At 44.0% G+C, this 288,358-nt stretch overlaps 1 protein-coding gene and 2 long non-coding RNA genes across 6 annotated transcripts; 2 read left to right on the top strand and 1 right to left on the bottom strand.

Annotated features, from left to right (window-relative positions):
* The first annotated feature begins 120,509 nt into the window (after nt 1-120,509).
* LOC144365339 (uncharacterized) lies at nt 120,510-122,514 on the top strand. Its single transcript, XR_013423653.1, has 2 exons — nt 120,510-120,583; nt 121,951-122,514. It is a non-coding gene; the product is annotated as an uncharacterized LOC144365339 (long non-coding RNA).
* Nucleotides 122,515-128,007: 5,493 nt separating this feature from the next.
* On the bottom strand, nt 128,008-243,453 carry Nrp2 (neuropilin 2). 4 transcript variants are annotated; one of them, XM_040294779.2, is made up of 17 exons: nt 242,463-243,453; nt 227,341-227,518; nt 208,402-208,583; nt 202,447-202,677; nt 201,286-201,441; nt 199,201-199,370; nt 197,029-197,184; nt 184,765-184,909; nt 181,941-182,290; nt 180,109-180,253; nt 176,166-176,282; nt 173,091-173,231; nt 162,313-162,575; nt 160,694-160,790; nt 159,496-159,531; nt 133,816-133,866; nt 128,008-131,356 (listed from the first exon to the last, which is right to left on the bottom strand). In XM_040294779.2, the coding sequence occupies exons 1-17, from the start codon at nt 242,533-242,535 to the stop codon at nt 131,052-131,054; spliced, it is 2,796 nt and encodes a 931-aa protein (XP_040150713.1). In that variant the 5' UTR covers nt 242,536-243,453; the 3' UTR covers nt 128,008-131,051. The 4 variants fall into 4 exon arrangements, with proteins under 4 accessions (XP_040150713.1, XP_005335152.1, XP_077874011.1 ...); XM_005335095.5 differs by having other exon boundaries at nt 159,511-159,531; nt 242,463-243,452; XM_078017885.1 differs by lacking the exons at nt 128,008-131,356; nt 133,816-133,866 and adding an exon at nt 146,762-150,433 and having other exon boundaries at nt 242,463-243,452.
* On the top strand, nt 167,102-192,798 carry LOC144365606 (uncharacterized). Its single transcript, XR_013424263.1, has 4 exons — nt 167,102-168,291; nt 184,721-184,929; nt 188,600-188,671; nt 192,534-192,798. It is a non-coding gene; the product is annotated as an uncharacterized LOC144365606 (long non-coding RNA).
* Nucleotides 243,454-288,358: the final 44,905 nt, after the last annotated feature.

Raw genomic sequence — 288,358 nt, 5'->3', positions numbered from 1 at the left:
TGTATTGCTTAGGGAATAATTATAAGAAAAAAGTCTGTACATATTCAGTATAGACAGTTTTTTGTTTTTTTGCCCTGACCCATAGTTGGATCTATGGTTGGATCAAAAATATTTTTGGTCCATTTTTGGCTAAATCCATGGATTTGAAATGCTCAGATATGGAGGGCTGACTATACACCATTTCTTTTTTTTTTTTTTTTGTACCAGGGATTGAACTCAGGGGCACTCAACCATGAGCCACATCCCCAGCCCTATTTTGTATTATTATTTAAAGACAGGATCTCACTGAGTTGCTTAATGCCTTGAGTTTGCTGAGGCAGGCTTTGAACTTGCAATCCTTCTGCCTCAGCGTCCTGAGCCACTGGGATTACAGGTGTGCACCACTGTACCTGGCCCTGACTGTACTTCTTGCTAGAGAAGCAAGGAGGAGGCATAGAGCTGAACTGATCTGGAGATAGTGATTATCATCATGATTTTAGAACAACTCCTGAGCTGGAGACCATTTGTGGATAGTGAGCTCATGGTCACTGAGGATTGTGAGTGGTTTCTATAAGTGTGTCCTTTTTAGCCACTCTCAAAATACAGCAACTGACTTTCATGCACTCCAAGTCTGAGTCTATAAGCTGCTATTAAGATGTTTCTGCCGCGCCTCTTAGCCACCACGATGCCAAGTAGCCAGGGGTCTTTTGGATAATCCCCCAATGATAACACTGAAAGAGCCAATCTCTCTCCAGTCCTCTCCCTGAGCGACTATGCTGGACGTTCATTTAAGCCTCACAACATACACGATGAAGGGTGCACTTCTGATCTCCATTTTTCAGTTCAGGAAATAGGCACTGAGAGGTTGGCTTGTCAGCTCAGTGCTCAAGCTGGGGAGTAGACCAGTCTGACTGCAGAAGGATGCTCTAACCACTGTGCTGGGTTTCCACACGTGAGGTGCCTTTTGTGTTGGAGAAAACCAACCCATGACACTCGCCCTCTCTGGCAAGGTCATTCTGGCTGCTTCCCTGGCCATTCTGCCAGGGACGAGTTTTTCTCATTTGGATGGGTCAAGTGTCGATCTGGATGGTGATATCACAGTGCTCCTGACCTCTCCTGTTTCCTTTCTTGAGCAGAGATCCCATTTACCCTATTGGTTGGCCTTTCCAAATCTGAGTCTGTAAGCCGTCCACTGCCGTCCATTATACCAGGTGAACTGTTTCCTCAGCACTTTTCCACTCCCAGATCCTTTACCTCCTTCATGGAATTCATGGGCACGAAGCTAAACTGTGTATGCAGAAAGGACTTCCCAGAAAGACGTCCCCTCTGCCCCCAGGCTGTGTTCCTCAGCCGAATGGACCAGCGCACACTGTCGGGAAGGACAGCTGGGACTTCAGACTCTGTCACAACTTCCGTCTGATCTGCAGAGTGAGGCCTGGCATCCTCGGCACTAATCCATTTCTTTTTCTAATTTGGATCTCTCTTTGATTGACTTTCTCTGAAAAACCTGTCCTGTCTTTATGAAATACCAATATTTATCATTTCCCAGCATTTTTGCTGAAGCCTTGAGAAGATGCATTGTATATCTATAAGGCTATTTTGGAACAGCTGGTGTGACTTTGGGGTTCTTTTAAGGGGTTGACATAATACCTCTGTCACTAGACAATACCTAAAATCTTCTGGTGAGGGAGTCAGAGACTTCATTCAGATGTTAAATTGAAAGTTTCTGCAGAATGGTTTATGCATTAAATGATGTTGGCTGTTTGTATCTTTGTGTTGTAGCCTTTCCTCAGTCAGGTTTTGAGAGGTTGCCAGGACAGAGAACGTGAACATGGAGTGAGGACCTGCCCTTCACTTCTCCCTGGCTAAGTGTCTTTCCTCCCCAAGAGAGCCTACTAAAGCCACACCACATAGCCAGGAGTCTGTCCTCTATGTCCCCCCCTCAGAAGGTCCACCTGTCTTGTGTCCTTGCCAAGAGCCTCTTGTGTCTAATCCCAATTCTTCTTCCACTTTGACTTCTTATTGTAGTGACACGGTTTAGATAAACATGACATATGAGGGCGTGCAGAAAAGCAATGCTTTTATTATCGTGAAAATTAAATTTAATGTTTTAGAAAAAAATTTCTATTGATTTAAATGTGGGTGGTACACTTGTAAGAGATTATATTGGAAAAAAAAATAACCAAACTATAGCAGAGCTCTGTGCTCAGAAGGCTTTCTGAGTGTCTTTAAGTTTCTGTGCTACTTTAGAAAAACAGAAGCAAGAAATCATGGAAGACATATTATGGGCAGGGCTTGTGAAGAAAGATTTCCAAGACCCACCCCAGTGGATCCATAAAAGAGCCTACAAAAAAGGGGTCAATGAAAGTAAATGAGGCTTTATATCAAACATAGTAGAAGTCCTGGCTCTCCAAAATGTGGTACCTGGCCCAGTGGCATTGGCCTCTCTTGGATGCTGGTCTCTGACCTTAGCCTAGATGGACTGAATCCGTGTCTGCATTCTGACAGTTTCCGCACGTGATCTGAAAGCACATGAAAGTTTGAGAAGATCTGGTCTAAACCATATAGACATCATTATTTTTTTTTCTTTTAAAGACCAGTTTTAAGTTCCCAGTGAAATGGAGCAGAAAGGACAGAACGGTTCCCACATATCCCCTACCTCCCCCAGTCCTGACCTCGCCACCAGCAAGGTCTTGCACCAGAGTAGCACATTTGTTACTACTTGAGCCTCCATCACTCAAAGTCCACAATTTGCATTCTTAGTGTTCTACATTCTATGGATTTGGGCAAATATGAAAGGACATGCCATTATAGGGTCATGTAAAATAGTTTCACTTGCCTAAATATTCTCTGTGCTCTGCCTATTACATCCCTCCTTATTCCCTAACTGCTCACTTATATTGTTGTTTTGTACTGGGGCTGGGATCCAGGGGTGCTTTACCACTGAACCACATCCCCAGCCCTTTTTCTTTTCAGATAGAGTCTTGCTAAGTTGTTGAGGGTCTTTCTAAACTGCTGAGGTTGGCCTCGAACTTGCAATCCTCCTACCCCAGGTGGGGATTGCATATGTGCACCACTGTGCCTGGAGTTCCTAGACATCATTTTTTTAATGTTACAACTTTAATTTGCTTTTACAACTAGTCAGTTATCCCCTATTGGGTCAGAAAAAGGGCTTCTGCTGCCTTATAGCCTGAGTGCAGAATTACTGAGGAGAGAATAAAGTGGAGGAAGGGGCCTGTGGTTGGCAGAATAACCACCATCCACCCCCTGACAAGGGGTTACTGTCCTAATCCTGCGGTTTCATAACACATGGAGGTAAGGTTGCAGATGGAATTAAGGTTGCTAACCAACCGACCTGAATGTAGGGAGAGTATCCTGGATCATCTAGATGGACTCAGGGTGACCACCAAAGTCCTTGAAATGTGGACGAGGGAGGCTGAAGTTGAGGGTCAGAAAGAGATTTCAAGATGCTACACTGGTGGGTCCAGAGATGGAGGAAGGGGCGGAAAAGTGGGCTGCCTCTGTGAGCAGGAGAAGGCAAGGAAATAGATTCTCCTCTAGGGCCTCAGAAAGTAATGTGGCCCTAATGACAGACACCTGACGGTAGCCCAGCGAGACCCATCTCAAACATCTGACCTCTGGAGCTGTAGGAGACATTGGTTGTTGGAACACACTACCCATGTTCCAGTGGCCAAAGGAAATGAATCTATACACTTTGGTGCACTTACCAGTTAGCTCAGGGCCATCTCTGAGAAGGTCCATCTCAGATTTTCACACACACAGTCATGTCTAACTGCCTTCACAGGGTGGGTTCTTGCTATTTCAAACTTGAAGGGAACACACAACACTAAAACAAAGCCATAGGTAATATTTCTTTGTGAATTTGGAAGGTATTGACTAATCCTAGATGTCCCTGGATCCCCATTAAGAATGTTGACAGCCATTAGGCAAGCCTGCCACAAGTTTCTGTTGGAAAGGATACCAGATGGACAGACACGCGTGCCGCAGACTTGGCCTTCCATGTGATCACTAGAAACACAGAGAGAAGGCAGATGTGGGTCTCTGTCTTTAGACTACAAGTCCTGGGAAGGCAAGTCTGTCGTCTTGTATCTGTTGGGCCATGCTAAGTGGCAGCTATGCTTATTAAAGTGTCCATCAAGCTATCCAGGAGATTGCCGCGTCCACATACAGGCCTCTGAAGCTCTTCAGTTCCAAATGTAACCGGTGATTCATGGAGGAGAAAGAGAGACATTAATTGGGGCTGGAGCTGAGGTCACCTCCTACTCAGCCCGGTGCTAATGTTCTTCCATGGGGCCCAAAGAGCAGCTGCAAGGCCATCATCTGCCTGTGGCACACACTCAGCCCTGTGTTTTAAACACACATTTCCTCCTGTGTTAGTGCATTATCTGGCTGACCTGTTAATTAGTCCTCTGGTCCTGGTAAGTCTGTTTTACTTACAGGCTAGAATGTCTATTAACACTCCCATAATGGTAGTCCCCCCTTTTCCTTTTACATTTTTTTTTTTTTTTGCTGTGAAAGAAAAAGCATAGGTTTTGGCCATTTCTTTTTCAAAGGGAAAAACCCCACAAATACAAAGAGTGTAGCTCTGGGTGTCAGCTGTGGGCCACGTCTTGGGAAACTTGATTAGGTCCAGTGGATGAGTGACTTTGTCTCAGGAAGTGACTGTAAAACCTTCTTTCTTCTGCTGGAGCTTCCCTCCGGGGACTTGTTGGCAGAGAGAATGGAGTCTCTCGGCAATAATACATTTCCAAGTTATTATGCCAGTGGAGTTCTGAGAAATACTGGGTTTTGAGAGAATGTTTTTATGACAGGCCAAAGTGCTAAAAAATAACTAAAGTAGTGCAATCTCCAGACACAATCAACATTTCAGTCTGCTAAAATTTGGTTGACTGCAAAACGACTTGCTTACTTAGGTTGTATCTCAAGATAAAGGTAATAAATGATGCACTTTCACATCCAAAGACAGGTGGAATGGATAGAACCTTCTCTCTCAGGGAAATGTGGTTTCCTATGATTTATAGAAAGTTTTGTCATATTTATTGCTCATTGGCATCTGGTTAGTGTTTTTTTTCTTTTTTTTTTTTCCCAAGGACATGATTAATTGTCAAATCAGTGAGTCCATGTGTGGGCTTATTAAGTGTTTCTTTAAGTGGAGGAAAGGAAGCCAAGGAAGGACACGCACAAAGTCTCAGCTGGCCAAACTTACTAGAGACGGCATGAGCATTTGGTTTGGAAAATGGATGTGTATGCCAGTCCACGGGGCATGAAATCAATAAAAAACAAGTGATGGCTAAGTGGAAGTGCAGAGAGTGCCGGGTGGCAGAGTCTTCCCAAGGGTGTCCCAAGGGAAGCTCTTGTGGGAATTTGCTACCTGGTTGTGGAGTTGGGTCATTGAATCATTTGACCTTTTTCTGAGGTCAGGATGTAAGTTTGCTTAAGTTTCATTGAATAGTTCATCAGTTATCATTGAGAGCTTAATTAGTGTCGACCAAGTTATGGCTACGCTTAACTTAAAACAGCTGAGGAGCATTCTCATTCTGACTTTTTTGGGGGAACCAGAAAATCAGTCCCTTTTGGCTCTCTGTTCTCTGTTTGTGCACTCATGTATTCACCCATGCATGCCTGTGTGTGTTCACTCAACAGACATTTAATTTTCCACTATAAATCTTGGGTCACTGGGGCACTCAATGGCTGAGCCATGCAACCCTTCAGAAAAATTGACTTGCTGGTGAATTAGGTACAAGAGCTCGAGAGAGGAGCAGGAAGAAGCCATTATGAAAGGCAGGGAATGATTTGGCTGGTCTCCATTATGTAGGTGCAAAGCTTCAGATGGGATTTCAATTAGCAGGGTTGTCAGTGACACTATGCACTGAACCTTGTCCTAAGCACTTTGGGCGAACAAAAAAGTTATTGTGACCCCACGAATGGGAACAAGATGTTTCCCTCAGCACTGGGGAATGCGATTAAACCATCATCATCATTAATAAGGGATGCAAGAAGCAGGGAGTCGGCCCTTTCCTGCTGGGGGCTGAAGTAAATTTCTCTTCTCTAGTATATTTTAATGTTTCATTGCACCTGTTACTTGCTCAAGTACAGACTTTTAAACTTTTTTTTGGTGGGGGGGATGGGATGAGGGCATAGATATGTTATAGTAATGAACTTCTCAGGGATTGGATAAAATATTGAAATTTAACATTTGTTGAAGTTGTATTAAGTGCTTGGGATTGTACGAAGTGATGAGCTGTCTTCCACCTGGGATGCGTATGCCCCCGGGAGTACGTGAAACTCCAGGGGTGTGAGAAGCGCTAAGGGAACAGATTTTTGCCTCAACTTCCATTTCTACCCTGTGTTAAACTGTCTGATCAGGTGTGTCCCTGGTCTGCCAGGTTATCCTGGACTTTTCTTTCCTAATCACTGCTTTCCCTCACATCAAAAGAAAACAATTCCTCTAATCAGCTTTAGTACTTTTCCTTGAGAGAATACTGTCAAGACATCCCCAAAAGGGAGAATGTTCTAATGCATTTCTGTTGAGGGTTGGATCCCACGAGACCAATGCAAAAAACAACTTCCAGAAATATTGAGAGAGATGACATCTTATTTCATTCAAGTGACAAACTCACAGCAAGGATCTGAGCCATTCATCTATCCATCTACCCATTTCAGAATTAGAATTCAGAATAAAGGAAATTGTTACGGGCACTTGTATTATACATGTGTGAATTAACAAGGAAAATTATAGAGTTTTTTTTTCTGACTTAAGTAGGTTTGATTTGGTAACTGGGTTTGACAATCAGGTTTGATTTTTTTCAAGCTTTGTTTTCTAAATAGGCTATGCGAGAGACGTTTTTCACAAATTGAAGCTGAAATCTTCAGTTCCAGGATTAGGATAAAAATATACTTACACTATATATCTAATCTGCTGGAAAATTATTTACAACTATTTAAATTATGATAGAATTGTGGGCATTAACTTGATGATGATATACAACAGGAAAATAAAATGTGGGACTGTGACTGAGAGGGGAAATACATAGGTCATTCTAGTGCTGTTCCTCTTCGTTTAGTAATTTAACTGAGAGTTGGGAGAAACTTCTTTAAGCCCATAAGACTTTCCCACCAATTTCTTACCCAGGAACAATCTTTCTAAGAACAATAACAATGACTTGAGGTTTAATTTATTTATGCTTTGATCAACAAAAAATACTTGATAGTCCCCACTATTTTTAATGGAAAACGTATAAGACACTTCTTGTTCCTCCTCCCAGTCTCTGGTTATGAAGTTCGGTAAGGATAACCCAGGAAGCTGCTTATGTTTGTCTGGCTTAGCCTGAGAGCTCATCTTTTGTCCATGGAGTGTGAAGCCAGGTCTGAGGGAGTGTCTGGGCCCTCCCTCGGGTGCATCTAGCTAAGCCTATGTGTCCAGTTGCTTTTGGTCCTGGGAGGGGTGTACCTCTGTCTTACCTGACCATGCATGGTGACTCACTGGCATGGTCTCCACTTGGAAGATTGCTTACAGAGCAATGAAATAACCTTCTCAGAGTCAAAAAATCAGAGGCTAAATCTGCAAAACAGAATCTAAACCTGGAAGAGGATTCCCTGACTTCCTAGCTCCATGACTTTCTCACTCACCTCAAGGTGGTGCTGGCATGGTGGTCATGGACAGTGGGGCTCTTGAGTCAAGATCTTGGTGTGACTACTTCTTACCTGAGTACCTTGCTGGCCATATTTATTTTGGTCTCAAAATGGAAATTGCATGGAAATTGGTTTGGAGATTTATGTGTGAGACTTAAAACTCTGCAGAGTTTTAAAGATGCAGGCAAAGGGTCTTTTCCAGGTTTAAAATGATCAGGGCTCTTAAACTATTTCTTTAACTCTGGTCTAGTAGTGCAAATGCCACAAAGCCATCTACCATCTCATTTCTCATTTATGTCAGAGGAACAGAGAAATGCGGGCAGATAGGCACCTGGGAGATCCCAGGTATGGAGAAAATTCTGAGATAGTTACTGTGAGAGTGAACCTCAGCCTTTTGTCCACTAGAGGACAGGAGCAGACACCTAGGATACTTAGAGCCCAAAGTAAAGGAAACTTCCTAAGAGTATGAATTCAGCTAATAATAAAAATAGGAATGGGCCCAAAGGTCTTTTTCTCTTTGGTCTCTTGATGGAAGTTGCTTTGTTAGGGACAATCCCTAAGAGAAGCCATGAGGTGGAGGTTTGGTCTTCCTTGCTAGAGCCATGGCACATGTTGTGTGTTTGTGTTTTCTACAAAGGGGCCTGGCTGAGGAGAAAAGTGGAGCCGGTAGCCATGTTGGATGCTGCTGTGGGGCCCAGCGTGCCAGGAGGAAGGGCGACATCCCCTAGTGCCGCAGTCCGGCTGCAGCAAAATAATCGGGGGGTGGGGGTGGGGGTGACCAGCAACTTGCGTAGATTGATACTGCAGGAGTAGGAGCCGTTTATTGTAGGACAGGAGAGGTATATATATACATTACACACAGCTTATCTAATTAACATAAACTAGATACAGCAGTCAACCAATAAGGAATCTCCACACTTAATGGTTTGCTGGCATTACTTCACAAACCACTCCCTCTGGCAAAATGCCAGGTGCCATCCTGACTTGTTTACAGACTCTAACACCCTAGTCCACCCAAGTGCCTCCTCCTCTCCCAGCCTAGCTCACTGGGCTGAATCCTGAGCACTTGGCCCAGTAGGGCTGGAGCCTCTACACAGGCCAGGGGGGATCCTGCTCCTGACCGCCATTTTGTTGCTCCTGGTTCACTTTGTGGTCTCAATTCTTTTTTGATTTTTCCTTTGAAGAAAATTGCTGAAGAATTTGATAGTATCATGAATGCTAACAAGGTAGGGATTAGACATGTGACTTCTCTTAGGAGGGACACATATTTAAAAGAATGCCTGGGAGAAGGCCATTATCAACATGGAGAAATAAATTGGTGCTGCTGGATCATCAGGCATTATTAGAAGGTGGGTAGATCTGCCTTTTCTTCATCTTCTTTTTAACAGTTGATGGTTTACAGAAGACTAGTGTTGTTTCTTGGTCTTAAAAATGGTGTGTCTCTGGATACCTAGCCAAGGAACTAGGATGAGAAGAATTATCTAACAAAGGCCAATGAATTTGGTTAGTAGCTCTAAGATCTTTCCTTCTTCCATCTGTCACTCTTCCATATCTTTTTCTTTTTCTTCTTCCTGCAGGTTCCTGCATGAATTTTATAAGCAGGATAAGCAATAACATCTCTCACTTTTGGCAAAATGAATGGCTTTTTTAAATTAAAAAAAAAAATTTTTAGCTATAGATGGACACAATACCTTTATTTCACTTATTTATTTTTATGTAGTGCTGAGAATTGAACCCAGGGCCCCACACGTGCTAGGCAAGCACTCTGCCACTGAGCCACAACCCAGTCCTTAATTTTAATTTTTTTTTAATCATGATAAATAGATGTGACCAAGAAGGAACCAAATAATTTCTTATTCTCTAAGATGTGATTGAAGCCCCCTCTCGTCTCCAGTTTCAGTGAGAAGAAATAATGTCAGCAAAATAAAATTCTAAATTTTACATCATATTTTTAAACTGCTGGAAAAATCACCTTTGTGTGTATGATCTGGTTCCCTAATAGAGATTTTTGTTCAAGGAATCAAAAGGAAAGAAAATGGCATCACGGAACTTGTGAGTTTTGATAGAGTGAACTGTCTAATTCACCGTTTCTCTGCTTTCTCTTGTTTGTGCACAGATTGGATCGTGTTACTGTCTGAACACCAACCAGGTCCTGGAGTACTGTGACTCTGCATTGCACATAGGAGAAGGAAAGAAGTGCCAACATGCCCATGGTATAAACTATAGCTCTATGCTAACCGGAACCTTCTTGAGATGCATAGATAAAGGATTTGGGAAGAAATGCCCTGTGCTGTTTCAGGCAAATCTGTGTCTGGGTAACAGTCGGATGACAGCATCCCAGGAGAGGTTTCAAGGCTGCTGAGACTGCCCCAAGAGTGACATTGGAAGAGAACCCGAGCCTGGCTCATGACCAAAATGGCCATCCAGCCAGCAACCACTGAAATGTGCTTCTGGAGGAGACTTCCTGCCTGACCCGAGGGTCCTGAGAGAGCAGCTGCTGTGGGCTCAGGGCGCCTTCTCTGGGCTGCGTCGACGCAGACTTCCTGGACTGTGAGTAATAAACTTGGTTAACAACCCGGCTGGCAAATTATTGCCAACCCAGCAGAAATATAACAGAGGAGGTTGAACTATCACCAGGAAAAGAAAGCTTTCTAATTCTATCAATTTTATTGAGCTGTTTGAAACAGAGAATGGATCCAAAAAGGATCCCCTTCCCCCACCTTTGGCCACATGTCAGTGCAGAGCCAGCTCATGTGGCTCATATAAGCGATGGAGCCTGTCACTGGAGGCCAGTTCCTGGTTGGGATTGGATTCTTAATGTTCAACAGAGGTGGAAAAATCATGATGTTTCTTCTCCATAATGGAGCCGTCAAACTGCAGAGAGCGTGTTTATGTGTCTGAGAGTTTTAGAGGGAGGGAGAGAATGCACGCATGACTTATATGGAGGCAGCAATGCAGGCCAGAGAGAGAAGCTTAATAGCTATTTAACCATTTTTAAACAAACCGTAAAATCATATTGACCGAAGGCCTACTGGGATTCTCCACGTCTGAACATCTTCTAGGAAGTTGTTTCCCAAATGGAGGATTTATTAGCCAAGACCCAGGCACTGGGGTCGTCAAAGAGTCCGGTGGGCTCCGTGTTGGCATGCAATTTCAGGTTGGCTCTTGTTAAGATGCTTGTGTAACTCCCTCTGACAACAGCTGTCTGGGGCTCCTACCCCAGCACCTTGAAGTGTTTTGTGCTCTGTGCTCTGAGATTCCCAGGGCCGCTGCCAGAGGGGTGGCTGGCTGCTCACTGGAGACTGATACACTACCCTGGTTGTTAGCACAGGCCACCTCGAGATACGTGGGAAAGAATTTCCAGAGACTCGAGGGTAAGAGGATGAACTGTACCACTTCTCATCTTGGCAGTGGGAGTGTTTTGAAGTAGTGTGGGCTGCACCAAATCGTGGTTTATGGAGAGCATTTTGTTGGTTTAGCTGTAAACACGTGACCTACACTGTGTTGTTGAGGAGAATGTGCTCTGTTTCGTTTAAATTTTTTTTTTTCACAATTGTACCCAGCTTCTCCTTAAGAAAAAAACTCTATGAAATGCTGGTAGTTTTCATTTTTTTTTTTTTCCATTTTGGGGACTGAGGCAGTGGTTCCTACAAAGTCAAATTTTTCTGTTTGGAACATATGTGGAACCTGTAAATGGTACCTTATTTGAAAAAAGGGTGTTGATTAAGTGAAGACTCGTGATGTTATTCTGGATTATATGGTGGGTCCTAATTACAGTCACAATTGTCCCTACATGAGGGAGGTAAACAGGAAAGACAATGTGACCATAGGGGCAGAGATGGAGTGAAGTAATCACAAATTAAGGAATACTATCATGAAGCAGAAAGTGGAAGAGGCCAAGGTTCTGCATCAGCCTTTGGAGTGTGGCCCATTGACATCTTGATTTCAGACTCCTGGTCTCAGGAACTGGGAAAGGATGAGTTTCTACTGTTTTAAGCTACCAAATTTGTGGCAATTTGTTACAGCATCCTTAGGAAGCTAACATGGGTGTTTCACTCCTTTATTTTATTGATGTGAGATATATCTACATCTATATGTGTGGGTATGTGCACATGCACTTGTGTATTTGAATATACATATACAAGTTGAGTATGCTTTATCTGAAATATTTGGAACTAGAGGTGTTTCAGATTTCAATAGCTTTTGATTTTGAATATTTGAAAATACACACACACACACACATACACACACACACACACACACACACACACACACACATGGAAATCTTGGGAATGGGACCAAAGTCTAAACATGAAATTCATTCCTGTTTCATATACACCTTATACACCTAGTCTGAAGGTAAGATCTATCTATCATCCATCTATCTATCTAATCTGGTACTAAAGGGAAATATATATATTTCCCTTTAGTACTAGAGGTTAAAAATAGGGGTGCTCTACTAAGTAAACTACATCCCCAGTCCTTTTTACTTTTTTATCTTGAGAAAGGATCTCATTAAGTTGCCTGAAGCTAGCCTTGAACCTGCAATCCTCCTGCCTCAGTCTCCTGAGTAGCTGGGATTACAGGCATGCACCACTGTGCCTGGCTTGTATAATGATTTTATGCATGAAATAACATATTATGGTATGAAATTTTCCACTGTGGTGTAATATTGGCCCCGAAATTTTGGATTTAGGAGCATTTGGTATTTTGGATTTTCAGATGCTCACCCATGTATGCACACATTGTATATACACAAGGCTTACTATGTATATTATATATACATAAGTGCTACTTATAGAGAAGACACACACTAAACTGCAGAGTTCTTCTTAAGAGTTATAGTCTAGTACCTTGGTTAAGTGAAAAGATCAGACTACCTTAGGTTCAAATCTGATTTATTACCTCTGTGATCTTAGACGAGTCAAATAACTTCTTTAGGACTCAGACAGTTCTTGGAGGATTAAGATCTGAGTAAAAGCAGGGGGCCTGCCCAGGAGAAGTCCTCTAAAATGTTGGCCCTATAGGGATAGCTCTCTGGGCTGTTGCAGCTACCAGTGAGACAGAATCTGATAATTTCCTTGTCTGTGGAATGTACTAAGTGCTTTAAGAAGAGAAAGGGAAAGAAAATGCTTTCAACTGGGGATTTATGGACTCAGAAAGGATAAAATAATACTCAGGTCCAGACTTTGAGAATGGATAGGTTTCAGACAGGTGGATATGGTGAGGTGGGGACCAAGGGAGGGAAATCCAGGTAAACAAGTGTTGAAAAGGGGCAGAGGGAAGAGAAACCCATGCTGTTTCCATGGTCTGGAAGAAGGGTTTGAGGGTCACAGAAGATAGGGCAGGAGAGACAGGCTGGGACCTGACAGAGAAGGTGCTGGGAAGCTTGGAAGGAAGGTTGCAGATCTACACAGCTGTAGCATGACCAACTGAGTTACAGGTAATTATGCCTCCTGTTAGGAACATGAACAAATTCTTGGCACAGGCTGCTTAGTGGAGTGGGAGGGAAAAGAGTCCTCCACTTGTCAAGTGTCGGGTAAAGGAGTGGCCAGACGCTCACCACCAGTCTGGATGAAGCATTACTCGGGGCCTGGCAATTTGTGGCCAGGTTTTACAGTAATTGGAGTGGCGCCTTCCTTATCTGCAAGGGAATCGTTTCACCCTGCCTTCAGCCATAGCTTTGGAATCTGTGCTATTTAATGCATTAAAGCATGCCCATTAAATAGGTAAGTTACGCCAGCAGCCCTGGAACACACACAGAGGATAAGTGGGTTTTTACAAAGCAAGGAGCAAACCCAAAAGTCTCTCACACAGCTTGTTGAAGTTGAAATTTTCGATGCAGTCAATCTTCGGGGATTTAGGTGCCTGCACTTGCAGAAGCCAGGGAGAAGAAGCTGCACCATTTAAAGATTTCCAAAGGCCAATGGGGGCATGAGAGCAAGGTACTCTAGGCTGAAAGGATTGAGGCTGGGGAAAGTAGCAGTAGCAGTAGCAGTAGCAGCAGCTGCAAGTTGACATGGTTCTTTGTGCCCAGAGTTTGGTTGTTTTAATGAAGTACACCTGGAAAGACTCAAAAGCGTGACTCTTGAGTTTAACTTTTTTTCTGTCACCAAGATTGAACCCAGGGGTGCTTAACCACTAAGCCACACCCACAGTCCTTTTTATTTTTTATTGTGAGGCAGGGTCTTCCTAAGTTGCTGAAGCTGGACTTGAACTTGTGATCCTCCTGCTTCAGCCTCCTGAGCTGATGAAATTATAGGCATGTACCACGGCACCTGCCTTAAAAGAGTAGATCTTGAGGAAGGACTTTGGAAAACGAAAGTTTCAGACAGAAGAAAATCTGGAAGCTCCTTCTCTTTCTTCTTTAGCCATCCTTGTCACTTGCCCCTTTCCTGTTCTGGGTCTTTATTGGTGGGTTTTCTACTAATAACAGGATTGCTAATTCTAAAACAAATATACATGGCCTATGTTACAATATAGCTCAAGACTGAATCTTTTCCAATTTTTAATATGTTGAAAAAATTTCAGGCTAGATTTATTAAAACCTTAGCTTTAAATAAACTATTAATGCCTACAACAACATGAATGAAGATCAAAATAGTTAGGCAAGTGAAAGAAGTCAATCAAAATGAGTGCTTTAGCATTCTGTTTATATAAAACTCTAGAAAACGGAAACTAGTCTGTAGAAACAGAAGGCACTCAGCGGTTAGCTGAGAAGTAGGGAAGCTCCCTGGGAGGAGAAGGGTCAAGGCAAGAGAAAGAGGCATGAGGGGAGGAGCATGTTTGCCATCTTGGCTGTGGGGCAAAGGGAAGAAAAGCCCATGCTGTTTCCATGGTTTGTAAGGAGGGTTTTATGCTCTTACGGGTATATTGTCAAAATCTATCAATTTATACACTTCAGATATGTATGATACTGTATGTCATTCATGCTTCAAAAAGGCCATTAAAAATCAACCTTAGCTTTTTTTTTTTTTGGAGACAGGGTCTTGCTGTGTTGCCCAGGCTGATCTTGAACTCCTGGGGAATCAAATGGTCTTCCTACCTCAGCTTCCCAAGCACTGGAACTACAAGCAACTGCCCCCTCCCCCAGCTTAACCTTAGCTTTGAAGTATCAGCTGGATACATGGGGGTCAAGGCAAGGGAACATATATAAGGGGTCAAAATGCAGTGTGACAGAGCAACCTTGCAGAGAAATGAGTTTCATTCCATTATGGGAGTGGAGGGTGTATCATTCCTAAAGGAAAGGGGGACACTAAAATGCCATGATCCTGAATTCCACCTTTCTGTTTTCAAACCTAACCAAATCAAGAAACAGTAAAAGCAAGGCTGAGCTAAAAGTCCAGATATATATTACCATGGAGGATCCTGGCTTTCTCTTAGGCACCCTGGGAACTAGGGCAAGTTGGTGTTTTCTATAGAAAGCTGCTTTCTTGCTTGTATGCCAGGACAGCTGCTCTGTGGGATGTGTTCAAGCAAACTAAGCAAGTTAATGGTGATGTCACCACTTATGCAGCTTGAGATGTAAACCCCTCTCTGAGTGGGGCCAAGCATGGAACTGAGGGTATCCTGGAAGGACATGTGTCACGCATCCAGCTGGCCACCACTGGACAGAACACCAGGAGGGAGAGGAGGCACTGTTTGGCAAGACACCATGAAAAGACAGCGGTGCTATCTCATCAGCCCGTTTCCCCTCGACTCTTCTTGGAGAAGTGGTTCATCTCTTAGAAGCTTCACCCAATAAATCATATCTTGCATGCTGCATCTGGCCACTTTTTCTCCAGCCTTTCTGCAACCTAACCCACTGCCCTGGCACAACTGGGCTCTGGACATGTCAGAAGGTTGAGACCACTCTGCCTGTGAGGTAGAATGATCTCTCACCCGCTTGCTGACCTCATTGTTCTCTTTGGCCAGGTCCGTATTCTCCATGGAAACAAGGGGAAAATTCATGGGCAAGAAGGCAGTATCCACTGGTTTAGAACTAGTCAGACTTATGAACTGTCTTCTTCCATGTGGCTTGTCCAGGCTCATATCTCATATATTCCAGAGATAGGGAACAGGCCTGAGACTCTGTGTCCCATATGTAGTCCTTACTTTTTGCCGAGTCTCTGCTGTTCATACTTTGAGAAATGAGGAAAACAGCTAGTCTCTGAAGTTTTTAATCCAAATGTAAGAAACCAGAGTAGAAAAATATGGGCATAGATGTTTTATATTCTGTTATTTCCTTATTCCCCAAATACTTGGTGAGCAGTACAAGCAGGACCCAGGTTTATAATTAGTAATAAGATAGTGAACAAGATGGACATCTGTCTATTAGCCCTCACTTTTTAGGGCTAGAGGGATGACAGAGAACCAGACAATTTCACTGTGAGCTCTCTGGGCTTATAGGGGGCTATGCAAAAACAAAGGAGACACCCAGGATTTGGGGGATTAAAGGAAGTTTCCTGGTGTGACTCTCTGAGAAAAGATTTGAATTTCTTTTTATGAAGCTATGGGGGACAACCTTTTACAGGGAAGGAAACAGAGTGCTCTAAAAGCACTCAAGATTCTGGAATAAAGACAGGAACTATGTTGGAGCTCAAAGACTCTGCAATGAGGACGTCTGCAGTGAGGTCTTGGGAGGTTGGTGCCCCAAATTAAAGCCTATTGAAGGCACCGAATGGAGCAGTGTAAAGATGGCGGGGCATTCAGGTTGTGCTGTGGGAACACCCACGGGGTCAGGTGACAGGCAGGACATTCCATGCAATGGGTCTGGGACCCAGGGGACATGAATACACTCTCCTTTCTTCAGGTGTAATTGGGAAGCACTCTGAGGAAGAACAAGAGGTTTTGCCAAGAGAGCAAATCAACTGACAGCACAGACCACAGGCTCAGAAGGGGGCACCATTGCAACTTAGCTGATTTTTAGATTTGTGATTGACAGGAAGTTGGGCAGGGGAAAGGTATTCTCTAGGGTCCATCCTTGAAATCTAACTGCAGTTCACAGAAATAATCACCCAGAGGAAGGGCCGTCACTGGGAGAGGATGGGCAAAGAGACCACTCTAATGCGGTGTCTCTAGAGCTACTGTGGCTTTCTGTGGACACTCGGGCCATTCAGCCTATCCCTGCAGCCCAGGGAGGCTGCTCTGGCTGCCCCTGTGGGGGCAGGTGTTTCTTCCAGTCTTCCATCCACTGCTGTTTCTGTTATCAGGATGGTCACTCTCTGGCTAATGAAAAACACTTCTCTGGTCCAAACATGACCTTGAGGTTTATCTAAATCGTTTGTTGCTCAGCAGAACGACAGAGATCAGAAGTGAAATATATGCCAAAAGACACTTCTAATGCGTTTCTTTTTTCTGTAATTGATTCTCATGCAGGACAAATGCCCTGTGGGGATTCTCAGAGGACTTAACACACTCTGCCACATGATGACATCATCTTACATAAAGCAGCCCTTCTGGATGCCTGACAGATGACTGGGTCTCTTTTCTAAGTGCTGCACACAGTACCACAGAGACCATGGGATTACAAGCAGCAACTGCTCCTATGGTGCCTTCTACTCTTTATTTTCTGTCTGCACTGTCAAGCTAGTCCCATGCTCCAATCAAAATGATATTATTTCAAAATCTATCCTCAATTGATTACTCTTGCCAGAAGAAAGTATGTAACAATACATATCCATCGACTTTCAGTTTTGGTCAGTGCTGAGATTTATTGTCTTTGAGCAAATATTGAGCTGGGTGAAGATTCGGTCAGTTGTGTCCCTCTCAGTCAATAAATCTAACTTTGGGAGGAGTTGATGGCCATTGCTTTGTGGCTCATGATCAAGCATTTGTATAAAGAGGTGCTTTTAAAGATTGCAAGGGGAGAGCTGGACTTGGGGCTCAGTGGTAGAGCACTTGCCTAGCATGTGTGAGGCAATGGGTTCAATTCTCAGCACTGCATATAAATAAATAAAATAAAGTCCATAAATAAATAAAAAAGTCCAACTAAGAAAATATTAAAAAAAAAAGATTGCAAGGGGGATGTGCAGCCGCTAAGCCTAGTTCAGAAACTTCTGGTATCCATGTGTTTCAAAGAAAGGATTTTAAAAGATAGACTAAAACTTACCCTGTTGCTAACGGATGCTCCGGAGTATCAGGCAGGTGGAACAGGCAGCCACCTTACTTTGAAGAATAGCCTAGGAAGAAAAGGTCCCCACTGATAAAACCATTACATACAGTTATACATCACTATGGTATTAATTACATAATCATTGCAAATGGCCCTCCAGGATGTCGTCCTCTGACCCGAGGGCTGCTCCATGCGAGGCAGTTTAGCCGTAATTGGTAGTTTCTCTAGATCTGTGAAACGAAAGGGGTGGATAGCTGAAATCCTACTGCCAAGACTAATGTCTTAAAGTGGGCAGGGGGCCTGGAGAGAAGCTATCAGGACTATTATACCGGCTGGGCATTGTGGGTTCATTGCAAACTGCAAGAACATGGCTCAGATAAGCGTATTTGTTCCTTGAAACTTAAGCACGCTCTTTCAGCCCTAAAGTTGCATTAAACTGTTCTTTTAGTTATAAAAAAGGAGAGGGGGAAAAGAAACACATTGCCAAAACAAGCACAGATTCTCAGCAGAGCCAATATCAGGTTTGTATTAGCCAGAATAGGATAAACTCTACTGCTGTAACAAAGCTCCACACCTAAGGGACTTCATGTAATTGTTTCATTCTCATTCATGTCGCAGTCTGGTGTGATTTGAGTGACTTTCCTTGGTGGGCTTCTCCATGCAGCAACTCAGGGATAAAAGGCCTACCTTATATTGCTGTCATCTTAAACACAAGATGTGGCATGGTGAACACATCGCTGCATCCTTAAAAAGGAAAACGAGTTCTGGTGGGGCAGGTGGGATAGAGGGTGCTATAGTGTCCTCACCTGGACCCCTTGGTCCACCTCTGAGCTCATCTGCAGCTGCAGTGATAGTTCTTGTGCACCCTGACAGCTTCCTACTGCAAATGGCCTGCTCTTCTCCCTCTCTGACTGAGGGCTGTGTCAGCCAGAGCACGGAGCAGACCCGAGATGCCTGGAATTTAATGCTCCTGGGGAAATCCTTAGCCTGTGAGGGCTAGGAATTGGGTAGTTGATCCCCATTGCGGAGACTGATGTCTTAAACTGACATGCCCCAGCTTCTTTGGCCTTCCTGGGAACAGTTTTGAGGCGCACTGTATATATTTGTTAGCTGTTTATTTATTATTATTATTTTTGCAGTACTGGAGATTGAATCCAGAGCCTTGCCTTTTCTAGGCAAGTACTTGAATACTGAGCTATATTCTCAGTTTTTTTTTTTTTAATTTTATTTTGAGGCAGGTTTTTGCTAAGTTGCCCAGGCTGGTCTTGAACTTGTGGTCTTCCTACCTTCATTTCCCCAGGAGCTGGGATTACATGCATGTGCCACTGTGCCCGAAAGTTACATAATGATTTAGTGGGGCCAAGCCTTAACACCTCACTGAGTAGCCCACTCACTCACTCTTTATGGCTTTTCTCTCTTCTGTTCCTCACTTTCCTCATTCACTCACTTCCTCTTCCTGGGATTATTCCCAATAATCAATTTTCTCTAGAGTCTTTATCTCAGGATCTGCTTCCAGGAGAATCAAACTAGGAACTGAAGGAGAGCATGTATGAGCCAGCTCAGCTAGTAATCCCACACAGGAGGAAAGGCCACCAAGTGGATTCATATGCACCCCTTTTCATTTTCTCTCTGCCATGAGAGGAATGTAATTTAGGGAAGAGGGGAGGGGTGGGGTTGGAAAGGGTAGGGAAGTTTCTCAGCAAGATAATGTGCAGACTGGATGGGAACAGAAACAGAGCCCTAGGACAAGATTATGGTTTCTCATGCCTGGGGAGTTGGGGACTCATGAGCTTTGGTGAGTATGACTATATGAAGTAGAATTCAGTGATTTTTCTAAAATGCAAACTGTTTCAGTCCGCTTGCGCTGCTATAACAAAATACCTTAGACTAGGTAATTTATACAGTTCTGGGGTCTGGGAAGTCCAAGATCAAAGCACCAGTGGACTTCTGGCGAGGTGCCTGATCCTCATAGATGGTGCCTGCTTGCTGCATTCTAAGTGGAAGGCATCTGGGTGCCTGAGTCCCATTCAAGAGAGTGTGCTCTTGCCAACTCACCTCTCAAGGTCCCCACCTTCTGATATCATGGCCTTGATGATAAGGTTGAAATGTGAATTTTGATGTCACAAACATTTGTACTACAACAAATATTTTGCATAAAATTTTTTAGTTACAAGATCAAAATTCAAACAGATTTAATTTTTAATTTGATTTAATTTAAATTCCTCAGTAGGAAAATGAAGTCCTGCATGATCCCTCCTCTACAGCATGTCTTCCTCTCCCTGCATCCAATTGTGCCTCCTGCTCTGTACCCAAGAATTCAGAGAAGACCCTCTTCTCCCACAAAAAGGATATTTATACACATTTTCAGGAAATAGCATCTTTAAGAACAGACTCAATATAATGTCTTCTTTGAAGTTTGCCCCTATTTCCCCAGCAAGATTTTCATTATTTACTCATTTGTAAAACATTTTTATTATAGTATTGTTATTAACTATTGAATTTCAGTGCTGGGGATTGAACCCAGAGCTTCACACATGCTGAGCTACACGCCCCCTACACCATCTATCAAATTCATTATAAATGCGTACACTGTGCCAGGCACTGTGCCACATATTGGGGGAAGTAGTAAGGGAAAAACCCTGGCAAAACACCCCTGCCCTTAGGAGGTTTGCCCAAGGTTAGTCCACTTGGGCTGCTATAACAAAATACCTTAGAACAGGTAATTTATGCAGTTCTGGGGTCTGGGAAGTCCAAGATCAAGACACCAGTGGATGTCTGGTGAGCGGCCTGATCAGATCCTTGGGTGAGAAATAGAAATAAGCACCTGTCCCCTCTCTGGTCCTTCAACAACTCAAGGGCAATGCCTTATCTTTTCATCTATTTCTTTCCAGCTCTAACAGATCACATTTGCTTAGTGAAGATGTATTTAGCACAGGGAGATGGTCACGGAAGAGCTAAGAGGTGATAATAGTGTATTTAGTGGAAAATAATATTTATACCTTGTTGTCTAGTTTTTCTTTAAATCGGGCTCCATATTTTATCTTTTGTTTAATCATTTATTAAGGAGGTTTATTTAAAAAACATTATAGGTATGACTTCACATAACACTATGGATGTACTTAATACTACTGAACTGTACACTTGAAAGTCATTAAGATGATCAGTTTTATGTTATAAAAAGAAAAAAGTGAAAGTCTACACTTCATTTGCTAAGGAGTCATTTACTATACCAGGAAGTGCTCTGGATATGGGGATTTAAGGACAAATACGACATGGTCCTGTCCTTAGGGGCTTAAGATTTGCCAGCAGGGGAAACATGGGACACAGGGGCTATTAGGAGCTGTCACCCTGGTGCAGGGAGGACTCTGCTCAGCCCACACCATCTTGGTCACAGGGACAGCCATCATATCTGAAGGCATTTGGAGTACTTGGAGCGTCCCAGGGGCATGGCTCAGCCTTTATAGGACTCCTTTCATGTGGTCAAAAATGCCAAGTAATGGAAACATGACATCCACCAGAGCAGGCTGCAGGGTGTCGGTTCACTGGTAAACTGAGGCCTCCAGCCAAGCTTAGTCCCAAGTGGTAAAGGCCCGTGATGTCGCGCACACCTTGATGCATTCCCGCTGCAGGTGCCAGCACGTCGCACTTGTGGGAATAATTTAGAGACGGGGCAGCTACGTTCAGAATTATCAGATTGCTCACAGTCAAGAAATCATTAAGTAATCACACTGACCCTCAACATGGACATCGGACATGAGGCACCGGGAAGGCCCTAAGCCCTGCATCCCAGAGACTGGCGGGTGCTCCACGAGCTGCTCAGCAACTCTGGTGGTGACGGGAAGTCCTGCAGTGGATGAGGAGTTGCCCTCCTCCAGGAAAGAAGTGGTGACATTGGTGTGGAAGGGATGATACTTTGCCAGGGCAAGAAGAGAAAACCAGATACAGATCTAGGCCCTGTGGGGAACTGGCCTGCCTGGGGGTGAGCGAGCGGAGAGGGGACCTTTCTGAAAGTACAGAGGATGCCTCAACAGAAGACCTGGGTGGAGGCATCTGAGTTGAGTACTGTTTTTTTTGTTCCCCTAAATCCAAGAGATTCTGATAGCGTGTATCTGGTTGACCTCCTGATGCTCCTTTTTTCTTTTTACAGCAAAGCAAGGACATGGCAAAGGACTGTGGAGCAGTGTGGAGCAGTTGGATACCTGGGGGTTTAGTTGGATGTTTACTTCTGTACCTGTGTTCTTTTGGATGACACTGTGTGACAGGTCTGCTCTGAGGATGATTTCACCTTGGGTACTGGCTCTTATAGTTTGAAGGAGTACATACCCTTGACCTATTGAGGATAGTTTAATTTTTTTTTTTATTCTTTGAAGAACTTACATTAAAAAAGGCAGAGTCCTTTTAAAAAATTCTTTTGCTCTCTCCCCATATTAGGTTAGCATTAACTCCCTAGGACTAAGGGCAGGTCCTTAACCTGCCAAAGTCTTAGTTTCCACATCTGTAAAATGGAACAGTTGATTCCTTGGGTGATTCTGGCTCTAATTTGCCTTTCAGTATTTGTTCTATATAGATAGTCTGATCCACCCAATTACATACCTACTGGTAACTTGTGTCTATAATTACATTAATAAAGCCCCAGAGGCTGAGACAAACACTGAGAACACCAACTGTGGGATCATTGGAACCAGGAAGATAATGATATGTTATACAGTTATGTTCTGTACACACCTACTGATGCTGGAGATTTGTTCAAGTCCATGGCTGGTTTATGAAGCTCTGATTTGCTGCCAATGTTGATATTTGTTTATGATGCAATAATATTAAATATTTTGAAATAAATACTTTTGTTTTGAAATAAATACTTTTGTTTTTATCATCATCAGCACTCTTTTGATTTATACTTATTTCTTCAACAAATGTTTATTGAGCACTTCCTGTGTATTAGCCACTAATCCAGGCCCTGGAAATAGTGGAGTGAGTCCAGAAAGACAAAAACTTTTGACTTCACAGCAATTGCATCATGGCGGAGAGATAGTCGTTGAACTAGTTTGCTTCAAATATCTATGACTTCTGTAATACAAATAAATCAGGAGTGAAATGGAATAAAATGAAAAGGAATAGCTGAAATGAGAGACATAAGCAATCAACAGGTAGGTCAGAAAAAGACTTTCCAAGGAGGTGACCCATGAGCTGAAGCCCAAGTGGGGAAACGTCTCTAGGAAAAGGTCCCAGCTTGCTTGGAGCCTCCAGGGGGCTGGACAAAGATGGCGCCCTCACTTGACAGAATAGGCTCAGGCTTCAAAGGATTTTCTGATTCCTTGCCTGTTCTTGACCCTGAGCTGATCAATGCAGATGTCCAGATGTCAATACAAATGTATGGGGGTTTCATGATAAGAGAGGCTCTCATTTTTGGGACGCAGCTGGAATAAAAAGATGAAACCCAATTCACATGGAGTTTACATTGCTCAAATTCAAGGGCAGTGTGTCCATAGAAATGTTTCCCGCAGGATCTTCCAGTTAGCATGGGCGGAGAGGGTAAGCTATTCGGGTGGGCCACTTGGGAACTGGGATCCCTTCTGTTGCTGGCCTGCTGTAAGGCTTGAAGTTAATGAAAATCTCTCTGGGACTTTCTTTCCTCACTGAAAGCAGGGTGCTGAACCTATCCAAAGGGCCCACTTGCTTTTTTTTTTTTAATACCTTGTTTAAAAAAAATTTTTTTTAGTTATAGACGGACACAATATCTTTACTTATTTTTATGTGGTGCTGAGGATTGAACCCAGTGCCTCACATGTGCACGGTGGGCGCTCTACCAATGAGCTACAGCCCCAGCCTGCCCACTTGCTTTTAACACTTGGATTGAGATGTAGTTTGGGGTGGGGAGGAAGTTTTTAGGTGACTTTGTGTTGACTGTCAGAACCCATCAGAATCATCAGAACTTTGCTGCCTCTGATCTGTGCTGTGCCACTTCGCTTAGATAGGGCCTGTGCCCTTTACAGTTGAACGAAGGCAGTGCTTCCCTTGACCTGTCTGTCAGGATGCCTGGTTACTGCAGAAAAGGGCCAGCCACAAGCATTCAGACGGTTGAGATGTGTGCAGACAAGTTCCCCTCCACAGAAGCTGCAAGTTTAATGAGTGGAATTAAAAATGCAAATGATGGGCACGATGGTGGGATAATGACATGACTCCCTTGGTCTGTGGCTCCCAGGGCCTGTCTGTGGCTCTGTGTCCTATTTATGTCTAGGCAAGGAGCTCAAGGCCTCCTCTTGCCTTGAGCTTGCCATGCAGAGGGACCCACTCACCACCTACCTCCTTCCCAGGGGGCTGTGGGGACTAATGAGGGAGCCTTTGAGATTCCCTGATGAAAGGTGCTGTAAAAGTACAAAGTCCTGTTACGCTATTATGAAACCACATTGCGGCATCTGTTACCCACCAACCCCCGAGTGAAACTCGACAGCCTCTCAGCCCATTTGTCAAGTGCCGGCAGCTCCCCTCTCGGCACAGGTGAAACAATAATAAATAGAAATTGAATGTGTATCCCAGGTATTTTAATAAAGTCGATAAAACACAGTGGCGCTGCCCCTTTGGCTCTTGCCAACTCTTGTTCATAAACAGAAACCCCCGTGGGGATATTCACTGACTGGGGTGGGTGTGTGCAAGGTGCAAGCTCAGACCCGGGCGTTCGCTATTTCATTTGGAGTAAAGTGTTTGGTGGATGCGCTTGAGTTACCATGGCAACTGGGGGACAATGCTCTTGGGCGTGCAGACCCCATGTTTGCAGCATTATGCTTCAGAAGGGGGATTTAGAGATGCAGAACAAAACATAATAAAGAAGCATCAAGCCTAATAAGACTAGGGACTGAAAGAAAGCCAGGGACTTCTGTTTAGACACCACAGCGTTCTCGCGTTGTGGGTCTGGGAACCGATCCAAGACTGAGGCTTGTTCATTATACCTCCCAGGCCGCAGGCATTCAGAAGGGCTCTCTGCATTGAAATTGCAACTTTTTCTCACCTGGCTGCAAAGAGAACCCACTGAGTTTAGAACAGTACACGAAGGAAGAGATTTTCTCATTTAAACAACATCCTTTTGTACCTGGTCGATAAGACACAAGGAAAAAAAAAAAAAAAGCCCAGCTTGAATATTGCTCAAGTTGCCAAAATTGAGCCGGAACAACCCCATGGTGTCTTTATTGGGTAACACGAATATCATTCTTGGATATAGCCTCATTAATCAAAGCCTCAAATGTTCCAAGAGTTCAGATGGAAAGGATGTAGCAAAAGGCGGTTTTCATCATTTACATAATTAAAAAAAATGCTGGAGTCTCTTCCCTTGTTTGGTGCCTCTGGTTATGGACAGCTGACACCTGCTTTCTGGGGGCCTGTTGTTCTTTCCTACCAGTTCCCTTTCGTCAGCAAGGAGTGGGCCCCACATTGCTTTGTTGTTGAGAAGGAAAAGGTAATGCATCGGGAGACGGAGAAAGAAACTTGAATGGAAGGTTACATTAATTAAAGAAGCTTATGGCACAGAGGAAAGAGATTTGGAGCCAAGATACCAGATTTCCAGTCCCTTTGTGGTCAGTGACTTGGTGTGTGCAACTTTAACCAAATCATGGAAACTTGGAGCCTCCCTTTTGCTCATCAAATGAGACTGGGAGGCTGATTCTACTCAGCTGCAACTTCTTGAGCTTGAGGTCTGATTTTTACTCATATTTAGGTCTCATGCTGCACACAATAGTTGTAGTATTTCTTGAAGAGTTGAATTCCCAAGCTTCTGTGCAGTTTTATTGGACTCTTATCTCTGAGTTCACCAATAGAAGCCTTTTCACACCACCTTTTTGCAGAGACTGGCAAACGGTATCTTTTGTGGACCTTCATCATCTGAAGCTGCATCAGGGTCCCTGAGGCAGATGTAAATGGGGACATCTTAAGTTTGACTCTAAAACTAATATTCATCCCTGGTTCAGGTAACAAATTACCAGTGGAGCTCAGGTGGAGCAATCAGTATGTCTTCCAACTAGATTTTCAATTTATCTCCTCTAGCAGGAGTTTCCCAATTTTTGGAGTATAAAAACATTTTTGTCAGAGTTCCACCTTTAGTAGTTGATGATAGAAAAAAATTTCTAAAATTTCTAAATTTCAAAGTGGTAGGTTGTATTGTAGTTCTTGATTATTTGTTCTCTCCCAGGAAGAGGCTTGTGCATCCCTGTTTTTCAGGTGCCTGTAGTAGATGAAGTGGATGTCCACTCTCCATTGTCTGGATGTGACAGGGAAGTGCCTTTCAAAGTGATTGTGTGGCTCAGTTATGTTGTGGCATGCCATATTCAGGGGATGCCCCTTCAGCCTGAGTCCTAGAATGAAGAGATGCAGAGAGAAGAGCAGAACCCAGTCTCTGCCAGCCTGTAACCTACATGGACTCCAAGTGAGAAATAAATGTTGGCTAATAAAAGCCATTGGATTTGGGAGTTGCTGTTTCTATAGTAACCAAGCAACAATTGCATGCAACAAGTACAATGAAAGGTCTCTGAATCATCCTAACAATCTCTACAGGTGTTTGAGAACTAGTGCTCCATAGCCGTTGGCCGGTGAATAAATGAATGATTGGGTAAGACGTACGTTTTTCTTTTTCTCTGTCTCCTCCTCCTTCTCTTTCCTTTTTGAAGTTCGTAGACTGTGCTTTGTGTCCCATCTGAATCAGCAGCTTCTTTGCCAAAGCTTGGCATATCCAAGAGTTTCTGCCCTGACCCCCAGCTGACAAATCTCCATTTTAGAATGATTCATCTCAGATCTGTGGCAATTTGGAAAGAAAATGGAATATTGAAAAATTGGATATGAGTCTGACTCTCTCATATATTTCCCATGTGAACCTGGACATGACCTGTAGGTTTTCTGAACCATGGACTCACTTATATAAATGGTTATAACTTTTACACATTGGGTTGATTGGAGCATTAAAGGAAATGAGCCACGTAGATGTTTCAAACATGAGTTGTAGTTGTTCTTGAAGTAACTAACTCCAGATGAAAGTAATTTTGACACCCTCACTCCTCCTGTCCCCAATCTCCTTTCTTAATGAGCCCCAGCCCACCAGCCGAGTGTTCACACAGGCCCGAGTTCAAAGATGCACTGAGAAAACCCAAAGTCCTTCTCAAAGGAAGGACCTTTGAGCTTACATTCCAGATGCAGCTTGGCTCCTGATGCAACAGAACGTACAGTGACTGGCTTAGTGAGGAGCAGGGGGAGCTTCACAACCAGTCTGCTTACATCACAGCCTCTCACCTTTCTCAGGGCCGGGGAGGCACGGACGGCCACCTTGCCACCTGCTAGCAACTCGTGCCCAGGGTCAGAGGGTGGGGGGAGGGTTCAGTATCTCTGTTATGGTGTCATCTCTCTTCGATCAAGAGATGGGTCCCACAGAGGTCCAACTAGGGGAGCAGTCTACCATGGTCAGGAGGATGAAGGGTATTTGTGTGTGTATGTGTAGGAAGGTGGGTATGAAGTGGCTTTAAAGTGACAAGAGGAGCTTCAATGATGCTGCATTCTAAGAACCTCCAGCTATCATTTTGAGACCTCTTTTTCCTTCCCCCAGTATCCATCATGGCCCCTGTTCTTTCTGCTATGCTACTCCTCTTCACTTTTCACCCTTACACCTGATCCATGAAATGGGGACAAAATAAGTTTGAGGATGAGTGACTATGTGCTGACTGATACTTTACATGCATTGATGGAACCATCAGAAATTTCTAGCATTTCCTATTTTTGATCCTCAAAAATGTCAATTTCTTGCTATCACATTTCTCAGCCATCTTTTTTTCTCTTGCATATTTTTTGATTGGTGCATTATAGTTGTAAATAATGGTGGGATTTGTTGTTACATATTCGTGAACACACACATACAATCTAACAATGTAATATGGTGAGCTATCACTCCTCAGTATTTCCTCCTTTCCCTTTATGCCTCCCTCTGGGTCCCTTTCCTCTATCCCACTGATCTCCCTTCTATTTTCTTTCTTTTAAAAAAACTTGTTTTAATTAGTTACACATGACAGTATAATGATCTTGATGTATCATACATTTGAATCAGATGGGATATAATTTCTCATTTTTCTGAGTGTACAGGTTGCAGAATCACATTGGTCATGCAGTCACATATATACACCAGTAATAATAATGTCTGTTTCATTCTACTATCATGAGATCCTCATCTCATCTTTCTTTTCAGCCATTTTTTTTTTTTTTTGGTACCAGGGATTGAACCCAGGGATGCTTACCTACTGAGCCACATCTCCAGGTATGTTTTTTTTTTTTTTTTTTTTTTATCTTTTAATTTGAGACAGGGTCTTGCTAAGTTGCTGAGGCTGGCTTAGAACTTGTGATCTTCCTGCCTCAGCCTCCCAAGTCATTAGGATTACAGGCATGCGCCACTGTGCCCAGCTTTTCAGCCATTTAGAGAGGAGTGATTATTACACCTCCACTTTTCAGACAAGGAAACTGAGAAGTTAAGTCATTTGCTTCACATTGCCACATGAGGAAATAATAGAACGAGTTTAAGTTCAGGGTCCTGACTCCAAGCCCAGTTCAGAACCATTATACTGCTTTAACGAAGCCATCTATACGGATGTATAAATAATCAATAATGGCTTCAAATGTTTCCTCCTCAGTGTGAGGAGGTGGATCAATTAGAGTTTCACTTAGGTGCTGGCATTGGACACTACTGGATGTGAGGAGTACTTTTTCAATCACCCAAACTTCTCAGGATGTCTCTGGTCCATGTTAAGAGGGTCTGTGGCTCACCTTGCCTGTGAGACAGGTTAAGAATGGAAAGGAGGGTGGGCTAGTGCCTAAAATCATTTCCTTGTCTTTGTGGGGGAAGCTCCTGGCTTTTTTCTGATTTAAGAAGTAATGCCTATTCAGTGTAGAAAATTAAGACAAAAATAGATTTAAAAAGTGACTAGCAATATTTAGCTAGAGAGTGTTTATGATAGGTATCCTAAGTGTTTATGATAGGTGTATATCTTTCTCTTCTTTCTCTGGCTATTTTCCACATACATACATAAATTTTGGAGACAGGATCTATTGTATGCATTATTTTCTGTAGCTGTTAATTCTCCATTTTATTTCAGAAGCGATTTAACATGTTTTACAAGGCATATCAAATATGACATAAGAACACAAAAGTTGGGTTAAAACAGAAAGATCCAGGGCTGGGATTGTGGCTCAGCGGTGGAGTGCTTGCCTAGCACAGTGTGAAGCACTGGGTTCGATCCCTGGCACCACATACAAATAGACAAATAGATAAAGGTAAGGTGTCCATCTACAGCTAAAAAAAAAAAAAATCTATATTGTAATAACATATTCAGATTTGTGTTTTTATTTGTGGGGATTACACTGTGGATATTTGCTGTGCTATGAGAGAGACCGCATCAATTAAGCACATGGTCATTTTTTTTTTAATTTTAAGAAAATAAAACCACAGAGATTAGAAATGAATCGCTAGACCCAGCATCATTTTTAGTGGCTCTATACCATTCCACTGGTTGGTGGCGTCGTTATTATTCCATCGACCAAAATTTCAGGACGGTCAACAGGAGCCTTTGTGCCACATCTTCCACTGTGTGAGTCCACCTGTCTCTACCCCTCTCTGCGCAAGGAAGAACTCTGAACCTGAGCCTATCAGGTCGCCTCCCAGCTGTCCCCAGGCTCTCTGCCCGCCCTGGCCCTGCTCTCTTGTTCTCTGCGGGGTGGGTGTGCGGTGGGGGTTGCTACAGGGGACCCTCCGTGTTGGGGTGATTGCCCCCGAAACTGGGCGTTTGGAAGGCAAATGGAGTCAGACACTCGCAGGAGGTGAATGATATCGGTGAGGGAAATCGCCGGCCTCGTTCTATTTTTCTTTGATCCTTTGCAAATTTTGTAAGATGACTATGCTTCCGACGATGCTTCTTTTCGGTGGCTAAGAAGAAAGGTGTGTCTCAGGTAGTGAAAAAGCAACGGCACTCAAAAGATCTCCTGCGCCAGGAACGAAATCAGCCACGAGATGGCGCTGTCCCCCTACCGAAAAGTGCCCGCGGCAGGTCCCAGGGCAGCGCGCCGGGAGCCCCAGGCAGAGTAGGGAAGGGGTGTGAGGTGCTTGGAGGAGAGGTCTGTCTTCTCTGTTCTCTGGGGCCACGTCTTTAAGTAACCCCCTATATCCCTCTCCCTTCCTTGGTGTCTTTTGGATGCTCCCACAGTCAGCCCTGGGCCACTCTCATGGCTCCGTCTCTGTCCTGGGAGGGGCGGGGTCTCTCCCTCCTTTCTAATGGATTTCCCCCTCATCCTTAACTGGCTACAATTTTAAAAAGCAAACTATAGTTATTCTTATTGTGTATTTAATAAAATTTTAAGATATATTTTAATAATTTTAAAGGTAGAAGGATTGATCTTTTTTGTATTTCTTTATTAGTTTTTCCCTTAAAAAAAAAAGCCACAAAATTAAGTTATTTTCCCCCCCTTGCATTGAGATCCCTGGTTGCATGTTACTTTTGTATTTATTTTTTATAGATCAGTGGACCTGAGGAGAAAAATGATCACAGCTATAAGGAACAGTTATTAGATTTTTTTTCGTGTTTGATTCTTTTGTATTCAGGATTATAAACAAATCTGCATCTGGGGGTGGAAATAAGGCAGTGGGTAATGCACAGATAATAGCTACTGTGTATTGAGCTTGGTGTGTGACTGGCTGCTTCTGTGGTCCTTACTACCAGTGTGGAAGCTGAGGTTGGTGAAGGTGAAGAACTTGGCAAAGGTGATCTGTGCAAGAAAGGGGTACAGCTGGGATTTTAAGCCCCACCTTGGTGATTTCAAAATCAGCCCTGGTCCATTAACAACCCAGGAGGCCATTCAAGAAGGCCTGGGCAGTGTGTCTGCTTTGGGTGCCTTCTGTAGGATGTTAAGGCCTAGTTGAACCTGGGCCTTCAGTGGAGAATTCAGACTCAGACGGCCAGGTGGGCTGACCCACGATAGCTTATGGACAGAGCAGTCTCACATTATGGCGTCCTTTGTGTTAAGTGGAAGGCGTCACCCTTATCCACCCTGAGACAGTAGCTGGGCGCTTACTTTTCATTTAGTGACTTAGAAATGGGGGAGAACAGAGTCACTTCACAGGGCCTAGAGGGTTGTCTGTGGGTCAAGAGTTAGGAGAAGAGGTGGAACCTTAAATAAAAAATTCATTCCCAAGGGTCAGCCCCATAAAGAATTATCAGACCTTTACACTACAGTGTGAATGACTTTGAATTTTAAGCTTTATTATTGAAATGAAAGTCCCGGGTCTTAGGAAACGGATTCTAGGCAACCGTGGGAGACATAAAAGATCTCTCCAGGGCACTGGAACCAGTTCATGGAGGTAGCTGGAGTGGTCACCTCACACTACTCTTAGAAAAAGTAGCCTGGTCACACAAGTAATCCATAGGCATTGTAGAAAAATTGGAAAATGTAGAAAAGCACCAAGAAGAAAATAAATTGTAACTCTTCTCAGCTTAACACCTTTAATTTATTTCTCCAAAATAGAGTGTACAGAAAAAAAGGCGTTAAGCTAAAGGCTATTAACATAACAAAAAGGCCTTCAGTCTCTTCCCTGGGACTCACACTTTGGGCTTTGGGCTTGGAGCTGAGTCTCACTCTCCTCACGCCTGCCCCTTGAAACGTCACTTCCACCCACTGGTGATATTTTCTGTGGTTAAAAAAAAAAAATTATTACCTTATTGGCGCCTGCTGTAGGTAGGAAGAGAGAAACACAAAGGCACAAAAATAGAAACATCTTTGTTTCTACCACTACGCTCAACATTTTAAAAAATGATATTCCATTTGTTTCCAAAAATAATGTTTTCCTGCTTTGCTGTACTTGGTAAAGTACAAATCACATGTGGAAAAAAAAAATCTGTTTTTATAGGCATTTTCATGGGTGGTTACATAAACTTTCCCTGGAATCTATCTTTCCAAGCCCTTGCTCCAAGGACAGCAGGGAATCCATAAGCAGAGAGGCTAAGCTGGGGCATGATGCTGAGCCCAGCGCTGGGCTGGCCCTGGAGGAGCAGGTGACCACGCTGAGCTAAGTAAGGGCTTCCTGTTCTTTTCATTATTCCTAAAAGTTGCTCAGCAGTTGGGGAAAATAGCAAAAGTTCTCTCAAGGCACCATTGCAAAATATATGAATCCAATTTATTAATCAACAAACGAGTGTAGTTATTCTCACTGCCCAAGGATGGTTGCTCATAATATTTTAGTATACCTACCCCATCGTTTTCACAGAGTATTAACATTTCCCCCTCTGCTCTGAAACCCAGCTTCTTAAACTTTAAAATGCGTTGTAAAAAGTTTCTTATTTCACTAAATAAGTCCTTACAGTTCACTGGCAATGCTTTCTAAGTATTATTCTGTCATCATTTCTTTAATCCCCTTTGTTGGGTCTCCTTCCCACCGTCCCCTCAACTTCTGCTAATCGTTCACGAGGCTGCAGCAAACATGCTTGGTTGTATGTCTTGGCACACATCCATGATTATTGCCTTAGATAAACTCTGGTAAGTAAAATTTCTGGATCAAAAGGTATGTATACTATTAAGGCGATCAACATGAATTGCCATAATTTACTTCATAAAGTTTGTTTTAATTTGTATTCCTACTATCCCTATTGCACGAGAGGACTTCTTTCTCCTTATTGTCACCAAAAAGCACGAGGCGGTTTTATTTATTTACTTATTTATGCTACTGGGAATTGTACCCCGTAGGGCACTTTAACACTGAGCCAAGTCTCCAGTCTTTATTTATTTATTTATTTATTTATTTTTTGAGACAGGGTCTCCCCAAGATGCTTAGGGCCTTGCTAAGATGTTGAGATTGGCCTTGAGCATGCAAACCTCTTGCCTCAGCCTCCCGAGTTGCTGGGATTACAGGTGTGTGCCACCATGTCCAGCCGTATTAGCTGTTAGTCATGTTTGTTAGTGGCAGGCAAAAATGATCCCATTGTTCAGTTGTGATTTTTGGATTGGAAGATTGCTTCTATTTCTAAGGTAATCTCTGCACCACCTTCAACCCCTGGGGGGCACTATCCTCATTGCTAATGTTTACTGAACATTTACCTTGTGCCAAGCACTTGGTATTTATTGCCTTAATTATTTCTCATACTAATCCTCATGTAAATTGCCCCAGGTTACACAGAGCACAGGACATAAAACTGGGATTTGAACCCATACTTTGTCTGATTCCAAAGTCTTGACTCAAATTCTTCTAAATTTACCTTTACCCAGTATCCTTGGGGTTGTATTCTTGATTTAACTACCTAGCGGTACTGTCTCCCGTAGCTTTTGGGCCTGTGGGAGGCTGAACAGCAGGACTGGGAATGGGAAGTTGAGGAAGCCCTCACCTCATGGTGGGAAGCAAAAAGAGAGAGGAAGAGGCCATTGTCCCACAATCCCCTTGGAGGGCACGCCTCCCAGTGACCTAATATCTCCCGCTAGGCCCCACCTGTTAAAGGTTCCCCCACCTTCCAATAGCAGTAACCTGAAGTCCAAGACTCTTCAAAGCATGGTCCTTTGGGGCACATTCCAGATCCAAGCTATAGCAAATGCTACTTAAAATTTAAATAATTTCTGTTTGTTCCTGGTATTTAAAAATGCGACTTTTGTACTTTGATTTGTGTCACCTTCCTAAATATTCTCACTTTAATATTTTTAATAATCAAAATTATTGTAATGAAGAAATTTTTATGATTTTTGTGTAACATCCCTTGGGTTTTTATGTCAGCAGTTATATTGACTGTGAGTAGTGACAGTTTAATTTCTTCTTTTTTGTGTGTGTTATAATAACAAACGCCCACTGAATAAATTATTTTCCTTGCCTTACTGCCTCTCCCCCACCTGTTTTTTTTCCCCTCTGTATGGTGGACTGAACCCAGGAGTTCTACCACTAAGCTATATCCCCAGCTCTTTTTATTTTTATTTTTTTTAAATTTTGAGACAGGGTCTTGTTAAGTTGCTCAGGCTGACCTTGAATTTGCAATCCTTCTGCTGTAGCCTCTGAATTGCTGGGATTGCAGGTGTGGAGTGCTTTTGTTGGGAATTTCAATACAATTTTAATAAACATTAGAATAATGGACATGTCACAATTCTACTCTTTAATTTTTTTTAGTTGTAGATAGACACAATACTTTTATTTTATTTATTTATTTATATATTTTTGTGGTGCTGAGGATGTCAAACCCAGTGTCTCACATATCTAGGCAAGCACTATACCATTGCGCTATAACCCCAGCCCCACCATTTCACTCTTAAGCATGAGGTTTACTACAATTTATAATGGTGACTTTTTGTCCAAATGAGTTTATTTCCATTTCTAGTTTTCCTTATATTTTTGTGAGGAATGATGTAAAATTTTATTAAAACATAATCTTATTAGATGATCACATGTTTTTTCTTTGTTAATGTGGTGACTTGTAATGTTTTCTATATGTTTATATTCTTCTTTAAGTTGTCCATCTTTTTGGAGATGGAAATCAACATTGTTTTGCAGGGATTCAGAGGTTGACTCATTTCCCCAAAGGCACAAAGCTGTAAGTGTTAGGTTTAGATTTTGGGTCCAGCCCCCATTCACTCCCAAGGGCTGACCCTTTACGGTACATCACACAAAATATGTGCCCTTCCAGCAGAGGGCCAGCAGCACCGTCCCAGGATCAGGGCAGATGCCAGTGCTGGGTGGATGGTGGGGTAAGGAAGCCTCGGAGGTTTCAAAGCTATTCGACTGGCAGTGGCTGCCAGATGGGTGGGAGGAGAAAACAGGATTTAAAAATGTTAAAAAGAGAAAAGTAGAAATGGCAATAAGCAAAGGAAGAAAACAAAGCCGGGGCTGCGCGGCTCATCAGGGCGACTTTCCAGGAGGCAGAAGTGTCAGAGTGTTGAGCGGCTCCAGGTGTCAGATGGCTCTGGGGCGGAGGTGACTAGCTCTGCGTTTGCCACTGTGCGTTCTCCACGCGTGAAGCCAGTCAACCGAATGTCTAACTCTATCCTTCACAAGCACCGGGAGGTTTTGGGGGGTACCATATTCTGAAACCGCAGTAATGACATTTATCTGAGGTAGGCTGGGGACAGGGCTACATTAGGGTTTTCCAGAGAAATAGAACCAATAGAATGAATGAGTCCACACATCCATACTCCCAGGGAGATTTATTATATAGAACCGGCTCATGCAATTATGGAGGATGTCTGCTATGTGTAAGCTGGAGACCCAAGAAAGCCAGAGGTGAAATGCAGCCAGAGTCTGAAGGCCTGGAAACCAGGGCTGCCCAGGTTAAATCCAGTCTGAGGGGGGCAGATGAGACAGTTCAAGAAGTGTGTGTGTGTGTGTGTGTGTGTGTGTGTGTGTGTGTGAGTTTCTCCTTCCTCCGCCATTTGTATTTAGACCCTCAATGTACATGGTACCCACCTGCGTGGGGAGATGGCAGTTTACTTTTGAGTCCACCCTTTCAAATGCTAATGACATTTGCAAACACACTATCAGACCCACCAGGAAACACTGTTTAATCTCACTTAAGGTGGTCATCAAAAGGGCCCTGAATAATTAAGCAAGTACCTGGCCACAAATTCTCCATCCCAGGAGACAAGCAGAGACAGGAAGATGCTCCACTGGAGGAAGGGTGATGTGATTGGCATTGAATAAAAGTTGGACTGGCTCATTTCTGAGCACCTGCTCCAGTTTGGAGATGAGGTGTCCCCCAAGGAGCTCTCGTGTTAGGCCATGCAGCAGTGTTGAGAAGTGAAAAGACTGGATTATGAGGACTGTGACCTCACCAGTGAATTATTCCATTTGGTGAATTAATAATTTGAAGGGACTACCGAGAGCTAACTGTAGGCAGGTGGGGAGTGGCTGGAGGAGGTAGGTCACTGGGAGCATGGCCTTTTCCCTGGTTCCTCTTTCCCTCTTCTCCCTGGCTGCCAGGAGCTGAGCAGCTGTCCTTCTCCATGCTCTTCTGCCATGATATTGGTACCTCCGATTACTGGAGATTAGTTCTGCTCCCTCAGTGTTGAAGTTTGAACATCAGAGAAGCACGCGGAGGCAAGCATATAAAGCAGGGTTTATTTAAAAGGGGTAACATAGACTTCTCCTGGGAAGGAGAAGGGGGCCATAGCTGGTATCCTGGTATCCCCAGAAGCCAGGAGTTCTGACCTTTTTATATGTCCTAGGCTTCCTTTGTTCTCCTGCCCTCTTCCCCTTGTCTTTCTCCTTCCTGCCTAGTGACTAGGCCCTGGAATGCTTGGTAGGGTGGCCACAAGGTGGGAAACAGGTGGGCTGAAGGGGGAAGGGCAGGAAGGTGCAGCCCAGGACACAGTAACTAACTTTATAGCTCCCTGTAGGGAGGGGCACTTCCTGGGACAGGTTACCTTGGCAACAGGTTGGCGCAGGAGCAATTTCTTGATAAGCGTGAAAGAAGGGCTCTGAAGGCATTGACATTTCAATCCCTCTGGGATGGGGCTCCAATTTCTCTAGACTCACTCAAAATCAGCCTGACCGGATCCGAACTGACTGGATCGGAACTGACTTGATTTACCTGTCTATGCTGACTGCCTGTCTCATTCTGGCTTCAATATTCTGCCTCAGTTCAGGCCCCGAGCAATGCAGTCAGCCCACAATGGACTGAACCGATGAAACCATGAGCCAGTCATCCTTCTCTAGTTGTTCTTGACAGGTATTTGGATCATAACCACAAAAAGCTGACCAACACAGGACCTTCCAAGGCTAAGATTTTCAGATTTCAGTGAGAATTGATAGCATTTTCTTTCTGCTTTCAGTAAAATGATACAGACATTATTTAAATATTTCCCCAAAGTGTGCATGTGCATGTGTGTGTGCGTGCACGTGTGCACACATACACATTAGCCATAAACTAAAAATGTGAGGCTGGCCCCTGTCCTTGAAGGCCATGTTCTTCTTGAGGCTTCCATATGGGGAGGCTTGCTGGTGCAGGCCTGTAATCCCAGCGGCTCTGGAGGCTGAGGCAGGAGGATCTAGAGTTCAAGCCAATCTCAGCAACCTGATGAGGTGCTAAGCAACTCAGTGAGACCCTGACTCTAAATAAAATCAAAATAGGGCTGGGGATGTGGCTCAAGGGTTGAGTGCCCCTGAGTTCAATCCCCTGTACCTATCCCCCTGCCAAAAAAAAAAAAGAAGAGAATGCTTAGTCATGAGAGGTTGAACACACAGTCCACCTGGAGAGCAACTGACCACACCCTTTCAGGTGCCAAGCAGCTGAGAACTCAGCTGAACAATTAACATGAAAGGGAAAGTTGAAGTGGTGCTCTAGGGCAGAGGGGTCCTTGCCAACAGGTCAGTGTCAAATGCCCTTTGTCTCAGTCCTAATGGCCTTATTCCCCCAGGAGATAGGGAAGCTGCTGGTGGCAGTGGGATGGGGGGTGGGGTGGGAGAGTGATCAGACAGAATGTCACAACCAGAATCTATTTTCTTCCCTCTCCATGGGTGCCTGTGCTCCATAGCCTGATGATTTGACAGCAGCTGCCTGTGAACCCTACCAATCTCAAATTTGCTAGTAAGCAAAATAAATATATAAATAAATATAAAATCCATCATCAGCTCCTGGCCTCCTGACCCAATCATGAAATGTGTTGCAAATATGCTGACACCGAGGTTGCTATTTAATAGCAAACACGTCACACTCCAGCTCACACCTGGGTTGGGCCGGCCTCCACATTGTGCTTCCACACTGTCCTTAGACCCCAGACCTCATGACACCGTCAGAATGATAAATCCAGGACCTGGAGTCTGAGCGTGGGGCACAAAGGTCTGTCTCCGTCTTCTAATTCCTACTTTAAACCTGAAGTAATGATAATGGCAAGGCCTAATTGTATCTTGAGCTTCCCTTCCCCTATCAGGATCTCAGAGAATGTACCAGATGCCATTATCTCATTAATCTTGATCTGTGGCTGATGGACATTCAGTTTTAATTTAGAAAGGCAGCCAGGAGGGGAGATCAGTTAATCAAGATTTAAAACAAGATGACCAGGTAGGAAAACTCACTTTCAATGCTGGCTGCATATGAGAATCACCTGGGGGAATTTTCAAAAAATGCCTGAGTATTACCCCAGACCAAGTGTTCTGAATGTATTCAAAAGTTTGAACTGGGTAGAAACTGAAAATTTTAAAGTCAGAATCTCTAGAAATGGGATTTACTCAGTCATATGTTTAAAAAGCTTTCCAAGGTAATTGTAGTATGTGAATCTTGCTCGTAGCCTCTGTTGCATGATAGATAGACACCCTCGCAGATAGGCTAAGTGCCAGACTTTCCTCTACTCACCAGTTCATATCACAGCAGAATGGAGGAAATATTGTATTCACCCTAATGTACTTATTTTTTATTTTCTAATGTACTTATTTTATGACAGGTACTGAAATGTTGCAGCCCTGTGAGATGGATATAATTAATCTAATTTTACACATGGGAAAAAACAAAGATGAGGGGACTAATTTATCAAAGGCACGGGGAGAAGAGTTGGAATTTGAATCATTTCAGACAATCCATTGAAGCAAAGTTGTAAATGCGTACCTACTGTTGTCCATTTCATGTAAATGTGGGTTGTCTCTGATCCTCTTTTCTAATACGAATGAGGACCAATGGTACAGAATAGGAGACACAGAGACCAATCCACAAAATTCCAATTATCTTATATTTGACAAAGGGGCTAAAAGCATGTGATGGAGGAAGGATAGCATCTTCAACAAATGGTGCTGGGAAGGGCTGGGGATGTGGCTCAAGCGGTAACGCGCTCGCCTGGCATGCGTGTGACCCGGGTTCGATCCTCAGCACCACATACCAACAAAGATGTTGTGTCCACAGAGAACTAAAATAAATAAATAAATAAATATCTAAAATTCTCTCTCTCTCTCTCTCTCTCTCTCTCTCTCTCCTCTCTCACTCCTCTCTCACTCCTCTCTCACTCTCTCTAAAAAAAAAAAATTAAAAAAAGTGGTGCTGGGAAAACTGGAAATTCATATGCAACAAAATGAATCTGAATCCCTTTCTCTCGTCATGCACAAAAGTTAACTCAAAATGGATCAAGGACTCTTCGTCTTATAGAAGAAAAAGTTGGCTCCGATCTACATACTGTGGGGTCAGGCTCCAAATTCCTCAATAGGACACCCGTAGCACAAGAGTTAATAACTAGAATCAACAAATGGGACTTACTCAAACTAAAATTTTTTTATCTCAGCAAGAGAAACAATAGGAGAGGTAAATAGGGAGCCTACATCCTGGGAACAAATCTTTACTCCTCACACTTCAGATAGAGCCCTAATATCCAGAGTATATAAAGAACTCAAAAAATTAGACAATAAGATAACAAATAACCCAATCAACAAATGGGCCAAGGACCTGAACAGACACTTCACAGAGGAGGACATACAATCAATCAACAAGTACATGAAAAAATGCTCACCATCTCTAGCAGTCAGAGAAATGCAAATCAAAACCACCCTAAGATACCATCTCACTCCAGTAAGATTGGCAGCCATTATGAGGTCAAACAACAAGTGCTGGCGAGGATGTGGGGAAAAGGGTACTCTTGTACATTGCTGGTGGGACTGCAAATTGGTACAGCCAATTTGGAAAGCAGTATGGAGATTCCTGGGAAAGTTGGGAATGGAACCACCATTTGACCCAGATATTTCCCTTCTCGGACCATTCCCTGAAGACCTTAAAAGAGCATACTATAGGGATACTGCTACATCGATGTTCATAGCAGCACAATTCGCAATAGCTAGACCGTGGAACCAACCTAGATGCCCTTCAATAGATGAATGGATAAAAAAAATTTGGCATTTATACACAATGGAGTATTACTCAGCACTAAAAAAATGACAAAATCATGGCATTTGCAAGGAAATGGATGGCATTAGAGCAGATTATGCTAAGTGAAGCTAGCCAATCCCTAAAAAACAGATGCCAAATGTCTTCTTTGATATAAGGAGAGCAACTAAGAACAGAGCAGGGGGGAAGAGCATGAGAAAAAGATTAAACAGGGATGAGAGGTGGGAGGGAAAGGGAGAGAGAAGGGAAATTGCATGGAAATGGAAGGAGACCCTCATTGTTATACAAAATTACATATAAGAGGAAGTGAGGGGAAAGGGAAAAAAACAAGGGAGAGATATGAATTACAGTAGTTGGGGTAGAGAGAGAGGATGGGAGGGGAGGGGAGGGGAGGGGGGATAGTAGAGGATAGGAAAGGCAGCAGAATACAACAGTCACTAGTATGGCACTATGTAAAAACGTGGATGTGTAACCGATGTGATTCTGCAATCTGTATATGGGGCAAAAATGGGAGTTCATAACCCACTTGAAACAAATGTATGAAATATGATATGTCAAGAGCTTTGTAATGTTTTGAACAACCAATTAAAAAAAAAGAGAAAGAACTCTTGTGTTAAATCAAGGGCCACATAACATGGACTTAAGACACTCTTAATATGCTCTAGGAAAGAAATCATATCTGTCATGGTGGCTGCAATGGGAGTTTCTACCTGTTGAGTTTGTGGTAATCTGCAGCTATTCTGTAGGATCTGCCTGGTTTTGGCAGGGACCAGATCGGTGAATTAAAAGGAGATAGGTTGGAACCACAATCTCTGATTCTGTAGACCAGTGCTTTCCACTTGATATAAATGGAAGTCCCATATGTAATTTAGAAATGCTTAATAGCCATGTTAAAAAGGTAAAAACATACAGAAGATTAATTTTAAATGTTATGGTTTGGATATGAGGTTGTCCCCAAAAAGCTCACATGTGAGACAATGCAAGAAGGTTCCAAGGAGAAATGATTCAGTTGGGAGAGTCTTAACCTAATCAGTTAATTAATTCCTGTTGGGATTAACTGAGTGGTAACTGGAGGCAGACTGGATGTGGCTAGAGGAAGTGCTTCATTGGGGGACATGGCTATGGGTATGTATTTTGTATCTGGTGAGTGGAGTCTCTCTCTCTCTCTCTCTCTCTCTCTTTCTCTCTCTTCTTCCTGATCATGATGTGAGCTGCTTCCCTCTACCATACTCTCCTGCCATGATGTCCTGCCTCACCTCAAGCCCCAAAGAATGGAACCGGCCTTCTACGGAATAAGATCTCTGAAACTGTGAGCCCTTAAACAAACTTGTCCTCCCATAAAATTGTTCTGGTCAAATCCTTTAGTTGCAGCAGTTAAAATACTGACTAAAACAAGTAATATATTTTATTTAACTCAATTAATCAATTTTTTTTTTTCGAGATTAGGTCTCCCTATGTTGCCCAGGTTGGTCTTGAATGCCTGGGCTCAACAATCCTCCTGCCTTATCCTCTCAAGTACCTGACTATAGGCGTGGGGCACACATGCTCTATTATAATATTTTATTTATGTAATAAATATAAAATTTTATTGACATATTTTATAGTACTCTTTTGGATCATAGGTATATTAATACTATGGCATATTCCATAGTATTAATATACAATGCAGATGTTAAAATTTTATCTGAAATAGTTGATCTATATTTAAGTTTTATAAAATTTACAATTGAAAAAGTAGACACCCATTCAAATTGTTTCAAACATAATAAAAGTTTTTCAATACATGAATCACTTGTGTATTTTAAAATTTTATTAGTTAATATAAAAAAACCCCTCAATCCCTCATTGCACTAATAACATTTCAAGTCCTCAATAATCACATGTGTTTAGTGCTACAATTGGACCGTGCAGCTCTGGATCTTAGAAAGAGGCTATATATATATATATATATATATATATATATATAATTATATCTGGGAGGTGGCAGATAGAAGTTTCCCCTTCAGACTAAAGGTGCAGGGTAGGAGTTGAGCTGACCATCAAGCAGGCCAGCTCTGCTGATACACCTGAGGGCTGGGGAAACCAGATGCGTGGGTCCACAGTCTCTGTTAGACTTTGGCCGGGTGCCATTTGGAATCTAGCTCCCAAGGGACCTCCATACAGAATCTCTGGATATCATTGTTGTCATGGTTTGGATGTGAGGTGTCCCCCAAAGGCTCACATGTGAGACGTGCACGAAGGTTCAGAGGAGAAATGATTGGGTTATAAGAGCCTTAACCCAATCAGTGAATTAATCCCAAGATAGGGATTAACTAAGTGCTAACTGAAGTGGTAGGATGTGGCTGGAGCAAGTGGTTAATTGGGGACGTGGCTATTCGGTATATATTTTGTATCTGGAGAGTGGAGTTTCTCTCTCTGCTTCCTGGCCCACATGTGGGCTGATTCCCTCTGCCACACGCTTCCACCATGATCTTCTGCCTCACCTCGAGCCCTGAAGAATGGAGCTGGCCTTCTATGGACTAAGTCCTCTGAAACTGTGAGCCCCTGAATAAACCTTTTCTCCTCTATGATTGTTCTGGTCAGATCTTTGAGTCACAGCAGTGCAAATGCTGACAAAAACAAGTGTCAGAGTGCATCCTGTCTCCACCAGTCCTGGGTATCCTCTTTCCCCAGTTCAGTTGCCTGAGTAGGTGGTCAAAGATCCCTTTGGGAATGAAGTGGGGGCATCAGAAGTGTGGATACCTGCAGTGGCACTGTGCAATCCTTTCTCCTCGGGACCTGACTGCTTCTCCAGTTAGTGGGTTCTGTGCTGTGAAAATGGACAAGGGATCATGTTGAAACAGCTGCCCTTGGTCTCTGGATTATTCATTTCTTATTTCTTTAGTAGGTACAAATTGAACAGCACCTTTGTGGGCTGTCAATCTGTATTGTCCCTAGATAATTCATGTTCTAAAAATCCACGGTATCATCTCTTTGCAAGTCAATGCGCCCCCATCCTGCCACTCATTATGATAATGGAATCCACCTGTCTCCTGGTGGGTCTGCCCTGCTAGCTTGCCTCTGCAGTTTTGGAGTCCTTTCATCCCATGACCATCAGGGGAGCCTAGTTCTGAAATAGTCTGTCCTACTGTCAGCCTTGGGGTCTGAAAAACAGACCCACTCTGGATCTCAGTGGCACTGGAGCTTCTCTCTCCTCAATTCTTTAAGGTCTTCCCTTGGGACAATTTCCCAGATTTTTCTGGCTTTTCTTTTTTTTTTTTCTAGCATCTCCAATTGACTGAAAATTTTAATCCTTTCTTCCACCATCAGCCATGGCAACTTCAGCATTTCCATCTCACTTAACAGGAGCGTTGCTTTTTCCATTCTTCTAGAAGCCATCTGGTTGTGAGCTTGCACCCTCTTCTAGGATTCTTGCCAAGGTTTTACATCTTTTATCCTGGATGAGGGCTCTCAAATGGACAAACTCTCCTTTATCCAGCCTTATACTTCAACCTCCTAAATTAAGCATCTTCAAAATATAATTCCACGTGTATTCTGTTAGTTCTGCTGGTATGTACCAGGTGGGTTTTGGAGACCCTTAGGAATACAATTTCCTTTTTCTCTTATCAGGCATAGCATGTTCTGGGCTGGATTGTGTTGTGACTTAAATAATAAGTTATGCATTAGTGGAGAAGAAAGACAAGAGATCTTGCATGAGGCATTTGCAAGGAGGACCTCCCATTGCAGGGAGGACCCTCAAATTTTCCAGTCAATGACAGCATGCTACTTTTTAATAGGGAGGGTGGATAGGATGAACCACTTCTAGAGACTTAGAAAAATTTTTTTTTGGGGGGAGCTTAATCCAGCTGTTCCTATCCCTTTTTTCAGGATCCCATTTTATTGAAATGACTGCCCTGACCTTGGCAGAGCAGATCTTCTTTGATTAGGAATTTAAACTTCAGGCTCAACTACTCTAAAAGTTATATTCCTGCCCTGATCCTCAGCTTTTCTGCTCTCCCACTGCAGAAGATAAGAGCTCTTTTCTACATTACTGAGAAGGCCTTCTGGTTTTCACAGCAATTTTTGGTTGAGATGAAGCCTCTCAGCTTTTTTTTTTTTTTTTTACCTTTGCCCCAGAGTATTAGTGAAGCCTAGTAATAGCTGTCCCATTCCTTGTAATTTCTATTGCTGCCTTGTTTCTCAAATACCTGGTACACTGCAACAGCCAATGCACCCCCTTCCACTAATATATATAAGAGGACTCCACCAGTGGCTGCTTTTACAACTGGACTGGTCTCCCCCATTGTGCCAGGACCCAGCAGAGTCCAGCTTCCACCAGTCTTATTATCAGCCAGATGGAACTGATTAGCTCAGAAACCTCATCTATTCCCCTACTTTTTCTTTCTTGTAGTATCAATTGCTGCAGATTGGGCTACCTAAGAAACAGACTTTGAAATGAAATTTAGTATGTAGGATGTTTATAAAGGAGGGCCCTGGGGATGGGCGGAGGAAGGAAGCAGAAATGTACAGAGGAAGAAACCTTGAACCTGCTAAGAGGCAGATTCAAGGACAGTCTTAGCTAAACTTTTGAAGCTAAGATGACTCTTCACAGTTATCAAGACCTGCAATGAGATGGCCAGGATTTCTAGTCCTGCATTGCCAAGTAATTGAATGAAGACTAGTCAACAGTACAAGTAGCAAATCCTTCACCAAAGGAGGTTCTGGGTGGTGCAACCCAATGTCTATCACCATATCCAATCTAGAGACTGTTCTAAATTAAGAGCTATTATATGCCACCTTCTATTGGAGTAGGTGGCTTCTAGAATTAGAAGTGGTTGTATGTCTGTTTCCTGTAAACTGTGGAATATTTGAGGGGAGGGACTTTGTCTTTATGTATTATGTTTATTGGATCTTGAATAAATACTAAATAATTTAGGTTAGATACCTGGAAGGTATTTAAGACTTATCCATTGTAGATTGACCATCTTGGAAGGCTAGATAGGCTTTTAAAGGGGCAAAGTTGTTGATTGTGAGAGTCCATGCCTATAGCTAGAATTCTCTTCCCCAATAGAAATCCTGGTAAATTAATGCAGCAAATATTAATAAAGCACTTGCTAAATGCTGGGCATGATTCTAAATGTTAGGAGCAATGTATGATGACCAAGATACCTTTATTGCCATCAATGGGGTGACAACTTTGAAGATTTAAAGAGAATTGGAGGAGTATGAGTTCAAACTTTGAGATTCTTTAGTAGATAGTGATCTCTTAGTTGGGCATCTCTATGCTGATCCTCATAATTCTGTGTGAATTTGGGCCAGGTAGACTAATTTTGTGCCAAAGCCAATGGAGGAGCTCTAAGTAGCTGAGCAATGAGAGAGTGTAGAACAGGACTCAATTCACCTGTAGGTATTTTATCACCTGGACACCGAGGGTCTATGCAGCCCGTGTCTAAGGCCTGTGGTGGTGGTGACTAGAAAGATGGTTTACACTTGTGCTATCTGATACAGTAGCCACCAGCCACACATGGCTACTTAAACATAAAAATAAAATTAACTAATATGATGTATTCAGCTCCTCAGCTGCACTAGTCACGTTTCCAGTACACAATAGAGACATATGACTAATGGCTACCCTACTGGACAGGACACATTTTAGAACATTTCCATTCCTGCAGGAAGTTCTGTTGAATGTTGGTGGCTTAGACTATCACTGACTCAGACCATTAGAGCAGAAAATGCCTTTTTATTTATTAAATAGGGACACTGGGACCTATAAAGCTACTAGAACTGGGATCACTTGAGTCTCAGTCCAATGATTCTTTGTTTACAGGTTTCTTTTAGTTCATAGGTTTGCGAGGTATTCTTTAATGGCCCCGATACCCAATACAATACGAAGTGTCCATTAGTCCATTCTCCTTCCACCCATCTGTCTATCTGTTCCTCCTCCCATCCTCCAACACACTCTACTTTTCTTCTGCTTGTACTGGTTGCTGGGATGATAGCAGTCAATAGAACAATTACTGCTGAGACGATCACTCTCAATCTAACTGAGGACATCGAAATATGACGATGACACAATGTTATCAGTGCTGTAGTTGAGGTAGGAGCAAAGTGCACAGAGAGCTCAGAGGAGGCAAGATGAATTCTGCCCGAGGCAATACATAGGAGATGACATTTAAATTGGTCCTGAAGGATGAACAAGCACTTAGGCAAAAGAAAAAGAAAGCATCCTAGGGAGAGGGAGCCCCACAAGCCAGGGTGGGGAGGCATGCAGTGTGCTGGCCATGGGAACAGTGAGTAGCCTACCCGGCTCCAGTATCTATCGTGATGGGAGGTGAAGGAGGAGGCTTTGTGGTGGAAGAGGAGGCTGGAGTCTGTGAAGACTGCCAGGCTGAGAGGTATGGGCTTCATCTTGAGGGTAATGCTAGGGTGCGTAAGGAGAAGAAGGATAGGAGCTGACTCTGTGTTTTAAAGAGATCAATTTATGGGGGAGAAGGGAATGGATTGGGGTACAGTTGGTTCAATTCCCTACTTTTGTCCAGGAGGGAGTAAAACTTCTTTTTGGATTTAAGGAATAGTCAATAGCTCTGCAGTTAAAAATGTAAACCCTTCCACCCTACGTTTGCTCCTTCTTTCTCATATTAACTCATTCCCCACCAGCCTCTCTCTAACCCACATTTTCTCCAGCATCAGGTCACATAGGGATACAGGAGAGCATGGGGGTGAGGGGTGCCCAGGAGCAGCCTGCATTGCCATCTGAGCTATGTGGGGCCTCAGGAGCTCTAATGCCTCTCTGTCCCTGGTGTCCTCTATAAACCCTGTTGAGAATCGCTGCTCGGCTTTCACAGTCATTGTGGGATGCTGGGATGGGGGCGTGTCCTCATCAATCCTGCCTGGAAAAGAGCTGATGTCACGCACAGAGACAGGGCTACTTCCCTCAACTTGATTTTCTCCAAGAAAACTTAAGGAACAGAGAGGGACTTAGAGAAAGCATTGACCCAATGGAAAAAAAATCAGAGTGAGTTCCTGTTCTCTTCTCCCAGGGAGAGAAGGCTTTGTTGGGCTAACAGTTATGTTGGACTAAGAGCTATGACAATATGCAATTAATAGCGAGTTTCTTTGTAACAGATAATAGTCAAAACATCTTGAAGCCCATTCACAGAGACAACTTTGAAGGCAGCCTCTGCTGTCCACACACACATCGAACACTGTCATTAAGCCCTCCTGGGATGACAGCATCTACAGTTCATTATCCTGGGTGGTGGCAGTTGTGGGGGTACTCTATTCTTTGAATCTTCTTTGGAAAAAAAATGCCTTTTAAAACTTAATTTGCAACACAACACAGACAAATAAATGGAAAGGGATGCTGTCTGGCCATTCATGAAGGAACCCAAAGGATGAGGGGCTGTGCTCAATTTCTGACAGCAGAGTGATTTTTTTTTTTTTAAAAAAGGAACCACTCCCCTGCCCACAATTGGATCCTTCCACTGGCCAGAGGAGCATGTGGATTTCTTAGTAGAATCTTCCATAAATAAGATTAAGTCTTCTCTTTACCTGTGGATAGACATGCCAGAACACATATTTTTAAAACCTAATTTATTTTTGAGGAATAAAAACAAACTCAGTCTTTTCAGTTCATTCCACATCAGACACGGCAGCTACTGACTGGCCTCTTCCTCCATCTGTCCTTCCTTATTAAGGCATCCTATTTTGTTTAGGGCAACTATGAGCCTAGTTTAAAATTTCCCATTTCCTTCATGGATTTATTTACTTAGTAGGTGGCAAAGTGACTCAGTCCTGGCCCATGAGCAGTAAGGGTAACCTGTTTAGTGAATTCTAGTCCTGGTGGATACTGTTTTTTCCCTGATGAACAGGGGGAAGCTTACCTGGTGTGTACCTTTTGTTCTTCATCTTTTCTCCTTTCTTTTCCTTCAGTTTGAAACACAGATGAGCAGGAGAGATGCCCGGGTTAAGGCAGCCAAGCAGCAGCTCTCCTTGGTGCTGGGGATGTAGAAGTGAACATGGGTCCAGTGGAAGGTACCGATGTGTAAATGTAAAGCTGCAATCTGCTATCCAGAGCCCTATCATGGAAGTGGTGGTATAAATATCAGGTTTTCTTGAACCAGGAACAAAACCCCCAAAATGTCAAGTCAATGATTACCATAAGGGTACTCCTTTCTCTTCTAAATCCTGGGGATTGCGAATGGAGGAAAAAAAATGGCCTGCTGGTCACCTGTAACCTGGAATGAGACATTAGGAGTGGAAATGGTTCAATTGTGGATTTACTCCTCTGGATTCCTAATTGTGCTCCAGATTGTATCAGGCCAGGCTGAGCCCAGCTCAGATGTGTTTCTAGGGAGCACCGGAGTCTTGGCCTTCTGGAAGTATCTTTCTTGAAAATGACTGAGCTGCTGTTGCCAACTTAGTGAGTTTGACTGCTCCAACTTGGGGAAGAAACACTTGGACCAGGCTTAGACATTGTTGGGCATTTGGCCAACTGAAATGGGCATGACTAACCATGGAGCTCATTTGGTGGCATACAAGGGACAGTTTGATTGAGGTCAAGTGAGCCGTCTGAGGAATCTTCCTAGACTCAGGCTTCCCAGAATCAAAAGAAAAATCATTGCTTACCCAGGGTAGGATGGTCTGCATGAGCATTTCTACCAACATTGGTTTCTTTTTTCCCTCCCGATCTTTATAAGACCAGGGCTGTTGGTAAGAACAATAGATCATCAGTGTACTGACCAATCAGAAGAGAAGCTAGGCATAAGGGAGGATCTGGCTTTGCCTGTGTGCACCCACTGAACTTCAAGTCCACATTGTCCTCAGGCTTCTTTCCAAAAGGCTAATGTTAGGTTTGCAGCCCAGAGTTCACGGCTGTGTGCTGTGCTTCCAGAACAAAGTACACACATCTGCCTGCTCAACAGTTGTAAACCAAGACAGACATTCTGATGCCAGCCAGTGGCTTGGATGCTCTGTCCAAGGGGTGTCATTCTGTGAAACACTAATCCTGCAAGATGGCATGCTGGACATAGAAGCCTGTTTCACGGTCAGAGAGATTTGGGGAAATGCTTCGTCTTCTATTTTGTTCTTGGCGACTCGGGGTGAACATTTGTATACTAATAGCTTTGGGAAGTCTTGCAAGAATAAAGCCTATTTAATTTTGATACCCCAGCTTTTCCCACCTCCCCCTCCCCTGCCCCAACCCCAGGACTTCCTGTCTTCCTTCCACACCCATGGACCCCCAATTCATGGAACAAACTTGGCATTTGTATTTGGATATAGAAATAACAAAATAAAACAGTAAGAAAAGATATGAACGCACAGCAAAAATATGTAGTGCAGATGTGTGTATGCTGTTCACAGCAGTGAGCTCTGGAGTTGCACACGTGATGTGAGCCTTTTGGAAAGAAGCCAGAGACAACGTGGACTGGAAGTTCATTGAGTGCACAAAGGCAAGGCCACGTCTTGCCTAAGCCCATCGTCTGTTCTGAGTGGTCACTGTAATTCCCAGCAAGCTGAGAATAAGTCTGTTTTGTGTTAGACCTGGGATGTATATTTAACATACATGTGAGTTCCTGCTTATCCAGCCAGCAGTAAAATCTTAAGGCAATGTTTGACTGGGGACAGAGTTTGGACATCAGTTCCAGAGGAACAAACCACCCTAAAACTTGGTGGTATTAAATAATAGTTATCAGCCCAGCATAGTGGTGCATGCCTGTAATCCCAGTGGCTTGGGAGGCTGAGGCAGGAGGACTGTGAATTCAAAGCTAGCCTCAGCAATTTAGCAAGGCCCTCAGCAACTCAGCAAGACCCTATCTCTAAATACAAAATAAAAAGGGCTGGGGATGTGGCTCAGTGGTTAAGTGCCTCTGGGTTGAATCCCTGGTTCTAAAAAAAAAAAAAAAAAGTTATCATGCTCAGGATTTTTTGTGGGTCAGGAATTTGGACAGGGCTCCTCTCGGCTCCATGAAGACTGGGATGACTCATGTGGCTGGAGATGGTTGGGACCATATATTTGAGGCTATGCTTTTGACAGTTGGTTGGGTTTCTCAGTTTTTTTCCACAGCATCTTCTGGGGCTGAAGGGTTCAAGATGGTTTCTGCACTTCCCTGGTGATCCCTGGGTTGCAGTGGCTGGAGCCCTGGGCTGGCTGCTATTCTCCCTGTGCATGGCGTCTTTCTCCTCTGGCTTGTGCTCCCTCACAGCATGGAAGTCCCATAGCTGTCAGCCACCCATGGCATCGGCTTCTCCCAGAGAAGAGCCATGGTGGAAGCTGCCAGGCCTCTATGACCTTGCCTTGGAAGCTCTAGAACATTCCTGCTTCTGAATTCTATTGTTCAAGCAAGTCCTGGCCAGTTCAACTTCAGGGATGGGACATACACCCCACTTTTTTTTTTTTGATGGGAGGAAAGGCAAAGAATTTGTGGTCATCTTTAATCTACCACAGGCGTCTTACTGGTCGACTCTCTTAGGCGTCGACTCTTAGCTGAAATCTTATTTGGGTCCCACCTGGACTCAGACTTGTCTGACGCAATGCTTGGAAAAGTTCCTTTAGCTGAATGCCGTTCAGAGAACATAAAAGATTCATTGAGACGACTGAACCCATCTAGATATGGAATTCAGAACAACAATTTAAATGTCCATAAACACAACAAACTACAGTTATTATTGCATGTGGTTCTAGTACCATGCCCCATTATCCTCTATGAAGGATATGCTACTGTTGGGACCTTTCTCTGAACTCTGGAAGAGGTCACAGGAAATGGCTTCAGTCTGGTTCTCTGGGCACTTGTTGTTCTGATGTCATCTACTTTTCTATGATTCTTGTAATTTTAGACTGAATGAGTCACTTTTTTTTTTAAAGAGAGAGTGAGAGAGGAGAGAGAGTGAGAGAGAAAGAGAGATTTTTTTAATATTTATTTTTTAGTTCTCGGCGGACACAACATCTTTGTTGGTATGTGGTGCTGAGGATCGAACCCGGGCCGCATGCATGCCAGGTGAGCGCGCTACTGCTTGAGCCACATCCCCAGCCCCCACTTTTTTTTTTTTAACCAACTACCAAGAATGCTCAATTTCTGTCTAGGATTGCTTTAAGGTCACACACACACACACACACACACACACACACACACACAAACACACACACACATGCACACACATGCACCTATTTAAGAAAATAATATAGATGTTTACAGAGATTTACAGGGACTATAGAACCAATACCTATATGCCTACTTCCCTAGAATTTACAAATATCACCATGCTAATCTATTTTATGTGATTTTTTTTAAAAGCATGACAGAGAAAATTGAATTATTTGGGGGAGCTGAATTTTCCTTCCCTACATCCCAGAGGCAGCTATTATCATGAATTTCATGGGTAGGATGATATTTTAAGTAGAGTGCTTTCTTCAACTCCTTTACAGTTCTCTATTTCCCTGTTTCTAACTTCATGCTGCACAGATCTGCAACTAAAATTTAAGGAGGTAGACACTCCCCAGATTCTCTGCTGCTTTATTATTTGCAACTAGTTTCTCCTGATATATAGCGCACTAGTGAGGAGATCATGATCCAGGCTTTGATGGAAGAGAACTACTTCTCTGATGAGGTGCCCTGAGGACATTGCCCCATCTGGACAGAAACAATATTTTGTCCTCTTCTATATTACCCAGCATCTCCACCATGAATGTTATCACCTGGGATTTTGTAGTGAACTGCTTTGAGCTGTAGATACATAACTACCAAGGCTAGGTCAGAAAAATATGTAAATACTCTGGTCTGCCCAGCACTTTGTGGTCAATGTCATCTTGCTTCCACAGATGCATAGCAGCTCAACACTCTTTGGTAGTGACTCTCAATTCCATCAGACTTAACTTCTTCCTTTAAAGATATTTATAATGCTCCTTATCCTCAAATGCACAGACAATATAACCTACTTTCATAAATAAGTAAAAAATTAATGTAATGACAAGGCTAAAATGTAAAAGGGAAAGAATCTTATAGTCTTTTGAAATACGTAAATACTGAGATGGAATACTCATAGTCAGGTGATGGCACTGTGTGTCAATCATCTGGAGAGCCGCAAACACAAATGGAGACTGTTGTTAGCATAGTCATCAACAAAGTGTTTTCTGCAATAATGAGCAATTTTTGGTAGAATTTCATACAAAAAAAGAACAGATTCCTCAAAAAGTTATATATAGATTTTCAATATGACTCAGCAATTCCATTCCTAAGGTATAATCCCACCGCAATTGACAAGTATTTAGTCAAATAACTCCTACACAGATGTTCACAGAAGTGCTATTTGTAATAGCCCAAAGGTGAACACACCCCAACTGTCCATTAATGAATGAATGGATAAAAAAATGTGGAATATACATACAATGGGATATTATTCAGCCATAAAAAGAAATGGAGCCATAAAAAGAAATGAATATGAGCTGTTTTGCACATAAAAGTGGATGAACCTTGAAGACATTAGGTTAAGTGAAAGAAGCCAGGCACAAAATGTCACATATTATTTGTTTCCACTTATATTAAACAAACAGCCTGAATAGGTAACCACAGAGAAAGAAAGTAGATTGGAAGTTGCCTGGGCTGGAGGAATGAGAAATAACTGCATAATGGGTACAGGGTTCTCTTGTTGGGGTGATGGAAATGTTTTGAAACTAGATGGGGTTGTGGTAGCACAACAGCATGAATGTATATTTATGCCATTTAATTGTGTGTTTCAAGATGGTTCATTTATACCAAGTGAATTTCACTTTAATAAAAACAAACGAGGGGCTAGTGTTGGTAGAGTGCTTGCCTCGTATGCACAAGGCCGTGGGTTCAATCCCCAGCACCACAAAAAAAATAAAACAAAAACTAAACAAAACAACAAAAGCCAACCAACCAAACAAACGAAAAAGTACAATCTTCCCTTGGTTTACAGGTCAAGCACATTTTCAGAATTTGATGGATATTAACAAGGCCAAAAATGCTGGGTGTTTATATATAACTCCAAGTCAGATAAATTATCAACAAGTTTTCCTGCTACAAGATTGTCTGGCTTGGGACATTGAAAAGTCAGGCAGCGCTTTGTCATTTGGGACAGCCCCTTTCATCACATCAGGCATGAAAGTCCCTGTGATTCCAGCTTGCGTCCTAGAGGGGTGGGGGGTGAAGTTGGCCCAGTAGTGACTCTTTGTTCTCCAGCTGCTACACTCGCTGTGTCCCTGTATCCAGTGCCTGGGGCCCTGCTCACTGTCCCACTCTAGGGATGGAGAAAAGGTACCGACCCTGAGACCTGTGGGATACTGTTAAAAACATTAAACTCTCTCCTGGTTCCAAAAGAGAGAGCCTGGTACATTATTCCCAGGTTGACAATCTCGGAGCTGTTAGCAGACACAGGCTGCGGCGTGGTTACATTTTGTTTTTGTTTTCTAAGGCACCAGCAGCCAAAGCCACAGTGCTTCAATCCGCTGTTTGCTTGGCTCTGTCTTTCCTTGGCGCTTGGGAGATGCTACTGCTAATGCTGTTTGGCGTGAACTGGCTGCATCGCCTCTTAGAAACCACTTTCCCTTTGCTGTTTCAGCTTCGCTTCCCTGGATGCACCTTTTTTTGGACAGCCTTCCTCTGGTGTCAGCTGCAAGACATCCTTAGCCTCTGGTGAGGTTACCCCTTTTAACCCATAGGCCTGGGGAAGAAGGGCGTAGAGAGCTGAGCTTTAGATCTTCCAAGACAGAGGCAGTGGGTGAGAGGGCATGCATGACAGGGTAGGCCAGGGCGCACCCTTAGGAACACACTCCTCTTTGGTTCCTTTAAGACCTACACAGTGTCTGAGCTGCATTCCCTGGTAAGGGACACCCTGGTAAGGGTTGGGCAAAGGAGCTGCCTCCTGAGGACAGAGGCCTTGTGTTGCTCTCTTGGGACCAGGCCAAGGGGACCCTGGGAGGCAGGGAGGACCCAGGTCAGGGGTGATGGTGGGAAGAGAGGACCCTAAGGCAGCCCCAGAGCCTTCCAGGGGAGTGTGAGGGACGGACCTGGAGAAGAACATGCCCAGGCATCTGTGATCCATTTCCTCTGTCTGTCAAAACCAATGCATGTCTCAGATTTTTATGCTCTGAGCCCGACTTTCTGCCTCTTCCCATCATTTTCTTCAGATGTTTACCAGGAGCTTGAGGCCAGCCACGTGGCAGAAGCTTCATTGGTTTTTATTTAGTTTGTATGAATGTGAGCTGTTTTGCACATAAAAAGGACCAAAGGAACATTAACCACTAACCACGCATACCTTTCCAGTTAAGCTTGACCCAGGCACGGGGGATGCCCTGTGGCAGCCCACAGTGTTGGGTCCTGCTTCCCTCATTTTATGACGTTTCATGTTCGCCTGGCTCACACACTTGCATTTTGGTGCCCAGGTAGGGTTCTTTCATGAGAACACATCATGGGCCGCCTAGTCATCTTTTTATCCTGTGAGGTCTGTGGGATTCCAATTTTCTTTTATGCAAATAATTTTAATTTAAAAAATAATAATTTTTCTAACAATACAATGCAATTTTTAAAGCTTTCCTATCATATTTATTAATGTATATTCTTTCCAAAGGAATTGCTAAGTTAAAGGGTGTGAACTCTTGTTCTACTTATTTGTTTCTAGATTAACTGGAAAGATACTGCCCTTGGTGACCCAGAATACCTCTCTTGCTATTATCATTCAGCCACTCATCCAGTCCAGGTATTCACTGGGTATCTATGTGTGCAAGCACCATGTCAGGAGCTGGCAAGATGGTGACAAATCAGACAGCTTGGCCCTGTGACATTCCATGCTTGTGAGGCAGTTTCTCCAAATAAGGTTTTGGGGCACCATATCAGAACCACCTGGGGAGAGTCATTATTAAAAATTCAGTTTCCTCATATTCACTTCAGTTTACTGGATCAGACTCACTAGATTCAGAGCCCAGGAATCTGTATTTCCAATAAAATTCTCTGATGCACAAGACGATTTGAGCATCATCAGGAAATGGAAAGTCTTAAAGTCCTCTTTTGCCCTGAAACCTGAAGGATTCAGGATGGGGTGTAGGATGCAGGCTTGATGGATCACCTGGAGCAGGGAGATGACCGAGCTGGGAAGGTCTTCCTGCTAGAATGTCACTTCCTAGAGGACCCAGACAAAGCCACCAAACCCAGGATAGGCTGTGACTAACAAGCAAATGGGGTGGATCATTTTTTGCTTCAGTTGAGCTGATCCTCCCGTAGGCGGAGAAGCCTGGGCCACAGAGCAGGATAAGAGCATTTCTGGTGTCAAGATCTCTGTTCCAAATTAGTTGAGTGAAGCTGAGCAGTGCTGGGGAGGGGAACATGTGGCCCTGCTCAGGGAGGGAGCAGCGTGTGAGGCACAAGTGCCCACCCATTCTCCATGTATAATCCAACCAGATGACATGAGCTGGGATGGAGAGAGAGGCGGCACTAACTGAGGAAGATGGCGCTGCTCTGCCAAGTTAGGGAAATGTCTAGATCAATGGAGGGGGGGCGGTTCGGGGAAGAAGACTGGACCAGCTGCGTGGGAGTGGCTTGGACCTGCCACCGAGCCAACAGGCAGGGCTGATTGCAAGTTGTAGCCTGGGGATGGAGGAGATATAAACCATGAAACAGCAGGTGTCAGGTGTGTAGCCCATGAAGTCTCCCAGGCTTGTGTCAGTCAGTGGGCCAACCTGAAGGGTGCTTGCTTAGCAGGATACCAGAAGGACGGATCCCCCAAATACTATGCCACTTGGAGGTTTGCTGGCTTCAATTGTTGTTTTAGTCAGGTCTCCACTTGCCAGATACAAATATATACCCCAAAGCCACGCCCTTAATGAACCATTTCCTCTAGCCACATCCAACCTGCCTTGAGTCACCACCCAGCTAATCCCATTAGGAAGTAACCCACTGATTAGGTTAAGGCTATACCAAATCATTTCTCCTCCAAGCCTTCTTGCATTGTCTCACACATGAGCTTTTGGGGGACATCACATCTAAAACATAAATTCTGTCTTTGGCCCCCTCCAAAGCTCATAACCATCTTATGATGCAAAATACCTTCTGTCTATTTCCAAGAGTCTCCATAGTCTCAACAGTTCTGAGATTGCTCAAAGTTCAAGTCCAAAGTCTCTGAGGCTCAAGGCAATCTTGCATTGTGAGCTCCTGTTAAAGTAAAATCAATTTACAAGTAAGTATCCAATATATAAAGGTACAGAGTAAACATTTTCATTCACAAAAAGAGGGGCATAGAGAAAAGGAATGAGACCAAAGCCAGATCTAAATCCAGTGAGGCAAACAAGTCCTCTAGTTCTGTGTTCAGGATCTGGAGCACATGGCATGATGTCCTGTCTAACGGGCTTGTGTAGCTCTGCCCCTGTGGCCTTGTTGGTTGCAGCCCAAGTGGCCTCTCTGTTGGCTTGTCTCTGTTCAATTGCTGCAGCTTTTGTAGGATGATGTCCAAGATTACTTGTATTTATTAATCTCGGGAGTCTACCCTGCAGCTTCGGCTTCATCCTCAAATTTCCATAACTTGCCTTCTCAGGGGTTGCCTGCAGGGGCTCTGACCCTGCTGTACTTTGCCTGGCTTCCAAGGCCTTCTTTGAAATCTTTTTAGAAACCTCCATGACCCCTCAACTCCAGCATCCTGCATTCCTGCAGAACCAGCACCATGTGGTTGATGCCAAAGTCTGCCAGTAGCCAAGCCTCCAATGACCCTGGCTGTATCAGCCTCCAAGTGCCTGAATGACTGAGCAGGTTGAAAAAACTTCCTAGGCCTCTTGTGCAAGAAGGGTGCCACTGGTCTCTTCTTAAGAGAATTTTTACTTTTACTTCCTTGAGTCAGAGATGGGTGTGGTCTTGGCAATTCCTGAGATGCCCTCAGGCCATCTTTTTTAGTCTCTGGGCAAAGTCTTTAGCATCATTTCTTTAGTGGTATTAAAGTCTTTAACAACTGCAACTTCCTTTGCCCCAGTTTTACTCCCACCTTTCAAGTCCAATTTTAAAAAATATTTTTGTTCTGCTTTCTGCTCCTGATTATCACAATAAATTTAGCTAAAAACTGCCAGCCTGAATACCATGCGACAGCCTGAATGCTATGCTGCCTAGACATTTCTTCCACCAAATTAATTAGTACATTGCTTTTAAAATCAGCCTCACAGAAAGTCTCAGGGCATGGTCAAAATGCAGAAAACTTCTTAGCCAGAAAATAAAAGGAATAGGCTCCAGTCTAATTACCAACAATGGTCTCCTTTTTCTTTAAACCCTCTTAAGCCTTGTCTTCACTGTCCATAGTCCTACTGGCATTTTGATCTGAGCTCCTACCACAATCAGCTATTAAACTCCACATACATTAACCTAAAGCATTTCCAGCTTGCACTGCTAAACATCTCAAAATTCCTCCCACCAATTCCAAAAGGCTCAAAATCTTCTGAACCATATAGTCAGGTTAGTCACAGCAACAACTCCATTCCTGATACCAATTTCTGTTTTAGTCAGCTTTTTTGCCACTGTGACAAAAGGACCCAATCAGAACAACAAAAAGGGAGTAAAAGTTTATTTGAGGGCTCATGGTTTCAGAGGTTTTAGTCCATAGAAGGCTGGCTCCATTCCTTGGAGCTTGAGATAAGGCAGAACATCATGGAAGAAGAGGGTGGTAGAGGGAAGCAGCTCACATGGTGGTCATGAAGCAGAGAGAGAGAGAGAGAGGTCTCCACCTGCCAGATACAAAAATATACCCCATAGCTATGTCCCTAATTAACCACTTCCTCTAGTCACCCCCCATCTGCCTCCAGTTAGCACTCAGTTAATCCTATCAGGGATCAATCCTCTGATTAGGTTGAGACTATAATCCAATTATTTCTCCTCCAAACCTTCTTGCATTGTCTCACATGTGAGCTTTTGTGGGACACTACATCTAAACCATAACAATTGTGCACATCCTAGTTTTCTTTTTCTTGGCTCTGCCACTGACTAGATGTACATACTGAGATTCTTGAGGCTTTATTTTGGGTGCTGCCATTGTGTGATGGTCCTAGGATCACTGGTGGACTCAGCTCTTGCTGATTTCCCTACTTTGAGGTCTTCTTTTAGTGGTACAGGCAGCCTTTCACATTGAAAATCAAAGCAGGCAGGTGCTTGGTCGCATCACTCTTGATAGATACCAAAGTCCCCTTCGTATGGCTCTCCACAAGCCAAATTTTTGATTTTTCTCAGAGAGCCAGTCAGGCCAGCATCCATTTTCATTAAGGCCTGCATCACCACACACACTATAGTTTAAGTCCAGTTTGGAAATTCTCCACGTGTGGCTGTATTTCTCAATTTAGAAAAGTGAGCATCAATCATTTTTTTTTTTCTGGCTTGACTCCATGATGCCTGATCATTTAAGAGAAAAATAGCCAACCTAGAATAGGCTTGTAGTTTGGGATAGCAAAGTGGTTTTGAGGTGCACACATAGGTGAGAATGTCAGACCACTATTCCAGGAGTGCAATTCCCAGGACTTTCTTTCTGCCTGCTGTGATCTGTTGTTCAATCAAGGACTTATTATGTTTTCCAACTACCAGGGATGGTTGTGAGGATTAGTGTTGTTATAGAAAGACCATGCTAGCAGAGGAAAAAGTATCTGTGACCTCATTTATATGAACTCAAACAGCTTGCCATCTGTGCTAGAAAACTTAGGGTGTGTTTGTGTGTGTGTGTATGTGTGTGTGTGCATGCACATGTATTTCCTCAAAGAGCACAATTGTAATATTTGTTTAAAAAGTAAAGAACTAAAACAGAAACAACTGTGGAAGAACATCTATTGATCAGCAGCAAAGCTGTATTTGGTATCTGCTTGAAAGGAATCATCAATCATAAGTAATCAAAAGGAGAACAGAGGAGAGGGCCAACACTTCCCGCCCTTAAATCTCTCACTGTTGCCTTTCATAGCAACACAGTTTCTCACGCAGAAAAATCTGTTTTCAGTTTGACTGAAAGACTGCCCCTTGAGTCATAAACATCTCTATATTTGTAAGGCTCTTCACAGTTGACAGAGCATTTTTGCAATGTTTTTTTTCATTTGATCCTATCCACAGGGTGGAGTGACTCACCAAGACCCCACAACTAGAGCAGCAAGTTGGGCTGGATTCTGGCTCTAGGGATTCCACTTGCAGTTCAGGGGAAGCTGCTTCTCTAAAGACCAGGGTGTCACCATGTTGGAGTGCCTGTGGAACTCAGAGTGGGAAAGGTCGGTTTTTTATGTCTCGCCTGTTGTTGACGCTAAGGAAAATCTCAGCCACACTTTCTCTGCTGGACTGAGGTTGGTTGGTGACAAGGACCTCAATCAGCAAACAAAAATGATCAAGTGGGTTTTTAAAATTCAATGGACAGAGGGGTTGTGCAAGTATTAAAACAACAACAACAAAAAAATGGAGTCCTGGAATAGCATTTAATTTTTTTTAAAAAAAATATATTTTTTTAGTTGTAATTGGACACAATACTTTTTATTTTATTTATTTATTTTTATGTGGTGCTAAGGATTGAATCCAGGGCCTTGCATGTGCTAGGCGAGTGCTCTACCGCTGAGCCACAACCCCAGCCGGGCGTTTATTTATTTATTTATTTATTTCAGTGCTGGGGATGAAATTCAGGGCCTTTTGCATGCTGGGTAAGTGCTCTATCACTGAGCTACACCCCCCAGTCCTGGAATGGAGTTCAGTTACAACTATTCATCAGAATCACTACTTCCAGCAGCACTTGGCTTCACCTCCCTCCAAAGATGAATCACACCCACAGTACCTGTTAGCTGCACCTATGGAAGAAGAAGCCTCATTGAGCATCCAAAACTAAGATTCAGCAGAATAGCTTCAGTATGGAGGTTTTATGGCTTATAAAGGAGTTATTGGCATCTCTGGGACACAGGGTCATCTTGAGAATCGTAGAAGTTAATAATATTAATATTAATATGAAGCAAGAGCCTTTATAAAGTAGACTTGATGTTTCATTGTTTCAATGCATTTTGATATTAAATGAATAAGTAATGTGAATTACATCTACATGACTGAAATATGCAAGTCAGCATCTGTTCTTTTAAGTCAACAACTTGAGCTTTTTTAAAAAATACACATTATTATTAAAGGCTGTGGACATATTCTTTTCTTAGGCTTCCATCAGGAATGCGATCTTAATCTGCCATTATCCGCCTACCCTCGAGCTACATTATCGGTGTCCCTTTTATGTGTTTGTTCAGTCCCTATCATCTCTGGACACAGGTGAACTATGTCCATAGCTAACAGTGCAAAGAATATTACTTTGAGCAAACCAGCCATTGCTTTGTTTCCTTTGTAAATACTAAGGCTAAATTTATATCAGACATCTTCCCCTGAATTTCTATGTGCAGAACTGAACTGATTGAATAAAATAGACCAAAGAGGCGGGTACCTTTTTTTCTTCTCCCCTGTCTAAATTTGCCACGGTGCACCTCAGGGGCAGCTAACCCCGCAGCACGTGGAGCACTTGACCTTATGATGTGGGAGCTGAACTCTGGAGTATTGACTTCCCCACTGTTACCACTGACAGTGAGAGGAGCAGCCCCCTTCACACACAATCAGCACCAGCTGTAGTCCAATTAAACTCAACAGTGAACAGGTGTTCACAGTAATGACTTCCACACAAAAGCACGCTTCCATTTAATACTCTTTACATCGATACACTAACAGCCCCAATGAAAGGGAGTAGTAGAAAAGGAGCTGGAATTCAGTGGAGGAAAAACAGCAACCCCTAAAACTCCTCCACAATCAGCATCAGAAGCCCCAATTAACCTCAACATTTCACAGGTGTCCGAAGGAGAGAATTTTTTTTTAAATTTTTTATGCAGAACCTACTCAAATCAATTGTCCCCTTAAAAAACTTCTTTGAAAACCTTTTGTGAAGTTTTCCATCTCCAGGCAGCTCACTCACATTACCACCCCAGGGCTTTTATTACCACTACTGAGTGGCTTTCAGGAGCCCATCCTGCCAGACACACTTGGGCAGAAATCTCAATAAAACTCATGGAAATCCCACACGCCTCTTGGCCCACTGCATCCCCATTTCCCCCCACATTCTTTTACATCTGGGGCCATGTGCTCTTTTTGAGATAGAGTACTTAGTGGAGAGCAAATGCCTGGAGTATCACCTCTCCTATCATATCCTAATTAAACAGTTGATGAGTGGCCACCATGTACATTTTTGTGAATGAGGATTGTCAATGGGGACCTTTCATGTTACTGCATAGCAACACCCCTTTAGGTTGACAGTTCAGGACCCAATCAGACTCACTCCCAGTGACTCTCACTATCCAGTGGCTGGGTAAATGGTGGTTGATTTGCAGGGGACTTTGATAAGTGTGTAGGTGGTTAGCTGCCCCTGAGGTGCACCGTGGCACATTTAGACAGGGGAGAAAAAAAAAGGTGCCCACCTCTTTGGTCTATTTTATTCAATCAGTTCAGTTCTGCACATAGAAATTCAGGGGAAGATGTCTGATATAAATTTAGCCTTATTATTTACAAAGGAAACAAAGCAATGGCTAGTTTGCTCAGAATAATATTGTTTGCACTATTAGCTGTTCACCTATATCCATTCTTTCAGCCCATGGCTTGATGGCCACTAGAACCAATGTTGCTACTGGAACAGCATTTTTTGACTTTGAATTCTGTACCCTCCTAAACTTTACAGCTCAGGGTGCAGAAAGCCATTTTTCTTTTCTTTCTTCTTCTTCTTCTTCTTTTTTTTTTTTTGCAGGAGAAACTAGAGGGCTTATACCAGAAGGAAACCCAATTCCAGGTATGGAATGCTGGTGAGGGTGTCAATTGACACAACCACATAGGAAAACTAATGAGTTTCCAAACCCAAAGTGGAGTCTGCAACCAGGCAATTTCATTCTCAGTGACAGTCCCAACAGAACTTGAGGCAACCAGACTCTGAGGTGATACCAAGGATCTCTACCTCCTCAGATTCATGCTCTTGTGTAATTCCCTCCCCTCGAGGGTGGATGGGACCCATGACCTGCTTATCCCCAGTGAAATAAAGCAATTGTGATGGGATATGGCTTCCATGATTATGCTACAGAAAATTGTCGCTTCTTTTTATTTTTTATGTTTTTAGTTGTATATGGACATAATACCTTTATTTTATTTATTTATATCTGATGGAAGCCAATGCCCCACGCATGCCAGGCAAGCACACTACCTACCACTGAGCACAAACTCAGCCCCGTCTCTTCTTTTAGTTATCACCCTCTATTGCTTCTATGTGTTGGACTCTATTTGGTGGGGAAATGAGGGTCACCTTTGACCAATAGCCAATGTGGAACTGAAGTCTCAGTTTAACAGTCTTGAATTCTGCCAACAACTGTGTGAAGCAAATCCTTCCCCAGTTGAGCTTTCAGAAGAAATTCCAACCCTAGCCAACACCTAATGGCAGTCTTCTGGAAGACCCTGCAGCCGATGACTCAGCTAATCAGTGTTTGGACTTCTGACCTACAGGAGCTGTGAGATAATAAATATGGATTGATTTAAGTTTGTGGCAGTGGGTACAAATGGATAATACAAAAAGGCTTGCCAGCGTGTCCCCAAAGACAGGTGTGAGCATTTCCATAGCAACATTCTTTATGATACCAAAATAAGAACTTAAAAGTCCACATCCAATAAGATGGATAAATACATTTGCAGTATATTCATACAATGGAACGCTATAAAGCAACAAGAAAATAACCAACCCGAGCTGCGTGCAACAGCATGGGGGAGTCTCCTAGACAAATAATTGAGTAAACAAAGCCAGACACAAAAGAGTACATATTGTATGATTCAATTCATATACAGTTCTAAAACAGACAAAACGAATCCTGCATCCTCCTTTGAAGTTAGGAGGTAGTCACTTCAGGGTGGGGGGTTAGTGACAGGGAAGGGACATAGGGAAGCTATTGAGATGCTGGTAAGAGTCCTGTTTTTTATTCTGGGAGATAGTTGCAGGGCTGCTTTGCTCAGTTTTATGTATGTATGTTCAATGTTAAAAAATAAAAACCAAATAACCCAAAAAACCACTAAACATTTTTCTAGTAGGCTGATCTTTTCAGCACAGAACATGAATGGATGTGTATGTGGAGGGCTGCTTAATCCTTGTAGGCACAGTATCATTGTACAACAGGAGAGGACCCCAGAAAGCCCTGATTCCAAATTCCAAAAGAGCCTCATTTAAGGCTCAGAGAGGTAAAATGAGCTGCAGAAGTCAAGCTTCCAATTATTGTCAGAGCTGAAACCACAAAGCAGGTTTTATATATCCTGGCTGCATGTGAGAACAATCTGGCTGTGGCTTATCCCTCCTTGTTCTCCGTGCTGAATCCCTTTCTTCACCATCCAATGTAATTGCCTGTTGCTGTTATAAACTCGGTTAAAGAAAGTTGCTTCCCCAGATATCTCCTTAGTCTTGAGCTTTCTTTTCTTTTTTTTCCTGGTATTGGTAACTGAACCCAGGAATGCTCTACCACTGAGTCGTATCCCCAGTCCTTTTTATTTTAAAATTTAAGACAGTTCTTGCTAGTTACCGAGGCTGGCCTTAAACTCACAATCCTCCTCCCTCACCCTCCTGAGTTGTTGGGGTTACAGGTGTGTCTCTCCTTGCCTGGTATAGACTTTTGATTTCAATGAACCAATACCCGATAAGAAAGAGTCCCCCAGTGCCTTTGGTTTTGTTCAAGGCTCCACCCTGTTTCATTTTACTTGAACCCTCATTGCCATTGGCTTCCAGTCTGTTTCTTGCACTGTGGCTGGTAAACCTTTTTCTGATCCATCCACAGTCTAGTTCTCACTCAGTGCCACTGAAGCTCAGTAGCTTTCTCTGGCACTGAGATTGGCAACCCCTCTTGGCTCTGATTAGGATTCAGCCTTCAGTGTGCATTTGCTGCCAGCAGCTCTGGGTTACAACCTTGAATGGGAGCATTGCAGGCATCTTGCTGACACTGCCTTGGCCCTAGCAAAAGAGGAAAGCAATTTTTTTTTTCAGTTAAGAACCTACAAATATTCAATCTATCCCTGCTGAGAACTCCAAATAAACTTTCATGAAAATAAAAATAAATAAAAGTTTCATTCTAGGACATCATCAGTTGATAACAGGTGGAGACGAGGGTGGTATTTCTGTCCTTGCCCTCTCCTCCTTTCCCAAGCTCTGTGAGCTAGATTATGAAATCAACACAAGGGACAAGGCCACCTGTGCAAATGTACCTTTGAGACCAAATGTCTGCCCTGTTGGAAGAAGGCAGAGCACAGGTCTGTCAGGTATTCTACCAATGGCATAGGTGGTTTCAAAGAAAGAATATGGCGGCCGGAAAGGGGGTTAGTGAACAGGGAATTAAGACAGAGAACATTCTAGAGGGACCCCTGAAAAACTGGATGAATGTTCCAGTGGTGAAGGTTCATCAGGCTGGTCACCCAGTGCCATTAAGCTTTCAAATCATCTAATGAAACAACCCAAGCTCTGGTTCCAGACTCACCAAGGAACTTACCATTGTTATTTGACCCCGCAATAAATTTTTTTCCCCCAGGGAGCGTAGAATCCTTTGAATGTTTGTTATTCCTGACATTTGCATGTCCCCTTGTCAGTAGGGAATTGGCTTTTTTTGGTGAGTTTTGGTATTTTGTGAGTTTCGTTTATATAAAACAACCCTCCTAAGTCAGGCAAATCCTGGAACATCCACAAGATTGAATTTTTGGACCTCTAAGTCTTCTGGCCAGACCATGGACTGTGAAAAATTCATTAAGATAATGCCACTTTGGAAGGTCTCTTGGTGGACAGCCAGCCAGCCATTTCCTGACACTATGCAACATGGCTTTGGGCCCATTTTCAAAATCCTGATGGTACCCAACTGGATTGAGAGGGAGAGAAGAGAGAGCAGTGAAAGGAGGAGGTGAAATTGAATAGCCATTAAAATTGTTTTTCACGAGGCTACAAATGTGAATTGTGTCTTATTGAAAATGGACAGCCCATGTGTTTCTTAAATGGGGATAGATTGCCTCTGGGAGTATATGGCACTGCACTTGGGATGAGTAAAGATGTGGGATAACTCAGCATCTCATTCTGGAAGATTAATTTATCCCACAGATTTGGGGGATTAATGGATGGGTGTAAAGACTTATGAGTTACCCAGATGTTTCAGTAGAGCTATGTGACAAGTTCTTGCTCATGGGAGTATGGGAGAAGAGCTGTCAATTCTGAGTCTAGGCTATTAAGAAGTGATCTCTTATCTGCTGGATGAATTGAAAGGACTTAGAATTCTTTAATGAGGGTGGAATCATAAGGCCAAGGGGCAGGCTGTCCACTGACCAGTGCATCCACATGGACTTTGTTAGCAAAAAAAAAAAAAAAAGATTTCTAAAGTACTAATCACTGAGGTTTTGAACTTGATCTGTTGTAGTAGATAACGTGACTCAACTAGGACTGATAAGTAATTTAAATATTTCTACATGAAAGCAAATAGTCATCTGAGAGAATGTAAACTTTAAGTGCATTCTCAAGTGAAAATTGAGGTTTTTAAAGACATTTTGTTCATGGCAGCTGCTGGTACTATTCCTGGGTGTCCATGGGGTGATCCATTCACTTTCCTCCGTTGTGGGGGTAACTTGACAGGAAAGTTTGACAAGAGCCAGAAAAATTTTTGTAATGAGGGAGCAAGAGCTCTGGGTACCCTCTAGATGGTGGAGTCAGTAGTAAGGGCTCACAAAAGAAAAGGCTGAAGTAGGAAGTTAGGTTTCTAACCTTTCTCCAGCCCCTGACCACCACACTTGCAGGACGACCTGGTTTCCTCATACTGCACATCAGCCCTGTTATTTCCTGGCATTGTTTTCAATCAAAACTCTCATGTTCCAGACCCTTCCAGAATGTCCACCCCATTGACATTCCTTTAGGGGCCCTGATCTTTGTGGGGGTTCATGTATATGAATAATTAAGGCTAGGAGGCAGGGATGGCAAATACATGGAACTCCTCACACTGACCTCCTCTCCACATCCTCCACGGTCAGGACTGGTTCCCCACAGTCCTGCTTCCTGCCAGGCCAGTTGCAGTCTCTCAGGACAGAACCTCAGTGGCCCTGTGAGTCTGACAGTGCTGGCTGTTGAGTTGGATTCCATCTGTGATGGCCGGTGACATAGTAGCTTTATCAGTTATCCCTCCTAGACAACATTTGCTTTTCAACAAGGTTTTCATGACCCCATTAACCCAGGAAAGGAATCTGGAAATCTCCAGCATTCCGGCAGTCCCACTCAGAGAGCAATCTGGGGCAAGGGACCATTTTTCCCCATTGCCTCTCAAATTACACCAGGAACCCACTGCCTGTTTCAATTCAGTTCAGCTCAACAGGTATTTATTGCACTTAGGTAAAGCAGGCTTTACTAAGAAGTTACATTTAATTCTACCACCAGCAGGTTTTTATTGAGTACCTGCTGTGTACATGGCAACACCACAGGTGCTCAGTTGTTTCAGCTGTGATTATGTTGACTGATAATTACTATATAGAGAAGCTCTGTTCTGGCTCTCTCTTCTCTTCTCTCTTCTTTCTTATATTAGTTTGCTTTCTGTTGCTATAACAGAATATTTAATGTTGGGTACTTTATAAAGAAAAATAAGTTTATTTAGCTCATAGTTTTGGGAGTTGAATGTCCAAAATTGGGCAACCCCATGTGTTTGGTCTCTGGTGTGTGCCCCTGGATGTGTCACAACATGATGAAGAAATAGAATGGGAATCAGCTGCATGTGAGCTGGGTTGTGGGTAGCAGCATGATTTAAGACAACCCAATTGCATGAAAATTAACTGGGGTCCTACAAGAACTACATTATTATCTTCTGAAATGCAAAGCAAAACTACAATGATGTATCATTTCACCACAGTCAGAATGGCTATTACAGGAAAAAAAAAAAAGCAAAAAATACAAATGCTGGCGAGTATGTAGAAACAAGGGAGCTCTTACACACTGCTAGCGGGAATGTACTGCCATCATAAAGACCATTATGGAGGTTCCTCAAAAAACTGAAAGTAGATCTACTATATGATGTGACTATCCTACTTCTGGGTATAAGCCCACAGGAAATGAAATGTGCACACCCATGTTTATGGCAGCACTATTTACAATAGCCAAGTATGAAATCAACCCACCTGTCATCCGTGGAAGAATGAATAAAGAAAATGTGGTACACACCCATATACACACACAGCATGGAATATTATTCAGCCATAAAAAAGAAATCCTGCCATGGTGGCAAAATGGATGGAACTGGAAGACATTATGTTAAGTGAAAAAAGCTGGTTCTAGAAAGGCAAATACCGAATGTTCTATCTCATAGGTGGAAGCTAAGTATGTTGATTTCAAGGCAAAGGAAAGTAGAATAATAACTGCTGGAGGATCAGAAGGGTGGGAGGAGGGAGAAAGAGGGAAATAACAGGTACTGAAACACGGAGAGAAGGAATAAGTTCCAGAGTTCTAGAGCCTGGTAGGGTGACTTAATTCACAGCACGGTATTTATGAAGAACTGGAAGAACTCAAAGTCTCCAAAGAGAAAGCCGTGATGTGGAGATGAAAGTTCTGATTACCCTTTGATCAGTGTGCACTGTGTATGTGTCATGAGATCCGTCACCCGGGACCCCACACCTATGTACAATTATTGTGCTTCTGAGAGCAACACCCTTGATGACCTCCTAACCTCCCTCTAGCCCCCACCTCTTAATGTGCTACCACCTCTCCAAATCACCACGTGGGGGACCACATTTCCAACCCAGGAACGTTTGGGGAACTCACTCAGACAATATTCAACCAGCACTTCCCAGGGTTCCGGTTTGGGGAGCCGACTCTGCTCACGGGGTCCCTGCAGACAGACCCCTCTCACTGCCCTTCTCTGTGACATACTGAGCCCAGGGAGCACCTGGCCACTGTGCTGGCTTTGAGGAGCAGGATTTGCTCTACCTCAGCTGTGGCATCCCAACAGGGTCCCTCTGTAGTGGCCCACCACACTTTCCTGTCACTGCCTTCTTCAGAGCTGCTCAGTGAAGTGCTGCTCTGGCAAAGCAGCAAGTTTGAAAAAGCCTCCATCTGATTTCCTTTGAGGGGCAGGGATTAAACAGATAAGGACAAATACATCCCTGACCCCTGGCAACATGTGACTCATTGGATGACCATGGCTGTCAGAGCAGGGCGGCAGGAGAGTTGGGGGAATGGAAGCTGCCAGGACTCAGGGCTGGAGATGTGCCTCCAGGTGGCTGCCACATGTATGCACCCTGCTGCTAGCGCTTCCCACTTAAGCCTTGAGGATGGGCAAGAGGCACCTGGCTAGGTGGGCAGTGGGCAAACCCCAGCTCCTCCAGTCTGGGCTACCTATTGTGTTCTGGGTCTCTGCCAGGTTGGGCTGTGGGGGGAATGGGAACTTTGGTGCCCACCATGCTGGCTGTGGGCACAGAGGGAAGGGTTGCAAATGTGTGATGAGTTAATGAAAACTTGGATTTTGCAGAAAGCAGCCAAATGTGTGGGGAAATGGCAGCTGCGGTATTGAGCAGATGCCCTAGCAAAGCCCCCAAAGTTGCAGAATCTGCATATTTTCCTCACCCCTGCCTGGGAGGCCCGCGCAGAGCAGTCATCATAGGACTTTCCTGGAGGCATCAGGAAGCCAGGGATGGTGATTTGTTTAGCTTTGTCGGAATATAGTTGTGGGCTGCCCCATCACACCGACAGCTGCAGTCCGTTGCTTTCTTCATGCTGTTCCATCCACGCCACATCCTTTATCAGTCGCATCTCTGCTCCACCCCTGAGTGTCTTGGGAAATCATCGTGACTTCATGGAGAGTCAGAGCCCCTAGCCTGTTCCTTTTCCGAAACATTGCTGCCTTTGTTCAGCTGTATCGTTAGCTGGGAGGTGATAACCCACCGCAGCTTCATCCTCTGCCTGACTTTGGCAATCGTCTTTTGAATTCATGATGAACAACGGGGCTGCGCGTGCTGCCCTCTCCTTGGGAGTGGCAAAGAGAAATCCAGTCACGTATGGACTGGAAATTCTTTGTGATGGAATTCTGGAATTCCACAGGTAACTGGCTTTACCTGTCAAAAATTCCTTTGGATAAAAGCAAAGAAATTTTTTCTTCAGTTGATTTTTTTTGTTGTTGTTTTTGGTGTTTTGAGTTTCCAGGTAAGGTAGTGGTAAAGTTCAGAAACTCTCCTTTGTTGCCATCCAATCCACAATGATCCTATTACTATTTATAGGAGTCTTCAAAATTGGGCCAGAGCAGAGTTTGAAAGTTAGGTTACAGGAATGAGCTTCAGGGATTTTCCTCATTTGACTACCAACTTGGCTTAATCTTACCATAAGTGCCATAAATGAAAACTTGAAAATAATCTCTCAATCTTTTCCTTTTATGGACAAGGAAACTAAGGTACAGAGAGGTGATGTACAATCTTTTTTAAAAATCTTTAATTAATTAATTAATTTTTATTATTTTTTTAATGTGGTGCTGAGGATCAAACCCAGTGCCCCACTCTTGCTAGGCAAGCACTCTACCACTGAGCTACAACTCCAGCCTTATGATGTACAATCTTAAAGACTCAGTTCAGTAGCAGCCGTCTATGAGTGCACTAATTACCAACTATGTTAAGTGTCCAGGTATGTCAGTTACGTGCACAGGCACCAAGCATACAGGCACCTAGGTACACTAGCTATCTATCCTGATATACCATTAACGTTGTCTGGTTGCAAGCAACAGAAACCAACTCTGAAAATCTTTCCTGGGAGTTTATTGCAAATACTGGAAAGCTATTGGAAGTTTTCAGTCTGTTGGAGAAACTGAGGAACTAGATCTGAAAGTGGACCAGAAACAAGACCTGTCTAGAAGGCTAGGGATGACCTGTATAATCAGGATCTGCCACTTGGAGCAGTCTGGTCAGGGCAGAAATGCGCCTCAACTTTTTTCAGTCACCATGTGCCTCTGCTGACACTTCAGTGTCCTGGGAGTGAGCGTCTATATGGCTTAGCTTTGCTGTCTATGTGCCAACCATGTCCCCTCAGAGGTCACCTGCAGACAATTCCCTGACTTGCTGATGGCTTCCTGTGCCTCCCTGCCTGAGGATACTCTTTGTCCACAAGGCAAAGTCAGTCTATGGTAGGGCAGGTCTGAAGAACTGAGGACTCAGCTCCCCAAGTGCAACCTTCAATGAGAGCCAGGCATCAATGTATAAATACCTGAGCTTCTGCTCCCTGAGGATGTTCCCACACATTCCCTCAAAGGCTCCCAAATGGGGGTGAGCTTCAATTACTCATAGCAGTAATATATTCTTTAGCTTGTGCATTCTTTCCTTGCAATTAAATGTGGCCCAGGTACAAGGTTTGAATCCACAGGATGCAAATAAAGTGATAATGCACCTTATAAGGCAAGTTTTTCCCCAAACAGTTGTTTGTTTTCTTTTTCTCCCTCCATTTCTCCTTCTCTCCTCCATCTACCTTAGGTTCACATAGAATATTCATAATCCTTCATTGACCCAAATGGTCATCTATCCAACTACATTTACTTTTCATGTAATTAGTAACATTGCTTAATACAAAAACCAGATTTATGACAATAAGATACCTCTACTATGTGGTCCTTCCCCAGTCTAACCTGTTTCTTCCTACACCAAACAGTGAGCATACTGAATCCTATATCCATCATTCCCTTACTTTCCTTTTTAAATCTTAAAATTTAAATTTATCATTGGGTTTGATCGTAGAACCAGACCACAGGAATGATATAGAGTATGGAATTTATTTTAGAAATTTGAGTTATCTGCAATTGCCAGAGTCAATTAAACCATTGTTTAGTGGTTGCTATTTTTGTATATGGTACTGAGCCCAGCCCAGGAGTTGGAGAAGCTGAAGGAGGAGTTACCCAGCAGGAGCTGAGGAGATGCAGGCTCAGCTGCTACTCCCTGAGCTGCAGTCACCGGGTCAGCATTCAGAGGAGCAGAAGGAGAAGGTGGAACTATTGTGGACCCACCTGCTGACTGAGCCAGTGGGTTGGCCAACAGGGTGGTGACAACGTGCATGAGCTGCGCTGGTGATCAGTACTCTGGAGCCCACCTTCAGAACCCTTCCTGGGCTACCTTCCAGATATCATGTAAAATGTCTTGTGGCCCTGGCTCACCCAAAACTGGGCGGGGAAAGGGAATTCTGGGAAATGCAGTTCCAGTTTAACTCCGTTGACACAGCATAGACCCATCCACACTCATCCAAATATATTCCTACAAAGTAGGCCTTTTTTTTTTAAAGAAGTTTAATTTTATAAAAAGCATATCATGTTACATGTCTCAACTCAGGACTTATTTTTAAACTCAATTTTATATCATTAGGACTTATTATACTGCTTTGTATAGCTGTGAGCTCATTCCTGTTGATTGCTTTATTATGTTCCATTGTGTGAATATACCATAGTTTATTCAGCCACTCTTTTTTGATGTGCCTTTGGGTTGATTCCAGACTTTGCTATTGTAAACATGGTTCCTATGGACATTCTTGTAGATATTTCCAGGTGTTCCTTGGCAAAAATCTCTCATAACTTTATGCCAGGAATAGAATTGCTGGCCCAAAGGCAGGTGACTTTTCATCTTGGGACAGTCTCAGTTATGTCTATTGTCCAAGAATGAAAAAAAATATATATATATACACACACATACATATATGTATATACATATGTTTATATTTATATATATTTATATTTATTTATATTTTTCCCCTGATCTTCTCCCCATTTGCAGTTTTTCACTTTCTTTTGGTCAAGAGAAGTTCTTAATCTTAATAAAGGGAAATTCATTAATTTTAAAAACAGTACTTTTTGAGAATTGTTTAAGAAATCCTATTTCAAAGTCAAAAGGTATTTACCTATGTGTTTTTGCTAAGAGTTTTAAAATTTTATTTTTTGTTGTTAAACTCTCATCCATCTGGAATTAATTTGGTCTATGGTGTGATGTAGGGATCCAATTTCATATTTTCCTGTATGGATAACCTTTTTTATCCAGCTGTATTTATTTTCCCACTGATCTGGCAGGCCACCTCTGTTACATACCACATTTCCATACATGTGTGTGTGTCTGTTTTTGAGCTCTTTATTCCATGGTCTTTTTGTCCCACTGCCAATACCATCCTGTCTTAATTACTGCAGTTTCACAAAAAAAAAACATGTTATCTGGTGGAACATGTCTTCCCTCAGTGCTCATCTTCTTGAAAAAAGTCCTGGCTGTTTTCTCTCTTTTACTCTTTCATATAAATTTTAGAATCAGCTTATCAAGTTCCATGAAAACACATGTTAGCGGTTTTGTTGAAACTTTATTGAAACGGGGAGATGGGAAGTACTCTGCTATTGTCTTATTCACAATGTAATATACCCTTCAAGTAATCTGGGCCACTTTACTGCCTATTAATAAAAATGTTGTAATCCTCTCTGTTGAGGACTGGAATATATTTTTGTGGTTCTTTCTGGGTTCTTGTTTTTTGAAACTTTTGTAAATGTTGTCTTTTTATTTTTTTTTCTGGTTGTTTTATTCAAGAGCACAAAAATGCAATTGACTTTGTGCTAAATTTTTTATTCATCCTAATAATTTACTCAGAGATCCTTTTTGCTCTTTTGTGCAAATAATTAAAACATCTGACAGTTCTATTTCTTCCTTTCCAGTCCTTCTTTGTGTGTGTGTGCTAGCGGGACCATCAAGACCAGGTCGAATAGGAGCAAGACTGGCTATTTTGTCTCATTTTTATTTGAAAAGGAGTTATTCTAATGTTTTCCCATTTAGGATGATGTTTTAAAGTTGTTGTTTTATAGATACTCTTTATCAACTCAAGAAGTTTCCTCGATTCTTAATTTGCTCCTTTTTCCTTTTGAAAAATGTTTTGTAATTACATATATAAAATAGATTTGTCACAGTTAATCACCTTCACCATGCTATGCTAACTCACCACTATCTACTTCCAAAACTTTTTCATTATCCATAAGAGAAACTTCATGGCTCAAAACCAGTAATACCCCATTTCCTTTTCCCTCCAACCATGGTAACCTCTTATCACTTTCTCTCTTTATTAAGTTACTTACTCAAGGCACGTAAGTGGATTTTATATAAGTGGAACCACATGATGTGCAACCTTTTGTGACTGGCTTCTGTCACAGAACATCATGTTTTCAAGGTTCATCCATGTAGTAGGATGCATCAGGATTTCATTTCATTTACTTAATTTTATATATTTTTTGCTGGTATCTATTTCTTATATATATGCTTATATATGTGAACTATGTATATCCCACATTTCATTTATCCGTTCATCTGTTGATGTGGGGGTTGGGTTGTTTCTACCTCTTGGCTCCTATGAAAAACTCTGCCATGAGGGTTTCTTTTTAAATCACGAATTTTATAAATGCTTTGTTTTAATCTGTGGAAATGATCATGTGTCTATATCTTCATTTAATCTGGTAAAATGGGAATGACATTTTAAATCATGCTGGCTATCAATCATTTTATTTTCCAGGCACTTTTTCTCAGGAAGTTGCTGAAGGTTGTACTTCATTAAATCTGGGTATAATCTAAGAAAGAGAAAGACACAGGAGGCAAGGAACAGGAGAGCCAAGGAAGGAGAGGGTAGAAGGGAATGGCAGGATCTTGGTGAGAGCCAGGCTCCTATAATTGAGGCATTAAAGCCAACCTGGAGCAGGTCTGGAAGATCAGGAGATATTTACTTAATAAATTAAAATCAAGAATCTTTCTGTTGGATCCAAACATATTGAGAGGAGTGGTTGGAATAGTGGCAACAATATTGACAATAGAAAGCAGAATGAGAGGACTATCAAATTCAGAAACCAAAAATGTGCGCAGGCAAGGAAAAGTATACACAGGAGAATCTACTCATCTGTAAATAGACTCTACTTAGTAATAGATACAAACAGACTATTAATCTACCCAAAATACGATTAATGTCCTAGAGAATTGGTGGGCAGGAGCAGTGCTTGTGTGTGGTAGAGGTGGAGGTGTTTGGCAGAAAAGAGCTTCATTCTCATCTTCCCTAGTGGGAAGTCCATGGGTAATACCCCAAACAGACCCATCAGGAATTAGAAATGCACACATGTTCCTTATTGATATGGACATAAATACCAGAATACCTAATGGAAAGAATGGGAGCTAGTTGCCTTGGGGGAAGGAAAGTATGGGCAGTTACTGCTATTTGTGGCAACAGCAAGTGTAACAAAACTATTTGATTCTTCAAATTATTTTCTTATGTAACTTTGCCAAAAACTAAATTAAAAGATAAGGGACTTTCCTCTCTAGTATGCCCACATCTCATCTAATGTGCTTCTAGAATCCATCAAATCCATCCACTTCTTCCACCTCCTTTGCTTATGTGGCTCTCTTTAATTTTTGTCTATATCAAAGTAAGGTTGGAAGAGACTCTTTGAAAAAGCTACTTACGATACGAGAAACCAAAGTTTAGCACTATCTCACAGGAAAAAAAAATGTGCCCACAGACAGGTACCTCCTCAACCTCCTGCCACTAACCCTATAGACCTGTATCCACACCCTTTCCCCCTCCTTTCCTACTTCAGTGAAAAAGGTGGTGTGCCTCTTGCCTGAGGACCATCTCCACCTCTGTTCATCCTCTCCAGGCTCCTCAGGCAGTTCTCGCTCTTGGCCACGTCATTTCCCTCTTTACTGACCCCCCCTTTCACATGAACATTTCAATATGCACCTGTCTCTATTTTTTTAAAGCCCTCCATTGATATTTCTGTTCCTTTAAACTATTATCTTGCCCTTTTCTTTGATCACTCGTTTATCCATTCAATATTTGTTGAGTACTTCTCATGTGTCAGTCACCCTGTAGCTCTGGGGGTCCGGTCCCTGCCCTCGTGGTACTCAGAGCTGGTGAGCTCGTGGTCTAGTTAAGCAAGTAGCCACCCAAATAACTCATTGCATTTGTGTTAGGTGATACTGAGTGGATGCAGGGTGCAGCGGAGAGTGAAGATGTCCTGTAACCTCGCGGGGAATTGGGGTAGAGGCTGAGGGGGTTGGGCAACCTCCCTGAAGATGTGCCAGTTAAGCTGAGCCTTGAAGGACGAGTAGGAATCGACTGGGCTGGGGATTGAGATGGGAAGGGAAGAGAGAACTCTAGGCAGAAGGAACTGTAGGTGACATCCTTGAGTTTGGAAGGGGGCCTGAAAGAAGGAGCCAGAGGTTGATGGCACCAGGTCAGCTTGTGAAGAGAGAGGGTGGAGAAGGGGCCACTTCAGGCTTCAGTGGGAGTTGGGATTTTAGCCCAAGCTCTTGGACAGTTGTCAACATCCATTTTCTTACCCTATATCCATTCCCAGCCCACCAATCTGGCTCTCACCCCAGGGAAAGTTCTTTTTCTAGGCTACTAATGAGCTCTGTTGCTAAGTTCAGTGAACAAATTTAAAAAAGAAGTAAGTCACTTCTTTCAATTCAGCAACTGTTGAGTTCTAGGCACTGGGAATACTACTTCCTGCCACCCGTTGACCCTACTGACATTTCTCTTGAATTATTTGCTGCTTCTGACTTTTGCATCTTTCTCCTGTTTTTCTGGTTAGACTTTGGTCTCTTTTTCAAACTTTTCTTCTGCACACACTTTGAATGTTGGTGTTCCTATGAGACCACTCCCATGCTGTCTTCTCACTGTACTAAACTTATTTTAGTTCCTCGAATTCTCAGTTTTGTTCCTTTGCATATGCTATACTTTTTGTCCTAAGTGTTTTTTTCTTCCCATCCTTGCAACGTCACTTGTGATTTCTACACATACTTTAGGTTCTGCTTATCAGGAAATGGTTCCCCAAAGTGGATTTATTAGCAAGGGGGTGACTTGCTTATTGCCTGCTATGGCTTCAAAAACCTCATACATGTCTTGAACCCCAAATGTGGTTGCAGAGTCCAGATTTCTCTCCTGATGCACACATCAAACCACCTACATGACAACCACACAGGAGTGTTCTTCTGATACTTAACAAAACAACATGTGCCAGACTGAACTTATCTTTTATTTATTTATTTTATTTGTTCTTTTTAGAAGCACATGACATATAATACATACATGGAATATAACTTCCAGTGGTTGTACAGATGTGGAGTTACATTGGTGGTTTATTCATATATAAACATAGGAAAGTTATGTCTGATTCATTCTACTGTCTTTCCCATTCCCATCCCCCACCACCCTCTGTCTGATCCATTGAAACCCCCCACCCCTCCAGCCTATTGTGAGTCAACATCTGTATATTGGAGAGAACATTTGGCTTTTTTTGGGGGGGGGGGATTGGCTTATTTAACTTAGCTTGATAGTCTCCAGTTCCATCCATTTACCAGCAAATGCTATAATTTCATTCTTCTTTATGGCTGAGTAATATTCCATCATGTATATATACCACATTTTCTTTATCCATTCATCTGTTGAAGGACTCATAGGTTAGTTCCATAGCTTAGTTATTGTAAATTGAGTCATTATAAACATTGATGTGGCTATGTCACTATAATATGCTGATTTTAAGTCCTCTGGGTATATAATGAGGAGTGGGATAACTGGGTCAAAAGGTGGTTTCATTCCAAGTTTTCTGAGGAATCTCTATACTGCTTTCCAGAGTGGTTGCACCAATTTGCAGTCCCATCAGCAATGTGAGTGAACCTTTTCCCCCACATCCTCCTCAATATTTATTGTTACCTGTATTCTACAGTGAGATGAAATCTCAATATAGTTTTAATTTACATTTTTCTAATTGCTAGTGACATTGAACATTTTTTCATATATTTATTGACGGATTATATTTCTTCTTTTGTGAAGTGTCTGTTCAGTTACTTTCCCCATTTATTGATTGAGTTATTTGTTGTTAAGTTTTTTGAGTTCTTTGTGTACCCTGGAGATGAATGCTCTGTCTGAAGAGCAGTTAGCAAAGATCTCTCCCATTCTGCAGGCCCTCTCTTCATGTTCTTGATTGTTTCCTCTGTGTGAAGAAGCTTTTTAGTTTTATACAATCCCATTCATTGATTCTTGATTTCATTTCTTGTACTTTAGGAGTGCTGTTGAGGAAGCCAGGTCCTAACCCGACATGATAGAGATTCAGCCTACTTTTTTTCTAGTAGGCTCAGGGTCTCTGGTCTAATGCCTAGGTCCTTGATCCTCTTGGAGTTGAGTTTTGTGCAGGATGAGAGTTAGGGGTCTAATTTCATTTTGTTGCATATGGATTTCCAGTTTCCCCAGCACCATTTATTGAAGAGGCTATCTTTTCTCTCATGTTTAGGGCGCCTTTGCCTGTGTATTCATCTTTCTTCCAAACCGCCCCTCTTCTGGGGTTCGCTGTTATCTCTGAGTCACATGAACCACCCACTTCTCTACTTATGCTAGATGTCATCAGGATTCCTCTCCCTCAAACTCCCTTCCATCCCACCACTAAGTATTCTTGCTTCTAAATCACTGCCTTCTTTTCTCTATACCTTCTGGACTTTTTGGAACAGTCTCTAGCTGGTCTCTATGCCCATTATTACCCCCTCTAATACACTCTCCACCTGCAGTCAAAGATATCTTTGGCAAAGGCGCACATTTTCCTTCTTCTCTTTCAGATTCTGGTTTGGCTCCCCAGTGCTCTCAGCATAAATGTCAAACTCTTTGAAGTCATTTACAAGGCTCAGTATTATCTGTCTCCTCTCTCCAGCATCATCTCTCCTACTCTTTGAACCCAGTCTAAGGAGTAATCCTTAGACCATTGGCTCCTCACTTCCTCTTGCCACCCTTTAACATTGTTTCCTCTATCATGGTCTTTTTTTTTTTTTTTACGGTGTCTTATCTCATTCATTTGTTAAATCATATTTAGCTACATCCCTACTATTATGGTCTGGATGTGAGGTGACCCTCAAAAGCTCCAGGTAGGTTCATTAGATCATGAGAGCTGTAACCTAATCTGTCCCTCCTGGTTTGAATGACTGGGCAGTAGTCGTAGGCAGGTGGGGCATCACCAGGGGCAGGCTCTAGGAGGGTGCTTTCCCTCTGTGTCCCCTTCTCTTCCTTGCTGCCATGGGGGGTAGCTTCCCTCTGCCATGGCCTCCCCCTATGATGTTCTGCTTCACCTTGGGCTCAGAGCAATGGCGTTGGCTGTCTATGGACTGAGGTCTCTGAAACCATGAGCCCCAAGTAAAAGTTTCCTTCTCTAAGTGGTGCTTGGTCATAGGGGACAAAAAGCTAAGTAAAACACCTGCTTAGGTGGCACTTCTACCAGGCTGCCTTGTCCAACTCCCTTCTCCAAGACTTGAAGGGCAGTTCCTCCTAGGACCTCCCAATGGATCCTTTACTTCTTTCATTGTAGCAATTACTAAATCAGATACTCAGGGACTTGCTTATTCCAACTAGGCTATAAACTCCACCAGAATCTGCCTGGCTCACCTCGCATCCTCAGCCCCCATTTCAGGGCCTGGCCCTTGGCAGTGTTCAGCAACTATTTGTTTATGGGCGAGCCGAATGTATAACTCAGAGTTCCGTGGGACTTGGAGCTCATTTTCAGGGGTGAGCCATGGTGGTGATGAATGTTAAAAGGCCCATTTGTGGTCTCTCATTGTTCGTAAAACCCACTGGTGGCCTTTGATTGTTTCTAAGCCCCGGAGCACCAGAACTGATGAACCTCGTTGGTTAGCTCCAGATGGGCTCAGACCAAGTCATGTGTAAATGCGGAACCACATCAAAAGTGGAGGAAGATGGGGCCGGTTGACAGAGGCACCAAAGGCAGGGGTGGTGGGGTGGCAATACAAAGTGGTGAGCTGCCCACAGAGGGCTGGCTCTGCTAATTTAACTGCGTTTGGCCTCATCCGTGACCACAACAATATCGTCAGGGAGGTTAGCAGGAAATTCCCAGATCTTCTTCAAGGGTTGTTCTCAGGGTGTGGTCTAGGTTTCCTGGTGGTCTGCAAAGCTGGTCTCCTGCAGGGTGAGTGTTAATGTTAAGCTTCTGTTGCTGGTGTGAATTAGGCATTCCTTAGGATAGTCCTCATTTGATGTCTCAGTCAGAGCGAGGCCATTCTTCTGAATTCTCCATTTCTTTGGGGATGGTGAGCAAGAGTCACAGGGAGGTGTTTTTTTGTCTTACTAAAGACCATAGTGTGTGGGGAAGTTTGAGAACCCACGCTCCAGGGGTGACTTGGCCAACAACAGAAGGACAGAAGCTGGGAACTCGTTCCACGGTCTCTCGGTGGCCCTGCCATCCTTCTTCATGGGGGCTGGCTGCTAGCCTTTGGCTTCCAGCTGCCTGGGGTGAAAATTGTAGGAGGAGAACTTGGAATTACTCAGAAAGAGTGTTTTTTTCCTGAGGCGGCCGCAGGGTAGCTGCCATTAGGTCAGCAGGAAGCCTCTGTCGATGGCCGTGGTGGTGATGAGGGTAAATGAGTGCTTACCCCTACCTCGACGACTTTGGATTAGACTCTCAGGAGCAGGTGTCTGAGTGACTGTTGCCCCCTCTTTCTGCTCTGGAAAATTCCTTCATTTACTTGGTCATCGGTACTTTTTGAGAAACTCTTCTGTGCTAGGCAAAATGCGGGTCTCTGAGACAATACTGGTAAAGAAAATAGGCTGGGACCCCAACTTCACTGGGCTGACGGTCTAGTGGGGAAGGTGAACGTGAAGCATGAAGATTCAGACAGACGCTGAGTGACCCCTTGGGACATGTTGCTCTGAAGCTGAATAACAGGGTGTGCCGTGCCAAAGTGGAACAGAGTAATGTTGACTGAGGGGTCAGGGAGGTTCCTCTGAAGAAGGCTGAGAGGAGAAGGAAGAGCACTGGAAACGTGTGCACTGGCTCAGTGGCTGGAAGAGGCTACAGTACCGCTGAGAAAGATCAATGCAGCTGGGACCAAGTAGCCAGGGGAGATGCCCAGGAAGGTGGTGGTGGTGGGGGGAGGCAGAGGTCAGGCAGTGCAGGCTCTCGAAGGCCCTGTGAAGAATTTTATGCTCAATCCCGAGAACAATGGGCAGCTGACAAAACGTTTTAAGCAGACAATAATACATTTTAAAAATAGGTTGCTTTACCTGTACCCTCAGAAAAATGAGAAATTATACCCCATTTGATTCAAATGTAAAAAAAAAATAGGTTGATTTGGCATCTTTGTGAGAATAAATAGGAGGCAAAACAAAAGGGAGGGAGGAAAAAAGGAGCCTGTAACAGGAGGGGCCTTGAAAATATTAGGGGAAAAAAAAAAAAGGCCAGACACGACAGGTCACGATGTTGTATGATCCCATTTATATGAAATGTCCAGAACAGCTGAATTTATAGAGACAGAAAGCAGATTAGTGGTGGCCTGGGGAGGGGAGACAGGAGAAGGGAGAGCAATTGCTTCAGGGGTATGAGGTATCCTTTTTGGGCCAATAAAAAATGTTCTAGAACTAGATAATAACGATAGTTGCATAACATTGTGAGTGTACTAAATGCCGAGGACTGTACCCTTTACAATGGTTAAAATGCTGAATCTTATGCTCTTTCTTTAAACACAAACAAAGTACATGATAAAAGAGTGACGGCAAGGAGTCCAGTCTGGAAGCTATTGCAAAGATTCTGTTCTCTGCGAGAGCTAAGGTTGGTATAGACTGGGTGGCGGGTGTATGCATGGAGAGAAGTGAATGATTAGGGACACATTTGGGGGCTTGTTTTCGTCAGATTTTTCACTGCTGTGACTAGAAGACCTGACAAGAACAATTTTAAGGAGGAAAGTTTATTTAGGGGCTCATTGTTTTAGAGGTCTCAGTCCATAGACAGCTGGTCCCATTCCTCAGGGCTCGAGGTGAGGCAGAACATCATGGCAGAAGAGTGTGGCAGAGGAAGGTGGCTCACATGATGGTCAGACAGCAGACAGAGAGAGAGAGAGTTCACCAAATATATACCCCAAAGGCACACCCCCAATGAACTACCTACTCCAGCCACACCCTACCTGCTTCAGTTACCTCTCCGTTAATCCCTACCAGGGGATTAATTCACCGATTTGGTTAAGACTCTCACAACCCAATCATTTCTCTTCTAACCATCTTGAATTGTCTCACACATCAGCTTTTGGGGGGCAGAGGTGGAATGATGTGAGGTGCCCCTCAAAAGCTCTTGTGTGAAATAATGTAAGAACATTCAGAGGTGAAATAATTGGGTTATGAGAGCCTTAACCCAATAAATGAATCAATCCCCATCGGGATTAGCAGTGGTAACTGAAGGTGGGTAGGGTGTGCTGGAGGAGGTGGCTCATTGGGGCCTTTGGGATATATATATTTGGTGAGCTGAGCTTAGTCTCTCTCTCCTTTCTGATCATCATATGAGCCACTTCCCTCTGCCACACTCTTCTGCCATGATGTTCAGCCTTACCTTGAGCCCTGAGGAATGGAGCCGGCTGTCTATGAGCTGAGACCTCTGAAGCTGTAGACTTTTCCTCCTCTACAACTGTTCTGATCAGATCTTTTAGTCACAGCTGTGAAAAAGCTGATAAATCAGGGCTAGAGATGAAAGTTCTTGGTGATGGATTGGTGATGGTGGAGTGATGGAAAGAGACATTTAAAGAAATAATTCCTAGTTTGGGCGTGGGCAACTAACTGGGCTGGGGGGCAGGTAGATAGGAACGTGAGGAAGAGCAGGTATGGGCAGTGAAGGAGGAGGATAGATTCACAGCCTGGATTTGGATATGTTAATTTCAGAGACCCATGAGCCATCCAAAAGAGATGTCAATTTGGCAGCCGGTCTATAAACCTGGTGCTCAGGAAAGCGATCCGGGCTTCAGCCACGTATCCGAGAGCTGTTGTGTTTAAAGTATTGAGAATAAGTCCAATCACTCTGGGAGGCTGTGGAGGTGACAGAGAGGGAAGGGCCATGTTAGAGTCCCTGGGACTTGTAACAGATTTAATGACTTAGAGATACCTTCAAAAGAACAGAAAGAGGCCGGAAAATCGGGAAGAAGTAACAGGGAGATAAAGGGGAGGCCAGAGAGATTGATAGAAAGGAAGCCAGCAGAGAGAGAGAGAGGTGTACTGATGGGTAGGAAAATGGTAGCATCATGAACATGCTATGCATTTCTGAGTAGAGATTATCAATGAGAATACTAGTCAACGTTTAAGGTTTTAGTATCTAAATACTTTACATAGCTTCTCTTAGTTGTCACAAGAATTCTGTAATCTCCCACATTTTATAATTGAGGACAAAGAGGCGTAGAGGAGCTGAACTTCCCCAAGGTCACACAGCTGGTGAGTGGTGAAGACAGGTCCCCCCCCACCCCTGGTTTTCTATAGTTCTGGAGGCTCTACCCCTCACGGCTGCACTCCCAACCTTGACTCTCAGCCCAGTGGGCAAAGATGGATTCGGCTTAATCTTACTGTTGGTATACTGGAGCTTAGATGGGGAGGTCTCACCTTCTTGGCAAATAAATATGAAACAGCTTTGTTTTTCCAATGACTTCTACCAGCTGTGCCCCGTTGGCCATGGGCCCCCTCCCCTCCTGCTGGGGCAGCAAGCTCCCCGAGCAACTTCTCAGTTGGATTTCATACATTTTCACTCATTTCTGCTTGTTAGAACAGTTTCATTCTGGTTATTGGAATTCAAGCTCATTTATTTTGCAATTTCAATTTCAACCTTGGATTCTGTTAGGAGCTCCTTGCTCTCTCCTAGCGCTGGCAGAGTTCAGGACCCCATGACTTGGACAGGAGGTTGGGATGTCTCTGCTTTCTCATGTACCTTCCCTTCCCTGCGCTTTGCCCTTTTTGGTGAGAGCAGGGAGCAAAGCAGGGGAGAGGCTCTTCCTGTGCGATTGCCATTGGACAGCTTCTTGTCTCTTTGCAGAAGGTCGTGTCGCTGGACTCTAGCTTGCTGACCTCGGAATTGGTATGGAATGGAAACTCCACAAAGCTCCCAAGGGCCTGATGGTGGAAACCTGGCATCTTCCAAGCTTTGCAGGTTCAGATCACATGTTCCAGACATCCTCCAGTTGAAGGCTCAGTGCCACATTCCCCTGATGTCATTCCATGCCTCAGTAAGCCTTCAGCCCCAACCTCTGTGCCCTGTGACCTCATGTCAGACCTCTAGGCTGAAGTAGCTCCATCTCTAGACTCTGACAGTCTCAATCTGGTCATCTTCCTCAGCCCTGGCTTACCTGGGCAGGTTGGGAACTCCAAGAGCTAAGAGGCCAGTCAAATAAATCTCAGTCTCTTTTTCTTGTTGACATCCTCAGATGTGAAGAGTGAGCCTCTGAGGACCCAGTGCCCTGGGCCTGGGAACCCTCTCTTCTGACAGCCAGCCTCTCTGCCTTCCATGGCTTCTCTTTCTTCTCCTTGTGATGAGGCCTGCAGCTGGTGCTATGGTTCTGCTCCTGAGCATCAGAGTTTTCTTTGAATCTGGCCCTGGGAAATACAGAACCTTCTCTTTCAATACAGATTATTCTGGGTCTGGTATCATTCCTGTAACCTGCAAAAATTGGGAGGTCCCCGTCGGTGCCTCACACAAGCAGGTTACAGGGGACTTGTAGAAAGCTGGCTGGCTGCCCAGGTGTCTCTGGGTTCATTTTAAGTTTTGGGTCCCAAACACTCATCAAGCATGGAAAGGGGGAATGGAGTGGTGCCAGGGGCCTGATTCTGGGCTTCTCTACCTTTTTGCCTTCTGTCCATTAGAGACAAAGAGCGTGGATGATGTGGCCGGCACTGGCTACCGAGGGCTGCTGAGAGCAGTGGGCAGGGACCAGGGGCCACCTTTCTTCAGCCAAAGGCAAAGAGTTGTATCATCTTCCTTGATACAAATCCAACAGCTCTACATGCAAAGTGCCTGCCCTGACAGAAGCCTATCTGATCCTGGCAAGGACGCAGTGAGGGACACAGAAGATTTTACAGATATGGAACTTCAGAGTGTTTAAACCACTTACCCACAGCCCCAGGAAGCAAGTGGCTCTGACGGCTGACTCCAACTCTGCCACTGCCGTCTGCCTTCTGAGGAGGGGGTGAGTGTGAGAGGGAGACTGGAGAAAGTGTACTATGCGTGGTTGTGAGGACAAATGTTGGGTGTGTTAGTATATGTGCTGTTTCCTGTGTGTGCCTTTCTAGTCACTGCAGTAACGAGGCCTCATGTTGGAGTCCCTGGGACTTGTAACAGATTTAATGACTTAGAGGCCCCTTCAAAATACCCGAAAGGCGGTTAAAAGCACAAAACAGGCATTTGAGTTTAAATTCCCTCCCTGACTAGCTGTGTGATGTGGGGCAAGTTAATTAACCCTTCTGAGTGTCTTCGTTGTTGAAATGGTACCACCCTTTTAAAGTTTTGTGAGGATCAAAATAGCTAGTACATAAAGTTCTCAATAAATGTTAGCTATTGTTATTAGTAGTAGGAGCGTATTATTCCCACGCAAAGTAACACTCTGAATCAACTGGTATTAATTTTAAAAAGATTTCTTTTACATCTCCTCTGCAGAATTGATATCAAAATTAATACAACTGTATCTGGTATCTATTTGCAAAAGGAAATGAATACATTTAAAATGCTAAGATTTGGAAAAAAAAAATCCCAAAGAGTTGATCTGTAGACAGCTATTTAAGGACCTATGTGTATGTTTTTAATACACTATTAACTTAAAAACCTTTCCTGGAAATCTTCTATTAAGATGACAAAGATTATAGATGCTATGACCAGAGAAGCCAGTCTGAAAGTCAGCCACCCGGAAAGTGGCTCTGGAACTAATCCCGAGCTGCAAGTTCTCCATGTTGAAGCAGGTCAAGAGGCGAGCCTGTGTTGCTCTGCAGATCACACACCCAGAAACAAGGTGAAATAATATCCCTAAAAACTCTTGTATTTGCAGTCCGGCCCCCAGACCGTTTAATTGGGGCCTCTAATATTTTCTCCTGCCATGAGAAGTCAGGTTTATGCACACACCATGATGGAGTGGAAAACTTGCAATGGAAACTAGATGTCGAATTGTGCTGGGTCTAGTTACGTGGTCATAAGGACTGGATTTGTGAAAACCAGAGAGAACTTCAACTGGTATCACTTTAGAAGATTTTCAAGAGGCACCATCTGTGTGGCTGGATATACAATCATTTCCAGGGATCATAATAGATCTTTGCTAAGCTCAGAGGTTTACCACAAATTGTAAACAGTCTAAGTTACGCTCGCTGCCATTATAGTAGAGCCACACCAACTGCCATACCTACATTTGCTGTCAGCACTCTGAAATTCCTTGGGGGGCCACAACATACTAGTCGATGGGTCCAGGTAAGGCTCACCATCGTCCACCCAGACATGAGCTGGCACCCAGGTCAGATCAGTGACAGCTGGTTCTCCAGGCCACAGCGCTGACTCCATGGTGGGCCAGTGTCCCTGCCAGGCCAATGAGCACCAACCTGGGGGTTCTGTCAGTATGTAGTGGGGAGACACTCTTTCCACTGGTGGACTGTGAGACTGTAAACGGGGAGTTGTTGGTGGTCATGGCAATGGGGCAGCCTGAGAACAGGGTGAACAAGAGGAAAGCAGACCCGGTGCATATATGAGCATCGACAGTGATTGCTGATGATCTGATAGAAGTATTTGGATCCAGCCATCCTATAGAGACTGTATACCAATAAGCTTCCACAGCCAATCATCCTGCAGGTGAGGATCTTCTGAGCTACCAGACTTGTCATTTTTTTAAAATATGTTTTTAAAAAATTTAAATGACATAAAATTATTGTACGTATTTATGGGATTCAATGTGATATTTCCATGTAGAGAGTGTGTGATTATCAAAGCAGGGTAATGACATATTCATTACCTGAAGCATTTCTTTGTGTTGGGAAAATCCCACGCTCTTTCTACTAGCTATTTTGAAATATTTAATTATTTTTTGTCAACGATAGTTACACTATCATGCTGCAGAAGATGAGAAGTTATTCCTCCTATCCAAGGCCTCCCACACCTGTAAACGTTCTTTCTCCATCTCCCCACCACCCACCCTTTCCAGCTGCTGGGAACCATCAAGCTCTCTACTTCTATGAGACCAACTTTTTCAGCTTCACGTATGAATGAGAACATGTGCTATTTGTCTTTGTCTTTCTGTGCCTGACTTATTTCATTTAAAATAATGTCCTCCAGGCTCATCCACCACATTAAATCTTTAAGCGGCTTTAGTGAAATATAATTGACATCCATATAGTCATCTGTTTAAAGTGTACAATTCAATGGTTTTAGTATATTCACAGAGTTTTGCAACCAACACTACAACCTAATTTTAGAACATTTCCATCACCTCAAAAGCCTAGCATGCACAAAGCCCTGGGTTCGATCTTCAGCAACACACACACACACACACACACTCACACTCACACACACACACACACACTCACACTCACACACACACAGAATCCCTGTGCCCATTGAAACTCACTCTTTATACTACTAATCTACTTTCTGTTCCTATAAATTTGCCTGTCCTGTTCATTTGCTATAAATAAGAACATATAATATATGATCTTTTGTGACTAGGTTCTTTGACTTGGTATGTTTTCTAGGTTCACCCTCATTGCAGCATGAATCACCATCTCATTTCTTTTTATTATCTTAATATAACATTCCGTTCTATGGACATATCACACTTTATTCATCCATGTGTAAGATGGCAGAATTTTGGATAGTGTGATTCATGCTGCTATGAACATTTGTGTACAAATGTTTGTATTACAGAGAAAAACCCATAGACCTTTAGTCATCTGATATTGGCCAAAGGTGCCAAAAGATATCTTGGAGAAAAGACAGCCTTTTTAACATATGGTGCTAGGACAACTGGACAGCTCTATGTAGAAAAATGAAATTAGACCCCCCCCTCACTCTACATAAACTCAAATTGAAATGGATCAGATACTTAGGAATTAGGCCAGAAACTTTACAAGTGCTAGAAGAAATCAGGGTCAACACTCCCTCATATAGGTGCAGGCAAAGACTTCCTTAACAAGACCCCCAAAGCATAAGAAATAAAACCAAGGATCAATAAGTGGGATGCCATCAAACACTTCTCCACAGCAGAATAAATGATTAAGAGTGTGAAGAGACAGCCTACAGAATGGGAGAAAATCTTGGCCAGATACCCCTTTGATAGGAAATTAATATCCAGAATACGAAAAGAACTCAAAATTAGCACCCAAAACAATAAACAAACAAACAAACAACCCAAACAAATAACCCAATCAACAAATGGGCAAAAGAACTAAACAGAACTTTTCAAAATAAGAAACACAAATGGCCAATAAATATATTAAAAAATGTTCAACATTTCTAGCAGTCAGAGAAATGCAAATCAAAACTATACTAAGATTTCATCTCACTCCAGTCAGAATGGCAACGATCAACATAAGGCCGGGTGCCGTGGTACACCTCGGTAATCCCAGAGGGTCAGGAGGCTGAAGCAGGAGGATCATGAGTTCAAAGCCAGCCTTAGCAAAAGTGAGGTGCTAAGCAACTCAGTGAGACCCTGTCTCTAAATAAAAAAACAGAATAGGCTGGGCTATAGCTCAGTGATAGAGTGCCTGCTTCGCATGTGTGAGGAATTGGGTTCAATTTCTCAGCACCATAAATAAATAAATAAAGATATTATGTTCATCTACAACTAAAATATATTTTTAAAAATACAGAATAGGGCTGGGGATGTGGCTCAGTTGTGAGTACCCCTGCACTCATACATTGTTGGTGGGACCGAAGACTAGTACAACCACTCTGGAAAGCAGTGTGGAGATTCCTCAAAACAACAAACAAACAAACAAACAAAAACAAACAAAAAGAACAGGGATGGAACCATCATATGACCCAGCTATCTTGGTATTTCCCCAAAGATATAAAGTTGGCATACTACAAAGATACTGCTGCATCAGTGTTTATAGCAGTATAATTCACAATAGCTAAATTATGGAATCAACCCAGAAGCCCATCAATAGATGAATGGATTAAGAAGTTGTGATACACACACACACACACACACACACACACACACACACACACACACACCATGGGGTTCTACCCAGCCATAAAAAAGAATGAAATTATGGAATTTGCTAGTAAATGGATGAAAATGGAGAACATCATGCTAAGTGAAATAAGCCAAACTCAGAAACTCAAAGGTTGAATGTTTTCTCTCATATGTGGAAGCTAGAATAAAATAAAGGAAAGGAGGGAGGAAAGGATAGCATAATATAAAAACTAATCAAATATACATTAATAGATGATCTATAGGATGGCTAGCAATGTAGAAGAAGGAGAATGGGGAGGGGAAGGAGAATAGGAAGGAAAAGGGGGATCATGAACTGAAATTGATTTCCATGCATGTGTAAGTTTGTTGGGATGAACCCAACCACTGCGTATAACTATGAAGCCCTAATAAAACTTTTTGTGTGTGTATTACATAGGTTTTTATTTCTCTTAGGTATACACCTAGGTCTAGGATTCTTTGGCCATATGATAAATCTAATGTTAGGCTTCTTAAAGAACTACCAAATGGTTTTCCACAGTGGCTATATTATTTCACATTCCTTTAAACAATGCACTGAGAGTTCCGATTTCTGTACATTCTTGTTAACACTTGTTATGTTCTTTTTGTTTTAGCCATCCTGGTGAGTGTGAAGTGGCTTTTCATTGTGGTGCTGATTTGCATTTTTCTATTGACTAATTATTTTAAGCATCTCTTCATGTTTCTGTTAGCCATTTGTAAATCTTCTTTGGAGAACTTTCTACTCAGATCCTTTTCCTGTTTTATAGTGGGGTTTTAATTGAGTTGTAAGTGATGTTTCCTTTGATTTTTTTTGTACAAGTCTTTTATCTGATGTATGACTGGAAAGTATTTCTCCCATTCTGTGGATTGATGATATTATTTGCAACACAAAAGTTCTTCATTTTGATGAAGTCCAATTTACCTAATTTTTTATTTCATTGTTATGTTTTTGTTGTCATATCTAAGAAACTATTACCCAATCCAAAGTCATGAAGATTTACTTCTGTGTGTTCTTCCAAGAGTTTATAGTTTTAGCTCTTATATGTAGACCTATGATCCATTTTTACGTATGGTATAAGGAAGGGGCCAAGCTTATTTTTTTTGCATGTACCTATCCAGTTCTCCCTAGACCATTTGTTGATCAAAAGATTCCATCTACTTTTTCTCTTGGAACTCTTGTTTAAAATCAATTGACCGTAAGTGTAAGGTGTTGAGAGCCACAGCCGAAGGGGCCCCAGCAAACTTCCAGCTGCCAGCAAACTTCTAGCTGCCAGCTGATGATTGGCTCACAGCGGCCCCAGCAAACTTCTAGCTGCCAACTGATTGGCTCCTATGCGGTGATGCTCATTGGGCTGTTTCGCCGCCCTTTCAGACCACGGAGCTCATTGGGAGACTTTTTTGGCTCCGCCCACGTGACCCAGCAAATCGGCCTCAAGAGCAGGAGGAGTGGGGGAGGTGGAGAGGCTTGTGGGAAGCCGGTGGTAGAGGTTGGGCTCTGAGGGTTTTTCCTGAGGAGCTGTGTGGTGTGGTGTGTGTGTTCTAAAAATAAAGTTCGTTTCTTTTGACAAGTGGCTCCTGAATTGTGCCCAGCCAGACTGCGGCAGTAAGGTTGAGGTCTCAACTCTCAGTTCTATCTCATTGATCTTCACATCTCTCCTTGTGCCAATATCATAGTCCTGATTACTATGGTAGTAGAAGGTTTGAGATTGGAAACTGTGAGCCTTTCAAATGAGCTCTTCTTTTCCAAGGTAGTTTTGGCTATTCTAGGTCTTGGGCACTTCCATATGAATTTTTAGAATCAGCTTGTCAACCATTCCCATGACAAAAAAAAAAAAAAAAGCCAACTGGGATTTTGGGGTTTTGCTAGGGATTATGGCTATAGATTACTTTGGGAGTATTGTCATCAATAATTCTTAATCGTTCAATCCACAAACAGAATGTTATCCTATTAATTTTTTTTAAAAAAATTGTTTTTGGTAGTTGCAGATGGACAGCATGCCTTTATTTTATTTATTTTTATGTGGTGCTGAGGATCGAACCTAATGTTCTATACATGGTAGGCAAGCACTCTGCCACCGAGCCATGACCTCAGTCCCTTTATTTAAATATTTTTTCCATTTCTTTCAACAATATTTTATAGTTTTTGGTGCTTCTTACTCCTAAGTATTTTAGGTTTTTTAAAAAAATTCCATTGTGAATGAAATTGTTTTCCTAATTCTATTTTTTGATTTTTCATTGAGCGCATATATCGATATTTGCATATTGATCTTGTATCCTGAAACCTTGCTGAACTCATTTCTTATTAGTCCTAATGGTTTTTGATGAATGCTTTAGATTTCCTATATATGAGATCATGTCCACCTGTGAAAAGAACTTTGCTCCTTTCTTTCCAATTTGGATGCCATTTGTTTCTTATTCTGGTGAGTTTCTCTAGCTACTCCAGTGTGATGTTGAGTAGAAATGGCAAGAGAAGACATCCTTGTCTTATTCCTAATGTTTTGGGGAAAGTAATCAATCTTTTATCATTAAATATGATGTTTCTTGTGGTTTTCATAGATGCTCTTTATTCTATTCCTAGTGTGCTGAGTGTTTTTATCATTAAGTGGTCTAGGGTTTTGTCAAATGCTTTTTTCTGCATCTACTGAGATACTCATGTGGATTTTGTCTTTTATTCTATTAATATGGTGTATTACGTTGATTGATTTTCAGATGTTAAACAAACTTTGTATTCCTGGGATAAATCCCAGTTGGTCATGGTGTATCATTCTTTTTATGTGAAGCTAGATTTGACTTGCTGGTATTTTGCTAAGGAGTCTCTATATTTATAAGAGATATTACTCTGTGGTTTTATTTTCTTGTAATATATTTGGTTTTGAATATAATACAAATGAATTGGAAAGGGTAATACAAATGAATTGGAAAGGTTCCCTTCTCTTCTATTTTTTGGAAGAGTTTTTGAAGAACTGGCATTAAATCTTTGGTGGAAATCAACAGTGAAGCCGTATCAATTAGGCTTTTCTTTGTAGGAAGTTGGAAAATTACTGATTCAATTTATCTACTTATCATTATATTCAGAGTATCTGTTTCTTTGAGTCAGTTTGGTAGTTTGTGTCTTTCTAGGAATTGGTCCATTTGGCTAGGTTGTTTAATTTGTTGGTGTATATATATAATATCCCCTTATATCTTTCATATATATATATATATATATATATATATATATATTTTATTTTTTATTTTTTGGTACAGGGGATTGAACTCAGGGCCACTCGACCACTGAGCCACCTCCCCAGCCCCATTTTGTATTTTATTTAGAGACAGGTCTCACTGAGTTGCTTAGCACCTCCCTTTTGCTGAGGCTGGCTTTGAACTCGCGATCCTCCTGCTTCCGCCTCCCAAGCTGCTGGGATCACAGGTATGTGCCACTGCGCCAGGCCTATCTTTCAGATTTTGATCTGACATGCAAAGAATTTAGAAGGTGTCACTGCCAACCTCCAACACTAAAAGAGCGGAGTAAACTGAAAGTAGACAACGCTTTTTACATCTTTCAGAGAACTGAGAAATGGGACCAATCTAGAAAACTAGAAAGAGAGGTAAGTATCACAGCCTACAGGAGAAGTCCAGGAGCAGAGCCAGCACTGGTAGAAAAGCTTAAAACTGTAATCAAGGAATTGCTCTAGGCTCAGTGTAGACAGTTTGAGAGTTAAAAGCTCTAGAGCCCCTTCTGGGGGAGGATCCTTACACTTTTTATGAGTTTTATCTCCAAGAACCCACCAGTTTCTCTGGATGGAGAATAGAAGGTCTCTTTGTGCTTCCAATAGGAGGAGGAGGAAAATAATCATTCCTAAAAACACCAGGGAATTCTGTTCTTATAGTCCCTCCCCAGTGCCTAATGAACCAGGGGAAAGAGAAAAAACCCACTCTAGCACCCTGTAGCTATACTGTGTCACCTAAGGAGGTAAAATGGACTGAGAAGCACTGTGATGATCACAGCCCAGGGCACAGGCTCACTTAAGACTGAGACCTAATCGCAGGATTATAGGATACATCCCCCTCACCACATCTCAACACCACGTCAGCCAGGTTCCCGTAAAGTCACAGTGGATTACAGCTAAAAGAACTGCAAGTCTCAGTCACTTTTATCTGGGGAAACCCTAAGACTACAGAGGAACAAATACAAGGATACTGAAGGAAATTTGACCTCTGATGCCTACAGTTGCAGCAAACAGTAAATGCTGTTTAACTCCTAGCCAGATAAGCATAAAACCTCACACCAAAGGCCTACTTACCTCCATTGCTTTTACCCAGCAGGTTGTGTCTGGCTCTTTTTTCAATAAAAATTACAAGGCATTCTAAAAGAGGAAAACACAGTTCAAAGAGACAATGCAAGCATCAGAATCAGACTCAGATATGGAAGAGATTTTGGAATCACCAGACTAGGAATAAACTGATTCATATGCCAAGGGCTCTAATGGAAAAAGTGGACAACATGAAAGAGCAGATGGGTAATATAAGCAGGGGAGATGGAAATTCTAAGAAAGAATCAAAAGAAAATGCTAGAAATTTTAAAAAAACCAAACAAACACCGAACCCTGTGATGGCAATAAAGAATGCCTTTGATGGGTTCATAATAGACTGGACACAGCTGAGGAAAGAATCAGAGAGTTAAAAAAAAAATCAGTGAGCTAGAAGGTAAGTCAGTAGAAATTTCTCAAGCAAAAACAAAAGATAAAAATGAATGGAAAAAAAAATGGAAACAGAATATCCGAGAACGGTGGTGGCACAATTACAAAAGGTATGACATCATATTCGTTGTAATCACTTTTATTTTTTTGTAAGGTAAGTAGTAATGTCCCTCTTTAGATCCTGATTTTAATAATTTGAATCTTCTTCCTTTTTCTTGGTATATCTGGCTAAAGGTTTGTCAATTTGGTTGTTCTTTTCAAAGAGCCAACTTTTGGTTCTGTTGATATTTTTCTATTCTCTATTTTATTCATTTCTGCTTTGTTCTTTGTTATTTCCCCACATTTGAGTGCTTTGGGTTTACTTTTCTCTTTCTTTCTAGTTTCTTATTGTGGAAGGCTATGCTACTGAGATTGGTTTTCTTTTCAACATAGGCATTCAAAGATATAACTTTACATCAAGACCTGCTTTAGGTACACCCCATAAGCTTTGGAATGTGTTTTAATTTTCATTCTTCTCAAAGATTTTCCTTATTCCTGTTATGGTTTATTTAGAATTATGTATGCATTTAATTTCAACATATTTATACATTTTCAACTTTTAATTCCGCTGTGGTTGGAAAGCAATTTTTTGGGGGATTCACAATGGGGCTTGAACCCAGGGCCCTATGCCTGTTAGGCAACTGCTCTAGCACTGAGCCACATCCTCAACCCTGGAAAACAGTTTTTATTATTTCAACCCCCTACAATTTATTGGGATTTTATTTATGGCCTACCATATGTTTTATACTGGAGAATGTTCTACGTGTACTAGAGAAGAATATTTTTTCTGTGTTTGGGTGACATATATTTTTAGATGTCTTCTATATGCTTGTCAATCTTTTCTCTAGTTGTTCTATCCATTATTGAAGTTGGGGTATTGAAATCCTAAACTGTTATTGTTGAATTGCCTTTCTCCCTTCAATTCTGTTAATTTTATTTCATGTATTTTGGATGTTGTTTTTAGTTGCATGTAGATTTTATATTCCTAACATATTGGAAATTTTATCATTAAAACATTCTTTTTTTTTTACCTATAGTGACATTATTTATTTGTTTCATTGCATATTTTGTCTGCTGTTACTATAGCTGCTGTAGCTCTTTTATGGATGCTATTTGCACAGTATATCTAGATAGTATATCTAGTTCAATTCTTTCACTTTTCAATTTTTTTTTGGTAGGGAGGATTAAACCCAGGGGTGCTTAACCATTGAGCCACTTCTCCAATCCTTTTTCTATTTTTTATTTTGATACAAGGTCTCACTAAATTGCTTAGGGCCTTGCTAAGTTACTGAGGCTGGCTTTGAATTTGAGATCCTCCTGCCTCAGCCTCCCAAGTTGCTGGGATTACAGGTGTGTGCCACAGTGCTTGGCTCAATTTATTTGTATATTTGAACCTAATATGTGTTTCCTATGAACAGCGTTTAATTGGGTCCAGTTTTCCAAGCCAGCCTGATAACCTCTGCCTTTTGATTGACTTGCAAAATTCACTCAGGATTCATGTTTCTTTTGGAAGGATTGGATTTATGTCTGCCAGTTTGCTTGTTTTTTCCTCTACGTTTCATGTCTTTTTGTTCTTTTGTCTCTCCTTTGTTGCTTTCTCTTGCATTAAGTGATCATATACATAATCATTTTTAACTACGTATTTTTGAATAGATTTCTTTAGTGGTTGCTCTAGGGTTTACAATGCACATCTTTTTCTACTTATTTTTCTTCTATACATTTCAGTAGTTAGATGGCATTTACTTGGGGAGAGGGTCTGTCGCACTTCCCACATTACCGTTCCATAGTCAGTCCCTGCCATATCACTTTTTAATCTGTTTCGTGCAGCAACATCCAATCTCCAAACACCTTGGGAACAGTTTGAACTAATCCCTGTCTAGAAAAAATACCAGGAAAGGTAAGTAATTTAATGTTCCACTCAGCAGTCTCTCTTTATCTTGCGCCAGCCACTTCAAACAAAAATTTGGAACCACAGCCAAAACGACATGACGATGTGTTGATCTGAAGGCTACTTTATGGTCAGAGCTCTCCAACGTTACCTGTTCTTCCGTTTAGAGGCCCACTCACTTAGTTCTGCTTTGATCTTCAAAATTCATTTTAAAGAGCTTTCTGTGCCTATTCCTAGCTCTGCGTGTGTTGAGAGGGCTTCTGTCCAGTTGCATTCGGGCTCAGATCTATGACAAAATTCACATGCAAGGAACAATTAAATCAAGAGCAAAAGCAGGCCACACTGTGCTGAAGTGCAGTGCAAGTTCAGATAAAGGGGACCTTTGTGTTTGTTGGAGATGCTGGTTGAGACGCCAGAGGGACTGGAGCCAGGCCTTGAAGGATGGATTGAGGTAGATCAGCAGTGAGGAGAGAAAGGATTGCACCTGAGGACCAGGGTGCTTTTCTTCTGGCCTGGAGAAAATTCATTTCCAGTGCACACCCATCACTGACTCAACTGAAGAGAAAGGCACAACCTCTCACCCTTCCAGTTAGCTCCTCCTTTTCAGGCAGTGTCCCACCCAGTGTCATCCACAGACCCATGCCACAACATCAGAGTTCCACTGTTACTAGATGTGCAACTTGTTACTCTAGATTTGCCAAACTGGAATCTTCTGGGCTGGGCCTGGGAATGTGCAGGTTACCACGTTCATCAGGTGGTTCTCATGCATGCTACAGATGGAGAACCCTGTTCTCAGGTGTTTCATCCTGCCACCCTCGGTCCCCAGGGCATATTTGCAATAAAGTAGCCAAGGCCTGGGTCCAGGCCTCTATGAATGGACCAAGGCTGGGCAGGTCCTGATGTCCAAATGGCAGATCATGTAAATGGAAAACCACACAACTGCACCCAGGCCAGGAGAGCAGTTAAATAAATAAATAGAAAAGATGCCTGGCTCTCATCTCCCACAGCTGCCTCTCATTTTTCAAGCCCTAGCACTGGGCAGCAGCAGCAGTGGGGGTGGGGCTGGTTCCCTGGCATGAGGCAGCTGGGCTATCTGGGGAGCAGGAGCCCCCGGTTAAAGTGCCCTCATGAAAATAACTGTCTATCAGCATGGTTATTACTCAGCGTTCATTCCCCCGACAGGAGAGGAGAGCCATAACCAAGCCCCCCAGTCACCCTGTCAACCTCATTTCATACTCTCCCCTTTTCTTTTCGTTAACATTAGTTCGGGAACATTTTCCTGATTCATTGAACCCCAAGCCCACAAATCATTGAGTGTTTGCTGTCGCTCTGGAGAGTGCCTGCAGAGCGTAATGAGGTCCACGCACGGATTCTCAAGTTAATATTAATTTCTCGACAGTCTCTTTTAGTACAATAATGCTAGGAGGGGCTTAGGAGGGAGGGTCTCCAGGGGAGGCCAGGGTCCCTTTGAGTAAGGCCTGTCCAGAGGGATGGGCTGGGCTTTCCAAAGCGCAGCAGTTTGGTTTCCAGTGGTGGTTGGATTCAGCTGCCAAGAACCCAAATTAGGGAAAGGTTTGTTGACAGCTCATAAGAGGACACTCCGAAAGACTGATTGAAGGTTATTGCCAACCCTGGACAATAAATAGACATATATGCAGCCCAGAGGAAAAAAAAACATGTGCAAATATATATGTATAAATGTATATATATATATGTATTTCTACGTGTTACCAAAATAAATGTGTTTCTCACAGTCTTCGCCTTGGATAGCATGATCAAAACCAGCTGCTCCCCGTAGCTCTCCACTGAAAGGAATAAGAGGGGTGGGGCTGGCAGTTTTGGGGGATCTGCAGACAACTTCAGCAACAGGCTGACTTATCACTCTGGAAATGGTTAACATGCCTGGCTCAAGCCACCCGTCATATGAGTGTGATGTGCCTCTGAGCAGTCCCAGAGATGACAGGTATTTACTTCACCCCCAAATCTGAGGGGTGAGAGGTCACGTCACAGGGGGAGTCAGTTTACTCGTGAGCCAGTTCATTTGCATTTCTCATTAATCCAGGCTAGACCGGGGTTTTCAAGTTGCTACCACAATCTATTCAAAACAGTTTAAACATTTGACTTTGTTTTGGTTGAGTTTACTCTAATGTGGTTTCTGCATAGCTCTCTCTTTTATGGTAATCGAATGTTCTGCCAACATTTCTCCTGCTATGTGCACCAGCTAAGGAAACCAGATGCTTTGGGTTGGTCTTTTCAATGGGTCTGAGTGTTGTTTTTGTTTAGTATTTCAGAGGTTTGGCTAAAGTGCACCGTTTTATAAATCTGACCCCTATTGCACCCCATTTCCCAGCCTACTAATAGTTTTGGCTACTGTTCACGTCTTGATTTGAAATTGCTCCCCATCACAAGGCAGATTAGCATGTGGAAAGACAAACTCATTTAGTTTATCTTGTGAAATTTGCTTAGTTTTCCTGTTGATTATTAATTCAAATCTGTAGGTTAATGAGGGAGGATGGAAGGACCCCAGGCTGACCAAGACCACGCCCTATATTGTCTCTGGACCAATCATAGACGTGAGTAGAATTGTTCTTTGATGTGGAGGGTGTTTTTGTTTTTTTTTTTTTTCCCCTTCACACCATCAGTGTGGGAAGGAAACAGGCCAGCTCTCGTGGGAGTCTTGGCTTATAATGCAGGCTGAAAGCGTTTCAGAAGAGTAACTTGGCTTTGAATCAAACTAATAAGTGGAACTGCTTGTCTGTATGGATTGAAAGAAGACTTTTTAGGGCCTCAAGGGTTTGTGGGAAAGAGAAGAGGAGAGAAAGCCACGGTGAACTCTGTCAGAGGGAGCTTTGTAAAGTATGCAACTTGAAGTCAACGTGCTAGAAGAATCCAGTACCAATGGGAACATGTAAAAGGAAAACAACCTGGGACTTTAACTCTCTAGGATCCGGATCCTACCACCCTCCTAGTTGGTCATTTTGATTTGCCTGTCTACTTGGCTTCATACTGAAAATAGGAAAGGAAACTAAGAAGTCCATGCCCTGATTCAGTAGCCAAAGAAAACCATGGAAGATCAAGTGGTCCCCCAAGAATGAGCATGGGAACCCTGAAAGCGCATAGATGGAGCCAGCATCTGAGATTGCATATGGCATTTAATAATGACAGATTCATGGAAAACAGAAAGGAGAAAGGGCTAGATTCTTACTAAACGGCATCAGTGGGATGAGAGGTTCCCCCTCCAAGGACCTTTAATGTTGAATCTGAGACCTGGAATTTAAAGCTCTAAAAGATAACAGGGTGAAGAAAGTGTAAAAGAGAACCAAAGTTAAAAAAAAAAAAAAAAGAACAGAGGGTAACCATTAATGGGTTAAAGTCAGTTTAAGGCTGAAAATCTAAGGTCCAAAGAAGAATGACCAGACGTTGGTTTTTCAAGAACAATAGCTACAACCACACACAAACTCCAAAGAAAGGCAGGCTTGAAATCTCCAGGGAAGAATGTTCAGACTAGAGTCTTGGCATTTATTCCAGATGTTCAAAAGACTGCACTTTTCCACTACCCGTTTGTGCCTTTGTGAAGTCTACTAACAAAGGGGAGGTCCATTTTAAAGTGGGACCTGTACTACTATTGTAAGATGTAAACAGTTATTACATTCCAATGATGAGCCAAAGCAATGTGGGGAAGCTCAGAGAAGAAGACTAGAAACTGGGTAAAGAGACAAGGCAGAGACATGGGCATTATTGACAGAACGGCAAGCAAAGATTAAGAGCTGCTGTGGTTGAAATGTGGTTTGTTCTTACCAAAAACTCATGTTGAAATTTGATTCCCTAAGTCTCTACTTAGGTTGTGGGGAATTCCACCTTTATGAATGAATTAATATCTTTCTCAAGAGACTTGATTAGATCTCTTGAGACTGGATTGGGTCTTGAGGGAAATTATACATACCAAATTGCAGTCTTTAGTTCTAGAAATTATTGACTGAGTTTGAATCTTATCATAATTTTCAAACATATTTTTGAAAATCTAGGCACATTTTATTCTACTCATGGACTCTGATGAATGTAACAAAGGGAAAACTATCTTGCTCGAGAAGAGATGATTAATTTTGACAGTAGCTATCAACCAGACCTGGATTAATTAGCTTTCCAGCAATTCTGTATGTTTATTATAAATAGTCAGAGATGGATGGATATACAATGTAAGTGAATGGATTGTAAAGAGATTAATGTCATTTTAAGAGTTTTTCAGGATTTGGCTTACTTAGAGGATGTAGATAAACTGGATTTCAACTATGGTAGCACTTAATTTTATTGTTCCTTTCATTCTTTCCTGTTACAAAAAAAAAAAAATTCTTCTATGGATTCTCCCCTACTGTTTACTTTTAAGATATAATGCATCAACCTGTGCATCTCTGTTTGTGAAGAGACACAATCAGGAGCAGAGATTTTTCCAAGATAGGGAGAAGGTCAAGGCCACACTCACAGAGAATGCTGACTCGTAGGGAGTGACAGATCCCTGGAAACGCAGATGTTTGAAAGAAAAGGATTTTAAAAACTGAGGCAGAATGTGGTATAGTCAGACAATACTGATATTTTGAAGTAGGTTGAATGATAGTTTTAAATTAGGGACTTTAGGAGTCTTAAAATGCTGATAGGTCTGCCAATAAGGCTGGGAAAGGAGATTAGCTTTTTTTTTCTTCCTTTTCTATGTATGACAGTGGGATATTTATGCAGGGTCTTTTTGGATTGGAAATGATTGGAAAAATTATCACAATGATTTCCCTACCTGAACTCATATTTTATTTCTTTTCTTCTTTCTCTCTCTCTCTCTCTCTCTCTCTCTCTCTCTCTCTCTCTCTCCCTCCCTCCCTCCCTCCCTCCCTCCCTCTGGGGATTGAATCCAGAAGTGCTTTACCACTGAGCTATATCCCCAGCCCTTTTTATTTTTATTTTTTTAAATTTTGAGACAGGGTCTCGCTAAGCTGCTGAGGCTGGCCTTGAACTTATGATCCTCCTGCCTCAGCCTCCTGAGTTGCTGGAAACCATGAGCTTATACCTGGCTTCATATTTCTTAAAATAGGATTTTTCATCTCCTTCCATCTGGAAGAGAGACTTTTCTCCCAACCCTTGAATCTGAACTGGGCATGTGTCTTCCTTTGGTCAAGAAAATTGTGTGGTTGGAATAACAGGGCTGCATTCTGAGCCTGAACACAGGTCTTGGCTCCTGTAATCCTGCCATTACAATATGAGCAAGCCCAGGCTGGTCTGTTAGAAGAGAAGTCACACAAACAAAACCAAGTCATCCCAGTTGTCCCTGCTAAGAGCAGTGAGATCACTGAGTCCTTAGCAGACAAATGTATAGACACATAAACACACCCAGCTGAGGGGAGTCAAGTCATGCTCTGATCACAAATCTACCCAGAATACTCACCACACAAGTGGTGACTGTTTTAAACCACAAACTTTGAAGGTGGTTTGTTATACATTATTATTTTAATGGATAATTGATTTAAAAAAGTATCTTGGAAAGAATTCACATTGCACACCCCAAAAAGATAAGGAATAGAAGCTGGAGAGTGTACATATAATTGATAGGAATACCACATGATAGAACAAACCACTTATTGGAAATACCATATGGAGAAGAGTCAGAAGGAGTAACATTGGACAGGAAGAGAAATAAGAGTCTTCTAAGGAGTTATCAGAAAGTCGCTGGTGATGCCCTGCATGTGGGCATCTCTGAAGTCTGCATATCAACCATCACAGCACTAGAACAGGTGGCATAAAGAACATTCCTTTGTAGAAGGATTTGTACATAAGGGAACCACCGAGTTTGACAAAAACAGAATCATAAAGGGTGATAGACAGAAACCGGGTTATAGGGTTAGGATGGGAAGAAGAAGAGAGAAGACAAAGTTAAGAAAACTTCTTATGCATTCCAGAGGCGATCTGTGGGAGGGGCTAAAGGAGGAGGAGTGGAGTGAAAGCTTTCCCAGCAGAGGGACAGAGAGGTCACACCAGAGAGGAGAGAGCTATGGTACCTTGGTCTATTAGCAGCTTCTCCGTAATAATAAGACTATGAAGTCAATGTCCTACAGGGTCCTCCAGCCTCCGCAGATATTCATTAATTCTGTGAAATTCCTCTGTGAGATTCAGTTACATATTCTAGGTTGGGAGCAGCCTGAGTGCCAGACATAACAGGCTATCACATTGTTTTACTCATGTTACAGATGAGTAACTTTAGATATCGAGTAGTTAACTAATGTGCCCAAGTCAAACAGGAAGCCTGATATTGAGTTGCTGAAAGACCCTTGTTCTGCAAATAAACTCCTAGTCCACTATCTTTTCACCAAATGACTTAGAAGTTGAAGTCCATTTATCTATGGATCCATTGACTTAAACCAAAAAGAAAAGGTTCTTATTATGAGAGGTTCAAAATATTAGAATGTCCTTATATCTGGGGTGGGTTTTCTTGCTCCTCTTTTAATATAATTTATTTTAAAAATTCTTTATACAGCCTTTATCTTTTGCACGTGTGTGTGTGTGTGTGTGTGTGTGTGTGTGTGTGTATTTATTTATTTTTTTGGTAACAGGGATTGAAATCAGGGGCAGTTGACTACTGAGCCACATCGCAGGCCTATTTTGTATTTTATTTAGAGACAGGGTCTCACCGTTGCTGAGGCAGGCTTTGAACTCGCAACCTCCTGCCTCAGCCTCCCAAGCCACTGGGATTACAGGCATGTGCCACCTCATCTGGCTTGTGTGTGTGTATATATATATATATATTTTCTGTGTTTTAAGATAGTGCATGCTGAGTTTGAGACACAATGGCCTAGTATTCTTGATCCACGTTTACTTTTTTGTGGGGAAGGGTGCGGGGGGATTGAACTCAGGGGTACTTGACCACTGAGTCACATCCCCAACCCTATTTTGTATTTTATTTAGAGACAGGGTCTCACTGAGTTGCTTAGCACCTCGCTTTTGCTGAGGCTGGCTTTGAACTCGCCATCCTCCTGTCTCAGTTGTCCGAGCACCACCATACCTGACCTACACTGATTATAGGTGAGCACCACCACACCTGGCCCACACTGACTTTTTATAAGCAACAGAAAACACTTTAAGCACATACTGGGTTCCAGAGTCTAAAATTTTTGAATTTTTCAGGGAAAAGTTGATCTGCTTTGACTTGCTGCTGAGTCTGGGGTGTGAAAGGTGGTCACCACCTGTGGGAAATACACTTAGGTGAATTTCCTCCTGAAGGTTATAATGATCCTTAACACTTTGAGGCTTCAATTTCTCCTAAAAGATCCTCTCTCTGGCTTGGCTAATTTCCCTCTCCTTGGTTGGTCCAAGGAATGTTATCAACCACCCTGGAGCTTTCAGACTTCCTAGTTCTCTGCAGAATGAGAGTTTGATACTTTAAAAGTAGAACCTGCTAATCAAACCGTCTAACACATGGAAAAAGCAGCATGTTTTTTTTTTCCCTTCTTTTTCCTAGAAGGAAAAAAAGAGAGAGAGAAAGATTAAAGGGCTATGAATATTAATGCCCATATGAACTCACCTGTGAAATGACCTTGCACATGGGATGCTCTCTTTAGTTTCCAAGGCAATTGGGAAAGGCGAGAAACCGGGATAGGTCAATATAACAGAAAAGAGAGAGAAGGGGAAAGCTGGGAGACAAGTGGACAGAAATTTGATAAGAGGGCAAAAGCAACTAGGGGGAAAAAAAAGAGAGAGAAGAAAAGCAGAAGGTAGAGAGCAAATGGAGTGGAAAGGAACATGAGACATATGGAGAAGGTAGACTTATTTTCGTATTTCAAAAAACGGAACAGGTTGCACTTCATGAGTGGGTGTGTATATATGTAAAATATCATTGCACCATTGTTGACGCCTTCGTCTAGGGGGATAGATCAGCAGCTAGACTTAAATCTCAAAGTTTTGAAATATACTGCATTTTAGTTCAATTAATCCTCGCTCACAACTACGAAACAGATCTGCCAACTTCTTTTTTGCTGGGGGAAACTGAGGCGGTTGAAACAAGGTCTCACCCTAGGACACCTTCACCTTTGTAGGTAAAGTATCTGAGCCCTGGCAATCAAAGTGATGCCTTTCCTGTCCTTCCAGCAGGGTCTGCCTGGAGGGGAAAGCCCCTTGACCTTGGCCTTGTCATAAGTATGCCCCAGGAGGCACACTTGGAAAAAGCAAAACCCCAAAGCCCACAGAATAGGTGACTGAACATGCAGAACAATCCTGCAAGTTCTTGGACTCCAGGGTGGTGTTGTAACCGTTGGAAGCTGCGGGCTTTTCCAAACCCTTCCTAGGGTCCCCTCCACAATCTTTCTTTGCCCTGCCTGGGCTGCTGCGCTCTCCTTGTTGATTGTGGTTGCTTATAAGGTTACATTGCATTCCATTTCATATTGCAGCAAGAAGCATATCTTTTCTGTCTCCTTTCTTTGCAGATCAATTTCAAAGTCTCCCCCCACCACCGTGCCCTGCACCCCCAGCCAGGACTGTGTTGCTGGTGTCTTTGTTGCTGGCCTCTGCTGGCCCTAGCCTGCTCCTCTCTCCCACCCCTGCGATTGCCGCTCGTTTCATTCTTTATTTGCAGTCCCCAGTCCTCTTCTTCCCCACCATGCCTCTGTGGCCTTGCCTCTCTTTTAAGTCCAGGTTGGAATCTTTTCATCACGTAGCCTCAGCCACAAAGGATGCCTATTTTCCCCCCTCCTCGCTTGGATTTATGACCCTTGTCAGGCCTTCCTGCCGTGGCCTCTGACAGCCCCTGCCTCTCCTCACATCAGATTCATTGCTGTTCCTCAGGTCCTTTAAGATTTTAATGCTAAGTCTATAAATTTAGTTTCCTTTCTGCTTTAACCTTTCTTTAGACCTTCCCATTGTCTGATAGGATGTCCCAGGTGTTGATTTGCGACTGCATTTCTGCACTTTAGGGCAGTAGAGGAGGAGGTTTGAAGGGATAGAAGGGGAACTAGGGAAACCTACAGATGAATTTAGATTTCCATCAGCTCCAGCTATTTTTCAGGGTTTGATAGGGATTGACATTTTTCCTTCAAAGCTGTGATTTGCTGAGGGCTTGTGGCGGCTTTTCATTCAAATAGCATCTGAGGGTTAAGGGCAGGGTGGGGGGCAGTTGCTGAGCAGGTATTCAGCCTCCCTTAATGAATGCATCCGAGCTTACATTTTTTTTTCCCGTCTGATGTGTCAGCTGGGGATTCTCTTCCATTTCCAACACACATGGGCACCGCTTAAATCACTCTGAATTCTCTCCCAGGCAGACTTCTGCCGAAGAAACTTTTCACACCTTAAGATAATCAAGCCCCTAGTTGAGAGGGGTGGAAATGGCAACCAGCTTGGAATTTCAGGGGAAGAAGGGGAGGTCACTGCAGAGAAATAAAAAGCTTGCTAGCTCAGGGGGAAGCACCTCGGAAGTATGATTTTTGACTTCATCTTGGTTTGGGCACTGGAGGTGTTAACAGCGTTGTTGGCCTAACTTTCTCTCTCCTTTGGTTCGGGGCAGCTGTAATAAGGGGAAGGCTGGTGGGAGGAGTGGGGTAAAAAGGGAAGGAGAACTTTTGTGTCCAAATCACTTTAGTTCCATTTGTTGTTCCGTTTTAAATTTATTCAGGGTGACTGTCACTGTCTAAGGAGCAAGCCATTAACGGGACACACTGGAATACATAACACACATGGAAGTCTTACTTCCTCAGGCCAGACTTGAGCGAGGTCATGGCTTTTGTCATTTAATGTCGTTTGTCTCTAAGAGCTCACTCCATTTTCTTGTTTGGATTCCCAGAAGTGGGGCTGTGGGGTCATCGATGCTTTGCGTGCTTTTTCTTCAAGTTCATGTGTAGCCTTCCATTCCTTTCAGCCGATTTTTGTTCATGCTGTTGTTGTCCCTATTTCTCTAGCTGTTGCTGCCTCCGGTGTCTTCAAACCTAGTCCCAGGGCTCCACTCTACTCCTCCAGCCTTGAAGAAGTGGTTCCCCAAGTCCCCACCAACAAGTGATTAGCACTTTTTTAAAAGCCAACTTTGGATGTTTTGACATTCAAATAAAGACAGCTTAATATAGAATGTGACAGAAGCTGGCCAAGCATGAACTTCACTTTTCCTCTTGGGTACATGGCTGGATTGCTTTTCCATCTCTTTTGCAGCTATCAAATTTGTAACCATGTGATTGAGTTCTGGCCAAGGCAATGTAGGTAGAAGTTATGCATGCTACTTCCAGGACAGATCCATAAAATTCCAGCACAACCCCTCCATGTCCTTTTGTATCTCTCGACTGATTCTGGTTTTAAAATCTGACACTAAATACGGCAGGGAGATCTAACAGCCCTAAAAAATGGAGTATCGGATACCGAGGACCTTATAATTGCCTTGGAACCCATGCATCTCATCTGCTAAGAATTAGAAAAGTCCAGTTAACTTTACGAACTCTCACGTTGATCTGTGCTTCCTATAATCAAATAAGAGTTACCTTGACTGAGTCTGTCACATTGCTTGGAAGAAGGACCTCTACTCTAAAAAATTGTGAAAGCTGGTGGAAAAGATATGAAAGATCAAGAATGAAGAGGTCACCTGTGTCAAGCAGCAGCTGTGGCAGATTGCATTATAGGTCTCAATTCTTTACCTTTATCCTAGTCCTCTGCCATTCAAATTTGCGGCCCTTTCACCAGAGGTGGAGTGCACGTCCGTCCTTTGTCCTGAAGCTCATCTGTGGGACTTGTTTTGGCCAACGGGCTATTAGCAGACATAATGCAAATGGAGGCTTTAAGTACATGTACATTGCCGGACTTCCCATCTCGTGCTTCTGTCACCACCATGAGAAGAACATGCCGTGTCTAGTCTACTGGTGTGAGGAGAACGAGACAAACATGAGGCAGAGCTGGCTCCTGTCTGTAGCTTTGGCCTAAGCCCAGTGTGGCTGAGACCTGATCACCTTACATGACTCAACTCACTGATTATGTGACCAAGACTACTTTTTTTTTTAAATTGAGGTAGACTTACATAAAATTCAGCATTTTAAAATATCTTTATTTTACATTTATGTGGTGCTGAGGATCAAACCCAGTGCCTCGTGCATCCTAGGAGAGCACGCTACTACTGAGCCACAACCGTAGCCCCTAAAATTCAGCATTTTAACCATATTTAGTACGTTTGCCATGTTGTGCAGCTGTCACCACTATTTAGTTCTAGAACATTCCACCACCTTGGAAGGATACCCACTACTCATTGAGCAGCTGCTGTCCTTCTCTCTCTCCCTTAATCCCAACAACCATTAATCTGCTTTCTGTCTCTATGGGTTTGCCCATTCTGCATGTTTCATGTAAGTGGATCCCACAACATGTGTCCTTTTGTCCATCATTTAGCACAGTGGTTTTGAGGTTCCACCATATGGTGGCATGAAGTACTTTATTCCTTTGTATGCCTAAATAATGTTCTACTATATGAATTTATTACATTTTATTATCCAAGTTGATGGTCATTTGGGTTGTTTCTACCTCTTGGCTATTGAGAATTGTGTTAGAATGAATATTTTTGCACAGATTTTGTTTGGGTACATTTTTAATTATTTGGGGTATTTACCTTGGAATGACATGGTTGGGTGATATGATAATTTTTATATTTAATTTTTCAGGAGCTAACAAACAGTGGCTGCACCATGGTGTATTCCTACCAGTCATGTAGGAGGGCTCCAATTTCTCCACACCCTCACCAACACTTGTTTTCTTTTTTATGATCATAGTCATCCTAGTGGCTACGAAAGTGGCATGTCACTATAGTTTCAATTTGCATAGAGCAAACACTAGGAAAAGATTTTTAAACTAAGTTATTAAAAAATTTAAAAAACCCTTGCTGTACAGGGTCATTTGGATCGACAGGTGGGGCTTGACCTGCTTTCTCCATCTCTAAACCTCACCCAGAGCTCTCCTGACTGTTTCACCAGGAGGCGTGGGAGTGGTTCTTTTCCTTATGACCCTTTTGCAGACCCATCTGGACTTGAGGTTGGTTGATCCCATAAGGTGAGAGACTGGTGGTGTAGAATGAGCCTAGTGTTATTTGTCTCTGAGCCTTCCCTTCCTCCTCCCCCTGAGCTTGAGGAGCCCAAGATGCCAGGTTCTCCCTGTGGACCATTTCTTGGAACTGCCTGAGAAGGGGCCACCCTCACATCTGAGGATTGGTGTGTGGCTCTGCTGGAACCCTTAATGTATGGCTCAGATGCAGCCTGGAGATAAAGAGAGGAAAGATTTTCATCAGCAATGGAATTAAGTTGCTAGTCTTCCCCCAGCTCATTCATTATGTAGTCTGTTTAGGGAACGACATGGAAGGAAAACAAATGTTCCATCCCTACTTTTTCTATTTCTTTCTTTCTAAATTGTCAAAGTTTAATACAGCTGCTTGGCTCTCCTATTCCAGTGCTGGCATTTGATAACAGCACGGCTGATTTACGGCGGGAGAGCCTCGAGGTGAATTATTTATTCTCCCCATGTAAAGGATTAGCTATTTCTACTTTTAATGGATTTTCGTTGCGGTGTGTTTATGTATTTTTAGATGGATAGAGAAGTCCTCTGACCTCTAATATCATATCACACAAGGCTATTTGCAAATCGCATTAAATGTCTGAATTTAAACTGATGAAGGCAAAGAAATGGAGAGTTATAATATTGAGTCTGTGACCCAGGAGATTTTTCTTAATTTAAACTTTCGAGTTCCAGAAGACGTACACACATGTGAGAATAGGGACATAGCCCAGCAGACTGTACCAAGTCAGCCAGTCCAGGGGTCCTACTCTAGGCACAGTTCCCCATCCCAAAGGCAGCAGCAGCCTATAGTGGTAGGGGAGGAAGCCCGGAGGATGCAAGGTAGGAGATGCACCAGGTGTTGAACTTCCAGGGCGTTAGCTTCAGCCGCAGAGCACTGACCGTGAAGCAGCTCCTTGGGTAGTCAGAAGACCGGGGTTTCTTTTTCTTTTTACTTGAAAGAAAGATGGGTCTCAATCTAGCTTCAATCACATCTCTCTCTCTCTCTCCTACCTCTTTCTTATCCATCCATCTCTCCCTCCCTTTCTCTCTCTCATCTCTTTTGAAGAGACACAAGTTTTATAGTAAAAAGTTTTTCCTTCAATCCTTGCCCCCCACTCTCTCTGCTCAGCCTCATTTCCTCCTTCCTACCTAGTCTAGAAGGAACCACTCCTTCTGGCTTCCTCCACATCCTTCCAGAGTTTCTTAATGTGAACAAGTGAAAGTACAGTTGTCCTCTCAGTAACCATGATGGACGGTTCCAGGACCTCCTATGGAATACCAAAAAATCTATGCTGGAGCACTTATACGAAGTGATGTAGCATGTGCATGTCATCTAAGCAGTTCTCTTGTAGACATTTTTTTTATTTAAAAAATTTTTTTTTTGTGAGTGTGCTCCGGGGATGTTCTACCACTGAACTAGATTCCCAGCCCTCTTCCCCTTGCCCCCTTAAACAAACAAACAAACAAACAAACAAACAAACAAAAGCTTTGAAACAGAATCTCAACGAAGTTGCTGAGACTGACCTCAAACTTGTGATCCCTTTGCCGCAGTCTCTGGAGCAGATGGAATTATAGATGTTCACTGCCATGCACAGCTTTCCAAAGACTTTCAATCATCTCTAGATTACTTATACCTAATACAATGTAAATGCTGTGCAAATAGTTGTTATATAGTATTTTTAAGGGAATCATGACCAGGAAAAGAGCCTGTACATGTTTAGATATTTTCAGTCCTTGGTTGGTCTGAACCTATAGATATAACTGTATATATTTTTATCCCCTGTTCTTTTATACAAAATTTATGATGTTTTCTACACTATCCTATATCTTGTGTTTTTTTTTAACTTAACAATATATTTTAGAGATCTCCTCATTTAAGTACATGGGTATTTCTCATTCAAAATTTGGTTTTTTGCTCTATAATATTCTATTCTATATTGTACCAAGGTTTCCTTAATGAGTTTTCTACTGACAGACGCTTGGCTTATTTCTGTTTGGCTATTTCAAACAAGACTGCAGTGAATAACCTTGTATATATTGTTTGTCATATGAGTGTAAGTTAATCTGTGGGACAAACTCTGTAATATGACCTGCTGTGCTGGGAAGTATATGTGTCTGTAATTTGGATAGATATTTTCAAATTGCCCTCTGTAGGAGCTCTGCTGATTTTCTTCAGCAATGCACGAGAGTGGGGCCATATTCTCTTACTCTGTGTGGGTGTTTTAAATCTCTATGGAAGTTGTGATAGCATTTAAGTAAGAAGAATGGGGTGAGAAAGTCATGTGGGAGAGGCCATTCTGGATTCCTGGAATGTCAACAAGATGCAACAATAATTCTAGATAATGATAATGACAGCAATAGCTAATATTTATCTAGCACTTACTCTGTGCTTGATGCTCACTGCTTTACTATATTAACTCATTATGAGATTAGACATGGCTCATTTTCATTTGATGTTCTTTGAATTTTTAAAAACAAGTATCAAGTATTTACTATGTGCCAGACACTCTGCTAGGTGTTAGTTGATATAATTTTTTGTTGAAAGAAGTCCTGCCAAATGTCAATAGAACAGGACTTTCTGGGGCAAGCTCTTACACCAACCAGGGTTCTGTAGAAAACACCAACAGAATTTTAGCTGTGATTTTGTTCCAGGTGCTGTGTAACGCTTTCTGAAGAATGTTTGCCTTGGATGCTAAAACAAGGTAGGTGTGCAGTTGACTCACCTGGTGTATGCCGAAGCAGGAGCAAGTTCCAATAGCTGCTTTACCACACGTGCGTGCCAGTGGTGTGCTGTTTTATGTCTCTTGGTTTAATAATTATAGCTCGAGGTTGGAAGAGGTGTGTATGTGGCGAAGAATTTATGTGTGTGTGTGTGTGTGTGTGTGTGTGTGTATCATAATATTAAGCTAAGAAATAGATCCAGTTCAACTACATATCAGATTTAGTCAATAGCTGGCAGTTATAATTAGTACATGCAATGTGCTACTGCAGAGGAATACTGAGAATGCCAAAAAAAAATCTGAATGTATGTAATTGAAAAATATCTCCTAGGCCTTCAGGCAAATATACTGGTGCTAAGCAGGAAAAAAAAAAATATCAGAGGCCAGAATTAATTAGCATTAACATTGCAAGCTAGTTTCTACTACTATTTCTATTTTTTCATACTTTCTTTTTTCTGCCCTAGTCCATCCTCAAGACTGCTCCAGAACTCTGCTATCCTTTACTCTGTTACTGGTTTCTAAAGACCACTCCTTGACCTCAAGTAGCCTATTCTCTTGGTTGTCACATCTTGTGGTGCCAGGAAATGATTACCCTCTGTTTACCTACTCACTGGTCCTTATAACCCACATCAGGAAGTCTGAATTCCAATAGGTACTTTTTCTTCAGGATGGATTGAGTCATGGATGGGATGTTAAGGTGGGATAACTATGGTTAGAGTGTTAGACATTGGAAAATAGTTTAGGGAGAATTAGAAGCTAGGGACAGTATTTGGAGGTAGAAGAAAAGTTTTTTTTTCAGGTTATTAATGCCTATTTGGAAATAGAGAAACAGAGTAGTTTAGTACAGAAAATAATTTAAGGCAATTGAAAATTATTTCCAGAAGTCAGAAGCAGAGAATTAGGTTCTGAATCTATAAATCTGGTCAAGGTCCATTCAGATAAATAGAAACTACAATACCTTTTTCAAACAGTGTGGGCTTTACTAGAGGGATTTGGATACAGATGTCATATCTGGTGGGGCCTGGCTGAGCTTGGAGTTCATGGCCCTCTTTACACAGGACATGTGTTCTTCTGTGTGCCACCAGCCCAACTTAGCCCATTAACAGAGTAGTAGACTGCCCAGGCCCTGAGTGTGTAATCCTTATTGTAAGGGACTCTCCAGTTTGAGAATTAAGACAAGTCTCTTAGAATAATGCCTTCCACCTTATTGTTTCCTAGCCAGACACTTTTTCAGAACAAGTCCTAACTCCTCTCTGGTTTTCAGTCTATACTCTGCCCTAAGAAATCCCATCGTCCCAATGACTTAATTACACCAGGACTCTCCTCTGCCTTCAGCCAGTCCTCTCTGTTCTGAATTCTAGACTCTTAAGATGCAATTGTCTCCTGGGTACTTTGAGGGCAACGTACTGAACCTGTCTGAGACTGAACTGACAACGTCCCTACATTGCTTGGCTTTCTTCCCATGCCCCCTCTGCACAACGCCATCTATCCAGTGGCTTGAGTCAGAAACCCAAGAGCCATCTGTGCCCATGTATCTTCTTTATGTCTAATCCATTGCTAAATCCTTCTGACTTTGCCTGCTAAGGATCTCCTTAGGTCTTCTGTTTTCCCTGCATCACTATTTCTGACTCACTAGTCTAAGCTCCTTTCTGAATCACTGAAATCGCCTCCTACCATGTTGCCTGCTGTTATTTTGACGTCCTTCAGGTTCCTTTGCTAACTGGCTCTTGTGTGCTGTTTTAAAGGCATACCTCACACCAACACATCGGCTCCTCAGGGAGACTTTCTCTGCCCTTCACATCTCTTATGGTGGTGGCAAGTTTTACTGTTCTGAGTGGGATTCCCCAATGACTGTCTGCCTTTCTCTGAAGACTGTGAGCTCCTGTGGCCATGTCTAGCTTTGCTCAATTTTTTTTTCATCCCCAGCTCTTGGTGTGATTGACACACAGCACATAGAAGGCATTTGGCCGATATTTCCTTCAATATTTAGCACAGATTTTTGTACATAGTAGGTACAAATAACACTAGATATTTATAAATGTTAAATGTTAATTGAGTTCATTGACATTCAGTTTGAGAGGTGGACTGATAATCAGTTATCAATCCATCTGTAAGTGCCAAAGGAAGTCTGTGAACTCCTATTTTTCGTGAGATACAAAGGAAGACCTGCCAGGAATTCTGGCTGTAAGTTGTAGAAGCTAAGTCTGGCTGATTTTGGAGAGAAGTTTGTTAAAAAGAAACGGGGGAGTCACTGAGAGGTTGAAGCACCAAGTTTAGAGGTTAAATTAGAAACATGCTAACAAATCTGTTTTGGAAGCCATTGCTGTCACAACCATGAAGTTGATGTTATAATTTGCTCCACTTTAACCTCAATGCCAGTGATTAGGTGGGCTGCTGTCACTAGTGCATCTGATTGGTGGGGCCCAGGTCACATGTCTGCACTATAGTTTCAAGGGAGACTGGGAAAATGAGCTCTTCCCTCAACAGAGCAAGCAGATGAAGAGTATGTCCTCAGCCAGCAACCTGACCAACCTCCTCACAAATGGACAGCTGTGAAGTCCACACTCGCTTCTAGCTCATAATGGTACATCTCGTTACTGACATGGACACAGTAAATATTGTTAAGTAGATAAAAGACTTGACCCTAAATCCTCTAAACTCATTTCCTACCTTTGCAGCTGATTTTGCATTTCGCCATTAGATGCTTTAGATTGCCCATCTAAAAAATTAATGTAATACTATCTACCAAATGCTAAGAATCAGCAATAATAGTAATATATTTTGAAGCCCTTGGATGAAAAGCAGTGCAAAGATTCACCGTATCATTATTTAAAATTCATGATTTCTAATGAAAATGCTAAGTTCAAAGGGCTTGATGGCTTCTCAGGATACAAAATGGGCAATGCCTGGTATATTAGCTTAATAAACCAGTCCTGAAGATGTGTGCCTGACTCCTCTCTCAGCTCCTCGGTAGGCATTAAGAGGCAGAAATATGCAGGCATGATAATGGGTGTAATCAGTCACAACATGTGAGCTTATTATATTGGCTGCTTGCACAGTTGGAGCCTTCTGAAGCTCATCACAGCCCTTTTGCAAAGTTCATTGGGTTGGATTTTCTCATACGTTCCCATCCCAGGTAGGTTGAGGATCAGAGGAACTGAAGGTGAGGATCCGGAGAGTACCATTTACCCTTGTGTTATTTAGCAAGAGAGAATCCTATGTGAAAAACACAGACCTCTTCTTTTGATTGTGGGATCTGCAATCTTCTCCAACAGAACAGTGTTGACAAGTGGCAAGATCTCCTTTTTTTTCTCTTTTCGTTTTTTAAAATGCAGTGGGCTTAGGTCTCATCTTTTCTAATGCTGCCAGTCTTTAATTTTTTTTTTTTTTTTTTTAATTACTGACTCTTCCACTAAGAAGCGCTGGTCTGGGCCTTTTGATTCCTCTTAACCTCTTGGTGCCTACCTCTTCTGTCTGCATGGCTCTCCACTCCAGAAGTGCCTTCACAGATTCTCATCTTTCTTTTTAACCTCTTTCCTTTCTTTCCCATTCGTCTGCTGAGGCTCCAGACTCCTGCCCTCCAAAGTGAACTTCCAGGGATTTCCAAGAGAAGATCAGGATGCATCTATGTGCCTTTCTCTTCCTGGCTTGCAGCTAGCCCTTGTCACTTCCTCTTTTCCCTTTTCTGTCTTCAGCTCAAACACACACACACACTGCTCTCCCTGGGATAGATCACACAAGCAAAGTGACTCTCATGATGTGGCCTCCTGTCAATGCTTCACGTGGAGCACAGCAGGTTTTCTCTGCCTGCCAATAAAATGGGCACATGGGGGGACACAGGCACCAAGCCCCTGTATCATGCTACACCAGCCGGGTCACACTTAGCCTAAGAATAATTTAGACAGAGTCTACCAACCTCAGGACATCCCAAGCTTATTTGGTGGCAAGCTTATTTAGAGGGAAAAAGGCATCAGAAATTCGTTTTTTGAAGCAGTCACTCAATGCAGGTGCTTGGAAAGTTTTTTTCAGAGCTAAATCAGGTCCCTGATCAGTCAGTGATTGACTATGACAAGAGCGAGAAAGGCACAAAAGCTTCCCCAGACAGCATACAAATGATAGTGGGGTGGCCATAGACTGGGAGAATGTTGGAGGGAGATTGAGTATTTATTAAAATATCTTTTGTCAGCCAGATTTATTTTCGTCTTTCTTCATAAGATGTGATAGTTTTGCATCAGCGCATCTAAATGAAATAATTTGCTAAAGGTCAAATGCAATTCCCTCCAGCCAGCTTTCATTTACCTTCTAATTAATAACTAAATGTTCACACATACATTAGCCCAAGGCTCATGCATAAAATAATAACCACCATTTATTGAACACCTATTATGTCTCGGGCATTTTGCATACATTATCTCAAGTTCTCTCAACCCCAGAAGGTAGGAATGCACCTTTAATAGAGTAGGAAAATGATGCCTACAGAGGCTATGTAATTTGCCCTTGGTCATGCAAATTACTCTCTCAAGCCAAATGCTCTGTGCTTTCTCATGCCATGCTGTAAGGCAGATGCTTCCTGCAAGGGGCTTGATGCCTTGTGCCATCTGCTATCTTCAATGAATGGAGAGATGAGAAGGTGGTGTGGAAATCTCTGACTTTCCAAGTCAAACACCTTCCCACTGGAGGATGTTCAAACTTCCAAAGATCGTACTCCCTGACTCTTGTTATGTGCATGTTTGGGAGGAGGCAAAATACTGTCCAGATCAGAGCTCCTTTTCATTTGACCTGATTTTATTCCATATCCTCTCAAATGAGGGAGGGGCTGCAGTTGAATCATAAGAACATGCTTTGAATTGGTGGGGAATATCTGGACATCCCTAACCTGGAAAGGTAGGTGAATGGAGGTAAATCAGATTTGAAGCTGCATTGTGACTTCTCAATTCAGTCATTGACACACTGGCCTGAAATTTACTTAAACTGGCATTACTTCCAGAGAGATGCAGAAATAACTGAAACATAAGCAAAATATATTTCTGTAGCTCTTCAGCCTTGCTCCTGTGTCCTGTTTCTGTGTGTCTTGAACTACTGAACCCTACAATACAGTAGCCATTACACAAATCCAAGTTTATTTTTCTTTCATGTTACATTTGGTATAGAATTTGTAAAAATCATCCCAACTTTTAAAATTCTCTTTAATATTTCAAATTTGAACAAACCAAGTAAGATTTGAAACATTTATTGAGCGGTTATTCAACATCACAATGTAAATCACCTCACGGACACCTGAGTTCCCCTTTCCATTATGCCTGCAATTTAGATAAAGTTCCACTAGGCTGCGCTTTGTGCCAGACATTACCTGGGACAAATCATGAGTTGTGTTTCAAAAGGGAAATGTGGATCACCTGCATCAAATTATCTGAGACCTATTACCTTTAAATCCACAGATTATGGAGCCCAACCCTATATACTCTTTTGGTTCAAGAATCTCCATTTTTAAAAAATAATTCTGATACAAATTACATTTTGAGAATCATTCATTTTGAGAGAGAAAAAAATGAAAATAAAGTCTAACTATAGCTTTTAAAATAATAGAATCAGTTTAGGTGATACCCAACTTAGAACAACATTTCAAAGAGATAATGTACAAAAATCTACATTCAAGTTAAGTTCCTTCTCCCTCTAGCCTTTGATTATTAATCTTTGTTTAATGGTAACTCTACTTTTCCTTAAGTAGAAGTTCCAGATTTTCAATTACTGTGAAGAGCATTGAAGGTCCCCGATCCCTTGGTTTCTCCCCCAGTTACTGGCAGCCTTTTTATCCTGTAGCCTTTGCTGGAAACCTTGAATACTTTGCCTGGTGATGTCTCATCGCTTGGCCAAGGTTCAGCAAGTCTCTTTGCTAAGAAAGCATGGCTTTAGCAGTCTCATCCTGGTCTCCAAACTGTCTTCTTGTTTCCTGGGTGTGATCATTCTGAGAGAAAAAAGGAAGAAAGAGAGAGAAAAAAAAGATTCTGGAGACACATGAGAGGGTCAATTTGCATGAAATTAAGATTTTTTTTTCCAATAAGGAATGAAGCCACACCTTCTCTTCTACAACTGTTTCCTCCAGATGTGTTGGAGGAATTATTTTTGCTTAGATGGATGATTATTCTTCAACTAAATTAGCAACTGCACAAATTCCAGCTGCTTTTATTTCCTTCCACACTACTTTGGCCATTTGAAGTTGTAAAAAACAGTCAAACTTCTTTCTTTAATATTTTAATTTGAACAAGCTGAACAAGCTTTAAAGTATTTATTGAGGAGGTACTTGACAACATCACACAGACACAGGCATTTGAAAAGCAACATACTAAGCAGATCTGAAAAGCACTCCTTTTTGTATTGCATTCAAGTTATTTTATTTTCACTTTCCAGTGTTTGATAAGGAAATTTGATATTGGTTTGGTTTCATCTCTAACTCCTGCCTACCAGGAATAGAATTTCTGGAAATTATGATAAAGTTCACTTGAATATTCCATTGATAGGCTGCAGGGAGGGGTTGAATTGTCATAATGAGATATTACTTGCATAGCATAGCCATTAAGGATTGTGGTTGTGTATCAATTGACAGATGATTTGTTCATTTATTCATTCATTTACCATTTCAACACCTATTAAGAACCTATCTGTATCTCGTTGTATTTTAGGTTCTAGGACAGAAAGATGCAAACACAGTATCTGAAACTGATTTTTCTAATTTGGTAGAAGGTGAGTGCAAGACAATATAGGTGGCATGGAAATGTCAAATTCTCTCACATAGATGCTATTTCTGTTGTCCCAGACAATTCAGAAGGGGAAAAATTCCCAAGGAAATGTTGGGGTTTAGATCCATCTTCATAATATTTCTATGGCCAATTCGAATCAAGTTCTGGAGCTTTTCTTTAGTCCAGGAATGTCAATGGCTGCCCTGCTGTTGACCATCTGTGACTCTGAGTTACTTTCTTGACGTTTCTGTGCTCTTGGAAGTAAGTCCACTCATTCTCCTTAACTATCTCAACCTCTTTCGTCTCTTAGAGAGCGCATGGCAAGTCTCTTGGGAGTTGTTCCCAAGAGCTGTCATATTGTCCTAATTTCAGAAGTGCTGCCAAGAAAAAAAGAGGGTCCAAGGCCATACAGAAGGTTCATGTGAGCCTCAATGGTGAACCCAACATTCTCCTGATTTGATGGCATCAAAGAATTCGTGGCTGTATCTACCCAAATGAAAATAGGCAATCTACTTTCAAATCAGTCTCATTGAATTCAGAAAGTTGAAAACTTTGTGGAGTAAAACAGCTGAGAAGAAGTATTACGTGTCATTTTTATATTCTATAGATCATTTGCTTTGACACTGGGGCCTCCCTCTTCTGTGGTTAATGGTTGAGAGTGTGGGCTTTGGTACTAATTGTCTGTGTTCCATTCTGGTTTCATCTTCTACTCCCTGGGTAATGGTGGGCAAGTTTCTTTTCCTCTTTGGGCTTATTTCCTTATCAATAGAAGGAGAAAACTTGTGGAGACTGCCCTGCAAGGAATCATGAGCATTAAATGAGTAATTCCCTTAGCACACCATAGGTACTCTGTTTGCTTATTGTGAGCAGGGAAGGTTCAACTCCCCTTCTCTGGGTTGCAGATTCCGGAGACACATGAGAGGGTCTTGTTAAACTTACACAGTTTATTGCTTCTGAAACCTTCATCCAATCCATACATTTAATGGGATTTAGAGTCCCAAGAGTAGCACTTATTAACCTCTAAGGCAGCTGTGAAAATAAGCACTGGTCCATGTGCCTGAGGGCAGACAAAATTCAGAAGGGTAAGGGGAACCTAACAGAGATCACAGAGTGAGATAACACCTCATGCTTTATTTGGCTTCATAGAAATCTATGGCCATTGACAGGTGAGTGGCCAGGTGGGAAAGAGGACAGTTGCTGCTTTTGCCATTATAACCTGATCCTTTTGTTTCCAGCCACTTCCCACCTGCAGCACCCCATACAGCAATGTATCATCAAGGGTAAATGTGAACGGAAGCCCACGTATGGCTGAGGGTCTCTGTGGAGGTTTCTGGAGCCCTGAGAACTTTTTCTTAATTATTTAATTTTTTAATAGTCAATACATTCATGTGGTTTAAATATTAAATATATAAGTAGGTATGTAATGGAAATTCTTCTCCCTCCTCCTTCCTCCTAGTCCTCACCCTCCCTCCCCACTGGTAAGCCTTATTATTAATTACATACACACCATGTCAAATTTACAGCAATGGTTGCTAGTAAGCAGAAGGGGCTTCATGGGCGTGTGGCATGTGAGACACTAAGGGCTCTGAAACCAGAAGGGCCTTGCACTTGGTTTAATGAGTTGCTGTCACCACCTTGAAATTCTTAATAATTTTTAAAACCCATAATTTCATTTTGCAATGGGCCCTGCAAATTATAGAGCCTACTCTTCACCTTGATTTTTTGCTTAAATATATGTCTTAAAGATCTTTTCGTATTTATATATAAAGGGCTTTCTTATTAAAAAAGCCCCCACACATTACCTAGTAGTCTATCCTTGAGAATTAAAAAAAAAAAACAAAAAAAACAAATCCAAAACAAACAAACAAAGGTATATCCATGGCTATGTTAGGAATTCCTTTAGGGTTTCCTGTCCTCATTTTCTAGCACTTCGATGCTGCGTAGTCTTGGAGGAGAGAAAGACTGAGACAAGCACCACCAGGTTCTCTCTGTCTGAATCCCTCATGCTGCCCATGGTTTCAGAAGCCCTGGGAAGCAGCTCCCAGTTCTTTAGCGGCTGGCTAACTGGCCACGTTCCTGCTGGGCCATGGCTCTACCTTTCCCACCTTTCAGCACGCCCACCCCTTGTACTGAAAGGCTGGGTGAGGAATCATCTGGGCTCCATCAGTCACAGTGACGACCACTGTCTTTGACTCAAATCTGGAGAAAAATACTTTGTGCTGAAAGACACCATGGCCACTAGAGATCCATTTTTAGAACTCTCCTTTCATTCCATCTTCATTCCTACTAATCATCATTTCTGGATAAATCAGTGGTCATGGCTCAACAATTTGGCTGCTTTTGAGACAATAGTGGAGGCCCTCCCTCCTAAGGAGTCCCCTGACTGTTAGAAGGTACCAGAGCGGTGTCAGAAGTCTGTAACTCATTTTGAAGCAGCCAAAAGCTCTGGCTCCATTACAGGTCTGTGTCCCTGAAGCCCTTCTTGGAGTTAAATAGGAATGCTCCTCACTCAGGAAACAGCCCCCCACACTGGAAGTTGCTCCTCTGCCATCGTGATCTGAGCAGTGTCCCTTTGGAGAGGCAGAGCACGAAGTCCACATTCTCTGACAGGCTGGTGCTGCTGGCTTTGTGCACATGCCCTGACGTTCCCTTTCCTGTGGCAGTGGTTTGCATTTGAGTGCATGAGTGCAGGATCTTCACTCTAAACTTAGTTGTACAAGGGTAAGTCACAAGGGTGGGGGCAGCCCTCCTGCTGAGTCCAGAGAGATGGCGGCAGCTGAGGACAAGTGGCTGCCATCACACCTGGCTGTCCAACAGCTGGATCGTGCATGTAGGGCATTTGTGCAGTGCAGATACACTCGTGAACGAACGGGGAGCAGAGTTAATGGAGAGGAGACCCACAGTCTCATTATGCTATTGCTTGTGATCCTTACCAGGCCAGAGAAACCACAAACCACCCAATGGCTTACATTTCCTTGTTTCAATCAAGCCATGCCCTTGGCACCTGAAAGGAAGATTAACTAGATGCTAAAAATGCACTTTTGGAGGCCAGTTCTTCTGCCAGGGAAAGCTTCCAGGTACCCCGAGACTTCACTAGGAGAAAACAGGCTACAATTCCAATTAAACACCATATTGAGACTTTGGTCTCAGTACACTCTATTTGTTTAGTTTATTTGAATATTTGATAAGAGAAGTGCTTGGGTGGCAAAAAAATTAATTAAAATAAGAAAGAGTGATCTTAAGAGAGAAAGTGTGTGTGTGTGGGGATCTAAGAAGCCATATATAGTTTCTCCTTACACCTGCCTGCAATTAATTAATTGCTAATCTGTTCATTACTTCCAATTTAAGAATCTCTGTCCCCTGGACCAAAAAAAAAAAAGTTCTTATTTTTGAAATGTCTAATTAACATACATTGAAAGACAATCTCTGAAATGGGTTTGGCTAGTGCTATGCACATCGTAATATTGATAGGCAGGTTGAGGCTCTCTGGAATTGGAGAAAGCTCTTCTCATCAAGAGAGACTTTGAGTCCTGTTTTCTTAGAGCTCACCATGTGCTGTACTTTCTAGGGTATCAGTGGGTAAGGACAAGGCTAGATTATTGCAACCACCTCTTTTGCCTCCATGGGGTAGGTGGGAGGTGGGGGAGAGGGGGTTCCCTCTATTGCCATCCTGGGTTTCTGGTTGGAATTTATATATTTACAACAGCCATATTGGGATATAACGCACATACTGTCGATTTCACCCTGGATTATATTTTAACCCCATACAATTAACTCGGGAGAATGCAGTACCTCCTTTGGGCTGAGAAAAGACTGAATTCTAACAGAGCCTGCCCTCCACCCAGGGCTGAGACCAAGCATCTTGTCCAGCCCACACAGCTGTGTCTCCCCCTGTTTTTCTATTACCTGCTCCCCCTTCTCCACTTTAGCAGCTGAGGATTTTTACCCAAAGTGATTTATGGTCGTGTTGTGTTGGGACGGGTCTGACACTGATTGAATCCCTTATCTCCCTCCTGTGTCCTCCTGGATGACAGCCACCCTCTCAGGTATCAATCAGTGCATCAGCTCTCTATTCCTGGGTGAGCCAGGGCCTGTCAGGGATGCCTTGTGACTGTCATCTTTATTCAGGCTGCCACCTGCCCTGCGTGGCTTCAAGGGTCTTTTTAAGGCGCCCAGGGGAGAAGTGCATAGAGTGCTCCCAGCCATGGCGGCCGCAGCTGGGGCCGATTCCCTGTGCTTTGGACAAATTTGGGGGAATAGAGCCTTTAAAAGGCAGCACAGGGGACATTGGCTTGTATCAGCTGCACAGCCTCCAAATCCCTGTCAGGAAGCTGATGGGTGTGGTGACAGCCCCACCTGGCAATCCCCCCGCCGCAGCTCTGCCCACGTCAACATCAACTCTAGGTCCTCTTGGCAGGTGCTGCAGTCACACAGAACTTTGCGAAGAGGTGAATGAAGGACATACAGCTGAGGTCAGACAGAAAGACTCCCCAGATGAAGGCAGGAATGGAGGGGGTGAGGTGGAGCCCCTGAAGACTCCTGGGGAGAGAACGACACAGGAGCCCGGGAGAAAGAAACAGAACTTCTGTCTAAGCCTGGCTTTTGAATTGGCCCCAAATGCAGTGACATTTTCTTTTTTGGCTGCTTTGAAAAAGGAGGAGAGGAGAAAATGTAGACTGTGACATTAAAGATGGATGGGGCTTAGACAAATTGAACAGCTTTGAAGGTTTCCCCAGTGCTGGGAAGGCGGAGGGCAGGCTCCCCTGCGCGCTTCTGGGAGAGGCAGGCTCTCTTCTTAAGCCCAGGGAAAGCTGCATAATGAAATGGCAGCTCTCAGCCCGGCCGGCTACAGGGAGGTTTAATATTTAACATCCTGTTGGCTGGGGAGTGCTCTGTGCTCAGTTCCCCCCAACTTCCGGTTGACATTTGCAATGGAAGCTGTCAGGGCCCCTTGGAGGTGAGAGGTTGGGACCCAGGGCAAGGCCACGTTCTGAGCTTTCTGGTCTTCTTTGGAAAGCATCTGTGGAAAGCCCCTGTCCAGCAGAGACCATATGTCCTGGGCTTGGCTCTGCTTTTTTTGCAGGGGGGGGGGGTAATGGGGGAAACTAGGGATTGAACTCAGGGCCACTAGACCATGGAGCCACATCCTCAGCCCTATTTTGTATTTTATTTAGAGGTGGGGGGGGGGTCTCACTGAGTTGCTTAGCGCCTAGCTTTTGCGGAGGCTGGCTTTGAATTTAGGATCCTCCTGCTTCAGCCTCCATTGGGATTTACAGGTGTATGCCACCTTGCCCAGAGCAGAGCTGTGCTTTTTAACTTTGGAACAGATTCCATTGTCGGGCTCCTCTGCATGTGAATGGTATCCTGAAGGAGCAGAAATCCCATTAAGGAAGCACTATTGACCCATCTGTCTCGTGTGGTCTCTTGACTAATTCGCCATTTGTGGCCCATGATTCTTTAATGGGAGAAGTCATAACTGGAGAAGAGAGATTAGAAAGAGGGATGAGATCAAGGCTGCATGTGACTCTGAATGGCAAGGACTTGAAGGTCACTCAAGCCCATCAGTTACCCCCAAATGGAGACTCTGAATCTATCATCCCAGAACTGGGGTCCAGAGCTAATCTAAGCCGTGTGTTGAATTCCTCTTTGACATCCCATAGTCTCCAGGCTGGCACCTTCTAAGATCTGTCTACATAAGGAAAGGTTAAAAACCAAAGGAAACCTGGGTGCTGGCAGGGCGAGAGCCAGGCTCATCCACAGGAAAACACACAGACCCTGATAGGAAGCAAGAGTCATGAAGAACTAAAAAATACCCATCCTGGGCTGGGGATGTGGCTCAAGTGCTTGCTTGGCATGAGCTGGGCGCTGGGTTTGATCCTCAGCATCACATAAAAATAAAGATGTTGAGTCCACTGAAAACTAAAAAATAAATATTAAAAAAAAAAAACCCATCCTGCCTGAATGCCACACGTAGGTGCCAGTTCACAGAGGTCCTAGCTGCTGCTGGCTGCACAAAAAAATTCATGGAGCACACAGGTCAGATGGACTTTGAGTGGCTTTTTGATTATTAGTCTAGCTGAATTAACTTCTCCCGCCTTTGGGCTCTGCACCCACCACGCAACAACACAAATTGAAAAAGTGGGGTGGCAGGCGGTGGCAGTGGGGGCCGTGTTGGTGAGGGGACCGTGGGGACCTTCCATCTTGTTAATGTAACACTTCCCTGTGTGATGGGAGCTGAGCGCAGCCTGTAATGAATTGCTCCTCTGGTAATCATTCACCGGCTCATGGTGACCCGGGTGTTTTTGCTGTGCTACACATTTCCAGACTTTCACAGTGACTTGTCAGCACCTAGTAAAAATGATTTGGATGCGACCCATCTCTTTGTGAGATGCCCTCCCCAGCTGCCTTTCATCTCGGTTGAAAGAAGGAGTAGGTGGGACCACCTGGAATGGAATCGGTAGACTCCGGAGCTGTGGTGTGATTCCAAGCCCATCTCACAGGCAGATGAACGCGGGCATGCCAAGTCTGTGGCACTCACGCTACGCGGAGACCCGCTCTTTGGTCCAAATGGTTCCAGAGTGGCCTCTGCCTTTTGCACCTGTTGTTCCTCACTGCACGATGATCTCTGCAGGCAGTTTCTTTCTTTGCGAAGGCCTGGGTGCAAATGGTGCTAACAATTAGGCATCTGGGCACCCCAGGGGTTCTTACCAACTCCGGTGTGAAGATCCATTGATGGCGGGGGACAAGGCTATCGTCTGAGTCACAAGCGTGAGCGTCGCCATCTGCAACTGTAATTCCAGCCACGTGGTCAATTGTAAGAAGGGGTTTATAACCAGCTTTTACTGCATTTGTGGATCATGATGATTAAACAACAGATGGGAAACCCAACCAAGATTTCTAATCTCTACCTCTCCGCTGATGGAGGGGGCGAGGGCTGGGGGCGTCACTTCGGTGGCAGAGTCTATAATTAGGGCAGGCACTACTCCTCTGATTTTCTGCCACTGTTTTGAACACTCTTTGTTATCAGGACCTTGGGAACTAATTTTGGGTTTGGAAAATATGGCCCCCTGTATCCAGGGACAGTCCTAGGAAGCCCACGGCTAAGAGAAACTTCTTAGCTAGGCATACCAGGAATAATACAGGACACCCAATTAAATTTGAATTTCAGATAAACAATGAACACATTTTTAGTTGAAGTATGTTCCAAGTATTACATGAGAATTTTAAACAAGAGGTTTTTCAAAAATAAGCAAGATGCTTTTACATTTTTACATGACATAAAATTTATCATTTTGACAATTTGAAGTGTACAGTTCAGGAATAGTAGGTACGTTCACAACGTACATTCACATCGCCCCTATCCATTTCCAGAACTTTTTCATTATCCCAAACTCTATACCCTTTAAACAATAATTCCCCATTCTTTCCTCTGCCCAGCCTCTGGTAACCTCTGACTTCCATCTGTCTCCATAAATTTACCTAGTCTACATACCTTTTATAAATTGAGTCATAGGATGCTTGTCTTTTCACGTCTGGCTTAATGGCATAACCTTTCAAGTCCATCCATCTATAACAAATGTTGGAATGTCATTCTTTTTAAGGCTGAATAATATTCCATTGTATGTATTTTTGTTGATTCATTCGTTTGTTCGTGGGCATGTGTCATCGCCTTTTGGCTATGGTGAACAATCTGCTATGATCACGGACCCACAGGTATCTGTTTGAGTTCCTGCTTTCAATTATTTTGGGTACATAGATCTGTAAGTGGAATTGTTGAATCGCATGGTAATTCTGTTTAACATTTTGAGGAATTGCCATATTGTTTTCCATCGTGGCTGCATGGGACATTTTGATTTGCTAAATCTGGCAACCCTCCAACTGTTTCAACAGAATTTTAAATTGAATATTTTATTTAACTAATTATCATATTTAAACAGAAATCAATAGTGACCATCTCCATGTTGGAACTCGTGGACATAATTTCTCAGTTCAGACTCTCAGAAAGTTATTTGCACATTTTCTACTATGCTGAAGCACAGGGAGCAATAAGCAAGTGCTAAAACACTCACTTTTGAGTCTTACACACTGGGCAGCTTGATGACTTTTAGAGGGTGAATTTATACATCATTAATTCATTCAACAAACATTTATGCACGTGCAGTGGTATCAGATGGGAGATGAGTGTCCCAGTGCAAAAGGGAATGAGATGTCCTCCTTACCCGCACGGTTCCTGGGCTTCCACCTTTGCACAAACCGACTCTTCTGCCTGTTGACTCTGCCCCATGCCCTTCCTGCTTATGCAGCTCACCTAGGATGTTGGCTCCCATGAGGAATGATGCTCAGATTCCTACTTATACGCACAGCTCTCTGCTCTTTGATTGGCAGCTCTTGCCATGGTTGTTAGATGTGTTTATGTGGTAATTTGATTCGCCTGTGTCTGTCTGTCTGTCTCTCTTTCTTGACTGTAAACTTCCTGAAGATAGGGACTAGGTCATTTTGCATCTCATCTATCATCTCCTAGCTCCTAGCAAAGCACAATATAGGCGTTTAATATAAAACATGTTGATTATATAAATGGATATGGCATCAATCCCTGCCTTAAAATATAGTGGGACATAGACAGGTACGCATGACAATGCCTATGGAAGTAGATAGTGAAAGGTTCTGGGCAACAGAGAAATTCTGCTGCTGGGAAGCGAGTTGGGAACCAATTCCAAACCCAATAGAACCACTCCTGGATGTCAGAGCTGGGGGCTCAAAGTTCATTCTGCACAGATGCCCATTTTACAGATGGGAAAGCCAAGATGCATCATGCCTTCCCAAGGCCACACAGTTAGAGGCAGAACTGAATCTTGAACCCTGGACTTCCTAAGTTCCCAAGAACCTGTCACTGCAGGTTTATCAGCCTCCTGCCCCCTCAGCATGTTCAAGTTCAAGGGGACTTCAAAACCCTGTAAGCTTTCTTGGAGCTCCCCCAGGCATGGCAGATATTTGACTGGAAAGAGAAACACAAATGCTCAAGGGGAGGTGAGACGAGGAAACAGGTGAAGGAAGGAGGCGAATCTGGAAAGGCTGCACGCTGGCTTTGGAGTGCCACCCTGTCAGGGCAGGTGGGCAAGGCTGGGCCAGGTGGACACGCAGCAGCAGCAGGCCCAGGGAGAGGCTGCACTTCAATTCCCAGTGGAGGCTGTCAGGGGCTTTGGGATGAGATTTATGAGCTGAGCTTGTTCCAAACCACAGCAACCTGGCTCTGAAGCGGTTCCGAGACACCTGGGGAGCTATGGAGGCTGCGGCTTGCACCTTACATGGAAAACCACACTGTTTCCAGGGAAGGCTGCTTCTCCAGGTGGAGGGCAGTTCTCATTGGCTACAGCTTCCAGAGCCTGCTGGATTGGTGAGGGGTTTGGTGAAGTGGGTAGAGCTGAGCACCCCAGATCCTCACAGCTCTAAGGCTGGGCCCCAGGACTGAACCTGTCTTAGTGGAGGCTTTCGGCAGAGACTTGGGTGCCTCTGATATGCAAGTGGGCCTGGCAGCCAGAGGTCAGGGCTGGCCTGTGGGGTTCTGCATAGGCTGGGTCCTCCGTGGAGAGGGGCCCATGCTACACTGATGTCACTTGACATCACAAGTGATGAGAAAGGTGTCAGATGCTCTCTGCCAGTTGGGACACATTGTCTTAGCAAAAGGGTTTCTCTTGCAGAGTGCTGGTAACCCTGCAACGACAGGAATAGCACACACACACACACACACACACACTTCCTTGCAGAGAAGGGAGAGGAAACAGGTGTCATTCTCTGGATAAGCTGTGAGGCAATTTGGCTCAGGGCTCCCTTGGAGGTCTCTGACTCAGGTCTCCAGAGAGAACTTGGAAGGCGCATACTTCCGCCAGGAGACTCCTCTCAGCATCAGTGAGAAAACACCAGGAAGGACAAGGAGAGTTGGGGAGCTGCTCAGGAGCCTCAGGAGTTCTGAGGTGGGAATTCAGGGCCAGGCTCTGCCTTTGCCTCAGCCTTGGGCGGCAGCTGGGCTCTTAAGACCCAGCCCATTTTGTTGCTGATGGGAATGGGTGTGCAAGGAACCATGAGGCCCTTGGGTGGGTGGCAGGGTGGCTCTGGGGACCCCAGGTACATTTTCTTTTCTGGCCACCACACTCCCCCTAATCCCCCACCTCACACCCTGTTTCCTGGGGAAAACCTGGGTCCAGGAGCTCTATGTAGCTCAGCCTGGGATAGAGCCTGAAGCTTTTGAGAACTGAAATAGTCATCTCTCCACTTCTCCAGGAGCCCCTCCTGCACTCCAACGTCACCGCCAAACGTTGAGGGGCAGGAGCGGCCCCAGCGTCCAGATGGGTCCTGTTTCCCTCAAGGATGGGCCTGTTCCAACTGCATTTCACTGGCCTGCCTGCCTCCCCTGAGGACTGTGTAAACATTTCCAGAAGATGCAGATAAGAAGACGAAGAAGAAGAAGAAAGATTTATGTAAACACTAGATGCCTAGGAACTAGAAGTATTATTAGTTTATTAGACTTTTTAAAATACCCAATAACTCAACTGAAGGAAAAAAAAAATGTGCTTTCATTTCAACTTCTCTTGTTGCTTGGTCAGGAGGAATACCGGAGAACCAGGCATCTCAGGAGCCTGGTGACAACGCAGATCACTAGAGGGGCAAGAAGGGTCGGTGTAGAGGTTTGTCTGTGGTGATGTCACTGGCCCATGAGGAATGGTGGGGTAGGGCTCCCCTTCCATCAATTCAGAAAAGCCCAAGAGTGGGGCAGGTTGGAGAGCACCCCCAACTGCAGCCTTCGGTGCCCTGTGCCTGGTTCTGACCTGACCCCTGGCACTTCTCCCTTGTTGATCACTTTCCTGTTGCTCCGCATTCCCAAGATCCTTTCCATAGCACCATCTTTATTTATATGTTGCGCATTCAATTTGCAAATATTTTCCTGGGCATCCTGCCTAGCTCACCCCTCCTTATCCCTTTAGGCTTTAGGTTCAGTATCACTTCCTTTGAGAGGCCTTCCGTGACTGTCCATCCAGAGGGAATGATCCTAGACTGATTTCTATTGGAGCTCCCTTTAATTTTCTGATAGAGCTATTATCACACGGACTGGGACCAGTGCTTATTTTACATGTTTGTCCATTTGCTTTCTGTCCTCTTGACTAGAGTGTAAAATCAAAAAAATATTCAAAAACTTTTCCCCAAATAAATTATTCAATCAGATTTCTTTTCAGGCGTGAATGATGTGGGACAAATTCAGCTCTGGCTTACAGCTCCCACAAGGAGGGGATTCCTAGTCAAGTTTTTCCTCCTCCTGGCCTGGGGACTTCCTATGCTACCTGGGAGTATACCTGCCCTCCTTTCACTATCACTGGCCAAATTCTGGTTTGTTTTGTACCTACTAATCTTAATCACTCTCTGAGGACAGGATAGTTTAAATTTCCCCTAGACCAGTGGTTCTTAAACTTGAAAGTGCATCAGAATTTCCTGGTGGACGGGTAGAAACATAGATCCCTAGGCTCTGGCCCCTGAGCTCCTCATTCATCTTGTGGGATGGAGCACAAGAATATGCATCTCTGACAGGGGCCCAAGGGATGCTCCTGCTGCTGGTCTGAGACCACACTTTAAGAAGCACTGTCATAGACGTTGGAATCTCCAGACACTGACAATTTAGAGTTTGAGTAGAAAGAGAGCCTCAAAGATTCTAAAGCTGCAAGGCCTGGCAATGCTGAGAGAAGAGGTATGTTTGTGGGGATCATAACTTGTGAAGTCTACTAGGTAGCACTTAAAAAGTAGCCTATCTGGCCAGATGGCCCGTTTACCCATCCCCATAATGAAATGAAATGAATGAAATATATTCATTTTATAAAAATCCAACCAGCCAATCAACCCACTGACTCCAATGTTGGGAAGCATTGTCTCTTAAGGGATGAGTGTGTGATCCCCAAAATCATAGGAAGCCCTAACTCCCATTGCAATGGTATCAGGAGGTGAGGCCTTGGGGCAGTATTGGTTTACATGAGGTTGTAAGGGTAGGACCCTCATGGGAGGGGGGGTTAGTACCCTCAAAGGAGGAAGATGGCCAGATTGCTGTCTCTACAGCAAGGCCAAATGCTACCCTCAAGTTAGGAAGAGGCCCTCACCAGACACTGAATCTACTGGTGTCTTGAACTTGAACCTGAAGCCTCCAAAACTGTGAGCAATGAAAGTTTAAGTGACCCAGACTGTGGTTCTCTTATAGCAGCCCAAGCTGACGAAGCCAAGGTGTGTCCTAGAACATGAGGCTTTCAGTGCTAAAACTCAGGAAAGTCTCTAGCACGCTTGGACAATTTGGTTACTCGAATCCCATGTCTCTTTGTTTCCAATAAAGAAAATGCAGAAAAAATGTCTCTGGTATAATGTTTATTTAAATAGTAATCTTAAAAAGGCTTTATACAAATCATATAAACACAGTTTGACATTGTTGTTTATTTTTTACATTGAAGAATCACAGTAAAAGCTCTCAAGTTCCCGTGATCTGGCTCAGCCAGCAAATGGTCGAATACCTTTAACTGCAAATCCAGGAAAAGTTAACCTTCTGTATGACAGTTTAACTTTTCCCCTTGTTTCCTTGTCATTCATACTCATTCCGTGGACCCTCATTCCTGTCAACTCCCCAAACCCACCCAAGAGAGAAAGCAACCCTGTGGCCCCGTTGACCGCCTAGTCCAGGAGAGCGTGGAGGTAATATGTCATTCAGTACAAGGCAGAAAAGACATCAATACTGTGAGTTGGGCTTCCCGAAGGGAACAGTTCAAGGAAACGGGTCAGCTAGCCTACCTGCAGATAAAGAAAACAAACGCACCAAGGTGTCCCCTGGCCAAGTTAGAACCGCACCCAGCTACCTTCCTTTAAGTCTTACGACAGACCAGCCTCCAGCCTTGGTGAGGTATCTACATGTAGCCCTGGGGACCTGCTTCTGTTCAGCACACAGAGCCCAGTTAGGGCCTTAAATCAACCAATGGTGAATATGGATGCAGGACTTTCAGAGAGATGCAGGTTGAGTTGGACATAACTTACAGGTGAATTGCAAGCCTGAGACAGGGTTGGTCTTTGGAAAATCATAATTAAATGGCCCACCGGGCTGGAGAGGGCCAGGACTCTCAGTGAGGGCTTTGAACTTCTCTTCTTCTGCGGGCTGCTTCTGGAAATCGCTAGGACTCCCCAGCTTTCTGAACACTGAACTGCATGAGAGGGTGAAGAGGAGGGTGAGCTAATTGAAAACTTTGCTTCTACTGTATGCCCGACTCAGGGGGCACTGAACACTAAGCCCTTGGGGCTTGACAGCTTTTCACCTCTAACTACCACTGTGCCAACGAGTGCCGAGATCAGCAGTTATACTCGGGGGCCCTAGGTCAAAGTCACAACACCACCACTGTGTCCCACATGACCATTCACATACACAGTAGATACAGAGAACTCAAAGGCGCGCAAAGACACATACACGTGAATAAATAGCGGTCCGTATGAACTCTCCCTCTCTGCGTACAAGACACTGTGACATTACCATCTGAACTAGCATTTTCACGAGTTAACATGTAAAAGAACCAGCCACCCTTCCCCTTTCACCTGGGTATGAGACAAACGAAATTGTGAGTGACCATAGCAGCAAAGATGGTCCGTGAATTCAGTTTACCATTGATCTGCGATAGGCTGGGAATACTGGTTGAGTTTTAAGCATATTTCCAGCACTCAGGCAATCCTTAGGCATTAGTACAAAACCAAGATTTGGATCTCGATGTGGACAATCTTATCCTTCACACAGTTTCATTCTATCCCTGACGCCTCCCTTTCTAGAGTAGTTGAAGTCATCTAGGGATATGACTACCCCTCGGAGAGCAGGGCTCATTCCATAAGTAGGATCAGTGGTGAGTTGTGGGAACAGGGAATGGACCATTGGGGGTGGGGGAAAGAGGAATGCCTTAACTTGAAAGATATTCATGATTTCTACAAAGAGGGAAAATACATTTTTCTTCAATTTTTTTTTCAAGGCACTTAATAAAAAAACACAGAAACTGGTGTGTGTGTGTGTGTGTGTGTGTGTGTGTGTGTGTGTGTGTGCATGTGTACACGCGTCTATGAATAAGCATCTCTCTCTGGGGCAGTGTGGTTAGCTGTTAGTCCACAGTGCTTGCAGACTGCTCATGCACATCCATGCTCTGTCTCCTAGAAGGCTGATATGTGACCCAAAAGAGAAATCAATGTTTTCCAGCCTATCAAAGAGACTGAGCCATCAAAGTACCTTCATCAGCACTGCTCAGCTCTACCATCACATGACCACTGAGGCCGGCATCTCCTTCTCCTTTCTGGCCAGCGTTCAGCAGTTCTCTCTCACCCGTGGAGAATACAGCCAAGAGCCTGTCTTTTCTTACCTGGCCTCTGAGAATATCAAACAGAGCTATTTCTTGGCACTTAGAGACCTGAAAACGGTGTGCGTAGGTGTGTGTACACGTGTGCAATGCACACATATGTGAACGTGTACATGTTTTAGAAGAACAAGGAGGAGGGAAAAGAAAAGGCAAAACCACCAGCTGAGGCCCCACCAGGAAAGCCTCCCAGCCACCAACTCCGGGTCTCGATTTAGCGAATGGCTCCTATTCACAAAGCACTTCAAGGCTCGTCCGCTTTGTGTGTGGAGGTGCGTCTGTGGATTCTGATGTGTGAAGTCTCCTTTCTGGTTTGTTTTCATTCACATATTAAGAAAGAGTTGTTCATGCTGACCCTAAAATGGCAATTTTCCCCTGGATAAAAAAAGTTAAAGGCAACAACATCCTACTAAATGCTAGGACTGGAGACGGCAGCTTGTAGGGTTGGCTGGCAGAACCTACATCACAGCAAATCCCTTAGGTCGAAAGACCAGCAGAGGACGGGATAAGCTGGACGGCGCTTTTTGTTGCTGTTGTTGTTATTGTTTTGTTGAGTTTTATTCTCAAGATGGGAAGGCTGAAAAGACCCTTTGCTTTCCAAGTGCTGATTAGAAAGCAAAAATGGAGAATGACAATCACATTCCTTTTTTCTGTTGGAGAAGTCATTCTGCCTCTTTGAGTTGCTCACAGACCAAAGAAATAAAATATAATAATAATAATAACAAACTCACAAACAAAATAGAACTGTGACCCCCAAAGAGATGAGCTCCTGCCTTTGTCCCAGCAGAGAACTCGGCCTGCTCCTGCAATGACTCAGCCCTTGCCGGGCGAGGTGGGTAATGACCCCCTTGGCGGCTGCATCTCTCTCCTTCCCTTGACTCGCCTGTCTGTCCTGTCCATACCTTCGGTATTCTGGATCGGTTTGATCGAGATTATGGCATTCAGTTTCCAAAGGAAAAAAAATGTAATCTTCACCAGCCCCTTCTCTCTGGAATGAAACGTCAGACGTGATTCTGGTGCAATCCGTCACGCCTCGGAGCAGCACTTCTGGTGGTTCATCTTGACCTTGTGCTTGAGGCCATCGTAGAGCTCAAAGTTGTAGTTCTCCAGCGTCGTGCAGCTGCGGGAGCTCAGGCCTGAGTAGGAACAGGTGCAATAGAGCAGGAGCCCCGCGCAGGTGGCCCCCAGGAGCACGCCCAGTGAGCTCATGGCGATGATGGTGATGAGGATGGGATCCAGGGTGTAGAGCCAGCTCTTTGCTTTGTCAGCAGAGGAGGCTCCAGCCCCTGAGGTTGGGGAGGAAGAGTTGCTCCAGTCCACCTCGTATTCATCTATAATACAGAACAGAAGAAATTGTAGGCACTGCTTAACTCAGGGAGAAGCAACGGAGCCTCCAGCCCTGAGGCTCTTTGGAGTACAGCACAGAAGAGCAGGAACTTGGGACCTGCACTGCCTGGGTTCAAAGCCCACTATTGCACGTCCTAGCTGTGTCATTTTGAGTAAGTTACTGAATAACCTGCCTTTCCCTTTGTTCTCTCATCTGTAAGATAGGAACATTTATAGGTCACTGGGTGATTATTAGGTGAACTTATTTGTCAAATCTTTGGTGTCTGGCTCATACTGACTATCTAAGTATTTGCTATTTAAATAATTTGGCTCACATTAGGATGTACTCAGGTTATTTATTTATTTTTTTGTGCTGTCGAGGATGAAACCCAGGGCCTTCCACATGCTAGGCAAACCACTGCTGCTGAGCTATGCCTGCAGCCCTCAGATTTTCACAGAACCTTCAGGGTGCCTTTGGAGCACACACATGGCTGTGTGTTCCAGGCTTTTCTCTCTTTGCCTTCTCATCTCTCACTTCCAGCTGCTTCCGTTAAATCAAATGACAGGCTGGGATTATTTTCGCATGACCAGCTTCCCAATTTAGATCTCCTGGCCATATAAGCAGGAGATTTTTTTTTTCCCCAGCAACTAGACCTTTCTTGACATGCATACCTCACTGTTATAGGTTAAACTGTCCCCCCAACCCCAATTCATGTTGAAGTTCAAACCCCCAGTATTCAGAATGCAATCTTACTTAGAGAGATAGGGTCTTTACAGAGATAATCAAGTTAAAACAAAGCCATTAGGGTGGGCTCTAATCCAATGACTATTCTCGTTATTGAAAGGGAAAACTTAGACATGGACCTGCATGGGAAACACTATGCAAACATGCCAGAGAGAGAGGCCTGGTACAGACCCTTTCTTTAGCCCCCAGAAAAAAAAACCCAACCTTGTCTACATCTTGATCTTGGACTTTTAGCCTCCAGGACAGTGAGAACATACATTTCTGTTGTTGAAACAATTTGTGGTATTGTTATGGCCACCCTGCAACACTAACTCTAGAGTGTGTAACCAAGCCATACCACATCCAGGGCCCATTTCCTTAGGATCTCCTTAGAACTCTGAAAAGGGAAGGGTGATACTGTAATTTTTTTGGAATGGTGAGGAAAGTGAGCTTTATAGAAGGGAGGTGACCAGGTAACTCACTCCAGGCACAGAATAAGCAAGCAGTTGAAGTAAGAATAGGAACCAGGCTTTCCGCATCCTCATTCCTTGCTCTTCCCACTCCCTCTCAGTGTTTCTGCTGCTTGATCTACTGCAGGCTCCCTGTGCAGGTCAGTTGTGCACTTTTGTCCATAAAAGGAGCGTTGGCCAGGGTTTTGCAGGGAGAGCCTGCAGCTGGTTCACAAGGTGCTGTTTGGGTTTGTCACTCTAGTTTCTATAACTACACTTGAAGTTTTTGATTAAGGTCAGGTTAAAAGCAGCTGCTCTATAAACGGCTCTTCTGAAATGCATCCATCTCAGTCTGAAGTTGTTCTTTGAGTGGAATCGTGCTGTGGAGTGTTAGGGAGACCAACTCTGGCACTCAGAGAAGCCCAGGGAGACCTGTGCCCTTCTGAGCCGAGAGGGGAAATTATATGTGCGTGTTTGCTCAGCAGCTGTCCAGCTGAGACACTGGCTTAAGCCTCTTGAAGTATGTGCATTTGAAGTTCAGAAATAAAGCTTGGAATAAATATACAAATAGAAAAGGGTCAGTGTGGAAAAGAAACCTAAATCTTTTTGTGTGTGTCTGGGGGAGTGGGGTGGGTTACCACTGAGCTACATCTCCAGATCTTTTTATTTTTTAATTTGAGACAGGGTCTTGCTAAATTGCTTAGGGTCTTGGTGAGTTGCTGAGGCTGGCCTCAAACTTGTGATCCTCCTGCATCAGCCTCCTGAGTTACTAGGATTACAAGTGGGTGCCACTGTGTTTGACAGAAACCCAAATCTTCAACATGCAAGAGGTGGAGTCTTGGATAGTGTAAGAAAGGTTTCCCCCAGCTTGGGGAACCAGATACCACAGCTGGCCTGGGAAAACATTCACACTCATGTTCATTCACTCAGGTTTTTTCCGAGAGGACCCCTGATTTCTATAAGATGCAGTCCATCTTATAGAAATCAGGGGTTAAACAGTGACCACCGTAGAGGAGCTCGCCTTTCACTTCTAAAGGATTTATCCAGATTTGAAGTCCACAGATGGAGAAAGTTGCCAGAAACTGGGGGACCTGTTTCTGATTAAGCAGAGGAGACTCAAACTTTCTAAATCTCTCAATTTGACCTTGACAAAGGAAATTGATGTTTTGTTCATCCTTCTTGGGACTCTTTTCATTTATATTTCTCCAATTCTCTGGGCATCAATTTTGTTGATGTCTTTATAGCCAAACATAAATTTCATGATTATCTGCTACATCCCAGCAATACTCACCATCAATTTCGTCTTCATAGCCCTCTCTCCCGTGTATTTCTGGGATGTCCACTATAATGAAAAGGAAAACAAACAAACCAAGCTGTAACAAGAAGTTCTCTCAGGGCAACCAAAAGGCAGAAATGCAACCTTTTTGAGAATGACTGTCCATTATGATGGGCAACAGGAGAGTCACGTCCATTTCTAGATTGTTTAGTATATACATTACGGGATCATTTCTCCTGCAAATGATCTGTCTTCCAACAACAACCAGAAAAGCAGAAATGATAAGAAAGATCAGGTCTTAAGGACCAAATAAGCCCTGTCACTTGTATCTCTACAATTACTGTGATTCATTACCAGTACAGGTTTGGGTTTTATCTAAGGCACCTTTGGTGGCATCTTATGTGTACCATCAGTCTCCATTAGGATATGTCCACTTAGTGTAGCGAACTACATCTCATGTATGCATACATCCAAGTGGACACAAAGCACTGGAGTCTTTCTCCTCTGGATTTCAAAGAAGCCTATGGTAATTTAAGGAAGTCTTGTTTCATTGTTGTGTGTTTTAACGTAAGACTAGAACTGGGATAGGAAAGGCACCAAAATACAATAGACACTAGTATGGCAGTATGTATAAACGTGGATGTGTAACCAATGTAATTCTGCAATCTGTACATGTGGTAAAAATGGGAGTTCATAACCCACTTGAATCAAATGTATGAAATATGATATGTCAAGAGCATTGTAATGTTTTGAACAACCAATAAAAAAAAGACTAGAACTGGAATAAATGTCGTAATACCTGTCCACCTTCACTTATCTGTGCTAATATCTCCTGTTTTTCCTCCCCCAACCATTTTTCCTATTGGCTTTCTTCACAGTTTAGAATAGTCAAAATGGGCATCCAATCTGACTATTCCCGGCTTGAATAGAGCTAAGTTAATTTACTCCAAACTTTTTCAGTATTATCACTGCCTATCCTTTTCTTTTTTAATGATAATTTTTTTTACAGGTGGATAATACATGTCTTTCTGGCCACAATGCAGTCCATCTTATAGAAATCAGAGTCAATGAAAATTACCTGTCCAAAATGGTAAAAGATTTGAAAAAGAGAATTGAACATGTGGCAAAGAGCAGGATCTTATCATTTCTTGCTATCTCTCAAGCTAATTGTGACTTCCCACGCTGTCAGCTCAAGATGGTCCCAGTGAATGCATGTGGCACTTTAGGAGTTTTCTTCAACCCAAAGTCAGATGAACAACCTTGAAGATAGCCTTCAAAATCCCAAACAGCTAAAGTATCAAATGAGGGGAAGAAAAGAACTTTAGACCACCCTGAACATCTTGCTCATCAACAGTACACCTCAGAGAAGATCTGCTTGACCATGGATGGAGCTAAGACTGATCCGTCACTGTCACACTTGACATTCAGTCTTTCCTAGAGGGGGTGGTTTTAATCATATTGGAAGTCTTCTTCACTCCTGGCCAAAGTACTGAAGCACAGCGTCTTGCCTTCAGTGTCTAGTAAGGGATGTACAGAACAACTTGCCAAGACCCCACTTGAAAAGACCAAGGAGAGGTGGTGCCAATCCTCCCTAAATCCAGCCACTCCTGGCAGGTTTGTAGCACAGCTACAGGCACCCACAGGCCATGCCAGCTTTCCCACCCCAATGTCCATCTCCTGCATTATTCTCCAGGCTCCTACAAAGCAGGCTGTTTCCTTGGAATGAAGATAGGAACACGATTCAACAAGAGGTAGGTGGTATCTGTCACAGGGATCAAATTGAGCTTGTGAAAGTCAATATGTTTTTGTTTTTTTTATGTGTGTGTGTTTTTAACCTTATTAAAAGAAAAGAAAATGGAAGAAAACTGTCACAATTCCAACAATTAATTGTTTCAATGGGATGCTTATATGTCTTAATATCTTCACGGTTACAGATGCAGAACATTGGAATAAGAATATGTGAATCAGACAGGACAAGAACTGTATGGCTTCTGCCAATTTGACTTGTGGGCCAAATCCTGTTCTTGTTTTTAGGGATCTGGGCTCTGCCAAGGATGTGGCGAATTCTTGGATGCTAGAATGCCATCTTGCTCCATCTCACACCCTCAGGGAAGATTTAGGACACTATGGATCACGGGCTGGAAATGAAGGAAAAAGGGTAAATGGATGGTAATGACTGAGAACATCTTATCCCAGGAGATGACAGCCTCTTGTCTCTAGAGGCAGAGGACTGGACGAGATGATTTCCCAAGAATTGGCCCGTTTCTAGGTTTCTATGGAATCAATTGCTCAGATGCAGCTGTGATTTCTGCACCTGGAGAATCAAAGGCCACTTCAGGTGAGGAAGAACGCCTCGGCAGCTTGACTTGTCTTTTTCTTTAATCACCGCTCCCAGGAGTTTGGGTGAGTGGGAAGGGGTCGAAAAAAGGATAAGTTAATCAACATTTTCAAAAAACGCATCTGTTCACCAAGCCTTAAAGAAAGAACAGCACACTGGGGAAAACCCAAATAAAAGGAACATTTGTACAAAAAGCAATTTACTTTGATAGCAATTTTCTCTGGTCCCTTTGCTCATATTCTTGATATCTGTGTTTGATTAAGAGCATTCTCTCTCAAAAGCCTCTTTGCCCTTCATCAGCCACTTTTCCTTTTCTGCTAGTCTGTTTCCTCAAGATGCTGGCAGGAAGAAATATGGTCCTCCCACTGGGTCTCTGTAGTTCTAGAAAGGAAAGGTAAGCGGGGTGTGGGGGGGTAGTTGCCAAGAGGGAAGGGGGTGAGGGTACTGGCTCTTTTGTGGGATAGGAGGAATGATTGTCAAGGCAGAGTATGAAGCAGCACCCCCCCCCCAGGAAAGAGGAAATGGCAGCCATAAGATGGTGCACCCAGCTGGGTGAAGTGAGGGCAGATATCAGGAAACAGCAGGAGACAGGGACAAAGACTTAGAAGTTTACTTAAAGGGGGGAAAACTTGGAGAAGAACTTCTAAGACTCTGTTTCAGAGGTTGGGTGTGTTTGCGGGTGTGAGATGGGTTAGGGAGAATGGAATGGACCACACCTCTGCAAGAGCACAGGTCAGGAATAGATAGATCTTACCACCCACATGAGTCCTACTTTGAAACTTTTTGCTCACATGACCCTGTTTCCTTCTGGGCCTCTGTGTGCAGTCAATCTCAGGTCAACTTGAGCTAACTCTCAAATGCTGTATTAGGATCAGTGGGGGGCCACCAAGTTTGCATTCTGGTTCTCTGAGTGGGTAGGATACTGTCACAACTACCGCGACTTCATTCTAACAGAAACTAAGCCTCTGCCTTGTTTGGGGTCCTAGCTGGCCGGATGTACACTCTCCAGTTGTTTGCCTGTATCACTGGCTCATCACTTTGGTGGGAACTCGTGGGGGCTTCTCATGAATGTGAAGATGTGGTACTATGAAATCTGGGACTTCGTATTTCCATGATAGGCATCCCAGAAAGAGATAGCTGAATGGCATCCTTCTTCAAAGGGCAATCTTCACTAATCAATTAACCAATCAACCAACCATCACTTACGAAAAGGGCTTACCAGGGGGTCCAGAAACCACACTGAGGACATTGGGAAATAAAGATGTATGGGACCAGGTGTCTACCATCTTGGCTTTCAGTGTTCTTGGAAAGCAAAGCCTCCCTATTCCAAAATAGCATGAAATAAAGGGAGGCAAAGTGGAGGGGTCTCCGTGTGCTGCTGGAGTCCAGGTGAAGAGATTGGGCAAATGAGATTGAGCCACTGTCAACAAGGAACATGTGAAAGTGAGGAGGAGGATGCTTCAAAATTAAGGCTTCTACATGATGGGGCTGGGGGAGGTCTACCTCCTTATCTTTGATAGGAATGCTTTCAAATATGGCACCCGAACCATTTCACCTACACACTGGTCTCTAGGTTTTTGGCTCATATTTGTTTGTATGAGACTAAGGAAAAAAAAGAGATTGTTTTGCTCTGCTACAAATCTTACAGCCTGTATTTATCCACATGAGAGTCTCTGCCCAGCCCTCATCTCTTCCACCAGCGGCTGCAGACCAGCACGGTGAGAGGAGGAAACGAACTGGGGATGTCTGGAAAGGAGTGGGACAGAGTTCGGGCACAGTTGTCATTGCTCAAAACAAAAACAACCCAACTCAACAAAACCCTGACCAATTTTCATGTTGAAATAGAAATCTCAGGCTGAAGAGTCCCCTTGTTTTCCCACGTGTCCCTTCTCTTTCCATGATGGAAACATAATGCAGGTACTCTTCACCAAGAGTGACTCAAGGCCTCACCCACAGGCTGTTGCTCTGAATTTTCAGAGTGAGAGAGCACAGTGGCTAGTTAATAAAACACCCATGAACTGTCTCGTTCCAGGAACTCCTTCACCTTAGAAGAGTCAAATATTCTCTAGTGTCTTGGTCAGTAGATTGCAGCACTATGGCACAAATGGTGAGCAGACCCCGCCAGTCACAACCGGAATCTCCTCTAATGAAATACATTTCTCCCCGAGGGGTCTGGAACCCTGCCTGCTGCAGAAGACCACACATGCTTCCCAGAGGGAAACCACCCCCATGACACTCCAACCTGCAGCTGGGAAATTCCCACTGAGTGTGATGTAGGTCCAACAAGATGCACTCTCTACAGTCCTTCCTCTCTCCCAGCCCTTTCCCTCTCCCTCTCTCCCTACACACACACACACACACACACACACACACACACACACACACATTCTATTAATCTTTCCTTTCACCCTCATTTTTTCCTCCTTTCTTCTAAATTAGGGCTCTTTGGGGGCTAGCATTCCTTCAATAGTTTGCTTTTCTGCAGTTTCTTACAGAAAACCCACAACCTCCACGTACACCCTTTGTTATCCTGTGGTCTACTGTGAGTGTGTTGGCCTTGAGAGCGTTCTGCTTACTTTTTGCATCATAAAAGGAGCTCAGAAAGATTGCCAGGGGAGTGAGCAGTTGCTCCAAGACACTGGCTTCTTTTAGATAAATAATTGAAGATGGTCCATCCCTGGGTCACTTGTACGCAGATCATTTCAGGACAATGATAGGCGTTGGTTTTCTTTGAAGAGTCCTTCCCATTGCCAACTCTGAACTGTGGATTGAAAGGCCAGGTTTGCCATCTGGGAATTCGTAGCAGAGACATACTGCAGACTTCTCAGAATGAACATCACCCTGTACCCAGAGGGAGACGTGTAGCTGCCCTGGATTAGGATCACGTGTCTGCTCTTCTGAGCTTTCATAAGTCTCAGTGTGCTCTATTGTCTTTATGGGGAAAAACGAGAACGGCAGGGCCTTTGGAAGGACGATGCTGGTTGAAGCACATGAGGGGAATTCTAAACTAAGGGGCTCCATCACCCCACACTGCTCACTGCTCCATTCTTCACCCCAGCTCCAGCCCTTCCTGGAAGGGGACACTCTGAAGTCACCTGTCTCACGGGAAAAGAAGATCACAGAAAGGATAGGCAAAGGGAAGCCATGAGGCTCCATGTTTTCAGTATGTGCCCATTTGAGCAGGACCCAGTTCTATTAATTGGAGACCCAGGAACTGACAAATTGGGTCACTTGTGCTTCCCCTTACTTTTAAATTGGGCTCAGAAAACTTCATGGAAAGTCAGCTTTCACCTGTTTACTTAGCTCACCCAACTTCAACCAACCTTCAAAGGATGGAAGAGCCTCTTACACCTCTTTCCAAACACATTCATTTTTCATAGGTACCAGGTTATCGTCGCTACTACTTTCAAGATGAAATTGAAGAAGGAGAGGGCAGAAAGATCCAATAAGTCATCGAACGCATCAGCAGCAGGACCGAGATTAAGCCACAGATTTTCAACACCTTGTTTGGGGCCTGTGATTTATTTAGGATAAGCTCTTGGCCACTTGGAGCCTTTGTTAAATTTGATTCCAAGTTCCTGAACCCCCTGAGCCAGCTAAATCACTGGATCGTTCAGATGGGAGTAGCCTTCAGAAAAATTCTCTCAGCCATTCTGTTTTAATCCCAGCAGGAAACATCACTGAGATCTCAATAAACCAGAAATAATGAAGGACTAAGGAGATATTTCTTGGCACTTCAAAATGTTTAATTCAGTTTAGCATTTACTATTGGCTGAAGGTCCTCCCTCCCCACCACACTTAATTTCCCTAATTCAGTTAGTTCATCCCCAGTTGCTGTGAGGAGCCAAAAGTTCAGATGTCGATCTAAACTTTGCCAAGTCTCCTCTGTTAGAAAGTCAGGCTACTTGAGAGCGGTTCATCCCTTGCTGGGTTTGGCTTGAGTCTTGAAACCCACCAGAAGATCCTTTATCATGGATTTTTATCTCTTGAGCTACAGCCAAATCTATACAAGGTCATGGAAAAATAAGTTTTTAGAGTTTTTCATGTGGTTTCAAGTGGGAAAAGGGAAGGGGGCTTAGTATGAGATTATCGATAGAGTGTGATCTTGAATGTAGTCATTATTTTCTATGATTTTTAGTTGAATAATGAGAAGAAAACACTAAAAAGATTTGGAAATTCTGACTGCAGACAAGAAGGCTGTGTGAAATGACCTAATAATACACTCAAGTGTGGAGGCGGATGAGCTGAGCTGGGGCCAGAATGCCTCCACTGAGTCCCAACAATGGCGTGAAAATAGGAGAAAGGCAGCCAGTGAAATGTGCAGCTGTAAAGACAGGCTTCACAATTGTGCAGGCAGGAAAACCCCGGCAATTCTGAGGGGAGAAATTTCTGGAATCTCTCTCTCTCTCTCTCTCTCTCTCTCTCTCTCTCTCTCTCTCTTTTTAACTCTAAGTCTTTGAAAAACCCAGAGCAGTTCTCTATCCCCGTAGAGTAGATGGAACAAGAAATCGGCTCTTTGCGCTTCTTTTCTTGGTCACTTTCTAAGAGGGTATGAAGGTGGGAGAAACACAGCAAACTTCAGGGAAGAAAATGTTGTCCCCTCTCCTTTCTTATTTTTTTCCCCAAGATGTATGGGGAAAAAATTTTTACAACTTTATTTTTCTGGGAGCTTTTCCCAGCGGACTTTGACATTTCTCCTCTCCTGCGGTCCCAACATGAAGAGGTGCACTATGATGGTTTAGATATGAAGTGTCCCCCCAAAAGCTCATGTAAGACAATGCAAGAAGGTTTAGAGGTGAGATGATTGGGTTATGGGAGCCTCAACCCAGCAAGTGAATTAATCCCCTGATGGGGACTAACTGGATGGTGACTGTAGGCAGGTAGGGTGTGGCTGGAGAAGGTGGGTCATTGTGGATATGTCTTGGGGGGGGGTATATATTTTATCTCCGTTGGGTAGAGTTAGTCAGTCTATCTGTCTCTCTCTCTGATACTTCCTGAGCCACTTTTCCCTACCACACTCTTCCACCATGATATTCTGCCTCACCTAGAGCTCCAAGGAATGAAGCCAGCCTTCTCTAGACTAAAACCTTTGAAACCATGAGCTCCCAAATGCCTTTGCTCTTCTAAAATTGTTCTTGTCAGGTCTTTTGGTCACAGCAGTGAAAAAGCTGACAAAAACATGCACTAAGACAGGTCACTCTGGGAGTGGTTGAATACAACCTTGGTCAAGTGGGAAGATGGAGTTGAAGAATTAAAATTATATTGACTTCATTTGTGAAAACTTATGACTTCTTAAAGACGGGCCCTCTTGTTTTGTAGGTCCTTGAAAAAAACTTTGTCCTCACGTACGTCACCAAGAGATTTCACTATACTTGAGAGCTGGGCTCTTCTGCACACAGAAATAAAAGACTCTGTGATATGATATTACACAGGCCCAAATGGCCTCTCTCCACTCACTCAAGAGATGGTTTTCCCCAGCAGCTTGCTGGTGGCCAAGGATGGCGAACAACAGAACGCTGCCACTGGCTTTAGGTTTGGTGTCCTGTGAGAACGTGTCTACTTGGAGGGGTAACCAATTAAGCATTTGTGAAGGAATCTGACCCCTGATTTTCTGGGAGGAGGCTTTGGTGGAAGGAGGGTAGTGAGAGAGTGAAGATGCAGAGGAGAAGAAAAGGGGCCACCCAGACAGGCGGAAGGTGCAGAAGTTAGAAGGTGGAGATTGAAGATGAATTGTTTCTGGTACATGAATTGCTCTGGTACAACAGAGGCAGGGGTGGAGACCAGGTCCTCCTTGGAAAAAGAGGTGGGCCCAGGGTCCCTATCTGCAGTTGCAGAGCCAGAAAGTGATGATGCACTTGTGGGTCCAGGGCTTCCCATGAACACTACTGTTACACTCACACTCTTGGTCTACAGTTGGCCCTGGGTTAATGGCGCACCTTTGGGGATCCTTTGACACACCCATGTTGGCCTCCATCTAAGTCCTAATGACTGTCTTGCTCTTAATGCCACCTGAGACTGCCTTGGAGAGCTGATGGGGAGATACACACCAGCTGCCCAAGTCTTTGTGACACTTCTTCCAGGTCCTTGCTGGTAGTAAGTAAACACAAAGGGGAGAAAAGGTCCTCTGCCAAAGTGAAGCCTTAATAACCAGCAGATCAGCTGAGAGTAGAAGACTTTGGTCAAGGCATCCTGTTAATGAATTCTAGGGCTAGGGTAAGGAACTGCTATTGTTGAAAGCCAAGGCCTGAGATACTATGATTCCAGTTCTGGATCAGCCTTTGCTCTTGGGAATGTTAATTATATGAGGAGATTAACTGTGCACCATTTTACAGAGAAAACAAAACAAAGAATTTTGTGTGTGTGTGTGAATTGACACCTCTGCTTCACCCAGATCCCATACTTATTCTTGAGTAATATGCTCAGGTCCGATGCCTAACAGGTAGCAGCCCTAGATTTTTTGGAGGTCAGGGAAAGCCTGCAGAACACATATATGGCCGTAGACACTATCCATTTCTGCTCAAAGTCATATTGTTATGACTCTTTTTTGTCTCAGCACATAGAAGTCAGTGCTCTTGTTAGAAATGGTATTTTGGACTAAATAGCAGGTCTCTTGGCTTCTCTGCTATTCCTTGCTGGAAGGGTTGGGGTGAGTAGGTAAATATGCCTACATGTATAAGCATCCCACTAGAAAACAAGTTCGTTGCTTGGTGCTTTTCCTTTGGTCACATTAGTCCTGAAACTCCTTGGAAGGAAACCAGATCCCTCCTTTTCACCCAGGAGGTCTGGTCCTCTCAGCCAGTGTGAGGGCCTGGGTCGCAAACGCCCCGAGGATTTGAGATTTGTTCTTGGCATGTGGGTCTACCTGTGGCTGCTGTAATCATTTGGTCTGCAGCACAATGCTGTGCACTGACCTTAAAGGATGTTTTTTACATGAATTTTTTAGTAGAAAACATAAATAAATAACAGCAAGGCACAGCACAGTCACTCTTTGGAGAAACCAAGTGGAACTCATTAATCATGGAAAACAGAACTCTGCCTGCTGAACCCAGGGACAGAATTAACTCCTATGCTCCAGTTGCCACTTATAGCCAGGCCCATATTCCTCAAAAGTTGACAGTTTAAAAATTTTAAAATGTCCTTGGGAAGTACTCCCTGAGTTTAAAATTCTCTTTAGCTAAAACTGCCCAAAGTCTTCTCTTGCAAGCACTATGCCCACTTTAGAGGAAAAAAAAGGTTATGTGGCCCTTGCAAATGTGGCAGGGAACCTACATCCAGGGTGTCCACAGTTTCTGGGCATTCTAAATAGAATAGAATAGAATATTCTCCTAAATAGGGACAGATTCACTTTACAAGACAAACCTCAGCCATTTATTTGCAGCATCTATTAAAATGAAAATAGAATTGCCATTTGATTCAGAAACTCTCTCCTAGAGAAATATGTGCTGAAAGAAACAACTTTAAAGATGTTCATTACAGTATTCTGTATAATAATAAAAAACAAGACACAACCTGAATCCCCACTCACTGGGGAGCAGTTAATAAACCACGGCACATTAACAATATAGAATGCTATGCAACAGCTCAAAAGGAGCAGATAAGTGTGATGGTGTGTACTGACATATCCTTGGGATGTCAAGTGAAAAGAAGCCAGTTGTCTAATCAACAGAACAAACGCTATGATGCCATACACATAAAACAAAAGCCAGATAAACCCAACCACATAATTTGATATGAACATATATGTTTGTAAATGTATAAGCAAGCCCAGAAACCAGGCTTCAAACCATCTCTGTGGTAAACTCTGGGGGCAGTGCGACTGGCTAACAGTGAGATGGACTTGTTCTTTATTATTATACTTATTGAAAATCTAGTCCTGTATAACTTGTCAATTAGAGAAAGAAAGAAAGAAACCCAGCCAGTTACTATCCTAAAAGTTCCTTCAAGGACCTTGTTTAGTATCAGTAGTCACTTTGGCAACGTGTCTGCAAGAAAAGGCACTTTTGCACACATCACCCTGTCGTGTCTCCAATACCTCTGTTGCTGACTCTTGAAATGGTCTTTCTCATTTCTTGCTCCATTGCCATGGAAATTTACTTTAGGTATTTTTTTTTCTCTCTCTCAGAGGTCAGTAGCAGAAAATCCCCAGAGTAATTACTTTCTGCAGAAGAGAGATGTTTTGGGGTCTCTTGAACCCCTGGAATTGGGGGCAGAATGGCTTCTGCTGGTGGCGCCAAAGCTCCTGGAATCTCCATATTCTACCTCATGCAAAAATGGAGTTTTACTCTGGTGATTTCCCAAATCTTGCCTCTTTTCAGTTAGGTTTGGGGCCAAACAGAACTCCTCTAAGCAGTCAGTGCAAACATCCTCCGGCTGAGACTTGTGGTCAGATGACTCCTAAGGGTATGGGTTTCAGGTTGAGCTGACCCTCTGTGCCAGTGCACCTGACCTCTGTGACGCTGAATTACATCCTACACCATTCCTAGCTTCTAACTTATTTATACAAGGCAATTCCCCCCCCCCCTGCTGATTGTAAGATCATCAGCTGGTGTTCCCCTCCCCCTCCTTTTTCTCTGGCTGGATTTGTTTTGTGTTTTCTTTGGGCCATCACTGAAGGGGATGAAAGGCAAATTACAACTGTGAGAGCCCCAGTGCTCTGAACAATTAAAGAGAAAAAAAAACAAGCCTGTACCTACCGATCTGCAGTTTGGCTCAGATGTGCAGCCCATAATGCAGACAAATCAAAACTTCAAAATGAAGCTCTTTTCATCACAGATTACAAAAAGGCCACAGTGTTTGTGCAAAACAACTGCAGAGACCGTGAAGAGAGGAGAGAAAAACAAACACATTGCCACATTGGCTTGGCCGGCCTTCGGTTATCTGGGTTAAGAGGGCAGTGGTTGAAGAAAGAACACACATTTAAGCCATCATAAAGGATCAGGTAGGAACACAAACAGAACATACGGGGCCTTCACATCTGGTATTTATGATCCACAGAAACATAATTTCTGTAACATTTATGCTTGAGCTCAGTCCGAAACACGCTGAAGAATGTTTATTGGCAACCATTCTGGGTTCAGTGTGCAAGACTGGACTTCTAACTGTCTTTGCCTTTTCTATGAGAGGAAGAGTGCCCCTAACATAAGTCTTGGGACCAGAATCAAGGTAGGATCATTCCCCAAAGAGGCTCCCCAAACAGTGACGCTAATGGAAAAAAAGCAATGGCTAATTTAATTTCAGTCTGGCAAATCTGGTCCTCGGTCAGCTCAGACAAATGTTGACTGAGCCTGGGTCTTTGTTTGAAATAATCACTTCTGAGATGCTTTTGTTTTATCTTTTACTACTGGGAACAAATGGTTTTAAGGAAAGCCAAATGTTATTTAGACAAAATGGGTAATTGTGCTTGGCATTGGAGGAAGAAACAATGCTCTAATCACGGACATTCTACTCCATTCTCCTGCAGAGGACGGATAATGACATCTATACTGAACCATCTGCGCTAATAGTTTCTTGTAAGATCTGAAAACAGAAGCCTGTCTCTAGTAGCACTTGGACAGGTCTTACAGCTGTAAAAAGCATTTCCTCTCTGATCTAGGTTCTAACAGAACCTAGAAAAACAGGACCTTGGCAGAATAGGGACTTTTGGGCATGTTTTTTTTTTTTTTTCTCAGGATCTTTCAGGATGGTCCTTGGACACCTAGAGATGGGCACTGGGTTGATGAAAAACTTCAGCTAAACCTCCTGAAAGCTGTGCAGTGGAAAATCCATTTGCAACCCTTACTTGACCCTACTTAGAAACCTTGAACCACTCGGAGACTGTCTTTCCTATCACTGTTTTTAAAATTCCCCTTGTGATTAAAATATTTTCTAGAACTAGATCACTAACTATTCAAAGAGAATGACAAAAAAAAAAAAAGAAAGTTGTCAAATAAGATCAGGCCTTTTGAGTAAGTTTCCCTAAGTACAAAGTTTTAATGGAATATGTTCCTTTTATAAAATGTTCTACTCTGATAGTTCCAGGTTCGTGATAATCAGAAAATTATCTTCATTACCTGCTCAAAAGCAAAGTCTAGAATATCTCTGAGTCCTGAACAGGCAAAAAGTTCCTGTTTTTTTTTTTCCTCCCCTAGGAAATCATTCATAAATTGGAGATCAATGTCCCTGTGAAAGTAATCATCTGGTAGGTGAGGAGTAGGATGTTGCTGCTTCATCTCCAGAGGAAGGAATCTGTCTTTGTAGAAGCCAAGTACATGATTCAGCTTAGCTGGTCCCACTCCCCCTGGGGCCTTTGGAAAGTAGAGTCCGATCTCCAGGGATTTGCCATCAAGAGAAAATTTTGTGGAATCACATTTAGCAATTTAGCACTTAGCAACTTTCACAAAATCCCACACCAATCATAAAAGTTGGCTCAGCTGTACAAATTGGATAAAACTCCTAACAAGCAGTAATAAAAATAAAAAGAAGGAAGAGCTGGCATTCAGCCTCAAGGAAAAAACCCACCTACCTCCCACAGAAATGCCCTGTAGCTCAGAAGGTGATGTGTAAACTTTAGAAACATCAATTTGTTCTAAGCCTACGCTTCAACTTTGTTCTCACAGGCAAATGGGGGAAAAAAAAACCCAGATGTTTGTATAAAAATATCATCATTTTATTACATTCCACACAATACATTTTCAAATAGTTTCCAACGTCCACAAGTTATTTTGACACACAGGCAACTGAGCAAATGCAAGGTATGTCACAGTTAGAGGGAGGGGGATAAGAATAGGAAGTAAAAATCTTTAGGTTTTCTTGTTTTGTTGTTGTTCTTTGGTAATTTTTGATTTTTTAGGTGTTTACTTGCCTGTTCGTTTCATTTTAAAGACTGGGTCTTTTTAAAGATAGGGTATCAACCTCAGAAATATTACTGGATTTCCTATTCTGGTTTTAATCCCAAAAATGTAGGACAAGGGAAAAAGATGAGTTGATTTTATTTTCAGCATCCTGTTTTGTCAATGGCAATGCTATATATATATATATATATATTTTTTTTTTTTTTAATTTTACTGCCTTCACCAGCAATTCGGTGACAGCAATTGCTAGCATAATACCAAGGAAGGGACTTTTCACCCCAGAAATAGGGCTTCCCTCCTGGAGGTGTCGTCATGGAACCTCTAATAAGGCAAGAGCTTTACCAGCCTGAGCCAGACCTTGGCCTCACTCACTCTTTCTCTTTCACTCACTCACTCACTCACTCACTCATTCATTCATATTTTACTAGTTGCTATCACCTCTTTTCTTCAGAGAAGCAACACCAAACACATGCATGCATCCACCTGTCCAGTCTATTTTTCTTAGAAGAGAGTGATTCTTCCCCTCCTCTATGAAATAACAGAATTTTGCTTTTTAAATCTGCAAGGCATGGCATTTTACAGAAGAGCTGCCCTTTTAGCATAGTACCTGGATAATACTATGAAAGCTGCTAGAGTGGAGAGAGAGAGAGAGAGAGAGAGAGAGAGAGAGAGAGAGAGAGAGAGAGAAATAGATAGAGAGATATCAGTCCTCAGCCGAAGTAGATTCCCTAAGACTTGAACAGCCTCATATTCTCAACTATGGCATGTACACACAGATGATGCCACGTGGGACATTGGGAAAAGAGACAGCAAGTTCACAAAGTTGTTGCCATCTTCTTTTAAGGAAGGGGAATCCTCAAAGGGAGGTGGCAACACATCCAGTCATTACACAGGCTGGATTTTCCAGGGGTGGTTTCTTGCTGCCATGCCCCATGGAGCACCTAAAAGAAGGTCCATTATTCTGAGGGATGCCTGGCCCCAAACACTCAACTGGCAGTGGATTCCCGTAATAATAAGCCCTCAGTGACTGGCTTGTTAGTTGTCCCAAGGCATCCTGAGCTGCTGACCCCTCCTGCTCCTGCTTCCTTCTGCATCTTCAGCTGAGGCTGGACATTTTTTTTTTTTTTTTTTTTTTTGAAATCTCAAGGTAGCCATGCTCTAGCCTTTCATCTTGCTTTTCTTGGCAGGGCTGCTGTGGTTGAGACAGAGTAGCTCTTTGAAACAGAATAAGAAGGGGAGAGCACCGTTCTTTCAGGAGGATGAAACGAACCAGATGGGGGAAAGTGGAGTGTGTATGCTGAAGGGAGCTATCTGGATATTCTGTAAGAATGCTAAAAGGCTTTCTCCCAAGCAACCAAAAAAAAAAAATCATTAGTATTTTGCTCTCTTTTCTGTACCTGGAGGCTTGCAGCTCAGGCAACCATCTTTGGAGAGAATTTTACACTTCCCTAGTGGATTCCTAGCAGGAAGGTAAAAACAAATGCCCCTGAGGCTGAGCCCTAGTACACTGGAAACCTTCAAATACACATTTTCTGTCAGTGAAGTTGGCTTCATTATTCAATCCATCATCATTACAGAATCATTAGGCAACTGTTTTCTAACATCCCTTTCCTTGTGTTGCTTAGTGGGCACAAGTGGGCAGCAATGGATATACCTTTATTCTACCTCCCCGCTGACCATGCAGCAACATCTGGATATGCCAGGCCAGCCTAGGAGGGTATGTTTGCCAGATGCCATGAATGGTTTAAGGGGTACCATGCTGGTACATTTAAACAAATGATTACTTTCTATTCTTTCATAATATTTAAGTAAATCAGGTGGACAGCCTTATTTTTTAGCGGCTATAGATTCAGGCACACATTAACACCATGAAAAGAAAGCAAGTGATCCCCCTTTCCCCCCATATTTTACAAATGCTATTACAACGACCAATATCATACCAAAGAATACCTTCTTCCTCGACCCCATCTCACGGAGGGCCCCACTAGGACACTTTACAAAGACAACATTTCAGTCTTTCCTTCTCCTCCCTTCTCTCTTCCCCCTCCTCCTGCTCTGAATTTGAACAGACTACTGCTTTTCCTACATCGGTCCCAGATTTATTTTTTATGACTTATTCCACACTTGGACTTAACTGATAAAGGCTAAACATTCATCATGAGCTTCTCTTTTATAAGGCAACATGAGCCAGGTTTGCTTCAGGGCTGGAAGTAGAGATGGTTCCACATACACTCAATGGCTGTTAACTCGTGACTTCAAAGATGCCGGCAGACATGGCCAAGGGCTCCTGTCTGAGTGCACTGGGGGAACCTTCCTCTTGGGTCAGGTGGGTTGGGGATGGGGATGGGGATGGGGATGGGAAGGGCCACACTGCATTCCATGTGGCCTCTATTTCTCTAGGTACCTGGAGATGACAATGACAGCCAACAGAAACCCAGCCAGAGCTAGATAAGGCAACAAAAAGCTTCAATCTCTTCTCCAAGTAAACAAAATTTGTACAGTATATTATTTTCTTGAAAAATGCACCCCGGGAGAAGTAACACAAGAGTAATGGGGCACTCCACACACACCCCCACACACTCCCCCCACAAAGAACCATTCTCTCACACCCACACACATACCCACACACAGCTATTCACATGGCGAGTGTATACTATGTACAGACACACAGAGCCAGGTTCCCCGCAAGACTCCTGGCAGCCTGCCCACCGAGAGGAGGGATGGGGTAAGGCAAGGGGAGAAACAGGAGAACCAGTCTCTGGAACAAAACCAGCTGAGCTTTGAGTTGTGAAGTGCTTAGGGGTGATCTCTTCTTATATTCCAAGATGCAGCATTAGAGTTGGGTTTTGTTGGTTTGGAATCACAAACCAAACCAAAACAAAACAAAAAAAAAGCAAACAAACAAAAAAAAAAAAAGAAAGAAAGAAAGAAAGAAAGGAAAAAGAAGAAGAAGAAAGGAGAGGAAGAAAAAAAGGAAAGGCAGACAAGAAAAACCAAAGCAAAGGAAAAGAATCCAAGGGGCGTGGAAGGGGTGGATGGAGCGCTCCGGGTCGGGTCGGGGGCAGCGGGAGGGAGGGAGGTCTGGGAGTTCACACAGAGACTAGGCGAGGAGAAAAAAGTGCAAAATCGAGGCAACGTGTTTGCAGTCTTTCTTGTTTGTTTGGGTGCTGTTCTTGCTTCGGCCCTCAGCAGTGCGAGCCGCGGTCTTGCTCTAGCTTAATGGTTAGGGTGGGCTCCACCGCCAGAGGGGCCCCGTTGGTGTAGTGGGAGGTTTTGTAGGTGATGGAGTGATCGGTCTTCTTGGCCGCATAGCGGAACCGGTGGTAGTGGAGCACCAGGGCCAGCGCGACGGAGACCAGCACCAGCACGGCGCCCCCGGCGGCCATTACGTAATACCAGTAGGCTGGGATGGGCTGCACGGGCACCGTGTCCACTGTGGGCTCGGTCCCTGGCGGGAGGGTGCCCCCTGGGGGAGAGACACAGAAAGTGTTGCTAGGCTGAGAGCATGCGCACTACTCAAAAACCCATTCAAAAATAAATAAAAGAGAAAGAGGAGAGAGAGAAAGAGAAACACATACATGCTTTGGGGCGCACGGGGAGGGTCGGGGGGGGGGGCTACTGTGTGCTGCGCACTTTCAAATGATCGCTATTATCTTCTACTCATCCCTTTATGAGGTAGGTAGCTTACACCCATTTTACAGATGAGGGAAACAGAGGCTCAGAGAGGTTAAACCAATATCCGAGTAGTATGGATAACAAAGCTATTTTTCCTGTTTATCCACAATTACTCTATAAAATAGAGAAGCATTGTCATTCTCCCTCCCCTCTTTCACACACACACACACACACACACACACACACACACGTGTGCAAATACACACAAGAAAATGATGCTGAAATGACTGCAGGGAGTTCATCTGGGCAGATTCCTTCCAGGGTGTGGAAATGCCATATTTGGTCTGGCTGGCCAGCTTTCTCAAACAATGTATTAATTAGGCTGGCTAGACTTGAAGGTAAATTCCACTTTGGCTTGCCAAGGCTTCTGTGCCCATTGAAATCGGCCTGGTCTTGTCTAAACAGGTCAATTACCACTGTCAAGCAATGACTAACGCATCTTCATTTTTTTTTTTTTAATTGGATGGAGGATTTACAAAGCAGATTAGAAGGGAAGTTGCAACCAAAAAATGTGGGCACAAAGCGATTGCAGGCACGTGAGGGTAAGAGTAAGTGAGAGCAGAGTGAGATCCTTCTCAATCATGGGAAAGACAGAGCAGGGAGGGGCGGGGCAGGGGATCTAGAAGGCAGCCACTTCACTGGCGGCCTCCGGTTGCCATGGAGATGCTGTAGTAGATTTAAGCCCAGGGTAACTCTGGGGAAAGACTGGCTGGAGTCCCACTTGATGCAAAACAGTGCTACAACTTGATTCTCCCAAAGATTTACATCAGTCTGGCCCAGAAAGGAACTAGGCGCCTTTGAGTTTGCCAAAGCCAGACAGGATCTTTACTTCTGAAAAACGGTGTAGGCTTAACCTCAGAAAAATGCCTCCTTAGATTCTTGAGTTAAGTGTTGGTGGCCAGAAAAATGTGTCCTCTCTCCCCATAGGGGACTCCAGGAGGGGAGCCATGGAAGGAAACCCTGCTGTCTCTTCATGTGTCCTACTCTGTGAGGAGCACCTCTGCCTGGGGTGTAGTCAGGCCTCGTTTATATTTCCTGTCTTCCCCGTGAGACTCTGAGCTCCTCATGCCAAGGAAATCACTCTGGATTTGGTGTTTCCTGAGGGTATATGAAAGAGGGCACCCAATGCTCAGTGAATAAAATACCAGTGTGAAACAGTCGCCTCATTCTGAGTCAGTGTTCTGAAGTTCCAGTGGCCTGAACCCCCACAGGCCTCTCTTTTTATTTGGGAAGAGCTGAGAGGTGTGTCAGGACTTCTAACGTCTTCTCAGAAGGGACAGAAAAATGAGACATTTCCCTTAAAAAATCTTTCAAAACCTGCCCAACTTGTCAGCTCTTGGTCACCACTTCCTCTGGGTTTGGGGATCCCCTTCCACTGAGGTGCAGGTTCCTAGTCCTCTAGGAAAAGATCCCATGGTCCCCCAAGACCCCTTTTGTAACCTCATCTTCTCCCACATGATCACCTACTCTCTTTTCTTTGTCCTTAAGCTTTTTCTGTCTTTTAATGATTTCATTATTGTAGCTATGAAAGGACGCTCTGTCTCTTTTATGTGTACTTGCACTGGAAATTATGAACAGAATGGAGAGAAAGAGAAAGCAAGGCGCTGAAAACAGTTTTCTTGAAGTGGCCAGCTTGCAAGTCACAGTGAACTGGTGTCAACTCTGGATTCAGGTCACCAGGAGTATCTGCTGCCTGGCAACCGCCCTGCTGCTGGATTTTCATGTGAGCTCACAGAATGCACGGGAAGCAACACAGTGCAGGGTGGGCATGGACTTCCTCAGAGCCATCACTCTTCTCCCCACGAGGTATCCCCAGTTTTGCCCCTGATTCTGATTTGGCTCCATAGTGAGGGCCATCCTCTAATGAGACTGCAGCTCGACTCTCAGAGAAAAGGGAGGTGGTAAATCCACGGTGATTAAGTTCCCATTTAAAACACCTGACCAGACCCCAAAGGCAGGAGCACCAATTTTTTGTCAAGCAGAACATGGTTTCAACTACCCATGTTCCCTCTGTTATCACCAGGTGGTCTCAGTTTAAAGGTTTGCTTTCCTTCAGTCAAAATTCTGGTTTCCAGCATTAAATACACCAGCCAAGACTCAAAGTGCTGGGTCTGAGACCTTAATGCTCCTTTTTTTTTTTTTTTTTTTGGGTACTGGGGGTTGAACTCAGGGGTACTTGACACATAAGCCACATCCCCAGCCCTATTTTGTATTTTATTTAGATACAGGGTCTCATTAAGTTGCTCAGCACCTTGCTTTTGCTGAGGCTTGCTTTGAACTTGAGATTCTCCTGCCTCAGCCTCCCAAACAGATACAATTACAGGTGTGTGTGTGCCATTGCACCCGGCCTTTAATGCTACTCTTAAAATGTTTCTGATGATAGAGGCAAAGTTGGGGCCAGTAGGGAGAATCTTCCTACTTGCTGGGTATCATATATTCAGAACCAGAATTGGGCTCTGCCTTTGAAAACAGACTCCACTTTAGATATAAAACTCCACTTTCCTACCTATGCTCCTTCCCCTAAAATTACCAATATGTAGAAAACATGAGTGACAGAAGCCATTTGGGTACATTACATTGGCCCCTTAAACATTTTCCTTGCACATATGTTTTCACACATGAGACATACTGTGTGAGTTTGTGCTTTTAATACTAAGGGGGTTAGAAAAGAGAGGATACAACAATGCTTTCCTCATCTTTAATGTGCATTTTTGGGGTGACTTAAAGTTTTGGGGCCAGAAGTTTCTTAGAACATTCTCTAGCTAAAGAGAGTCAACTCTCAAAGGCAGGTGGACTGTGCTGTTTGGACTGTGGCTCAGCCTTGAAAGGTTTTGTGCTGATGAGTCTGTGGTTTACCAGTTACAGAGAAGAAGGTGATAAATCAATTGGGGTTCAATCCCTACCCAAAGCAACTTCCTCAGCAACAGTAGCTGTTCAATGAATGCCAAAAGGATGGATGAAGCAGGGGACAGATGGACAGATGGATAGATTGATGGCTGGGTAGATGGATGGAAGAATGTATGTTGGACCAATGTTCAGACTTTCTAAAAAAATGTACTTCAAAGAAATTATTCTCAGAAAGTGCTAGAGATTCTGTCTATGGTGTCCCTATGAGGAGAAGGATAAAGGTCCCCACTTTGGGCAGAAGACACGTATACCAGGTGCCCAGGTTAATGAGTAGCTCGACTTTAACCCCACTTATCCCCTCAGCCCTGTGGGGTGACTAGGCCATTGTTTCACAACAGAGGACCAACCTGGTTCCCACTTCTATCACTGACTCTCATTATTTTTCTTTTCATTTGAATGATGCTTTCAATGCCCCAAATATTCTTCATTAATCTCCACCCCCAATTCTCCACAAAATTTTCTCGTTGTTTGAGATAATGAGAAACGGATATGTAAGTAGTCAATAACTCCAAATGTATTTGCACGATTAAACAGGCTCCCAACTGGAAAAGTTTGGAGCTCCTCAGAGAAAAGCAATGGGAATGCAAAGAATTTGAATTTTGAGAAACAGTAAATTCTGAGAAGCTATGGATATGGATAGGCAAAAAAAAAAAAAAAAGAATTCACACATTAGGTCATGTTCCTTCCGTTTCTATTTGCAAGTATGGCTACCGATTTCCTAAACAATTAGGAAATGTGCCTGTCACAATAGCTGGAATGAGCAGACATTTTCATTTTTGTTGGCCATTGGTCTGTGGTCTTCACATGAACCTTGTTTATTCCTCATGATCAGCAAATGGGAGACATGAGGACTTGAGAGGATAAGTGATTTTCTGGTTTCACTTGGAGAAAAACTGAGGAGGGCAGAGCAGTCTACAGTGAAGCCCCAGGGATGGCTCGGTGCCCTCAGAATTGCAGGCTTCTACCAAGTGGCAGCCAGGACTGGAACCAGGTGGTCTGAATCCTCAGCTGGTGCTCCAACCCAGGGGTCAGCTAACTACAGCCTAATGGGCCAAACCTGGCGCACTGCCTGTTTTTATAAAGTTTTATTGGAACACAGCCATCCTCATCTGTTTACCTATCGCCCGCGGTGGCTTTCGTGCCACAGTGGCAGAGCTGAGTGCTTGCAGCAGAGACTGTATGTCCTTGAAAGCCTGAAATATTTACAATCTGGCTCTTCACAGGAGGAATTTGCAGGCCCCTGTTCTCACCAAGCAGGGGTGGAACCCGAAGCAGCCCTCTCTCCCCCTTCAACTCTGCCTGCACCTGTCTAAGGACTGCGTGTCTCAGTCAAGCCGGGTTCTCATTCAATCCCTGAAAAGAGAAAGCATCTCCTACAGCTGTGTTCATGGCATGCCACCCGGACCTGGAGGAGTCACCCAGGTTCCCCAAAGAAACATTTTGAAAGACACCACTGGTGAGTCTTCTCGCTGAGAAGAAAAGGCTGTTTGCACATAAGAACTGTTTTAGGCCTGGCCTGTCTACGGAGTCCTTTATGTACCTGTTGAAAATGAAGTGTTGGCGAAGAGGGCCATGTCAAATAAAAGGTTTATTTAATTTGTGCGATTAAACAAGCAACAGAAAAAGGTTGGCTCCTCTAGAAAAGTTTATAGAAGATAGTAGAAGAATGTGGTCATGCCCTCTGATTTGTTTGGAGAAAGGATCTTAAAGTACAAAGCATCCCTGAGGAATGACTCTTTCCATTTGTTTTATGAGACATGTATAGAAAGGATCGCTGGGGGTTTTCAGTGAGCTGGCTGAAACCATGTGAGTCCCCCTTTCTGTCCTCTGTCCCCCATCTGTCTAAAATGCCTCTAAATTCAGAATCCTGGATGGCTGGTCTCGGACCCCTCTCAGTTTTCTGGGGGCACTTATGCTACCTTCTTTCAACCAGGGCTTGACCTTTGTGCTCTTAGAGAAAAGAAGTCAGCAAAAACCATTTTCTTCTGCCCTTAGACCTCAGCAACTGTTTAGATTAACTGTAAACTTGTGGGGAGGGGAGGTGTCCTGCCCTTGTGACAGGCAAGGGCAGTGTGCACAAGTCAACTGCACAAAGAAATCTGGGTCCCCTGAGCAAGGATGGCTGCCAAGCCGTTACGTGGTTCACACTTCTGATCTCCATCCTTCCCTGCTCAGCAACACCTAGCCTTAATCTGGCAGCTGGAAGCTGGGGGGTGGGGAGGGGAGGAGGATTCACACACCACAGCTGCCTATCTGGAACCCTGGCAGGGTTTAGGAACACTTCTCTGCCTTTCATCAGAGGACTACGTGCAAGCACAGTGTTTAACCCTGTCTGTGTTTCAGAAGTGCTTCTAGTAGACAGGTTGTGGATCCAAGGAGAAAGGTCATCTGTGGTCCCGAATCCTGAATTGGGGGATGTCTCACTGGTGGGCAAAGCCTCTGGGAGGCAGGTCTTAGCAGGGTGAGGTTACAGATGGAAAAAGAAGTGAGAGCACAAAATGTCTATAGCTACTGCTTATAAAAAAATTAGAAAAACATGCAGAGATTGGGCAGTTTGTACCAAATAAATAGAACTTAAAACCTGAGGCAGACACAGTATCAACTGCCAGTCTGCTCAAAGAGGTCTCTTTTAAGACCACTTCCCTCTTTGTCCATGAGACAGCCTGGACACTCATTTTCTCCTGGTTCTACCTGGATGAAAACTGCAGAAATACTCAGTGAAACCCAAAAGATGGGGCACAGCTCCCTCACAAATGATCTGAGACATAAATCCATGTTCATGGCCATTGACAGGAACTGTGGATGTTCCCTTTAGCATCCATCAGAGTAAGACCAAAATTATGAATCCTCCACTCCAACGACCACCTTCCATAAGGGCAGCCCTGCTTTGGAGCTCCAGACCCAGATCCTTCTACTCCTCTTGCCAAAGCCCACAGCCTCCAACAGGAACAAAATCTCTAGTCTTTACCGAGAGTTGACCGCGTGGTCAACAACTACAGAAATCTTGACTATGGACTTTATGTATTTTTACTGGTTTCTTTATTTTTTTTTCTTTTATTGAAAAAGTATCAGTAAGGAGGAAATAATCCATCACCTAATGACACCACTTTTCAGTCCTTTTTCCCCCTTTCCCTTTATATAGTTTTTAATTTGTTAAAGCTCAAATCCTAGAAAAAGATGCACAATGGCACCATGTTTATAGCTACTGCTTATAAAAAATAGAAAATTAAAAATTAAAAAAGCATACCCAGGCTACATTGTTTAAGATTTGACTTATAAGAACAACAAAAAGGGCTTTTTAAAAATCCCAGGACAACTCAGTTTATTCATTCTCTCCTCTTTTCTGCCTTTTCTACAGTCCTCTTTTCTCTATGGCTTCCCTTCAGTACTAACACACCCTGATACACAGTCTAAGTATATGTAAAAAGCAGAAAACCCAGGTGATTAGAATAAAAAGGCAATGTTGCGTGGCAAGAAATCAGTAAGAAGCAGAAAATGAAAGATACTTGGAAATATGAAAGATCAAGAATACCTAATAAGCTCAGATCCAAAGACTACTTTTATTGTATTTCCCTAAAGATTTACTGAGTATACATTGATCTCTCCTAATGAATGGGATTACTTCTGTCACATGGTTAATTTATAATGGAAAAGAAAAAAAAATCAACTCAAAAACATACTAACAATGTAATTGCCTATTGTTAATGCTGTTTCAACAGCAACTTTCCATATCTTGCCTGCCCAGACCTGACTTCTCTCTATTTCCCCTTGAACCGAAAGACTGATTTTTTTTTTCCCCTACCAAGAGAGGGTTCCTGCTGTTCTGCCCTCGAGAGGAACAGAATATGTGTTACTAGGTTAGAGGGAACACACATCCTCTTTCTCTCCCAAATGGAAGGGTTTGCTTGAGTAAAAGTGCCCACAGAGACATGCTGAGATAAAGCAATCCTCAGCCCAGAAGAAGCTACCCCTGACCCTTAGATTCTGGCTACCAGCTCAGAGCTCCATGCAAAACGTGCCATTGTGATCCAAATCGTCCCTTCTCATCTCCAAACTCTGATCTTGATTGTATTCCTTGGCCAAGTCTCTGTTCCCCAAGACTTGGTTTCCTCTTTGCCAAATGCTTGCCATTTTCCACAACAAGTCCACCAGGGGCACATTGGAAATTCTTACCTTCAAACTACTAAGCCCTGTGTTTATTTTGGCTAAATGAGCACTGCTGCTTGGATAAGATTTTATGTATATATTTTGTACAAGCAAACACAACTGGACCGTGCAGCCCTGTGGTACACACAGCTTCAGGAAAGCACTTGCGCCTGGCCTGTTTGTTCTCTTACAGAGGCAAAGCCCTTAACCACCGTACTTGTCAGTCGTGACCTGACACGGTGTGCACACAGAACAGCATTTGTGGCACTTGCCAGCACACCTTGACCCAGTCTTTCTGGGAGCTTTGAGCCTCCATGACCCAAAGAAAGTCAGGTGAAATAACATGAGCAGGATTCACTTCCCCAGTATGAGCATTACCTTGGGTCCTGAAGGTTAGACCTTGAATTCAACTGTAATCCAAGTCGTTCAGTTTGGATCTCAGCTTTCCTTCCAATACTTAGGATTTGCATTCATATAAATCTCACACCCGGAGAGCACAAATATATGCACACAAATACTACTAATACTTCAAAATGTGGACTTCAGAGTGGCATGAAGTTTGGGGAGGTGAGGAAGGATAAGTGAGGGAAAAAAATACATTTTTTTCATTTTCTTCTCCAGTGTCACTTTTCTCCTTCCCCTTAGAGCTCTGGGTGCTGAGTGGCAAATTAAGTGAGATGATTTGAAGTCTGGGAATATACCTAGGTGGCAAACCAGGAATTCATCTCTTTCTAGCCAGAAGCTGGACAGATTAACGAGAGTAAAGATAACTAGTCTAGACATGGGATATAAAAATGGCTGTCCTTATCTCTGAAATGCTGTCACCTATAGGGTTAAAACCCAGCCAGTACAAACAGGGTACAGCAGCCCTCAAACTGCAGGCAGAAAACTCTCTGTCATTAGGTGGGGGTCAGGGTCTCCAAGAGTGCTTGTCAGGCCAACTGCAGGGAAGCATTTAGAGTGGCTCCTAAGTGTTTAGCATTGGACATTTAGCAGTGTCAACAAGGTGGACTGCAAAGTGGGTGAGATGCAGACCCGCTGCATTACCAAAGCACTGATAGAACTACTGCCCAAGATTGGAGGCCTTTTTATTTTCCTGGACGAGGCAAGCATCCCAAATTATTTCTTTGCCATGTTCTCTTTACTTTCTTAGGGAGAAAATGTCCTTTTCTGTTTTTAAGTCCTGAATTTCAAGTGCTCTAACTCCATCACCTACATGTCTCCTTAGTCCCTTTACAAGACACCGGTTCCTGAATCTGGCAACTCTTCCTCCTCACGATTACCACTCCTCCTGTCTTTCCTAACATCCATCCCTCACAAGACTGCCTGCCACTGCGCCTAACCGGGGGTTAATTGAGACTGCTGCCTTGGTACCCTGGAGCTGGAAAGAAACCATCTTCAGGCTAAAATAAATCATTGCCACCTCATTTCACTTTTAATTTACTACATTTTTTTTTTTTTTGGTTCTGGTTTCCCATAGCCTCTTCTTTCTCGCCTCTCCTGCATTTTCAGCTTCATTGCTCCCCGTTGGACAATTCAAGGCTGAAAGGTTTATCTGTACCCTATTTGTCTCTATTATAGGTTTCTAAACTTTAATTAAACAAGAGACAGTGAGGATCTCAATCCCTGAATCTACAGGTATTGCTGGTGCCATCTAGTGGTGGGAAGGTGAGGCACCTATTTTCTCTTGAGAGCTCTGTCAAATTTGGAAGTTTACTCCCCCACCACCAAATTCACATCACAAGGGGGAGGGAAAAGGCATGCAAAAAAAAAAAAAAAAAGTTTTATTTTTTTTTTTACCTTTAAAATTCTCACCTGCAAAAGCTGAGATGGGTTCTGGAAAAAAAAACAAAAAAAAAAATTTGAGTTAGATAAAGGGAAGAAATAATTGTATGAATGATGACAATGACGACTTCCACTAGGCTATTTGGTAATACTCTACAGAAAATGCTCCATGTCCTCCACATGTTCTGGCCTCTGTCTATCGTATCATCATCATGGGGGTTGGGGTGGGTAGAGAGGATTCTCAAAATTGCTTTGGAACACAAAGTCCTTCCAGAGTAATGGGTCCCAAAAGCATTGTAATCAGTCACTTACCACTGATTACTTTCTCAGAGCCAGGATTACTTTTAGATGCCCAAGATCTGAGAGTTGCCTAAGGGGACTGGGGGTGGTCCCAGTTGCTTCTGACATCAGCAGGCATGCACAAACCTAGGACTCTTGGGCCAAGAAAAGGACTTGGTAACTCATTACCACTACTCTAGTCCTGTTCCTTCTCAGGATTCCTCTCTTGCTTTTGGGAGTGCCCATGACTCTGATGAGAGATGGCCAGGGAAACCTTGGGGTGTCCCCTGCTATAGGAGGAGGCCTTGGGTAAAATGTATACCCTCAGGAAGGCTGCTACCCTGCATTTCTGACCAAGGTGACCATAATGGTGTCCCTCCCATGTCGGTCACCTGGTATGCAATGTTTTAATCCTATAGCTCCAGGACTTGGGCATTAGAGGTATTAGTTTTAAAGCAAAAGGTAGCATCTTATTTCACATGCCATACTTTGCCCTGCAACTCATTCACATAAAAGAACTGCTTGGTAATTGTATTATCCCTCTTATGTACCACGTGTTCTATTTTAGCTCATCCTGAAGGCTTCCATTAAATCATCAAACCTTTCTGGCATGTAATTCTGACTGGCAGTTGCTCTTGTCCTCTAGCATTTTCTTTGCTGAAAACTGGAGTCTGATGATGGGATCTCGGCACCCTGCATCTTCATGTACTTAGTGCACATCTATGGCTGATTGGGAACAGGGACACAGCTTTTACCTCATCTCACACTTTCCCATCCTGAATTCAGCCCAAGATACAACTACTCTCACACCTTGCCACCCGCTCTGCCCATTAGGGGATGATTGGTCTGAAAATGGCCTCTTGTTTCTTCTTGTTGGTCCCAGCCCTTGGTGGTCTTATTTAGAAGAGCCATGCAGAATCAAGCGGTCACGTACCCATGCAACTCTCCAGTGGGACATCAGTGCTTATCCGAATGTCATCAATGGCGATCTCTCCAGAACGTCCTTTCCCTATTACCCCCTCGAACACAATCTAGAAGATGAAAGAACCAGAGCCACGGTTAATTTGAGGTTCCTGGTCCAAACTGCAAAGATTTTTTTTATTTTTGTTAACTCCAGCTTAATCCATGTACACACATGCACACACACACACACACACACACACACGTGTTATTGCATCTGGTACACATCTGTTGGCCACATGGCTATAGCTCTAGAGATCTTAATTTTGAAAAGAGTTGGTTCAAATCAAATGCATATTTGGGGGGAATGAGAAAATATAACAAGGTGATGGATATTTGTTGTCCAACAACTAGGATGTATTGATTAAAAGAACCACAATTGAGGAGTGTTTAAAGAGGAGTTAAAATTTCCCTAGCTATTTTTGAAGTTTCTTTCTCATGAATTTTTTTCGAATGCCAATCCAGGTATTTGAAAACTCAGAGGACATGAGCAGGAGCGGGTAAAGTGAGAAATAGAGCACTCAGGTTTGTCTCGTGGGTCCCATTGCATTATGACCCTGAGGGGTCCATTATTGCCTCTAAGAAGGAAATAAGTTGCCCTTTCAGTGATGGCTTCTGAGCACCTACTATGTGCTAGGCACAAGGACAATAATACAATCTCATGAATAAGACTTCTGCGTAGAGAAACTCACTCTCTAGTGGGTTAGACAAAAATGCAAATGGGCACTTAGAATGCATGTATTAGGTTAGTGAGTGGGAACCTGCTCCCCACCCACCTCCCCACGGAAGCCCTTTCTGCTCTGCGGTCTTCAATCACTCCTCATTCTCGCCCTCCCCAGGTTCTTTCTGCAAACGAGCACATGTCCTCTGGCAAGCTGAGCGAGCAGTTGGCTGCCTCACCAGCCATCTGTTGCTGCTCCTCGTCTGGGGAGGAGCAGGTTAATGCCTTGGCTGGTTCTCAGTCACCTCATCCAGTGTGTCGACTCCTACCCAAGATGCAGCTACAGCTGCACGTGCCCATCTGTGCCTCAGTCTCTTGCTCCATGGGACAGAGATAATATAACTCAATTCTTAGAGCTGTTGAAAGAGAAGCCACTTGTTTAAGACTCTCTCAGGTTTGCTGGCCACAGAGAGGAAACTGTATCTGCCCCCTTCCTGTGCTCCTTCCTGCTCCCCGGGACAGGTCTAGGAGGGCATTCCCTTTTCCTCCTCCATTCTGAGGGGCTCAAAACCCCTTCCCTTGTGTGTGGAGGGTTTGTTTGTTGTTTATTTCCCTGGCTTCTGTGTCCCTTTGTCAGCCTACCTGATAGCAATCTAAAATAAAATGGAGAGAAGAAACATTTGTTGGAGAAGATTTCAGCAATATAAAAGGCAATAGGAGGAACAAAGAACCAAGTCTGGGTGTAGAGATAGGCACATTCTGAATAACAAATAAGAGTGTCATTTAGTTGCCATGGCGACTTGAGAAGCACAATGAAAACAGCAGCGCTTAACCGTGTCCCCTAATGATGAATGGGCACGGTCCTTTGAAATATTGAAATACGGATCACGATTCCCACGGATCTCCCCACCCCACTTCCTCCACCACCCCACCTGAAACTCCATGTCGTAGCTGGGCAAGATGATGCGACCATGCTTCCACTCGCCGCCCTGGTCCTCGCGGATGACCCACAGGAGCTTGCTCTCCTGGCTGGCTTCGCGTACCACCTGCAGCGCCACCCCGCGGCCGCCCGTGGCTTGGTACTGGAATTCCATGCACACGGGGCTCCGGGGCAGGTGGACAGGTGGGCTGATGAGCCGCCCGTACTGACCCTCTCGCCGGCCGTCACTCTGCAGCCGCAGGAAATTCCTGTCATCTGAGGAAACAAACCCAAACAGAGATCCTTGATAAATGCTTGGGAAAGATACCAGTTCGCAGCTGTAGCCCCTCCAGGGAAAAGCTGGGACCAGGTTTTTAAAACTTTTTTAAAATTCCTGTCCTTGTTTCCCAGGTCCTGTGTCCCCTCCTTAATGTGTCTTCAGAACCCTGATTCTCCTCTTGAAGCCCTTTCTTCAGTGTTTAAATCTCTTATTTCTCTGTATCACTTTCTTTGTATCACACATATAGCACGTGGTGTAGCTGGTCTTAGGTGTTGGCTGCTGTGTCTGGCTTGTCTTCGCTCCCTAGAGTCTAAGGCCAGGTCCATGTCTCCCTCATCATAGGCTTACCTGAAGGGCCAGTGCAGTCTAAACTGAATTATAAGGGAACAGTTTCCAGGAGGTGAAGTGGCTGCTAGACTGGAGGTGACTCTGGCTAGGTGTTTTATGTTTCAAGCCTTTGACGTCTTGGCTGGGCACTGTCCAAATGGAAGACATTTAAAACCTTCTGTCTCTGCCAGTGCTGCTAGATGATGCCTGGGCTCCTGTGCCTATGACTTGGAAGCCCATGTCAGCTTCAAACAGAACAGGGGGTGGTAGCTGAGTATGATGACTCTGATGCCTAACATTCCACCCCCTTCCTTGTACACTCCAGGGAGGGCTGAACTTGACCTTTCTCAAGCAGCCAGACCCAGACAGCTCCAATGATAAAGTTACGGTCATTATTGCCGTAACAAAGGCTATGTGTTTAGCAGAGAATATACATGTTCTGGGAAATTAAAGGCTCACCAAGTCCAAATGTTTGGAGATTGACCCTTTTGGTGGATTGATTTTGAATACATCAGACACTTCTGTGAAAGACAGATTTCTCATTGTGGTTGGCAGACCCCATGCCTTGCAGACACAGGTGCAGAGACTGGCACTTGCTAGTTCAAGAGCACTCTGGCCACATGTACAGAGGGCAAGGTGCATCTGAGGAGGACGTCTCACTGTCTGCTTTTGGCCCTGAAAACATAGGGGCATCTTGGGCTGAACACTTCTGCCAGAGGGCAGGGACACATTTTTACTTCACACCCAGCGTGGAACATGGGCATGTCAGACTCCTCGGGTCATGTTAATGTGATGCCATGTTAGTCTGAGACATGTACTTTCTAACTCAACAGGGACTGTGACCATCCTGGGCTTGTCAGGAAAGAACAGGTTGGGGCTCCAGAGCCCTGATCACCGGTTTGCCCTTGTGAGAGCTGAGCTTGTGGTTGACCTCCCATCGTTGGCCTAGAACCAGCTCCTCCCTCCCCAACTCTCTGGCCCTCCTGTCTACCTCCCTAGCTCGTCTAAGCCCTTTCCTCTTGCTAGACTGTCTGGGATTATTGCTTCAGAAGCTGTCCTTCCCTGAAATCAAATTAGACCAGTTTAAGGTACATATGTGAGCTTCCTTTTGTGGCTCCTCCGCCAGTCTGAGCCAAGTCTGTCTACCTACATACAACATCTGACCTCTTCAAGGCTCAAATCGGCACAGATAACTGAGAAGCACCCATCTTCAGAAGAGAAATTTAACAATGAAGTTCTCCAGAGGGAGGAGACACTGATATTGAAACCAGATACTCGGTGATCTTCCAAACCTAGGCTTCTCCTATCAGATCTTATTGCCAGCGCTATTAATGATAATAATTACAACTCCTATTTGCATAATGTTTTACAGGTTGCAAAGCACATTGGGATGCATTATTTTATTTCATCCTTGCTATATGCCTGTGAATTGGGATTTACTAATCTTACTTTGCACATGATAAAAACTGAGGCTCAGAAAGGTTAAAGGGACTTGTCCAAGGTAGACAGGCTGCAGAGCCCAGACTTCATTAAGGGTTTCCCCCAACTTTCTGCAGTCAATTTTCCATTTCAACTGCCTGTAGATGCCTTGCCCCCCGACCCCACACTCTGTTTGAGGCAAACTGGTTTCCCCACTGGGCCTGTGCTTCCTTTTCTTCTTTTACCTATAATTCCTTGCTCCTTCATTTCTTCCCCTTCCCCATCTCTTTTGCCAGTTCCTCTCCTAATCATTCTGGCACATGCAACATTAATCCCCTTCTTCTCTCAACAACTCCAGCGTTTACTGACTACACCACTGATTTCACTGGCTTTTAAAAGGACTGGAGGCCATTTTCTGTGGATTTTGGTAGGTAACTACCCATTACCTGGCATCATAATTTAACTGTTTCTCGTAAGGTCCTGGTCTTGCTCATATAGGGTTTGGTACTGCTTCTCCCCCCTTCCTTCCCTTATGGTCATTTTTTTGGCACTACTCAAGGAAATTTTGTTCCCATGAATGAAGGAGTGAATGAACAAATGAATGGATAAAGAGTGCTAGGAGGCTGTCTGTTGGAAAGCAGGACAGAGGGAGAATCTGCTAGACGCTGGCAGTGGCTCGGGTTCAGATAATTCCTTCACAATCCTTCCATTCTCCTGAGCCAACAGCTCCTTTCAAAGGTGAGGTGCACCATCAATAACAGGGTGACCTCTGGAGGCACGCCATTGACTGAGACCCCAGCGAGAGCCCCCAAGTGCTCCTATGCGCCTGGTCACTTCCAAGCTCTTACTGTTTCCACCTCGTTTATAAAGGAAACCAGATTTCAGAGAGTTATTATTCAGCCTTCTTCCTTCACAGTTTCACAAATAAGACCCACTTGCTGCCTGAAACTGCTTGGCAGGAATACTGTCACTTGTGTGAATTTGCATTCTTAAGCAGCAGGGGAATCACAGCATAATGGTTAGAATTTGGTAAGTGAAATGCATGTGGTTTATGAGGAAGTGGGCTGACTGGGTTTCATCTGGGTCCATTCTATTTGCTCATCCTGTTGCTAGAACTTGAGGCACGAGCAGGCCTCTTCCAGGGGCCCTCAGAAGCCCCTCCCCTCTCCTTTCATTTCTTCTCCCCTCTCTCTCTCACAGTAGGATGATAATCACTACGCATGATTTAAAGGACCACTGCAAGACCAGGGATTAATGCTGGTGGCGTGCTAAGCACGAGCAGCTGAAGGCTCATAATTCAGTGCTGACATCTGAGCTAATCCACTAGTTTGCAGAATCTCCAGACGAGCAGGCCTCTGGATTTCACTTAGTTAAATCATTTGTGCCCACTTGTCTGCTAAGTGCTATGAGCTCCAGGGAAGAAAGATGATATGTAAATTTAAAGAATTAGCAGTTGACATCAGTCAGAAGGACACTGAGCTGCAAAATGTCCCTGCCTGTCACTGACAGAGGCTTGATTAGAACCAGGGACATCATGAAGGAGGAGTACAGACCAGGAAAAGTGCAAGGAAAGGCAGGAAACAACAAAACAAAACAAAAACAGGGAGAAGATAATGAACAAAGTGAGCACCTACTACATACCAGACACTGCACTGGGAATTTATTTACCTGATGTAATCTTCCTCGCAAAATTTAGCCCTGTGCAATCAGGATTATTTCCTCCACTTTTACAAAACAACAAACAAACAAACAACTCTTCCCCAGCAAAACAAAATGAAAAGTTGAGTCTCAGAGAACGAAAGCAATGTGACCTAGAGTATTGCCAGAGAGAGATGGAAGCAGGATTTGAACTCTGAGGGGACTGAGTAAACTAGCCAGGGCACCGCGCCTCTCATCTGGGTTGGAATCCTGACCTCAGGCTCACTAACTGTAGGAAGACTTAATCTTTCCATCTGTAAAGTGGCTGTATTAACAGCTTTACTGTACAGGGTTGTGGGGGAGGCACAGATGGAATGAGCCAGGGAAAGGTTTTATGTCGTAACAGGGACACAGTAAAAGCTCAACGAATTACTCCTATCACTATACACACCCCTCCTCTGCCTGCCTTTGTTTTATTTGGAAAGAAAAGGGGGTAGAAAGGCCACCAATAACCTGGCAAGAGGTCAACCCAAGATTCAAAAGCGAGTGTGGTTTGGCCTGAGGACTGTCAAGATGTCTTTTGTTACAAAGACGGACTCCCCAGATCTGTCTGCACCCCAGAAACCAGCTGGCCCAAGCTGTCCAACCTGCACTGCTCACCACATGTCTGCCGTCATGTGCCGTCGACAGTAAGTGAAATAAAATAGTCTCTCGTCCTGGAACATGGGGGGGACCTCAAGGGATGACTTGGAGCAGGCCAAAATGCCCCAAGCTCACTGTCGCCCTTTGCTTGAAGTTCTTCAGAGAAAGTGCTTCCACGGGCCACAAGGGCAATGTGTGGTCAAGGCCACAGCCCCAAATGCTGGGAATTCCTTCAATTTGGTCTTAAGTTCCCTGGCTGTTATTTAAGCACTTCTCCTGCTATCCCTGAGGCCACACAGCCAGTTTCTGTTCTCTGACCTAAAAACATTTTTACTTATGAAGAATTAAGACCTTTTTTAGTCTGTGCTTCCCCAGGAAACACAACCTTTGTCCCTTCAAACCGTCCCCTTTCCGGGGCTTTGATTACAGGGGTGGGTCTCCACTGACCTCTCTTCCAAGCTAAATGCTTTAGCTCTTTAAAGCCATGGTGCCCGCACCAAGATCTTGAGATGGAACATGTGCTGCGAGTGAAGACTGTTCTTCTGGAATATTCCAATTTATGGCCCACCATTGCCAGATATCAAGGAAGCTCTAAGCATATGGAGGCTGTGGAGGACTTGATAGAAAAAAAAAGGTTTGGCAAGGCCTGGGGGAGGGGCTGCTTGAGTGATGTACTTGGACTTTAAGGAAAGGCCCTTTGGATTGTCACCATGTTGCCTCAATGCAAAGACTGACTGGCGAAGCGAGAACCAGTCCTGCCTGCTGGAAGCCTCCTTCTGGTTCTTGTAGCTGATGGCCGTGCTGCTGGGGATGGACAGCTTCCAAGAAAAAGACAATGGAAAGGAAACATGTTCAGTTGCTGAGAGAGAGTGAAGAAATAATGTCCCAGAGACACAATCCCTCTCCTCCTGGACCTGACGTATTTGGGAGACACTTCGCTGGGTCCTTGACTCAAAACATCTGTGGTCGCCAACGATGCAGGGAAAACAATCGCAGGGGAATAAACAACAGGAGTTCAAAAGGGTCGGGAGGAAGCGCAGAGGACAGGGTCCTTCAGGCGTTGCAAACCTGCTGCTGTCTCTAGAAAGGTCTCTTGATATTTCACCTGGCGGTTTACGGTCCATCTGGCTTCAGCCACTTCAGTGCTGCGGGAACACGTGACCATGGTTGGCCTCACTGCCACGGATTCAATTGTGTCTCTACCTCACCAAACCCTGAAATAAATCACCAGCTTGCTCCTCCTGGCTATCACAAAGCCAAACACGCCATCTGTCCAACACACACATCTCCTGGCTAGCATCTTGCCCTCCGACTAGAGCAACCATCTGAAAGAATACTCAGTGCTGCAGGAGATACAGACTCTCAGTATAGGTCATACCTAAAACATGAGTCAGCCCCTCAGCTGGCCTCCCAAGGTCAATCTATCTCTGCTAAGGTCCTCAAATTAACAACCGGTTAAAGGAAACATGACTTGGGATGAACTCAGCAGGATGTTTTCAAGCTTTACAAGAGAACATTCTGTGGTTACGTAAGGCTTCAGGCCTGCCCTGCGCTGGAGTCTACCTGAGTTGTTCTTTGGTATGTCAGTTTTCAGGAAAAGTTCAACTATTGGGACAGTCTTCTTGTCGTCTTTGCATCTTTGTTAGCAATCCAAACACTGCTGGGGAATTCAACCAGGGAAAAGAGGTAAGAGCTTTGCTTTCCCAAGAAGCTGGAGATGTTTTCCTACCTTCCCTAAAGAAGGGCCTCTATTCTTTCCTTTTCTAGGTGAAATTATTCCTTCAATATTGACTTTTTTTTTTTAATTTTATTTTAGCCCAAGCTGTTCTTGGACTTTAATTATCCATTATGGTCTACAGCCCAAGAGATTTCTGTCCTTATATTTGCAGTGGCTGTGCCCCAGCCAAACCACAGGAACCTCTTTCTGAAGGCAACTTGGCCCAACAGCAGTCCAGTGTTTGCTGCCACTAGTTCCACCTGATATTTTGAAACCAGAGAGTTGCTTTTAAATTCAGAATCAATGTTAGCTCAATGTCAAAATTCAAGTCTAGCATAAGTGAGTTCATTCATCAATCACTTCCTTAGATTTCTCTGCAAACACCCACCCCCCAGCACCCACCCACAGTCCTCTTATGCACATTCATGGTGAATCACAGCTCTGGTCTCTGTTCTAATGGAGTTTATTCTGCGGCCCAATCTGCATCAAAACATCCCCCATGAGGAGTTAATATGTCTGTCACTTATATTTGAAGGGATAGGCACAATTTATAACATCTGGATATCAAGAGACTGGATTTATGCCTATTTGAGCTTGTTTTTGAACCCGGGGTGCTGCCCTCTCAAGTCCTTGCCTAAGCCAGGCAAAGCTCTGTCAAAACAGCGGACTATGCCAAATTGAATTTGCCTGTTTTCTTCATATCACTGTCATGATTTGAAATTATTGAGATGAAGTAACACTGTACCCGTGCTTTACCAGGTCAACCAATGTATAAAACAGCACACGTGTAAGAACACCACCCACCTGAGGGTTATGAAGCTGATCTGGCTTTATATCTTGTCTCATTCCTGATAATAATAGGGATGATAACAACAATAACTATCATTATTCTTATTGGTATCAGATTGTACTTACTTAGGATGCTCTTTTTTATTGATCAAAAGTAGCTTCTATACCATCTAATGCTGTTACTTTTTTTTACTTGACTATGGTTGCTCAGTGAAGTAGAATGATACAAAAAAATTAAAACACTGTCCACTGAACACTTCAGCAAGGATTATAGAGAAGATAAATCCCCCTAATTACTTGCTTCTTGGTTTAGACCACACCAAGAAACCAAAGCATCAGCAAGGGCTCTGAGGAGTTCTCCTGTTAATGACCAAGGGTCCTAGATCAGCAATGTCCAATACAGCACCCTGTCCCTGTGGACATGTCCCATACAGGCATTGACTGATTCAGGGTGGCTACTGTGCCAAGGGTGTAGTGAGGGCAGCAGCAGAACTGAAGCATTAGCTGCATTAATTTTAATTAATTTAAATCCAAATCTAAATATCCATGTGGTTAGTGTCTCCTATATTAAACATGGCAGCTCTAAATACCTGAGCCAGCCCTCAGAGTTTTTGCCTTGCTCCTTAAAGACCTGAGTCTGATCATCCTCTTCACAATCAAAACCCTTGAAAATATCTGTAGAAATGATGCTCGCCCTGGTACAAGGGACCCTTCTTTGTCATTGTGGCTGGAGACTAAAGGTAAGTGGCTTCTCAGAGACCATGGGCAGGCTCCTCCTCTGCCACCAGGGGTCACTGAATTTGGAACAGAGTCCCCAGAGGCTGGGATGAACATACTCCAGGCTGCTCGGCCACAAGCAAAGAGCTAAAAAAAGCATTTCTGAGTGGCTTGAAAGACTGTCTTGAAAAACAAAAACAGTGGAATGAGACCAGTGGGTGTCTTGTCAGCCTGGAGCAACCAACAGCACTGGCCAAAAGAACAGAACTAATTGCTGACTTAAAAGGAGAAGGAAGGGGGGCGAGGGAGAAAACACGAGAAAACAACTAAATCAAAAAACATCTAAGGAATGTGAGTAGTTTCCACAGACACTTCTAATCAAATGGCTTGTGTATGATATTTCAACATGACTATTTCCTCCCTTCTTTCCACGCTGTCTCCCAACCCCATTCCCTCTACCCTTGATGGAGACACTCTTCCTTACCCAAATTTAATTACTTCTGTCTACCTACCCTCTAAGGGGATAAAATACATGACACGCTCCTCAAGATGGGACCGGTCTCCTCTTTGTGGGATAGCAAAGCGTGGGTGACACAGTGGCTTTCAGGTTGACTCGGTGGCATAGCCACTGTGAACCCATCAGCATTTGCCCCACCCCCAGACGAGCACAGCTGTTTCCTTTCTCCTGCTGGCTCCCCTCAGGGCCCTGTTTTTTTTTTTTTTTTAAAGGAAAGGACCACCCCGAACAGAAAGGGCGTTCTATCTTCTGCTGAAAAGCCTGATTTTGAGTTTTGTAAGCAGAAGGAAAATGGGAAATGCAGAAACAGGGTTTTAGAATCATCCGAGGATCGAAGGAAGGACTTGAACAATATTATGATTTTGTTTCCCTGAGGCGGGTTACAAGTGCCACTCTTCCAAACTTCAGGGATTCCTCTGAAAGAGCAAGATAATTGTTTTCCTTCTCAGTATCTTAAGGGAGGAACAACATTGGATCTAGCAGTTCCTTATGGCCCTAATATTTTCAGTTCCGTCCATTCAGCCAAAGGCTGAGATTCTGCCCATTTTGTGAATTTGCTCTGAAAAGCCCCCCCAGACGTCATCGTGGCATGAATCAAGTGGAATGGGGACAAAGACTAGAATTCCCAACCAGCAGCAAAGGTCAATGGGTAGGACATTCAGGTGGGGACCAGCACTGGACAAGGAGGGGCAGGTAAAGGGCAAGAATGGTACAGGCCAGAGTCTCAGGGAGGTGACTTAAGCTGTTCCAAAACTGCTACCTGCTAAGTGGCTTTGTCGCCTGGACAGGACTGGCATCAGAGATTGTTGGGCAAAATCTCCTTATAAGAGCGAAAGAGAAGGGGCCAGGATTATTAGAAAACAACCTGAAGAGGGACATTGAATAAGAGTCAGTAAATTTCCTCACTCTACAGAGAGCCCGTGTGCAGCCCTTTATTCAAAGTGCCTTTGCCAAGCCGTACCTTATCCACACCCTCACAGACACCCCCCCAACTCATAGGGACCACAAACTGTGCTTGTTCAGACACGAGCTTGTTCTGCACATGAGCACACACCTTACCAGCCTCCCCTACATTCAGAGAAAAGATGGGGGTTGGGAAAACCCACCAATTAATTGGACCCAGTCTCAAAGGGGAGGAAATGAAATGAAAAATCCAGGCTGGGTTATAAAAATAAGTAATTTTTTTCCCCAACATGCAGGAGGCTCATTATTTTAATTAAACATTATTGCAGTGAGTGAGGGGGGAGGGCGATTAAGGCTGGGACTGGGGTGAGTGTTCTCTCCTGTGCCTGAGGCCGTGGGCATCTTCAGATACTCATCTCTCTGAGCACTCAAATGCTGAAGAGATAAACACTTGAAATATGAAAATGTTTTTCTCCAGAGCAGACGCTGTGACCCTCCAGGAAACCAAGAGTGGGCTGTGTCAGAGGCTGGCCCAAGCGCTCTCCTAGGGACTGTCCTACTGCTCTTCCCGGGGGACAGGGGACACCTCCAGCCCTTGGGTGAGGGGCAGCAGAGCAATTCTGAGGAAGCTGGCAGCAGGAAAGCCCCTTCCCCCTTTTATTTTCTAGCTTTATCCCATTACATACTAGTAACATTTAGTCTACTAAATTTCCAGAATTAACCCCTTTCCTCTCAAATGCTTATAGAGAAGTCTAAGTCCAGGCTGGAGGTGTAGAAAAATGGAAAGGTATAACGAGTAGTGTGCTGGATCAAGTGTACCAGTTAGTGAGAGTCCCTTGTTAAATTTTCCGGAATTTTGCAAGGAAGTTAAATGTAATCATTATGATAAATGAAATCACATAAAATTACAATAAATCATATTAAAAACAAAAGGTAATAAACATCCCCCAAACCACACTTCCTAATTATTTTAATACAATTTGGCCAGTATCTTGCTTCTCAGGTAATTTATAGCCGTAGCAACTCTACAATAGAAAACCTCTCCCTCATATCCTGTGCCTCTAAACTCTGCCTCCAATGCTGTATCAGTGGCTGGAACAGAATGGACAGCAAGAACATTTACACCACCGAAAGCGGCAAACATTACAAGCACATTCTTTTTTTTTCCCCAGCCTTTGGAAAGTTGTCAACGTTGACGGGAACACCACTAGGAAATCATTCAATGGTGGAAAAGTTAGACAACTCTTGCTATTTCCTGTTTAGAAAGGCTGATGGCATCTGGCTCTCTGAAACCAAAGGGTGAACTTAACCTGCCAAGTGTCGTCGGGCAGCTCTGCTTGTGCACCCATGGGTGTCACATCTGGGACACCCATGGGTGTGGCAGCATTTCAGTCCCTTGATTTGCTAGGCTCCAGAAGGGGTGATATACTCAGAGTATCCCTCAGAGTCAAAGCCAGTGGCTTCCCAATGAGCCACTTTGGGAACGATACCAGGAGAGGCTCTGTGATAGTGGCAGCCATGCTGGCTGTGGGAACGAGGACACCGGATGACTCCTCCCATCTCCTGGGACCTCCCAATGCTCCTTCTTTCTTTTTCTTTTATCCTGGTCTCTCCCTCCCCCTCCCCGATGCCAGGCTGTGCTGTAATCACAAGTGAGGGCTGGAACCAGCCAGCAACTAGTCTGTGCGATGACGTCTGCAGCACAGACTGGTGGTTTGTGGGCAAGGAACAGAGAATGGCTCTGTGGTGGGAAGTGATGAAGCTTGCAGGGGGAGCTGGGGCTGGAAAACATGCAGCAGGCTGGCCTCACGTCCTTCCTCTCCCAGCCTTCAGTTGGCTCACCTGGAAATGTCCGGTCGCTGGGGCTGGAGCTGCTGGTCCAGGTGCTTCTGAGCCACTTGGCATGGTCATACATCCAACCACAGGGCTCCTCGGGGAAATCGAAGTTGCAATTGAATCCTGAAGGGAGCTGCAAATCTTTGTCTAAAGGGGGAGAAAAAAATAACCCAAAGGAAGGCAAATGAAATGGGTCCAGAGAACAGCCACAGTGGTGCTATTTAAATGGCTGGCAAGGCCTGCCTGCCGAGCAGAGAAAGAAGTGGCTCCCTTTGCTTATTCATTTAACTCATCTTGGCGATCGCTGGCTTTCGGGTCAGGCTTTGGTCTCATCCTTCCCAGGCATGAAAGCCAAGTCTGCCAGTGGTTCCCATAGTAAGCAATTATAAATGAGGCCACCAAATGGCTTTAGGCTCTAATCGGCCTCTTCTGTCTACCTCGAGAGCAGACAAATGTGAAAATTGCTGTTCCCTAAATGCCAGAGAAGAATGTCTCCCCAGTGCCTCAGTGGAAGGCTGGCTCCCAAAATGTAGCATCTCATCTCCTGCCAACCTGGTTCTCAGAGATGGTGGGGCAGCCAGTTAGCATCCAGAGAGGCTGGAATGCCTGGGAGGTTCTGGCCAGAGAAATAGAAAGAGGCCTCAGGAACAAGGCGGGCTTGTCTGCCACCCTTCACCTCTGGGTGATGCATCTCTTATTTCAGAAGACCAGGACAGTTTGGCAGCTCCAGGCGGGCAATTTAACAAGTTAGGAGCAAGACGAAGGGGCCAGACCAGCAGGCCACCCGGCTCCGTGGTGACCAGGAGAAGAAATCATTTTATATTGTGAAGTCCCCAAAGGTTAGAATCCCAGGGGGAGGTGGAGAATGCTTTCCTTGTGGAAATCTAAGAACTGATTTCACAAATGGCCTGACCCATCTGCTCGGGAGGTTCATCTGCCTCAGCCTGAAGACTGATCCAAGAGGGTTTCTTTGGGGTTCCATCCAACTCCAAAAATCTAATATGAGCTAGTGTCGAATACATGATTAAGTGAGGGTTGCGTGGAGGTGGGAAAAGAGAGGAAATGGGAATCCAAATGTGGAACGGTGCCAGCAGTGGCTGCAGAGACAGCGGAAAAGTGCTGGCTGAGGCTGGCAGTAGGGAGGAAGTGGGGTCTTTGGCCTTCTCACTTCCCTTCCCAGGGTTCCCAGAGAGGAATTTCCGTGGGGAAGGTTCAGAATGCAGGTTAGGAAGTCTAAAGGGAAAAACAGAACTGGTAGAAACAAATTGCTCACCATGGGACTGAGGAGCCTTGTGTCTAGGGGGACAGGGTGCTGCTGACCTCAGGAGCAGGAGGCAGATGACCAGTAGATTCTGTTTTTGTGCCTCCCCTTCCCAAGAGAGAATATTTAATGTTTGCCCACCCTTGGCCAAAGTCAGCTTGAGTCAAGAAGAAACACATGGAATCTATTACAGAAGCATCAACCTGTGGCTTGGAAAAGTCGGCCCTTAGCCCTCACCATCCCCTTCTCGCAACAATTTCTGAAAGTCTATTTTTCCATTGAAAAATATAGAGTAATTCAATATACCATAATTCCTCTCTAATGTTTACATGCATACTCTATCTCAGGAACCAAATTCCACAAAAAGATCTTTTGCTAAAAAGGAGGAGGGAGGCACCATCAAAGAAACCTCAAATCAAACAAACCACTATAAACGGTAAAATTATATTAAAAATAAACTTCTGAAAATCTGCTGCAGAACCCTTAAATTTTCAATTTGGATTGTCATTTGGATAGAATCCCCACCCTGGGGCCCCCATCAAGCTAACTCTATGAATCTAATATCGTACATTAACTCCCTATGCATTGCATTTTTGGCTCTCAAACTGTCTTAAACATGTCTTGGAAGATTCTCCAAGTCTCCTTCTTCTCTTCATAAAACAAAAACAAGTTCATTAAAATGTCAGGATTCTGTATTCAACCAACCCTGACCAATAGTGTCCTCCACCCACACGATATACAAAAGCACATTCCCTAAAGCATATGTATTAAATTATCATTTTCCAGTCACACAACTTCAGCATTTATTTTTGGCTTTCCTCCCATTCTTCTTAGTAGCCCTTTCTTGGAGCCATCCCCCCGCCCGCCCCACCACCCTGATCTGTGCAGTTCTTCATACTATCAAATGGCTGTGTGTGTATTTCACCATCTACCTATGTCTTTATGTTTTTTCCTCGGGTCTCTTTGCCAATCTCTCCTCGTTTTGTTTAATGAACATTTAATGGTGATCAGTAATTTACTGTGAATCAAGGCTGTCAAACTCAAGATTCTAGCCAGAAATGCCAGGTGTCCCGAAACACGTGATTTATTCGGAATGTCCTAGTACTTGATGACCTTTACAGTATGATTTAAAATGTGACTGACTTTTGGGCTCAGCCAATTACTATTTTGTCTAACTTGGATTTGCTTACAAAATGAAATAAAAGGCATACAGGTTTCCCTTGTGAAGAGATGATCCCCAAGCAAGGGTCTCTGAGTTTTAAACAACTGGTTCAAGATGCCTCTTCACACTTCTGCCCCTGCCTCTGGCCTGCACTCCATGATGGAGGATGTGATACACTACCTTGGAGAACCATCCCTGTTATACCACCTTCTTAATCCAGCAGTGGTGAAAGACACAGGGAAATGCAATAAAGTTATGGTCAACTGGTGAATTAGCCCAACTACTACGCTCCAGAGACATCACCAGATGACTGTACTGCGGAGACACAGATTAATGAATTTTAAGGCTGGGAATGGCTTTCCTTTAATAGGAGAAGCACAGTAGTAAGGGCTTAACCATGACATTTCTCCTAGGAGGTTTTCCTTGGAGGCATGTTATCTTAGCTGATGACCAATGGTTTCTCACCTACTGGTTACAATATCTGAATACTTCTAGATTCACTGTTTGAAGCCTTTTAGTAGTTGTACCTCCCTAATGCCTCCTCTAGGACTCTCTGGATCTCTGACCCAGGATACCCCAAGTCCTTGCCCAGTCACAGACCAGCCCAACTTTGATAGGTCCATCCCAGATGCAATACGACATCCACCCTGATCCTTACCATCCTCAAAGCTGCAGTTCTCCCCACACTCTGTGGCCTCCTCGTCAATGGGATAAGGGGTGGTGGTCTCTTCGATCTTCGTGGTGGGTCCTAGAGTCTCGACTGTTGGCTTTGAGTCTGTGCAAAGACAAAGGATGAGAACGTTAAAGCAGTTTGCCCTGAAATGCCCCAAAGATGCCCCCAAACTCTTTCCTAAGTGTGGGCTTTTGAGAATGAAAGTGAAGATGCCCACATGTGCAAAAACCACTCAAGTCACCTGTGTTTGCTGTTGACGGGCCCGGAGCATGGCCTGAGTCCAATGAGAAGGATCTGGAGCTGCAGAAGCAGCTGTGCCCTTGACTCTACACCAAGGCCTCAAGCAAGGCCAGTACAAAAGGCCTCCTCTCCATCAGATGAAACTTTCCAGAAAGCTAATTCTACAAAACACCCTATGGGGCCATCTATAACAGAGTAATCAGGAGCACTATCCCCAAAGCCATAAGAGAAACCCAACACTTGGGCACCTTGGGCAGTGTGATCCAATGTTGTGTTCATGTTTGCCCCAAACCAGATGGATGAGAATATGGACTTCAAGAAACTCAGATTCTATTTGGTGAAAGTAATTTGGGCTGTGCCCTTGGGTCAGGGTGTGGCAAATTCAAGGGCTTCTGGGATCCAAACAGCCACTGTCAGTGAGGGAAGCAGATTGGGGATGACCAGAGAGTAAGTGGTGGTGGAGGTGGTGGCCAAGGGGACCTTGCATGCCAGGTGGAAAAGGTGACTCCATGATTGGCTCCAGCAGATTGAAGCCTGGGGAGGAGGTGACCCAGTGTGGCCAAGTCCCTCAAACCCCAAGTCGCCCCCACCCCATAAGAAGTCAAAAATCCCCATGTAAAATCTCCAGGCTTGTAAATGTTGGCAACTTATTTAAAATGCTCTAATAAGGGGCGAGGCCTGACCTGGCCGCAGGCAGTGGGTTTTGACCTGGGCTCTAGGTGATTCACTCCGCCGTTCATTTGCTTGTTTATTTGCTCATGCCAGTCATTCATTCAGCAACCATTTGGGGAATGAATGGAGCTATGAGTCAGGCCCTGGGTGGGGTGGGAAGAGTTTTGGAAACTGGTGCTCAAGCCCAAGTGTCGCGGGGTGGTATCTTCATCTCAGAGCTGCCCTCCAACAAGGTGCCCCAAAGAAGCCAATAAATCGTTCCTCCCATTTCTACACATGCTCCTTTGCACTACTGTAGGTGATTAGGCGCCTTTGTCAGGCACCCTTCAGGATACCATTTAATAAAGCCAGGAGCTGAAGGAAATTGCTAAATACGCTGAATAGCTTTTTTCACGGTCGACTTCCCACCTTTCTGCTATTAAATACTACGCACATAACCTTTCAGACGTCCCTTTGCCTTGTCTGCCTCTTGCTCAAAGTAAATAGCAAATAACCTCGAAGCGTCCTAATTTGTAAGTTCAAATTTGTCACTGTGTCATAGAATCTCAAACTCAATTGTAAAGCCAGCTGTGGGCGGCAAGGCCAGGAGTAAACATTTGGAACACAAACAAACACACTAACAGGTGAAGCGGCGCTGTCAAATTATTTAGCTTCAGCAGCTCGACCCAGCCCATTATTTTTTTTCTGTTATCCTTTTGGGGGAGAAAGAAAGAAATAAACCAAGAGTGAGTTACCAAAACAGATGGAAATTGGAAAAGCCTACAAAAGAGGAAAAGCCACATGACCCAAGAACGGATTCTGAAAATGTTAGGTAGCAAAATGGGTCAGCTGACTGGTGGAGATAAACTGAAACCCAGGGGCACTGGGTGCCAGCAGGGCAACGAGAGGGCATGGTGTGGAATGAAAGTGAAGAAATCGCACCGGTCTTCGTGCCTACAGTGTTTGTACTGGGCGCTCCAAGGTAACTGCCCATCAAACAGCAGCGTTCCCCCAAATTGAAGCCAGATGTCAGAGACTTCAAAGGGAAGTAGGCTGAGCACAGGGTAACACGCCTCAACTCTGATCTTCCAAGGGCCAGGCAGGGCTTTGAAATGGGAAACCTGCTGCTAACCATCACTAGTGCAATTTGGGGCAGGTTGGAGTTGGGAAGACAATCAGGGGAGGAGGTCATTAGCAACTGTCCAGCTGGCCAGAAAGCAGGGCCAGACTGGGAGAGAACAGGCTCAGAGGGACAGAGGACTGACCCCCCCCCCAGCAAGCTGAGTGACCTCTGACAAGTGGCTTCCTCTCTCTGGGGCTCAGTTTCCCTGTTTGTAAAAGGGGGCTTGGTCTAGCTCTGTGATTTATTTTTCAATCCATGGGTCACACTCCTCATTAGATCACAGAATGAATTTAATGGGTCATGACCAGCATTTTTAAAATCTGAGCTATAAAATTTCAGAGTGCACTCACCTAGTAAGGATAGCACTGCTTTGGGAACCTTCTGCTTCAGTTACATTTACCTATGAAAGGTTTGCTTGGTGCCAGGTAGCAATCTAAGCACTTTATATGCTTGATTTTTTTGTAATCCTCAGAACAATTCTAGGGGTGTAGATAGACTATTGTATCCCTGTTTGCCGGTTGAGAGAATAAGTCACTTGTCCACAGCTATGCAGCCAGAGACAGCAGAGCGGAAAGACTCGACATTGGCACTCTACCTCTGGAGTGCAAGCACTCAACCACACACTATCACTCCTGTGTGCACATGGATGTGCGTGCTCGTGTGTGAGGAGGGCTGTGATAGAGATTTATTTTAAATTGAGGATCATGCTCAAACACATTTGGAAGCCACTAGCCTGAAGCTCCTGGATCCTCCACAGCACTAACTCCTGATTCTAAGGCGGCTGTAAATGAAGCCGGCTTGTGCTGGAGGTGGGGTTTTCAACACCTGTGAGACGGCAGGTGGAGCAGGCTGCAGAAACCTGGGCTTCGTCCTTACATAAGGGAGAGTAAGTGTCTTTCTACCAGGATGTATCTGTTGGGGTTGCCTGCAATTCCCAGGTGACAGAGGCTAACTTGGGCACGCCTCAACGGGGCTCCTCAGAGCCCTTGTAGCGGGCCTACAGGCAGCACTTTTCTCCCTGGGAGCCAAAAGCACTTCTCTGACATGCCCTTATTAATCCTTCATGCCATCCTGCTGGGAGAGCTGGTGACAGGCAGGGCACAGACAGGAAAATGGGGATACCTGGGGCCCTGGTAGGGAGGGGCAGGACAGCTCAGCCTGCTGGCTGCTCCTGCCTGCACTGGGTTGGGTCCCGAGCCCCAGGTGGCTCCTTCAAGTTCATTGTGGCAGACAGTGAGTGAGCGAGCGCTGTGTGAGATCTAGTGCCAGCTCTGTAGAGGGAGGGGGGCCAGTGCCTGCAGGGGAGGTGGGGTCTGACTCAGAAGGGTAGAGCCCTGCCTTGGAAACAAGGAAAGGTGGGTGAGCTCAGCAGGCCTCACCCTCAGAGGAAGAGTTAGAAGTACTGCCCTGGGCCTGTGCCACCTGACGGGCACAGGAATGAGCAACACTCAGGCTGCACTCTGGGAAGAGTTCCCATAGGCTGCCCTGCAACAGGGTCCCTTCTGAGCAAATAAATGCCTTTTACAGATGTGGCTCTGAAATGAAAATGCTGTCTTTTAGCCACTGACATCTGGAGGCCAGATTCAGACATAAACCGATTACTTTATTATCATGAGAGTATTTTTTCTGCCCTAAATCAACAGCCACAGCCCTCTGGCCTGAAGAGCCAGGGTCTAATTGAATTGGGGTGGGAGGTGTGTGGTTATGACTTGTTTGTGCCAGACTCGGGTTGGAGAACTGAAATGATCCCTTAAAAAGGCCAACACATCCCTTGAGAAACCGTCCCAATCCAGAGGTGGTCTGAGCACATGGCAGGGGACGGGGTGGCTGCTCCCGCCAACCCCTTCCAAGGCATTCTGAGATACCAGGGTCACAAAACCATGTAAGTGAGACTGCAGAGGATAGCAGCCTTACCTGTCCAGTCGCAGCCTAGCACCTCCAGCCGCATGCCAATGCCCGCCGGAGACCACCTCTCTGGGTACACCCTCACATACTGTGCTGGAACGGGGTCGAACCTTCGGATGTCGGGGGTGTCGTAGTGCATGTTCCCTTCAAACAGCTGCAGGGAGACCAAGCCATCAGATCTTCTGGTGTGGGATCTCTCCCTGCTCACCCTCTCCCCCACCACAACCAACCCAGAAGGCAGTTCGTGGTTGGTTCATGGGACGTTATGACTGACAGGGGCTTCATTTTTCAGACCAAAGTACTCCCCTCATTTATGAGAAAATGAGGGACCCATAAATACAGAAAATGGGGAGCAGATAAAAGTGGCAAAAATTGTCAAGTGATGTCTATTTTCCTGGGCTGGACACTGAGGATTCGGGAAAGAATAAGGCTCCGAATGGGTTTGAAGCTGAACTTGGTCAGAGAGAAAAGACAGCCTTCTCTCTAATGCATGAAGGAAGCCTCTGCTGACCAGCAGTCCCCTGAGAGCCTGAAGGCAAACGACCACTCCAATGTCTTCGGGTCACACACTGCCCAAACCTTTGTTTAGCAGAGATAATTCTATCAGGAGAGACCTCACCTAGCATCCTGATGGAGAAAAGTGATGGAGGTGGGCAGCCCTGGTTGAGGTTGGGTGGGACCCCAATCCAGAGCTACCTTGGGGTCCCTCCTCTAGGGGAAGGGCAGGTGTTGGGGTGGTGAGGAGCTGAGTAACCTCCAGGAGTGCTGTTGCTGGACCACCCTGGCTGCAGGGTTCCCAAAGTGGGGCACTATCTCAGGGAGGCCAGGCTGTGACCCTGGCCGAGATCACCTCCTTTTACAAGCAAAGCCAGGGTCAGCTGTCCCCGGGGAAGCCTGTGGTTCAACCTCTCCATCCAATGAAGTCTCCAGTGACCAAACCCAGAGCTTTTCCAAACCTCTGAAATCGTGAGTCGGGAGCTGATACCAGCATTGCAAAACCTCCAAACCAGGCCTGGCCTTGACATTCGGAATGGAAACATTTCCTTCAGAAAGGAAGCTGACCAGAGACGTGCAATATGACTTTCTTTTTTAGGGGCCCTGCTCTTCTGAGGAAAATGAGGATAACGTAGAAGGGAGGATCAGAGCAAGAGATGAATCTGAAGAAGGACAGAGGCAAGATGTTCTCTCCCGGCCTTCGCCTCTCTGATGGCAGTGGGTGGGCTATCTGGCCTGAACTTCTGGCCTGGAGTAAATTTCTCTCTGTTCTTCCTTATGAGAGGCAGGAAAGATCTAAGCAGTTAAAACTAGGAAAATACAAAGGAGTGCAGCAATGTTTTTTAAAAAAAAAAAAACAGTTATTTTTGGAAGTAAATCCCTAGTTTCTATAGTTTGGCTTCCAGCAACCACATCCTCTTGAGGTGTCTGGCCAATTTCAAGGAAACTCCATCTGACAGAGGGTGTGAAGGGTGTTAAACTTTATAAACAGGTAGTGTGAGTAGGGTTAGGTGTTTGGATTTGAATCGGACTTATAGTTTCTGAATCGTGGGCTTGGACACAGGTAAACTGTGTGACCCTGGTTAGGAGATAAAGCCTCAGTTTCATCATCTCTAAAATGGGAGCAATGGAAGGACTGTCCTTGTAGAGAGCCTGTGGGGTTAAGAGAATCTAAATAAGGTAATACGCACTATGACTGGCACAAAGTAATCTCTCAATATTTGCGTTATTGGATTGCAGAGGTTTGATGATGGCTGTTGGATGAGAAATCAGCACTCCCAACTCCTTGCACCCCACTTAGCCTCTCTATTTGGGGAATGCTACAGAATCCTCCCAGGATGGCCTACCTTTGGCTGCTGGGTTCTGGGGTCTTGGATGTATTCCCAGTCCTTGCCATTTAGGCTGTAGGAGACTTTGAACTTGCGCACAAATGCCCTGGCTTCCACTGCTGTGATGCTGTCTCCTCCACGGGCTCCCTGGATGATGATGCCTTTCACTGTCTTGGGTGCTCCCAGGTCCACCTGAAGCCACTCCTCACCTGGCTGTGCCTGAGGGATTCGAGGGAACCAGCCTGAGCGGCTGCTGACCAGGCGGGCAGCGCTGGGGCTCCATAGGTACTCGCGGGTGGAGGAGGCGGAGATTTGGGAGTCTGCGATGAGGCCCGAGAGCATCCCCAGCATGTTGGAACAAGGGGCATCTGTGGAGAGAAAATGGAGGTCATGGCTGACCCGCACAAACTGAAGACCATCCCCCTATTAGTAGGGAGCTGCAAAAGAAGCCCACGCAAATACTTTGTTTGGATCAGCACTGATTTCTCTGCATTCTGAAGTCCTATAGCACAGTGATTCAAAGCCTAAACTTGGAGCCAGACTGCCTGGGTTTGTGCTCACTCTGCTACCTACTAACTGATGTCCTTGGATAATTTTTAAATTGTTCTGTTGCCTCAGTTTCCCCATTTTGAAAGGGGAGGTAAGAGTCACACCTATTTCTTGGGGGTTGTTGCGAGGATTCTATTCATCACTATGTAGCAGCCCTGAGGACAGTGCCTGGCACTGATGGCTGGTAGCTGTTTGTATTTATGGCTTTGGCCAAGGCCTCTCAGAGTGCATGACTGTGCATCCTTTCCAAGCCACTAGTCCCTTCTGACTCTCTCAAACACCATGAGCACAGGGGAACCCAGCAAAACATTGACTTCTTCTTTCTTAGATGATCATTTTGCTGACTAGATGGAAACATTCCTGGGGTCAGTATCAGATCTTTACTTCCACATGTGTATGGAAGCTCTCTACTGCCTGAGGCTGTTCCTACCACCTCAGAGCCCTTCCCCTCAGTCTTCACTAGGTACCCTTTACTCACCCCAATGCATGAGTGTCACATTCTCAGAAAGGCCATCCCCAATCTTTGAATGCATATAAATTAAGTCTTGTTCCTTCTCAGAACATCCCGTTCTTTCCCCCATATACAACTTTGCTTATAATGACACATACTTGAATTTTTTTTCTATCCTGTCTACTAACCCTAAAGCTCCATGATGCTAGAGACCTCATTTGTTTTCCTCACTTCTCTAGCTGCAGTACCCAGGGTGTGGCCTCACACACAGCCTTTGTGGAGTGAATGAGGAGTGCAAAATATATGAATCGTGGTGTTGGGCAGGGCAACAGCAAATGTGTATTAAACTTATGAAAACTGAGTAGATTAAAAAAGAAAAGATCCTTCAAGTTGCCTCCCTTTTCCAAATTCACTGGTTCTTTCTTTTCAATCTTCCAGAAAGTGAATCTTCACTAAATCTTTGCTAATTAGCCTTTGCTGGCCTGGAACACCAACACAAAGGATCAGAAAACAGCTTTCTGTGTAGGATCAGGGTGAACAGCTTCCAGGAGAGGGAAGCCAGATCTTTCTGTAAAGGTGTTAAGAGCAGAGAATTTGTATTGAGAAATTGTGGGTACAGGAACCACCTGCCGTTGGGTGGTTTGGGTCAAGCTGTTTGTTTCTTTGAGCCTTGGTTTCTACATCAGCACCTGCCCCACTCACCTCATAGGGCTGTTAGGAAGAGTGGGCAAGATAATGTACAAGGAAGGGACAGGAATGATACAGAGGCTGTACTAATGCAAGGAGTTTAAACCAGAGTGCCCACACAGGGCCACACCCTGGAACACTCCCTGTCAGAGCTGGAATAACCCGGGGGCAGGCAGGTGGGTGGATGTACACTGAAGACCCTTCCAGGTCAAAGAGGCAGCTTGCCTGCTTTGGGGGGAGTCCATAAGACAAGGGATTGGACTGGCGCTAGATGGCTGGCGCTGGTCTAGCCACCATGGTGTTTTACCCAGACCACTGTATCAACTTCCCAAAGACATCCAGATAGCACTCTGGCCTTTTCCAATCTTAGCTCATGTGAGCACCTGTTTTTCCTTCACATATACCCTCCATGCCCTCCTTTCTCTTTTGGTCCTTCTCACCACACAGTGCCACTGAGCAACCTGAGACCACTGCCAGGTATACCTACCCTCCCTTCTTCACCAGGTAATGCCTGTCTGCCTTCTGCCCTCTGACTTCGATCATCAACTCCCGAAGGAAGTCCCCCTAGGCCCCCTGGGCTGGGTCAAATCCCATGAGCCCATATTTCCAAACATAATTTGGGAAACATAGTTTATTCTAGTTTTAATTTTACATCTATTCTTAGGTTTGCTTGCTTATTAATATCTGCCTAACTCATCCGTAATAGACACACAGAACTGGGTCTGTGTAGCTCTTGGCTCTGGCTTGAAGCAGCTCAGAGGACTATTTGAGAGCAGAGTCTTTGGATTCAAATTGCCCAGAGTCAAACCCTGGCTCTACCATTTACTGGTTGAGTGATCAAGCTCTTTACCTATTGGTTTCCTTATCTATAAAGCAATAATAATGACATCTACCTCAAAGAATCATTATAAGGATGATAAAAGATAATCTATTTTAGATGAGAATTAAACCTGGCTCCCAGTTAGCTTTCCATGAGTTTTAGCGAGTAGATGCTTAAGAAAAATATATTGGATGAGTGAATGAATAAAAAGATGAAGGCTTATGGGACTTGAGTCCTCAAACCAAGCCTCCAGGACAGTCTTGTGGTACAACCATACAGTTTCTGAAACAGGGAGCAGAACCCAGGATTGGTCAGTGATGCAGTCCCCACCTCACCTGTGACCCGACAGCCGAAGAGCTCCAGGCGGAGCGCGATGCCCGAGTGCCAGGTCTGTGGACGGATCCTGATGAACCTCGTTAACAGCGGCATGTGGAGTTTGTTCAGAACGACCTCGGTGGCATCATTGTTGGCTTGGAATACCTGCAACAGAAGACACGAAAGTAAGTTCCTGAGATCCTGGTTGGTAATGTAGCCACCCGAACAGGCTTTGAAGTGGGTTGAAAAGTTCTGTTGAATTTTATTTCCCTCAAGTCTAAAGTAACCATGAGGTTTCTTGATGTGGGTTTATTTTACAACACCATGAAAAAAAATTAATTTCTCACACTGCTCCCACTTGGAAAACAATAAATAGTCTTCACAAAAACATTCAGAGGGAAGGGAAATTTTGTCTCTGGGCTGAAAGCAAGCAGAGGAAGGAACTTATCAGAGAAAATACTTCAGAAGCTAAGAAAGGAAAAATTAGAGTATCTATTAAAATCATTCTCCAGCTTGGATTTGATAATCCCTCTTCCTCCTGGTGTAGGCTTACAGGAATATTTGCAGGGAATTTTGTAATTATAAAGTGTTTCACATTTTTTTTTTTGATGGTTACTTAGACACTTTCCCACTCCATGAGTGAGAGAGTGGGTGAGGGGGCCCGGTCTACTGCCAAGGTCCCTGGGTTAGTCAATACTTTCTTGCATCTCTCTGGTCTTTGTTGTAGGTCATGGTTGCAGGTGGCCCCTCAGAGTCCTGCTCCACTTCCTCTTACTCTAGTCCCTACCCTGTCATGAAATCCATCCCTGTCCCCAGCTGACCAATACGTCTCTTATGGGAGGAAAGGCTTTTTGGAGTAGTTTCTGATCCAACATGGTAGACGCAAGTCCTGGCTTACCAGATGGCCCAAATCAATAACTGCCATATGGACCTTATGCTTTTTTTGTGCTCTCCATTTAAAAAAAAAAAAAGTAACTGGAGCAAGTATATGTGAGTTTCTCTTGGTTTTCCTGAATAAGGGGGAAGGGAAAAACCAGCTAACCAAACATCATTTCTAAATCATGACTGTCACAACTGTAATGGGACCCTGTAAATTTGCTTATGGCCAACTCTGCCTCAAGAAGCACCTTCTCCTGTGCAGGGGAACTAGATATGTCAGCTTATGATGACCAGGACATGCTAGGAATTTGGGGTACCAACAGGGCTGGGACAGAGGAATGGGAAACTAGTATATGTGAATGCTTTTGAGCCAGACACTGTGTAAACATAGTTGTGTCTGCAACACTCCAGGAAGCAAAGTATTATAATCTCCACTTTATTGATGAGGAAACCTAGGCTCAGAGATGCTTGTCTGAATCCAAAGCTTTTAAGCTTTTTCTTAGGTTGACTTTTGTGTCTTTAAATAACTGTGCAGTATTCATGCTGGTCGCTAGGAGTCATGGAGCCTTTATGGTCCCCAATCATGGGCTGAATGGAAGTAAAATCGCTGCCCAGTGATGTGGCCCCAGGATGAGTTTATAATCCCATCATAGAACGGCTTAGAGTGACAGCGAAGGAAAGCACAGACATTTACAGGCAGTTACCAACCTAGTCCTTTCTTCTCCATGTCCTGTGAACCCCACCATCTGCAAGCTTGTACTTAATAATACACCACGATGGTATATTTGCAACCAAATGAAAGGAAGTGGCTTATTCCAGAAAAATAAAGAAGGGCATCAGCCTACTTCTGTTTAAACTATAGTTCTTGGTGCTAAGTCCGCCAAATCTGAGGGGTTCCCACTCAGCCCGCCGAGCTTGCTGCTCCTTCTGCTCCCTGGAGAGTCCTCACACTCTGGATCCTAAGGCTGCCTGTTCCCCCTTCTGCTGTCTTGACGACATCAGGGAGCACAGAGGAAGAACTGGTGATCGTTCTTACCCAGGTTCAATTTTGCTGCTTCCTGTACAGTGATTGAGGATTAGGAGGAGAGAGAAGAAGGTAGAAGAGCCAAGGAAATAGAGAAAAGGGGTGGAGCCGTATACCTGGGAGAAGGCTAGAGGGGAGAGGTCCTGGACCCTCTGCAACCCTAATCTCAGAGAGGGACCCAAAACAAGAGGAGCACCAGCACCAAGGAAAGTCCTGGCCTTGCCATATTCTTGTTTCTTGCTGGCTTTATGCTGACAAAGGGTTCCCGGTTTTGAGGAAAGGGATGGAGGAACGGATTCCAAGGAAAAGAGATGAATCAGTTCTCCCAGAATTCAGCATGAGACAGAGGCTTTTGTTTGTTTTGCTTTGCTTTGGCAAGAAAGAAGCAAATGCAGCTCTTTGCTGATTTCAGACGGGTGCTGTGAGCAGCGGGGGGGCTGGGGGGGCTCTGGATGCTCCCTGTGGACGGTGATGGTGATGGGCATGAGGCTTCCAGCAGGAGATTCTAAGGAGTTCATGTGGGGGAAATTGCTTTATTTGCCACGTGAATATATCCTTGGAGAGCTGAGTGGATTTGAACTTGCACACAGCCACCAATCCACAGCATACACACCATGCTGGTACAGTTTAGAAACACAGCATGTCTTATGTGTTTTTAATATCCAGTTTTATCTGATCTGACCCTTTCATTCCTCAGCTTTGGCAAACAATGCCAAGAAACCCTTCCTTTTCTCCCTTCATAAGGGAATGACTGGGTAGCTGGAGCATCTTTGGGAAAATGGTGTGGGTGCCAGTGGGGTTGCATGTGAACATGGGGGTACACCTGCTGGGGTGGAGCTGATCTTCTCATGGATGCATGGGGCCCAGGTTTTGGGTGAATCCCCTCAATCTCCACCCACAGTGGCATCAGTCAGGAAGGAGGCAAGCATATGGTTGATCTCTAGGCCGTCTGCCTGTGGCTTACATGGAACTTTATTCTGCTGTTCTTTTGCTCCCTCTTCTCCCATCCCTGGAATCACATGAAGATTCTTTTCAACTTGGCTTCAAATTATCCTTCATGTTTGTGAGTCTGGTTCCTTACTGGTCTCTTGTTTGTTCTTGACTTTGTGCTTGTATATGTTCCCTATGCTCCAGGTTCTATGCTGAAGGAGCATCATCCCCACTGCCCCAACAGTACTGGGGTTTGAACTCAGGGCCTCATGCATGCTCGGCAGGCACTCTACCACTAAGCTATATCCTCAGCACCTACCATCTTCCTTAAAATTTCTACACATCTCTCACTCTGAGTGTGGTGAAGTGGACAAAAAAAAAAAAAAAAAAAAAAAAAAAACCCACAAGACCCACTGCTGAATCAAGAGAAGGAGCCAAGTTCTGTTACTAATTAGCTCAGAAGGGAGGCAAATATCTCTACTTCCTTGGGGGCCCCCACTTCTTTACTAAATGGGGGGATTGCGTGCATTGATTTGTCAGGTTCTTTCTGGCTGCTAGATTCTAAGCCTTTCTTCACAAGAGTTTTCATGAACTCCTCCAAGGGTATCCTCTTTGTGAAAAGGCATTCATTGTCCCTTATAGTTAAAGAGATCTTGTGGACAAGTGCAGTGGATTTTTTTTAATACACTTCAAATAGTGCCCACAACATGTGGTGAGTGCCCCATTCACAGGGAGAATACACCTTGTTGATGTGTTGGTTCAATAACAGTTCAAATTATTAATAACCAAGAGTAATGAATAACAATACCTTAGGCCTTACCTACTGTCTTTTGCCCAAAGATATCCAAGTGCAATTTATGAAAATCCATTTTTAATGAAATATTAAGTAGTTTCTATTTCTCCTGACCCAATGGATTTACAAGGTCTCTATTTTTCTCCCTGTAGCGCCCCTATTTATAGCTGATAAATGCTATCATATATTATACATCTTTATGACTTTCTCAATGCTTCTGTGGTTTTAGAATCACCCTTCATATGTTTTCTGATCAAATTCCCTGAGATGGATTCTTGGCTTCCAGTCTAGGCATTGCAAGGTAAGGGGTTGTGTGCATGGGAAATGATGCCAGGAAATTGGTTTTATTTCCTATTCTCTGCCGACTCACTGAATCACTACAGAAAAATCAATAAACCTTAGATACCTTGGTTTCTCCTGCAGGAAAATGTTGATAATAGGCCCATAGATGAACACTAGAGTTTACCATCACTTTCAGCTGGCTTGAATGCCTGCACAACACCCAACAAATGGGTTCTTGGCCAACTGGAAGAGTTCAGATTCTGAAAGCCATTGATTCCCAAGTCCCATCTTAAGACTCCAAATTTTTAGGTCATCAGTTTGCAGTGACATGTTCAGAATGCTGAGAAAAATAAGTGGATCTATATATATTATACCCAGAGCATCCATATATATATATTATCTCTAGACAGGCATATATCAAAAACAATGATCAAATTTAAACATCTGTTTTAAAAGCTGGAAGTCAGAGAGTATACACATTTTTATTCATTTTAAAGAAAAATACTACTCTGGTTGTTGGACAATCAGGAGTATGTTCAAGGTACCCTACCTTTCTGGGGATAGGATTAATTATGTTGTAATTATTCAATATGCATGTGGGTGTATTTGCTAAAAAGAAGAAGTTGTATTGGGCATAAAGATTTCTTGAAGTGCATCTCTGCAAACCAAGTTGAAAAAACAATTCAGGGCACAAAGTGGTCTGGATAATCCATTTGGTGCCTCACTGAATTCTGAACATAATCCAACATTTTCCAATTGATTCTTGAGACCTTTGTTTTATTTTCAGTAAGACAGAATCTGAAAACCAGCAGCATTTCATGGATTTTCTGATTTGCACCTCTGGGGGAGGGGGGTATCTGCCAAGTAAATCGGCTGCTCTCCAACACCCTAGTTGGGTTGTTATCTACACCCCCTAGGAAAGACAATCAGCATGTGCTGACTGGGCCCATGCATCCACCAGCCAGGAACTACATGGACTATTTAAAACAGTGTACAATAAAAACATTTTTTTTCTTATATATAAAATAAGAAACATCTAGCTAGAAAGCACCACTGATGTTTTTTAAGGTTATCTCTTCCCTGTTTCTCACCCACTTTTAGTCATAGCGACCCCTCTTCTGCTGACTCCTTCCTTAAATCTTGTGTGAACAGCACACACAGACTTTGGCCCCACTGAGAACAGTGCACACTGTGTCCTGCTGCCTCCTGAGGTTCTAGGCAGGGGGATTTTCTGCCTCACCTAATTCCCTTTCCTATATACTTTTCATCTTTGCTATTAGCATCCAGGTACCCTGCAAAGTAAAGATGCTACATGTCATCAATCTTGCCTCAGAGGCCAATGAGAAGATTCTGGCAAATTCTCTGAGCTCCTTGGAGCAGAGGCCCCATGAAGACTCCTGCATTAACCTGCCTATTTAACCTTCCTAAGTGAAATGGTGCCTTTAGTGGACAGATGCAGTCCCTCCTTACGTCTCCTGCATCCAATCTGAGTTAGGTTTTGGAATTCTATGTGCACATGCCTTGTCCCTTCACTACTACTACTACGGTGTTATCTACTGTTCACCTCAATCTTGCTGTAAATATCTGAATTCCTCCAGCCCCAGGGACTGCAAAGAAAGCAGGAAAATTTTTCAAAGACAACACAGTGCAGGAGCCCTGAGGTAGAAATTGTGCATGAGATGTTCTTCTGCATTTTTTAAAGATAAATATTTCTCTCCACTAATAAATGTTTCATTACATCCAAAGTTCTCCTTTTCAATCTACTTGGCACAGACATTCAAGGAGGAGGAGAGAACAAAGCAGGCAGAAAAGAAGGGTGGCGGGAACTATGGGCAGAGACTGGGGAAACCACTGTCATGTTCTGAACAGGAGTCTCAGAAACAATTGCACCAACTCATCCCGATGCCAAGACCCAGAGCCTGTCCTTCCCTCCCCCACCCTCCCTCAAATTTCCTCTAAAACCAGCCATGGGTCTACACATAAAAATAAATTGTTAATCAATGAATGCCATCCTATTTAATTAATTTGTTGCACCTAACAGGCAAGGTGGGAGTAGGGGGCCATTGCACTGGGGAAAAATGATGTTAAGGTAATGGGCTCTCCCACTCTACCCTGTTTGTAAATCATGGTCTTGACATTTCTCTCTGAAAACTCCCCCTTAAAGACTATAAAAAAAATTTTTTTAAAGCTGCCTTCATTCTAGTAGATATGGGAATTCAGCCAGACACAGAATCAGAAGGGGTGTGTGTGTGTGTGTGTGTGTGTGTGTGTGTATACATGATATATATATATGAGTTAGTCTACGGGAGGGTCGGATGGGGGCAGGGCAAAGATGCTCCCTAACAACCAAATGCTCATTTATGACTACGATGACCTCCGCTCTCCTCCCCATTTACTTTAGGGCTGTTTTTGTCATCAGGCAGTTTTCCTGCTGTGACAGAGGAGACAGAGGAGCGGGCGGTTTCTTCCTGGGGGTGGGTGGAGGTGGGTGGGATGCATGCATCCCCATCTGTGTGTGCCTTGTGGGACCGCTAGATTTAATGCAGGATTATGTTACCCCCATGGAGACGCTGAGCCCTGGAACACAGCCTACTAACAGGATTAGGGTTTCAGGATTTGAGACAGGGAAACATCAGGGAGGACAGGAGAGGAGAGCAGCTCAGGGACTGGGGCCAGAGAAGAGATGGGCTGGGGAAGAGAGCCCTGTCAAATGATGAGTGAGCTGGCAGGGAATGACCAACGTCTTCCAGGAGAGATGGAGAAACACAGACATTCTAGCTGGGTGGGATGGATCCTCCATACCTGAAAAGCTCCTGACATTGATATTGGGAGATTTATTTTCTAAGAAGGTGACTCTAACTCCCGAGTGGGCACAGGGAGCCACCATCACAGGGAATGAAGTTGTGGAGCGTCTTGGCCACCATCAAGCTTCTTCCCAGGTAGAGTCTCAGCAAACCACCCAGAATAGAATAGTGACAGTAAAGAATGTGACAATGGACTAGATGAGTTTCTTACTCCAGTGCTTCTCAGGGGTTGCTCAAAAAAGCATGTTCTCAGTCCAAGCAAAATCACAGCCCCCCTGCACACCCCCTTTATGAGTTCTTTCCCAGCAGCCCTTGTGTACAATCTCGGCCTGGGTGCATGGGGAATTCAGCATCACGACTGTCAGCGCCAGGGATGCTGGCCTCAGCTCCTGGAGACAGTTCAGCACCCATGGGAGTTGGGTGCAGCCAGCCACGGGAGCCTGATAGAGAAAAGGTTCGAGCGCATGTATAATGAAATTTTCCCTTGAGCTTCATAAGTGCAGAGGCTAAAGGTCTGAGCTCATCCAGTGGCAAATGGATAAGGGACAAATTTAATTACCTAGGGCACTGGATTCATCTCAGTTATAATGGAGGGGGGCAGATAAACTGAGGGACTTGAACTTGGAAAGGACATCGCCCCTCTTCAGAGCACACATAACCATAGTGTAGACGAACCAGCCCCACCCATGACTTCTAAAGGTTCATGTTCTTTACTGCCTCGTGGTTTGGGACATTGTCCTCATCTTTATACCACAAAGTGATTATCACAGGACTAAGAGCAAGTCAGGCATCCACCAGGAGGTATAAACAAACAAACCCTCAAATTATTAATTGGAGGAAAATTACATCCCTACCAAAAGAATGAGGCTAGGAGGGATGACATTTATCTGGGGCAGCTCAAGTGCAGGACCATTAGATGCAGGGAGAGGTCTGGATGACTTATCATGGTCCCTTCCAGGCCTGTGATTTTAAAAGAGGCAGATAAATATCCCATGGGGCCCTGTTGCTTTTTAAATTGACAACTTGCTTCTGCTCCAGAAGAGCTGTGTGGATCTAATACATTGACTCTATCTGTAGGTAGCCTCCCATCTACAGATCTCCAGGTGCCCTGCCAACCATGTCTGTGGCACCATTCCATTTGAGTGGATGGAAACACTGAGGCATGGAACTGGGAAGAGAGATCTCCAGGGTCACACTGTGCATTATCTGAGAAGATCTGAAAATAGACGCCATGTGCTTCTAACTCTTCGCCAACTGAATTGGGGGTCTGGTCTTCTGATACTACTCTCTCCTTCCAAGTCTCTGATTTAAAAAAAATGATTTGTTGTCATTTAGAAAATAAATATTGGACAGAGAATGTTTGAAGTTGGGGTGATTATTTGTTTTGGTGGGATGTGGCCAAATCAAACAAAAAGCAACTTGATTTCAACTCTCCATTCTCCTGATTCTGCGATGGAGCCCAAACTCCAAAATGCCGAGCCTTGTGTTCTAAGCCCAGGCTGTGCAATCATGACTTTCCTTCAGACCTCCACAAAACCCCATCTCTCCAGGAACATGCACGCCTCTCAGCCCTTAGACTGAACAGCTAGGAAGCCAATTACCCTCCAGGTACAAGATGAGAAGCAAGGCCTGGGCAGAGAGATCACCTGTCTGCAAATTAAATCCTTTCACGGGAACTCCATGATTCCCCTGTCTCTAGGGCGAGTCTCAGTCTCTGAGAGCTTCAATTCAATAGGTGGAACGCTGTGAAATTTGGAAGCAAATAAGTCAGTGCCTGAAGGATGTCTGAGCCTCTTGGAGGTTGTTATGTCAATATGATGTGCTTAATGCATTCCTGCCACTTTATCATGGGGTAATTCTGAACACTGGAGGCCCTCACCTTTACCTTATCCCTGTCTTCATCCTTCTGTCCCCAATCTGGTCATCAGTGTGTTACAGAATTTCTCTTTTGTCCCCAACTTTCAAATAGGTGAGACTAGACCAGCAACACCATGACTAAGAGCAAAGTAACCAGAACTATGTCAACAAGGGAGAGGCTCACATCTCCCAAAATAAGAGAAAATTGAAGACAAGGGCTTTTGCTTAGACATGTAAGGGCAGTGACCTCTGTCCCATTGTTCTGACACCAATTATGGCTCCACTCCTCAGGCACAGATTCACCTTCCGTTGCAGAGTCATGGGGGTGGGAATCCTAGAGGAGGGCAGGACCTTGACCAAGGCCTCATGCCTTTGAGCTCTGCTGTTATTCTCCCTGTGCCCCTCTTGGTATTTAACTGTGACTATAATCACATACATATACACAAACTTCCATTACTAGATTGACTATACTGTCTGAGTCTGGGATGTTAGTCATATAGTTGGTAAAACCAAAAGCAGTAGTTTCTGCTGTGGTTTCTCAAGAAATGTATGTGAAGCAATTTGTATAATCTAAGGGAGCACGTGGGTTGGATATGGGTTCCATCAGGCGGCTGAGCTCTCCGCCTTGTGGTTACACCATAAATATGCATAAGGAGGGCCCGCCCTATGTGAAAATCATAGGTTCCATGTGGAACTGGATAAAGATTTAGGAATGTGCTGTGCATGTGGCCTGCATAACCAAGCTGTGTTTTGCCAGGAGGATGCTCATAGTCATCCAAAAACAAGTTGACTCGCTCATTGGCAACTTTAAGAATACCTATTGGATAGAGAAAAACCAAGAGGAGCCTGCTCACTGGCAGGGGATGCTGGAAAAGAATTCCTAAGTCTTCCTCACTACCTAGCAGCAAGAAGAAAGTTATTTCCCCGTAGGCTCAGATCTTGCCTTGCCCAGCTTGGGTCCAAATTGCAAATCATATTTTGCAAGGAAATAGCACGGTCATCCCCTGTCACCTTGAGTGCTTGCTAATCTTGTTTTTCTCTGATTTCCCCAATTCCCTGGTCTTTGATATGCTGCATTGGTGTTGACAGTGACCAGGGAATTAAAAATTTAGTTTCCAAATTTCTGCCCCAAACTTCCCAATCCCCTCTTCCCTATCTGTGTGCTGGGAAGGCAATTGCCAACAGTTTCCTTCACCCCAGAGCTGAGCAGCCTGCTGCCTTCCTCCCTGCTCTGCTTTTTCCTTAGGTCCTGCTGTCTGAATTTCACTTTCAAGCCCACCACTTAGCACCAGTTAGCTTGGCAATGTGCCCAGCATCTAGAGGCCACAAAGAGAAACTCAGTGGTAGTACCAGCGTGGAGGAAACCTCCCCACACTGCCCCCAGGTCCCCTCCTCACCCCGCCTCCCCCCTCATGGCATCAAATCAAACTGTGGCAGACTTGACAAATCTATTTGGCACAGTTTACTCAACTATTTCAACCCCAACAGGCTGGAGAGCCGCACGGACGCACCACGAGCGGTACAGAATCTGCACATTAAACACAGATATCTGGGGGACACCCACTAATGAAGGGGCAGCAGAGAACACCCTTGCAGGGTAGGATGGGGAAGGCCTGCTGGCTGCCTACCACATGAGTAGTGGGGGGGGGGGGCTTGGGGAGCAGGGCAATGCTTACTTGGCCAGCTTTCCATTTTCCTGCCTGAGTACCAGGAGGATGGATTTCTAATGGGGAAAGAAAGGGCTTTTCCTCTGTCCCAGCTCCCTTTATTTGGGCAAGACTGATTCTCTAAAAACAAAAACAAAAACCCTGTTTCTTGTTGGCTCCTGGGGAGAGAAATTTAGCCAAGAGTGGGCAGAGCAGGCAAAAGAGAATGCATTCAATATGAAAGTTGAGGAGGATGATTCTGAAGAGCAGAAAGCTAAATTCAATTCTCAGGAATATCTTCCCTGCAGAATGAGTACCAGGGATAAAGCCAGGGAGGACAGCATTCTATCAAAATGTGCAGCGCTAAGGTATTTCCAAAAGAAGATTTCCTACAAATGGTGTTTTAAATAGCATCCCGGTCCATCTGTGTGCTTTTAAAATCAGCTTATGCTACAGTATCCCTCTGGCCAGGGCTGCTTAGTCATTGAGCCTGGACAGGGAGACAGTCAGGTGAGCCCATTCTTCTCCCTCAGGACCCACCCCTACCCAGCTGCTGGCCCTTGCTTGCTAGCCGAGCTTCTGAGTTCCATGTTTCTTATTGAAAAGGCAGATGAAGAGAGAAAGGGCATGAGTGGAAAAGGAGTGGGTGGACTCAGTATGTGGACTCAGCCCAGAGCTCCCAGCACCCAATGCGGATTTAGCTTGCCATTCCCAACTGTTGTGTGGCAACTCCTCCTGAAGCCAAGTCAACCGGAAACCAGACCTGCCCACAGGTCACAGTGGGAATGTCTTTTCATCGCTAAGTACCTCACTTTCCTTACTGGGGCAATGGGGAGTGTATGCACATGTGTGTGAGTGATACCTGGGTATATCTAGAAACAGATTTTCCCGTGAATAGTGCCATGTTACTATGGCGATTTTAATTTTTTTTTTTTTAAATCTACTTTTTAAAAAAACTTGCATTTCCCAAGTGGCACTGCCAACATTATATAATGTTCAGGGTTTTCTGGGTACAAGGCTTTCATTTGTACCAACAGTTTGTACAGCAAACTTCCTTGGGACAATGACAGGGCTGAGGAGAGTCCCTTCTGGAAAAGCTCTTTGGCCACAGTGCTTTATTTTGATAATCCACATCCCATCAGACCAAGGCCTGGTGGGACTCTAGTACTAAAGAGCAGGAACCCCCTTCCTGTCTCTGGATTACCTTCCCGGATCGGATGAGCAGCCTCTGGGTATTTCAGGACATGGCACTTGACTCTCTGACCTGAGAGTCAGCCATGGTCTGCAGGTCAGCAGCCTGTTCTCCTGTCACATACTCCCTGTCCCCACCCAGGTGACATGCCACTATTTCCAATAAGCCCTCCATATGCCAAGTGTGCTGTATGACCACACATCGCCAGCTGCAGACCCAGAATGTCACATGTCTCGGGAAACACTCTCATCCCTGTGGACAACAAAAGCCCCACACGGCCCCCAGGGACCACATGTCCACTGAAGGCACTAGCCGGGAGGATTCAATGCCTCACTGCGAAGCATGATGGCCAGTTCAGATCCCACTCCTGACAAACTGTATTTCTTCTCATTATTTATTGTCCTCTTTCTTCTCTGGGACATTGTGATCCCCTCTCAGGATTTGTGCCCTTTCATTTCCAGACCTCAGTAACTCCTGAACTGCAGTTTCGTGTGGTTTTGTGATTGTTAACCCAGCATGTGGAAGGGACTCGGGCCATAAATGCTCAATGAATCCTGTGTGGGGAGACCTGGCTGGGGAATGCATTTTCTCCTTCATTTGCAGTCAGAGTACACTCTGCAAGAGCTCTCGCTTTCTCTCTCTCTCTCTCTGCTGTGCAAGATGCAACAGCAGCCAGGCTGTCGGAGAAATGGTGTTTTCCAATCACTTTAGCATAAGAAAGAAGATTTTTCAGGGCCAGCGTGTTCCTTGTCTCCATCAATTATTTGAGCTCCACTAAACAAGGCCGCCTCCCTGTGTGGGATCAACTCGAAGCTCCTCTTGCCCCATCCCTCCTGCACCCTTCCAGCGTGCCCTCTAGGTAGGAAACTGGATTTACCTTGTGGTTTTTGCCGTGCCGGTATACCATCCAGTCTTCCCCATTCGTGCTGACCTCCAGCTTGTAGGATTTGACATAGTAGCCATTCTGGGTTTCCCTGGAAATTGCTCCCTGTGTTGCAATGGCCGTGAGCACCGTTAGAAAGCGCAGGTCCACCTGGGAAGAAAGGAAGAAGAGTCAGGGGACCACCACTCACAACAGGGGGTAGCACCTGGATTTTTTCTGCAAAGGACACAGATATTATACTTGACTCACAAGCTGGCTGCATGATTCACAAGACAGATTTTGTAATTAGTATCAATTTCCACTACATAATTAAACCCAACTTACTTGACACTTTGAAAATGTAGCTTGATTTTTTTTTCTTTCTCTTTCCTTTTTTTTTTTTTGCATGTCTGAATGGATGGTATTTAGTTTCTCCTATCCATTGAACATCTAGAATTATAACCCCCTCCTTATTTAACTATGGTCTGCCTTGGACTGTGAAAGCAGATGCTATTTTAAAGAAGAAATGAGAGGCTGCGGTTGTGGCTCAGCGGTAGAGCACTTGCCTAACATGTATGAGGCACTGGGTTCAATCCTCAGCACCACATAAAAATAAATTAAAAAAAAAAATAAAGGCATTGTGTCCATCTACAACTAAAAAAACAAACAAACAAAAAAAAAACAAAAAAAGAAATGAATGGCTTAATCCACTCTACTCCAGTCCAGTCCAATTCAATCCAATTTTCTTGGACTGCAAAATACCCTGGTTGCAAAAGTTACAGCTCATAGCTGTCTCTCCTCCCCATACTCCTTTGCTCCATTGTGTCCTTAGTTGCTCAGGTCACCAAAAGGTCAAAGGGCAGGCAGAGTCTGCCCAAGCAATTAGGCTTATGCACCAAGACCTGACCTTTTGCTCTACAAAGAGGATGGTAAACATTTGGAGGTTCCTCTGCTCTCACGAGGCCAAACCCATTTGGAAATTGCTAGATGTTCTTTCTTCGCCAGCCATGTTCTTTCTTAGTGGCAGTCTCCATGTGATCAAAATGTAGCTTGTGCACACTGGTAAAAATTCCACAAGCATCACTGGCTTCTTAATATGTGCACGGCATTATGAAACATTCAAAGGAAGTATGTGGTGCTGTCCATGTGTATGAATAACAGGTGGAGAGCAATAAGAGAAGTATGTGAATAAGGACCAAAAATAAGGAGTACAATCAATGGGCAGGAATACTGCCAATTACAAAGGGAAACTTTCTAGAAGCTTTGCAAGATGAAAGGATTTTTGGAGAGGAAGAAAGGAGAGACAGTGACAAATGGCCTTTGGGTTGTGCTGTCAGAACCTCTGTGGGCTCCCTGGAGTTTCCAAGTGGTCTTTCTCCCTTTCCTGCTGTCTGCTCTGCAGTGTCCTTCTTGGAGCATAGGTCACTGTGTCGCATCAGAGTTAGGACAGGCTTGTCAGTGGGTCACAAGGCTGTCTGTGTATGTCATAAAAGCAGACACTGCTCTGGTATAGAACTAGCAGCTTGCTCTTCCCCTGTTTACTTCTTCCCAGGGGATAAGAACTGGACCAGTCTGCAGAGCAGGAGGAGCACTCAACATGAGCTGCAAGACTTGTTCAGAAAGAAAGCAAACAATAGTCTGAAAAGACGCTGCAGAGCATCTGGGCAACTTGAATTTCCTTCCCCATAGTGACATTTCCCCATGTGTTCTTCTGATAGCTATGTGTAAAACCTTCCTGGCAGGGTTCCTGCCAAACAGCAAAGATCAGGAGAAGTTGTCATATTCAGTCAGCACCCAACAAACCTGCCCTTAGGGAAGTGCCCACCCCCCACCCCAGTCTCTGATACCCATTGTGCCAAGAATGAGGAAGATCTGGAACCATTTCTAGAATGTTCATTGGATACTGCAAACCCCACAGGGCCATCAGCATACTGGTCAAACAACTTCTCCCAGGCCCATTAATCTCCACCAGAGCAAGGACAGGGTCCCTTTTACTCATGGATTTATCCCAGCACATAGCATAGTGCCTGCCGTGCTTTCTGTGCCTGGTTTGGATGAACGGGTGAATGTTGTTATGAAGTAGGCTGTGTTTTCTTCATGTCCTTTGCTCACTGTAGCCGAGGGGCCACCCCACTGCCCTACCAAGACAAACACACGTTGTATGTCCACTGGTATCTGAGTAAGTACCTGGAGATACTCCTTGTTGGAATCCAAGTTGGGGGTCCAGCCATTGTCATCACCGTGGAGTCGGCTCTGTTGAGGGGTCCACCTCCCGTCAGAGTAGGTGGACGAGGCACTGATCTGTTCATTAGCAATCCGGCCAGACTCCATTCCCAGAGGAACATTGCACTGAAAGTCTGGGGAGTGGAGATGGTCAAGAGCAGAGTTAAGCATCCCAAGCTCAAAGCCCTGGGGGGCCCAATATACTGCTCCTTTCTAGGGACAAGTTGTTGCAGGTTTTGATAAAGGATCAACTTAAAGACTCTAATTAAAAACTCCTATTTTAAAAACAACTACACCAAGACACAGAGCTTCACAGACCCTCTGGGTCTGAAAGAAACTAAATTGGACCTAAAAGAAATTAGGGTATGGATAAATAAGAATCATCATACAAATTAAAAATATACTCTAAAACAGAAGAACTGTTACTGCTGCGGGCTACGGATGGTCTCAGATGCCAGATGCACCAATATTGCGATCCAGGTAAATGTGAGATAGACTTCTGGCAATTTGGGTGGGCCGATCCATCGTGGGAAGCCTGCTTTATTAATAAACACCCAGGAGGCACTTCTGCATCTTTCTCTCTCACCCAACTCTCTCAAGAGTTCTGGCTTACAGACAGATTTTGCAAAGCATCAATGTGGGTCTGTGGGACCCTGCTCAGGGAGCACATGCATGTCACACTACATTCCAGGCACCACCTATCTGGGCAAATAGACTCAAGAGTCACTTTCTCTGGCCTTGTGCCATCAATTACATTGTTGTCCTTCCCCTGGATGCTTTGGACACCGACCAATATTTGTGTATGCATATATTTGATAAGCACAAGAAATCATTTTCAGGTATCAAACCTGTTCTTTAGCTCTGTGGCTGGACTAGCCATTTGCAGGACCTGTTATAATTGGCCATACTGTTTCTTGGTCCTGAAATCTTTACAAACTCTTTGATGAAAGAACAAAAGCAAAAAAGCCAGAGCCCAACCCAGGGACTTTTCTGCAGGCCAGACTACAGTGTCCCCAGCTGCATAGGTGGTGAGCTGTCCACAGCTCTCATTATCCTTAAAGCGCTTCTTTCTTCCTTAAAGAGATTGTGTGGTTTTCTAAGTGGAAATGGCCACACGCTGAAGCACATGGCCAAGAACAGCTGATTTGAAGATAGAGCCAGGGCTGGATGCTGATGGCCTGGACACTCCTTGTTGGAATCCAAGTTGGGGGGGAGGGGTCCAGCCAATCCCAGGAGACCTGGGTTAGAGCAATGGTTTCCAATGCTTTGCACAGTGCCTGGCATATAGCACAAGCTCTAAAAACTATATTTCTTGGAAGTGTGAAGTGCAAGTTCAAGCAGTTTTGTCATCTAGCCAGGGAATATCTTCTCAGGGACAGAGATGTTTAGTGGTGAAAAACATATATGCAAAAAGAGGTTTAAAATAGCTCAGTTTGGTGACAATGGCCTCGGGGCTTTGGGTGGAAAGAAAATGGTTCCAGACTCAAAATTATGTTAGACCCTATGTAGATTATCCTAGCAATCCTTTTCACTCAAATGAGGGAACTGAGGCTTGAGAGGGTCCTACAACTTTCCCTAAGAGTAACTAATTCTTGGTAAGCACATTTTTTTTTCTTTAAAGAAACTGGCACCCAGATGGACATTGGCTCTTTTTGAGGGGGGAGTGGTACTGGGGATTGAACTCAGGAGCATTAGACCCCTGAGCCACATCCCCAGCCCTATTTTGTATTTTATTTAGAGACAGGGTCTCACTGAGTTGCTTAGCACCTCATTTTTGCTGAGGCTGGCTTTGAACTTGTGATCCTCCAGCCTCAGCCTCCTGAACTGCTGGGATTACAGGTGTGCACCATGGCACCCAGCTTTGACGTTGGCTCTTTGCTCATGCATCTGCCTGACATGGGGATGTGGTTCCCATTCCTTGAACTCAGATGCCACAGAAAATCCTGCGGAGTTCCTATTTCCTTCTCTCTCAGAGGCCAGTTCCTTCACCTGTCCCCCCTTATAGCCCTGATGCAAGGACACACAGAAGTTCTCAACTGTCCAACTCACTCTCTAGTGGCTCCTGGTGAACCAGGTAGTATCGTGCGGAGAAGCCATCCTTGGCCACCGCCATGTCCGTGTGAAAGGTCAGGGATAAGATCCCCGTTGATGAGCGGAGTTCGGAAGGTGTTTTGGTCCCACAGTACTTGCCAATCAGGGGGCCAACTGGACACACAAGACAAAAAGAGGTCAGAGGAGATGAGAATATCAAACTTGATTTCCCACACATTCCCCTTCCCACTGCCACATGCCATTTCATCCAGCATCACTTTGTATCCCTTGGCAGAAGAACCAAAGAGGTGTTTTAAGAGCAATGTCTAATAGTTTTCCTACATGCTAAAAAGGACTTTCAGTGAGATGGCTTCATTCTGTTCCCACAGCCCTAGAGATGGGCCAGAAAGGTATCATTACAATGCCTGCTCTGCAGAAGGAGAAATTGAGTTTCAGAGGTCATGTAACGATTCCTTGTTCACACTGCTGGGAAATAGAGCAGAGACTCCAACCCAGCTAGCTTCCCAACTAGATTTTGTGCTTTTCCCAAGAGTTAAAATTGTTCTTGCTTAGTCATCAAGTATCCCTTATAATGGAAAAATCCTTAGAATAATTACAAAAGTACTGACTTCTATGTTGGCCTTCACTTGAGGCAGACAGATTCCTCTTGGCTTTGAGTGATGCACCTTTCCAATATCTACGATTATTTAGTAATAATAAAATTATAGTAGTAATAACGATGATGACAGCAGCTAACTTACATAGCTAAAACACAGATAGGTGAAGAAATGTGCCAAGGTTGCACAGGACCAGGATACAAGCACAGTCGGTCTGGATCCAGAGTTCTATTTGGTCCCAGGGTTTGGCTGTTGAGTCACTTCCTATCCTGACAACTAGGTGTGGAAAATGATCTCACCTATAGGTTTTGCCATCTGCTCCCAAGTACTCACTCAACCTCCTACCCTCTTTCAAAGAAAATGTCTACACCTCCAGAGAAAGTTGACCACCTGTCGGTAATTTTATTAAAACCATCCTTGGTGAAGGAGAAGCCAAGAAATGGGTCACAAAGAACTCTAAGGAGCCCTGAAGTCTTTGTTTTCTCCTTTTATCATGACTAGAGCAATCCAGAGGCAAAGACCCAGTGACAGAGTAGTGCCCTGTGGCAGTGATGTCACTCACCGTGGGGAATGCCGTCCCAGATGTCCAGCCAGTCATACTTGCAGTCTCCCTCTCCCACCTGCAAAGGGTCATGCTCCAGGTCAAAGGTCAGGAACTGCAGGATGATCTCCATCTTGGGTTTGGCCAGGATGGTAAAGGTGCAGTCCAAGTTGTGTGGGTACTTCTCAGGAAAGCCAGGAGATTCGATGGTCCCATTAGGGCTGGTGAAGTTTTTTGAACAATCTTCAGAGCCTGGGTGTCAAAGAGAATTTGGAGCATTAAGAAGAAGAAGGCTTTCTTTGCTGCCTCTGTCACATGAGTTATTTAAATGTTTGGACCCCAATTCACCTACTCACAAGGTGAGGTTTTTCTTCCTACTCAAATAGCCCTTGGAGAAACATACTCTATCCATCCACATTTCAAGGCCTGGAGCCAGAGCCTCTTTAGGACGGAACTTGCTTTATATATTAGAGTAAGAGCAGCAATTGAGGATTTGGGGAGAGAAGTGTGTGTGTGTGTGTGTGTGTGTGTGTGTGTGTGTGTGTGTGTGAGAGAGAGAGAGAGAGAGAGAGAGAGAGAGAGAGAGAGAGAGAGAGAGGGATTCTCTTGAAAAGAGGAACAGAGTCTTCTTTCTCAATTACTCAGCTGCTCACTCCAGAAATGTAAGTTATTTCAATCCTTAAGGAAGGCTTGCTGGTTGCCAGCAGGGAAAACAATGTTACCCCTTATTTATTGCTGACCTCAACACTAGCCCCTATTGTACCACAGCCAACTAAGTGCCCCTTCTCCCTCCAAGATCCAAGGTGCCTCAGGGGAGGGGCAAAGGGGAGCCTGGGTCTCATTCATGTCATGACTATATTAAAACGAGCTGCTCTGTAGTGGTCAGACAATTAACAATCGACGTTTTTAGCTGGTGGATCACAGCGGGGTGTTGGGGATGTTAAAGGCCGCTCCAGCATCAAGTTTGGAAAAATGCAGCAGTGTATTGACATTTGGAAGGCTTCTGGTTCCTTTGTGGTGGGGATGGCCTTGTTTCTCTCCTCCACGCTTGTGTCTGCTTTCTGGGGACGCAGGGAGGCATCCTGATTACATGCGGCACACATTTGCAGGCGGTTGCAAGCTCCCAGGGCAGCAGGAGCCCTTAAGAAGATTACAGCGGCTGCATCTCCCAATGCCTCTAGGTGGAGTCATATTTAAACAGCCCTGGTTGTGCTTTCACCAGCCACCGTCTGCCAGGGCAGAACCATGGATGGAGCCGGGGAGTACGGAGACTTGGACCCATGGATCCATGGAGAGACACAGAGCAAGAACTGGTACCAGTTACTATGGATATAAATGCTGGAAAATTAAAATGGATTTCATACAACACATTTGGATTTTAAAATCAGAAAAGGAAGTAGGATTTATGAGGAGGATAATAGACACTCCAAGCATGAAGGAAAAAAAAAAAAAACCACACAGAGAAATACTCAATAAACCAGGTGTTTACTGGCAGGAAGTGTCCTCTGGGGATCACACCGAAATATAACTATGTGATGTCAATACGCTGATCTTAGCCTGCAGCGATGTCTTTATCTACAGCTCCTGTAGCAGGCACCTCTTTATTGATGATGGCTTTCTGGAAAGTTGCAAATGCCTAACTTGGAAAAGGTGCCATGCAACTAGTGGGGGAGGGGTTCTTATGACTTTCTTTAGGTCAGACCAGACAGGACATTCCAATCTCCCCCACCTAACTGTCCATTACCCACTCCCTTCTCCTGGTGCTCAGTGCTCCATGGTAGGCCTGAGTAGCATGGGAACTGGGAACACAGGAGGCAAGAGCTAACCTTCATGATGCCACATCTCAGATGCTCTGTACTCCATCATTCAGAGGCATGCTCATGGTAGGGCAGGCCCAGGGCTGAGAGTGGGCAGCTGGGCCTAGAGGACTATCTGGGATGGCCTCCCTGCAGCTTTGTTTAACTCCAATTCCTAAGGGTCTCCTTCCTGGCCCAGGATGATGCAATTTGGCGGAGCCAAGCCAAATTGGCAGGTCTTCAGGGGGCCAAGAGGAATTTTGAAGAGGTTAGGGTTTATGGCAGCTATGTAGCCTTCTTCACGTGGGCCGCTTGGGGAGCCTCACACATGACAGTGTGGAAAGTCCCTCTCCATTCACAATTTGCTTGAGAGTTAGAAAAACTATCCTGATTGTCCTCCTTCGAGTTTGCTCCATTGTCATTTCCCCAGAAGGCAGGGGGACTCTTCACCCCACCCTAGGGTTGGGGAATTTATGGTGGAATGTTCTTTGTCCTGTCACCAGTGGGAGACTACAAGTGCTTCCACAATGCACATCTAGAGAGTTCAAGATAGGCCTGGAGAATGTGAGATTCTAAATGATTCCTGGTTCTGAGATCCTGCATTCAGGAATTTTTTTCAACCTTGGGTACTTAAGACCAAAAAGAAAAAAAAAAAAAGTGTGTATGTCTGATACATTGCTAGAAATGGGTATTACGGTTTCTGGCTTATTTTGAAAGGGTTGGGAAGACTTATATGGAGATTTATCCTTTTTTATGCAGAAAAAAAAATCAATTGTGTCTATTAAAATCATAGATTTGCCTCTAATTGCACCATGGTTGAATCATCAGAAAGGCAGCTGAGTATCCAATGTCAAGAAGACATCCCTGAAAAGGAGAGAAAATTGAGTCTTGCAAAAGTCAGCCCAATCCAAGTTCCTTTTCTATGATGTGTTAGAAGGAACAAAAGTTAAAAAAAAAATTTAGTCAACAACTATTCAAGTCCACTCAATGCTAAGACTGTCCTTAGAAGCTAGGAGATTTGGGTTGCAGAGAATGGTTTCATAACAAAAAGACTTTGGCATAAAATATGCCCATTCCCTGTTTTTCCACTGTAAATTTTATAACTTTGCCAATGAAAGAAGAATCTGCACATATGAAGATATTTAAAACTTGATGAATTTATCCACAGCTGAGCTTGGCTTGACTACAAAAGGTGAATTCTAGTTCTTAACTCAAGGAGTGGGGTAGTGATCACTCCAGGTTTCCTCTAGTTGTGAATGACCCCAGAGATGCCACTGGGCACCAGAAAAAAACAAAAGAAAACAGGGTTTTGAACTTAGGTCATAGGAGTATCAGAAACCAAAACCCCCAAATCGAATCCCCTCCCCAACTCCACATTTTCCACTGATTCCTTTTCCAGTGTTACTTTTTAAAAAATATATATTTTTATTTTAGTCTTTATTATTATTTTTTCTATGTGGTGCTGAGGATGGAACCCAGTGCCTCATGCATGCTAGGCGAGCACTCTACCTCTGAGCCACAACCCCGGCACCTCCAGTATTACTTTTTAAGTTATTTAAAATTCCTTTCTCTAGTCTGCTAGGGATTTGGTGATTTGAGATCTTTTAAGTTTGTGAGTTGTTTTGGCCTCCTCTTTTGTTGGTAGTGAGTCTGGTAATAAAGAATCTTTTATATACTCCCTATAGGACAGACACGAACCCTCCACTCCAGCCACATGTCCCCTGTCTGTCCCCACAGTGTGGGCTTCTGTCTCTCAGTGTAATTCTGCCCCACAGCCTCCTCAAAGAAAAGCACCCAGAGCCCTCTGTATGGCTATTTGCGTTTCTGTGTTTACAGTTTCCCTTTCTTTCTTTTTATGAATCCGACTAGCAAACATAGCTGTGTTTGTTTGGATTTCTTCAGCACGTCCACCCATTTTCTTTCATGTTCTGGGGATGACGTCAACTTTGTGTATCTTCTCTCCAGACTGCAACCCTGGAAATATGGGTAGAAGACTTGGCACCTGGAAGAATGGGAGCTTTTCTGAAAGCCTCAGTTTTGAATTTTGCACTTTGCATATATTTACATGTTGATTTTCATGCCAAGAGTTGTTCTTGTGGATGGGCACCATGGCAGGTGTGAGTGACCCTGAGGAGGCTACAGGGCTCTCCTCTTGTTCCTCATTCTTAGAAGCATGGCTGTCGACAGGGCATCTCTTCTGGAGGCTGTCCCAGGGCCTCCCACAGGGTGCCTCATTGCTCTATGCCTGGGCCACGTTTCTTCCCATGACTGGCACTATTGTTTCTAGGCAGACCATAAGGCTTGCTGCCTCCTTCACAATTCTACTTCAGTATGTCATCGAAATAGCAGTGCTGAATTTTGATACCCTCTTGTAGGTTTTATCCTTTAATACCCTCTTTTCAAAATTTGCATCATGGGGAAAGTTAACACTTCCTTTTGCTGTGGCTTTCTGGAGAAGGTAGCTTGTGCCTTGTGGAGTATACAAGTTTGGAGGCATAAGACCAGAGATGAGATTTTAATGGCTATGCTCATCTTTGTTCTGACTTCCTTAGCCAGCTCCTTGGAAGATCCTGTTTAGGTTGTTTTCCTTTCCTGGTCAGTACATGGGAGCTGAGTGATAGCTTTAGAACAAGGGACTTTGCTATCTGGTAGACTCCAGAGAGCTCCTTGATTTTTCCTCTCACTTTCATAACCACAGGATGTTAATTATTTCTTCACTTAGAACTTACTCATATTACAGTTCTCCTTTCAATTTACCTATATATTCAACAACTGTGCATCTCTACATGCTGAGGTTTTGTACACCTGTGTCCTCTGCTACACAAAGGCAAAAACGATGTTTGATTTTTTTTTTTTCTCTCTCTTCTCTCTATCCACTGCTCCTAGCAGAGGCGGTGGCACTGATGTGGCACTGATGGGAATCTTGCTGAGGACTTAAGGGGATGTAGATGAAGCTGTTGAGGGACCCCACCCCAACATCCCTGAGTCCCAGACCCACAGAGCACCGGTCCCTGTGACCTTCCTGTGGCCAGAAGCATGAAAACCCATGACAGACAGACCGTCTTGGGACCTGAACCCTGTGACAGCCTGGGCTCCCTCTCCAGCACAGCACACTTCTGCTGACCCCACCCCTTCATTTGATTCCACAGTCTCAGGCAGACAAATCTGACAAATATTTAGACAGAGTGGATATAAAAAGTGCTTTCAGCAGCTACCACTTCCTTTCAAGAACTGTTTAATGAAAGAGAAAATATATATGAATAGTTCCCCTCACACTGAACTCAACAGGCGCCGGTCTTGGGCCTCTTGATGACAGGGCTGACGGCTTCCTCGTGAACTGGACTCCATGCACGAATTGTAAAACTTAGGTTGCTGGAGAGGGCAGACACTTGAAGATGGAGCGGGAGCCTCCAAGGTAGGGAGCAGGCAGGGGCAGGGGAGATACTCAGCACCATACATAGGAGACATCAGAGACCAGGGCTCGCTATGTGGAGAGTGTACATGTGGATGCTAGGGTTAGCGCCCTCTGGGTAGGAGTCCGCTGTCCCCAGTGGTTGACATGAGCTCTGGCCTATATTTTTAAAGGCCTAAAAGTAATCTAAGAGGAGCCTGATGGAATCAAGGAAGGGCTATCTTTTTTGACTGCTTTTCAGGGAGTCTGCTTCCTGGCATATGGGATGTTGGGGATCACTGGATAGAGGGGGTAAAGTGGGTCACCAAGATGAATTTCTAGGGAGTCATATTCTAATCCAAGCTCTGGTGTGGCCCCAATTGGAGGTTCGTGGTGAGAACTTTAGAGATGCTAAACAATGAAAAGATTATGTCCTTCAGCTCCCAAGTAATCCCAAGTAAAGGCAACATTAAACCGTGAAGTAATTGAGAGGAAGTTCAACCAAGTTTTGCTTTTTCCCATGAAGATTAGTTTGATTTTAAAACTACAAAAAATCAGATTCTTTCAAAAAGTGTTTTCTATTCCTTGGGTAGCCCCCACTCTGCTGGTGCTTGGCCTGCCTCCTCCTGCCTCAAATTGGTTGTCAACCTGACCTGGCCTTTCACCTGGGAGCCTCTGTCATGGTGCTCAAGCAGGATGAACCTTGACCCCTCACCTATCTCCAACCACTGGACAATGGATCCCCCTCCTAAGTGCCCACCTCTGGCCTCTTCCTGGAACCATACTGACCTGTTTTGAAGATCTCATAGCGCAGCGAGAAGCCTGCCCCCTGCCGGGCGTAGTCAGAGGTGAACTTGATGTAGAGCATGGAGCCAGAGGAGATGATGGTGGGTGGGGCGATGTTCCCACAGTGCTTGCCCAGGAGGTCTGCAGACTCACTGTCCCCATCCCGAATCTCAATGAAGTCATACCTAGGCGGGGATAGCACAAAGGGGCACATGAGAAAAGCTCAGTCTGAGGGCCTGGGAAGGACCAGTCTCCCTCCAACTCTCCCCATTCAGGTGTTTCAGAGTGATCAACAAAGGGCACTTATGCTGGCTTGTGTGGCCTGGCACGCACAGATACAGGAAGTTGCTCTGCTTTGTTAAAGCCACACAGTGAATAAGGGCGCGGATGGGAGGCTTATCTCTTGCTCACATAGAGCAATAGAATCATTCTCTCAAAGATCTCAAAACAAACACTGTTTTCTTCCTTCGGTAGCACCATTTTTATTTCCATTGTGATCTCTGAATCTTTGTCTTTCTTTGCTCTGGGGTCGTTGCAAGTGACTTAACCCCTTTGAGCATCAATGTCTCCATCCACAAAATGAGAAGAAAAACATCCACTTGAGAAGGTCAGGATGGAGATGGAGTGGAAAAAAATACAAGAGAGGGGCTGGGTCCCATCTGGAGATGTTTCAGAGATATATATTCTCCTGTGTCCACCCCACCCTGGTTCAGTTTCTCCTGGATCATTCCTCTTCTCTTGTCTCTAATTGATAGTGACAAAAACACCTCATCTGCAGGTCACCTCCCTCCCCGAGATGACTCTTCGAGGTTCCCATCAGCAGTGTCTAGTCAACAACGTTTTTTAGAAAGGATCAGTATCATATTGGCAAAAAAAATTTCTCTAAAGGGGTGAATCCCTGGGGACCCAGCACCTAGGAGCACACAACCATCCGTCTCAGCAACAGGCAGAGCAGGTCGCCTCCTAAAATGAGCTCTCCACAGCTTTTGGATTCAAACCAGCCTCAGTAGGGGAGACACCTCCGACATCCATGTTCACAGGCTGGTGCACAAATACTGTCCCACTTTATCTTAACCGCCATGCATTTTCTTTTATTTATTTTTAGTTGTTGATAGACCTTTATTTTATTTATGTATTTACATGTGGTGCTGAGAATGGAGCCCAGTGTCTCACACATGCCAGGCAAGTGCACTGCTGCTGAGCCTGAGCCCCAGCCCCAGCCCCAGCCCCAGCCTCCAGACATACATTTTCAACCACGCATGTGCTGAGCCCTGTGTTCCTTTCTAGGCTTCCCGTGAATCCCTTCATCACCACTGCTAAGGTGGGGAACTTCCTCCCCTTCTTCTGCTGGCCACTGAACTATTATTTCCTAAAAAACCATCCATCTTCCTTTCCCTCCTTCCCTCTATTTTGCACCAGCCTGTTCCAGCAACACATAAGAAATCTCTTCCTGGTGTGTAAAGAGAGGGGCTAGAGATGTGGCCCTCCCTGGGATGTGCCTCCCTGCTCCTGTCACACACGGGGTCCGGGGGAGCTGGCTGCCTGCAGAAGTGGCTGATGTGTGCTGGAGAAGCCGGAGGAAACTCCCGGGAGCCATATTTCAGATGGCTCAGTCACTTCCAAATAAATAGGCCTGTGAAGGAAGAATGAGGAGTGGAGCAGGAGTTGTTCCTTCTTCGACCCCAGAGGGCTTGGCGCTTAGAGCCAGAAGAATGGCGGAAGCGGGTTGAGTCTGGAGAGGGCAATTTCCCCAGAAGCTCTGGGGAGAAGGGCAGGCTGAGGAGGCCCCAGGGTGGGGGAGCTGTTGAGAACTGGGATTTCAGTGTGGGAGATGGTGCTGACTTTGAAAACAGGCTTTCTCACTTCCAACACAGAAGTGAAGAGACAGAGTGCCTGCTCAGGGGAACTCCCAGCAGACCTTCTGGAAAAACCCCTCCTTGCTCTTTCTACACTGAGATTAGCACTGCAGAACAGTCATCCTGCACTGAGCCTGTGAGGGCCCAGCAGCCTGCACAAAGACTGAGGAGCTGCCACCTGTGTTCAGTAGCCTTTACTCCCTGAGCTTGCTGGGAGGAGGGTGTGCAGGGCCCTGGGCACAAGTCTCAGTCCTGGGAGTGGACAGAGTTGGATTCAGTTTCCAGCTTGACTACATTATTATTTTTTTTTAAGCTGGGTACCCTCAGGCAAGTGACTGAACCTTTCTGAGCCCGAGAAAGGGGGATGATAAGAGTGAAATAGAGATTTTAGTATCTTCCTCCTAGGGTTGTTGTAAGATTTAAATGACCAATTCTAATCTATAAAAAGTGCTACATTGCATGGCACACAGTGTGAGCTTAAGAAAGAAAATTGTGGTTATTGTATTCTCACACCCATTTCAGTGGCAAGGTGATCAAGCCCTGGAGCAGAAGTGGCTGGCCCTAAGAGAGAGCAAATGAGTAGAGGGACAGCATAAGCAGGGATATAAATCTGTTTAAACATTTTGGAAGGCATTTTTGGCAAAATGTTACAAAGGATAATATGTACATAGCCCTTGGTCCAGCAATTCCTTTGCTAGAATTTTTTCCTAATAATCAATTATGCAAAGATGTACATGCATCTTTGTGCATACTTAAAAAAAAGCCTATGAAAAGTGGGAAGATACTTTGTTTATAAATAGTATCATGTTGGAAAGTCCAACCATGCAGGGTAAGTGAATCAATTCTGTTATATTTATAAGATGAAATATTCTGCTGTTATAGTATATAGTGCAGCAGGTCTAGGGTTTTTGTTTTTATGGAAAAATGTTCATGATCACTCAAAAAAGATCTTAAATGTTTTTAAATATACACATGTATTTCCTTATGTAAACATGCAGAAAACATCTGAAAGAGTATATACTAAAATATTAACAGTGATGAGATATATGGATGGTGGGATAATTGGTCATCTTTACTTTATTCTTTTGCATTATCTGAATTGTTTATCATAAAGCCTGCATTTCTATAACAAGCCAAAACCACACACACACACACACACACACACACACACACACAGCTGCTTCCATTAAATTTTTTTTTTTTTTTTTTACAAGAGCTGAGAAAAATAAGTTCTTAAGATGTGGCAGAAAAAAGTAAATTCTTCTTCATCATCATCATCATCATCATCACCATCATCATCCGTGAATGAAACATGGGATATCAGAATAGGGTTGGGGACATGGCCCACATTCAATAAATATTTTTAGAAGATTTTGAATACTCTTACATTGCCAGTTTCTCCAGGAAGGACAAAGAGAGGCCCAGCCATCCCTCTGGCTTGTTATGAGAAGTGGGAGCTTGTATCTGGCTGCCTAATCACCCATGGAGTCTCTCAGTGGATTAACAGAATCAGCCAGGAGGCAGGACTACCCCGCAAATGCCATCACTGAAAGCTTGCCCCAATTTACCCAAGGGATAGACTGCCCTGAATGCTTTCTTGTAATGTGGCCAGCAGCAAATACATCCTTATCTATCCTCATACATGTGTAGTGAAGGGCATGCATTTTTTTTTAAGTTGTAGAAGGACACAATACCTTTATTTTATTTATTTTTATGTGGTGCTGAGGATCGAACCAGTGCCTCACACGTGCTAGGCGAGTGCTTTACTACTGAGCTACAATCCAGCCCGGGGATATATTTGTGATAAAAGAGCCTATTAAAGGATCCCTCTGATGAATCCTTTTGTGAAGCAAATAATCAGCGCCTCCTCGAACTTCTTAGAGAAACTAGATTTTCCCATCAGGTTTGCTTAAGGGAGTTAGGATTTGGCCCAGACCTCTGCTCTCCCCTATGGACAGGCCCCACTTACCACGTGGTCTTCTGACTGTGCCTCTTATATAAAGGGCACATTCCAAATGACATGCTGACTTCATACAGAATGTCTCATTTACCTCCCGTGTGACTGACTCATTTGGGGAAATTTTTTATTATTAGGGATTTGCTACAGCTGGAGTAAATCTCCTTAGAAATTTCAATGTTGTCAGGTTCATTTGTGAAGGACTCGGCAGAGGCTTAGAAAGTTTGTGGCCTTGGAGTAAACGTGGCTTTGCATCTTGCATCGAATCCCCAGTGTTTGTTTGGTGAAGGAATACGGGGTACACACAGAGCTCACCCCAAGGACAGTCAAGGGCGGGGGACTTGAAAAGCGGCTCCTCTTTCAACATATTACTCATTTTCTGGAAGGCAACATCAACCGGCTAACAGACATATTAACTAGTGTTTGCGTTTCATTATTCATAATCTCTCTCAAATGAAAAAATTCCTTTCAAAGCTTTGACACTACCTCTTATTATTGTATTTATTTGTTTTTGCCTGAGCTAAAGTAGCCACCTCTGCTCCCTGCTCTTCTCGTCTTTCTAAAATGGTTCCCCAAGTGCCTTGGCTCTTCTCTCCCCACAGATTCTGACATGTGGAACATGTATCTGGAGGGAGCTTTCTCTGCTTTCTTTGTCAGCTTCAGAGTCTTAATTTCTTCTCCCCAAGTCCACTTTTGGGGCATGGGAATCTTGATGGTGGGATGAATTTGGAGAGGCCACAGGAGAGAGATGAAAAGCAACCATCTCACCTCTTCCTCTAATCACTGGGCAAACATGAACCATGGCTTCTTGGTGTCCATCACTCTGGCCACATCTGGACTTCCCAGAGGGCACCCAAGGCAGCCAGACCATGCTAGAAAACTCAGCAAGCTGAGACCCTGCTCTTGGAGCAGGAGTATGTCTGGCCTCCATGAGAATCTACACTTATGGGTGGGTGAAGAACCATATGTGAAGGGATTTCTATATCAAGGACAGGGTACTTAGGTTCTTTAAAGACTATGTCCTTCTGTGCCCAGGTCTTGAGTCATAAAATCTGCCAGCCAGGCAAATATTTCACACTGCTAGACTCTGAATATTTAAGATTAAATTCTTGACTCATTTAATGTTAATGTTTTTTGGAGGGCAAATTCTTTCCTGTCCACTGAGCCTTTGTACTTTCTGTTCCTGTGCTTGTAATACTCCTTGTTAGCTTTTCCCAAGGCTGGTTGTTTCTCCTCCTTCAGGCCTAAGTGCAAATGTCACCTCCTCAGAGAAGCCTGCCCTGACCACCCTCTTTTTGAACTCATATCTATCTTCTCGATCTCGCCATCTTCTTATTTTCTCTTACAGCTAGTGTCACACTCTGGAGAGCTCTTACCGATCTGCTTATGTATTTGTTTACGATCTGCCTCCTGCACTGGACCGTAAGCACCATGGGGCAAGGACTTTTGTCTTTTCGCTGCCCGATTTATAACTTGCCTGGTGCCTGGCACAAAAAAAAAAAAAGTGGATCGCTAGCTGTTTGTTGAGTGAATTAATGGATAAGGAACTGCAGTTGGTTAGGGAGATGCATGCTGTGATAACACTTTCCAAGGGGTTTGATGGGTTGGTTCGTGTTGTACCCTCTCCCTTGTGCCCAAACACATTTGCTGAGCTATTCTGGTTGTATCTGAAAACCAAAATGTTGCCTTGTGACACAAAAAACACGAAATATAACATTCTGTGGGGAAGAAACATCTCAAATCATGCTGACAGCATTTTCACTATTAGTGGCAAACAAATCAACTATAATTAAAATGCTGTCAAAGTGATTTGAGATTTTTCTCACTCTTTCAAAGTTCCATATTTCATGAGTAGATTATCCAGGCCAGAGAATTTACTACCTCCTGGAGTGCCTTTCTTCCAGGAAGCTCAGAGATAGCTATGAACACTGTCTTATTAATCCTTACATTAAAACCTGCGAGGAGAATCAGAGGAAAAGCCAACACTGTCCTGTACACCTTGCTAATAAAAATGTCTGCATGAGACAGGCCTCTGGTCAGTTCAGGCCCCCAACCAGGCCACCTGTCTGTCAGGCTCAGTATAGGTAACCGGCTTTTATGGAGAAATCTGCTCATGTCAGGTCACATTTTTTTTTTTAAAGAAGTAAATTTCATTTCCTTGAATTTCTCCCTTTCATTTGTACCACTCATTTGATAAGAAGCTAGTGTATGGATGAAGAGGGATCGAATTTTACTGAGCATATACTATGGGCCATATCCTCAGCTTATATATTATTATTATTATTATTATTATTATTATTTTGGGGGTTACTGGGGATTGAACTTAGGGGCACACTCAGCCACTGAGCCACATCCTCAGCCCAGTTTTGTATTTAGAGACGGGGGTCTCATGGAGTTGCTTAGCGCTTCACTATTGCTGAGGCTGTCTTTGAACTCATGATCCTCTTGTCTCAGCCTCCCAAGCTGCTGGGATTACAGGCATGTGCCACCGCGCCTGGCTATTACTTCATTTAATTCTCTTTTAACAGACAGCAAGCTCTGTTATGATTTATATTCATTTTCAGATGCAGAGATGGAGACTCACAGAGATTATGTGTCCTGCCCAAAGTCACATGAGAAGAAAAAGTCAGAGGCAGAGTCTTTAAACCCAGGCAACCTTTCTCTGGCACACAGACCTCTCACCCCCCCGACCCCCGCCTCAGTAAATATACAAAGAATCTGAAAAGCAATAGAAAAATCTGAAAATCTGAGCACAGTAGAGATACCAGATTGTCACAGCACAAGAACATCAGCAGGACCTGGGTGTAAAGAAACCTTTTGCTCTCAGGTGTCCACAAAATGGGCATAAGGTGTAAAAGAGACTCTACAGAGTCTTGCTCTTTTTCTTTAGTCATTCTGTTTAAACAAAGCCTGAAGGACTTGCCAAAATTAATAGACCCATCACCAACGGGAACAGTGAACATATTTGAAATTCATGGCTTCAAGGCTCACCCAGTAGAAATCCAGCTTGTAAGTGCTCAGATGGGATAACATATTAATTTTCGTGAGTGCGGTATTTTTATAAGCACATATACACCCGTATGTGAACATATGGCCCATCGAGTGAGAAAATAGGATCTTGTATATTTATAAGCTCTTAAAGTACCATCCACATATTCTGGAGTCCACAGATTTCCAGTAGGGGTCCACACAGGAGTTTCAGTGGGTTGGGGAACCTCTGAAATGTTGTGTGTTTGTGTGATGCACATTTTCCTAGGGAAGGAGTCTGTGACAAGAGAAACCCAAAATTGCTGTCACAAAAACACTTCGGTCTATGAGGGCACAAGGTACTATGGGAAGCACCATATGTGGGCTTCTTCGATAGACCCAGCTAGTCTCTGGCACCTGCTAATGGCAAAACTGTCCATCTGGTTTCCATATCTTCATCTCTAAAATGGAAACAATAACAGATCCTACCTTTGGGGATCATGCAAAGATTACAAAGGTCCAGTAAGGCCCTACACAGTACCAGATGCCCCAGAAAGCACCCGAGAGCCATTGACTATGTTTATGATTACAACTGGATAACCAAACAGGATGTGGATTTGAGGGAGAGGAGAACTGCATACACTCGGGGCCTTAGAAACCAGACACTGCAGATGAACTGAAAAGCCGTGCTTATAATCGTAACTCCCTCAACCTTGGGGCTGGGTTTTTCCAAATCCTCCTCCAGCACAAATCCATCCACAGTGCTTTAGTCACTTGAGTTTTTTGAGATTTTATTTCAGTCTTGTGGTTCTGAGCCCAGACTCTGGAACCAGACTTCCAGGCTGGGTTCAAATCCACCTCCCTTGCATTTGCTGGATCTTGAACAGCAAGGAGCTCCATGTCCCTGCCTTTTGGTAGCTGATGCACATCAATGGCTCCACACAGGGGCTGGCACACAGTAAGTGATCAGATAGTAGATGTCGTTATTGCCACTATTACTGTTCTTATTACTTCTCTAACTTTGAGGTCTCAAACAGTTCCAAAATCCTGTTCATCTGCATTGCTGCCCAGTGCCTTTCAGAGAAGCCGTTATCTTTTCTTCCTTCATTTCTTCCCACCACAAATCTCTGATATTTTGAGCTTTTTTTTTTTTTAATTGCAATCCCCTCACAGCCAGGGTCACCACGGCTCTTTAGAAGGGAGGAAATCTGACCACCCAGCAAAGGAAGTATGCAGAGAGAATAACCCAAAACAAACTGAGAAGGAATTATTCTAAAAAACCTTGAAGGCAAGAAAATGGAAACTACAAATAACATCTATTTATAATTTCTGCTTGTTTTTCTGCAGAAGGCCCTGGATGATGAAGAGGGCCCGCCAATCTCATTGTTCCTGGTGGAGCAGGCTGCCAAGAACACTCTCCACATGAGGAAGGAGCCCACTGCAGACAGGGCGCCTGATAAGTCTCACTGCACGTGAACTGTTAAGAGAATGAAGAACACACAACAAAGCCACCCGCACTTCTGCCCTGGCCCTTTGGGTGATCACCGCTTCCCCTGATGACCTGGCTCCCCAGCAGGGCACATTCCTGAGGTGGTAGGGCAGCGGATCTGCCAGGTTCCTGGACCAGCAAGCACTCCCACCGAAGCTGCTTCAACAGAACTGTTTACTTATGAAAGGAACAATTTTCTAGGCAACTAATGCCAGCGTGAAGTTTAAGGTTTGGGGGGCAGGCTGTTTTCAGCACCACCGTTAGATCTGTCTTTTCGTCTCCTCTGCGTCTATAGAATCCTCGCTCTCTGCCGTCTACTTCAAGGGCCCCTTGCTAGCATTTTGTAATGATGCCAGAGTACAAAGTAGGTAAGAGGACCCCAATGTTTATGTGTACTTCTTTTTTTTTTTGAGGCAGGAGTAGCTGCTGGTGCTTGGATAGGAAGGTGTATCCTAACAGAGCCAAGGGTAGCTAAATTGTCTTATGCTGCTGAACTGAGTCAATTATGCCTCGTGTCTCGGTTTGCCATACCTTGTAAATGGGTGCAGGGATGATGCCACTGTGTCTCACAAGGGTGACTAAAAGGGGCACGAGGCAACTGATAACCATTAAAGGGAAGATCAGAGCACGTCATCATGAGGCCTTGGTGTGCTGGCAGCATCCCTCCACTTGGCTGAGTGAACGGCTCCCTCTGGGCCAAGTGTTCACTAACCCTGGGTCCCAGAGGATCCAATTGTGAGAGCAAAATCATAACCTCCCCATCTGTCCGAAAAATGGGAGCCTGCTGGGAGCAGAGGTGCACAGGGCACCAGGGAATCAATCAATCACTGCGTAGAAGTCTTTTGTGTTTTGCTTTGTTTTTTGGTATCTGGGCTTCCAAACATTTTTCTATCCCCTCTTGCTGGCACCCAGCCTCCACGACAAGACTTGGAAGATACAAAACTTGTCTGAAAAATGTACCATGCGGAAATTCAAGAAAGGGACAGTTTGGGAGTACGTGGCAGGTGTGAAGGGCCCCGTTTTGGGATTTCACTCCTTACAAGCTTCAAGTTACAGAATTCAGAGCTTCTCCTGGCTCCAGGGGCAAACTTGTCACTACTGTGCAAAGAGCACCGGTGTGTGGAAGTGACGGGCCTGTGCTATGTCCAAGCAGGAAGGGCTGCTGCGGTGCCAGGGTGGGGATTCTGAATATAGCCCTTGGAGGCCAGTCAGCTGGAACTGCTTCCTCCTCTGCAACCGCCTCTCGGACACGGTGCCTGGATGGATGCTACGTGCAGAAGTGTGGTGTCTGTGCTAGGTGCCTGGGTCAGGCAACACACATTACAGCCCCTGCCTCGCCCATGACAGAAATGTCCCTCCTGCTCTGAAAGGACTCATCAGGGTTTCTTGGGGGTAGAAGTATCGAATGTTCAGGAATCTTGGGTGCTTTTGGCCTAAGTCTCATAAGACCATAAAGTAATACATCTGGCAGGGACTCGAGATCTACCAGAAAGGGAACCAGGTTGCAGGAAGTCTCCAAGCAGGATGGGAACAGCGTGAGTCAGGCCTTCAAGAGCCTTTTTTTTATCCCACAGCTATAAGCAGAACGTTTGTTTTGTGTGTGGAACTGCTGGCTGGCTGGCTGGCCACCATATTGCAGAGACCAGCAGCAGGGCCCTCGCAGCGTGGGGAGAGGCGCTAGTGCCAGAGATGAGCTGTAAGAGATACAGCAGCAAAGAAAAGTCAATGCCCCAATATTTAACCCATCAGCCTGTCCGCAAGCTTGGACCAAATGCAGTCTCTGCTTGGGCTTCAATTTCCCAGTGGATAAGATTCTCTAAATAATAATAATACTTTCTTTAAACCCTCCTACCACTCTCAAAGGGATGACACACTGATAAATCACTTTGAACTTTTAGATGAAAGGTGCTCCATAAACCTGAGGTCTCATCAACTGTAATTGTTACAGTAATTATCTTAATGATAATAATGATGATAATAGGAGAAGGGGGAGGGGTGGGGATGAAACCTCCTATCTTGAGACAAAGAAGAACTCTTCCGTTAAGACCTGCCTCACGCTTCCTTCGGCTCCTAGCCCACTGCCATCCTTCTCTAGCTGCCAATTCCCAGGCTGAAATATTATTTACTCCTTTCCTTTCCAATAAAACAATTATTTGTTCCACCGTTCTCCCTCTCGCTCGCCGTGTGTCTGGCTTGGCCCTGACAGCTCAGCCATGGACTGTTTACACGTCTTGCTCACCCTCCCCGAGTCTGGTTCAGCTCCATTGACACGAAAGGCAGGAGAATTCTCTCTGTGTGAGGAATCAATTACTTCCGCTGACACTCCATTACTGGCCCTCACGTCTTTGGATTCCAGATGGAGGATGAAGGTGGTGGTGGGGATGGCAGGGAATTTGAAGAGGGTGGTCAGAGAGGTGCAGGGGCCAGGGGAGTAGGAAGCAGATGACAGAGGGCCAGACGGGGGCTATTGACGGAGTCAGGCCTCCAGCTTGTACGGAAAGACACAGGAAGACCTTTCTCTCCTTGACTGCCCTGCCGGCATCCAGGGCATCCAGAGGCATCCGGAGGTGACCACAAGGCAGGAAGAGGCAAAGAAAAGTAATAAAAAGAGAAGAGAAAAGAAAAGACCTGTCAAAGCTATCTAAAAGAATCAGAGGCCCCAGCTACCTGAGCACTGGACAGCAGATGACAGCTCCAGGCCAACTGATGAGGTAGACAGAGGCAGCTTTAGGTGGCCTGGCTTTCGACCAGCCACCTAAATCACTGCCCTGCGATTTCTCAGACCTCAGTACCTCCATCTGTTAAATGGGAATAATACGAGTCCTAGATAGTTTGCTGGGGGATAGCCCCTGACCTGACACCCCCTGATCTCAGCTGAGAGATCATTGAACGTTTGCTATTATTGTTTAACTCAAGTCTTGCCACATGGCCTACAAAGTTGAGTCCCTAACAGAGCAGACCACAGCAGAAAAATTTATAAAGACTGCCAAGATGCTTGGCTACAAAGCTAGGAGAGAGATATTAAAAACTCATGTGGATTTTCTTTTATTATGTGAACTCCTAAGCTGCCCTCCCAAACCTAGGCCTAACTCTTTCTCCATTTTTTTTTTTAATAATTTTGACCCAGCTAACATTTTTCAGGGGTTTCCTTCTAGGAATTTTTTTTTGATTATGCAAATTAAATACAACCATTTACCGTGCAATCAACTGAGATGTGAGGTACAAGGTCCCGTAATGAAGGACGATTATGGAAACATTTTTTTTCCTAGAAGAAAAGACAAGGGCAGCTTATATATATATTTCCTGAGATGATTTATCCAAATAGAGTGGAATGGAATTATTTCATCTCGTGAGTGTCTCTTCATCCAAGTTTAAATCCCTTTGCCACCAAAACGGACAAAACAAAAAGAGTATTTTTTTCCTACAGGACTTGTGATTTCAGGGAAATGCATAAATCCCTTACTAGAAAAGTGTAATATCTTTCCTCCGGTGTCCTTCGCCTCTGTGCTTTATCCCTTCTACACCTGAAGCTCCCACTGAATGTCTTAAGACACTCTTAGTGTAATTAGATGGGAGAATTACATGGAGTTACATGGGGTGAGACGCTGGCCCTCTGGGATCTCTGGGTTTAGAGAAGATGCCAGGGTTGAAAGACAGAGCAAGTGGGACTGTGTATGATAAAATCTCCAGTGATTTTCTCAATCAGAAGATAAAACTCATTGTCGAGGAAGACATCCACAGTGAAGCTTGCATTGAGAGAGTCGCAATTGCAACATCACATATTTGAAAACAAACTGCTAAAAATAACGGTTGTCCCAACTGCTCTTTAACCTTGGTAAGAGGAGGAGAACAATCTGTGGGTTGTTGTTCCCACTCCTTGCTCGAGCTGAAGTCTCTGGGTGGAGTTCTTGGTCAAGGCTGAAGAGCGCAGGGTCAGCCACCAGCTGAGCTCCGGTCAGCAGGACTGTTCCCATTATTGCACCACGTGCCTGCAGGTGGATCTGTTTCTGTCATTAGGAGGGTTGTTGCAATACAGAAAAGCATTACCGCTCGCTGGCTCCCTGAGGGAATCGGAATATTTCTGTGTGTAAATTTGTCACAATGTCATGAGTAATCAACCCGAGGGTTCCTCCTGAGCTAGCGCGAGGCACCCTCTTGCACCACGGGGAACTTTCAGAAACTTCAGTGGAACTTAGTTAAAGCCACCCCTTCCACTGGGCAGCCTGGCCTTCCACCTACTACTCATAGGGAAGAAGTGGACTCAGAGTCTATGGGAGTAAACTGACCAGAGGAGCTTGATCAAGCAGGTCAGCTGGACTTTCCCAGCTAAAAGCCACCATCTGGTGTTAAACTAGTGTCCCTGGACATAAAGTATGAAGCTCTAGAGACTCCACAATGGAGACGGAGGGTGGGGCAGCAAAGTCCTCATAATCTCAGTCTTTCCTGCTTCCTGACCATGGCCCCTCTCCTAAGGAGATGGTGGAAGTTGCCTGGCCCGGAAATAAAGTTAAATAGCATTGCTCCCACACTTCTTTGCCAGGAAAAGGGTTTGTATCAGCAAGTCCAAGGCAGCCCTTCTTACTCTATTCTTACAATGCTCAGAGGAAATGAAATCGAGCTCAGCCACCTTCAACTACTGTGCTTCCCGAAGCCGTCAGATGGTTCCCGGTCTCTTGTCTGTGAACTTGCTGTTCTCTGCCTGGACCGCCACTGGCCATGCACGAGCTGTTCCTCCAGCCAGCCTTCTTGGATCTCCCACCTGGGGCTGGTTCTTGGTGTTGTGGGCTCATATAACAGGCCCACATTGTGACCAGGTTTGGAGGAAGCAGAGAGCACAAGAATAGAGAGCACAGATTGGAAAGTCTGGCTTCAAATCCCTTTTCTGCCACTCTGAGAGTGCGACTTAAGGCCAGTTGGTCAACAACTGTGAACCCAAGTTCCTCCATCTGTAAAGTGGAAAGAGCCAGGGCCCCTTCACAGGCTTCTGTTGAGAGGATTGGATGAGACAATGAGTGTCAAGTGCTTAGCCAAGTGGATTCATAGGTGATGTTCCAGATGTGACAGCTTTATCATCAATAACTGTCTTTTGACTTGCCTCCTCCTCCTAAACTCTCTGCTCCAGAAGGGCAAAGAGTAGAATTTCCTCATCACTGAATTCCCAGTTCTCTCTCTGTGCTTGGTGCATGGTAGGTGCTTAATAACTACTTCCTGAGAAAGGAATGAAGGGTCTATGGTCATTTCATTAGTGAGAGACTCAAGTCACAGAATGGTTAGCAACGTTCAGAGCCCAGATCCCATTCTCCTGCTGTCAATTCATTTTCAGATGGATGAACAGGGACAAAGATCCAGTGCAGCTTCCTGTCATCTACTTATGCCCTGGCACCTCCAAAGAAGCAATATCACTAAAACAATCACCTACACCTACCAGCCTAGCACCCTCCAGGAAAAGGTGATGCAGGAGTTTAGAAATGAAATATGTGGTCTATGCCCTTGGAGAGTTTATGTGAGCAGAACACAGGATGATCATGTGTGAACAAAAGCAGACAAATCCAGGTCATATAAAATGCTCTGAGAGTTCAGAGTAGGGGCTGATAAAAGAGAACTGGAGGAAATGAGGAGTAAGAGAGGACCAGAATGGGGAGTGTGCAGCTGGAGGAGGAGGGGGCTGGAGGAAGGAGAGTTTGAGTCCTGGGAACTCGGGGGGGGGGGGGGGGGGCTGTGCAGATGGAAGATTGCATGTGGTTGTTTGGAATGGAGGGTGTTTACTGTGCTCTCGGGGAAACACTGGTGGCTGAGTGGGGAGGGGCCGGGTTATTGAGGTCCAGTGTCTTTCCTCTGTTTACTGTGGTCAATTTATCAACCTGGGAAGCTGCTACCGTTTTTAAGATAGAGTCGCCTACTTTGTGAGAAATAGGCACATCTTTTACACAGAGGGCCCTTCTGTTGTAAATAAACACAAGAGTTGTTTATCTAGGATGCTCAGCCAGAGGCAAATGTCTGAAACTTTAAATATGCAGAAAGTGAGGTATGGGGAGATCAGAAGAAAAGATTATGAACATCGAAGCCAATGCTGAGAATTCCATTTACTATCACTTTCACACTTGGTCACTCGGGGTCCCTCCTCAGTCCTTACTCAACTTGAGCTTGACCGACTGAAGCAAACTAGGAACACTGGCCTTGGGATTGCCCTGTCTTAGGGAAGAGCTTGGACCACACAGGCTCCTGATTCCCAAGAGTCAGCAAGACCTGAAGCAAAATCCACATACATAAAAAAGTAAAATCTTGCCCAAACAGGGAGATGTAGGAGACAGGCCTACCCATAACAGGAGGGACGAGAATACTGTCAGAAAATAGTCCAGAACTTCCTCATGACAAAGCACAAAGATGCCAACACACTTGATAAATTATGGTGCATCTATATAAACTGCTGCAAATCAGTTGTTGTTATCACTCTTTTGCAGAATGTTAAACTGAGGCCTGGGAAGTTTAAAAGATCAATGAAAATACAATTGTAAATCTGTTCCAAATATAACACGACCCAGCTTCTGTCACAAAAAGTGAAGTTTAGAATTATAAACCTGAATCATCAAGAGAAAAAAATGGAGTCCCCGTAAGTTTGGGTTTTGTTTAAGAAGACATGGAAGGTGTGGCACGTGACTTAAAATGTTCTTTATGAGAAACACTTTTTAAAGGAACTTTTAAAATGGAGAAACCTAGGTTAAATGCATTTCTGAATATATCAAAATGAACCCCACTATTATGTATATCTATAATATGCTAAAAAATAAAAATCAATAACTAAGAAGAGCTTTTAATGGGGGACTTTTTAGTATTTGGAAACTTCACCATCAGTGATAAGTGGTAAAGGAGATGATTTCTGCACTGAACATCATATTCATGACTCATTAGTGTAGACTTCCTTGTGAGGTCTTTAGCTTAAGAAATGTTCTTTCAAGTCTTCCTAGTGGCCTTTGCACTTCCTAAAAATGTTTTTCAAGATACTCATAGGAAAATGGCTAATTCCTAAAAGGACCCATTCTCTTGATTTTGGTTTTATTTGGTTGGGCCTCTGGGATGGGGTGGGGAACTGCCAGGCCAGTTTGAGGGCTCTGGAATAAGCTATGTATGATATGCTCATGAGTGTTTTTAGAAATACATATATTTCAAATTTTAGAAATGGAAAAAAAAAAAAAAACAGCTCCGTGTGCGTTTCTAAAACCCCAACTCTTGGCTTGTAGGCGATGACTCAAGCGAAAGGCCTCTGTCTGTGGAAGCAGCAGCCTCCTACCATCCTCTGCTCCCCAGGGGTGAGGTAGCCTCTCTCTGTTTGCCCAGGCATCCCTGAGTCCTGCCCTTTTGTCCCTCAGCTCAGGAACCTGGCAATGCCAAGGTGGCCTCTGGTTTCTGTCCACAGCTGCTGCACAGGCCCCAGGACAGCCTGTGGGTGCTCTGGGCTTGGATCCCCACGGGTGGCCAGAGGGAGGAGGAGTCAGGGAAGCTCTGCAGAGATGGTGGCCTTGGACTGCACTGACTCAGACAAAGTTAAGGCTTGTGAGTGAAATTTTCCAAGCAGACAGCAGCCTTCAGTGGAACAAAATTAAAAGTGGCAGTTAGCGGGCAGGTTTGCCTGGAGTTCACTCAGCCACAGCCTCAACCTTTAGGATGCATTTCCAAATCCAAGGTGCAGAGACCCAGGGCTTGTGGGCCTCAGCCAGGACATCCCTTTATATCAGGTCCTGTTCCCAGGTCAGGGAGCAATCTTGGCAGCTAATCGTGTATGTAGAAGGAAGAGAAACGCGGGGGAGCATGCGGCCCCTGCCATTTCCTCCTATCTGGCTGCCTTTTTTTTTTTTTTTTTCTGACTTTCTTACCATTTCCCCTTTTTTGCTAGGGCGTGGCTGCTACAGGCAGTCCAGACAGTTTCCTTTTGGGAAGTACCTGCCTTGAGGGCTTTGAGAGCCTAACCCAATTTGAAAGGTGCTCCAAAATGAAAGGAGAAGGGACCTAATTTCCTTTGATAGAAAGAATTTTGCAAACTCAGGAGCTCCCTTGGAGCAAAAATGAGATATGGACATGAGAAGGAGAAGGAAAGAGAGCAGGAACCACGCAGAATTTCCAAGACTTCAATTAGATCAACTGTTCTTTTCACAAGACAGTAAGAGAAGGCCTTGGGGAGGGTGGGGAGGGGAGTCCATTTATTCTGAATGCAAATGGCCAGGGGAACATGTCAAAAATACCTTGAAGGGTGAGAGGCTAAGAGATCCAGGTTTGTCTTTTCTAAATATAAAAATTAATGAGAGGGTGGGGAGGGGGAATGAAGGAGAAAGCGGAGTGCAGTAGGGGGAGAATTAAGGACTATGCTAGGTAGATGAGGCTTTCTGACAATTTGGCACTGGGGAAAACAGACTCCAGAAAGATTTTTTTGCTGACCTTCCTGACCTTTTAGGTTGAAGCCACAGCTTGGGATGTGGAGTGAGGAGGAAAACAGGAAGCTACTTAGCGAGGTTGAGACGCCAAGAGACACCCTTCAGCACACCTGCTTCCTCTAGTCCCACTTTGCAAGGGCCAATGTCCCTCTCCCTTCTGCAAAAAGGCTTCAGCAACCCTGAGTTCTCCCCACCCCTGGGCTGAGTTCTGTGACAGGGAGGGGTATCCCACAGCTCAGAACAGGGCAGAAAAGAGTTTTTCTGGCCCCTTTGCACCTCTCAACATGTTTGGTGTCATTTCATAAGCTTTGGGGGTTTTCCTTCTAAAAAAAAAACTGTGCCTTCTCCCTCTGCCACTACGAATATACATAAAATGACCTCTTAGCAATTTCCCCTCGAGATTTGCTGGCATCAGCAGAACAAAATTTGGCCCTCAGTGGAGAGAGGTGCTTAGTCACATTCCTCTGAGCTCAGATCCAAGCTCTCTGCTTTATATTTCAGCTGGTGACAACCCTTTGCAGGCCAGCTGAGGCACCAGGACCCAAAATGGCTTTTACAGCACTCCTACCTGAAACTCTCAGTAAAGTTCACTGTCTGTCAGGAAAGTGGAAGCCTCGAGATGCTGAACCCGGGGAATGCATGTAACTGAGACAAAGAGGAACTGATGTGTTACCAGATGTCATCCATGCAGTCAAGAGTGGCCCTGGGATTAGAAACTCCATCTTATGACTTTCAGTCACATGTGGCATCCTTCCGGGAAACCCTTTGGCTTTCAACAAAGACTACCTCTTGTTAGGAGAGAACCATTCCGTAGGTGCAAAGTAGCCCTGGGAGGATAATAATGACATCGATTCACAGAGCCTTGCAGTCCTGTGCCAGTTAAAGAGGGGCCTTGTTTCTTCTGTAGGGAAACACTGATCTGGGTGTAGGCCTGCTTTAAAATGAAGTTCTTGTGCTCTCTCCCTTATACCTGTCCCACCAGCTGTCCCCTTGATTAATTCAGGGCTCACAATGCCTGGCTCACAAAGAACGCCCAGACTACTTCTAAATCATATGGGAGCGCTGAACACTTAGCACGGCTCTGATGGCTCTCTGTGGTGGTGCTCATCTGGAGCAGCATAGGAACATTGGCACATTCTTTTCTGCACAGCAAACTTTTGCTTTCGTTTCAACAAGAGGAAAGTATTTAAGAGAGAGCTCATCAGACTACACACAGCTGCATTATTGACATTACAACACCCACCTGCTTCCCTACTTTAACTTTGGACCTTGGAGTTAACATGACATTTTGAAATGTCTAAATTGCCACTTGGAAATCTCCTAAGTCACACATTTCCAAGGAGACAGGACTGATGTCATGTTGTAAACTGGCTGAATTGCCTCAGGACAGACTTAACCTCTCTGTGCTTCAGTATTCTCATCTGCAAAAATGGAGATGGAGATGGCACCCACTCCCTGGGGTCATTTTTCTTTTAAATATTTATTTTTTATTTTATTTTATTTTTTTAGGTGGATATAATATCTTTATTTTACATTTATGTGCTGCTGAGGATCGAACCCAGTGTCTCGTGCACATTAGGCCAGCGCTCTACCATTGAGCCACAACTCCAGCCCTCCCTGGGGTCTTTATAAGAACTGAAGGGATTCATATTTGTCACATAATTAGAAAAGCGCGGGTTAAATAAATCTGTAACACCAGCCTTGAGACTCTAACCTGCGCAGCTTAGATAGCAAGAATCGAGAGTCTTAGATCTACTCTTATAGACCCCCAAATGCTTTCCTCTCTTTCTGTAAGGCAACCAACGGCCACTTCATAAAATAACAGGCTGAGCCTTCACAGCTGAGGCTGAGGAAGTCTCCGCTAGGGGATCTGGCAGCTATTTTATTATGGAAGCTGGTGGGGAAACACAGAGGAAACACAGAGGTGTCCAGGGGGAAGGTAGATCCAAGAGTAGAGAGTGGGGTCTAATGGTCCCCCCTGCCCCACATGGATACTCTCTCCCCTGCCAGCTTTTAGAGATGGGCACTAGTATTTGGACTTCACTCCATAAGGCTCTGTCTTTTAGAACACGGGATCAACTCCACCTTAATTTCGCCCCCAAAGGAATGTCATCTGAAGGTTTCCCTCTGGGACTAGGATCCACTGCCACCATTAGGTGATACAGGGGACAGGCATGTGGGGGCGGGGCAGGCAGGCAGTGTGAGCCCCTCCCCCCCCCACCCCCCAGCGCATGGGGCACTGCTTACTTGCAATCATGCTTCTCGATTTCAAAATGAGGGTTGAAGTTGAGGACAATCTTCTGGTTGGGCTCCGGGGCGTAAACAATCCACTCGCAGTTCTGGTGGGAGGGATAATCCTGGGGGTATCCAGGCGAGGTGATGTAGCCAGCATCTTTGGAATTCAGACGACCTCCACAGGGTGGGTCTGGAAGAGAGAACAAGGACCCAAAGAACTTCAAATATGCTCCAGCCTTCGCCCTGCCCCCCACTCCCTCTTCCCTTCTCTCCCAGTGGCTGATTAAAACTATTTTACAGACCTTTTATGGCAGTCCAGGAGACTAACCTACTTACTCATTCAGTGGAAGAGATCATTTCAGCTCATCCGTCCCCTGACCCATCCGGCCACACACACACACACACACACACACACACACACACACACACACACACACACGTACGTTACAGAAAATGGTCATAAATATTCCCAATTACATTGTCTGAGATTATGAAAACAAGAAGGCTGTACAGTGAGCCTGTTCCTGTCTCCCTTCTTGGCCCATCTTCCTCTCCTCATTCAAACTCCCCATCTCTATCTTTATCTCATAAATTCTTCATTTTTATTGGTGTCTCCCAGCCCAGCTCGGCCTGAGCAGTCAGCAGTCAAGGCTCCGGGAACTGACCATGGTGGTTTTGTGGTGCTGACCCAAAGAGCACCTGGTGACAATTACATGTGGTGCAAGGAAACACTTTCAGTTTTGGAGCAGAAGAGGCCCTCGAGGGTGATTTCACCTTTTTTTTTTTTTTTCCTTTAAGAAAGAAAAAGCAACCCTCCAAACATTTAATTCTGCATACACCACAAATTTGATTTATTATTTCATTAGACACAGAATGGAAAAATCTGTATTGGAGAACCCACTGGCTCCAACGGGGTTTCCACAAAGGTGCTTTGTGCTGAATGGATGCCTGTGTCTTTTTCTGTGCGTTTCTGCCCACTGTCCCTCCTGGCTGGTCACCACCACCAGAGTGTGCTGCTGCTTTCTCCAGCGACAGCAGCCATGGAAAGGCACGGCAGGGGGGAGCTGGCCCCCCTTTCCTGAAGTGCCAGGCAGGAGGTAAACAGCCTCTTGTGGGCCAGGAGGGAAAGGGCCGACCTTCAAAGGCAGAAGAGGTAGGCGATGACATTTGAAGAATTTTATCTATTTAGGAGCGAAGTTTGGCAATCCCTAGCAAGGGTTCTTGGGGAATGGGAGGTTTTGCTCAATACCACAGTTAGGTCAGAGAGGCACGAGAGACACAGAAATATTCAGAAGCCTCCTAGAGACCTTCCTGAGATGTGCGCGTCTCTTAGCATCAATCACGATTTAATATCGCCATCTGCATGGAGCAGCATGGGCCTGTGAATTATGTATGACAGCTCAGCAGCCGCCCTCCAGGACGAGGTCTTTCTCCTGTGTTCACTCTTTGAGGGAACGGGTCATGCATTTTTAACTCTACAGGTGCACTTTACCATTCCCCATGTCTGTTGGCATTACTGTCTTCCAGACCTCTGCTTCAGATTACCAGCCTGACAGGCTTTAAATGCATAAATGATGGGCATTGTGCACAATGGTGGTTGGGACACAAATCCATACAAGTAGCCTTTTTGGTATTGAGCCTCCAAGAGCTCAAACTGTGCCCTGTTGAACTGCCCAGAATCTAATGGATTTGGGTCCATTTCCTACTGGGCGGAAAAACAAAAGCAAGCCATTTCCTCGGGCTAGCAGACACCACATCATCCTCTACCTAATGACCCTGCACTCTCCCCAGTCCAGGAGGACAATGGGACTACCATCCAGATGCAGCCACCCTTTCTCTGCAGCCAAATCCTGCAGCTTCCTGGGTGCCCACAGGATTTGCCACACTGGGCACCCAAAATCTTGCAGTTGGTCACAGGGTGGCCCATCATCCCTGGCTCTGGTATGTGAAATAAGGCTGGGAGTGGCCCTCTGAGAAGGCAGAGGTGTGGGCACTTGGATCACCAGCTGCTTTTACCAAGCAGAAGGAGGAGTTCTCTACCAGGTCCAGCTCCTCTGCCAGCTATTTTGCTGAAAACTGGAGCTCTGCCCTGACTCACCCAAACCACACTTTTTGCCTTGGAACTCATCACAGGAAACCTGAGCTGGGCTCCTGTTTAGTAACCGTTATGGTCTCCACATCACCCACAGTCTCCCTGTCTCCACCCTTTCCTTGCTTCTCTCCAATTACCCTTGAAGGAAGAATTGCTCCCCCTCAAGTCCCTGAACCCCAGGCTTAAAACTTAGTAATGAGATCAGGCACACAGATCAGCAATGGAGACAGGAGACTTCCTCACAGGACGGTTTCATTTCTCATCTACACCGGAAGCAATCATTTCCCCACTACCAAAAAAAATTTTTTTTTGAACTATATAGTGTATTCCACAGTTGACAGTCTGCTCTTTCTGTTGTTCCAAAAATTACTTAACCAAAGGAAAAAGGAGTAGCCCTTTTCTTTTTTCCTGTCCTTTCTTTATCTGAGGAAAATCAAAGCTCTTACTGAAATATCTGAGAACTTATTAAAACATCTGTTTTGAGTGTGTACAGACAACTTTCTCAATAGTCAAACATTTATAAACTCCTATTCTTGTTTGGATTGCATTCACACTCAGAAACACACACAAACATAGATATTGAACAAACATCAGTTACATACACATATCAGTAATTCACACTTCAGTCCTGTACACACGTTCACACCCTCTCAGAACATATCACACATCATTTGCACGGATATATATCCACAGAGATAAATACTAGGATTTCTTTCTCTATTTTTCTTGGAGAGAATAGAATTCTTGTAAAAGATCAGTAAAAACAGTGAAGAAAATACACTTAGTCCTTCTACATCTTCTCTTGATAACTGATCTTGCATTTTCAGGGTCAGAGGCCCTTCATTTCTTAAATACAAACATGTCCCAGTAGAAACTAGCTAGAATTTCTGGGGAAGAGATATGCCATCCATTATTTTGTAGGCCTTTATTGTGTTCTAAAATGAACTTCATAAATGCTTTCTGTCCTGTTTCAGAGGAGTAGAGAGAGAGAGCCAAGGGAGAGTTGAACTTAAGGGCAAACCCCTTAAGGCCAATCTCCACATACAGAGGGGAAAATTGCCCCTGCTGAAGTTGGAGCGACTGAGCCTGTTTGGTGAGTTGACAAGGGACCTCATTCTCCAACTAGTTTGTGAATACCTTTCACCTGGGGCAACTTCGTTCGTTCCCCAAAGAAAAGTAGCAAAACCAGGCCTAGAATGTCCAGAGCAGTTTTCTCTCCCATCTGGGAGGGGACATGAGCAGTTCAGGCCAGAGGCCCAAGGGTGAAAGGTTGAAATGACGACTCTATGTAACTTTAAGGAAAAGGAACACCAAGTTCCAAAGTCACAAAGCCCTGATTCCCTACATCCCCATAGTGACCACTTACGTGTTTAAAAATATTAGATGGTTTAAAAATCTTTGCTGATGGTTTAAGTCTCTCTCTGGGGGTTGTGGCTCAGTGGTAGAGCTCTTGCCCAGCACGTGTGAGGCACTGGGTTCGATCTTCGTTACCACATAAAAATAAAATAAAGGTTATTATGTCCACCTACAATTAAAAAAACAATTTTTTTTTTTTAAAGTCTCTCTGTCTTTTCCCCCCTCTTCTGTCCTTGCTTTGCGGGGAGCCTGAGCATAATGTGATCCTGCTGAGGGGTAACATGGCCCCAGAAAAGGAAAAGGAATTTTTTTTTTACCTGTTCACTTTGGAACTCACCTTCCTAGAGAGCTCCTTTAAGATCTCTGATTCCTTGATAATATTTAATTTTTAGTCTTTAAAAGAAGTGAAAAAAGAGCTGTTAAAATATCTGGTCTGCCTTCTAGGAAAATTTAGCTGGAGTTGTTTTAGGGAACACTGTATGGCCTGAACTTGACCATAATGTATGATAAAGCCTAGCAGGACTTTAATGAGGGCTTTATTATTTTTTCTTTTAAACCTTTTTATTTAAAAAAAAAAAAACCTCACTGGCATAGGGGCTGGGGCTGTAGCTAAGGCACCGAGTTCGATTCTCAGCACCACATAAAAAATAATAAATAAAGATATTGCGCCCATCTACAACTAAAAAAATATATATTAAAAAACACTGGCATAAAACTGTGTACATTTATCCTGTATTACATGGCATTTTGTAATCTATACATTATGTAATAGAGAAGACTTTTAAATAATCAGAATTACGATGGCTTCCCTGTGTGACAGCAGGTCAAGAACAGATCCCTTGGTTTAGTTTAAGTGAAGACAAACCCAGGGAAACTTGGTCACTGGCTGGAAGTGGAATTAGAGGGACAGGTTGTTTCCAGGTTGTGTGTGGGGGTGGGGGCTGATGGGTGACTAGGGAAGGGAGGGCTTGACAGCTAGCAAAGAGAGGACAGAGCACTTGATTCATAACTCAGTGGGACCTTCCAGGGTCTCAGCTATGTCACCTGTAATTCAATAGTAGGCAGCTGTCAAATACTTTTAGAAGTGGTGCTTTTCCCTCTGTGATCAAAACTACCCAAGGTACAAAGCAGATGGAAGTAGAGTTCTCCTTGGCGGCTGGGAGGCAGGGAGCTGTGTAGAGTCTGGGCCTCGCAGGGTCCCCCTCATCTCCTAGGCACTTCTCTGCAAGTGCACTGGGGACTCCAGGAACACGGGTTGAGGCCTAGTGAGCTAGAGCTCTGTTCGCTTGTCATTCTAAACACTATGGGGAGGGGACAGAGGGAATGATCAGGGAGGTTGGCTTCTCGTATGTCTCACGTGTAGTAGTTTGTTACCTGTGGTCAGCCAGCATCGCATGGCTTTGTCATGGCCTCATGGCCATTTCTGAGGTCACGGGGAGGTCAATCAGTAGCCTCATGCTAGGTCATTGGCCTCAGTCCGTCATGTGGCAGTATACCACCTCACAGCTGCACAAGAAGGGTTAGGTATTTTGAGGAAGCCCACAGCCACATGACTTATATTATAGTATGTTATTATAATTAATCTGTTCTGTAATTAGTGCTTAATTTATAAGTTATATCTTATAAATTTATAAATTAAACTTTATCATAGGAATGCATGTGTAAGAAAAAAAAAAAAACATGTGCAGGGCAATCCAAGGCTTCAGGCATCCACGGAGGTCTTGGAATGTGTTTCTCACACCTGAGGGCATTTGGTGGAGAAAAGTAGTCGGTCTCATTCCCTTGGAAATAGTGCACTTTATTGACTTTACAATTTCTTCTTTACCCACAGTATCATCTCACGCCGTCCATATTTCCACAGCATCATTTTCATTTAATTATTAGTAGCAAGGCAAAGCAGAAACTCTTCTGCTTACTTAGAAAGAGAAAATGTTATCACCATGCCACTTCACTCATTCCTCCAAAGCAGTTGACCAGAAATAGGATTGGGTAAGGATTAAGAAGCCTCAGAATCACATTTAATCTCATTACTGGCAGGCTGTGTGACTTTGGGGAAATCAGTAAACCACTCTGCACCTTTGTTTACTCATCTCTAAAGTGGAGGGAGTAATCCAAAAGGCCAGTTCCAGTTCTGAAATTCAAAGCCTATAATGAGGTATGGAAAAAGAGTCTCTAACCCATGGATTGAACCAAAAATTCAAAAGGTTCTCTTACTTCTAGACAATAAGGCATTGATTCAAAGTGTTATCTCTGTTTTATTGGCTTGGTGAGTTTGAAGTAAAACTTAGATCTTGGGATGGACATGTCTGTCTTGCATTATGGAAAGTTCAAATGTCTCTTCTAATCACATTAGCTCTACTGACATGAGTGAGTTTCTTTTCTTAACTGAGTTTGAGGTTGCATATTTATAAATATTATGGATACACGGTTCAGTGTGTGAGCACATCAACATTCGGCCTGCCTGAAAAGAAAGACCAAAAGGACTGTCTTCAAGTCCCTCACCTAGATCATCAAAGTCTTTTGCTCAGGGCTTTGACCAAATTTTGCTCACCAACCCAGGTTAAGCTGCTTTGGAAGAGTTATTTCTGTGAGCTGGGGCTGGATTTTGTTTTATGCAAAGCGACTTCAGCCTGTCACAAGACAGTCTCATAAAATCCGAATCTTGGCTTAAGCTGGGAAGAAATGAGCCAATCCATCAGCCCAGGAATGTGCCGGTTTGACCACATCCTAAGGCAGCTAGGAAGGGATGCAATCTATTCAATTTATGAGGCCGGTGAAGGCACAGCAAATGGGAATCCTTATGAACTTCTGCAAGGGTGAGGTTCCAAATTTGAACAAAAGCACCTTCTGGGAAGGGAAGAGAGGACTACGACATCGCTGTCTGTGCATGGAAAGAGTAAGGAATGAAGCAAGCTCTCTCTTCCCCAACACCTCCTACAGACAAAGGAACCTCACTGAGGAGACAGCTGGAAATTGGGTCTGGAAATAGGGCCTTTGAACGTCTCTTCCCCTCAATCTGGATTCTAAAAATGAACCCTATTTAATCGGCAAAATGTATGTTTGATGTGATTACCTCCCCTGACCTCGAATCCTGCCACCTGTGGTAACCTTGTTATTTGTCATCTTATATCATAAACAAATGCAATTCCAATAGGGCAGCCGATATAATATCATTAGTTTATATTTATGTCTACTCTTTTCCAGTCCTCATTGCAAATGCAATTTTGGTGTCATTGATGAGAGATCTGGGATTACGATTTCTGGCCACTTTAACAGACATTTGGGGAAGGAAACAGAATAATTTTGAGGACTCTCCAAAAACCCAAAGAGAAAAATGGTAACAGAATACCTGTTTTTTCATTTATTATGATTAATGAAAGCTTACGTTGAAATGCCAATGGCTCCCCATTGGTTAGCACATGAAACCCAAACCTCTTGGCCTTGCAATTTGGGCCTTGCATTAAGCCCAAGCTATTATTTCTAACTTTATTTGCAATTATTTCCAACCACACGTTCTAAACTGCTGCTTCTGATTGTTCCTCAACAAGCCCAGTGTTCATGTCTCTGCCCTCTCCGATCCTTTCCCCTTCCCCTTTATGTCTTTTGGGGCTCTAAAGCACCCATCCTCTGCCTTCCTCACCTCCACACCAGGGGTAATCTTTCTCCTCTCTGTCTCTCACAGGCAGAAGCTCTTCAGCATCCTCTAAGGATTGTGGGAATTCAGGATGACCTTATCCACTCTGCTGTGCCACTAGCAACTGGACAGCGTAACTCCTTTCTGATCTGTCTTTGGCAAACATTATGGAATCAAACAGAGGGTCCTTCCCAAAAGTCAGATTCATTGAGCCTGCATAAATTAATAATTTAAGGATGAACTAAAATAATACCAATAGTATCACTACATCTCACAAATTTTGAGAGCTTCATCACAGATTATTCTGCTTCTCCAGTTACTATCTTCCCTTCTCCACCAACAGCTGCTAATAAATGCAAAGTTTTAGTTGGGAACTGAGAGTTTAACCAGCTAGTCTGGGATAATAATACCTAGGCCTAGATCAAGGTGGACTTAAATATGAACTGTCTCCAAGGACACCCTAACCTTAGATAATTATCAAGTTTGACAAATACACACACTTTAATTCTAATAGTAGTCAAACTAATTTATTCTGAGGTTTTTGTTTTTTTGCCTCCTCACTTCCAAAGGCAAGTTCTAAATATTTGTTGCCAGTAGCACCAGGAAAACACAAGCTATTACTTTATCACTAAAGCACTTGTGGTGTTGGATTTTCTCCTACTTGGATTCAGTTCATTTCTCTCTACTCATCCCTCCCCATGCCCCTGTCTCTGGCCCCTAATATGCCTTTGGGGCACATCTGTTTTATTTTTTTTCCTTTATCCAAACAATTATTATTATCATTCGGTCCAGTAATTTGCAATTCCCTTTATCTTCTTCCCTGAAAGACTCTCCAGAACCTGGTGCCTGTTATCAAAGCATCTTTGGAGGCAGGGCTCAGGGTACCAGGGACATGTGCATCCAGCTGGCCTGCAGCGCATCCAGGGCAAGCTACTGGGAAGGGCTTTCCTTTTGTTATTCCCAGCCCCCCTCCAGTTTTTCTGGATTAGATCATGACTCTTTTATGAAGACCCAGAGGGAAATGGGATTATTAAGAGTCTTGCTGGGTAAAAGCTATTTTGTCTTTCTGACGACTTTTTTTTGAGTTCAGCTGCTGAGAGGGGCCTTAAAGCCAGAGCAGAAGTTATTACCAATTCGAGAGAGCCCCTTAAACACTGTGTTCCCTGCTGAGCCCACTTTCAGTGATGAAGGATGGGAAGGGAGGAAAAGGAACAGAAAGAAGAAAAGAGATTAAAAACTAAAAGAGAAGAAGAAGAAGAAGAAAAGGTAGAGGTGAGAACACAGAAAACAGAATAAGGAAGAGAAAATGCAAAAAGAAAAAGGAGGCATAAATCTAAGATGAAAACTCAGCAGAGAATATGGGTCTCTGAAGAACAGTGTGCTGAGAGATAATCTGGTACTTATAAAACACAGACAAAGGTTTAGTGGGGAAAGAGCTAAGAATGAATAATTATTTACTTATCCCCCCCTAAATCTCATAAAAATAAAATAAACTTACCACAATGGTTAAAGTGTACTTTCTGTGGTCACAAGATAGCTAACCCCACTGAAGCTGTTTGGGTGATTAAATGACTTCAGAATTGGCTCACTATGTGTCAAAACAGGATTCCACGTAGTTTGACAGAGCACAGCCACCTTCTGGGGTAGTTACCATTATCAAACACATTTTACAGGTAAGGAAACTGAGGCACCACTGAGTGATTAAGTATCCGGATCACACATAGTACTTGGATCACAGAGCTGCCAAGTGGCTGAGATGAATCTTAAACCTAGGTGGCCTGGCTCCAGTGATTCAGAATCGGGGAAGCGCAGTGACAACTGACAATTTCCCCCAAACTTCTCAATGACAAACTTATTTGGTGGCATTTAAGGAAAGACAAACGTTTTGCCAGCTTGAAAACCCTCTTTCCTCTGCCCATGCCAGTAATCTGCTGGTGTGAACAATGAGAGATGTGTTCGAGGCTGGGGTGTGAGAGGGCTGGAAGCACTTAACACCTCCCCTCTCCCTGCACACAGAGGTGCTAGCTCCTTGTCATCCCTGCCCCCTTTCCTGTGGCTTGTGGGGAGTTGGGAGGTGGGGGAATGATGGATAGGATGCTCAGGTCTGAAATTATGGATCATAACATCAGGGGATTTTTGTCAACACCCATTTCTCTTCTCATCCCCACTCTTCCCTATCCTAAATGCCACATTGTTATTGTTCTACTGGATGGGAGCAGCATTTTCAGAAATGGGGGATTTATTTTTATAGCACAGCTGGTCTGCCAAAGGTCACATAATTTGGCAACGTTCCCAGTGGTTAAAAATTAATTTCTCCTTATTAATACAACCAAGGTCCCATAGGATAGAAGCTCAGTCTTATCTAAACTTGACAGCTTCCTAAACCTTTACAAGAAGATTTCTCCTGAAGGGCCGGCCACAGTACAAGGCCAGTGTGTCCTGGAATCCAACCTTTCTGAATCCTGTTAGGTAATGAAACCATTAAGCCCTCAGCCACTTCTCATCAAGGCAGATAAAGCTTTAAAAAATGATGTTGGAGCTATGGGGGGGGGGAAACTTCTGTGAAATCATTTAATAATGAGGTGAGCCTCCTCTCCTTCTCCTCCTCCTCCTCCTCATCATCAAACAAACAGCTAAGTCCTCACCTGGATAGAACACTATAAGGATTAACTTATGGGGATCAAAACATACATCTGTCACTCAACATGGGTTCCTCTTTTGACAAACGATAGTCAGATGTTAATGATGATACAAAGCACTACTTGGATGTCAGGCCCTTTCTCCTCGTTTTAAGAAAATTCAAAGTGCTATGCTTTGAAATTACAAATTATGCAATTATAACAAATTTAGTTATAGATCTCATTGACTTTTATTTACGATTCTTGAAAATGGGGCAACTCATTTTATAAAATTAGAATGAAGTTCCCATGAGCTGAGCAGAAGAGGTGGGTTTTATAAACAGAAAAGGGCTGAGGAAACACAACAAACATGGGTTGGCCAGTTCAAAGTTACTTTCTTTATGGGCTTAAAGCAGAGGGGGATCCCTGTCAGCCACTCAGGTAAACTGGGTCCCCTTTCATTGATTGCTGTGACTCTTCTATTTCCTGAATTTTTTTTTTAACTGATCTGGATAAGAGTTCAGTTTAATAACATGGTAGCCAGCACCCAGCATGAGTGACTCCACTCTGGTTTGGTTTGGTCTTCTGAGGCTTAGTACAGGAGGCCATCCAAAACAATGGCCTATAAATTTGACATAACATGCTTTTGTTCTGTTTTTAGAAACTCACCTTTAGTTTCTAAAGTCTTTCCAAACTAGATCTTTAGAGAATATATTCTAAGAACCCTATACCAGTGAACCAGCCTTTTAAATCCCGTCCACTCAGAACTGTTTCAAACTAAGTCACCTCAAGTCTATTTATTTTCTTGACTGCTTCAAGGAAGAGTTGCATGAGATAAAAAACACCAGGGTCCTCAGAATGATCTAGTCTACAGTGTCTTTTTCCCACTGACTGTCTCCTCTTACTGTTATTCACATTTGTGCCTGGGGATATTTGTATTCCTAACCTTTTCTGTACCTAGAAGACAGAACTGGCTTTTCTGTTGCAGAATATGGACTTTATATTCAATAGCAGGGGACCAGAGCCATTTAGTAGGCAGTAAGAGTCCTGTCTGGATAGTCTGCGGCTCCAGTCACTACAGCCTTCCAATCTTTCAGTTTGCCAGTTGAGTGCTCTGTGGCTTAATATCTGAAGGCTCCACAGGATGACCTAAAACTTCAAACCCAGGTGCTTCACAGTTCTACAGGCGCATCTTGGACAAGTAGGGGCTTGCCCTGGAGCCCCGCGGGAGCTTTCCCCCTTCCACTGTTTTGCACTCTGTGCTCCTTTGGCAACTGGCAACAGCTGCCTCCAGTGCCTGCTTCTGGGGAAAAGTTTACTGGGCGCTTATTTAATGTGGGCATGAGACCAGTCCCCAGAGCCCAGAGCAGGCTGTCCCTGTAGAATCTACTTTGCAATTTTACTTGCATATTTTTATGCTCACCCAATGGCCATCCCACATTTCTGGGGACAGAGGCTGAAAGAAATACACCTCAAACCAATACCTGGCGCCTAGACCATCATTGCTTCTCTTTTAGGATTTGTTTGAACTCAGACCTGTCTCCCACAGCCAATTTACACCTCTTATCTGATCATCCAGTCCAGGCGGAAGGTTGAATTGACCGAGTCAGCCCGTGTCCGTGACAATGGTGTTAAGCCCAGCACAGATCAAAGCTCTCCGGGAAGAAAGGAAGGGGGAGATGGTTAGGGGGTACAACTTCTTTTGGCCCTGAGCTAAGCCATAGGTCCCGGAGGTGGGAACATTAGGACTGGAAGTTGCCACCATCGCAAGAACCAGTAGTCAGGACCCCAATGATGTCCTGAGCTATGCCCCTACCTCGCCCCATCACGCTTAACTCTAGCAAAGGAGAGTTCTGTGGTCAGGCGCTGCGGGGTAATGGCTAGCGCCAGGGGGCTCTCCTCTCCGTCAGAAATAGAAAGGAAGAGAGGCAGAGGGAGGGAGCTAAGCAGGGAACACGCGCCAATAAGCCAGAGCATTGAACCACTACCCTTCCAGAAGAAATTCAACCGGAGCCGCAGAAGCTGCAGCCCAGATGGGCGGGATCCTCTAAACTTGGTCTGGAAAGCTGATTCTCAGCGCCTCCGCCCCAGAAGATTCCCAGAGGGGTGATGAGTCCCCCCACCCCGCCCATCTCCATCTCCACACATTAGCGCTACCCGTGCCCCCCAACCAGCAGCCGGGCGCCGGGAATCTGGTGGGAAAGACTAGCGGCGCAGCCCGCCCGAGGCGAAGGGTGGGAGCAGCCGTTTAATCACAGCGCGCCTCGCCTCCATTAACTTGTGTTGATATTAAAAAGAAATCAATCAGTGAAAATGAAGGATTGGCCGTGAATACTGTATTTTTCTCACGTGGAAAAGCAAAGAGTGAGGCAGCGGGGAAGGGGCGGGAGACTCGCCGACAAATGCAGAAGCTGCTCGGGAGGAGAGCCGCAGCCGCGCTGTAACTTTCTGGCATTGGGCAGAGTCAAGGAAATGCCGCAGGCTTCTCCCAGGGGGTGTCCTAGTCAGAAGAAGGAGGGGACAAGCCTGAAGGGGTTGGAGGCGGCCAGCTTCGCGGAGGCTTTAGCCTCGGTTTTGCTTTCTCTGGGAATATTTTTGCCTAATAGAATGTTTATGGATTGCTCAGCTCTGTTTCTGCTGCGTAGCCCAAACAAATCGATGCGGCGTTAGAGACGGCGCTGGGGGTGGGGTAGGGTGGGAGGGAGAGCTGGGGGCCACCACGTCTCCACCACGTGGATGCTTGTGCGCCGCGTGCTCTTCACCTGTTTCGTCGCACTGGCGGGTGCTCTGCGTGCAGCGCTTCTAGACACTGTGCAAGTTGCGCGCATTCCTGCGGCTCTGGGTGACTCCTTCCCTCCCCTCTCCGCCCTCTGCTCTGAAATTCCGCCCCAGCTTTCCGCCACCCAGCTCGGCTGGCGCTTGGGTCTTCGGCCTTGGGTCCCTGCCCCTCTGGGCCGGCTCTCTAGGGTCTGCGGTGAGCTTGCGGCGCAGAACGGAGTGCGGGGGCAGGAGGGGGCGCTCGGAGCGGAGTCAGCCAAGCTGCCCGAGTGCCCTAGCCGCGGCGGGAGGGACAGAAGCAGGCAGCTGCCATGTGGCAGGGCGGCGTGGCGAGGAGAGGAGAACCTGGTGCGCTGCGCCCCCGGGTCCTCCCAGCTCAAGGGGCCGCACGCGGAGACCACTGGGTTATTTGCTTAGTTGCTCCCGCGCGCACATCTTCTGCCCTCTTTCCCCTGATTCCTTCTCGGAATCAGTTTTCGCCGCCACTGGCTGCGGCTGGGAAGGCCCTCCTCCTGGCTAGCTCACACCGGTGAGTCAGAGGTCGAGCTTGACCTCGCCCTTTGCCACCCGCTGCCAGCTACCCGGGTGCCAGTCGGTTACTCTGGCTGAAAACCTGAACAGCACACGGCTTGCGTCCGCCTTTCGGGGACCCGGAGACTATCTACTCTGGGCAGGTCTTAGCTCTGGGTCCCATCCTGGGTCCGAGGCCTCCTAGAGGGTGACCTGCTCCGCGCTCCCTGCTTCAGAGCTTCTCTGGAAGTGACGCAGCGCTGCCAGGGTTGGGATGGGAGGGGGCTCTGCGGAGAGCGCGGGAGGCAGGTGGCAGAGCGGGAGTGGGTCCGAGCGGGCGTCGCACATACACGTACACACTCCATGCAGTACTCAGGGACAGATGTGCGAACATCTGGGGTAAGAAGATGGCCTCTGAATCTTCAGAGCCCCTCCTGCTTCACACAGCACTCGGAACCTTAAGTTGTGTGTGTGCGTGCCTGTTTGTGGTTGTGTGCCAGTGTGCGCGCACTCGCGCGCCGGGGCCTACAGGAGTCGGCGCCTGAATACATAATATACGGTGGGTTTTCTCAGTGCGCGCGCGCGCGCGCGGACACATACACACAGAGCAAATCACATAAACATACATAATTTACACAGCATCCAGGTCTGTGGGAGGTAATTTAATTTTCCTTCAAAGATGGGAATTTAGTAAGGCAAAAAAGCAATGGGAGGCCAGAAAAATCTCCCTAAGTTGGACCTGTACCCATTCCTTGGATACGATTTGCAGCTGCCTGTAGACCCGTTACAGCAGAGAAAGAGCTGCAAACGGTTGGATTTGTGTGGCAAAGGCGTACCTCTGTCTTTCTCTCCTTCAAAAACCGAAACCAGAACCCAAACACCACAGCTTAAAGTGGCTGTATGTGTGTGTAGGGGAAGAGGTGAGAACCAGTTTACTGGTTGCAAAGCTTCTCCTTTAGGATCTTAGCCAGTGTGCTAAGAGGCCCCGGGAGGCAGCAGGGAGTTAGCCCCACCACTGCGGCCATATCTTTGAAGTAAGTGCCTTGTGATTGAGGCATTTCCAGAAGTGCCCCCGCCTTTCCTCCCCAACCCCATACACTTTTCCCTTATCCTCAATCACCTGTGGCAGCTGCTAAGAGTTGTGTTGTCAGATTCCAGACTGTTCTTAGAGAGGAGAGAAGCTCACCCTGGAGAGTGGCCCCAAGAAGGAAAGACTACCCTCGCTGGATCCCTGAAATCAGAGATGTCTTCTCAGGGACTGTACCCCTTGCACTCCCGAGAAATGCTGGCCCAGGACTATTCTGGGCCTCACAGTGCTTATCTCTGCAGTCTATGTCCACACACCCTTTTTGGCAAGGCTTGAGTTCAAATTCCACTCAAAACTTTCAAACCACTTCACAAAAGTGAGAGACCTTTGAGGGCCATTCAGTTGTTTTATCTAATAATTTAAAAGAAGAATGCATACAACTTACTTTCTCAGAAAAAAACACGGATGCAGGAAGGAGAGCAGAGGCCACCAACCACCTTGGTGGCCAGCAGTGCCTAGTTGGAAAGCCCCTATCTCAGCCATAATCCAACTTGTTCCACTAGCCTGAGCCCTGGAATTTCGAAGCATATCTAACTCCTTCTGCAAAGAATCCACTGCATATGAAAATCCAAACTAGACTTGTCTTTCCCAAGCCCTTCAGTTAACATTGCTCAATGTAGCTAAGAGGAGGGAATGCAAATGATTTATATTTCACTGGCTAGGTTGAAGAAACTGAAGGGAGATGTGTTCTGCTTCAAGACAGGAAAAAAAAATCCCCAAAAACTGTAATGAAAAGGCTTTGTAGTATTTTTAAACCTTTGATTCAGTCCATATGTGACATCTGAACACCGCCAAATTCTGTTACAACACACACACACACACACACACACACATACACACAGACAGACATACACTCATAGCAGGAGAGAAAAGTTGGGTTTTAGCAGCCTTGGTGGGGTAGTGAGGGTTGGCTGGGATCTCTCTTTAATATTGAGTATTGAGGGAGTCTTTTCCTGAGCCGTACTGCATGGCCTTCCTGCATTAGCCATTGCGTTTAAAGTGGAAACCATGTTGAAATGAATAGGAAAAAAAAAAAACAAAAAACTTTGAGGGGCTTACCTGGTTGGCCTCTCACTTCGTGTCCTGAAAAGTAGAGAGCTAAGAAAACCCAGGTGAGAGGAAACAAATCCATTTTGGAGAAGGAGGCTTTCTCCAGGGCTGGGTGGGTAAGATTCTTGTTTAATTATAAGTCTTTGTGTTTTTTCTTTTATTTTCTTCCTGGCAGTGTCTTCTGCCAAGGTTTCTAGTGGTCAGCGTTTCTCTCCTGGGTCTTGGCGGCCCGTCTTCACCTTTATTCTCGTCGGAATCCCCACCTCACCAGGAGGAGGGTAGCTTCTGGAATCGGCAGTGAGGGAGCAAGCCGGGAAGAGGGGACCGGTTTCCTCTCAAAAACAAAACGCATCTAGGTTCTCTTCAGTTCCTCAAAGTGTCATTTCCTTTATCCTATAACATCACGAGTATTTCCCGAAAGCCCAACGTAAAATAATAATAATAATAATAATAAAAATCAAAGCCAAGACTTGCCTTGGGCATCACACGGCCCCAGGCAGCTGTGTGATCTCAGAGGCGTAAACTGACACACATCCCCGGGCACCCGGACCGACACGCGGGCGGAGGCACCACAGCCGGACAGACCGTGTGGGAGGCGGCCGCCCCGCTCTTGTCCTCGCCGGGTTCCCCTAGCGGGAGCCTCCCCCAACGGCTACACCCGCTTGGCCAGCCTCTCCAGGGGAGTGTGAGGAAGGAAGCTGCTGGTGCTGCGGCTGCGGCTGCTAGCGCTGCTGGTGCTGCTGCTGGTGCGGCGGCGGCGGGGATCGCCTGGGAGTGAGCGAGCCCCTCTCCGAGTTCGCTCGCGCCCGCCCTCACCTCCACCTCGCCCAGCGCCTCGCCGAGTGTCTGAGCGTCTGAGGATGTGCTGGGGGCAGGCTGCGGGCTGCTGCCTCGCTCGCCTTCTCTGCCTCCCCTCCGGCTCCCCCCTGCCTTTTCAGGCCGAGCAGCATGTGGATGTCAGAGCCGCGGCAGAGCTATCCGATTACGCGCCGGCTCAGGGCCCGCCCCTTCTGTGTTCCTGATTAAAGAGGCAGCCGCGGAGACGCGCGGCGCAGAGCCGAGAGCCGCGGCACCCAGCTCCAGCGGGGCGGAGGCGGAGGCGGCTCCCCCCACTCCCTGGCCGCCGCCCGATCAAAGTTAAGACAGCCCGCACCCTTCCGCCCCTCTCCCACTCCGCACCCCCAGCCCGCCCAGCGCACCTCTGCGCCTGGCCCTCGGTGCGTCACGCCCCGGGGAAGGAGCGCCCCTGGGCACCTCCAGGGCGCTCTGCCCTTGGCCGCACCGCGCCTGCCGGAGGGAAACTCCACGGAACCGGGGGAATTCCTCGTTCCCCCTAAATTCCGTGACTCCGATGCCACACACGCAGCACCCAACACAATGCCACGCGCAAGGGCTTGATGAGAGGAGTTGGGTGGCGTACGGTGTTTGGGGTAGGGAACCAGTCGCCAGCTTAGCCATGTGTTCGCACAGGCAGCAGTGCGTGGCGGCGACACACACCGTCAGCCCGGGATGAATAAACCCCCAAACACTCCTTGCGTTTACTACTCAGATCCTTTGTTGTGTCCCAAACAGCCTCCGGTGCTCTCTGGGCGAGTATTTAGTTGTGCCTGAGCTCTTAACTTGTAACTATCACAAGAAAGGCTTTTCTTCTATAAAGAATTTCTTCAGGTAATTAAATTGAACTCATCCCAGGTCCACCACCCACAAGATTTCTCCTCAAAAGGCTACTGTAACGACTTCTGTTCAAATTTCCTTCATGGAAATGTGGTCATGACGTTGAGAAAAAGAAAACAGCATTATGCCAACTATTTTTCAGTGGAGGCGTTAAAACTGTTTAGATGGAGCTGCAAGCTAACAGTTGGGAAAATACTTGGATCTTTGTTTCTGAGAATGATTCCAGGGGTTCCCAACTGACTTGTTCACTGGGTACCTATTACTATACCATCACACTCAAAAGCAACAGCTAAAATAAAGCCCTGCCCATATCCTTTTCTGCCTGCCCGAAGATTAAGAAAAATCAAGTCTGGGTGACAAGAAGCACACACATCTGACTACACCATTTTCTACTTCCCTTGTGCTTGTGGATTCTTCTGGGTGGTTTCCCTCCTTATCTGGACTTGCCATTAGCTTTGTTTATCACTTTTAGTGTTTGAAAAATCTGTAACTCCCACTTAACTGTTATTTACACTGAGATAACCAAAACAAAATTGAATCAGAAGTGATTTGCAACTAGTTGAGCCAAGCCATAGAGGGATTTTACAGTGGAAACCCACAGGCTGAGTATCACACTGTTAATCTTAGATGCCTGGATGCAAAATGGCAGGTCAGACACTGAGTTCCTCCAGGAGAGCATCTCCACTCCCCACCTCAAGGCTGCCTTTCATTCCCTTCACTCTCCTTTTCTCTTTCTCCCTTCCTCTTTCCTTCCTTTCTAGGCTTCAAAGCACACCCATATTATTAAAACCACAGATTTAGATTTTTTCCTCTTAAACTTCAATTGTAAAGAATGACTCCCAGCTCCAAATATTTGATGAAGAGGCAGTTTGGGTTTAGAACCTTAAGCAAAGATCTCAGCTTATGTCATTGCTAATCAAAGGACAAATAACACTATCTGCAGTGACAGTCCCTGAATGCAGAGGGTCATTTAGTTTCACCTCCCTACCACTCATCAGACATGCCAAACCATTCTAGCAAGTGCCTGACATGGGAGAATCCTGTTTCTGAGAACACTATAGCCAGATTAGATGAAGAGCATTGTGGAGAGAGGAGAGAGAGAGAGAAAGGAAACCAAAGCCACTTGGGAAGCCATAGGAATGACAACTCTGGACTTCCTGCTTTGGTTTCCTCCAGAGTCCTCAGTGTGAGTAGGGAGAAGTCAGAGACTATTTCAATATTCTTTTCCTGGACCCTGCTCCCAGCATTAGCATTTTCACTTTTCAGAGGTGTCCTAAAGGGGGAGCTGATTTACTTCCTGGGAGCCTCTGGGATGCTGCTGCAGGACTTTTCAACAGTCCCTTTTAGCAGAGGCCTCATTTCCTGCAGTTGGGTGGGGGAGAGCCTTAGGTTCAGAGTCTGGGGACTCCAAGGAACTAGAGCATTTTCCAGACCTCTAGGGGGCAGCACTCAATAAATAATGCTACACCACCTACAGCCACAGGCCTGGCGTTGCTTTTGCTTCCAAGAGCTCAAAGTCTTTCATCAGACCAGGTAAAACTCAGAATGAAGCTCCCTTTCCTACAGCCCATTCTGAACAAGACCCCACCAGCCCAGGGAAAGGATTAGGATTGCTTTAACCCAAGACTTCTAAGGACTCTTGGGAATGTGAAAATGCCACATGGAAAAGAAATCTTTAGGGAAATTCTCCAGACTGGGGCTGGCTCAGACCTGCCAGCCTTGTTTTTGTCTAGACTGGAATCCCAGGGGTTTGGCTGCAGTTGGTTTGGTTTTGACCAGAGGCAAGGTGATGAAGAGCTGGGTGCTATACTTTTTCATACTGCATGAGTCTGCTTATCTGTGACCCATAGGAAGCCTCCCTACTAGTAGGCCAGTATTTGCACTGGAAAAAATAGGTTTGAACAGAAACACTGGACTGGCTAGAAAACAGCTAAACTAGTGATGCTGGTATTGCTAGTGACATCACTCACTCACCTAGAATGTTTCATGTTATTATCCTTAATTGTGAAATAATAATAGATAATCCCATCCTACATTCCATTCCTTTGACGGAAAGGGATGTGGGGGAACATAAAACAGATTTGTAAATGATGCTAAGAGAACGCTGTCATCTTGCTACACCCTAGTGGAAAGTTGGGTGTTCCCAGCTAGACATTCCCAAACCTGGAGGTGTATCAGAATCACCTAGGGCAAGTGCTAAAAATTCAGATCCTTGAACTTTCTCCTATAGCTTAGATTCCTTAGGTCTGGAGTGATGCCTGGGAATCTGTATTTTTAGCATATATTTATGTGATGCTGATGCAAAGGCCCATAGGTCAGGTTTTTGAATAATAATTCTGATATGTTATATTTACACACAGACTTAATATATGCTCTTCTGTTGAAAGACATTTGGACAAGCATTTTTCACGTATCCTCTCTGGCCACTTTTCAGATATGGGATAGATGTTTTAAGTTTCTGAGAGAAACTACAAGGACGTATCCCTGAAAATGTCCCCGTGGTGGGATTTCTAGCTTTACCTTGTGACTTTTAGTAGCAGCAGCATGGAACCTGCTTGAAAACACCTAACAGCTCACCTCATGGGGGTGGGAGGTTTGCAGGGACATGTTCAAAGAGCAGGTTTTCAGGATTTATGGAGCTGGATCCAGCCCTTTCCTCACCAACCCTGGTAGCTACTAGACGCTTGTTTTAGGTCTGGCTTTCCATCTGTGTTCAGAACATTGTACTTGCTAAGTGTTCATGGATGCATGACTATGCAGGAGGTATGGAAGCAAGACCGACATTGGGGTCTTGCCTCCTGGGAATGCAGCATCTAAAAGCTCCAGAAGTTTCATGCTTCCCCAATAGATACTGCCTGTCACATGTCACATGGTGCTTCTCTTATCTGAGCCCTAATATCGACAAGCTCTCACCCTGAAAGGGGGAGATAGGAGACATAATTGCGTCGTAATCTGTAATTTACCACACTGCCTTTGTTAATGTTTAGCTACATCTGTCTTGGAAGAAAAGCTTCAGTTAAAATGTAATAGGTCCTCTTTTTTTTTTTTTCTCCTCTCTTGTTTGACATGAAGTCCAGGTTCTGGTCAACAGGGTTTTTTTCCCTCCTTGAAAATAATCAACAATGTTTTTCAACATACTTCAACACTGCCTAGTAATTTCTTTTTGACATCAACTTTGGTAGTTTTCCAGAATCATTGCAGATTTTCAAAAACTATTGAAATCTCTTTCACTCCAAACTGTCTTCTTCGGAAATAGACACTAGATCTGGGAGGAGGGAAATTTATACATGAAAAAACAACAAAAGCAGCAGCAAAATGTGCAAAATTCATTCAAACATCCCTGGAATTTTTGGTAAAAGGAATTGAAAAGGCCAAATTGTTTCCCTTCTGCTACTCTAATTCTTTATCCTTTTGGAACTTCAGTGTACCAGAAAAGATCCACATGACCCTTTGCTTTGGAGCAGCACTTCCCAGTACAACTTTCTGCACTAATGGAGATATCTATACTTTTCACACTGCTCTTCAGCATTTGAAATATGACTTGCATGTGCAAGTGACAGAATTTTAGGTTGATTTAATCTTATTAATTTGAATTTATGTTGTGCTTACCAGCTACCATGTGGATCAAATCTGCTTTTGATAATCAAAGGAACAGAGATGGATGGAAATCCACACCTTCTATAAATCTGAGGCTACCACACTTGTTCACCAAGAAGGGAATCCCAGCATGAGTGGAAGCAGAAGATGCTAGATGTCTACTTGGTTAGGAAAGAGAAGGACTAACTCATACTGTTGTCTGTCATCCTGTGTCCCTTCTCTTGTCTCTTGGATGACTTTTCCAGAACATTTCACAGTGAATCAGGGCCTTCCTAGTGCTTCTGGGGCTCCTGGCCTCAGTTCCAGTTAACAGAAAACACCACAGAGAACCTGGTGAGGTCAGGGTAGATGATGGTAGGTCTCAGCTGTACTTGAAAAGTCTGTTAACCACATTGGGACTGTTTCCTCACTTACAGAATGAGGGAATAGTTTGAGCCCTATCTGGTTTTGGATTTTGGCTACAGGTCTTTTCTGACTCCATTCTCACTGACTCCATCCTTAGTTCTATTGGTCACCTCAAGCAATCTGAAATTAATAATCATTTATCCTTAAGATGTTAATGTGTGGATGGGACTAAATTGGCTATTCCACCATCAAGTATTTGTACTGATACCTTTTCTTCAAGGGTAATAGCGAGTCTGTTAGGTGTTTTGAAAGGAATTTCAATGAGATATTTTTGAATAAAAGATTTTTCTAGACCTCCCCACAATGATTCCAGTTGGCAATCACAAAGGCCAAGAATTTATTTGTTATTTCCCAGCACTTACAGATTGTGCAATTGGAAAATTTAGGGTTATAGCCTGAATTTATTTTTATCGTTTAGGAAAATCTTATTTTGTGCTGGAAATTCCCATTCTCTTACTAAAATCGAAGGTTAATTTTCTTGGAAACTTGACTTTTGCATACATGGTGCACATTGCTTTTTCTTCATCTGCACGCATACAAACCCTATCAAACTCCCACAGATTTGTAAGGGATTTTTTTTTGTTGTTTGCTATTGCTGTTTTCAAATTTGCAACCTGTGACTTATGGTGCCTTAATTAGACATCTACATGTCAGGTGATTGTTACATTATGATGGCAAGAGCTACTAATTTGAGCATGAAAGTTGTGATGGAAAGGCAGGAGTCAGGGAGCTGACCTTTTGCTATTGAGGATACTCCAGGGTGGGTTAATTCACACCCACCATAGTCATTAGTTCTCACTCTCCTCCTCATATTTACTCCTACACAGTTTACTGAGCTGCCAATCAACCCTTAGTATCCGGATGAGTGCACTGAAGGGGAGGGGGCTTGAGATGGTGCTTGCTTCTGCAGGGACCAAGAAATTATTTATAGAGGCAGTTTCCTTTTCAGGCTCCAGACTTAGATTCTTAGATTTCTAAGTTTAAAAAAATACAGAGGGGGGAAAAGTAGTATATCTACATTAGAAAAAAATTCAAACTGCACAAAAAGGTATTTAATGAAAACTTGGTTCCTGTCCTCCACCTCACGTTTTGCAGCTTGCCTTCCCACTGATACACATTTGGGGACTCCTCCTGGAGATACTGAGACTAAACTTCAAGTTCAGAAAAGACGCATTTGATGTTTTTCTCTAGCTTGCTTTCTTCTCTTTCCCTCCCTCTCCTCTGCTAAAGCCCAAAGTAGTAATGATCTTAACAGCCAGTAGGGGGCAGCTGTGACCAAAAAAGGAAACCACAAGTGAAAATGCACTCAAATCTTAGAGGAAGAGATGCAAAAGGAAATAAGAGGGATGCCAAAGAGAAAGGTGAAAAGATACAAGATAAACGCAGAACAAAATAAAAGGAAGTGGAGAATGAGGTGACAGTATTAAAAAACTAAAGAAAGTGTGTGTGTGTGTGTGTGTGTGTGTGTGTGTGTGTGTGTGAGAGAGAGAGAGAGAGAGAGAGAGAGAGAGAGAGAGAGAGAGAATGTGTGTTAGAGAGAGAGCGAGCAATTTTGAAAGGCCAAAAGATTATATAAGGTGTGTGTTTGTGTGTCTGTTTGTTTAAAAAAAAAATCTGTAGAACTTGAATTGGTTAAATATGAGCAGAAGCAGGGGGTTATCTTTTTCTGAACCAGAAGGCATTTATGGGGCTGGACTTTAACTCCTCAGCATTACGCTGAAGGGTTCTGAGTGCCCTGTGTCCATTGGGCTTGGGATGTGAGGATGGGCGTGGAAAGGAGCAGCCCCTTCCTTTACAGAATGCTTAAGAATATTCCTAGGCTCATAAGGCAGCAGAATGAGCCTGACTATCAAGGGGTATTTCTATTTCTCTGTGCAGCAAAACTCAGAAATGAGGGAATGGCTTTCCTTTTGAAGCTGACGTGGTAATCAAAGTGCTTTCAGGTGTACTTCGGGCAAACCTCCCCTGATTTCAGCAAGTTAACTTCATTAAAGCTTCTAGTTACTTTAATGTTCTCTACCCAACCCCCAACTGGGTACATTAAGTGGAAACAAGCCCTCGTGGGAGTTCTGTACCCTAACCTTTTGCATCGTGAATGGAACACGGGGGCAATGTTTATGCTGGGAAAATATTAAATGGAAAATTTGCTTCTAGAGCCTAATAAACACAATCACTTTTAGTTAATGTCTTCTTGTCTCTAATCGAAACTTCCCCTCCCCCAAAGTAAAAGAAATGACAAAAACTTTAGGAAGTCCTAATCTAGAGTCACCTGATAAAACTTGAAAGGCTTGAGCATCCTGTTTGTGATTTGCTAAATCCGATTCAGAAGACAGAATACACCCAGCCTATCCTAAATTCTACACCAATGTCACTCTTCAAAATCTGATGAAAACTTTCCTATCAGAATCAAGGCACTGGATCTCAATTGCCCTTCATGGTTGCTGGATTCATATTATTTACTGAAAACTGAGGATGGGCAGGGACATCCTGGGAATGCTGTGGTTATTAAAGGAAAAGCAGGGGTCCATTTGCCATAAGGAACCCCTAAACCGTGTGCCAGATGCATTCGGGGCAAGTGGGCACTGGGGTTTTGATGAATTAGGGAAGGTTGTTATGTGTGCTGTATTAAAACAGTGGTCATTTTGCAGAATTTGGGGTTTCCCCCAGAACCTAAAGTAAGAAGCTCTTTCTGATTTCATCTCTAGAAAGTTCCCCTTTTCTGGGGCATAGATTGTTGAAGTTTAGATTCCAAGAAGTTTTAAAATTTCTACTGCCATCATGACCAAACAAAAACCTCTGTGACCAAAAGCCATCTGCTTCCCTTTAAGTTACTACCCTCAAGTTTAATTACAAATTTACTTGTTTTTGTGTCTCTTTGTTAGACTTTAATAGGGACATAGAAGGCCAAAACATTGCCCATATCATTTCCTATTTCTTTTGATCATAATTTAGAAGAAATGTGTCTTTCAACTCCACTGGAAGTGTTTTCCTCTTGCTGTATCTGACTGCTAGTGTTACTATAAAAAGCGTAGCTTCTTCTACACAGAGATCTCCCAGCCCTCGGAAAATGGAAACACTTTAGAGGAAAGGGGTATTCTAGGGAAAGACAATCTAATAATATTAGTCATTAATTTAACAATAGAGGATGATATATCCTAGGGAACTCAGGCCCTGAACACCTGGCTTTTGGGTTGACACTTCATACCTTGTGTTAAATCCCTCCTTATCTCTATGATTCTATTTTAATGCTCATAAAAGGTATGTTGTTATTCCACACAATGGCCTTACCAAACCATTTGGGTAAATTTATACTCAATATAGAGCAGGGTATAATTTAGAGCCTTCAGTGAATCAAAAAAAAATATATTCATTGAGCACTTATTACATGCCAAGCTCTGCATGGGTAGAATTATAGCCAATAGTACATTGGCCAACATGCCTGTTTTCAGTAGATTTACTTTTAGACCGCAATGAACAGGATTGTTTCAGATGGTGAGAGTGAATAGAAGAAAACAAAATAGTAGAATGTGATAGAGACCAGCAAACAGCAGACAGGAAATCTGGTTTAGCCTTTCTACTAACCAAGGATCTAATATAAGCAAGTAACCCAGTTCAGGCTCAATCTCTCATCTTTAAGATAAGGACTTGTGGGGAAAAAAAAAAAAAAGAAGAGGACAACAACAAGAAAAAGGTAAGGGGTTGTGCAACATTGGTGTTTTTCAAAGTTTAGTCAGAGACTCATTAGTGGGTTGTAAAATCAATTTAGAAAATTATGATTGGCATTTAAAAAACTGTCACAGACAAGAATACAATAAGAGGACATACTGTTTCATGAGACTTGTTTCTATATATACATGAATATGGAAATATGCATGTATATATATGTTTCATATACACATGAACACAAATAAGAATTGTGTGTCATGTTTTTTTACTGGGTAGCAGTAAATCAAATGACCTTTAAAACATTTTTAAGCTTTCAAACTCTGATTCTATTGAATTTTTATAGCAATAGTCCAATGTAGCATAGTTTTTGCTTACTTTTACCTATCATAAAATAAATAGTGTTGCTCACCCAGTGTTTAACTCAGCTTCAGGCATCATGATTGGTGCTTGATAAATGTTTTTCAAATTAATAGAAATGAGATTTATATACTAGATCTTATAATAAATATCGCAGCCTAACATGAATCATCCAAAAACTTACCAATTAACGTATCAGAATAGTTTATTATGTTTTCCCAAATACCAACCTTACAAACCAAATTCGAAATGATATTGTCCTTTCTCCTGGTGATATTAGGAACTGCCTTTTCTTAGAATTATCAGAAACTCTGTGAAGACTAAAAGGGGAAAAAGAAAAAGCTTAAAATGTTCTTTTCCAAGTAGGGCACCCTGCCTTTTACCCTCTTATGACTGTAATCCAATAAACCCTTTGGACTGTTTAAAGAAAGAAACGAATTAGTGGGGACATTTTTCTATTTCTTGTCCTTGGGGACCCAGGTAATTCAGTCTTCCTAAAAATTCTTTTGACCTTGTGCGTTTTTCATTTGTTAAGTTACTTTCTGCATAGCAGCAATCTTACTTTAACACAAACTTTTTCCTTACTTATGATTTAAGTAGTAAGCTTTGTAGTCTTAGAATCATTTTTTTAAATTATGCATTTGATTAGAAATAGATGACCCAAGTCTTCCATCCTTCATCTCTGGGAACCCTTGTTGACATCCATTGGGAAGGAAGAATCGGACCGAGGAGATCCCATTGAGGAATCAATGATACATCATCCTTAAGAAAGGCAGAGTCAATGGACCCCTCTCAGAGCCCAATGCACATGGCCATGAGTTAATTTTCAAGTCCATTTCCTTAATTGCCTGCAAATCCATGGTCAGGCAAATTGACTCAGAGTTTAAGATTGCTGCACTCAACCTTCTGTAACCATGCCCTCCCACCTTCCCACAAGCAGAGCAGACACACACATACCAAGAAGAAACATCAGCAAGCCAGCACCCAAGATACTTTGGAGCTGCTCACCCAGTACATGCCAATGGCCATGGTCAAGTTTCCATGAAAGGACACCTTGTTTCATGCAAAAACTCACGCTTCAGATAGAATGTAAGAAATCACATTGTTGTGACTCAAAGTGTATGATAAACAATCTAAAAAAAGGCACTCTTTGAAGGAAGCCCATGTTTTTAAAGTGAATATGGATTTCAGGTAAGCTTAGACTGACATGAAACTAACTAAAGTATATTTGCTTGGAATTGACTGGAATGACGCTTTAGACCAAAACATGTAAAAACCATGACAAGCCTTTGCATCATTTTTGGTGTTTATTTGTATTGTCATTATTAGTACTCCTGTTACTAGTAATAAATCACCCAGGTCAGGGAAATTCAATGTCTTCACGTTTTTCTTTGCATTGACAACTACAAGTTATAACAAATGCAAATCCATTCCATGTATTTCTTCAAGTCATTCCAATTTTTTGTAGATTTTCTTATTGCAAAATCTCTAATAGAATAATTTTAATAATGACATTCTGGTGAAGATGTGCTAAGACTCGCAATTTTTTTGGGGGGGGGTGGTTAACTAATGTTAGCTGTGCTCATCATTCTGAGCTATGACACCCAAGTGACACTGAGCGATGGCAGCTTTCAGTTAAACAAATGCAAAGCTGTATTTAGGCTCTTTTGCATTGTGATGGGAAGAAATCAAAGCCTTTTTTGCTGCTATTTTTGAAAAACTCATCAGGGCAATTCCATCTGAATACTGTTACGATAGCTTTTGGATTATAATTCCTTGTTTAAGGGTAACGTCTTCGAAGAAACCCCAGGTCCATTGAAAACGATTTTAAAAAATCAATTTGAACAAATGCTGCTATGGTGTTAGAGTAATAATAAAAAAGAATCTCGGAACCTCTAAAAAGGTCATGGAGGAAGGTGTGTTTAAAGATGAAGAAAACAAGTACAGCCAGTGGACAGAGTGTCAAGTCTGGGATCCTAACTAAATGTTTTAGACAAGACCCTTTACCTCTTGCTAATTGCAAAATAAACAGATCCCCCTGCTCCAGAGTTGTTTAGACAGTCTTTCTGCCTACGGGTACAGGGATGTCAGTTTATTTATCACACAAAGAGTTGTTGCCTGAGCAGGAAATTAAACTCTAAACTTCTGACACAAAGTCCTGTACTCTTACTACGGGGCAAGGTTCAGATTCTAAACTCCAGCTCTGCCCACATTTTTCCACATAGTCTATTTACTCACATACCTACGAAAGAAAGAAAGAAAGAAAGAAAGAAAGAAAGAAAGAAAGAAAGAAAGAAAGAAAGAAAGAAAACCCCAAAACTAAACAAAACCTGGTAATAGATTCCAGTTGTAACATACTGCAATTTAGCATCAGCTGGCTAAACTAGGGTCTGTCACCAGGATGTTGATTTAAAACAACAGAGTAAAAACATGTCACACTACAGTAGCGTTTACTAAGCGCTTAATTGCTGACGGGCATAGTTGGGGCCATGCAAAGATACAACTTTTCCTCTGGTGTCTGCATAAGCACAGATACCCCTAGACACACCAAGTTAGACTGCCAGTGAGCAAGACAGGCACAGTCCCAGGTGTAACATGCACAGATAGTAAGGTTATACTCTTGAGAGTGTGTCTGTGTGCATGACAGACCTCTTCCAGGATCAGGCAGACAGGGTGTACTTGGGTGGGCAGGACCACCAGTTCTACTGGAAGCTAGGGTAAATAAACCAATTCCTATCTAAATTGGAAAAAGTTGTCATGAAATAATTTGTCATGTAACATGCTAAAAAATTAGAATATCTCAAATATCTTCTTGTGGGTTATTGCCTCCTAAAAATAAAAATAAAAATAAAATATCACTGTGGTTAGCTCAAGGAGGGATATGACAAAACCATCATTCGCCAGCCTTGCAGTCAGATTGTTATGGTTTGGATCTTAAATGTCCCTCCAAAGGCCATGGGTTGAAGGCTTGGTTACTGGCCTGTGGTGGTACTGGGAGGTGGCAGAGCCTTTAGGAGGTAGGACCTAGTGGAAGAAAGTTAGGTCATTGTCATTGGAATTATGCCCTTAAAGGGGATATTGGGACCCTGGACTTTCCCTGACTCTTTTGCTTCTCAGCTGCCAAAGGTTGAGCAGCTTCTTCTACCATGTGCTTCTACCATGTGCTCCCTGCCATGAGGTCCTGTGCTGCCATAGGCCCAAAGTAATGGGACCAAGTAACTATGGTCTGAAACTATTAGCCAGAATAACTTTTCTTCCTTTTAAGTTGTTTTTTCTCAGGTACTTTGTCACAGTAGTGGAAAGCTAACACACATTTTACTTAATTCCCTGGATTTCTGATTCTTACTCTATAAAATAAGGTGGGGGATAGAATAGACTAGTCTTCTTAAAAACCAGTCTTCCTTGCACACCATGGATATTTATATCAATAATCCTCTCTCATTATGTGTTCTTTTATGAGGTGATTGGCTTTGTGTGATTGCAAGTGGTTTTGCATATTTTGGAAGATAGAGTCTGGCAATTTATAGGTTGGTATGAGTTGTCCTAAAGCTGCAGGAATGGGGCAGGAATGCAAACCTCAAGAAGGCCAAATGTCATGACCTTTCTGGGTAGAAACCAGTACAACTGCATACTTGACTGCCCCAGCATCTTGATATGGGCTAATGGCAAGGTCCCTTCCTGGAGGAGTGTTTTGTGAGTCATAGGACCAGAGGGCTCCTTGCCTGACCCGTCTGGGAGACTGAGTAGTATAGGCAGAGTTCTGGCTACAGTTCTTTAAGAGACTATAGAAAGGAATTTTGGTATAGTGAAAAGTGAAGATCCTGGTGAACATAAGCCTTGTTTTGGAGATGATAGAGAAGTGTTCTATGGAGAACAACCCCAGGTTATTCCCTGAAACATAAGGGGGCTCAAACAGTGATATGAAACCACAGGCCAACGAGGAGGAGCCATGCACTGGTGGAGGAACACAGGAGATTGCCCATCTGTCCAAGCATCTTCTGGGCAGGGCAATGGTCCTGAGAGAGAGAATGTACTGGTCATGGGTGAGGGAGTTCAACAGATATAGATGGGTACCCTGCACATATGATCAAGTGACAGATCTGACTTCACCTACCTGCTGTCATGCAGGCAAAAGACAGAAACAAACGTGGAACACACACACACGCTCACGCAAAACCTTCAAAGTGCAACCACAGGGCACATCGTCCAAGGATAAGTTAACAGAAAACCAATTTGCATGCAAACAACCAATGGTTGTGAAGGAAACAGATTTCCTCTGAGCACAGGGTACAAAAGCTTTGCTAGCAGGGAGAATGGGAGTCTCATCGATAATCTCGGGGAAGCCCATCGGCAGAAGCTAAGCTCTTACAGTATGACCTATTGGATTTATTTTAACTTTTTTCCCTGTGCTGGGATTGAACCCAGGACCTTGTGCATACTAGGCAAGTACTCTACCACTGAGCCACACCTTTAGTCCCTGGACTTATTTTAAATAAATCACTAAAGAAATTCAGGGTAGTGGGGAAGCAGGGTAGGGGTGGGGAGAAGTCATGCACCAGCAAGCAAGTGAGCAAAGAAAAGCAAGTGCTTCCTGAATTCCAGCCCAGACTGTCCTCTTCCTTCCTTTGCCATGAGGACTTGAGACTTCCCCTCCCCTTACCCAGCAGAGGAAATGGGAACAGGCAAGAACATCTGTGCCTCATCCCCCCTGAACACCAGAAGAGGCTTTGAGAATACAGCCTGGAAATGAAAGAGTGGTAGCAAATTTTGCAGAGTGGAGAAGACCCAGGGGCCATGCCAGTGTGTGTGGGGTGTGAGCCATAGTGTGAAGGGTGTGGCATGAAGAAGAGACAGGAAGAGCCGGGAAGAAATACAGGTGAGCTGATGCCCTCAAACCTGGGCCAGTGAGACTCTAGGATAGTGTCTAGTTAGTATGAACAGGTTAGTTCCTCTGTGGCAGCCTTCCCCAAACTGTAACGTGACCAACTGAGGTAGATGGTGTTGCCAGTCCTAATTATTCCCCGTGCTGGCTGCAAAAGTTCACACCTCCCTCCTTTGCTGGGTGGTAGCAGACTACTTCTCTAAGGAGTAGTGTATATTTCTACCCCTTTGACATCAGATATGGCCACGTCATATACTTTGGCCACTGGAATGTGAGTGGAAGTGACAAATGCTACTGGTGGGAGGATACTTGGAAGGCCATGAGGAGGCTTGGCTCTTGCCTCTGCCGTAAGAATGGCATGAACCAGGCCAGGGCTGCCCTGGTTGCCTGGAACCCAGCATACAGAGATGTCAGGGGCAGAGCCAGGCTGCGGGGGAGCCGTGCTGGTGTGGTGTGAGTCACAGACTGGTGATGTAGACGGACATACCAATTCTCATTATGCGGTTGTTCTCTTGGCCCTGGAACAGAGTGATGGGTGGTACCTCCTATGGCCCTGAGGGAGGGCATGTCCTTGGCAGAGAGGTGCACTTGACCCTCAGAGTGGGTACAGAGAGTTCAGAAGTGTCTGGCTAGGATTGTCATTGTCCCTGTCCATATCTTCCCCTCTGCAAAAAGAGAGCTATAATTACTCCAAGTGGGCCCAAGAAAAGAGTCTTATTGCCTCATTCGGTGACAAAGTCTTTGAAGCAGAAATAACTCCAAACCAAACCACACACATCCATGCACAAAAAAAAAAAAAAAAAAAAAAAAAAAAAAAAAAAAATTGAAAAAAAGGAAGTTTGTAGCAGGGAGATTCTGTGGACAGAGTTCAGGAAATTCCACTGAATCAGTGTGGCTGATGAGAAAATGGGAAATTTTCATCCAGAGGTAGGGAAGTACCATGAAGCTGGGGATCAGACAGCCATGGCTCCTGATTTTTAGGAACCTTAAAAAGAAGAAAAACTGAGAGAAGAGCTTTAAATGCCCCTGATGTTGCTTCTGGGAGAATAAATTTTCTCTTTAGCCTCCAATAGTAGCAATGGGGAATTTTCTGGGTTATTGGTGATAGAGTCTGCCCCGAGAGACTTAAACTTTTCTTCACCTACTGGAAAACTCTCTAGGCTTTGTGTCATCAACATGGGCTTCTCAGGAGCCATTTCATGAGGAAAGTTTTGTATAGTTTCTTAGTCATGAAACTGAGGTAAAAAAAAAAAAAACCTCTTAATTTCACTGAACAGGGAAGAGGAGAAGTGGTGTTGGGTGGGAGGTAGGCTAAATGACCTCTTAAACTGGCCCAACACAAATAGATTAATATTTATTATTTATTGCAATGGCTCATGACATTAAAATGTCAAAATTGACTTGATTAGGGAAAATAAGTAGAGTTGAATCTGAAAGGCAAGTTAAAATGAAACAAGTAGAATTAAGTCTGAAATGCAAATGCACCATTTTTATCTCATTTATTCCTGTAAACCACATTGAATTATTTCTAGGAATGAAGTGGGGTATTAATAAGTGAATGAATAAGATGTTATGTAGCAGCCTAATGCCACATTAGACTAATATGAATGAGCAGTAGCAAGTTTTGTGAGGTGCAAGAACATGGAAATGAGAGCTTCAACCATGAGGAAAATTCTAAAAAATGTGAGTGGAGAGGGAAAAGGACGGATGGTGTATATAAGGTCTGTGAGTTCTAGCCCTTCTACCGAATGTTGGAAAGGATTCAAGGGAAAAGGGAACCATTAGGTGGTTCCCAGCAGGCACCCGAGCATTCCAGAGAGAGCCAGGCCAATGCTATGGCTTTATGTTAATTTCCTTTTCATCCCAAATATTCATTTTTGTCTCCTGAGAGGATTCTTTCCCCTAGTGTGACAAATTTCCCAATTTTATAATGGAAGCCAGGAGAAAATGGAATTCTCTTTATAGAAATCCATTTTGTAGCCAACTTTCTTGAGATGCATCTATCCCTGAAAGCAATTTCCTTCATCTGGAGGGACGCGGCGGAGGTGTTTAGGGCCAGTTAAGTGGATCACTGACAATTTGCTCTTAGAGCTTGTGGGAGATTTAACAGCAAGGCCTTGGGGGAAAATGTGGCCGAGGGCAGTCTTCACCAGGCCCCTCTCAAGCTGTGCCGAGCTCTGTTTTCAGAGGAGCAATTTCACTAGAGCAGGCAGGATGCAGGGGGTTGGGGCAGGGCTCAGTTGCCTGACACCTGGAGGCACTGGTGACAATTATACTTCCTACATCTTTCTAGCATGCTCAGGAATCTGGCTGGCAAACGAGAGGGAAATGGAAGACAAGTCAACAGGGAAGAACGGTGTCATGGCATGCCTCTGTCACAGACCAGAAAGGCCACGGAGGATTCGCAGGAACATGGAAGAGGTTGCGTAATAGGACTAGAACTCACGTCTGGCTGGCTCCCTGCCCTGGCTCACATTCTAACAGTGCCTCTTTGGGGGCACATTTATGATTATGTAATGGCAAAACAAAGGCGTTTGGTAGTAAATTAAATCAGTTTTATACTATGTGGGTGACTTGCAGGCAGTGAATACCGCCAGGCTTTGACGCATTCCAGTGTGGGAAATGTACTTGAAGCATAACAACTGGCGTTTCTCCATCTGTTCATGTTCCCCATTTGACTCATCCCTGCGCTGTAAATACTCTTCGACTTGTTAGCAAGTTGAACAAATTTCAAAGCTATAGGAATGAAGTGTATGTAGGTCAGCCGTCACCTTATGGGAGACCTCGGAAGACACATAGACTTGCCTGACCGCGAGAAACGTTTCATCCATTTGATGCTCATGTCAAGCAACATTTCTCAGAAGAACAAAGGGATGTAAATGAGGATCAGATGAGGAGTGGGGGTCGGGGGAGAGAGGGGGAAGGAAATTGGCCTAAAATTAAAAGTTTCTATCCAAAAATATAGACCCTAAACCTACCAGTGAGAGACAGGCTAAGGATAAATCAATGTTGGCAAAGGAAACAAGCCCGAAAAAGAAATCATTGACAAGCACAAAAAAGTCGAGTTCTGATTCTTTCCCGAAGGTTGAGAAACCTCTTCAGCCTCCTCTTGATGGCTTCCATCACGGTGTCTCAGGACGCCATCTGTGACTTGCTGTGGTAGTAACACATCATGATAAGCTTTCATGAGCATGCCACCTGCTGCCCAACCCCCCCAGGGCAGTGATTCAGTGTGGAGAAACAAGCACCTGAAATTTGCAGGCAAAACAGTCAAGAAAAACACAAAGTGCACCTTGCCTAGTTGAGCCGAGGTCTATACACCCACTGTTAAGTGAGCACTGTGGGCTACATTTCATTCCAAATAAACAAGCTGACATCAACTGAGTGTTTACTGTGATCCAGGCATTTTCTAACATTCTACTGGTAAATTTAATTTTCACAATAATGAAGTAGGTTTATTTTTTTGCCCCCTTTTACAGATAAGAAGAATGAGGCACAGAGAGGTAATAATTAGCCCAGTGACAGAGTATGTCAGGATTCAAACCCAGGCCACTGGGCACCAGGAAAGGCACTCCAGTACACATGCACCCTAATCCAGTCAATACAAGTCCTGTGAGCCAGTTAACACACACACACACACGCACACACACACACACACTCATACATACATGCACATACATGTTACACCTGAGTGCTGTGATTGACCTACCCAATCAGATTGAGCTCAGAAGAAAGTTGATTATTTTGTGCCTTAGCCTTCCCTTAAATCTTGAGAGTTGTATGTTACAACCAATAGCAATTTAGCAAATGCAATTTATCGTGTTTCAGGCTGGGTACTAAATATTCAGTTGTTCTGATCTTGTCTCCAAAGAGCCCTTTGGAGACAAGATCAGAACAACTGAATATTTAGTATCCAGGTTACCCACAGGATAGCACCTGATCCTACTGAGAATTGTATGATGTGAATGGTGGAGCACTGTGATGTGAATAAAGACTTCTATGGGGTGAGGGTAGTAGTGGGTGGGGGAAGATCCCAGACGGAGGAACTAATATCAGGGGAATAGTTACGGGTAACAATAGGATAAAATATAAAAAGCAGACAGGGAGAGGGGATCCCAATTTCTAATGATGCCCTATTGAATACATGAGGAGGCCAAACTATATTCTCTTTTAAAAACAGGGAATCTAATTCGAATCACTTTTCTATATGCTTCATAGATAACAGGGAAAAGATGCACAAAGTAGTTGCTTCATCTGATCACGGAGTGCAGAGTTATATGGCTAACCTTTTCCCAAAGCGAATGGATAAATCTCATCTGTTGTTCACTGGTTCATAACAGTATTACTTAAGTCTTCTTCTTTGGGGAGAAGTAGATATTCAACTCAAATTAGCTTAAGTAAAAGGCAAATTCATTGACTCAGATAATTGGGAAATCGGGAGTCAAGGCACAGTCTGATCCAGGAACACAAATAATGTTGTTAAAGCATTAAACCACTGCCCCCCAGTACACATGTACTCCCAGTAATCATTTCTCTTGCCTCAGCTTGTCTCTGCTTGGTGATGTTCTCAAGGAGCCTGGGCTCAAGTGGCAGGCAATCCACATCCAGTTTAGCAATTTAAATGGAAAACTGAAAACTCTCCCAACATCTGCACATCAATTATTGGAAAGACTCCACTGGTCTTGCTTGAGTTAATGCCCATGCCTTAGGCCAGAGGATGGGATATTCTGATTGGCCAAGCTGGGTCATGTGCTCTTTCTGATGTGGGTGAGACTCCATGCATGAAAGCCCAAGCAGGACCACAGAGTATTAGAGAATAATTCCTCAAAGGAATTAATAGACTAGATGGGTGGAGCGGGAGAAGTTACACCAGCAATACCATAACTCATAATTCCCAAGATTTTCATCTAAGAGTTCTTCATCTTCCCCTCTCAATGCTATTTCGTATAGATGCTAACGATGCCACACCTTAGAGATGGATACCTTTGTGTGATTTATGACCACAAACATGTCTGTCTTATAACTACAGGGTTCTTATGATGACGACTTCTGCTATCAGCAGCCACTTACACTTGTATAGCTTTCATGGTTTACAAAGCACTCCCACATAAAAATGACTGAGTTCCATCTGCACGGCAGCATGGAAAGTATGATTCCCATTTCATAGATAAGGAAATGGGACCTCAGAGAGGTTAGTGGCTTATCCAGGGTGACATGTCTGGTAAGTGGTCAGCCCAACTTGGAACTTGGGACTTCCAGCTGCAAGATGTGCATGAGAGAGGCTAGAAACTTCATGTGAACTTAGGGAATAATTCTGAGGTCACACAGTGACTTGACCCCTGAGAGGAGATTAACCTTGGAAGTTGTGATTTTTCCTCCCAGGTTTTCATGACTAGAAAGTTGGTCTCCCAAGGAAATTCCTGTCTTAAAGCCTCTCTGGAACCGATGCCAGAAAATTCTGTTTCGAAATGCACTCGGAAAGGACTGCGCAGGCTGGAGGGTGTCTAGCACATGCTACGCTGCTGGAATACTACAGAGGCTCACTTGATTTCCAGGCTCCTTCTAAAGAAGCCAATTCAAGAGATTTGTGCTTATAAATTACCACCTCATGGTGAAAAGCAAATTACAATACCTGCTTGAGATGCTCACATGTGAGACGAGCTTGCAGCTTCCAGATGGCTAAACGTGGTATCTGTCCGTCCTGTTAATAATGCCATTAAAATTTTTGCTAACAGTAAGTTAACTTCTTTTGGGGGGCATGAGGGGAGGATGCAATCTGTTTGTGGAATTACAGATGCTAAGCAATAGGATTAGAAGGTATAGTCAGAGTACTACAACCGGTTCCAGCTGCTAATTGGGCTCTCATCTGACAAGCACCTTACTGCTTTACAGGGGAGGGAGGAAAATAAAACAAGCAGCCCAGACAATTAGAGACCAAACAAAATTAAACAAGTCCTCTGGCCATAGGTATCGGGTATAGTGCTTTGCCATGCATTGTTAGCGACTCATGTATTATGAAGCACTTAGGGATGCTCACTAATGGAGCCTCTCTCCCTCCTGGAGGGCGACTTGAACATTAGACTTTGTGACTCAGGTGCAGAAGCTCTGCTGTATTAGAGCGGGCAGACTGATGCTCTCCTCTCTCACAGGGGTGTAGTGAGGCTTAATTAATTGTTGGGGAAGCACTTTGAGATTCTGGGATGAAAGGCACTATATAATGATAATAATTTGCATCGACAAGGTACATTTCTTCGGTGGAATTCCAAGCACTTTACAAACATTAATTAATCCTCATAACACCCTGGCAGGGCAGGTAAGTTTTCCCAGGATACACTAAACAAATCCACCATATTATGAGTGGGAGGGAGGCTACTGCTAGGAACTCACTTTATTATTTATTCTTGGTGGGAACTTCCAGAAAGGATGGTGTGAACCCTGCTTCCCATTAGTCCAAACTATCTGCCATTCGCTTTTGATTACCCGTAAATATCGTATTCTGCTGGAGTGCTAATCATTCTGCTTGGGGGACACGTGTCCTGAGCAAAACGAGTCATAAACAGCTGTCATTCCAATGGATATTAATGCCTATTGTCTCCCATTCTAGAACTCTGCGCCTCCTCTACGCAAATAGAATGGCAGGGGAGCGGGTGACATCTGTTTCAAAGACCGTCTGCAGCCATACTGGAGAGAATGCACCTGGCTTCCACTTCTAAACCCACGTAACCAATGACTTCCTGGCCCTTCTTTGTTGCCAGATTTTACATTTTACATTCTGTTTTTTCATCTCCATGCAGTATGGGGAAATGGAATTGAGGGGGCGGGTGGGCAGGGAATCTGGGCTGCATACAAAACCCGGCAACCTGCATTTCCAGCATGAAGGGTGTGTTAGAAATTGGCAGTGCAGAAGCAGCTCAAGTGTGAGGATCCAAACAAATCTCCCAAACCCCAACCATTGCACAACTGAAATAAACCTAAAGTGGAAAAAACGATCCTCCAGCTAGACAAATGGCTTCATCTTGCTGAGTGGTTGGCCTGTCAGTCTTGAGTGGCTCTGGATGCTCCCATATCCTGGCTTTAAGCCTGCACACACTCATTGACTGCAGCTCTCCAGATTGAAAAGGAAAAGAAACTTGCTTGCTGTCATTCCCCAAAGGTGCCTGTGCTGCAAGAGGGCTGTCTCTTGGCCAGCTTCCTGGGGGCTGCAGAGTATGGTACCCATGAATCAATGTGTCATCCACGAGAATATCAGTGAGATCCCCCAACACAAGATGGGAGTGTTCCTTCATGGCTGTCCTCTGATCAAAGGAGGGTAAATATTAAAAAAAAAAAAAAGAAAGAAAGAAAAAGAAAGAAAGAAAGAAAGAAAAGAAAAGGAAAAGAAAAAAAGGTGGTGAGCAGCCTCCTGGATTTGCATTTGATTTTGACCAAAGATGATAGTAATGCGGATACCAATGAATGAGTCACTTCATCTCTCTAGCTTCTGTAAGACCAGAGGATTGAAACACAGCATTTCTTAAGATCTGGGTTTATTCTGCTATTCTATGGTGTGTTGACTTAACACAAATTCCCCTACTTGCTTTTCTTTGCAAAGGCCCTCAACCAGCAGGCCTTGGGAGGGCCACAGTATGCATGGACACAGGTCCCTTCCACCACCAGGAGGGTTGAAGCACCTAAGGTTGCTCTTCACATCCATGTACTCTGGGATGCTCTACAAATTTTTTATTTTCTCTGTGTGTCATGACATGAAAAATGTTGGAAGGCACTTCTCTGCTGATTGATTCCCAGATGAATAAAGTGAAACACTCAAGTCATTTGCCCATCATGATGTAGCCAGTGAGGCTGCGCTCTTAAGACCAGCAGTTCCCAAGCCTGGCTGCCCATTGATGAGTGGAGGATCTTTTTTTTTTTTTTTTTTTTTTTAAAATAAGCAAGTCCAGCTTCCAGATTCTTATTTCACTAATGGGAAGTGGGACCTGGGCACTGAAATTTCCTTGAAAAAATTTAATTCCCCACATAATCCTAGAGTGCAGCCAGCATTGAGAAACATGGAGGGAGGGAAGCTGGGGAAGAGTGGGGGGTGATGCTGCTCCCAGTGAGGAAATCGTTCATCTCTGCTCTGTGATTGGATGGCAGCTTCTCTTAGAGAAAGCAAGGTGGGGAGGACAGAGCTGGGCTCCTGGGGATTGAGTTACCCACTCTAGAGATGCCCATTCTCTAGCGGCCAGCCTCAGACACCTGCTACCACCATGGGGGAGGCCAGCTCTGCCTACCAGCAGTGTCTCACCAGCCTCATCCAAACAGGACCTTGAATCATTACCACCCTTCCTACAAGGTCAGCATTATCTCCATTTAGAGGTAAAATAATAGCCCATGTCATGAAGAGATGGGTCCAGATCTTATAGTTATAATAATTATAAGTAGAAGAGTTCAGGCTCAGATAAGGTCTTTGGGCTCTAAGGTCAGTGCTTTTACTTCTGAAATTTGGCATGGTGGATTGGAAAGAGTATGGGCTTGAGGTTTCCCAGGTTGGTGTTTGCATGATCTTGGACAAAGCACTTGAGGTTACAGAGATCATGTGAAGTAATGTGCACATCCCATGGCCTAGTGATAGCTCAGTGGGGCATGGGTATGTAAGATAAGAATTTGTTTTTAATTCTCTACTTTGTTCATGAAACAGATGGTAGATTCCTCTTGATGATCAGTTTACCTTCAGGTAATCAGATGATAAATGTTGAGAAGAGTGGTTCCAATTGACTCAGAAATTGGTTATTTAACACTCCAGTAGGTGAAGGGTCATTCACTGGGTTGCTAGCATGCCCATGCTCAAAGCTTCACAAGAATTCTCCTTAACACTTGGTCTAGATCAGTCACAGGCCAAGAATGTGCTTCTGTCCAGAGATATTGCCCTACCAACTTGAACATCTCTTACTTAAGTAAATGAGAAGGTGGTGGGGAAGAAGGAAGAAACCCTGGTTTATATTCAATCTTTGTTTCTGATGGGACTTGAGGACCATATCACAAATGTTTGTGAATCCATAAACTTTCAAAGTTCATCCCAACCTCAGTTTTCAACAGCAGATTTAAAAAAAAAAAGGACCAGGTGGCTTTGGCATGGCCCTGAAGATTAGAGATGAGGAGAGATGCTACCTTGTCACCCTCCTTGCTGATGAGAACCTTGCTGGGTCTGCTGGAAATATGGTTCTCATCAGGAATGAAATCATGGTAGGAGGTGAATAAGATGGAAAAATTCAGGAACAGTGCTGGGGCCCCTTGGTTTCAAGACCCAACCCCTGGGGAGCTTAAGACAGCATTTCAGTTTTTGCTGCTAAAAGGGGAGTCTCGACAGAACAGAGGGTTTCAGAGCTGTGGGGGAGCCCTCCTTTGAAGCTTTTCTTTCTCTAATAGACACAATAATGGAAGGATCCAAAAGGGAAGGCACACAGCAGCCCGGGTGTTACTATGAACAGATGGCAACTCCTCAGGCAGAGGCAGAACCTGAGGATGGTGGCCTCCTCTCCCTTCCTGCCTCAGCTCGCGGGAGATCTGCCACACACTGGAAATCAAACTCGGCCCTGGCACTTTGAAGTCTCTTCCCATTTGAGGTTTTGGTGGAGGGATAATGAGTGGATGAAAGGCCCTTTTAGCTGGGGCTGTGAACAGCTAGTTCCAGATGAATAGGCATTAGCGGCACAGGGCGGCCTGTGAGTCCTGCTCAAGAGGGGGTGGGGGAGAACAGAGCAGGCCTTTGGACATGTCTGCCCCCAGCGCTAGCCCTGGAAACAATTAGTGAGGGGAGGGGAACAAAGGGGAAGCAAGGACGGAAGAATAGTCCTTCCAGACTGGGTGACTCACTTAGCTTGGGAGATTGCCTCTCCTCAAACACTGGAATGGATCAAGGACAATAGAGGGTGTGAGCTTGGAGAACCAGGCAGATTCTGGCAAGATCTCCATCTTTCCCAGACAGGAACCCTTTTATCCTCCTATATTTATGGTTCAAGAACTATAATCCTCCTCTTTGGGGCCACAAAGCAATCTCTCAGACACCCTGGGCTTCAGGTCCTTCTAAGACCCTTTCTTCTGTCCCTGGCCCTTTGACTCTTCTTTGTTTATTGTGGAGGAAATCTCCCCCTCTTTTCCTCTGTCCTTAACTGAGGGAGCAAAGGCCTTGGTGCTGGGTTTTCCACTATCTCTTGAGATCCACCCTCTCGGGCTACTGCTTGGTTACTAGAAAACAGGGCCAGAGCTGGTAGCCCTCAAATGGGCTGTGTGCAGTTCACATGGTGTTTAAGGTTGAATTCTGTATCATCATTGAACAATCAGAGTCCACATTTCAGAAAGAATCTTAATTCAGGAGCTGGGCCATCATCCAGCTCTGCCTTCTTGTTCAGCAACAATTGGTAGGAGCCAAGTAGGGGCTGCCACCTTTGGATTGGGGGTAGGGGAATTCTATTTCCCTAAACACAATCTCTACACTCCTCCTTTGCCATCCATCATTTCACAGACCCTAAATCTGCCCACTGCTGTTCTTGACCATCTTAAACTCATGTACACTTCCCATAGTTCATGAAGCGTACTCCATAGCATCTGTGTTTGTGATCCCAGATGAAGTTTGGCAGGGGAGTACCTCATCTCCTCAATTCAATTTCATGTTTATAGGTGGAAAAGTTTCATGCAAGTAACACTCATGGCCTCTCTCCTTCCCCTCACTTGGAAAAGTTGGAAGAGCCCAGACATGCTCAGCTTAGTTCTTCCACTTTCAGTCTTGCCTGCTTGCAAGAGGATCACCATCTGCTCTGCTCTGGTCCAGGGATGAGGGTGATCTTTGTTTGTACTGCTAAGGTTGCCATTGCTGCTCCGGTTTAATCCAGGGGTGGAATATTAGCAAGCTGACTTGGCCACAATTTCAAAGCTCTGCTCTCTAGTTGGTTTTGCCAGTCCTTCATCAGGGACCCTGGCATTTTGATTCAGAAAAGGTGACTGTTGTGTTCCAATGGTGCAGGCCCTAGTGTGGATGCCACATATGTGCCGATATGTGTTCAGGAACCAACAAACTCCTTACCCTTAAACGGTCCTTGAGTTTGTACACTACCTGAGATTCCCCAGCACACCCAGGGACCACAGGATTTAACTGTCCAGGTCTCACTGGCCCATGCCACACTTCTTTATGATGCAGGACCTCAGCCCTGTGCAAAAATCCCCTCTCTAAAGGCAAAGACACTTCAAGGAGAAGCTCTCTTGTTCTCGCCCCAGATCCAAGTACAAAGAGCTTCTGTCCACCTGATGATGTCTCCTGCTTAAATAGTTCCTCAGCACACCTGTGGGGCTGGAGACCCTTGAGAACGCTGAAGTCTGTGCCAATGGGATCCTCTTGATGCCCTGCCTGTCCTCATCCTTGTGGTGTCTGGACTCTGCTGGGTTCTCTTTGGGTCTCACCGCACAGAAGCAATTCTACTTAGTGCAGAAGCATCAGGAAAACTTCCCTTTTGCTGCGTCATGGTTTGTCACCCAGAAAGCCACCTGAGAGCAGCTCTGGGTGTGTCCTCACGTTCTGCTATTGTCTGCAGCCTCTCTCTCCACACAGGGCCTCTGGTGCTGACTGAGGGACCCACTCTGGCCTGGTATTTTTCTGTCCTCCTCCTGCTCCATTCCAGGCTCCCTCAAGCATAATTTCTTATGAACCTCTACTCATACAGGGTGACTCCTCAGTGTCCCTCCACATAGTCACATCCAGACACAGGGAAAGATAAAGCCAGCGTTCATGAAGCCAGACACCATTCTAACCACTTGGCCTGCACCTAGTCCTCCTAACAACTCTGATAGGTATTGCTGTTTTTATCCACATTTTGTAAACAAGGAAACTGACTGAAACTGACTTGAAGAGCCTCAGAGGTAGTTCCTGTTGGGCACATGTCTGGTTAGTCACAGAGCTGCCCCCTTAGGTCCAGGTGCTCTGGATCCAGTCAATCCTCTTAGCCCACCTTGGACTGAATCCAGATCAGTGATGGGGGTCAGAGAAGAGGACAAAAGGGGAGGAAATTTTAAAAGAGCAGAAAACAAAGAAAAAGGGGAAAAAATGAAAAAAAATGTGGATGTCCTTTTATGGGCTGAATTATCTCCCTAATATCCATATGCTAAAATTCTAACTGCCAGTACCTCAAATAAGATTGCATTTGGAGACAGAGCCTGTAAAGAGGTAGTTAAGGAAAACAAGGTCATACAGGTGGGTTCAAATCCAATATAACTGGTGTCCTCATAGGAAGAGATTAGGACACACAATTCAGAGCAAAGAACAACAATGTGAAAGCACAGGGAGAAGGTGGCCAGCTGCAAGCCAAGGAGGGAGGCCTCACAAGAGACCACCCTTGTCAACACCTTGACATTGGACTAGAATTATGAGAAAGTAAGTTCCTGGTGTTCAAGCCACCCAATGTGTGCTACTATGTTATAGCCACCCTAGCAGATCCATGCATACTCTCCACACTCAAAATTTGCATGTGAAATCACTCTATCATACTTAACTTTATTGAATTTGAAGGCATCTTTGAAAATCCATCCTTCTCAGCATGGTAGCACATGCCTATAATCCCAGCAGCTAGGGAGGCTGAGTCAGGAGGATTGCAAGTTCAAAGCCAGCCTCAGCAATGGCAAGGCACTAAGCAATTCAGTGGGAACCTGTCTCTAAATAAAAGAAAAGAAAAAATAAAATTAAAAAATCCATCCTTCTCATCCAAAAGTAAGCAAGTTAAGCTGAGTGAGATGGGGAGGGACTTGCCCAAGACAAACTTATATATATTTTGAGAGGATAAGGGAAGGCAAATGAAAAGACCTTGGAAAATTAAGATGGTCCAAATCCTTTTTTTTGCTTTACGAATGGAAAGCTAAGACCTTGAAGGATGAAACAACTTACTCAAGATTAAAATATGTGTATGTCACAGGAAAAGGGCACCAAGAAATGAAAGAAACCAGTTTCCAAGAACATATAAAATAGAGATTGCTCCATTTTGGGGGTTACAAAATTGAAAAAAAATACTTTTTATTAAATAAGGTCAGTATATTAAATGTACTCTATGAACTGCTATTGAGTAATGGGTGAAAATGGAAGGTTTGCTTTTGGATTCCTTTGAGCATCATGTAAAAGAGGAATTTTTCTAGCTTGAATATACGGGAATTTGGGCCAGATGCTCTTATATTTCATTAATTGGAAAGGACTTTTGTTGTTTTTTTCACAAGTACTGTAAACTGTGCTCAGGGAGCTCATGTCTCTGGGAGAGACTCATAAATTCATGGCCATGTAAAAGGGCTGATGACCAAGGTGTGCACAATGTTGGGCTGGTGCAAGATCCATCTGTGTGTAGGCTTTGGATAGATCAATGAGGAGAAAGCACTAAGCATTGCAAACATTAGGCATATGTTTAAACATGAATCACTGAAAAAGGCTGGGGTTAATGTGAGCGCCTTTCACTTTCCTAATAGGAAATCGAGCCAACCCGCGCCTCCATCCACAGACTCAGCAATGCCTATGTGGTTTCCATGTGGTCAGAAGCATTAGTTAGGGTCTTGTCCGTATCTATTAGGAGGGAGGAAGCCCATTTAGCAAATTAAAATTGTTTTTATTCCCCCAGCTAATTGTTTTCTAATTGTTTAAGTAAAAGGTTTTGGTCTTGATTAGAGGCTTTTAGTAAATGAAATCTGCTCACATTTTACAAGTCAGATATTTAGATCATAGGGAGGCAGTCATGGTTAGTGAGATTTGCTATGGCAAGGGTTTGCAAATATAAATGTTGATGCTGAATAGGCCTTAGAGATGATCTGGTTCAATACTCTCATCTTACTATGGAGGGAATGGAGACCTGGGGAGGTCACAGAGCCTGAGAGTGGGAGAAACCAGGCCAGAGCTGCCAAGGTCTGCCATCCCAGGCTGAGCAGACATTTGCATGAGGTGCAACACAGAGCCTTTGATTAAATATTTAACCTTGAAAACAGCCTACACACAGACTAAATGGGGCATGCAGCAACATTAATTAATGTGTTGTATAACTGAATGTAAGTGATGTGTTTCACCCCTCAATATAAACTGGTCAGTTCTTGATATTTAACTGAGAAGTTGCTATGAGAAAATTAAACACACTACTGTGAGAATTTGAGCCATATGACCCAAAGATAGAAGAGTATATTGATTTTTATTCTGTTTTTTAAAGAACAAATGGGAGTGAAAATATATGAATGTTAATGCAATGCAGAATTCCCAAAGTGTGTTCCTTGGAACCCCACAGAGTTCCATGCAGTGGTAATAGAGGGGTCAAATTATTCACCATCAAAAAAAGTTGGGAAACACCAGGCTAAACATTAGACAGATTTTGTTTCTTTTTTGTGTCCTCCTGTACTCTCCTCTCTGTCTCTATCTCCTTTCCTCCTTCCCTCCTACCTTCTGTCCTTCTTCTCTATTTAATATTAAAATTCTCAGCATTCTAAATCAGCTGGTTGGAGGAGAAGGAAGAGATAGAGCATTTAATTTCTGCCTTCCTGACTTAAAAAAATTTATATATATATATATATATATATATATATATATATATATATATGGAATTCCAAGTGCTAGAGTAGTTGCAGACTAATGGAAATTCCCTGACAAGGTGACAAGAATGTAGATGGGTTTAATCTATTTTGAGAGTATGTGACAATATCTGGGAAAGTTGAAGATGACCATAGAAACTTTTTTTTTCTTGGAATTAGTGTTGCAGAAATGGACTTTAAGAGCCACTGGTGGCTTGGCAAGGTGGTACATGCGTATAATACCAGAAATTTTGGAGACTAAGGACAATGGCAAGTTCAAGGCCAGGCTCAGCAATTTAGTGAGGCCCTAAGCAACTTAGTGTGACCATGTCTCAAAATTAAAAAAAGCATAAAAAAGGCTGGGATTTAGCTTAGTGGTTAAGTGCCCCTGGGTTCACTCCTACATACAAACACACACACACACACAAAAAAAAATCCACTGGAGGATGATCATCCTGGCTCCCCTTCTGCCCTTCTGTTTGTCAGCCCCAGGTGGAAAATGGGGTCAGACAAGGCAGATAATCTCTGTAGGACCTCAGTAATTGAAGCTTCTACTTTATTTTTTTTTAAATTTTTATTTATTTATTTATTTTTATTGGTTGTTAATAATATTACACAACTCTTGACATATTTCATACATTAGATTCAAGTGGGTTATGAACTCCAAATTTTTACCCCAAACGTTTCCCAGGTGACTCTGCCTCCTTATCTGTACCTCTCTTCCTGGTAAGCCATTAGACACCATGGATTTAGGCCAGTATCTTTTTAAATGCAACAGTAAATATGCTATTTTATCTGAAGTGCAAAGTAGCTACTTTTTCATAAGCAATAGGGAGAACTGAGATACCAACAAATCACAACATTCTTTCATTTACCAAATACTCATTCAGCTCCATTGTGTATCAATCACTGTACTTGCTATTAGCAATGCTGAGTAAAGAACATTTAGCCTCTACCATTGAATAATGCACTATTCTGCCTTTTCCTCCGTCCCAGCATCTCCATCATTGCCTACTTTAAAAAATCCTCCAGCGTGGTTTTTCTTCTCCTCCCCCTAAGTATACTTTCCATGCCAGGCCCCCTTTGCCATCAGACTCAGATGATTCCCATGGTTTTAGTAAACCTGGGGAGCTGTGCATGGGCCAGGGAGGTAACTCAGTGGCACAGCACGTGCCTCGCATGTGTGAGGCCCTGGGTTTGATCCACAGCATCAGGCGGGGGCCGAGGGGCGGGGGGACGGGGAGAGATCTAAAGTGATACAGTATTTCCTAAGAAAACAAAGAGACACCCCCTGTATAGTTAGACCCCAGTGAGCCTTTGTGGAGATTCTGGTGGAGCGCAGTCTTAGGCCTGCTATGAATCCCAGGGCTCCAGAACAGATCTGTAAGGGTCCAACAATCGACACAAACTTTTCCCTTTCTTATCCGGTCACTTTTGTTATTAACAGCCTTATAGAAATAAGCTTCCCTGCCTTGAAATATGGAATGACTGAGAACGTAGCCCCAGGATTTATGGCTCCACACGGCATGCAGATATAATTTTTACTTGGCTGCTCTGATGACAAGATTCAGTAAGGCATTAGGCAAGTAAGTCTGAATTCCTCGGCTAAAATATGGGATGTCCCTGGACACTCGGTCCTCCTGAGAAAATACCTGATTAGCCTTGGCCCCTCTGGGGGCAGGGAGATGCTTGGAGTCTCATTTCCGTTGGGCTGACCTGGAAAGGTGGGGACTAATTTGGCTATGCTTCTCTCCCAGGATCTTTGGAGGAAGGTGTTTTAAAAAAAATGAAAACTGGTCATGGAACTGCCACTCAATGTCTATCAGTCAGATTTGAGATAAGAGCTCCCCTCCTTTATATTGTCTCCCTCACTTAACCTCTGCCTTGTTTCTTTTTCCTGCCCTCTGGGGATCGGGGAAGGGGAGAGTGGGAAGCAGGGGAAAGCAGACTTTCCTTTCAAGCCTGTGACCATTCTGGTTCAAGTCTGTAAATAAAGGTTAACCAGAGAGGGAGCCCGAGTTAGCACAACAAATGTCCACTGGAGCTTCTCGGGAACCTTCCCGCACCAGGCAGTCTCTCCAGCCTTTGCCTTGAAGACGCCGCCAGCAAAGATCAAACCCTTTAGCTGCTTGGTCTCCTGCATCCCATCTGACTTGGCCCCACTATCACCCACTGACATTTGAAATGTGTCTATTTGAAAAGGAAGAAAAGAGAACAAATAGAAAGAAAAAAACATTATGCCGGAGATGCCATATCCTGCTAAGCAAGAAAAAGGAATATCCGGCTTTGCAGGGACCGAGGGTGTGGTGCAGTGGCTTTCTGTTCTTCCTTTGGGTCTTGGTCTCTTCCTGTGTTTCTGCCCTCACACTGCTGCATGTACTAATGTGATGATGAGGACGATTTGCACTTCCAGAGTTTCTCCAGGATGTGGGAAGGAGGGGCTTGGGAAATGAATGGATCCAGCCTTCCCTCTGCTCAGTCCTAGGACAGTCCACAGACTCTGGGTGCCTGGCTGGTTGGTTGAGGGAGGCCACTGGAGGAAGTTGTCTGGCCTGAGACAAAGACACTAGACATATCCAACACAGGAAGGATGTCCCCGACCTGGCCTCAGTTCCCCAGACTGAGGGAGAGGTTCCAGGAGGCTTGCCATGTGGTCCAGGAGCGTGAGAAGTATCCAGTTGGTCTCTCCACAGGGGATTCTGGGAAGGGGCTGTCCAGGGGAGTTTGTCACTGGGGATTGTCATAGCTGTTTCTGGTACCTGCAGGTCTTCTAGGTCAGGGCCTCTGAATCTTGTTACAGTAAAAGCCATGATGCTCTAAGGCTGGGGTGAGAGCTGGATTTCTAATCAGCTTCTATCTCTTATTGCAGCTGCTTGTTCATGGACCACCCTTTGGATGGCAAATGGTCTTGGCACAAAAGAAGAGGTGCAGAAATAAGAAGCAGGGACCTGAGGCCAGGTTACTGAGGACAAGTTTTGTTTATCATGTTAAAAAACAAACAAACAAACAAAAAACCCAAAACAGCCACAAATTAACAAAAGTTCAGTTATCTGAAGACAGATGTATGTGGCACCTGGTTTGCCGTGCTTACCCACGTCTCATACTTTGGGCATTTTGTAACCAAGAAGGGGATTTCTCCTCAGTAAGGAGTGGTACATGTCAGATTGTTACTCTAAGAGTCATCCCTGGGTTGGCTCTGGAACAGTGACCTTGGGAGCTTGTTAGCGATGCAGATTTCAAGGCTTTTCCCAGATCTCTTCAATCAGAAGAGATTGGAATGTATGGGTGACATGGAGGCCAGGGCGTGGCTTTATCAAGCTTTCCAAAAGACCCTCAGGAGACTGAAGTAGCTGAAGGGTGAGGTCCTCAGGCCCCCTTGTTCTTTCTTTGAATCTCAGTCGAGTAATAAGCACAAGAAAACACAATATTTGCTTTAAAAAATCTTTTACAAATACAAATAACATCTTCAGTAGACACACAGATAAAAGACAGAGAAGCAAAAACAAGAAGAAATTCACGTTATTTACTCTGAGCATTTTGGGGTAAGTTCCTCTAGACATTTTCTCTATGCATTTTAGAAACAAAAGTAGAGACATACTTGTAATTAGATGTTAACTTTATTTTTTTAGTCTACAGTGCTTTGAAAAACACTTTAAGCTTCATCAACATACCTTTTAACAATACCATCTTGTATTTTTCTCTTCAAAATCTGCCCATAACCATTTCCTCTTTTTTGATTTTTCTAGTAAAGTGAAGTATCTTCCCACTTTTTCTTTTTTTAAACCAATACTTTACTTTCACGAATCAGGTGACAAACCAGGTTTGAGAGTTTGGGAATTTACTTCTCCAGATTCTGCTGTGACCTCACCTAGTGACTTGCTGTGGCAACATGAGAATGTCTCCTCTCTCCTATGAATTTTGGTTTCTTTATCTCTAAGATGAGACTATTAATGCCTGCCCTTAACTCATTTGCAGAGATATTTTTAGAGTTATATTAGGATAAAATCTGTAAATTTCTCTGGATTACTGAGAAATACAATGATTAAAAAAAATACGGTTGCTATTTCTTTTGTACCTATCACAGAATTCTAAGCTGTTGCATTATGAGGCTATGTAAAAAAAATTTAGTTACTTCTGAAGTGAAGCCAGAAGGTCTTTCTAAAAACTTGTCTTTGCACCTTGGCAAAGGCACATTTCTGGTCTTTTCTGTAGATACTGATGTGACATTGGCAATAAGAAGGCAGGAGACAGAGGGGTACTCTGCATCCAGTTTCTATCCCATGGACCAGTAACAGAGTTGCAGTGTTAAGCTCAGTCAGAGAAGAAACCCAGTAGAAGGCAGACTTTATACATATATGTATTGATTGATACAGATTATATATGGGACAAGCAAGTTCAAAGTCTGTCAGGAAGGGAAGATCATGGGCAGGCTAGAACCCATAACACAGGCCTCTCTTCTTTCTCTCAGGCCTGCTTTGGAGACTTCTCAGCTGGCTGACCCTGGTCCACCAGGACACTCTTTAAGGTCAACTGATTAGGACTTTAGTCACATTTGCCAAATCCTTTCATAGCAGCCCCTACATTAGAGTTTGATTGAGTAAGTGGGGGCTGTAGCCTAGCCAAGTTGACACATCAAAAGCCGTCATGGTCCACTCCTTGAGGACTTAGCAGCCATTCACATTCTCCTCAAAGCATACTTAATCTCCAAATAAAGACAATGACCAAGTTGTTTCCTTTCTTATTTTTGGTACCTGGGATTGAGCCCAGGAGCACTTAATCACTGAGCCACATCCCCAGCCCTTTTTATGTTTTTTTATTTTATTTTATTTTTTTTAAATATTGAAACAGGGTCTTGTTAATCGGCTTAGGGCCTCACTAAGTTGCCAAGGTTGACTTTGAACTGGCAATTCTCCTGTCTCAGCCTTCCAAGTCGCTAGGCTTGCAGGCATGCACCACTGAGCCCAGCTGACCAAGTTATTTTCCATCCAACATGATACAACTGTCCAGAATATGACTGAGAACTGTTAAGAAATTTCTCCCTATTCACACCATTATTTCACATTCTACCTTCTTTCCACCTTCTCTTATTATGATTAGTTCTTAATTTATTAACATTCATTTGCCCCAATATTCTACCTCTGATTTTTTCAAGGCACCTCTTGATTGATGTCCATTCTTTTTGTAACAGAAAATCAACTTAACAGTAAGACAGCAGCTGACTTTTTGGTGGTCCCAGCCTTGAAGAATTTTTCCTTAGGTGCGGAACCTAGATATGGAATGCTTATAATTAGCAGGTCCTGTACTCAATTTCTATAGTATTTCATTTAATTCTCTTAACTGTGTGATGAAGCATTAATTTCTTTTTTCTCTAGATTAGAAAACTGAGCCTAAGAACAGTTAAATAAACTGCCCAGCATCATATAGCTTGTTCATGGCAAAGTTGGGATTGAATTTAGTGAGGTTTTATTCAAAAAATGATGATCTTAAACATAACTATGATATTTTGAAGGTTCCTGTTAGTGTTTCTTTAAAGTTGTCTCTAGACTATCCTATATCAGAATCACTTGATATGAATGCAGATTCCTGGGCCCAACCCCAAACCAGTGAATCTGAGTCTTTGGAGGCAGGCCCAGGAATCAACATTTTAAGCACACTTCCCAGGTGATTTTTATAGTTGGAGCAACTTTGAAGTAGGGAATAAAGGGAGGGATTTTCAAAGATGAACGATGATAATTGTTGTTAGGTTTTAACGATCTATGTTGTTGAAAGCTACCTCCTAAATGAGTTGGGGCCAAGGAGCAGGGAAGCTTTCCATTGCTTGGATACCAAGTTATACTAACTAAGGAAGCTTGTTCTTGCAGGAGAATTTCCCCACTTTCCCTAGTGGTTTGAGGAATGGGTCTCTGCCAATGTCACATATCACATGCTCAGAGGACCAATCTTATCACATAATCAGTTGCCTGGATGCATCCAGATACAACCATGCTATGCTGTTATTACTATCCCCAGTGCAACAGAGACGGCATTGGATGGGCTGATAGTTCAGATTACAATGCAATTTTTGGTAACAAGTATATACACCAGGGATTTATAAGACCTTTTCATTATCTAGGTTTTGCATGTAAAGGCAAGGGTGAGGGAGGAAAGGATGCCAGGGAGACTCCGAAAGGCATATGATTAAAAAAGAAAGGGAAAGGGAAATGACTATTCTCGGTCCCAAGCCAGATCAATCATTATTCCAAAGTGATCCCTAATCAAAATCCAACATATGGTTTTTATTAATTTGGGGCAATTCCCTTGCCGTCTGGTGCAATAAAAAGAATATCATAAAAGGCTGATATCATAAAAGATTGTAGCATCCCTTATCAAGCTAGCAAACAAGAGGTATAAAACCCAAAGTAATGAAATAAGTTGAATTGCTTCACCCTTCTTCCTCTAGCTTTTATTATCATTATCATTATTTTTATTGCTGGAAGTTCTGAGAGGTGGAGAATCAGAGCTGGGTTATGAATAGATTTTTAAATCAAGTTCATTTCCAATATGAAGCTGATAGCAGGGGTCCAAACTTCTCACCATCCTCAGTGGGGAGGAAGTTCTGGTTTATGGAAAAGGTTCACCCACACTGTTTTCCAAAGATCGAAAAAACAGCTTGTGAGTTTTGTTGTCAATTTGTTTGTGTGGTATGGTTCATACCACTTCTTCAGAGCTAAACCTTGGGACAATGGAAACTGGACATCCTCCTGCAAATGTCCCCCACGGCATGCAGTATGAGATTCTTTTTCAGGGTAGTCTGGCTCTCAAGGTTTGTTGGCTTGGCCACTGTAAACTCATGAAATGTCTGACCGGTTTGGACAGAGTAATGAAAAGAGCCAGGCTAGGTAATACAGGAGGAGACCATACACCCACCTTTGGGAGTCACCAACTTGCTGTTGAGAGAGACCAGGAGGGAGGGCAGCAGCTAGAACCTGGCTGGACACTGTGGTAGGCATGTTCCTGCAGGTGCCTTATTCATCTTCTTAAATATCCCAAAAGTCAGGAATTATTACCGCCACCTGTTAACAGGGACACTGTATCTCAATAATTCACCCAAAGTCACATAGATGCTGCAGAGCAAGGGGTCCAGCCCAGGGCTGTCTGATTGGGAAGTGCAGTCTTCTTCCATGCGTTAGTGTCTGTTGGTGATGGGCTTTTCCTGTAGCCTTTGTGGTGAGGAGAGAAGCCAGGAGGTAAAGACAAAAGGAGTCTCCTAGTCCCATTACCTTGTCCTCAGCCTTTAGGGCAGCCAAGTTTTAGGGATAGAAGATGATCTCTGTGCCACCCATCTCATCTCGGAGTGGTCTGACATTGGCTTTTCCATGACAGCAGGTTAGTACAGGGCTCACCACACTAAATACTCTTGTGAGTTAGATCCTATGTTTTAGAGAAAAATTCTGACTTGCAGAATTTTGTTTTGCCATGCTGCCAGGCACCCTGCAGATTGTCATAGCATATGCATCCAAAAGAAATGGCCATAGATGGGACAATCCATCAAGAAGAAATGATCATGCCACATTTTGTGGATGAGGGGGTTGTCTGGGTCAGCTCTGATAGCTATTGTAAAACACCATAAATTAGGTGGCTTAAACAAGCTGACATTTATTTCCCATAGTACTGGGAAACTTGGAATCTCGAAAATCCAAGATCATGGTACACCATGTTAGGTTCCTGATGAGGTCCTCATCCTGGCTTGCAGACGGTCAGCTTCTCACTATCTTCACACAGCAGAAAGGGAAAGAGAGGGACATCCCCCCAACTCATTTAAACTTAATTACTTCCTAAAGTACCTCCCTCCAATTTGGGCTTAAACATATGAATTTGGGGGAGCCACACCGTCAGACTACATCAGAGGCCACTAAATCAATGAGATGAGGACTGAGCACTTTTTGTTCTCCTCCTGATTGAATCCATAGCAAAATGCAGTAGGAAGGGGCCTGAGGACATGAGAACAGCACCTGAAGACAAGGCAAGCAGAGGATCCTTGCCTCTGCTGCTCTTATTTGTTTGTTTTGTTCATTGAAACAGGGTTGCTAAGTTGTTGAGGCTGGCCTTAGATTTGTGATCCTCCTGCCTCAGCCTCCCGAGTTGCTGGGATTCCAGGTGTGCACCACTACACCTGGCTTTGCAGCTCTTGAATTGCTTTGGACCCAAAGAGAGGTCTCGCGGGGAGCTGTTCCATGGACCCTGAGGGAAGCTCACAGGGATTCTCCTCAGCTGAGTGAACTGGCATTTCAGGCTTTAGTAACCAGGCACATAAAAATCCTTATCCTGTCATCCTTAAGTAATTTTTCCAACCTTGATGCTCAGAATAGAAGACTTTCTTTGCAACCTCAGCATCTTGATTCTAAAAGTTGAGAAGCATCTCAGGGCAAGTTCACGGAATGCCCTGTGTGACAGGCAGTGCATGAAGGAAACTTAACATTGAAGGAACATTCCTTAGATTAAAATGCAAGAGAATTGTTTAGAACAAAAAGACACCGAAGATGGAGTCTGGCAGACAAGAGGCGTCTCACTAATAAGGCTAACAATCTAAAGGAGAATGTCATCAATTGTAATATAAGTTTACTTTTCATCTAATGAATTTTAATGGCAGCTTTGGCCATCACCTCCAGGAATCTATAAGAAATAGGAAAACCTGCCTGGAAACGTATTTGTTAGTTGCTAAAGCAAGGTCTCTGGCATTATCTCAAGCTCCATTTCTAAAACACATTATTTTCTCACAAAACATTTTAAATATAGCACCAGAAATATTCATCACTGTGCTTGTAGTCACTGCATCCTGAATGCCGACTCTCTTTGAAGAGAGTTATTTTTTTTTTTGCATATCTTATTTTGTTATTCAAATGATGAAGCATATTTTGCATGAAGTTACACCTTTTTAGAGGCAGATTTTGTTCTGGAAAATTGGTGCAGCATTTCCATTTCTCGCATCTTTACATAACTGGTTTCTTGTCAGCAGATGTAACTGTGTTTGACAAACCAGCCCTGTAATCTGTACCCTTGCAGGTCACAGGCTTCAGTGGCTTTTCCAAATCTCTAATTAGGAGGCTATAGTTTTCCTGGGAAGAATGTTAAAATGGACAGGCGTTTTTTCAAGATCTGGAATACTTCCTTTACCAAATTTTGATTCAAAATATAGACCCTGGTCACCTCCATGTCAACTTTGTCCTTAATTTCACCTTTGGATGTCAACCTAACTGGCTTGCTGAAGAGTGTGCTCCTCATGAGCCGTGACAGAGAAAGAAACTGGGCCACACAAGGGCCACAATGACCCCAGCTTATCTGACTGTGGAGGTTCAGTTGGGAGAGAGAAACCCACGAAGCTTTCTGTTTTGTTCTTTTTAAAATGGAGTTTTTGACATTAGAAGGTGGCATTTTGTAGTCATTATCAAATACCAACATCACTGGACTGCGAGCCGGGTGCTTTTCAGAGAGATTGGCTCTATAATACTGCACGGTCATTCCCTGTTTATCTCTGGTCCTCCAAACTCTAAACACTAGTCTCACTATGACCCCACACCCGGCTCTGACTAGCAGGGCCACTGCATGGCACAGCTGTAGGGATCCTTCTTCATACTCTGTTCTGTATGACTGACATCCCTGGTGTCATGTGAGTACTATCCCTTAAGTTGTCCATCAGGGTAGCTCCACACACTACCTTAAAACAAGACCAGCTGCACCATTGGTCAAAACAAGCTTCATACCAAAAATCTGTATGATTCCTTGGCAAGAGGAAATCCCACTGGCTCTTGGTAACCAGCTTCTTTGAATCCCCTAAGCAAAACTTTTGAATTATGCCTGAAATTCCATTATTAATTTCATCTCTTTTTGATTATTACTATAACAAATCAGCACAAACTTGAACAATGTAATTACAATACCTTACGGTTCTGTAGGGCAGAAGTCCACTATGGGTCTGTCAAATTTTGGGCAGGGCCATGATCCTCTCACAGGCTCTAGGGGAGAATTCCTTGTCTTGCTCAATCAGGCATGGGCAGAGTTCAATCCCATAGAGTTGTAGGACAGAGCGCTCACTTTCTTGCTGGCTGGCTGCACCTAGACCCTCTCTCTGGTCCTTACATGTAGCCTCCTATACCTCAGAGGCAGTAGCTGAGCTTGGCTCCTCTTGCTGCTGTATTTCTGAGCTTCTATCACAGGAGACGTAAGCGTCTACTATGCATCTCTCTCACTGTAGTTGGAAAGGGTTCTCTGCTTTAAGAACTTGTGTGATTCCATTGGGTCCACCTGGATAGTCCCCAAATCATCACCTTAGTCATAGCTGTGTGGTCTCTTTTGCTGTGAAACAGAATGTATTCCCAGGTTCCTAGGATTAGGATGAGGACATCTTTGGGAGAACACTGTTCTGTCCACCACACTGTTGATTTGATTATTCATAAAAACAGTTAAACATTAACACCAATTATTCATTGAGAACGGCTGTGTTTTAGACTCTATTGACTGAGTGTTGTTTTCCATCTATAGACACATATTTTCTCATTTAATCATTTTGATGACCCTATGGAGTAATATCACTGTCAGCCAAGAATGAAATCAGTTGCAAGTAATGGAAACCCGAACCAACACTGGTTTATTATTGAAAATAAAAATGGGCCCTATAGCAACTCAATGATGACATCAGGACCCCCAGACTTTTCTCTAGTGATTAATAGTGTGGACCCTGAAGGCGCGTTGCCTAGGTTCATGGTTCATATAAGTTTCATCCTTCGCAGATGGAGAAAATAATATACTCAGCTAAATGGATTATTATATTTAATGTGCTTATAACCCCCACCTGGTATATATTAAATGCTCAATATTGAGTATTTTAAATGTTATTTCTGCATCATGATGCTTAGCACATTGAGTTTTGGCCTCCGATCTTCATGTTCATCACCTCCTGGTTGCAAAGTGGCTGTGGTGCTTCTAGCTCTCAAATCTAGGTTCTAGGCAGGAAAGAGCTGGGAGAGGTAAGGGAGAAGGAATCAGGTGTGCTACCTCTATCAGGAAATCAAACACTTCTCAGAATTCCCCAGCCATTTTTGATCCTTTGTTGTTGGTCAAAGGGAAAGTGTTTTATTTTTATACAACACAGAATCTGGTTGGACATATATTGTTCCCATCCCTTGCCCACTTTTCCCCAGTCTCCCAAGAAAATTGTGATCTTTTTGGTAAAGAATGAAAAAAAGAAAAAAGAAAAAAAACCACAAACAAACAGAAAAGTGAGCAAGCAAGATAGAAATGAATGAATTTGGGAAGGCAGTTGTTAGGGATTTAATGAACATGATGAGTCTTTCTTGTATACTGGGGGAAATTTTGAGAGAGGGGTGCAGAGATGGGGCAGATTTGGGTTGGATTGTATCCTAAAATGATAAATTCAAGTCTAGACCTCCTGTAATTCAATGTAAACTTACTTGGAAATACAGTCTTTATAAATATAAAAAAATTAAAATAAGGTCCTATTGGATTGGGAGGGGCCCCAATCTAATGTCTAACATCTTTATAAAAAGTGGGAAATTTGGACCCAGAGACACACAGTAGAAGGTCGTGTAATGATGGAGGCAGAGATTAGAGTGATGTGTTTTTAAGTCAAGTGTTGGTGATGATCACTAGGAGCTAGGAGAGGAACCCGGATTCTTTCCCAAAGCCTCTGGAAAGAAGCAAAGCTGCTGACACCTCAACTTTGGACTTCTAACCTCCAATAGTGGGGCAGATAAATTTCTTTGGTTTCAAGCTGGCTAGTTCGTACTTTGTTGTGGCAAGCCTTTGTGAACTAATACCGATGCTTTGAAAGTGGGGGTGAAACTGAGACTGTCATCAAGGTGGGGGGAAAAAAGAGACTGGAGTTGAAAAAATAGAAGCTGGGAGTTGTCAGTCCAGGTCACGCGGGGCTAGGCTATTTAGGCTGTTTATCCAACATCATGAGGCTCAGATGCCTGAGTGGTTTCAAGTTCATATGTAGTTTCCAGGCTGGGGATGCAGCTCAGTGGCAGAGCTACTTGCTTAGCATGATCTGGAGCCCTGGGTTCAATCCCCTGGCCTGCAAAAATCAAACAACAAATTTGCATGAAATTTCTGAGGTGGGATTCAGAAGCTTTGGATCTTCCCTAGGTTTCAGCTTCTTGTGAACCTTATCCAACCACCAGATGGAACTTCATTTTCCAACAGAATGACTAGTTCTTTAGACCTTTGGATTGCATGTCTGACTTTTCCAATTTCTCTTTAACCTACTACCGGAACCACATTATTTGAATATGGTCTTTCCTCAATTTCAGGAATATGGTGTGGTTATGATAGTCACAAGGATGACTTTTAGTAATTCATGTTATTTTCTGGGTCTTTCTTCAACTACAAAATGAAGGGATTGGATGAGGTCACATTTTTTTTTTCTTTTTGTGGGTTTTAATCCATATGGGTCATAAAATCATTTTATGGGATTTGACCAGATGTTAAAGAAAAAAAGAAATGGAATCGAGTATATAATAGTGAATTACATACAAGTTAGCACTATTTTATGAAACTTATTTATGCACAAAAGTATATATATAATAGGGCCAAAACGTGATTGAAAATATTGGACTGGATGACTTTGAGGCCTGTTCTAATGCTAGTGTAATTCTCTGGCTTTGGGGGTAGGGGAAAGCTTCCCGCTTGATGCTCTTTGTGGTTGGGCACAGTCTGGTTTGTCTTTGGCTCTTCCAGGAGAATCGGTCAGTGCCTTGAAGTCACCCACTGCTGGGAAGTGAGAACAAAGAAGCACCCACAGGCAGGGGGCTGGATTCTAGCCAGAGCAAGGGAATGGGGCCAGGCAAGATGCCCCTTGGGGGACACCTACAGGGAAAGTACAGTCTGAGTCTCAGTACATTTAGGCCTCATCTCATCCCCTCTTAGCTTACCCTAGAGTCAGCGATCAGCCACACAGCTTGCACCTCTCAGAAGCTGCTCTTTCTGGAAGCCTCAGAGACCTTTGGGACACTTCTCCATGGCTCAGCATTCATTTTCAAACTTCTGAAGCACACCAGCATTATTACTGCATCCATCTGTACCATCATTCCCTGAATATTTATCTAAATAATTTTATTTTTAATGAAAACTTCATTTATTTCATTAACTGGGAAAAAAACATCCCAGGATCATTTTGTTCTAGGAAGATAATCATACAATTAAATACAACAAAAGCAAAACAATGTTACTAAACTCGAGTTAGAGCCTATGGAAGTCTGAAGCCTGCTCTCTGTTGGTAGAAGAGATTAGCAAGCTTTAGACGGGTGTTCAAGACACGCCAGTCCTCGACTAAATCTCTCTTAACAGTTGGTGGTAAGGCTGGATTAGTTGCACTGGTCAGCACTTATCATGTTGCTATAAGCAGAAAATTGGAAAGGGAATAGCTTTCTCGTGATGATTATATGCTATTTAAGTAACACCTAAGATCAGATTCTTTGTGAAAAACAGGGTTAATTATGGTAAATAACACGAAGGCACCATCAATACCAAGTAATGTACCATGCAGTACCAACTTATGTATTGCATGCTACTGTGGTTTTCATGCCATCCTGCAAGGTCAGCATGATGAGTGCCACTTTAAAGACAGGTAGGTGAGGCTGACAGATGGTCATTAGCTCGCTGGGTCACTGAGCTTGTTAGTGCAAGAGCCAATTGTAACCCATCCACCACAGTGCCTCTCTCTTGGATGGCTCATCCTAACCCTGAAAACTGGGGGAGGGAGGAGATACTCTGCCAATATTATATACCTTGGTCCAATGTGACTCTGTTTATCTATCCTGCTCCAATGAGGTCACTGGACAATGAGTTCAGAGGAGGCTGGGAACACTGCTAAGGACCAATGGAGATGTCCCAGGGCCAGGTATCTGGGAAGGTCCTCACTGCTTCTCAACTTCATGGGTGCAACAAGTGCTTAGTTTCCCATCCCGCAGTCTTAGGTGCACGGGCCTGGTTTGTGTGTGTGAGACATCAGCACAGGCAAAGTTCTATGTTCTGGAGCAAAGCCTGCTTTTTTTGCCCACTTGATATCTGCAAGACATTTTGCCTGCAGATATGCAAATACCTATTGATCTAATGTGTTCTCTGCTGGGCACCTCCATCCTGTGGCTTGATTTTGTGTAACACAGTCCAAAAAGCAAGTGCCTTTGAAAGTGGGTCCCAAAGCAGTGGGGCCACACCTCTCTGATGCTTCCCCTTTAAAACCTTTACGAAAGAAAAAAAAAAAATCACCATGAAGAGGAACAGCCCCAGGCCAAACACTGTCACACTGAGAAGGTCAAGAAAGGGTCAGAAAACAGATATTGAAAGGCCACCTCCAGAGAGCAGAGCTGAGCCTGGGTCTCCATGGCCTCTTCCAGACCCATCTTCTTACACCTGGGGGGTCAGGAGGCAAGAGGAAGAGGGAACAAAGCAAAGTCCCGGGTTTCCAATCACCCAGAATGCGACTTATCAAAGGGATCTTGACTCCTAGGTGGTGGAGCTCTCCGGAGCCTCTGAGCTGGGAAGGTTTAATATGCCTAAGAGCTGCTTTAATAAAGCTCGGGGCTGGGTCTGAGCCTCACTCTCCATAAATCAAAGGGCGACGCCACAGCATTCTGAATATCAGCAAGACTGCGCATTGTGGGGCTGGGGTGGCTCTTAAATCTAATCGACAGCTCTTTGAGCAAAAATACAGCCGTGACTGGAGGAAAGAGGTGGCTGCACGCTGGAAAATATCCTAAGCAGCAAGCACATTTCCCAGGTGATAAGAATGCTGAATGGTTCTGAGCCGAGAAACCTTGGAAAACAATTAGCCAGAGAAGCGAGATAACCTGTTGAAATTATGGCCCTGCACTTTACGGCTCTTAATAAATTTTCTGACAGCCTTTCTCCAGCTCTGGGTCCTGGTCTGCTTATATCTTTAATAGTTGGGGGGAATTAAGTCATCAAAGTTTCATCTACCTGTCTGACTTCCACCAGAAGTACAACTTATTTGCCTGGATACCTTTCACAACTGCTGTCTATGTAGATTATAATTTAATATATAGTGGAACAAACACGAGGCTGCCTGTTTCTTGAGTCTGAAATGTCAAAATCTGCATTTACACGTTCTGTGTTGTCTTCAGTGTTGCATACACTTTAAATGGTGATCACAACGTAAGCTCCGAAGAATTAAAAGAAACTACACGGAGATTTACTTTTAATCTCTGCCATTCATTGGTGGAGAGAGTAGCAGAGGATGTGGATCATAGCTGGATTTGAAATCAGAGCTGCTCCCTCACTAATAATCACAGTTGGTTATTAGGTTTTTGGAGCCTCCATTTTTCTCTTCTGCAAAGTGGGGATAATGCTCAACTTATTCACTCGAAGAGACAATGAATAAATGGCAAGGAAAGCAGCTAGCATTGCCCTTGACATGCAATTAACATTAGACGTGTTCCTCTTTCTAGGACTGACTTGTTAGTTTTCCAGTTCATTGCACGTGGTGCTTTCCTCAGGCCAATTTTATTTAAACACCCATTTGTGTAAATGATTCTCTCAAGTACCTAAGTAAGTCTTGAGTCCCTAAGAAATTGCTTTTGTTGGATCAGAAATTCCAAGAGCAAGTTACTTAATTCGTGTGTGACTCTGTTTTCTCTAAGTTTGAAGGTTAAATAGGACAAATTATGTAGAATATTTAGGCCAGTATTTGGTGTTCACTAAGCACTGAAAAGATATTAGCTATCTATTTATTGACCTGCAATCCTCGCCCAACCCAATCACACATATTTGCAAGGTTCCTGTCTCCATCAGATGCTTGAGTTCTCTTTATCTAGAAAACCAATACTCTTCTTTGCTTGCAGTTTACATTCTTTCCGTCCTTTAAGGTTACTTCAGTTGTTCAGTCTTCCACAGACCTTCTTGATTCTGTCCATACCCACGGTCAAAATCAACCTTCCCAGTCAGTCTTCCTCACATTCAGCCTTGAGTTTTGGCTCTTGGAGAATGTGATTTTTTTAAATTTATTTTTTATTTGTTCTTTTTAGATATACATGACAGTAGAATGTATTTTGACATATTATACATGTGTCAAGTATAACTTCCCATTCTTGTGGTTGAACATGATGTCGAGTTACACTGGTCGTGTATTCATATCTGAAAATAGAAAAGTTATGTCTGATCCATTCTGTCTTTCCTATTCCTGTCCTCCTCCCTTCCTTCATTCCCCTTTGTCTAATCCAATGAACTTCTATACCCGCCTGCCCCCCCCCATGTGTGTTAGCATCCGAATATCAGAGAGAACATTCTGCCTTTGAGTTTTTGGGATTTGCTTATTTCACTTATCATGATAGTTTTCAGTTCCATCTATTTACTAGCAAATGCCATAATTTTGTGAATGTGATTTTTATTTCCCATCAACACTCAGGACCTTTAGGGTAGCATCCAAGACTTGTGAATGTCCATGATCCTCTGCAGTACTTTGCAGTGTTTGACCTGAAGAATGTGTTGAGCTGTGATTGTCATTTTTGTATTTCTTAGTAGATTGGGTAGGCAGAGGAGGCCCAGTCAAGGATTGAAAGGGTCTAGTGAAAACTAAAATTTTTTAATGATATCACACACTCATTATTATACAACAAACTTGGGTATTTGGGCTTGAATGGGGGAGGGTTGGTAACAACCAGCCAAAAAAAGTTGAAAGGTTGGTTTTTAAAATGGGCTTTAAAATGTTTATGGCTAAAGCATTTTAAACCATGATCACCAACCTCTGAGAGTTTCT

Source organism: Ictidomys tridecemlineatus, chromosome 7, assembly GCF_052094955.1.
Source record: "Ictidomys tridecemlineatus isolate mIctTri1 chromosome 7, mIctTri1.hap1, whole genome shotgun sequence".
NCBI lineage: Eukaryota > Metazoa > Chordata > Mammalia > Rodentia > Sciuridae > Ictidomys > Ictidomys tridecemlineatus.
The sequence above is the reverse complement of the archived record's forward strand: the minus strand, read 5'-3'. Positions and strand labels throughout refer to the sequence as shown.

Coding starts and splice junctions, on each gene's coding strand:
- Nrp2 (XM_040294779.2), bottom strand. CDS start 242,535: ATGGATTTGTTTCCTCTCACCTGGGTTTTCTTAGCTCTCTACTTTTCA. Junction 199,371..201,285: donor TCACCAGGAGCCACTAGAGA/GTGAGTTGGACA, acceptor TCCACTCCCCAG/ACTTTCAGTGCAATGTTCCT. Junction 197,185..199,200: donor CCAACAAGGAGTATCTCCAG/GTACTTACTCAG, acceptor CTTTCTTCCCAG/GTGGACCTGCGCTTTCTAAC.